General features: G+C 42.1%; 2 protein-coding genes and 1 non-coding gene across 24 annotated transcripts; 1 reads left to right on the top strand and 2 right to left on the bottom strand.

Moving 5' to 3' along the window:
- The first annotated feature begins 1,452 nt into the window (after window positions 1–1,452).
- On the top strand, window positions 1,453–114,128 carry ptprk (protein tyrosine phosphatase receptor type K). 20 transcript variants are annotated; one of them, XM_047574461.1, is made up of 42 exons: window positions 1,453–1,767; window positions 7,133–7,156; window positions 46,607–46,729; window positions 52,754–52,914; window positions 53,555–53,606; window positions 53,706–53,764; window positions 59,519–59,600; window positions 61,056–61,168; window positions 61,888–62,062; window positions 69,716–69,828; window positions 71,510–71,690; window positions 81,388–81,570; window positions 81,691–81,810; window positions 82,407–82,516; window positions 82,602–82,803; window positions 82,896–83,001; window positions 83,184–83,256; window positions 83,850–83,972; window positions 84,210–84,284; window positions 84,438–84,474; window positions 90,934–91,069; window positions 93,275–93,304; window positions 95,896–96,056; window positions 96,580–96,615; window positions 98,493–98,504; window positions 99,119–99,306; window positions 99,668–99,767; window positions 101,005–101,150; window positions 102,038–102,055; window positions 102,645–102,681; window positions 102,773–102,870; window positions 103,920–104,036; window positions 104,109–104,263; window positions 104,355–104,490; window positions 105,585–105,734; window positions 105,829–106,002; window positions 107,430–107,447; window positions 108,044–108,175; window positions 110,139–110,264; window positions 110,362–110,525; window positions 110,752–110,887; window positions 111,415–114,128. In XM_047574461.1, exons 1-42 carry the CDS (start codon window positions 1,686–1,688, stop codon window positions 111,466–111,468), a joined length of 4,518 nt encoding a protein of 1,505 aa, XP_047430417.1. In that variant the 5' UTR covers window positions 1,453–1,685; the 3' UTR covers window positions 111,469–114,128. The 20 variants fall into 20 exon arrangements, with proteins under 20 accessions (XP_047430417.1, XP_047430421.1, XP_047430428.1 ...); XM_047574465.1 differs by having other exon boundaries at window positions 104,355–104,478; XM_047574472.1 differs by having other exon boundaries at window positions 101,005–101,081.
- On the bottom strand, window positions 73,261–73,333 carry trnaa-agc. The gene has a single exon. It is a non-coding gene; the product is annotated as a tRNA-Ala (tRNA).
- A 596-nt stretch (window positions 114,129–114,724) lies between the features above and the next one.
- Window positions 114,725–218,317, bottom strand: LOC124999006 (disks large-associated protein 2-like). Of its 3 annotated transcripts, XM_047573737.1 has the most exons (13): window positions 217,998–218,317; window positions 217,405–217,459; window positions 162,773–163,926; window positions 154,214–154,431; window positions 152,122–152,278; window positions 150,386–150,605; window positions 137,884–137,940; window positions 130,258–130,616; window positions 127,986–128,071; window positions 127,495–127,901; window positions 127,181–127,272; window positions 125,416–125,568; window positions 114,725–123,326 (listed from the first exon to the last, which is right to left on the bottom strand). In XM_047573737.1, exons 1-13 carry the CDS (start codon window positions 218,013–218,015, stop codon window positions 123,111–123,113), a joined length of 3,192 nt encoding a protein of 1,063 aa, XP_047429693.1. In that variant the 5' UTR covers window positions 218,016–218,317; the 3' UTR covers window positions 114,725–123,110. The 3 variants fall into 3 exon arrangements, with proteins under 3 accessions (XP_047429693.1, XP_047429694.1, XP_047429695.1); XM_047573738.1 differs by lacking the exons at window positions 217,405–217,459; window positions 217,998–218,317 and adding an exon at window positions 211,900–212,970; XM_047573739.1 differs by lacking the exons at window positions 114,725–123,326; window positions 125,416–125,568; window positions 127,181–127,272; ... (2 more) ...; window positions 130,258–130,616; window positions 137,884–137,940 and adding an exon at window positions 142,628–147,256.
- Window positions 218,318–222,603: the final 4,286 nt, after the last annotated feature.

The raw sequence follows: 222,603 nt of genomic DNA on the forward strand, positions 1-222,603 counted from the left end.
TAAGTTTATGTTTTTGCATTGGTTCTATGCCTTAGGTACAACATAGGCTTATATCTTACGCTGTGCCTGCACCTGACACGCAACCCCAGCAATGTGACCAGAGCGACAATGACAGCGAATGTTTACATGGTATGAAATGCGTTTCTTCTTCCATGTCTCAGTGACCATACAAGCACGGAAAGTTCACCCTCTTTCTCAATCATAGCTGAAAATTCTGACAAACTTAACAAATCTAGAGCAACGGGTTTGGCTAACCAGGCTTTTGGCCACTAGTGTAGACACAGGCAGATCCACTGGATCTGATGCAGAAGTGTAAATCAACTCTCCAGGAAATTAAAGTAAATCTATAAAATGTGACATGTGCAACAGGTGAGTATATGTGCAACAAAAAAAATAATCAAGCAGTGTATTCAGATTTGAGATTTAATCTAGAATTTTACTGTAGCTAAAAAAAAATGACGGGTAATAAAATTATTACCAAATCAACAACAATAGCTTTGGCTAACCAAGTTGTTTGGCCACTCGAGTAGACAGTAAAGCGGACCAAAGCGTAAGTTACGATGTAGACAACGTACATGACCCTAGCGCCCTGGCGGTGACCTGCAACTCCCCAGAAATGTAACTACGCACTGCGGTGATGCACAGTGTGACAGCTGTGATTGGTCCGCTTGGTAGTAGCATGTTTCCCCTTTCGGCGAGTGAAGCGGGTCATACAGAAATTACATAAAGTTGAATAATATATGTGGTATAAAATAAAATGCCCTCTTAACATTCAGTCATCTTTGTAGTCTGATGACCTACCATTAACATTATTATCCTAATTATAGCATTTCAGTGACCATTTGTTTACAGTCAAATCTTTTTGTCATAACTCATACACATCTTACCTCACCAGAACATTAGTCATTACACTGGAGTTTGCAGCCGTTTTGTTAGCAGGCTTTAAGCTTTGTTGAGTTCCTGTTTTGACGGCTAACGGTAGCTAACTATAGCACCGTTTCAGACGTTTAGCTTCAACATTATTATTACTATTTGCCTTTTGACTTATCTCATATATAGAATATGCTCTGTCTATGCCAGAGAGGTGGTGACAGCGGTAATCAAGGAAGCTCAGGTCGACAATTCATTTTATTCCAACCAAGTAAAATTTTTGGTCAGACTTTTATCAGAAGTATGTGAGAATTGCATATTCATAACTTTCAACACCTGGTGGATTTATTTTACATTTTAGTGTGCCATACGCGCGTTAGTTTATTTAATAGAAAACACTACGGGAAAATATACGTGTTGTTAAATAGTTTCTCTTAATTTGTATTTTTTTCCTCAATCAAATCCTACCTTGTGACGTCACTCATTTTCTCTCTCTCTCTCTCTCTCTCCCTCTCGCTCGCTCGCTCTCGCTCGCCCTCCCTCTCCGCCTCGCGCTCCCTCCCTCCCTCACTCACTCCGCGTGAAACAAAGTGTAGTGTCCGCGAGCCCGTTGGAAGCGAAAAGAGAGAAACCGGGGGAAGGAGAGAATGGGGCGACTGAATCCGCAACAACACCAGGAGGAATAATAAAAATATTAATAACCGAACCGCGCCACAGACAGAGACAGAAGAAGGCAGAAGACGGAGGAAGAAAACTTTTCGTTGAGAGGGGGAAACTGTTACAGACTCTCGCCACGGCCGCTGCGGTTTTAAAACATGGATACACTTTCCCCTGTCTTCACGGGACTCCTGTTTCTCTTTTCGACACTTGGTAACGTGTCCGGCCAAATACCGACAGGTAAGAACGCGCACGCCTAGGATAAACAGTTTGCTTGTTTATTTATTTATTAATTTATTGAATGCGTAATGAGAGAAAAGTTCACATTTTACCTCGCGCATTCCTGACAGGTGTGTTTCGGTGCCGGGGAGGAAAACTTCGCCTCCGTGTTGAAATTTGTGCCGTCGCTTCGGTTCCGCTGTGGGGGTTGAAGATGCTTTCGGTGGTCAAAGTTGTCGTTTTGATGTTTCAAACGTTAGCGTTGGTGGCACGGGAAGCGTTAAACGAAGCCCGTGCGAGATAGTTTGAATTCTGTCAGTTTGCCAAGTAAAGCTGGGCTTACAGGAATAAACGAGCAGCTCTTGAGTCAGCCGCCGGATCGCGAACTCTTAAAAGATCAGAAACTAAAGTTGCACGATTCAGTGTTTGTATCTTCTTTTGCGGGACCCGAGAATTCCTTTGCAAACGTAGTCTAATTTGAGGACACTTGCCATTGCTTGCAGGTGGACAAATACTGGCCACACGTCCAGCTTCTGCACGCTGTTGCCGGTTATTAACGTGTTATCTTATGCGTGGTCGTGCGGGACGATCGTCGCCGTGCAGCCTCGCGAGCGGCGCACGATGGGAGAAAAAAGTTGGTGTGTGCACGGAGATCGCTGCGTGTTAACTCATCGCATCCACGCAGAGTGGCACCGGCGACTCGTATGATTTTAATCGCAGTGATCTTGAACTTTATGTTTGAGTTCTGCGACGCATTTAATTAATGCCATTTACCGCATTTGCGAGCCTCTATTCTGTCCTCGGTTTTACTTATTGCAGGGCTGTTTAGTGCAACGATCACAGCGCAGTGCATCGTGTGATTTAAGTATTTTATAGCGCATTGTTGGCTCTTCTTCTGCTGTAACTTTGTTCGCGCTGCATGCAACAAAACGCAACGGTTGGGAGTCCTCCTTGTAACCCGATCGCCTCTCACTGTTTGCAATGCGTGGTTTGACTCGAGGAGAAAAAGGAGGAAGGGGATGAGTTACTTTTTTTTTTTTTCCTGCAGAGGCATTGGGTTCACTGTGGAAAAAAAACTGCGTGGAATATTTAGAGATCTGTGATGTTGCGTGTGATTTTGCGCGCTGTTTGAACCAGACGCAGTTTAAGTATCAAACGTGCAGCGGTGGAGGGTGCTTGCTCGTTGTTGAGAGGGAGCAGTGGCCGTGGCATTAAACTTATTTTGCGAGGGGGATGCGTGGATTGCAGTGTCTCCTGCGCCCCTTTTTTTTTTTTTTTTGCACCGGCTCGTCTGCAGGAGCACGCCGAGTGTAAAAGCTGCAGCAGCGCTGCTCGGTCCTCTCCGGGCTGCTGCTCCTGCACGAGTCCCCTTCACGAACTTAAGAGTCCTGCAGCCGCGCTGTTGGAGAAGAAGTGATCGGACCCCGAGAAAAAAAACTCTTTATGTTGTGTTTGGCTCTAAAAGCGCCCTGTACCTGCCTGCGTGGCTTCTTTTTTTTTTTTTTTTTTTTTTTTGGTTTAATTTCCGCATTCACCAGTTGTTCTCTTCCTAACTCCGATGCGGAGAGATGGGGGAAAGAAAAGAAAACCCCTCCACAGATGTTTGAGAGCTGACCTCCAAAATCGCACTAAAACACAAGGTTGTGTAGATGTTAAACGACACATGAACCTAATAAACGCTGGAAATGACCGGGCTTCATTTTCTGCTCCAGTTTCCTCGCAGACCTGTTAATGTTTTGCAATGAAATTACACATCAATCCCAACTTCATCTCTGTACGTTTTATTGCCCCCCCCCCCCACTCCCACCCATCAGCCCCTTCCCCCCGCCCCCCTCCCTCCTCTCTCTCCCACCCTCCCATTGAGGCCATTTGGTCCTCTGGGTAACAAATGTGCGGAATTTCTTTGAGGCCTCTTTGGGAATTTGAGCGCTGTTAATTTGCAAGTAAATACTAGTGACTGGACGCTGCTCGCAGAGCTCAGGTCGTGGACTATCATCAGCGTGGAAAGAGGGGACCCGCAGTTGGTCATGTTGCAGGATGACAAGTGCACCGTGAGAAAAAAAAAAAGGTTTAAAGCACTGTTTTATTTCAGTGAGCATGCACAGTTTTTAGGCATGCATTTAAATATTTCTGCATTTTTCTTTAAATGCTTGAAACATCACTTGCAGCACCTTTATCTGATAAAGCAGAGAGGCTGGTGGGGTTAACAGGCAGATAATTAATGCAACCAGTACGAGCTGCTGCAGAGACCAAAAGTGCTAATAATCAGATCAACAGCCAATAATGAGGCAAATGCATGTTTGCATAAGCATTTAGTTCACTGAATTATCAGCGTTTTAAACCATTAAAGTCATTTTGAGTCCGTCCTCTAAATTAATTTCAAATGTTATCCGCTCTGAATTAGTCAAACTAAAATTTAAAGCGTTCATATCAGTTTTGTCTCCACTAATCGCTGACAAAGTCGTTGCAATAAACGTGAATGAGCGTGAACCTCGCTGCCTTTGCAAAGCCAGCAACCGGGTTCACGTGTTAATTCGACGACTTTCTAAATCTGTCCCCTCTGTGATCGAGTTGTGACACAGATTCCGGGCGCCTTTAATCTGAATGAAGTGAAATAATTGTTTTCCGTCTGCCTCTCCAGATGAATTGGGATCCCGCCGCCTGCCGCTGAACGCGGCATCTGAGCCGGGTTTAATTAGAAATGTAAATTATTTCAATATTTTGAACATTAGGCCCAAGTTGGTTTAATTATAATTACTTTTCCGCTCCGTTTAGAAGATGAAATAAAATTGCGTGTTTTAATGGATAAAGGCGTGAGAGTGATAGTGAGAAAGAAGAGAGAGAGGAGGAGGAGGAGGAGGAGGAGGAGGAGGAGGAGGAGGAGCGGGGTGGTGGAGGGGACAAGAAACCATTGGTTTCTGGCCGTGGGCATCTCCTCCACTCAAGAGACTGTGAAAACGGCAGGAGGGGAGAGTGTGTGTGTGAATCACAGTGTGTGTCTGTCATGTCCTGTGTGTGTGTGTGTGTGTGTGTTGTAAATGTGTGTGTCAGCTCATGTGTTTTGCTGTCACTTAAAGAGAAAGAGGGAGGCCGATGCTTTAAAGCCCTCCGGAGTACAGTGGCACAAAGGCGAGCATCTGAAATGTTTGCCTCTAATTCAGATTCGTGTGAGAATGGCTTCTCATTCTACCGGTGCCGTGTAAAACGGCGCAAAAATCAAAGGCTGTTTTTATTTATTTTCTCGTTTTAAAAGTGACGCCTCGATCCGCAGTCCTTCACATCCGTCCTAACGTCTTCTCCTCGAATCAAACGTCCCTTCGCTCCGAGCCAATCTGTTTCCACGAATTTCAATTTAGTGATAGATTTTTTTATTTTCTTTAAAAAAAAATCCATCTCTTTGAAAAGTACTGGCTCATTTCTTCAGCTGTTTGGGGATGAAGTCTGTAAAATGTAATTAATCTGTTGAGAGAATTCATTAGCTAATCCCTCATTAGACTGCCTGCCTGCCTCTGTGTGTGTGTGTGTGTGTGTGTGTTTGACTGAATGAATTTGAGGGGTCTGCGTTGTGGAAACGGATTAGCGACACACAGCGGCGGCGCGGCCTCGCCTCCCGTCACAGACTTGAAGAAGAAGCGTGGAAGCCTGCGCACGTGACGCGATTGACGGGTTGTGATTCAAGTATGCAGCGTCGCAGGTTCACGCGCTAGGCCCTGATGTACGAGCACATCCTTGTTGTGATTTTCGTAAATGAAAAGTAGAGATAAGAGCCCGTTTTACATCAACTTTATACAGACACGTAGCAAAGGAATGTGTCAAATCACAGAACCTGACTGGTGAATGTCAACTTCTCCCTTTTTTACTTTAGCGTTCAGCATCTTAGCCAAGTACAAATCCGTCTTCCTAATGCGTAGGTCTTCAACAGGGGGTTCGCGACCCCTAGGGGGTCTGGTGACCACACAGTTTTCTGGTACAGCAACCCTACTGTTGCACCTGTATATAGAACACATATAGCAGGTAGAGGGTCCCTAGTTAATCTCTCTTGGACTGAAAAACGTTGAAGACCTCTGTCCCAATCCAACGAAACATGTCCATTTACTTGTGTCGTGAGACTAAGGGAAACAGAAATCTCAAAGTTTTTGGGGTTCAGCTTCTGGCGAATTGTGGCTTCCACCGAAAACACAGCGTTTTATATTTTAAAACGGATAAAAACCCTCCTGATCTGAAGCCACATTGAGACGAAACCAGAGTGCCTGCCTGGACTTGAACCAGGGACACTGCATTCACATCCACCCCTGCTCTTTCTATTCTCCGTGATCTTCCCATCATTCATCCCGCCTGAGATTAGCGGCAGAGCAGGAGCCCGCCGCAGCGAGCGGACGCGTTACACGGACGCTTAGGCGCCTGTGGAAGAAGGCAAACGCATCAAGGTGCGTATCGTTGCGCCTACGTAGCCTTTTCACTTCAGGCCAGCTGATGCGCACCGTAGCAGTTTTTACTTCATGATTTCCAAAAGCAGAATACCGCACCCGATGAGGTGGGCAGGATTAAACTTTGGATAACCGCCGCGCCCGTGGGCGTAAATCATCAATCAGGCAAACGGGAAGTGATCCGAGAAAGTTCGTCGGGAAGCGGAGAGAGGCAGCGCACATCCAAAACAAATCCCAAATCACCGAAACACGTCACCTCCCGGATGAATGATGATGCTCGTCCCGCTATCATCAATCTCTGCTCTGCCCTGTTTGGCTCCGGTCACAAGCTGTTGGTGCGAGGGGGCCTTGAAAAATGCTGCCGCCGCCGCCGCCTCACGCGCGTAGACGCTCGCGCACGCGAACGAATACACACGGCTGCCTAATGACAGATTAAGTAATCAACACTCACAGCTGATTAATTACATTACAGTGCAGGCACACACAGCTTTTGCCTCACAGTCAGACAGATGCAAGCGGGCCTCAGTACCAGTTGTGTAGTTTAGTCTGTGGTGATAATCATATATACAGTGAAGCTGTGGCCTCTCTCTGTGTGTGTGTGTGTGTGTGAATTGGGAGAAGTTGTGGCAGGTGACGACAGCCCTGGGAAAAAGATTATTTTTAGGGTTGCGGAGCGTAAAAGGCTGAGGTCGCACAAGTGCTTCACAAAGGTTAAAAGTTTGAAGTGCTTTCCGAGACCGCGCGGTTTGCGCGACTGTATTTGTGCCATTGTGTGTTGTCCTTTATGTGATTCCGAATAGATGTGTCCAATGAAGGGGGGTTAATGGAAGTTCAGCCGGAGATAAAATGCTGAATCTTTCTTTCAATATGCAAATTCTCTATTGTGTTTCTGAACCTGCGCATGCCTTTCCAATCTAATTCTGTCTTATTATTCTCTGCTCTGCTTCTGCCGGACCCAGCTCACATGGGGCGCGCTGAGAAGGGTGAGTTACGACCGGCTCCATCTTCCATTCACCGTAGCGTTTTAGTGTCGAGACGCCCGTCGTCTTTTAGTTTCCTCGTCCGCCATCGTCATCCTGTCGTCGTTGTTGTTGTTTTTTTTAAATGTCATTACTAACCATCCTGTTTGCAACACTGACTTGTTTAGCCAGATTTTAAAAGTGCACAATGTGGCGACTCGTAGAAGTAAATGTTTGCACAGTCGAGCTGTAAACTATTTGCTTCGGTGTCCAAATAGTTTCTGTGCCTCACGCTCCTCAAAGGTCACGTCTGAAGTTTTTTTTTTAAATTTCCTTAGAAATAATTTCTGCAATGACAGACACAAACTATTTGACACACTGGTTTGCTGCTGCTGCTGCTGCTGCCGCTGCTTGTCTCTACGACTCTGCCAACCTGGCTGTCAGTTAATCTATTTGCCATTTGTCTGTATGTCGCGTTCCCCTGTCTTTGTGTGTCTGTGCAGCCAGACAGCTGTCGGGAGGTTTGAAGTTTCCAGGTGCTGTTTGTTTAGTTGAGCCCGGTCTCTAATAAAGGAGCTCCGGCTGACTTTGTTCCTTAAGAAGCCGAACACACCTTTTCTTTCTTTCTTTCTTTCTTTCTTCCTCTTCTTATTCCTTCTTCAGATACCCTCCATCTTTTCTCCCCCATCTGTCGGCTGCGCACAAACATTCAGAGCGGATGCTGGTTAACGAGGGAGTTGTTTTTTTTTTGTTGTTGTGTAAGTGACAAGTGAGTAAAATACACCACAGACTCTTCAGAGACAGACAGAAAGATCGCAGTGTAACTGTTGAGTCTGGTTATCCCGCCAGGAGTATCTTTATAATATCGTTTATTTAAAAAAAAAAAAAAAAAATCACAAATCCTTCCACTTAGTTGTACACAAGAAGAAGGTCACGTTCTGGCTAATCCTCAAAAAAAAGTAATGAGTGGAGTGGATTTGAGAGTGCCATGTTCCAAAAACACTAATTAGTAAAGAATTAATAGAGACTCAATGAAACCCGGCGGAGCAGAAATACTGTCGGTTCGTATTAAGAAGAACAGGTTCTTGAGAAAAGCTCTGGCAGGTTCTACGTGCTCTCAGTGTCACTCATGTCCGTCCCTACGAGAGGACTTTCTGTTATCATTCTGAATGCTCTGTCGCTTGATTCCTTCTAGATGAGATACAGAATAATAAGCGTAGTGTTTATATTTCAACCAAAACCCCTTTTAGAAAGCAACTTCTTCTGCGAGTTTCTCGCTTTACCGTGAACGAAGAAATGCAAGAATCGCTCATTCGCTACAAATGTAACATACCCGCGACCCTAAAATGACATATTTCGGTCACGTTCTCACTCATCGAGAGTCCTCGCAGGCTAAACTTTGCCAATGAAACACTGTTACTGCTGACTAACTACAGCAGATTCTCAATAAAGCTGCTGGCAAGCGTTACGCAGCAAACAGCTGGCGATGCAACACTTGGATCCAGCTCCATTCCAGACATGGATTTCAGAAAACTACTGTCTTATGTTTGTGCTAACGTTGCAAAACGGCGGTAATCATTCTAATTCGACGTCCAATTAAATGACACCAACAACACCAGAATCTGTTATGACTCGTCCGTTCTGGCTCCTGGTGGAGGGTGAACCGGCACTCGTTTGAAGTCGTACCTCTCACCTCTTTTCCTGGAATGTTAAAGGACGAGCACGAATCTGCGTTTTCTCATAATGAGCCGTTGTTTCTGTAAACTGCGAACTGACCGCAGACGTCCAGCTGCAGCCGGGACGCCGGCTACCAGAGGTCATTTCACACTACCCACAGATTTTTCTTTTTTTTTTTTTTTTCTTTGATCCCCATCAATCATTAACACTCAAACATATGTTGCATCTGACTCGGGCGAAGAACTGATCCCGGCGCCCTTTGGGACGGAAACCTTGTTCCCGTTGTCACTGGGACCGTTCCCCGCCTTAGGCCTGCGTGTTTAGCAAATGTTTGATGATGCTGGGGTCCGGCCAAACCACCAAAGACTAAACTACAAGGGGGAATTGGGGTGACTCGTAGCTAAAAATGTAACCTGGTGCCCATTTCTTTTCAACCTTTCTCGCGTTTTTATAGTTTGCATTTTTAATTCGGTTAAAAAAATGATCTGAAACAGAAAAAAAGAGAAAATGAAGTGAAGAAATGGTCTTTAAAGTGACTCCTGCCCAGCTCTGCCTGCCTTCAGGTGGATCTGATAGCCAAAGGGCCCTTGTGTGCGTTCCTTTGTGTGGACCTATAGGCGGTGGCTGAAGTGGTTTCCATTAGTCCAGTTAAGAAGACATCTGTCATGCAGCTACGCACAGACGTAGCCATGGGCCGTCCATGCGCAGCAAACCACGGACAGGGTCACTGCTGATCTCCTCTGTGCGAGTTTGTCTAACGATAAATTCCCACCGGACATTTCAGCTGAAGTCACTTTCATCCATATGGCTCTTGTGCACGTGTGTGTATTAAAGGGGACACTGTTTATACCGCCCTTACATTCATTTCCAATAATTCTCCCCTCTTTAAGCTGATTTCAGGTCAGAAGTGGTAGAAAGCTTTCGAGATATATAAACCCTCCCGCTCATCTGTGTGTGTGTGTGTGTGTGAATCAGGAGCTTACCGATAGATGGCCAGTCCATTAAGATTATCATCTCCATCCCTGAGCATGTATCTTCTATCACATCACCACTCTGCCTCCGCCCCGCTCCGATTTAAATCTTCTCGCAGATATTCCCGAGCTATCTCGTTCCTCCAAAATCACGTTACGCAGTGTTTCCTTTTTATTTGTCTCAAATCTGTGTGCCTGCCACTAATCTGTTGTTTAGTTTGCCCGTCTGTCTGTCTGTCTGTCTGTCTGTCTGTCTGTCTGTCTGTCTGTCTGTCTGTCTGTCTGCCTGTCTGTCTGCCTGTCTGTCTGTCTGTCTGTCTGTCTGTCTGCCTGTCTGTCTGTCCGTCTGTCTGTCTGTCTGTCTGGCAGCTCGCGTGTGTCCCTCCTCACCGCAGACGACTGCAGACACGCGGTCGGCCTGACAGCGATCGCGTACGCGCACCTACAGTCAATCACTCCGGCGGACAGACTGCGTGTGGGAGTCTGGAGACAGACATTAAAATGTTGAAGCATCTGTCCGTCTCTCGGCCGTCTGGCCGGCGCGTCTCAGCCCCGGTTTGCCGAAAAAAAACCCGCCACGCCTGTGATAAAGTTCCACGTTTAACATCCACACGTTTAAAGGAATGCGAATGTGAATAAACATAAAGTTTGCTCAACTTAACTACATCAGAAACAACCTCGATTTGCATAAAAGATTAGAATTTCTGCCGCTAAGTGGATGATAAATGCGGATCCCAGAGCTTTGATGTCTCTAATCATAATGCGTTATCTTTCCCCCGATCTTGTTTGACTTGCCAATTTACTGGTGGAGATAGTCCACGGAAAGCCGAGCCCAAGGACACACAAATTAAATTAAACAAAAATGATGAAACATTTAATGAACTAATGAATCAATATCAAATGAAATTACAGCAAATGTAATTACTGAGAAGTCCTTTAAGCCATTTAACGGGATAAAATTACTAACTTTGACTGCGGGAAGTTTGTAGATTATTTTTGACGTTGTGTAGTTTGATTATCTTTGGATTTTCCCAATAGAAAATGTATGAAAGTGTGTAAATGCTCAACGGTCACGTTTTCAAGTCCCATTTTAAAGCGAGAAACGTACAATTTACTGAGAGTGTCAGATGTTGGCTGTAATTGTTCCTCCTGACCTCACCAGGAGGAGTGATGGATTTGGTCCAATACCTGCTTTAGAAAATGTGCTTTAGAGTCACAAAAGCCTTGAGAGGAGATTTGAGTTGAGTCTCTTTAGCGCATAATTCTCCTTTGTGTGTCAGTCCACTAGAAACTGACATGGATGAAGCTCTGTATTATCTTCTACTAAACTGTCGCTCAAGTTTGGTTTTACACACACACAAAAAAAAAAAGCACTCTTCCGCCGCATAATTACACCAACTAAAAACCAATGTTTCGTCGGCACGTGAGCACGAAACGAACGGCAGATTTGAAAAACACGAGACGTCGCAACCGAAATGCATACTTTACGGGGATTAAGAAGAGGTCGCAAATGATGTGTAAACATCAGTGTCGGTGGCTTACATCAAAGTCAAGCTACGCAGCGTCACCAACGGCCACAGCCGAGAGGGAACCGAACAGGGCTGCCTGTTGATTTTCAACCTCTTACCTCCGACCAAACAGCCGACCTTTGAGATTTATATCTCTGCATTCACGAAGCTAAACAAAGCCTTTTTTTCCGCGCTTTCCATAGATTGTGGAGTCAGAACACCCACTGAGGCCGCAAACTCCCACAGGCCCTCGTGTTTTTGAGCTTAAATCCGTAGCTCCTTAGAGCTTGTGGGAAACCCTGGTTGTGAGTTGCCCTCCTCCAGCTGAGTTTTTTTTTCTCCGAGCCGACTGGAAGCGATAAGAAGAGAGAGCGGCTGCAGCGCGCACAGCTGTAGAGCGACATGCGAGCGGAGAAAAGTTGCCAAATTAGGACATGCGAGGTTTTCATTGGACGGAGGCCCCGAGATTCTTATTATCGCAGAGATTTTTTTTTTTTTTTTTAATCTGACAGTCACTATGCACACACACGCACAAACTCCCCTGCGATGTTGAGACTGTGCAGACTCCACCGCGTCTGGTGGAGGCGAAGACAATCACTCAGTTCAGTCAAACAAACTCCTCCTCTCAACTCAGTTCGAATCAAATCAAGGCAAAAAAAACAACACAAAGTGCTTTACATTAAAAACATACACCCCTATAACCCCAGACCCTCTTTCAACCCAAGGTAAAATATAAAGTATGGTTGAGCACTGAGGGACCAAGTGAGGAAACAACAGAGTAACATCTTAAATAAATAATAAAATAGATAAACAATAAAATCACAAATAAGTAGGAATAAAAAGAGTAAAAGGTGACTCAGTTGAAAGCTAACTTTAAAAGGTGAACCTCTCCTCTCCTCAACCTCGTTCCCCCTTTTTTTCCAGTCCTCCTCCCTCTGTCCCTCCCTTGGAATTTATGGCCCACTAACCTAAACAGAGCAACACAACGTTTATCAAACTCCCCCCTCCCTTCTCATGTACTCCTCCACCCCCCCCTCCCTCCCTCCCTCCCTCCCTCCCTCCTCCCACTCCCCCTCGTTTCTCCAGTTTCCATGTTTCCCCCACAACAAAGCGAGGGTGGGATTTCCAAATCCAGACCGATCGGTGTTGCGTTACAGGGATAAATAACGTGCGTGTGGATTCCACTTAAGGTGGAAATCGCAGTTTTTCACTCGAGGCGATGTAGGAAAAACGCTTGAGGGACGGGGATATTAAAGATTAAAAGTGAGCGTGGACAATTCATCTCGTTTAATTATAAGTTGTTGACAGCGCTTCAACAAACGCTGGCGAGCGTCCATCAGAAGTTACAGACAAAGCGAAGATGCTGGAAGGGAAGAAGTTTCGTATCAAACCCTGGTAGCTGAACACTGAAAACAACGCCGAACAAACACTGAAATTAAACTCAAAACCTGCTCAGTGACGGTGACAAGAGAAACTGGAAATATGCTACAGTTCATGCAAAGACGTATCTTTATATTCTATCTGATAGCTCCAAAACTAAAGCACAAATTCTTCTCTTCCCGGGTGTCACACTGTCACTGAACACCGTCACCCCTTTGTCTCTATCTCACCCAATCCCATCTAACTTCAAGGTCTGCTCCTCTTTTCTTTTTTTTTTTTATCCGTCTCACTATATCTCCCTCTCACCCGCTTTCTGGAATGCTTTTGTTAGTGTTTTTTTTTTTTTTTTTTTGTGCCTGCTCTGTTTTCAGTTCAGCCAGATTTCCTCTGACTCACACACACACACACACAGACACACACACAGACCTCTCTAAATATAAGTCTTTGTAGAAGAAAACTGTCTCTTTGTATTAAGTGGCAAGGTTAACCGTCACTACGTCTGTGTTGGGCCGAAGGTAAATAAAGTGGCTGTGTGTGAAGCTCCTGTGTGTGTGCGTGTGTGTGTGTTTGTGTGTCCGTTGTTTGTGCGAGCCGAGCTGAGCTGTCTTGTCGGAGTAACGGTTAGCAGATACAGCGCTGCCTCCCCATGACACAAACTGTCTCTTGCGCTCAGTCTCAGGGGCGGCAGGACGCACGCACACATGCACACGATGCTACCTTAACGCGCGGCGTCACTCTGTCTCGTGGGGTTAGCCTCCCGCTACAGAGTGAGCTACATTAAGTTAGTGTAAGTACAGGTTTGGAGCGGAACTACAGCTGTTGGTGCGCGTTGAGCTCCCAACGGGGGTAAAATGAGACGACGTTTTCAGAAAACAAATCGTTTTTGAACATTGTGTTAAGGTTAAACCCCGATTCGCTCGTTCTCCAATCACTCTGTTGGTCGGGTGCCCGGACGTTGAAGTGCTCCGGTTGCCCGCGGTAACGCTCTTGTTTTATTTCCCATCCCAAATGTTTCTGCGTGAAAAATGTTTCTGCGTGAAACTTTAAACTTAAAAATTTGAGAACAGAGGGCGTGCACGTGACGTCACAGCAAGCGGGCGTCTCCATGGTCACGGTCACCGAGGTTAGCAGCGTTAGCTTGAATCATGGGCTTTAATAGTGTCTAAATTGTGAAATTAATTAAAAGAAAAGGTGAAGAGCTGTTGTGCAATTGACTGAACCAACAGATACGAAAAGCAAACATAGTTTTACAGACATCTCCCAAAGAAAAGAGATGTAAATGGATCGTTGCTTTACTAAGAAACAACTTTGTGGATGTTGTTGTTTTGGCGTAGTTTTGTCCGACAGTAACTATTTCAGTCCTAACAATAAATAACAATAAAACAATAAATTGAATATTTGTGATCACTTCTCGTCATCCTTTTAACGTCCGGTCGGACGTTACATCTCAGTAAAGCTCTTAGCGTTATTTAGCTACATTCATCATAACTGAAATATCTAAAACTAACTTAAACTAACTGAAACTGAGGCTAATTCACTTTTCCAAATTCATACTAGTTCCTCTGGATCATCGTCGAGTTCAATTGTCCTTAATTTGATCTGATAATCCACATTCTTCCCTGGTCTCACTGTATTTACTGCTACATTTCACTATATCTTTGCCACTCGGTGGCAATGGCCTTGAGCGGCAGGTTCCCTGCAGTAAATGTTTGTATCAGTCGTTCCCATTGGTCATCACTTAAGACTCATTACATACTACATTGTTCTCGCTCCTAGGGCTGCGAGAACACACGCTAAGCATTTCTCTCGCTTTGTGTTTTCGGATGTCGAGCAGTCGCTTTGACGGCCGCCGTTCATTCAGCGCGCACCCACTCACGAGATTAGCAGTCACACAACGGATATCAGCATTTCCGCTTCTCTACATTAGCCAAACATACCACACCCACTCCAACTTCTAACCACAGAATAGTTGGTGGATGAGAGCGAGTGTTGAATGTTTCTTTTATTTGCCTACGATTGCTACAACTTGCTGACTCATATACATGACGTGGTCTCTTGGCTTCAAGTTACTTTCTGTGTGTGCGCCCGTATCAAGGCGCAGCGATGCCACCAAGTAAAGGCACTAGACGCAGTGTCAAGGTGTTTACGGTCCGATAATTCTGGCCTGATACAGTATTTCCAGGAGTCACATGTCCTAGATCTCAATAATGGTGGCTTGTGCACAGTCAGAATGGCCACAATTGTGAGACCCAGATAGAAAAATAAGATAAGATACTCATTTATTTATCCCACTTTTCCTTCTTAAGATGTATAGTAGAGTAGCTCATCATAAGATATTGTGCTTTACGGTGGTTTTATGTTAATGGTTAGTTCCATAATGAAAGAGACGTTCGTTATATTGTGCGACAAAACAGAAACAAACTGTAGAAAGGGAGACAGAGAGATTTTGAAAAACTACACAACTACTACCTTAAACTTGTTGTGACTTGTTGCACTGCTGCACTGGTCACCAGTGTACACACACATATATATATATTTAACATAGCTGCAACATGGCAGCTCCTGGGTGTGTAGCCATGTGAAAGCACAGCAGCGTCTCTGCAAAACTGCGTGTCCGCTCAACGCAACTATTCCCCGGACAAATAAAGGTTGAAGCCGAGCCACGAGCTCACTCTGCCCCTCTCGTCTCGAAGGTTTGCTCTTTATCACCCCCCCCCCCTTTCGCAAACACACTCCAGAAGCTCACATACCTCCGGACGCGGCCAAGTCTTGCCACATGTGGTTTCGGTTAGCCGCACTTTTTCCCCCCGCGCCGGCCCCCCCCAAAACTCACCACTTCTACCTCGCCACGGTCAAGTACGTGTGTGTATACCTCCCGTGCGGCGCGTACGCGGCGGTGGCGCTGGCTTGTAAATCTGCCCGTCTGTGCGTGTGTCTGCGCAGGAGGTCGCGCGCCCCGAAGGCAGAGTCGAGCGGAACAGTGAATCAAGGTTAGTGGTCCGGAGAGAGACGGAAAGAGAGGGGACTTTAATCGAGGCAGCAGAAGAAGAAGAAGAAGAAGAAGAAGATGAAGAAGTAGGGGCTGATGATGGAGAGCGAAGAGAGATGCCGCTGGTTTCCTGCGACTTCACCTCTTCCCCGCGTGTTTGAACTAAACGCAATTACTGCGCCATAAACAGTTATCACGCTGAGCTGTTGATGTCGAAGATTATCAATGCGTGGACTTAATAAAAACGGGGCATGGCGGGGATTGCGCTTCGTGTAGGCTTACGGCAAAATAATCTGCTATTAGAGGATCCGTCCTCCGTTGCTAATAATAGGCCATAGTCTGCTCCTGCTGGGCGTGGTCCTCTCCTCGTGCGGCGGATCTAAGCGAACTCTCGTACGCATCAAAGCCATGTCAAGTTTGTTTTCCTAGATTATCACATAGAGACGTAACGCCGCAGATGGATGCACCACTTTGTCATTCCGCTCTTGTTTATGCCCGCAACTTAGCTTGAGGATATGGATTGATTGCGTATTTAGGGAGTTGGGTTCTGAATTTTAAATAATAATAAAAAATTGAAAAAAAAAGAAAAGAAAAGAAAAACGCCTCTTTGTTCTTGTGTAATCGTACTCTTCAGAGATGCCAGATTCCAGTTCAAATAGACTAAGCAGGTCATTGATGTTGTGTGTGTTTTTTTTTTTTTTTCCGGAGGCTTCCTGCTCTTTCAACACATTCTCATACATAAATGACAGGTTAAGATGAAACCTGTGTATGATTGTTTCCAGAAACTCTACTATAAGGCATGATCTAGTTAGAAAAGCATCCACTAGTTGATGAGTGTTGATCAAACGCCAAACTTCCAGCCAGAACAGACCAGGGCTATTACACGTATCGATTATTATTCCCTTTTTTGGTTCAGTATAGCAAATTGAACTACTTGGCCGGGGTTTACAAAAAAAAAGGTCATGGTCTGGTTTTAGAGAAACTATTTCACAATGCCTAAAACCAAGCTCACACAAAGTTTCAACACTCATCCAAGCAGCTTATTCAAGTCCAAACAAGTCCAGGTGCCTTTGTCTCAGCTCTGCTTCAGACGTGATGTGGACGACTGACGACCTTCACAGCTTCTCTGCCTTCTCCTCGGCTGCGATGTTAATCAGTAAAGCCTCATCCCCACATTTAAATTACGTCACTTTTGAGTATATCATGGTATTTTTTTTCAAAATTTCTGACAATATCACGGTATTTTCATTTATTTATTTTTTTCATTCAAAATCATGTGTTCACAACATTTTCTTCCGGTTGAGAGAAGAATTGATGCAGACGATGAATAATCTCACACCAGTAGTAAAACAGGTAAAACATGCCCCGTGTTATCACTGGCTGATGATGTGGAGGGCTCTGACCTTAACTTCACACACTCTTGATATTCCAAGACATGCTTGCGACAACACTTGCAAAAAAAATAAAAAAAATAGTTTTTTTTTTGTCTGTTTGACGTTGGATATTTTAAAACCAAAAAAAACAAAGAAACAACTGACACAGTACAAGTTCTTCCGTGTCTTCACGGTCTTCTCATTCAGACATTCACCACGCCTGGCGGTGACACACCGTGCATGCAGTGCTACACTGAAAATGGTCCGGTCTGAAACAGCGCAGCATTCTGAACACTGTGTAATCAAAAAATTAAAAATTCATATCATAACTGAAAAAATACCGGTATTCGGTATGAGCCACCCAGTCCTATTGTGGGTCATAAACTTCTGTATGTTCGCTATTACACATTCTTGTTTGGCTGTTAAACTCAAACTTTACTTGCACGTCTAGCGGAAACAAAGATTTTAGAGCATGTGATACAGCGTCAAAAGGAAGCTCCGCTGTATATGTGAAGGGGTTAACTGGCACCTCATCGTACTTTGCTCTATATTTAATACTTGTGGGATGATTGCACGCCGACACGTACCACACAGTGCTCACGTTCTCCCGGGATTCCCGAAAAACACGAGTCACATTAATCACGTTGCCTGTTTTCTCAGAGAAAAAAAAAACAACAAAAAAAAAAAAAAAACAACAAAAATCAACAGTCTAATGTTGCTCGCAACCAACGCGTCGCAGAACAGTGCAGAACCTCCACCTACACGTGAGAACTAATTAGAAAGCCAAACTCTTTTCTAAACGACACTGTGAACAAAGAGTGGGCTTAGCAGCAGGCTCACATTCGAGTTTTGTTAACTCCGGCTGTTATGACAAGTGCACTCTGTTTTTCATCTTAAGTGAATTGTAAATGATTTTTTCTTGGCTGAGGTGATATCAGTTGGGTGTATTATTACAATTTAATGAAGCAGCTCAGCGCGCTTAATGTACCATGGGACCAAAATACCACTTTCCTTAACCGAATTTGGAAAGCGTCTCTGTTGTCACAAATATCCTTTCTTTTTTTTTTTCTTAATATCTACCATCGATTTGTATTTGTAGACCTGGAGGAAAAAAAAAATGAGTGTAAATTAATTTATTTCAAGATCTAACCGTGGTATGTGGTCGTCCGTGAGCGGCTAAATCGGATCATGTTAAAATCATGAGACTTGTAAATGGAAATGGAATCTCGCGATGAGGCCTCTGTGGAATACCACCGGTATCGGTGGCGTTGATATTGCTTTGTTTGCATGGTTGTTACCTTTGCAAAGGTTCAGTTTCTTCCTATTGTACAGCTGTTTTTTTTAGTAACCGGTTGAAAGAGGACATATACTTTTGGATTTGATGCATAAATAAGAAAGAAAGCTGCATAAACTTGGTCAGTTTCCTTCCAGTGCGCCATAGAAACTGATAAGATCTAATATCACTGCCGAATGCGGCGAATCAGAATTGAAGAAGAGAAAAGAGCAGGTTGGCGCGATAAGAAGCTGTTTGGACGCACGTTGCGGACCCCGACTCGAGTGACACGAGCTGGGACTGTAATCCTGCACAAAATGGAGGAAAAATGAAACGGGAGTAAACGGCGGAGAATAGAAGTGGGCAGGGAGGAGGCGTGTGGGAGAGGGAGCGAGAGCTGTTTGAAGTACGATAAGGAACTACGCAAGAACAGAGCAGGACCAGAGCGGACTGACACAACAAACACTTGCAGCTGCGCTCTTTCATTCCTTACCTCCTCTACATCAGCTGATAAGGAGGCGAGGAGGGAGGGAGGGAGGGAGTGAAAGTTATGCTGGTTTGATAGGATGCAGGTTTTTGGGAATTTCATTTCGTCTGTTTTTTGTTTTTTTTGTTTTTTGTTCTCGTCGTCTTGTGACTGTGACCTTTTTTTTGTTGGGGTTAAGCAAATTAAGGTTATACGCTGCTTTAGATCAGCACTGAGTGGACAAAGACAACTTATATTCCTATACAGACGCAAGGCAGAGGCTGGAGAAGTGGACTTTGTTCCTCTCTCTCATGTGTGAATGTGTCTGTTTGCATTGCTACTTGGCAGGAATCCGCCGCAGAGATCGGTAGGTTTCTGCTTTGAAATCTGCCTGTTTGTCTTTCGGGGGCCTGTTTCTGTTTCGCTTCAACCGTGGGAGATGTGGCGGAGGGTAAAAAATGACCCTGTAACTGGTTCAGATCCCGGTTTAAGAAGTTAAAAGAGTCTAAAATCCCACATACTGTAGAATCAGACAGGGTTGCACCGTGCGTACTGCGCTACATCTTCACAGGTTACAAAGTTAAGCAGCTTTTTGATCATGCACCTGGTGAAACAGCCCTAAATTAGTCATATTTTAGTAAACTGACTTCATGTATCACTTGTTTGAATCTGTTTTAATTTAATGCATGCATTAATGCATATATTTCCACATCAGTCGGACTATGTATTAACTGATATAGTCCTAGTTATGAAGTCAGATAAACATTAATCTGTCACACCATTAATGTCAGAAAATAAGTGAAATATGTAAAGTTAGAGCTTAACTTCAGTCAGATTTCACTGATACCATTTTCTGAAGTCACAGAAACGACTTCCTTTTAAGTATTTTCGCTCCGTCCTGTCGCGTCTCCGGCGCTATCAAAGTCGACTCGCACAGGCGCGGGCTGCCTTCAGATGTGCAATCAGTCATTATAAAATAGAAATTAATACATCCTCCACTTCGTTCTCTGTACGTCTCCCGCTTTCTTCTCCCCGCGTCTGCCCGTGTCTTCTCCCCTCTTGTGTTCTGTTGCTCATTACGCTGATCACTCAAATTTCACTGACGTGAACGAGTCACACCTCATTACTGACTGTGCAAACACGCGCTCGCAGCTTTCAGCCAGTGAACCTGCATCGATGCTTAATGTGGTGAGGACGGATGTGGACTCTCACTAGTTTAAGTGTTAAGTGAGGGACAGAACTACTGAGCAAAGTGTGGCTTTCATCCTATTTAGCGACAGAGTTGTGTTTGTTAGTTCCTTTTCAAAGAGCAGACGGTGACGGTCGTACCTGTGAAATGAGTGTTGCTTGCTTTCTATTATGTAGACGGTCCAAACGAATCCGGCTTATTTTATTTTGGTTGAGCAATTCATCATTTAGATGAAAGTTAATTACTGGTCGGCCACAACATTCGTGTGGATGTAGCACCCACTGAGACCAGACAAAAACGCTTTAGGAGACCTACACAATATTAGGAAGATGGTTTTAACCTCCTGAGACCCTGCGTCCTCATATGGGGACGTCAAGTTTTATTATGGCAGCTTATTCTGCTTCATTTAAACTGTTATCGTCATAACTAGATGCTAGTTGGTGTAAAAACATGACAGCATTCATTTCAGTGGATTCATTCTGCAGCCGATCACGTGACGAAAGTGAACAAGGTTCAAAAATTCATCAGATTTTACAACTGAAACTTCACTAATTAGCAAATACTCGTTTGAGGACGTTGAGAATTCATTGTTTGCAATTCTGTCTTTGCACCAGCCGTGTTCACTTTTATATTTTCATACGTATGGGTGACTTTATTATAATATACAGTGACATAATAATCCCTGTGTCCACATGTGAGGACATAATTTTTTTTCCAAAAACTACTTCCTGTTCAAAGATGATGCTTAGTTTTTAGAGTTCTTAGGTCCTACTCATTGAAAATACATGTAAAAATAAAATGTATTTCTCAAAGAAGGGGAGGGATTCCCCTTGTTTTTCCTCAAAGATACTCAGTTTAAGATGGTGTGTTGCGAGAGGTAACTCTTTTTCTGCATGCATTCATCATCATCATGCTGAAATTGTCGAGATTATTTTTATTCCAGTCAACTAAATCATTCGGCCCTGCTTTATCCCGCCCCACAGCTTTGAGGCGCCCAATTCTTCACTCGACGCTCAGCTCTTAACTTTGCCGTAACGTTCGCATTTTTCCCGCTCTGAGCTCCTTCGCTTCACATTCTTTGCTGATGATACATGTTCACTCGCACTCGTGTTAGCAACAGGGCCGACCGTCGCCAGCTTTTATCAAGCAAGAAAGAATGTGAATTGCTCCGAGCGCTGCTCCGTTGCTCAGTTGTCGTGCGTGCGTGACCTCTGACTTTCAGGATGTCGTTGGGAAAATATGTGAGCGCAGTTAAAAATAAAAAAAATGAAAAAATCACGCAGGAGTAAGTCTAAATGGACTGAAGTTTGTGTATGTGACTAATGACTAGTGAGTCACTCTATGTATGTTGATGCCTACTGGCAGATACAGTGACTCTGCCTAGTGTGTGTGTGTGTGTGTGTGTGTGTGTTTGTGACAGGTAGTTAATTACGTGAGTGTGTTTGTCCGTTCTTATGCTTTTCCACACACACTGACCACAGGCCTGACAGGCAGGTCTTAATTAGTCGCCACGGCCACCGGTGATGCGTCCTGACAGTAACCGTGGCGATGACAGAATCTCCTGCCTCGGAGCAGAGAGGCATGCTGGGATTGACACGGGGTTCGCTCAGTCATCAGCGCGGCGTGTTTGTGTATTACGTCTGTGTGCGCGTAAAAGTTCAGACTGAAGGAAATGAGACAGTTTGTCAGTTAGTTCCTTGTTAGTCTGCGAAATTCGTCAGCGCGGAAAGGATTAACGGAGACGCAAACACAAACACACACGCACACACAGGCACGCGGTCTTTTTTTTTTTTTGTGCGGTAAACATAGTGAAAGTAGGAAATTGCCTGGTGATTTCCAATCTTGAGGTGTGAAGACGGAATGACTTCAATCAGCGCTTTATTCATCCCCCTCTTTGTCTCCTCCGCCTGTAACCTTCCCCACCTCGTCCTCCCTTTTTCCTTTACTCATCCCCGGGAGGCAGCGGGAGGGCAAACACAGTGGATATTGTGAAATTTGCCGACAGCGTGTCACAACAGATCCGCAGAGGAACGGTCAGCTGTGCAAAAAAAGAAAAAAAAAGAAAGAAAAAGAAAAGGAAAAAGTGAAATATGCTGATTTACGCGCACATAAAAAAAAAAATCACAAAGCAGGAAGAAGCAACAAAGAGACGGAAACGTTAGCGCGGCCTTAGCGCTACAATTACTGCGTTCATTATGCATTCGGTGATTTCTGTCGGCCTAAATGACAGGCGCGAGACAAACAGAGGAGGAGAGGCAATCGCTGCACTCTGACAGGAGACCACCCTCATCTAATTGTGTGTGTGCGCGCGCGTCAGTGTGTGTTTGTTAGCTGCAAGTGAATTCAAAGATGAATCTTAATGGCCATCGTTTAACCTTTCACCTCGGCACTCAGAGACAGAGAGAGGCAAACGCACACACACACACACACACACACACACACAAAGAGCCGGTTTAGTGGATGAGGAACGTCGCCGTGAGTGGAGCGCTGAGGATATTAAGTGGAGTGTGTTTGCGTGAGTGAAAGTGCCTGTGTCTGCATGTGTGTGTGTGTGTGTGTTGGCGGGTTGATCGGGGTCAATAGACACAATTTGTCTCTAAGAGCCGTCCGCTCTTAACGAAAACGCTCGCTTCCACCCGATAGGTAGCAGAAATCACGATTCTCCGAAGCCCAATAAGTTTTAATGAGTTTATTTATATTAACTAGTAAGAGATTGATGGCGGCGAGTGTGATAATTGAACCGTTCATTCAAAGAAAAGCCACTTTCTAAGCAAAAACATCACCAGATTTACTCGCATCACCTTCTCCGTTCGTCTCCTATGACGGCGAATTCAATATATGTTGACAAACCCTCCCCCCCTTGGGCTCCTGGATACTGCAAACGAGAACGGTTGCTAGTTGAAGCCCACGGAAGCTTTTCATTCCCTCCGACGTTAATTAAACTTACAGCAAAGCAGATTACAATAAATCACAGCTGCGCCCCCGTGTAGGTTGAAACTCACACGGCTCCTGGCGCCGTCTCAATCAGCAGGTGTTTCCTCAGCTGCAATCGGAGGCGGAGCAGCTGCTTTGATGCGCGGGTCGCCATCGAAGCCGCGAAAAAAAGAAACGGTTTCAGAGACGGCGAGGAGCGAATCGTACTTGTGTGGCGCAGAATCGTAACGTGACGCCCTCAGTTTCCCGTGCCAAAGCCAAACCCTCGTTCGTACGTCGCAACTTTAAAAAAAGTGACGAGTCCGTCTCCGCGCGTGCAAAGCAAAGGGGAGCGCCGCACTGTTACACGATGCTAGTGGGTGGAATCTGTCATTTCTGTGTGTGTCCATCTGGCGTGACCCCCTGTTCAACTCCTCCAGCACTAATGCACATATGGGCCGCACGCACACACACACACACACACACACACACGCACACACACCCATACGAAGGAACAGCTGAAGGAAACTGCCCACCCTCCTGCCCGTCCTCCCTCCTCCTTCATTCCTCCCCTCCTCCCCTGCAGAGCCTCAGGACTCATCCAGGTGTCCACTCTCCTCCTCTGGCTCCTTTGCTCTCTTTCTTCTCTTTCCCTGTTTTTTTTCCTCCTCCTCCTCCTCGCGCCGTCTGTCGCGTCTGCGTTCGAGAACCACCGGACCGCCGGCGGATTCCTCGCGCTCGCCCGCGAGGACGGAGCGGAGCGTTAACGCAAACCGCGCGGCTTTAATGAAACTATAAAAATGTCCTTGTGTCACGGGGGCAGCGGATAATGATGGTTTTCATTAGTTAATTGTATTGGTTAATCATTAAAGGTCGGTGGTGGTGGAAGGGACGTCTGGAAGTGACTTATCTTTGTGCAGAAGTTTAAAAGCCAAATAAATTGATTTTACTCTCGTGCTGCTGGACTTTAAGCTGCACTCCAGGAATATGATGCAAGTTTTCTCTCATTCAACCAAGCATTTAAATAACAAACTGTTTCATTTGAGTTTACGTTCAAATATATTTGAATTCTTTACATGTACGAGAAGGAAATAACTGATTCTGACAGCACTTGTAGATAATAAGTAGGGACCCCCTACCCACTATATGAGTTCTATATTAAACTTGGCCTAGTTCTATTTATAAATATACATTATTATTATCATTTTGCATTCTATATTAAGCTATTTAAATAATACACAGGTTCAGTTATTAATTTTTGTTATTTCAAACGTGCGGCCATGCAAACTCCATTTATCCCTTTTGTCAAGTGGAGGGTTGAGGTTGTAGGTGAGGATCCAGATTCAGGACTATTGATGAGGCAGGATCTCAAACAAAAATGCGCTGCACACGGCAGGAGAACAAAAATACATAAATCTAAAGAAATCTTCAACATGCCGTGGAAACATTGACACGTGAAAACATGGAACATGACATGAAGGTAACATTAACGACGCAACAAGGAACAAAGCGAAAGGCAGAGCTATATATACACACATGAGGACTGAGGGAGGACAAGGCACAGGTGAGACACATGAGGACAATCAACGCAGGTGAGACCAATAACCAATCAAGAGACAAGCAAGGAACACAGACAGGAACAACCAGAACTTAACAAAATAAAACAGGAAACACAACATGACACCTTTACTAACCTGTGTATTTAAGAAATTTAAAACTGTGGGGGAAAATTTTAAATATATATATATATAAAAAATGTCTAATCAACCAAAGGTTTTGCGGCGCCCCTGCAGTACCTCTGTGGACCTCCTGTTGAAGACTTATGTCCCAAAGAGTTTAGTAAAAGCAACTGGACTTGTCGCCTTAGTTTAAAGATGGACATTTAGTTTCATATTTAGCTCATTTACTTAGATAATAATAATTATGAGAAATAAACCAAGACAATAAATAAAGAACAGAACTCCTCCCCCGTACAGAAGAAGCAGGAGGTGAGGGGAGAGGAAGTTACTTGAACCAAGAAGCGAAAGAAATATAAATGGATGTAAGAAATGCAAACAAAGGGAAGAATAAAGAAAGGTGGAGCGAAGGGAATAAAGCAAGAAATGAAGAAGGACCGAAAGGAAGGTCGGAAAGGCTCCGGCTTTGTGCAGGAGTGCACTTTCAGCTTCTATAAAACCCAGGAGCTCTGAATACCGCTTATTAAGCAGGGACCGCGTGTGTGTGTCTGTGTGTCCGTGTGTGTGTGTTTTTGTGTGTGTGTGTGTGTGTGTGTGACAGGGTGATATATTGAAACACACCTCTGTGGAACAGCTGCAATGATGAGACAGAGAGGAGGGAGTAAGAGGTGTCGTCTACCGTGCACACACACACGCACACACACACACACACGCATCCATGCATGCAGACGCACAAAGCTGAGCCAAGTTTTTTATTGTATTACCGAGGCCAGCTTGTATCGGAGAGCAAGGGAAAGAAAGAAAGAAAGGACGGGAGATAGAAGAAAGGGAGGGAGATGAATTTGTTGTGACTGCTCTGGTGGACTCAGCTTTTTAACAGAGCACTTCTTCTTCTTCTTCTTCTTCTTTTCTATTCCCCTCGTTTCCCCAAAGGCTTCTCTTCTCTTCTCTTCTCTTCTCTTCTCTTCTCTTCTCTTCTCTTCTCTTCTCTTCTCTTCTCTTCTCTTCTCTTCTCTTCTCTTCTCTTCGCATTTATTGCATTACACAGATAACCAGACTGATACGGCGAATGACAGAAATTGAGACGGACAGACAGAGTTAAAAGTAATGGGAAGGCTCTAAAAAAGAAAGAGCGCGAGCTAAAATTGGGAAAAGAAACACATAGAGGGAAAGAAATGGGGGGGGGGGAATGGAAAGGGGACCAACAGATAGAAAGAAAGAGAGATTGAATAGATGAATGTGATTTATCTATAATGAAATCAGGCCCGGTCTGTATAGTGGAATGAGCTGGATTCAGCCTTTCTGCTGTTACAGACGGATTTGCCCGTTTAATATTCTAAAGGACCGTGCCAGGAGATACACGTCGAGGTGCAGCTAACTGGCTAGTCTCACTTAAAATGCAAAGTTAACACTTCTTATGATTTGCTGACAGAGGGGGGAAGAGTATCATGGCAGAGATACACAAATATATTTTTTATTTTTTATATTTTTTTTTACTTTAACATCATGTTCAACTTGGTCCAGTGAAACACATTTTTTATTTTGTTATAAGTTTCCAGGGACAATAATCAAACTGGCCAGTAATAACTTTATCATCATCACGTTTCGAGGCTCTGGTAGACCTCGTGAATGTTTGGTAAGGCTTTAAGTAACACCCTCATGAATGGCAGTAGACCATGATAAGATAATAACCAAGACCTGTCAGTGGTCGTAATGTTGTGGCTGACGGGTGTAGACATCACGTTACTATTCTAATTGTATCGTCTAAGAAATAATAACCATATTTAACTCGCACATCAAGCAAAAACGCCCCCAGACACTCGCACGTGTTCTTTTGTTGTCGGGCATGAATTTAAACAAATCTTGACTCTGAGGGGTTGTGTGGTTCATCTTTTTTTTTTGCCATTATTTTTTTTTCATCAAACCTGCGTCAAGCTGCACAACAAAGTGTTGAGATCATAAATTAAACCTAAAAGGAGTACTCCTTCTTTAGCCCTAAAAATAGCTTCTAATGAATTCATGATGAAGATAGTAAAAATGTTGTTGTTATCCACGATGCAACCGTCTTAAACCCAAAGGGATGAAATATAAATATCTTCTCCTCTCACCGCCCCCCAGAAGATGCCCAAAGACTCGCTGCTTAGAACCGTCGTCTGCTCTGAAAGGGAGACGGGTGCACGCGGTCGTCCGTTTGTTTCGTGCGTCCATACATGCTACAGCAAATGCTTTCCCTGTTCATAATGTGTGTGTCCGTGTGTGTGTGTGTCTGTGTGGGCATGTCCTCGCTGCCTTTCTACCTTTCATGTCCGTCCAGGCATGAAGCAATCCACTCCTCACACTCTCACACTGACACACACAAACACAAACACACTCCCGCCTCAGGCCAACACGCACACACACAAACACGCAAACTCACCCACTAACACACACTCTGCCACATCGCCCGTGGCTACATATCCAGTCCAAGGAAACGTTTTTTTTTTTTTTTTTTGCTCTTCAAGTTGTTTGTTTGAGTGGATTTTACACAACCCCCTTGGCGTAACATCACACACACACGCACGCATTCGCAGAGACATGCGGAAGCGCACATGCACATTTTCAGGCCCGATTGTTCGTCTGTCTGCAACAACACAACACGCTCATATACATTTTCTATTAGCTTTGCTTCTCATTGTGTCGAGCAGCCAGATCAGTGTAGCTCACCTGCCAGATACGCCGCGCCGTCCAATTGTTCTGTCAATGTGTGCGTGTGTGTTTGTATTTTTTATTTATTTGTCTATTTTTTTTCCCCCCAAAATTGCATCTGCTGTTTATGGCAAGAAAACTTTTTAAAGCAGATCCTCTGTGGCCGCGCATCCGTTGCAAATCAAAGGACGGAGCCGCGACTCGATGCTTTTTGTGGTAATATCGGACTGTGATTTGGGGGAAATTACGGCCCATCTCGCGGATTTTATGCTGTAAATGTTTCGGAGAATGGTCCTCGTCGTGCACCTCCGCGGGGGATTTGTTTGTTCTGGGAGGAAGAAGAAGAAGAAAAAAAAGAACAAAATCCCAGTTTGAGGACATTAATGCGGGAAAAGTAGGGGAAGAGTTTGATCCTCCCTTTCATCACGTCTGCGTTTCGCCTCTTTGCTCCGTCTGTGTCACTATCAGTTTCCCCCCCATCTCCTCTTCCCTTGTCTCCCGCCGCCTCGCCCGCAGGACGGGAGGCAGAGAGGAGTGGACAGTTAAAGGAGGTGACCCCTCGTTCTCTCAGCATTACAAAGCCCCTTGTCCACTTTGATTACTTACATTAACATGAGCAAGAAAAAGACTGCGCTCCGGATTCGCCTGCGTGCTTCGCTCCAGAGGAAAAGAGAGAGTGGCCGGGTTTGTTTGTGTGAATGCGTGTGTGTGTGTGTGTGTGTGTGTGTGTGTGTGTGTGTGTGTGCGTAAACTCAGACACAAGTCAACCACCAAACAGAGCGGTGATTGTTGGGTCGTTGTATAACAACCAATGGTTTCCTTGTGCGACAAACCAGAAAGGAACCCAGCGTCTTCTGCCTGCCTGCCACAAATGATAGCGCTGGCTTGGAGGGAGGAGGAGAAGCAAAGTGATAGTGTGTTTAGTGGTCACGGTGGGAGGGATCGGGGGCCCGAGAGGAGCGGGAGAAGGGAAGAAGGCGAGACGCGGATGGACGGACGGATGGACGTGCGAGCGAGCGAGCGAAAGTGCGGCCGGTCTGCACTCGTTTCCCATTATCAAGGTTCCAGACCGTTCACAGGACAAACACAAACAGCGTTAATTACTTGGCACACATCGTGGCGTACGTGCCACGATGGAAGTGGAAGCCTGTGAATGTGTGTGTGTGTGTGTGTCAGTGTTTTAAACAAGGAAGAAACAGAGGATGAAAGACTGTATGTGTGAGGAGGGTAAAAAGGAAACTTTAAAAGATGCGGGGGGTGAATGATGGTGAGCAACTCCAGAACCATGTTCCAAGTTGAGTCCATCCTCCACTACAGTCAGACATGAGCGGAAACACAGACCACGATGTGATACGGACACTCACTTGCCACTTTATTAGGTACACCCGTTCAATTGCTTGTTAACGCAAACAGCCAATCACATGGCTGCAATTCAGCGCATTTAGGCATGTAGAGGTGATCAAGACAACTTGCTGAAGCTCAAACCGAGCATCAGAATGAGGACTAACTATCCCTAGGGTTTACAGAGAAAATATCCAGTTGTGTGGACGAAAACGTCTTGTTGATGTGAGAGGTCAGAGGAGAATGGTCAGACTGGTTGGAGATGATAGAAAGGCAACAATAACTCAAATAACCACTGGTTACAACCAAGGAATGTAGAACACCATCTCAAATCTGCAGCAACTGTGTGATGCCATCATGTCAATATGGAGATAAAGCCTGGTATGGGAACCTCTCAGTTAGATAGGTAGTAAACCAGGCCGGTAGGATACGCTATCATTTGTGCCGTCTGCAGTGGACATTCTGAACCAGAGCATCTTTAAGTGAACTCTGTTGCTGCTGTATGAAACCGTATCTGTTCTTTGTATTGTGCTTATTTATTGACTGTGTTTATTGCCTCTTTTATTTGCTGGCCGACTGTCACGATGCCAAAGGCAAATTTCCATTGTGTTTTTAAACCACTGGACAATAAAGTCTTCTTATCTTATCTTCTCTTATCCTAATCGCAACACCTTGTTGAAAGTATGCCACAAAGAATTAAGGGAAAAAAGGGGTCCAACCTTTTACTAGCAGGGTGTATCTAATAAAGTGGCAGGTGAGTCTATATCGATGATAAACTAAAAAAAAAAAAGGGGACACACGAGGAGGAGGAGGAGTGGTCACCGGGTTCCTGAAATGAGCCACAGTTGTTTGCCACACTGTGCAACACGTTGCTGCAATTAAAATAAATTGAACTGCATTAATTTGCACTAATTGGTGGTCTGTTTATAAATTCACTTGTTAATTTAACGATTCAGACGGAGAGAGAGGCGCATTTTTAAATAATCACTCTAATGAATGACACCGCGACGCGCCAATTTCATATCAGTTTTTTTTTTAGAAGTGAAGTGGGAACATCTAATTGTGAAATATGTGGACACATTCAGGGATTGATGTTTTTTTTTTATGTTATACGCATGATGCTTCGCTGTAGGTTCTTAGCGTCGCTGAACCATCTTTTAAGTAAAACGCTAATTCGTTATCAGCTTCGGGCGTCGTCTTCTGCTCTTCGGTTTGACCTCTGATCTTCAGAGAGGCGTAAAAATAAATATACCCGCGAGGGTCAACGAAGTGTTGCGCCACATGTTGCTACGCTGGCAAAATTTTTGCAGTTAAGGAAAATCGGCTACGAGAGCAAGACGGGAATGCAGGGAACTCGCATCTAGTAACAGTCGTCTTTGTTGGGATACCGTAGGCTTCCTGTGCTGCACAAATGAAATGTTACGGACGCAATCAGTGGCATTATGAGGCGTGCATTGTGCATTGACTTGTATTACTATGTGTCTAGGTCTTAGGTCACGGGATGGCTGTGTATATGCTTCACTGATGCACATCTCCCCCCGTGACACTGACATTGCAGGGTCCATCTTAGGATGAGTCCATGCATGATAAAACAGGGTATGACGCCCCGGAGCAATAGGCCACGTCCCCTCAAAACGGACACAAACACCCCGCGAAGGGGACGTTTTGGGGTCAGCGTCACAGCCGACGTTCTTGAGGCGGCGCTCCTCCTATCTCTGCGCATTAACCCTGCAAAGGCTCTGCGGTTTGTGCGGTGTGTTAAAATGTCTCCGAGATCTGCAGCTCCACGTTCGCCAACTCTCTTGAAACGGCGATGTGAAATGCCGGAGATTGCTCCGCGCGACGCCGTCCCCGAATCAATGGTCAGGCTTCTCCGTCAAGGTCGGCGAAACGTTTTCCGCTTACAAGAGACGGCGTTCGCTGTCAGCCGGAGTGAAAGTGACGATGATATCTGCGCAGCGCTGGCAGGATACGAGTGTATGTACTAGCTGTGCGGGGCTGTGCTTTTTTTTTTTTCAAGTCTAATAAAGTCACTTTCATTCAGATTTACCAGCAGCACACATTACACGTTTGCCTCAAGGGGCTCGGCGGTCTGCACGGCACGCAATGCCGTCTCCTTAAACCCTTAAATCAGAGGAGGGGACCTGTTAGTGGCAGTGGATTCGCTGCGTTGCAATTTAGGCATATTACCGCATAAGTCTTGTCATGTTTAGGCCGAACGACATGATGGATCCGGATCTTTCGGTGACTGGAACCACACATTTTTGAATCTGGGTCCCAGTGTGAAAAAGACAATTTTAGCTTCAAGCTTCCCTTTCTTTCCAAGATCTTGGAGAAGGTAGTATTTGAGCATCTACAGTCTCATATTGATCAAAACCACATCTGACAAACTTTTACTTGACATATATTTGTACCTTGATAGTTCTGGTGAAGTGCATTAAAGTAAAGTCTCTGTTCTGAAATGTAAGGCCCTCAAGGTTTTTTTTTCTAAATACAGGTTTTGATGACCTGAAAGTTCCCAGAGTTCATGCAAGAATTCAAACCAGCAACCCTCCAGTCGCGTCTTTGACCACTGAGACCAACCCATATATGTGTCTGTTGACCCCAATAAAAGCGGAGTTAAAGGAGCAAGAGAAAGGACACGTTTAACAATGGTGTCTGGTGTCTGATAGTGTGTCTCACATTAGTTGTAGTGCTTCTCTATGTGTGTCTATGTGTGTGTGTGTGTGTGTGTGTCACAGCCTGAATAACCCAGAGGCAGTGTAACCTGAATGTGAGTCAGAAACCGGTTGGACTCATTTCCTGCTCAGAGCTTTGTCATTTGACTATGTACACACACACACACACACACACACACACACACACATTCAAACACACACACACTCACACATATCTATTAAAAGACCACTCCCATGTAGGTAAGTGGCCTGTCCCTCCCATCAGCTACATCCTTAGCTCGGAGACACACATAATCACACATGCACACAGAGCTACAGAGCCATGAGGCTTTGCGGAACGACTCCTGGGTGAATTAACTGAATGTACATCTTTTACCAAAGCGGCTTCCAGATTTCGCTCTCGTCTTTAATTTTCATCATCATTACGCTCGCGCAAGGACACAAGGACGTGACCGCGATGTTTCTCAGCGTCTGAAAACTGCTCTCTCCTCTCTCCGCCTCTCACACGCACGCTCACATATAGTATTTCCCTGTTGTGAAGTGTAATAACAGCTGTCCTCGGGCCAGTTACAGCTATCGTAAAGAGACGACAACTCCCAAAACTCATTTACCACACACACACACACGCGCACACACATGCTGCGAACTAGGAGGTGGAGGTCCCTGAAGCACATATTTTGCCCTTTTTGTTCTCTCTCTCTCTCTTTCTGTCTCTGGTTTCTCCTCTTTTTCCTCTAGTCCAGAGCCTGTAAGTGATGTTTGACCACATTTTACCGCTGAAGGTGACAACGTACACACTCGTATCCACACGCACTCTGCATGCGCTTCCCTCCGCACTCCGGGCTAATGCGTCCGATTGTGTGTTCGCGACAGAGGGAGGGAAAAAAAAGAGGTGAAATTAGTAGCGTGTTAACATTCTTGGCGTTTCGCTTTTTTTAAGGGGTGGTGTCTATAATTAAAATGCAGGATGGACTGCATTCTAATAAGCTGTGATTGGAGAAATGTTCAGGTCTAATACAGCTTCAGTTTGTAGTTTTTTATAATCGTTGAGTGTTCATACAATGTTTTTACAGGAGAAAACCCCAAAACAAAACTGATCTGAGTGCACAAATGAATGAATTGAAAGCAAATACCCTTTGTGGGCTCATATAAGGGATACAATTGGTTTATAATTCATTAAAAACAATTGCTGACATTTGAGAACTGAGAGGAAATGGTTAATCAGCAGGAATAAGCTTTGGATTTGTACTTGTTCCAAAATTTTGTATTTGTTTGTTCTAAGGAAAGTATATTAAACAAAACAGCAATGCTACTCTGCTAACACGTCCTCACTAGTTTCCAGTGAATTCACCAGTTCTAAACAGGTTGTTTCTGCAGCTGTATCCCTCTAAAACTAAACGACACGTACTTTTCCATGAACGTCCCGCTCTGGGTGCTTGAATGCAACCTTCAGCTGAGGCTGTCGTCGCACCACAAGCGATTTTATATGTGGCGTTTCTGTGTTCAAGTGGTTGCTAAGGATAGTTTTGTAAATGGTTGTAAATAGTTGCACCAAAGTGTGTATTTTAATGTAAATGATTAGGAATAAATTTGTTGTTTGCTAAATTTAAACATAATCTTTTGAAATTTACACATTAAAACTTTTTCCTATGGTTTTAGTGTGAGTTTAAGTCCAGTGTGTCAATACAGTTCATCAAAATTAAAAAAAATAATTGTAAAATAACACAGACAAGGTTTTGCTAAAAAGAATGATACCAGACAAGGCAATGTAAACCATTTTTAAGATGAAATATAAAGGTAAAACCAAACGTAGTCAAAAGATATCATGCTCAAATATATCACCAGTGTATTTGAATAATCAGGAAAAACGTTTGGTTATATTTATCACCACTTTCAAATACTCAGAAAATAGTCGATGCATTAATCTCAAAAATAATCGATAGATTAATCGATTAATCGAAAAAATTATCTACAGATTCATCGTCTGCTGCAGCCCTAAAGACCACAAACAGGATGAAAGCCTTTCATTTCCAAGTAAATGTTAAAGTGAGCGCAGGCAAAATATCAGTAATGATCCTCCCGTTACGCAGAACAACAGACAGCAGCAGCGAGTTCATTTGTTCAAATGCGAAGCCTGACACAAGGCCAGGCTTTGTTCGGGCCAGACGACTGTTTGGGAGTCAGGGAGGCAGCATGCGGGCGTAGTTATCCCTTCAAAACATGAGCCATCGGTTGATCTGAAAGATTGCGAGCGAGCCAACATCTGAGCTCAGTCGTCTTTATGTGGGGGTAAAACCGAAACTGAGCCTACCTGGCCTTTCCAGAAACCAGGCGGGTCAAGTTTAAAGCGGGCAATTTGACTTTTAGCTCGCGGGTTGGCAGCGTTTAAAACTTTGCTCATCATGAGCCTTGTTGTCGTCTTCCCAGATGTTGACAATAAACCTGAAGTGTTATCATTACTGATGGTGACGGTTGCGAGAACGACAGAAATAACACCGCTTCAAACAGAACTCCCCTTTAATATACACCTGCCTTTGGAAGTAAACACTGACCACAGCACTAACATCGCTGTAAACACTGGGTTTATGTTGTTGTACATGTATACACACGATTCTGGCAGTTGTCACACGCAGCTGTACTCTCAGTTTGGGTTCTGTTATTGATGTGCACATACCAGTTTTTAGCCCCAGCGCAGCCGTCCTGACACACTAACAGAAATGTGTAATACATGTTTATCTCTCCAGACGGTCTCGGTTGTCTGGCCTGCTAGCATGTTATTCCCACTCGCGTGTTATTCCCTTTGTTTGGGTCTCTATGGTTTCCAGCGCTGCGCAATGTGCTCTTTTTCGGTGCCGGCAGTGAAAAAGTAAATTTCCTCCAGGACAGTAAATGCTATCATTAGGAATCTTTTGTTGTTCGACAGAACTGTGTCACAACTGCAGATAAAAGAGTTTCTTTTTTTTTTTTTTTTTCATATTTGATTTTTATTGGTTTCACACGTCCCAGAAACATTTTCCAATTGTTATTTTAGGCGTTTTTTTTTCTTCTTTGAAGTTCCGTGTTCGGGAGTTCTTCTTCTTCTTCTTTTTTTTCTAACGTGTGTTTATTTATTTGTTTGTCTTTTTTCCCCCCCTCCCTCCCCGCCTCTGTCGGCCTCTCCGGCATTAGTGCTGTTTCAGGTTGTTCTTTGTGTGTCAGTGGGGAAAACTGCTTTTTGTCCGACAGGCTGAACAACAGAAGTGCTTCTGCTGCACAAACACGGGATGGAGTAAATCCGAGCCGCCAGTCAGTCAGTAAATCAGCCCGCCAGCCTTTGAACCAGCCGGACAATCGCAGAAGTCAGCCAGGCAGTTCAGTGTGTCACCAGCCCGTGTGCTGACTTGCTAAGCTAGTGGCTTCAGATTTAACCTGCTTATAGCTCTTGGGTGGGATTTTCTTTTTCTCAACTCACAGTTTAGTTCCCTCCTCTTCTTACTTTTCCACTTTTTTTCTTTTCTCATGTCCTTCCCCTCGTCAGTCTTTCTTCACTGTCCTTCGCCTTTTTGTTTAATTTCCCTCTTTCTCCATCTGGCCTTACTTTCCTAGTGTGTGTGCATGTCTGTGGGGGTTGGTGTTTAATGTGTGTTTGTTCTGCCCTTATCTCGTCCACACCAGACCTGCTTTCCAGTCCAAAAAAACCTCAGCTGCGCCCTGATTGGCCCAGAAACAAACTGCCTCCCGTCCTCCCCGTGATTGGCCCGTTCGAATTTCCTGCAGTGGATGAAGCGTTATTATTCGACTGTATTCTCCTGGTAATTCATCAGTTAGCTACCGGGGAAGGTGATGAATGGGTTAGCGTCGCGGTGTGAAGGAGCTCCTCTGGCTCTGGTGGCATGTGCGTTACATACAGGTGCGGAGAAACTTAGCAGCGATCACTCTGACCTCATTCTGTCCGGTATTGATCTGTTTTGAGTCCGGGCCCCTTTTGTAAGACTCAATGGGAAACGTCCGTCTAGCCTCAGTGAGAAGCCTCACTGAGCTACGGAGTAAGTCTTATTTCTTATGACTTACAGATTGAGGAGGAGGAGGAGGAGGGGAGCTGTAATAAAATATTAATCGCTTCCTGGATTTTTTCCTCCTCTTTGAGAAGACATAATACGGTTAATGTTTGCGCACGCTGAGCGTCGGTGGTGAATCAGCCGTTCGGCGCGTTTGAGGTCAAGCGTGCGGCGGAGGGTGGGGAGAAGCAGCCTGTTGAGACTTGTTGTTTGGGGGATTTTTGGCAAAAAAAAGAAGAAAAAAAATAGATAACAGCTGCACTTTCAGGTCTAAACTGAGCTCAATCCTGACTAAACTGCTCAATGATTACCATCCCTGCACTGACTCACGCACAGAGAGTGACACACACCGACATGCGATCTGTTCCTGGAGATGGTTTACGGGTCGGCCTTTTTTCGGTGACGTTATCGCCTTCCAATGTCCACAGTCATCTCAGCGTTTGATTGCCAGCGGCCGTAAAACTTCTCCGTGGGTTTCGGGCGTGCGCAGAAAAAGCAGGGAAAAGTTGACCTGCCATGTCTTGACAAAGAGCTGAAGTGTGTCAGCGTTCCCCAAAGCGCTGTATTTTATAGTGAATTGTTAAATGGGACGCCCCGTACCAAAATCTATTGTATCCCACACTGACGGGAAGAAAAAAAAATGAAAGGAGGAAAGAAAGAAAGAAAGGGGGTGGACAGGGAGACGGCGAACAGAGTAGTGGGTGTGGGGAGAGGTAAATGCCTGAACAAACACACAAAAAGCAGGGGGACGGTTCAGCTTTCATGAGAACGGGTGAAATCCGACTCCCTCCTGGGCTTATGGGTGAACTCGTTCGCAGACAGGGGAGGTGTGAAGGGGAGACGGGAGGCGAGGGGGGAGGAGGAGGATTTCCTAATTTTCTCGGTGAGCGACAAACTCTCCATCTCCGTCGCTCCATCATCCCCCCCCCCCTCTCCTCTCGCCCGCCTTATCTGCCAGCCAGTCAGACAGTCAGTCAGCATGGGAAGTTGCTTTAAATGTCAGCATTTGAATAGAAATAGAGATTAACGATGGAGAGATGGACCCGGAGCGTGAGAGGGGGAGAGAGGCGAATATCACAGCGTCTGTGGAAGTCTTCGACCCCCCGCGGCGCCACCTCCCGACGCACAAACAAACACAGGCAAACAGGCGGAGTAGAGAAAGAAGAGGGACATATTCCACGAAGAGGTGTGATGCATTTAGGCTAAAGGTGCCGTGTTGACTGTCAACAATTCATTACGGCAGTTTAAATATATTGCCAACGTGAGGAATTTAAACCCGGGTTTTAGAAATGTCGTCAGACCAAATGATCTCAGACTTAACGACAAACTGCTTAATTGAAAAATAATCATCCTACTAATCTGCGATGAAGTTCTACCAGTGCTGGAAGGATAATGCAATTAATCTGCTGTCGAGGAGAAGCTCTTTTGTTCAAGCTGCTCGGATGTGGGTGTGCTGCTCGGCCGCAAATAAGTTCCTGGATGAACCAGTCAAGTCAGAAAAATGTCCACCGAGTAGTCAAAACACATTTTTCTTTAATCACAGGAGAACATAAGCAAATATTACTTATATATAATATTGTATAAAAACTACTTTATAGTTTTATAAAACTGTGTCAGGACCAAAGATTTGCATTTGAAAACCACAGACTCGAGCACCTGCATGAAAAGAGATATCAGCCGTACCAGGGAAGTGGGTTCCTCATTCAAAAGGGGAAAAAACAGAGGAGCTGGGGTGAAATAGGAAGCTAGGTAACTAAGAAGAGCTGCACACCATTGTACACATCTGGCCTCTGCTGATTCATGATAGTCAGTTTCCTCTTTCCAGACGACTATAATGTTGTCAACGCTTGACTTCAGATGACATCACATGCTCAAGGAAAGCGAGAAATTTGTTCCTGTTGCTAGGGCTGCATGAACGAGAACAAATTTGTTCTGCCCAGACAATTTATACTTAACGAGAAACATAAGTACGTAACATCCTGGGAAGTCCTCATACGGTCAAGCCACAGCTGTGAACGTCACACGCACCACGCATTGTGGGAGATGCGGGAGATAGACCACGATTAAGACGCCCAGATAATGTGTTTGGAAGTCAATTTTGTCCGCCATGTATACACCTTAATTGGACTTTAACAAGACAACGCATGTGCGCATGCTCCACAACTGCTGCACTAGGCGTATGACCCCAAACAAAAACATCCAAGAAAGACGCAGAAGAAGAAGAAGAAGGTAAACACAGCTGGTAGAAGAACCACCTGAGAGATAGCGCCATCTTATCTGCGCTAAAAGTAGCGTTGTTTATTGTATGACGTAATAGGTCAACCAGAAGGGCGGCCGTTTTAACCTGCTAAAAAGACACATATCGCCACCTAGTGTAGAGGAGGAGGACATGTTCCAGTCACTTATTAGATCTTCTCCATTGCATGTAAGGTGAGACAAGGACTGCATTTGGAAAGTCGAATTTCGAGTGTAGCTCCATTAAGCTCCATTAGGAAAATGTAAACAAGTGTGTCGAGAACAAGCTGCGAGAACTTCCAAACAAGGGCTGCAAGAATAAACTGTGTAACAGCCTTTATTGGGCACTGGTGTGCTGTGCTCTCTCACTACCCATTTCAATGCCTCCAGCGAAACTTCAGTGGTCAGGAACCATTTTTGGTTTAGATATTGGTTGAAAAAGACAAATAAATGAGCTCACAGCGAACACAGCCGTTAAGGTGCAGCTCAAGCACACATTCGTGTTGACACAGCAGATTACAGTCAGTGTGTTTTAATTCAAATTAAACATGCGGCCCTTCTAAACCCCTTTTCCAGACAGCCACGCAACATCCCTGGAAAGATTGAGCCAGACGGTTCTTTCCATTTTCTAACTGAAGCCCTTTAATGATAAGGTTGCCATGTGGAACCACATAGTTTCCTTGTATCAAATAAGAGTTGCTCTCCGCTTTGTTCCTATTGTACGTGTGACAGTAGTACCTTGATGGCGGGTCATTAGTAAGTCATTCACGCCTCATTGAGGCTTTTTTTTTTGTTTGCAGCCGTCCGAGCAGAGACGTGTTTTCAGGTACGTGCGTCGGACTTCCTTTGTCCGGGCGACGTAACAACGAGAGCCTCATTCAGCAGCAAACGTCTGCGTAATCACAGTTTTACAAAGAAAACACTCAAAGCACACTGCGCATTAGGCCGGACTACAGAATAACAATTAAAAAAAACTTTTAGTTTTATCACCAAAAACATTCCAGACCAGGAATGTCCCTCCGTCAAACGCCAGCACGCTGCGGCGGCGGCGGCGGCGGTGGTGGTGGAGGCCACGGCTGCCTTTCCTTTTTAACCAAGAACCCACTGCGACCAAATCATCGTCGGTTTTTGTGGGAAATAATGCGACTGTTGAAAAACTGCTTGGGTTTTGGATTTGAATTGAAAAGCTGCATTAACCCCGAGAGAGGAGAGCGGGGTGAGCGGAGAGAAGATAGTCAAGGATGGAAGGACAGAAAGGCTCCTCACAGACGGAGGGGGGGGGAGAAAACACACATTTCTGTTTTACCGTTACTGTCAATGGAAACCCCTGAATCAGCTGAACACACACACACACACACACTCACACACACACACACGTCTCAGATTCAATTACAGCATTGTGAGATGAAGGAGAAATTCTTCAGCCTTCAGCACTTCCAATTAAACTACTAGTCTGAGTGTGTGCATGCATGAGTGTCGGTCTGCGCGGGACCCACGTATATGCGCCGTGTGCGTTTGGGTGTGCGGTTGCGCGTGCCATAACTGTGTATGTTTTAACAGGCGAGGTGTGTGTGTGTGTGTGTGTGTGTGTGTCTGGGCTTTGATGGCGTCGCGCTGCGCTGCGAGGGCTGCTGGAGCGTGACGAGAGGGAGAGTTTGAAAGTGTGTGTGTGTGTGTGTGTCTCTCTGATGTCACCTTGTATCATTTCAGGCTAATTTCACCTATTCTCAGAGAGGGAAAAAGAACAAGAGGCACAGAGAGAAGGGGCAGGGGGGGGCGCACAAATGTAGGGATGACACAGAAAGTAAATGATAAGGTGCAACTTTATTAGTGTCCTTGTGGCGGTCGGTGTCGGGGGCCGCTCAGCGATGCGGACGCGCACTTTTAAAAACAACAAACCCAACGCCGGGAGTAAATGATATGATGTACCACAGGGCAAAGACATCAAGAGGTCACAGTATAGAGAACGTGTGTAACACTGCTATAAGGACGCTGTTAATTATGTTTTTTTTTTTTTTTTCTTGTACATTTGAGCCAAAAACTCTCTAGTGATTCGCAGAAATGAAATGTCCCATAAAAACCATACATGATTATGAATCCGGGTCAGCTAACGCAATTAATAACTGGCCAAAATTGCAATGATTTGGAAGGAAACAAGATTACTGGTGGTTGGAATTGGATTTTAATGATGTAAATGTAATTAGTGTCCTTGGAAATGATTTCCATTTACAAAACGGACATTTTCTCTTCTCTCCTCTTTTTGTAATAAAACATTCATATATATATATATATATATATATATAAAGCAAAAGGACACTGAAACAAAAGAAAACTATCGTAAAGCCAATCAACAGGCTTAACTCGTTAAGAACAGAATTCTCCTGCTTCTTCTTACTCCCGTCTCCCTCCCTTCCTCTCCCCCTTTCCTCGTGCTTTCCCACTCTTTCACTCATGTTGTCTTATCTGCTCTCTGGTGATCATATCTCAGCCTACAGACTGAAACAGAGCTCCGCTGATAAATCCTAGACAGACACGGGGGTGAGGGTAAAAAAAGAGACAGAGCCGAGGAGTGTGTACTGTACGTGCTTAACTGTACTTTGGAGAAAAAGAAAAAGTGTTTTGGTTTGTTTTGGAGGTTGAGGTAGTGTCCACGCTCCTGAATCCCTTTGATTTATGTTCCATTATCTCAGGCCGCCATCGGGGCAAAAATGTGACGATGCTTCCAACTAAGGTGCAGCAGCGGTTATGGTCCTCTGATCAGCTCAGATGTAGATGGAAGATGGAAGGCGGAAAGAAAAACAAATGCTTGGATATGATGATAAACGGCCACAACATTACGACCACTGACAGGAAGTAGTAAATAACATGTTTCTTAGACATGTAGCACCCACCCTACACCAGACCGGGCGCCACCTCCCCCGTAGCAGTGACGCTACTTTTAGATCGGATTACATTTATTGTTGTTGTACACCAATCAGCCACAACATTATGACCACTGGCAGCAGCCGTCCCCATCAGGATGCAGCCACACACGCAAAACAAACTCAAAAAAACAAAAGAACAGCACAAATCCACAAGATACGAAACTGATTAAGTATCTGTGGGATGATCCCCTCAGCCCCCACCTCACCACTTAATTAATTAGCATGTATTTTGTATTTTTAAAGGAAGTGGCATGCATTCTTTCATTCATTCAGAAGAAGAAACTATAAGCGATGGGACTAGCTAGAGCTACAAAGCTTGTGCTTTCGTTTGCATTTCCGTGCATTGGTTAGCTTCGCAGAACAGCCAGTGACAGTGATTTCTTATCCTCAGTTGGCCAAAAAGTCAAACTCGACCTTTCCTCGAGCTGCCTCACAGTAAATATATTAGCATTTTCACGCTCGCTTAAACCGGTGTATGTATTTATATCGTACGGCTGATGGAGACGTTTACACGAATAAATAGTCGTCGTGAGTCAAACAACATTTCCAGTGGCATTGAACTTTTACCTAGAGACAATAAAAAGCTTGTTTGTTTTTTTGTTTTATTATAGAGCCATTTGTAACAGCTGACGCGATTTCTAAAACCAAGTCCCTGCTATACGTCGTGTAATATTCTGGAGAGATTTACTCACTTGGAGGCGGCGATGGATAAATGTTTGCACACATGTTGACTCAGATGATCAGCCCTCTTTCCGCTGCCTTCGGTAGCAGATATTTCTATAAAAAATTATCTGGAGGAGAAGAATAAACTAAACTAAAAGACCTTAATTTGATTTAAAAGTGTCCCTGGGACTTGTATCTGAGCACCCTTTAGCTGATTGATCTGATTTGCCTGGTCTGCGGGCCGGTTAGATCACATCGGAGGGAGCGAAAGCTAATCAAACCGGCCATTGTTATACATCCTTGTCACTGCCAGCTAATCACCCTGATATGAGCTAATAATCGAGGAAGCCGGGGACCCTCTGGGGGCCGTCTGCGCACCACGGTTTTAAACACTTTCGGTCGAAGCACTTTTGTTCGAGTCACCTCGTGCAGGTGGAGGTCAACGCAAATCACTGCCAAATGATTCTGAGCGGCGGCGGCAGATGTTGCGTCTGATGCCATTCGACAATCTTATAGAGAAGACTGCAGCTCTCCCGTGTCACCGTGAGTGTGTATGTGTGTGTGCGGTTTCCTCTCTCTGCCCTTGAGCCTTTATCAAGTCCTTCTAATTATTTTATTATGCAAATGAGTCGCCATTATTTCATTAGCGAGGCAGCCAATCACAGAAGCTGATTAGAAAGTGATTAGCATGCAGCCGCTTTCTCTGTTTCCCTCTGTGTCCTTGTGAATGGAGGAGAGGGTGGCAATAATGACCCATCTGGACACACACTCATGCATATACATGTGCGTCGAAAATTGTTGTAGAGATTAGTTATGCCATAATACGCAGTTAACACGGGCGGAATATTGTAGCGGCATAAAAATACACCGTTTCCCCTCCTTTCTGCTCGTTTGGTTTCTCTGGCCCGCAGCTTGATTGCTTTGGTTCGCTCTCAGCGCCTTCATAGCTTTGATTTTGGCAAGAGGACGCAGCTGTTTTCAGCAAAATAAGCTCTAAAATATCCACTGTACGCTACCTGCTCAGCACCAAGTGGCAGAGCTGCAAAGTTAGCCGCAAGCTAGTGAACACAATGGCGCGTATAGCAGACAGATGTTTCCCGAAAGGGGCTCGGAGGAACCAAAATAAGAGCAAAAAACAAAAAGAGAGTGGATATCACATACACAGATATGAATGTATGGTAAAGTTTGTAACTATACACCAATCAGGCATAAGATTATGACCACTGTAGTGAAGTGGACCTCGTTACAAAAGTTACAATAGAGTTCTTTGTGCAACCGTGCTCATCATCTTCTTCTGTTTGTTTGTAACCTGAACATGCAAGTTAATGAGCTTCTCACAACACCTTCCTGCAGATGTTTCACAATAAGAGCATTATTAAGAAATGAATGGTAGGTCCCTCATAATTTGAATTTTAGTTTGTATTAACAGCGTCGTGCAGCCAACGTTGAACTTTGAACAATGCAACTGAATAAAATACAGTAAATTACTCTTGAAGGAGATGTTATTTGAGAAAAAAGGTCCTGTTACCCTCTGTAGTTCAGGTAGATAAAGGTCTCAGTCACATTTGAGTGAAATAATCCTGTTTCTACCAGACCAGACAACCCCACCCCACAGTAATGACATAGACCTGACACAGACACAGACACAAAAACTGTTTATGTACAACTAAAAAAAACATGAAGAAACACTGCAAGGTGTTGACCTGGCCTCCAAATTCACTAGATCCCAAACTGATCAAGGCCCCTCCCCTCAACCCATATGCTCCAAACCCCCTCACTAACAACTTCCTGTTGGTAGCTCTCTGATGAGTCCCAACTGCTTCCAAAACTGTAGTTTTTTGTTGTTGATTGTTGACCTTTGACATTTGATTTAATATCTGAGTTAATACCAAATTTGGGCAAATCGAGGCTTGTCACTGGGTGTTTTTTTTTTTTAAGTAGAGGGAAAAAAAAGAATAGTTCAAGGTCTGCTCATTTCATTACTGGCAACAAGGATTTGCTGTCAGATGCATGTGTCTGTCAATGTGTGTGTGTGTGTGTGTGTGTTGGTTTTACTTGGCAGGACATTCGGGAAAAGGGAGAAGAAGTGTTAACCGAGGACGTGGGCGTGATAGAGCGAGGCTTTGCATGTGCAGACATTCTTCACGCACATTTAGTTTCTGAAGACCCCCCCCTCCCCTCCCCTCCCCCATCGCTTCTTTTTTAACACACACACACACACACACACACACAGATACTTTGTTTACTACGTTAGCGGTTGAAAGTGAACGTCTATCAGAAGTGTGCTAACAGGAAGAGAGGAATGCTCCGCGATTGAAATGTTTTCTTTTAAACCAGCCAGTAAAGTGGAATTTAAAACAAGGACATGTTTTCTTAGTGCTAAGCCAAGGCAAAAAAAAAATGCCTCTTGTACCGAAGCACTACATCAAAGCTGAGTGGAGCCCGGTGTGAGGATGTGTAAACAGTTAAAAGCCCACATTTTAGACTGTGTGTGTGTTTGAATTCAGTTCTGCAGTGCTTTCAATTGTGCCTCTAGAAACAGAATTTGCTTGAAAAGGCTTCGGTGCCAAATAGAACTGCTGTGTTTTCCGCACCGAGGGCGAAGAAGGCCGAACAAATGTTGTGGCAGGTAAACCGAGGCTAAGTGTGTGTGTGCTGTCAGGACAGTGGAACACGCAAAACAGGGGACTGTATGGATTTCATGTGAAAATGAAGTGAAACATCCGGTTTTCATTCAGTTAAGTTAGATTACATCTAGAAGGGGCAGCACTGTTGTCACAAGCCAAATAAAAGTAATACATTTTTTTAAAAGTTGCACTTTGTGCTTGTTTCCATTGAAAGATATTTTGCAAATGAGCTGTGACTCCCACAATTAAATGGCGTCATCGTCCCGCTGCGTCATCTCCAGTGGCGCTGGTGATGGGAAAATGCATAAAAAGTGTTTCCATTGCACTTTTGTGATAAACTTTTACATGTGTACTTTGTAAAAAGTTTTTTTTTAAAGTTTTTTTATTACGATATTTGGGTTTTTGCGCATTTCTAGGGGTAAGGGAAATGCAACAATTTGTAATTTTTGAAGTTAGTTTTAAAGGTTGATGGTTTGGGTTAGCAAACGTTTAACTCATGGGACTGTTTCCAGAGAAGAAGACGCTGTGTCTTCTGTGCATATGGCGGACATAGTTGTCCATCTTGGATGCATTAGACCCACACATCACTGCCAACACTAGCTGACATGGAAAAATCATTACAACTTGTCTAATTCAAACAAAATCCTGAAGCCTCTTGTCTATTTTTGACCAAGTCAATGGGTTTTTTGGTTAACGACTTACTTCTTCTACTCTATTACAGTCATGCATAACGTAGCCTATGCTGTCACCTTCTGAGGAACCATTTTTTGGAGATGTAAACATGGTGACATCTCTTGAGAATCACTGTGAGGTTACATAAGATTGGGCTCAGAATGTCACAGTGAAGTCACAGACACATGTCCGTTCAAATAAAAAGAGAATTTCACTGTGTCTACGAAACCGAATGCACGCAGACCATACTTTCAACACCGCAAATTATTTCCACTTGTTTGCAGATGCGCCCTCGTGCACATGCGAGCGCAGTTTGCTCTTTTAACCCATGCGGCGAGAGCTACCTGGCTTCAAGATGTAAACTGACACGCAAACAGTGGGAGACGGGGAGCCGTGGAGTTTTACACAAACACACACTCGGAGACATAAATCAGAATGAGTTTAGATTAGCGCGCGACCGCTTTCAGGTTCGGTTCACGAGACGGAGCGCCGCGCTCGTTGTCCTCCACGTGTCCCCAACAGCGGAGGTGACCCGCTGTGACGAAGAGTTAATCGAACCGAATGGGAGCGAACGGGGCCGCACAAAGACGAGCCGGTTTTGAAGAAGGATGCCGAGAGGAATGTGATTCCGGTGCCTCTCTGAGGCTGTGAGTCACAGGCAGCCGTTCAGCCCGGCAGCCGAAGACAGTCGCTTAGTTTGATGTTAACTTGTTTCTCCTCCGGCGGCGGCTGTCACCTCTTGGTATGCCTGTGTAGCGGGAGCTCAGATCAGTGGGGTATCTGAGGGCCTGTCGTTCTGCTCTCCATCACAGCCGCCGCAGCTTTGCTCCAGGACACAGGTAGCAAAGCTGTGGCGCTAACTGAATGCTAGGAGATTTATGTAGCTGGCAGCGCCGGTTGCTGATACGGCTTGGCGGCAGGCTCGCTCCCTTATACCTTCTTTGTCAGTTTTTTTTTTGTCAAATATAAACATGCGGATAGCTTAGCACTGAGGTCGGTTGCTCTTTCTCGTCTTTCGGCCTCCGGACAGCGAGAGGCGCTGCAGGAAATGTCCGTCACACGTGAAAATACGCAAGAAAAGCAAATAAAAAGTGCAATGTGTTGTCGGAAATTTGCAGTTTTTCTGTCGCTCTAAGCAAACGGCAGCAGTTCCAGCATTAAATTAACCCATGACTTTAAGGTGTTTGTGTTTCACAATCTTAACCAACTAACCAACCTTTTCCACTTCATTTCGCGTTATATCACGTATCATCTGTCCTCACTTATTAGCCCCCACACTGTGAAGGCTTTTCTTTCTTTCTGGGGTCCAAGTACTCAAGCATTATGTTTCTTTTAAACGTAATATAATACAGTCATCACAATTAAAACTTAACCAAATAAAAGAAAAAAACGCCTGAGATAAAACGGGAAATCATCCCTGAAATTGTTGAAACAAAACAGAAACAACAAAAAATAGTCCATTCTGCACACTCAGAATTTCAGAATAGACCGACTTCCTTACTAACCACTGCTTCTCTTAATTTCTTTTTGTCGCTCATCATATTTGCCTATCATAGTTAAATGTTGCCTCTATAAACTGTATTTCTCTTGAGTGCATATCTGGTGAAATGTCCGTCCCAGCCACGTCTGCTTCGTTTGAAGTAGGGCACAGAGGACACATTTGACCACTAACCACCCGAGACTTGAATCAGATGGTATTGTGGCTTTTCTTAGCCGCGTCTCTCCTAGCCATTTTACCGGCGCAAGCTGTGCATCACTGCTAGGCCGGTGAATCAGATAGCTGGTAGTCGCCGGGACGCCGTTCCTGGCGGCCACATTGCCAGGGCGAGCCGCGTATCATGGCCAGTTGATCGGCCGAGCTGGCTGTCGGGGACAAGCGGCGTCTCTCTGCATTAGCGCCGCTTCCCGTCCGGGCGGAGCCGACGGCGGCCGGCTCACACATGGCCGACCCGGGGCCGGTGGTGATGGGCTCAGATGATCAGCTGAGGGCTCTGCCGGTTGAGTCAGAGGTGATTGCGACTGGCCTTGAGTGATGACTGTCGGAGCCGGGGCGTCTGGTGGCTCGCTAATGAGCTGAGACAAACACACTCACTGAGGAAGAACTCGAAAGTATCTCAATATGACTTTAAGAAAGTCAACGTTTTGGCCTTTGTTTGCTTTCAAATCGACTGAACGCTGTTGTGTTTCTTTGCTGCAGGAAGCTGCACGTTCGATGACGGCTTCTCTCAGTGCGACTACCAACAAGACCCTTACGATGACTTCGACTGGACGCACATCAACACCCAGGAAGTGCCGTACGTCTCACCGGACCTGCCGCAAGGTGAGCTCCATGTCCACCCATCCTTCAATCCTCCTCCAACACATCACACTGAGGAAGACTGTCCCGATGGGTCGGCAGCAGATTCAGCAAAGAGACATTTCTTCTCTTCCGACTGGCTCAGCAGATTTCATTTAAACGACTTTTCAAGACTCTAATAACCACAATTTATGTAACAGGTCAACAGATTTTTAGGGGAACTTTTTTTTTTCTTTAATTATTTCTTCTCCCATTATTCCATTACTCACTTCTCTGCAGATGTGCTGTATCTGTGGCCCTTTGGAAGGCCCCTAGGTTTGGATTTATTGGGCTAAAACCTCCTAAGAGTGTGCAGTAAAACGGTGCCTACATGTTGATGCGTGGGTGCTCTGCAGATTATATACTTTTATTTGGAAAGTTTAAGGACTTCGTAAATACAGGGCTTTTAATTTGAAGGAGTATTTACAGAGATATGTTGCTGTAGTTCTCCATCGACAATCCTACTCCTCTCCTCTCCTCTCCTCTCCTCTCCTCTCCTCTCCTCTCCTCTCCTCTCCTCTCCTCTCCTCTCCTCTCCTCTCCTCTCCTCTCCTCCTTTAATCAGTTGTGTTTTTTTCTACATGATGATGATGAAGGGGAAATTAAATCTTTCTGCCTCAGGGCTGAGGGTCTAATTAACAGAATATGAGGTCATTAATCAACGACAGGGAACAGGGAAGGTTGCCTACTTTACAATGTTAAGAGCAAAAATGTTATAACGGTAACCAGCTACGCTGAAGTAGTTACTTGCTTCACGAGAATTAAAAACCACAGCGTGAGAATGTTGACTGGTTTGCTTGTCTCCACTTCTTTCCTTTCCTTTCCTTTCCTTTCCTTTCCTTTCCTTTCCTTTCCTTTCCTTTCCGCCCCCTCCCCTCCTCGGCCTCCCCCCTCTCTCTTCTTCCTTGTGGTAACAAAGATTATGACTTTGTTACCATGACAATGTAATGCAGTTATTTATCTCTCATGCTTATCATCATGACAACCCAGGCTCGCTGACATTTAGAGAAAGGTTCATTTGAACACCATCTCTTTGCAGATTTCACACACACACACACACACACACACACACACACACACACACACACACACACACACAGCTTTCCTTAACAGCGTGCGTTGCTGTCTTGCCGTACATGCGGTCTCGCATATATTTAAGCGGTGACACAAGACCGATGGTACCCAGCCAAAGTCTAAACATTTAGCGTTATTAATACCAAGTGGTGTCACTAAGCAGAGGGGGCAGAGTTGGCAGTTTGAAGGAGGTTAAATACCTCGCCCAAGAGTGCAGAGGTAGTAATGCCCGGAATTAGCATAGCATTAACGCCCCTAGAAGTGAGTGGAATGAGGAAACGGGGTGGGGGGGGGGCATGAGGACGGCGGGGCAGGTTAATGGTTTGGAGATGCTGGTTACTGCAGGGGAGGTTCACAGCCTCGCCTAAAGGTACGGGGAGCGTGAACTGACATTTGATGTGTTAATAATGCCAGCAGGGTGTGGAACAGTGGGGCAGGGGGATGGAGGAAAAGCAAAAAAAAAAAAAAAAAAAAAAGAGGTTGCTGGAGGGGATTACAGATAAACCACTTGGCTAGCTTTTCTGTTTGGAGGGAGTCGTAGGAAATGGCTGAGGGCTCGAGTTTGTAGCTTAAATGCCTTTCCTGGGGAAACTTTGTTATCAGTATTGTTTTCTCCCAACAATCGTAGCCACTAGAATTTTTGTAGTCTGGTCTCGCAGGCTTCAATCTCCCCGAGGCTGTGACGTGATTTAAAGGTTTTTCAGCTTTTGACCCCCAAAAACAAAAGGCTGGTTAGCGCCATTGTTTTAGGGAAGTTGTTAAGTGTATTTAGCGGCTAAAAGGCCCCTGGGACTGACTTTATTTTGTTGATTAGTAGCTCGGGGGGTTTATTTTGTCAGAGGTAGTGGCAGAAGAAAATTGAGTCATTTAGCAGCGGCTTAATGCAGAATCACTTTAGAGTCATTTCATAGCCAACAATTATACTTTTGTCCCTTATAGCCCGTATTGATTCGTCCCAGTTGCTAATCGCCATTTGTGCTTAAGGCAACATTGAGGGATGGTTTGGCAGTTATTGTAATGGAGATAAAAAACTCTTCTGTGTAATCTCTCCGGGGGTTGGTGCTGGCACCAGTGACCATGGCAGGGTCTGGATGCTATGCTGGCAATGTGCATTGTGCCAGTTGAACATTCATGGGCTGGGGCTCTGTGGCTCAGCGGACTAAAGCAGATACTCTTGACTCATAATGTTGTCAGCCAGTAGCACTCTAAGCCTATTTGGCATGCCATTCTCTCCATGTTTCTCCCTTTCCTCTCGTTGTCTGCTGCGCTCTAATAAGGGAGGAGAAAAAAGAAAAAGAAAGAAAAAAAAAAGCTATTAAAAACTGCAACAGAGCCGACCTCTTGTCCACCGCTGGGTGTTTTAATAAAGACAGAATAATGATGAATACGGCAGCTACGCTTTAACAGCCTTATAATATCGATTTAATTAATCATCCTCTTCAAGTTAACCTCTAAGCTTCACAAAACAAGTTTGTTGAATTGTGTTTTGAAACATGGGTCTTCAACAGAGCGACCCCTATGGGTTGCGCGGAGGTACTGCAGGCGAGGTTGGTCGCAAAATCTTTGGTTGATTAGACATTTTTATATATTTTTTTAAATTTCTTTAAATGCACATTAACATGAATCCACTATATTTCAGTAAAAGGGATAAACGGAGGCAGAAGACGTTATCTTTCAGTCAGCAGTACACGTTAGGCCACGCCCTTGCCGCTGCTGAGCCAATCACGAGGCTGCATATTACACGCTGAAAAATATATTTTTTTAAAAATTATATTTGAAACTGTGTGTTATTTGAATAGCTTAACATTGAACACAGAATAATAATAATAATGTATATTTATAATTAGCACTAGGCTGAGTTTAATATAATAAGTAGGGGGTCCCTACTTAATCTATCCATCTGTTTTAAAATATTCTCTCAGAAGAAAAGTTTAAATTTTAGATCGATCCGTGAATCATTCAGATTCAGAAGGTTGTTTATTTGTTTTAAAGATGACAGTATGATTGCTTGATTTGTATGAAAAAATTCACAGTACTTGGTGGTCGATTACATTTTCATTGTCTGATATAATGGTAAATTGAAACCTGCTTCACAAAATCTGCTGTTTTCTTAAATTAATAAATAACGCAGAGGCAACAAAGGAATCAAAGGGCTTTTATAGAGAAATCCGAAATTAAATTTAACAATTAGAACAAATATTAAGCAAAGAAATTCAATAATAATGGCAATGTAAAATATTTAATGTAAATGTAAACATGGGATGAAGAGAAATGATTGGCCAGTAGCTTTGAAATCCTTGAATGTGCCCTCATCCAGTGCAAGTTTATTTAAAGAAAAATACTCTGGTCCCGTAAGTTACGCGGTCTCCCTTCTTGCCAGCGTCCCACGGTGGAATATTAACTCCGCGCAGTTGCCCGTCGTTCTGCATCCCACGCAGTTTGACCGTCACTTTAAAACGCTAAAAATGAATCTGCCCCCGTCGGCTGCTACTCCACCAGCGAGCTGGCATTGTTTCGCCGAAAGAACACCGTCCCTCCGTCTGCCACGCTGCTGTCGTCGTGACATATCTGGGTCTTAAGGCTGTCACGGCGGTGTATTTTTAGCCTCACGGTTACATTGTGTAATCATTCTATTAGCGGCCATTTTGGACGTTTGGCAGTTGAGGGACGACGTCAGCCATTTTGGAAGTGGGCAGACTTTAGGTGTCAGATGTTCTTGGCATCACAGGGTCTGCTCCCTTTCAGTATCAGCTTCTAGTCCTCTCAGGATTTTATTACTCTAATTACGCTATTTCTGTTCCAGATCGGGTGTTATTATTATGTTGTTATTTTGTCACGGACTATTATTGCCAATTATGTCAGAAACAAATTAATAATTGGTACCTGCGTTAAACCCTTGCTGGATTTTGCAGCCTGCAGCGTTATACTGTATTTTTCACTGTTGTGTGTGTGTGTTTTTGACATATCTGGGTCTCTGACTGATAGGAGTATTTTTAGCCGGGCACATCATCTTGGCAGCCATCTTTTTTCTCATGTCACCATCTTAGCACCGGAGCCAGAAATGAAGGAGCAGGAGTGGCGTCCATCATGTGTTTCGTTTTAGATTACGGCGTTGGGAGGCAGAGGGAGTGTGTTGGCCTTGTTTCGCTTCCTGTCCGTCTGGCTCCAGTCCAGTTTGGATATAGTCGTTTTGTGTCTTGTTGGTGACATTCAGAAAGATTACACAGTCCTACCTCTTTTTTTTTTTTTTTTTTTTTGTGTCTGGCATTGGGTAGTAATGATGGAGAAAGAGAGGAAATGAAGAGAAAAGAAGATGGGAACAATAACTAGCGTGGTGAAAGGCCGATGTGTGTGTGTGTGTGTTTGTTTTTGTGTGTGTGCATCAGTTTAAAGCCTCTATTCTGCAGAGAAATGAGTTTTCCCACGGTAGATTAGCTAAACAATAACAGATAATCACCATTGTCCCTCGGCCCGTTCTGCAGTATATAACGTCTATGGTGTAATGTGCAAATAGAATTAACCAGTTTCTGTTTAGGCACTTTATATAGGATATTATTGTTTTGCATTTTATTCAATCGAGCAGCTCTATTGTATTCCATGTTTGAGAATTAAAAAAAAAAATCGTGTTATTTTCATTGTTATTTTTAATCCTTCTTAAACCAGTGGTGCTTAGAAATATCAGGAGGCATTAAAACAATACCGAGCACAATATCCCGCAGGCCATAGTGTCATCGTATGCATTTCATATTTCACCTTTTGTCCAACAAAACAACACAAAACTCACATCTGAGAGGCTGAAACTAGTATTTATTCATCTTTTTTTACTTAATAACTGACTAATCACTAACAAAAACTGATTGATAGTTTAATCAATGGCGCCATGAGCTAGTTTCTCTCAGTTTGTGATGAGCTAATGTGAGATTAAATGTCAAGCAGGGAAGGATCGCAATTTATCATAGCGTATCACTTCAGTCCGGCAACATCTGCTTGAGGTCTGAGTTGATTACCAGAACATCTGGATGGGCAGAATGGCCGTCCTGCCGCTACGTTATTCCCCGCTACAGAAGAAGTAAAAGCAAGTGAGTGTACAACACGACTGGCTAGGTGCAGGTAGTGATATATTGCAATGGGTTGGATGTTCCCTCCCTTGAGAAGAATCTTCACTTCTGTATATTCACCAATCAGGCATAACATTATGACCACCGACCGGAGAAGTGAATAACATTCAAACCATCTTTGTGACAATTTAGTGTTGTGCTAGGAAACTTTTTGTACTAGAATTCATTCATGTGGATGTTACTTCGACATGTAGCACCCACCTAGACCAGACCAGACACCCCCACCCCATAAAACAAAAAAAAAAGCATGAAAAACAGCACAAGGTGTTGACCCGGCCTTCAAATTCACTAGATCCCAAACTGATCATAGTATGTGTGAGATGATCCACTTAGTCCCTGCAGCTCAACCCATAGGACCTAAAGAGTTTTCTGATGACTCACAACTGTTTTGGCACAACAGAGACCTACACAACATTAGGAAGGTGGTCATATTATTATAGATGTCATAAATCAGAAAAACAACTGAGAAAAGACTCTCTCGTAGGTTTAATAGTCGTTCCAAAGCTGTAATTTACTTTAGGCCTTTACTGGCTCTTCTAAGCTACACAGATCAATCCCTTTGTTCACGTAGGTGCATGTAACACGCCATGGGCACACAGCCCACTCTCTGGTAAGCGTAGTCATAACGCTCACTCTGTCTACACACACTAACTACCTCCACAGAGGCCACCGTTGCATGTGGTGCACAAGCACAAACACGGAAATAAATGAGCTGATTCATGGGTCTTTTTTAATGTAATTTAATTTAATTTAATCTGCGGTCAGATTCACAAAAAGCTCAGTCAAGTCAAGCCACCTCTCCTTCCTCCGCCTTCAGGTTCCTACATGTACGTGGACGTCTCTCAGTACGACATCGGCGAGAAGGCCAGGTTTCAGCTGCCCGTCATGAAGGAGAACGACACCCACTGCATCGACTTCAACTATCTCCTCAGCAGTCCTGACGGCTCCAGCCCCGGCACCCTCAACGTCCTGGTGAAGGTACTGAGCACACGCTCAGCGAGAGAGACGTTAGAAATAACGTAGTTTATTTGTCTTCGTGACAGTCCCCCAAACAAAATGATTCGAGGCCAAATATATTTCGTTTAGCCCGTCCGCACTTTACATCCTCTTAGCCTTGGTTTAATATTACACAGCTCAAGCTGCATTGCTTTATTTAAAATTTAAGCGCTTTGTTTGTCACGGTGGCAGATGGTGACCAGAGCCTCTTCGGTTAAAACAAAACAGGATTTATGGGAAAATGTGCTTTTGATTTTCTGAAATATTACCACCGCAGAAATTCAATGCAGGGGCTCCTAATTGAGTTCATTTTGCAATATAACACAGACTCTCGAGAAAACAAACATTCGCCTCAACTGGAAGGAACTTTAATGTTGATATTATGTTGTTTTGTCGAACATGTATCTTCAAGTCATCATTTTTCTTGCACTTTTGTTCTGGTTTTCAGTGTCGTCAAACAAAAAAAACAGAATTTCTAGACATATAATAAGATAAAATATCTTGATGTGATGTGATGATGTGTCTTGCAATTATCGCCATCTTTCTTTGATTTGGTCTTTAATGAGTGAACCAGGAAAGGCTTTTAAAGCTGAACTTACACTGTCTCCTGTGTTATTTCTAGGTAAACAAGGGTCCTCTGGCCAACCCCATATGGAACGTGACATCCTACACCGGTAAAGACTTCCTTCACCTCGCGGTCTCATTTAATTCACTTCTTCTGACTGTGTTTGGATTTCATTTGCGTATGTTGACTCTGATGCTGTCGTTATCAGGTAAAGACTGGCTCAGGGCCGAGCTCGCCGTCTCCACCTTTTGGCCTAACGAATATCAGGTAAACGTCTAAATAACAACCGACGGCTCCGTACATTTTTTTTTTTTTTTTTTAACCAGTGCTGATGTGAATCTAGGCACACGTGCACAAACAAAGGCGACCACATGTGCATGCTGTGAGGCAGGCGACTGATTTATTAGTGTTGACTGAGGCTCAGGAGGTGACGATTAGGCTAGAAAGACACTTAGAGAGCGTGTTTGCGCGCACATGTGTTCGCATGCATGTGCGTGCGTCACCGCGCCGGACGACGACGACGACGACTTCGCTGTCACCGCTTGTGTTTTTTAACGAGTTCCCGTTTGACCCGACCTGAACGTTAGTAGTCGGTTTAAGCTCCGAACTTATCTTTTTCTCCTTTCTTAATTTATATTCGTCAACATAGTCTGCGTTTGTGCGCTGGCTGGTGTTGACAGATGCGTGCGTGTCCCCGGATAGCCTGTCTGTGACTGTTCTCGCGGCCTCGGATCATATAAACACACACTGCTTGGGGAATACATAATATTACTATAAGGCAAAGTGTGAAAGCATCATCCAAATGGCCCATCTGGAGCCCAGTCCCCCTCGGTGACGATGGGGGGGGAGATCACCGGCATGAAACTCGTGTGTCAACATGTTTTAATTGAACATAATCATCCTGGTTTGCCGAAGCTTATGTACTGTAGTTTTTTTTTTTTTTTTTTTCAGGCTGTGAAGCAGGTTATTGGATTTGAGGTTATGAAGCAATTTCTTTTCATGTTCCAACATGCTTCTGTGTTAGCACTTTAGCTTGAGTTGTAATGAGAACGCTTTCATCGGGGGGAAAGACTTGACACATGGAGACATAACACACTGACACAGGAACAGGATGCAGACACAAAATGCACACATGCCCGAACAGCTACGTTTAAGAAAAGCTTTTAATGACTGTTTTCGACTTTTGAGTTAAAACCTCAGCTTTGTTTTCGTGACTCCAGACTTCAATGCAGTTTGATTTGTTTGTAGCTGCAGCGCAGATGGTATAAAGACGGGAAAGAGGGAAACAGCTTCTCAAAAGTCCCCCAAGGTGACTGTACATAAATATGGACTAGGCCATAGGTCTTAAACAGCCTGTTTTTGAGGTCCAGAGGGGTCGCAAAATATTTGGTTGATTAGACATTTTTCTGCATATTTTTTTTAATTTTGCCCCACAGATTTAAATTTCTTTAAATACACATTAACATGACGCCGACATACTTTAGTGAAGGGATAAATGGAGGCAGAAGACGATGTCTTCCAGTAAACACTTCACTCATTCAGCGATACAGGAGCTGTCTCAACACCGCACAGTTTGACGCAGAGCGCCACACTAGCCGAGACCTGTCAATCTAAGCCTCCTGTACATATTAGGCCCCGCCCCTTACACACAAGGCTGAATATTACACACTGACTCTGTCAGGTGCCCCCCACAATTGGCCGAGAGCCTATTCAGTCCCCAGGTGAAATCACGCTGCAATATTAGCAGGAGAGAAGGTAACAGTGTAGCTCACTTCCATCAGCCAACTACTGAATAACAAAAATATTAATATTTTGAATGCAAAATGATAATAATAATGTACATTTATAAATAGCACTAGGCCCAATTTGATATAGAACACATATAGTAGGTAGGGGGGCCCCTACTTAATCTCTCCATCAAAACATTGAAGACCAATGGAATAGGCAATTAAATATTAATTGAAATAAAATGCACCAAAATTTGCTGGTCCAAACATTTCAAAGAAGAATAAATATTTAAAGTTTTAGATTGTTGATCCAGCAAAACAATAAATTTCCCGCTGGCATTGATTTTTTCATACTTTCTACTTTTTTAATATTTCATAGGCTAAACAATTGATTAAGAAAGTAAATAGCAGGTAAATGAATTATTAGTGGCCTGTCTGGATATGAGACACTCGTGAAGTTTTCTGCTGTTTCTCACCACTCTAACATACATCACCTGAAGTCTTGGTTCTTATAAGTATGTGTGCAGAGAGCCTAAAACCAATTTACATTTAACAGGATTCAAAAAAAAAAAAAAAAAAATCCCCTCCCTGCAGCTTTAAGCATATTTGGTTTGGTGCCCTCACATCAATACATCAGAGTGATATATATGCAGTGGGATGATAAGAGGATGTATGCTATCGCCCCGACTCCTCTCTGGAGTGATGATATGTCAGTCCTTAGCCTTCAGCGTTTCACAGTCGCTTTGGCTGTGTGAGAACTTGTAAACACAACCTATAAATAATCCTGCTTCATAATTCCCAGATCAGTCAGTCGGTGAGTGTTTGACACCTGTACGATCACATCGGACCAGAATCACATGCACAGATTTACACAACTGATAATGACATTCTACGAGGAGGTAAAATGTGCACAGACCTTAGACATTGGGGAAATAATGCAAGATCATTTCCTGAGCGGTCGATTCGAGAACAATTTAAAAAAAAAAAAAAAAACACCTTTGCTTTGACTTCTGGGAAACGTGACTAAGCTGTGACTGCACTGCCAGAAGACTTGGCTTCTGATTTGAAAATGACAAACCACAGATTCAGATCTAAAGTTTTAATCTATTACAGACCCCAAATGATAGAAATTAATTAGAAAGAACCATTCCATCTTGTGTAATCACAGTACAGCTGATGTTTTCTGTCAAATTCTGTCAACAAATTCAAACCAAAACACTCATTTGACCAAAAGCAACATGTGGAGCCAAACCCTAAGCCACGGTGTACAATGTATTCCACTCATTCACTGTGAATTCAAAAAGGACTAAAAGAAAAGCCCCGACTGCAAAAACTTTATTTAATTACGAGGGTTTATATATTTACTCTGTTTAACAAGAAACTCAACTGCACGACCCAAGGCACAGATGGTTGGTTAGAAAGTCTTAACTTGTTGAGTCAGGAGAAAAGCAAAATCCAAAAATCACAAGGAGCAGAGCAAAATAACTAAGCACACATGAAAACTGGCAAAGCAGCTTCAATGCCCGTTATACAACGAACTGAGGACGTCCTTGTTCGAAAAGGTTCAGGGGAAGAATCACCATTTGTTTTGGATGTCTGAGTACGATATTTTAAGTTGGTCCTTCAAGGAGGAGACTTATGTTTGAGACAGATTTATTGAAGAAACATTAAGGCAGAAAACGCTGTATCCCACATAAGTGTACAATTTTCCATTATGGTTTTTCTGGAAGAGTTGTCTGTTTACCTTTTTGTTGTTGTATGAGTTGATGGATGCATAAGATTTGTTCTTTTTCCTGCCATCTTTGAATTGTTTAAACGTTTACTGTATGGCATCTTGAACAAAAATGTGCATGACAATTAAATAAACCAACCAACCAGCCAACCTGTCAATCAATCTGATTGGTTGACAGCTACGTAACCTACGTAGTCTGGCTCGCTCTGTAAAACACCACCCAAACACTAGTCGGCGCTGCGTCTTTTTTCCCAGAAAGGGTTCATTTTTGTTTCTACTTCCTGCTTCACTTTCAATAATGATGAGTTGTACAAATTACAAAATGAATGAATGCTGAAGCAGGCAAAAATACTCCTCTACCAAATGGACAAACCACAGCTCTTGGTGGAGCGTAATCAGTTCCCAACGGAGCGATTCCAGACCCAAAAATGTTGCGGTTTTAGTGGGAAGCTTCCAAATTAGTAACTCGGACACACGCTTAAGGACTTGACGTGGGCATTTCTCACATTTAAACCTTTTGTACACATGTGCACGGAGAGGAAAAGAAAAAGTCGGCGGGTCCAATTATCTAAAAGAAACTCGATTATAAGAGTCGCCGGAGCGAGGTGGCTGTCAGACAGTCAGACAGACAGAGATGAAGGTATTAAAAGTCAGCTGATGTCTTTCTGCTGTGCTCTGCAGTGAGCTATGAGTGAAAGATGATAGGAGGGAGAGACAAGATAGATTGGTAGGGGAGGGAGGCCGAGAGGGGGGGGGAGCGTGTGACAAGCAGGAGATGATAAGCTATGGGTAAACAGTTCACGGCAGATTTCCTATTACAGGTGATGAATGACAACAACGGCTCACCCCCTTGCTCCTTCTCCCTCTGCCTCTCGTTTTGATGGCTACCTCATCCTCATCCTCCTCCTCCCTCTTCCTCCCCCCCTGTTCATACAGTGCTCCTTTCTGAGCAAACACTGTTAGAAAACAGAGAGACGGGGGAAAGAGAAATTAGAGCGGGGGGGGCGGGGGGACGGTTAGAAAGGTGTGACGATGGAACAAATAGAGTGAAGGGGCGAGGAGGCGGGGAAGAAGGGGTCTTTATTCACATCCGCGGTTAATGAAGTGGAGGGAGAGTGGAGCACCTGTTGACTGAAACGTTACGATTCCACTCAAAATATACGACCAGCGCGCGGTCTCACGGACTTCGCTCGTCTCACCGCTCGCCTAGAAGCTTCCAGACGTTTAATCTGCTTGAGATTTGAATGACGGCGAGCCCAAACCTTGACCTGTCGGTGGCACCGGAGGAAATTAGGAGTCGTCCTCTGGGGAATGTGGCATGCTATAAATTTTCATACAGATATCTGTAGAATTTATAGCATGCCACCACGGCTAAAATAACCCATTTCCACGTGTAACATTTGTAATTTTCACAATTTAAAAAGACATAAGTGTTGCACTTATATATATATTTATATATATATTATATTCCCCCACAAATTTAAGTTTCTTTAAATAGACTTTAACATGAATCCAACATATTTTAGTAAAGGGATAAATGGAGGCAGAAGACGCCATTCAGAGCCCCACCCTAGACCTGTCAATCTAAGCTTCCTGCACACAGTAGGCCCCGCCCCTATTGCTACTGAGCCAATCACGAGGCTGCATATTGCACACTTCATATATACAGTTATATATATGCTTATGTCAGGTATGTTTATGTTTAGAGCAGTTGCACAGTCATCCTACTGTTGCATGTTTGAAATAAAACAAAAATAATAATATATGAACCTGTGCACTATTTGAATAAGTTGATATTGGATGCAAAATGATAATAATAATGTATATGTATATATAGCACTAGGCTGAATAGTTTTCTATAGAACACATGTAGTAGGTATTGGGCCTGAAAAAGGTTGAAGACCCCTGTTTTGCAGCATAAAGAAACGAGTTGGACGAGATGAGTCGAGAGAGGAGGAAAGTAAGGAAAGTAAAATAAAGGGAAAGAAGTCGGAAACCCTCGGGAATGAAAAACAAACAGATAGGATCCCACCCCTTCACTCCCTGCCTCACCAGCCCCAGCTTTCATTACTTATTATCGTTTCTGCGGAAGCCATTTTATGTGTACCGAAGGAGATTACTATGATCCAACGGGAAGTATTTCATTTATCCTTCCCCGCCGCGTCGGCCAGAATGTATAAATCCAGCAGCAGTTGAGATGGCTGCGATGTATTTGTCCAGATTTATGCACACCGCCAGCAGCTGTCAACCCTCTCAGTGGATCCTCCACCAATTTAAACCACGGCCGTCTCACTCTGCATCTAAACTTGGAGTGCATCTAAACACTTTTGTGATCTGGTAATGGGGCCTAAAAGTGTTTATTTAACCGTTGCGCGTCGTTGTTGTTTTTGCAGTTGTTGGTATTTAATATGCATCATCCATTAAACACACTTTACACACTCAGCAGATTTGAACAAATTCAACTTCTAACGAAAAACAAAGATAGTTTTAAAGATAGATGTTGGGTTTTGCGTCTGTTAGTGTCTCTAATGTCAGTAATTGGTAAATTCTTCTTTTCCTCAGGTCATATTTGAAGCAGAGGTTTCGGACAGCAAAGCCGGCTTCATCGCCATCGACGACATTCAGGTGCTCAGCTACCCATGCGGTGAGTCATTAGCATGCCAGCAATTAGTCCTAGTTCGCTGAGTAGACGCTGATAGCTTTGGCCACTAATTAGACTGTACCTGGGATGGTTTCTGTTGCAGTCGAACGGGTAGATAAGTGGGAAGGTGACACGGGGAGAGACGGGGAGAGGAGGCGAGGGGATGGGATGCGGCGGGAGGAAAGAAAGACGAGCCGTAGAGGAAGATGAGAGAACTTTAAAAAAAAAAAAAAAAAAAGGGGGGGGGAGAGATTGCGAGGAGAAAGAAGAGAGAGTAGGAGAGAGTGAAGCGGGAAATGAGACAGTATTAGGGCAATCATGGAGAGAGAAGATTCTGACCACTCAGCATTTTCTCTCTTTAACCCGCACACACACACACACACACACACAGAGAGAGTGAACAGTAGCTGTCTTGTCTCTGTACTGACAGGAAAGAGATGAGGGCTGCGATCCATTTTAAAATTCTCACTACGTCTCAAGTCTTCTTCTTCTTCTTCTTCTCTCCTTCGCTTGAGTGTTTCCTCACCGCTGGAGGCAAAAAAAAAAAAAAGAGAGAAAGAAGGAGTTGTGACGACAAAACTGTTACCGTTAACGGAAAGGTCTGTTAATCTAAAGCCATAGGCATGTTCCAGGAGGGTCCTCGCGTTGGAAAAAGAAAGCTATTACAACTCCTTTTAGTCATCCGTCTAGCAGCAGCAGCAGCAGCACTGTGAAATCCTCCAGGTCTGTTCTGTTTCCTAATGGATTCTATTGATTAGAAGTCATAAAAATAAACTGTCTTCTGCCAGCCAGTGCGCAGCGTGTGAGGTCCCGGCATCCCAGCGGCCCCCGTCTTTGTCGGAAGTTGTCAATATGACATTTCTAGACCTCGACCAGAAATCTTGGAAAACATAAAAAGAGGAACCCCAAGTCTTTTAAAGGCAGAGCAGCGGGACTCTTAATAGGAAGGAGCAAGTATTTGAAAAGGAATTAGTACTTAGTCTCCACAGTGGAAGCATTCATTCTCACAGCTGCATTTCTGGACACACAGGTTTGTGTGTGTGCGTGTGTGCGTTTGCATGAATGCATGTGTGCGTGTGTGTGTGTGTGTCTGCTTTTTCCCTCACCACAGGAGTCGCTATCTATGATTGCAATCGCATCCCCAGAATGAAAATGTCACAACAGAACTGCATCTTCAGGCTCCACGAGGCTTATTTCATATCTTTGCATGGTAGTTAAGAGGCTGTGTGAATCACATTACACTATATGTGCTGGCAATTCACCACTGTTCTCTGTTTTTTTCTGTGAGCCGAGCGAAAGAAAAGTAAAATCTAATTGCGGTGATAATGAACGTGGGATAACGCCGCGTCCTGACATGTGATAACCTGACTTGTTTGTCACCCGGTTCCCAAGTGGGAAACGTTTAACGGCGCGAGCGGTTTCTATGAATTAAATCTGATTGTTTTTGTTTTTGTGTAGATAAGTCCCCTCATTTCCTGCGCCTCGGGGACGTGGAGGTGAACGCCGGACAGAACGCCACGTTTCAGTGCATCGCCACAGGACGCGACACCAACAATAAGCTCTGGCTGCAGGTACAGTCGCACACGCAAAAATTCACATTCACGTGTTAGTTTTATGTTATGTGACGAACTTGCCTTCTATAGGAGGGGTGGATTAAACCATCTGCATCCAAACACAACAGACATCAAATGTATAAGATGTTTCTTTTTCTCATTCTATTACAGAAATGACTGAAATCCCAAACATTTAAACCACTGACTGACAAATTAAGTTCATTCTGCTCGACTATCTTTAATGAGTTTGTTTACGCAAATTTAAAACATATTTCTGAATAAGAAAATGTGTTATTTGGGTGAGGCAGCCCTTTAATACGATACTGTCTGATTTGATCACTTTTAAATCTGGTGTTGATTAACGTCCAAGTGTAGACACACAGATAACACAAAGAGAGGAAACAGAACTCAACATGCCTCCGTAAAGACACTGGTGGTATGTCCAGTGTCATCCATGCACACACACACACACACACACGCACACAGAGTGTGACTCCAGGCCATACATCCAGCAGCTAACATGATTAAGAGTTTAATAGCTGCTGATTTCATTACAGCTCTATTGTAGTCATGACCTCCAAACCTGCTGTCAGTGAGGCAGAGGTTTGTGTGTGTGTGTCTGTGTGTGTGTCTGTGCACATGTGTGGTCCACTACTGACCTTGAGCAAGGCATTCAACTGTCCACAGCCTCTGCAGCACCTGATCTCTGTCTGTCTCTGTTTTTTTCTGTGACTCAGAGGAGAAACGGGGAAGACATTCCCGTGGCCCTGACCAAAAACATCAACCACAGACGCTTCGCCGCCTCCTTCCACCTCAAAGAAGTCACTAATCAGGATCAAGATCTGTATCGCTGCGTCACCCAATCAGAGCGCGGCTCCGGGGTGTCTAACTTTGCGGGTCTTATCGTCAGAGGTGAGGATTATAAATATATATATATATTTATTTATATATATTCTCAAGGTTGTTTGATTGATTTCCTGTCAGCTCTGTGGTTCTTTGTGTTGTTCCCTGTTTGCAGCTCTGATTTTTTTTATTTTTTTTATTTTCTATCAGATGGTTTGAAGATTATTTTTTACAGATTTAGCAGGAAGCTATTAGAGCAAAGATGGCTCAGTGTTTTTGGAGGTCATCTCAGTTACCTTCTGTGCCGTCTGAGCATTCTGCCGTCACACAGCACATACGTACATCTCATTTTTAAAACAAAGAGGGTCACCAGAGTCAAAGACCGAGATGGGCAGCAGGCTTCAGCCAATCATCAGATTTCACCAGCCAATTGTTCGTAGCTGATTTTATTAGCTGGCGCTGGCTTGCTAAGCGACTTTTGCTTCGTGATTTCGTGAAAAAAAAATTGCGTCTCCTCATTGGACGCACAGAAATGTCGTGCACCGTCTGGTAAATACAGAGTGAGTTAAGGACACAGCCTGAAGCTGCAACAGTCCAGCTGATGATCCATGTACAGTCTCATTATTTGTGTCTCCCAGCGTAGATAGGATAGTAAGTAGTGTTTCCACTGTTAAAGGAGAAAAAAGATTTAACGCTATCTGCAAGAAACATGGCCGTAAACTTAGCCAATATTTTATTTAGTTACTTAGAAAGGACACTAATCAACTTAATAGTGAATGTGCCAGTGTTAGCCAGCTGGCTAATTTTCAGCTGTGGTCCTTTTAGCATGTCATGCTATCTTTATCAGGATTTGACTAATTTGTGTTGATGTTTTTATTTATTCAAAAAGGACGTTGCACATTAATCAGCTTCATAGTGAATGTGACAGTGTTAGCCAGCTGGCTAAGTTTCAGCTGTAGTCCTTTTGGTAAGATGTTTTAAGAACCATTATCATATCAAAGTTGTTAAAATTGCTTAGCCAAAGGAGTCATTCATCACTAAAAACCAGGCATTAGCCACTAGGCTAGCTCAAAGGCTAGCTCAAACCTAAAACAAACACAACAGCAGTAAAGTACTGTTTGTGTTAACTCTTTGGTTCATAGAGAAACACTAGGTTAGTTACTACTATGTCACAAGGCAGTAAGACATGCTAACATTAGCACAACAAACACACAATTCAATTAATTTAATTAGTTTTTCTCAGTTTTTCTGGTTCTAGAGGCGCTAATATGAGACGCAACCCTCCAAAGTCTTATTTATTTATTTATTTATTAGTACTTAAATGAAAGAGAATGCTGAACAGATCAATATAATAACAAAGCGTACATTAAGATTTAACAGTACATTAAGAGAAAAATCTGAAGTTTGAGAAAGGAATGTGCAGGAGGAACCAAAAAACCCACAGAGGCTTGTGAGGTGGCTCTCAACGACAATTCAGCATAATTAATTATGAATATAATGGAAGAGGATGGATTTTGCAATACACATTTATTAACACTGGTACCGTTTCTAATGTAAGGAGCTGCAGTAATGAGGAACCCTGTATCTAACAGGAAATTATGACGAAGTGAAATCAGGATGGAGATTATTTGCTGACCGTGTATTGGGACGATGTATGTGGGAATTGAACTGAAATGTAGAGTGAAAACAAAAATATACAAATCCAGTATCAGCACTGCTGCATCCTAACGCACAACACACACACACTCCCCGCTCTGCATCTTCTCATCTGCATCTGGACGATCGCTGCTCGTCTTCGTGTGTCTTATTGGCTCTTCCATTATTCCCTTGACCCAGTTACACACGTGCGGCGTCACGACGAACTTTGTGTAACTTTTGGAAAGTCAAACCTGATGCACATCCGCGTGTCTGACTTATAAAACTCAATATATATATATACTAATGAGGAGAGTTCATGTTGAGTGTATGTAGATATGAGTTTGCCAGGCTTGTGTTTGAATGTGTGCGTGCACATGCTCTCTCTGAGTGTGTGTGTGTGTGTGTGTGTGTGTGTGTGTGGGTGGGTGCTTGAATGAACTAGCTCCATTGTCGTCTGTGTGCACACGCGGGTGTGGACCCTGTGTGTGTGTGTGTGTGTGTGTGTGTGCTCCAGCTGTCATGTGCATCTGACATGTGGTTAATAAGGTGTCACCAATGTGTGTTTGAGATGGGATTCTTTATTCATTCACATCCAATAGCTTACATATTCAATTCATCTCCCAGAGTGAGAGGGAGGAGGAGGGCAGAGAGGGGAGGAGGGGTGGGGGGGGAGAGAAGGCGGAAAAGATTCAGAAAGACTGATACGGGAGTGACAGAAAGGAGAGGAGGAGGAGGAGGGGGAGGAGGGAGGGGGTGAGCAAAGAGGGGAGTGGGAGACGGTGGAGAAAAGTTAAATGTAAATAGTCAGCTCATTATCCGCAGAATATCCATATCAGAATCAGGAATATGTCTGAATATGTAAACAGCAGAGCCGGAGTCGTGTTTATTATTCTGCATAAGGGATGGCTGAGGAGAAAGAAGTGGAAAAATCAAAGCCGAGGCGAGCAACGTGAATATGAATATTTGATGGGCGATCTCGGTTAATGGAGCTCTTACACTGTCAACTGTCTGCGTCGCTGGACACGAACCCGCGCCAGGAACACATAGACGTGTTTCTCCTCCGGTCAAGAAAATTTGCCAGTTTGAGAGACGTATTTTTTTCTTTTTCCTGTTTCCCCTCTCTAGGACCTTGCTGATTTAGTAAGAATGCATAAGTAGGTAATGTTTATTTATTAAGAACACATTTTCTGAATATAAGGCGGCTGAGAAGATGGAGATGAGGAATCCTCGCAGCAGGAGACATGTGTCTAAACATGAATAGGACCAATCTACATATATGAAAATAGATTCCGGTTCAATAAGACGGGACGGACGGACGGAGGGAGGGAGGGATGGAGGGAGGGAGCCACATGTTTCATCGCCCGGCGTCAGTTTTGAAAAAGCAGATGCTTTCACAATCTGCGAAAGGGTGGAAGCTTTTTGGAGCTTTGAGGGATATTGGCGATTATGAATATTGATCTGGAGACTGGTTGTTAGAAAGAGATCACAATAAAAGAGGGAGCGCGTTTGAGTGTGTGGAACGAGAGGAGCCTCATGTTTATTTATAAGAAATATCAGATGGGAGATGAGAGCCAGAGAGAAATCAAAGAAACAGGGAATATGTTTATTTCTGCGAAAAAATAAAAAAAAAAGTGCGCTTGTTGGAGATTTGAAGCTCCTGCAGGACACTGACGGCCATGAATATGGACGGAGTTGCTAATGTTTTTACTTTTTTTTATATATATATATATATATTTATTTATGATCAGATTGAAGCTGGAGGCAGAGCAGAAGCAGGAGCGGGGTGGAGGAATATATGACGAACGGGGAAAAGGGGGAGAGGAAATCGTAACCGAAATATGAACCGTATACATTCAAATTGTTTGGCGGTGGGACACTAACCCAGGTTTCATCTTCAAAGCCCTGAAAAGTGGTCCGCTGGGGGATGTGAGATTGCCTCGGCGCAGGTACTCACAGGAAATGGTCTATTGATATTTATGACATGTAGATGACAAAGATGAGCCGTTATTGTGCGCCGGAGCTGTCGAGATCAGAGAAAAGGAGCACGTTTTCAAGACGGAGGCGTGTCACGAGAGCTGTGACATGGGATTCCCAGATGATTCTCACACTTTTTCCCTGTTACTTCAGCAGAACACGTGTGAATATCTTTCATTTTGGATATAAATGGCGGCATCTTGCACCTACGAAACATTTGACTCATAGTGGTTTAGACCTTTTCTTTTTACGTAACTACGCTCCGCGGCTACGCAGACTGTAAGAGCTTTGTGTAGATGGAGCGAAGGTTAACTGAGGAGGTTCAGAGATACAAACATTTATATGACTCATCTTTGGGGAAATATTAAGCAGGAAGTGTACTCTGAAGTCAGAATTTGTGAGTTCTGAGTTGCAATTTTCATCTGAGACGCCCCCCAAAGTCGGATTTTCTCTTCATAAAGTCGTAGAGGCCTCACTGTCCGCGACTTGAGTTACCAAGATGGCCGCCCCATGTGTAAACAGCAGTTAGAAGCTCCTGTAATACTCTGTTTATTAGCAGTTCTGATTAGTTTTTGTTGATGTTGAAATTAAATAGTTTGAGTAAAACAATGTGATGCCTGCAGCTTTTCTCAAGACTAATTTTTAGGTTTTCGTCTTTCTTCACTGGAACTCAACTGAATATCTATGATATCATGAAAATTTAAAAGTAAACCAGATTAATCACATCAGATATAACAAGGCTGGTATTCATAACACAACACTACAGACACCAAAAACAGTACTGAGCATCAACATCCATGGATGGATGGATTCAGTAGGTGGATGATGGCAAACAGCAGCTTTTATAGGTTTTACTGTAGATCATAGGTCTTCACCTGGGCATCCGTGACCCCCTAGAGGGTCCGCGGTGACACTGCAGGGGGGTCGCAAAATCTTTGGTTGATTAGATATTTCTATTTATTTATTTTATTTTCCGTCCACAAATTTAAATTTCTTTAAATACACATTAACGTGAATCCAGTATATTTTAGTAAAGGGATAAGGGAACACATACAGCAGGTAGAGGGGTCCCTACTTAATCTCTCCATCACTTTCTGGTCCTTGGCCTGAAAAACGTTGAAGACCCCTGTTGTAGAAAAACAACACGAGGAGTATAAATCTAAGTGTAAGTAGCTGACTGTATGTATATGTGTGTGTGTGTCACTTAAGGTTTGGTCAGAGGCCTCTAATCAGGCCTTGCCCTCCGGTTCCTACGGCAACAGAGGGCATCATCATGCCAGTTCGCATCATGCACACAAACATGCACACACACACACACATGTATATACTCACATCCTCACGCCAGCTTTTATTATAGACATGTGGCCTAGAAATCTCTAAACAATCACAAAGATTTTAATTCACGCAGCTTCATCCAATCTGTAATTATCTAAAATATCTTATTTGTTAAGGTAGCACACACACACGCACAGACTCGCACACACAAGCACGGCCTCTTAAGTAATAGTGACAGGTGGAGCTTCAGGCGTTAAGAAACTATAGACAACCTACTACCACTGTTGGATGTTGATGCAACTGAAGCGCACAGACACGCTTCTGCAGCTCTGGAGGTCGGATGTCCTCCAGTAAGTTTCCTAGTGATGTCAGCAGCGCTCTGTAAAAGCTAAACTTTATTGACAAGGTTGCTGACGACGGTCAACAAAGAAGAACATGCCTGGTGGGCGCCGGGTCACCAACCGAATGTGTGCATCGTTCTTCTCGTCTTTTCTTTACTCTCTCAGCTTCTGTCTCGAGGCGTATTCACCAGCCTAGAAAACTTAAATCAGAAGAATCTTGACACTAAAAACAAATGAAGCAACACAGGCAGGTTTTCGGGCCGGAATCGACACGATGCATTTGAAGTGGTTCCCCGGTGTTGATTTGTTTTGTTATTTTCATTTACGTCTGACCCAAAAAAAAGAAAAAAAAAAAAATGATGCGAGGGTTCACACATGTGATTAATAATAAAAAACATGCTGACAACAAACCCGCCGCAAAATATTGCAACAACTCCACTGATGGTTTCTTAGTTCTTTTTTTTTTTTTTTTTAGGTCAGCCGTACAGATGACGAGTGGCAGAACAAATAAAGAAGGGAATCTAAAATGTGAACCCGTTCCAGCTCTTGTTTTTTCTCTGGAGTCACATAACGACCCAGTTACATTTCCTTTATCATTATTTATGTTTCCAATAGATTTTTTTAAGCCACAGACGCGTGCTCGAGTTAACACAAGCTGAAAACAGACAGAGGCTCTAATATTCGATGCTTTTCCTTATTTCTCTATCTGTTTAATAATCACGTTGTTGTTTACTTTGTTTATTTGACGGCGTCGCGAGCTGACATGTTGTTGACGTCGTTGGTTTTCTGAAGTCGCTTCAACATTCATTATCTGGATTCAACTCCATCGGCCCGTTCATGTATGTGTGTGTGTGTGTGTGTGTGTGTGTGTGTGTGTGTGTGTGTGTATTTGTGTTTGTGTGTCTGTGGTTGTGCATGTGCTGTCAAACTTCAGTGTTTCATCTGTTGCTAAAAAGACACTTCCCAGCGTGCACCTCTCTGACAGCCACACTCAGCGCACAAACACACACACACAAAGGAAACCAGAGGTGACACTAATGCAAAATATAGCTATTATTGGAGCAGTAACACACACGGGCGCATGTTTAATTTAGATTAAACAGGATTTACTTTGATGTGATGTGATTGAAGCTAGAATGCTAAAAAAAAAAAAAAAATTAAAAATGAAGACGGAATATTTTCCCGTCTGAATACTGATCGGCTGATAGTGGGTTTTGAGAATGTGTCCGATAAAATCTGAATGATTTACTGTATGAAAGACGGATCACGCTGCACGTGTGTGGAGAGTGATGGATTCATGTGTGTGTGTGGGTGTTTGTGCGTGTGTGTGTGTGTGTCAATCAGATGAATATTTGATGCATTTTTGTGTGTTTTCAAACTGCCAATCACCCTGAACCATCACACATCCGTCACATTTCTACGTTCATATAGACCCCCTACCTTCTATATGTGTTCTATATTAAACTTGGCCCAGCGCTGTTTATAAATATACTTTGTTATTATCATTTTGCCTTCAATATTAAGCTATTCAAATAATACAGAGGTTTAACTGCGGGACATAGTAAAAAAATGTAAAAACACCACCCAGACACTAGTTGGCGCTGTCTATTTTTTGCCACTTTGAACAATGGTGACTGAAACTTTAGATGAGTCATATAAATGTTTGTATATTTGAACCTCTTCACTTAATCTTTCCATCGATCTTTATTGATCCAAAACAATCAAGTCCCTACTTAATCTCTCCATCAGTTTGCATCAGTTTGCTGGTGGAAACACGCTACTTCCAAGTGGACCAATCACAGCTCTCGCCTAAAAGCATCAACTCAGGGAAAGATGGGAAATTTTGCAAAATATAAAGTGACTGCCACACACACACACACGTCCTCTTCCACTTGCACACCAGATGCAAAATGGTGCAGTAGCATTAATCTCTTTCCACAAACATTTGTGTAAAAGACACTTTGGTGTGAACAGTTAAGACGAGCAAATTTCCACCTTTCTTTGTCTGAAACCTACTCAAAGCACCGGCCACTGTGTTTGACATTTCCTGAAGCCGCTGCCCAGTAAAAGCCCTCCAGTTTCTTTCTTTGAAGGTGGGAAGCTTTTGATGTATAGTGTATAAATGTGTGAAACAACACAGCTACCACGGTTGCTGTTGGATGAAAGTGACCGAATCCAGAGCTTGTTACGTGAAGTGTATCTACAAAATAGTCCTAGAAGTAAAACATATTTCGGTAAGATTCTTGGTTGGTTGTAAAGAATGAGAATGAAGATGCACAAATTAGTTCTGTGCATGTTAAACCAAACAGTCGACCGTACCTCAGAATATATATGTGAGTCTCATGACTCCTACGATGCCCGTGGTAATTTATACCAGTAGGAACTTGGTGGCTCCTTTGAGTCCACAGACCGTGTCTTGGTGGGTTTCACTCATCCAGTAAAGCACTTTAAAAACCATCTTTTATGACCGTGTTCATTTGTTTTGTCTCCTCAGAGCCTCCCCACCCCATCGCCCCACCCCAGCTGCTCGGAGTCGGCCCCACATACCTGCTGATTCAGCTCAACGCCAACTCCATATTTGGAGATGGACCTATAATACTGAAAGAGGTAAGTCCTTCTTACCACGCAGGATGTTTTTAAGCTATAAAATCTACGTAATGACACTGTAAAGTGAGACATCAAAGCGGTGATGTTCAATCAAAGTTTGCCGCTCGGTCACTGGCAATAAAATACCAAGATAATTACCATTTATTCTTTTACAAGAAAGCAGGGGAAGACACAGACACAGATGAATAATTCAGCGTCTTGTATAGACATGTGTTTACTTGCCAATTACTGTTAACCATTTATAGGGCACTCATTGAAATACTGATTTTAACCCCAGAGTGTTATTACACGGCATAAAACAGACTTATTTTTTCTTTTTTGAAATTTAAAATATATATTTATGTATATTAATTTTCATGGGCGAAACATGAAACATTAGAACATAAGGAACCGATTCAGACACTTGTGAACATTATCACAACATTAGGCCACTTCTTCATGTTACCTAATAAATCAGTGGTCATGCAGAAGTTAAACTTGAAGACTTGATCTTCTCTGATGGGCTCAATGAAAACCACATGTTTGTAAACCTCACTGAGAGGCGCAGGGACGCAACTTAAAATGTGTGTGCTGAAGTTAACCCTAACCCCCTTAGCCCCAGATAGGGTTAACTCACATTAAGTTATGGTTCAGACACGGTTAAGTTAAGCTAGACTCATGCTTTTGTGCAGGTAACGGCAAAGCTCTGTGCCCCATGTTGTAACGTGCCGCACAAGTCAGATGTTGCGGTGACACAGATTGCAACACGTCTGTGAATGATCCATGAATGAATTTCCTCTCATCCACATCTGTCTATTTTCTTATGCACCATCTGCTCGAATGTCTTTCCAGTGTCTCAGGGATTCCTTAAAAAGTAACTTCCGTTCAACATTTATTACTCGAGGCTGCGATGTAGGCTCTGAGTAGATGTGTATTGTCACGGGATGATTGGACCCAAGTGCAGGACACAGAGAGGTGATGAGGCCGGGCTTAACAAAAAAAAAGGTCTTTATTAAACAGAACAAAAGGCGCTGGGGAAGTCAAAGAAAAAACACAAGAACGTAGGAAACCTGGCATGGCACAAAAAAAAAAAAAAAAAAAACAGAACACTGGAGACAGAAAACACAGAGATGGGATGATGTGGACAACAAAAAAAAATGACATGACAGGGAACAAAGGGAAAGGCAGGGCTATATATACACCAGAGGGCCGACGGGTGACGAGACACAGGTGAAACGAATGAGGGCAATCACACAGGGAGGAACCAATAAGCAATCAAGGGAAAACACAAAGAGGCACAACAGACAGGAAACCAAGAAACTTAACAAAATAAAACAGGAAACTCAAAACACATTCACAAATAAAAGACAAGGACACATGTAAAATCTAGCTTTTCCTACTTGGATTTTATTCTGGTTTTAGGTCCAATATGTTAAATCACACAGGTGAGGATGTGCTGAAAAGAAGGATACCAAACAAGCCAATGTTTAAGATTGAAATATAAAGATAAAACCAAAAGCAGTCAAAACCTGCCAAATCTACTGCAGACTCCAGAGGGTTAACAATGAATTCATTCCCGACAAAAAACACTGACCTTGAGTAAATGCGTACACGGACACTGCCAGTTAACACGGAGCACGATTACTGTTTCTAATACCAAACACTTGTACAGCGCTAACGCTAACACGTTTGATTCCTGTAGGTTGAGTACCGCATGACATCAGGCAGCTGGACCGAGACTCACGCCGTGAACTCTCCCAACTACAAGTTGTGGCACCTCGACCCAGACACAGAGTATGAGATCAGAGTGCTGCTAACCAGACCAGGAGAAGGAGGGACAGGCAAAGCTGGACCGCCGCTCATCACTAGGACCAAATGTGCAGGTACACTACAACCCTTACTTCATATTAAGTTATTTCCTCATCATACTTTAATAAATTCTGCAAAGATGGATAAATAAAAGGCTTGTTTTCTAACCTTAAACCGTGCTAAACTAGATCTAGCAGCAAGTTTTCTCTTATTATTTATCGATCTGTCCGTCTATTGTTTTGGCATCTACTTTTTTGTCCGATGACGAGGCAAGAAGAAGAAGAGCGGAGGTGCGGAATTGGAGGAGAAAGGAGGCGAAAAGCCTGAGTCAGTCCGCGGTTGCTCAGTGATCTGAGAGAAAGAGTGATTAAAATACTGGAGGCTCCCTCCACCTTCTATCACTCCTCATCCTGCTTTTTTCTTCACTCCTCTCACCTCATTCCTCCATCCTCCCTTCTCTCATCTCTCCCGTTCCTCCTCCAATGTATCATTCTTTCTGCTTCGTTCCTCGTCGCTGGCTCCCCCCCCCATCCCCTTTCGCTCTCTGTGGATCAATAGACGGGGGGCAGAAACACTGTCTGACATTTGTAGAAATAAACGACTGAAATATAAACACAGTCAGCCTGGGGGAGAGAGACGGAGCAAGCGAGGGAGGTTTGATATGAGAGAGAAAGAGACAGAAATAAAAGCAATGAGCTTGAATGAGAAACAGAACGGGGAGCGATGGAGAGATGATGAAAAACAATAAGGCTGGAAAAGAGAGGAGAGGGTGCAAGAGGCGAGAGAATGATGAAACTGGAGAGCGAAAATGAAAGAGAGATGAAAACTCATAACCACAGGGTCTGACTGATGTCTGCCAACCTGTGTGTGTGTGTGAGGGAAGGATGTGAATGAATGTGTTTGTGTGTGTGTCTCTGTGTGTTTATTGACGGAGAGGAAGTCATAGACTTGTTCAGGCGACGCGCGTATTGAACAGTTTCCTGTTTGACAGGAAGAGGAAATTAATCTTCTCCCACTCATTCAAGCTGCGTTCATCACAAAGACGTTAGCTCATTGTTGTAATTCCACATAATGCCCTGATAACACGGCGAAGCAGCAAAATATGTTTATGAATTTAGAAAATTGAATCAACTCACGTTGTATTTGTGAACACTTTTTGTCTACTGACAAGAAAATAATCGTAATGATAAGTTCAAGAGTGGGAAAATTATTAATCTTTAATGTCGAGAGCAGTTTTTAAGGCAGCAACACTGCAACAAATCATTAACAATGTCTATATTTTTAGTTTTGAGAAAGTTTCCAACATGTGAGACTTATTTTGAAACATGCTCAATAGGGATGAGAAAAAATATCGATATGGATAAGAGAAAAAGTCATGTTTTGGGCCGTGAACGTCTGGATTAATGTTTTTTGTCTTGAATTTGTCCAATGAATTATCATCTGTCGCTACAACATGCAACAAAAGTGTGAAACTCTCACAACGAAATCCTCATATCTAGCCAAAATGCTAGCTTTCACAGTGTCAAAGGATTATTTGAACTCCCCACGTCTACCGGCTAATGTTAGCTGAGTATTAATGGAATAAAATAGAACAGAAAACCTTTATCTGTCCCACAATGGGGAATTTGCAGAAAAATGTTCAGCTGGAGAATGCGGGCATCGATCCCGCTACCTCTCGCATGCTAAGCGAGCGCTCTACCATTTGAGCTAATTCCCCTTTGTTAGTACAACCCAACTAAGGAAATTGCAAAAATAAAATTGAACAGTTACCTGTATTCCACTATATCGCAAGTTGCATACTGTGAAAATACTTTAGCTTAGTTTACAGCAATATAACAGCCGAAAACTTCTCTTTGCTAACAAGTGCTAAGTTGTCGGTTTGTTGCTCTGTTTTTTTTATCAATACTGTAAAGACATGAATATTGCATTCAGCGACAAATAGCTGCAGTATGTACTAAACCTGTATTAAACCTGTAAAAGTCTGTTGAGACGTGCCGTTCTCTGGACAAATGTATGTGAGATTAAATAAAGAGTCGGCAAATAAAATGCACTCGATGTAAACAGCTGACAGCTTTCAGTCTAACTTTGCTGAAAGATGACCTAGTTCACGTTGCTTCTAGAGTCGTTTCTGGAGGGTTTTGACCCACTCCCTTAAAACCATTTTAAATCTCCATTGTCTAAAAAAAATCAAGAGCACAAACACTAGTGAACAACCAAATAGCTTAAAGTGTTACGTTAGTTCCGTACGTTGTGTTCTCTCCGTTAGTGTTAGGGTTTCGGAGGAGGCAGCTTTGGAGAGGAGAGAGTAATAGGAAAAACATAACGCATGCACAATGTTATTTGAGACCTGTAAAAATAATTCCAATCCATTATGAGACCATGGCGAAGGGGGAAAAAAACATAGTAGAGTTCTTAACAGAACACTTTTAACTCAAATGTTAAACACAACAGTGCACATATTAGGCACAGTTCCTCATAAATAATGAAACTTATTAAGCAGCTATTAGCTGTGTATTCTACGGACTTTATTTTTATTTTAGTGATAGTTTCCTATCTGTTAATGTCTTTCTGCTTCCAGTCAAACTCACACACACACACACACACAGCACTGGAGATGGATTGGGGCGTGTTTGTATTTGTTGTGAGAGCGAGGCACACGCACACACCAGGTGGAAATGTTATTTAAATGGTAATGATTCCTGTACTTTTTTTTCTGTTTGGTTAGGTTTGTCTGATCCCACCACCTGTAGTTTACTGAATATTCAGTTTAATACAATGTAATGAAGACACGCACACACACACACACACACACACACACACACGCTGGAAATCGTGTGAACGAACAGATGAGGCGAAAGCCCGAGCATGCCGTCACACAAATCACAGTTTAATTAAAAACCAATAAAGTTAATAAAATATTGAGGAGACATCACACGCACTGCTGAGCAATTGATATGATAACAGGAAGGATCTCATTTCTCCCTCTCCTCTCTTATTTAGTCTCTTTTCATGTCTTCCTTTGCATTTTTTCCTTTGCTGCCTCTGTTTCTTTTTCATGCTCCCTCTGTCTCCGCTCTCCAACTCGTCTAGATTTTTCTCCTGTGATGATGTATTGCTCTTGTCTGAAGGGTGAAAAATAATCAACTTGGAAGTGAAGAGTGTTTTTGTGATGTGTGTGTGTGTGTGCGTGCAGGAGAATGTGATGAAGTAGCTTTTAATCCGAAACCCTGAATTTTCTGCTGAAAACCTCTCGGTCATGGCAGGTTACACACAACACACGGACAGAGAGACACACATGCAGTTCAAGAGAGTCACAGCGTTTGTCGTATGTTGCACAAACTCAGCATCGCTTGGATTTGCGGAAGAATGCAATCACAAAACACACACTTCCAGACACGCAAGCTGTGGCGTCTCAGGAATCGCACACAATGCATCATGTGTACTTCTTTCTTATGTGAAAATAAACACACATGCACGCACACGGAGATGCACACGCGGTCAGTCAGCAGTACAACACTTTAAGGGTCAGGCCCTTGAAATAGCAGACACGGGGTGATTATTTCCTGTGTGTGTTCTAGTCAGTTATAATCTGTGTGACCTTCAGATAGAAGAATCTATGACACATCGCCATGTGTTTTGAAGAAAACATCTTAAATTATGACAGAAAATGAAATATATGAATAAGTAAAATAAAAAAAAAAGCATGGAGAGTTGTAGTTATTTTAGAATATGGGTGTACTATCATCAATATGTTGATGATGTTCTATTTTCTCTTGTTAACCAATCCCATGAAAATATTAAAACCAGCAAACAATTTGAATTTGCATTGAAATTTAGATGAAATGTAGAACCTTCATTTCCATTTTCACAGGCTCCCACACCAAACAAACGACTTTATATTCAGCACACAACACAGTCGAAAACTAATGCACGATTTTTACTCCTGTATGAGAAAGGTCGGTTAAAAAAATGACACTAGTTTTAAGAAATAAGATTTTTTGGTACAAGTAACAGTTGTTCCAACTCCAACATCTACTGCGTTGCAGTCTCCATCTTTTTAGGCGACTCTCGTTTGCCATGACCAAGGTTCTGCATAGACCCGATGTCTTTATTTCCTCTATGCATCGTCTCATCATTAAACCCTCTGACATTGGTTCAGCGATTTATTCAAGTTCATTTGAAGGTGTTTTAAGGCGGTAGATGTTCTGATCTTGCTGCTTCTTTCATAATCAGACTCCGCATAGGAAACTTGCGAAGCATTAAAATCACACGTAGCTTGCAAGTGCAAATTGAAAAACAGGGGCGCCATGCAAATCTTCACCTTTTATGTACTTAAATTTGGCCCAGAAAGAGACGGACGCATGCTGAGAGAAATTAGAGACAGAATGAATGGATGGAGTTTCATTTGTCTTTCTCATGACAGTAGAAGGATTACCAGGAACTAATTGGACAGATTAACTTGGATTTAGCTGCATCTCCTGTCAACCTTTTCTCTTCCCTCCTCCTCCTCCTATCCTCTCCCCTTTCCTCTCCTCCTTTCTTCTCTTTGCCTTTTTTTTTTTTCTTTTTCTCTTAAGCCCCCTTCCGGTTTTAAAGCTGCATATTTCTTGGCTCTTCCCAGCGCTTCATGTTGAGGGACATGCGCTTTGTTGCTTTCAGCGTAGTCCTGTTTCATTTAGTTTCCGTTCCTTTTGTTCTTACGTTGTTTAAATCCAACCTCTGGATTCTGCTGATATGGAGCTTTCCATCATTGGTGTTATTGTTGGTGTTTATTGTATTGTTGCCGTTTTCAAAGCTCCATCTGAGGAGAACAAAGCCTTTTAGTTCCAATATGAATCCAGCCGTTTGTCTGCCTACCGGAGGAGGGGAAAGGGACAAGGAGGCCTCTGTGGTTCTCTATTGGACCGGGTCCCGCTCGACTCTGGCCACATTCCAAACTAGTTATCGCTCTTACCCGCTCCACCTCTCTGTCCCTTTCTTTCCCTCTCTCATCTTTTTCCCTGCTCCCTTTATCTGTCCCTCGCTCCCTCCAGACCCAGTTTCATTTTTCCACACATGGTTTTGTCTTTACGCTGTTCCTCATCTTCCTCGCTGTTCTTTCTTTCTTTCTTTCTTTCTTTCTCTCTTTCTTTCTCTCTTTCTTTCATCAGCGTCTATCCTTATAATTTCCTCTCTACCTCCTTTCAGGACTGACAGTAAATAGAAAGAGATAAGCAGCAATGCATTATGGTTCACGAGGGGAATGGGGTTTTGGAAATGCTGATTGAGTGTGTTTGTTTGTGTGTTTTGTGGAGACATTTTTATACACAGTCACATTGCGGTGATCCGTCTGGGGACTCGAAAGGCCCCAGTAACACAAATCCTTGAGGTGTCAGGGTTTATGATTTAAGGTTAGTGTACGTCTTCGGGAAATTAATGTAATGCCCCCTGAAGTGATGGAAACACAGTGTGTGTGTGTGTGTGTGTGTGTGTGTGTGTGTGTGTGTGTGTGTGTGTGTGTGTTCCTTTACAGCTATCTTTCTGAGGACCAGGGTTTAGTTTTACACCTTCGGAATCGGGACATTTGTGCTTGTCGCTTCTTTACAAAAGGTTACTTTTCTAGAAAGTGCTAACTTCAAACTACATACCGTAAATTGTGTTGATAGGCCGAGTAAAACTAGACTTATTATAAATGATTTGCGCCACACTTTTTCCTGAAAATCGCCGTCATGTTGGTGCAAACTGTGAAAAGCAAAATGCTTAGCAAGTGGAGATTGGTAGCCAGCTCCAATCAGGAAATGATGTGTTAATGGTTGCTAAGGAAGAGGGAAAAGTAGTTACTCTATGGAGTGACTGCAGCCAAAGATGTAAGATAGATATTATTACTTATTGTAAGACATGATAGTTTTGTAAATGGTCGTAAATAGTTGTACAAAAAACAAATAAATAAATAACTTTGTTGTTTACAAAATTTGTCCATAGGCTTTTGAAATTTACACTTTAAAATTTACATTCTAAGTCATGAAAATGGTTCATAAACATATTTGTAGTTTTCACGGTGAAAAAACTTTTTCCTACTTGGATTTTATGGTTTTAATGTGGTTTTAGGTCCAATGTGTTAATACAATTTGTCAAAATGGAAAAAAAATAATAGTAAAATGACACAGCAGTGTCTGAAAAGAATAACCAACAGCATGTAAACACTTAGAGAAATATAAGGTAAAATCAAAAAAATCGTCCGCCAATCGGGTTAATTTTTGTTTCTACTTCCTGCTTCAGGAATGGCGACTGAAGCTTTTGTGAGAATCTTCAGTTAACGTTACCTCGATGTCTTCCATCTTTAATGCCGAAGTATAAATTGGTTGGGCACTTAATTGTTGACAAGTTAGTGTAAGGGGCTAGGGGATGCATTATGTCAATGAATGTTCGCACACAGAAAGCCGTACAAACGTATGTGTGTGTGCGCGGTAGTAATATATTTTACTTTAATTCCATGTTGAAGACCATCTCACTGTTAGCATCTAGAGACCTTGAAATCAATACGATTTATTACATTGCCCTAGCTGCGTTCGTGTGTGTGTGTGTTTGTGTGAATCCTAATAGCCGGGTTTATGGTGAAGTTCACAAGTATTGATTTGAACGGGGCAGAGGGACGGAGAGGAAGAGACGACTACAGGGCGAGACAGACGAGTGGAAAGCAGCCGGTCTCCCTCTTGCTCTATTTAAATGTCAACCATCCAATAACAGGTTGAAGCTAAAATGAATTGCTCTGACCCCCCTCAGCACACACACATACACACATATACACACACACAGTTCAGCGGTAATATTTGCTTAGGAGACAATTACCCGCACAGCCTCCTCCTCTCTTCTCTCATGTCTATATGTCACTTTATTATTAGAGAGATATTTACATCGGAGCGATTTAGCAAACCCGACGTTTTTGTGTTTTGCTCACCCCTCAGTGTGTGCGTGTTTGTGAGCGTACGCCTGTGTTTGCCCTTGACGATGAATTCTTATGAGAAGTTTTATTGAGGCGAACGCACACGTAAACACACACCTAGGCGCGCTCGGCCCAGATTTAATCTCGATTCTGTCACAACCTAAAGCCCATGTGTGTCTTTGGGTAATAACCCGGTGTGAGAGCGCGGTGTCTCGCGCATGTGTGTGTGAGTGACAGGCAGATAATGGGTTGTCAGAGGGAGCGACAAGTTTGTGTCCTTGTGTTGTCTCCTCTGAGAGAGGAAGACCCAGGGAAAAAACACAACAGCAAGACAAGGAGGAGTTTTGGGGGGGAAGAGTCTTGTGTCTCTATTTGAGGTGAGCTGTTTTTATTAAAAACAGGTGGATTACAGCAAGGCAGACATTACAAAAAAAAAAAAAAGATGAAAATGGAACATTCATTCTTTATTCATGACTTCAATGTGTGATTTCAAGAGCCAATGAGAACAATCGATATAGTTTGGTGCTGGATTGGTGATAGTGATTTATAATCCAGTGTTTTGGGGAGAAACTTCAAAACTCAGCTTATAGATTGTTGTCTTCCAATACTTTAGTGAAGTCTAGTGGAAAGTAAGTGCTTGTACTTGACTAGTCTGGTGTAGCCAGACGCATATTCTGATAAAACATTGAGTCTGGTTACAACAAGAACAGCATAATTTCGTGTTGTGTTTCAAATAACACTGGGAAATACTCTTAAAACCAAGTGGAGCCATTTTATTGTACGCGCTAAGAAAAACTACTTGTGGCTGTGTGTTTAAAGACTCATTGTTGTGGTAACTTTTGATTGGTATTTTGAAACTACTTTTTATGTAGCGCTTTTTTAAAGTAATGTAATTATAATGTGGATACTGTAATCATGCAGCTTCTCAATTAATTCTTAATTACCCAACATGGATATTGTATCAATTATGTTAATTTGCACCTTGAATGTACACAGACACAAATACTATTGACACCAAATTGACTCCAAAGTTTTGTAAAAATCACAGTTTTCACCAAATGATAGATGGACTAAAACCCCCCTATCTTATGGCATCAATGCCAATTTGAACCTTTGTTTTTTAAGGGTGTAAACAAATTCAACTCACTGGTGACAACAAAGCCACTCCTCACCCAACAGACGCCCACAACAGTTTGTGGGCAGGAGAAGTTTGGGCTGCTCGAAATACTTGACTGAAGCATTTCAGTTTCATTTATTTAATTTATACGTCTTCTCTACCAGATAAGCTGTGTTTTTACGTCTCGTATCCCGCAGCTGTAGTCAGTGGTACCGGTTATTATGTAATTCAGCTTTGCAGAGAAACACTGCGGCGTAGCGGAATATACTGAGCTAAATAAAATGTTTGCTGCACATTGTTCAAACCCACAGAAATGTTATTTAAACTGTCAAGATTTCAGACTTCAGACTTTTAGACTTCGCAAAACAAGCAGACACTTCAACTCAATTTCAGTGGGTTAATGTTGCTCTGGACACTGGATATCATATAAAGCGTCTGTTATGTAGTCAAAGCGTTGATAAATAAACTTATAATCTAATAATGTAAAGAAATTTGAGTGTTCTTCACTCAAAAGTATGAGTAGAATAGAACAGAAAACCATTATTTGTCCTATAATGGGGAAATTGCAGTTTGCAACAGTGTACATAGTGCAGACAACAAGAATAAAGAGTGGACTGTGTAAAAGGTAAATAATAAGATCTTTTTTTAAAAAAAAGTAGAATAGCATAAACAATATACAAGTATTGTCATATATACAAGAGGTAATGAATTGCAACTAAACGTATTGAATTGCAAACGGACAAGATTGTACACAGCACAGGGTAAGTAGTGCAGTGATGAGAGTATTTAAACCTGGAGGGGTAATAATTTTGCACATATCATGAGTGTTCATTGTGGAGGAGATCCCTGCTTCTAAAAAATACACCTATTTGGTACCTATATTACCGCAGCCTTCAAACACACCCTGATGCTGCAGTATTTGCTCTGCTTTACCCCAGAGGGTGAAGTGAAGTGGTCACTGCTGTGTGAGTGATAGAGGCTTTTTCAATGGACAGTTACAACCTCTGGAGTAATAACATCCTTCCTGATTGAGTGATCTCTTCTCTAGTTAGAGAAGTGGTTCCCGTACCTCGAGAAATAACTCAACGATTGACAGGTCCTAAAGATAATAGCTTCCTTGTAAGAATACAACAAATCCTCCACTTCGATGGGTTTGCTACAACGGCTTCAAGTGTGTTTTCTTCTCGAGAGGTGGCCCTTAATGTTGAGTGAGTGAAGAAGCACAAGTAGGTCCATGTAAATGTGCTGCCTGGGACTCATATGAGCAGCCTGGAAGCTGAAGGGTTCTGGCTTAGTTTGGTGTTTGTAGTCTTTTCTTGTAAATGTGTGTGTGTGCGCAGGGACTCGCGGGTTATTGATCCAGTTAAATGAGCCAGTTAAGGTAATTAAAGCCCTGGACGGGGAGGAGGCGAAAGCAGATTATATTGACAATAACAGTCTGAATGCACATAAAAGATGGAAACCTAAGATGCGCCTCGTATAAGAGAAACGCTTGAACGGCAGCGTCGAGCAGAAATAGGTGTTCGTTAAACCCTTTTTTGTTTTATCCTACTCAACACTCGGGTCCATTTGTTTCATACTCACGGCATAAAGAATTTCTAAACCGTGGAATGTTATTACCTTGCATATTATTATCTCTGCATATATAGAGCATAATTAGAAGATTACCCCTACGACACATCATTAAACCTGTCTCCCTGCCATATTAACGTGATGTTCTCTTTCTCCGTAGAACCCATGCGGACCCCTAAGAGGCTGAAGATCGCAGAGACCAGGTCCCGTTTGATAGCGGTGGACTGGGAATCGCTGGGTTACAACATCACTCGCTGTCACACCTTTAATGTCACCATCTGCTACCACTACATGACTGCCAACAACCGCAGCAAAGCCGACTGCTTGGACATGGATCCGAAAGGTATCCTAGCAGTTTGACTGAAACCTGACTCAGAGCTCGATGAGTCGACGCCTCACACAGTGCACGTCGGTAATAAATAGTGATTCACTGTTCCATTTTTGTCGTCGCCTTTCCCCTCAGCGCCGCGCCATGTGGTGGGAAACCTGCCGCCCTACACCAACGTCAGCCTGAAGATGATTCTGACCAACCCGGAGGGGCGGAAGGAGAGTGACGAGACCATCATACAGACCGACGAAGATGGTGCGATGCAGTGCATTTAATTATCTGCGTCAGGGTTTCCCAGACTACGGCCCCCGGGCCTGACCTCCAAACCAGTTAGAGCGGTCCACTTAACGATCCCAGACAATCCCTCTAAGCTTTTTAAAATTACGTTTTCCTGAAAGGTTGCCATTCTAATGACATTTCAATATATACAATAATATAATATTATTAGATATATTATTATAAATAGAATATTTTCACCCCTGACATGTCTTTGCTCGGGACTGAGCCAATTTAGCGAGCGACAAATCTAGTGACTTTTTCTGTCGCGGAAGTGCAAAAAGCTGCAGTTCATTGAGTGGCCACTAGAGGCTTGAGTGTGTCTAATCTGCAAAAACACAGTGTTCAAAGAATTTAACGTTCGTCAACACTATGAGACCCTCCACGGAGGGCAGTATGCTAGCCTGGCCAATGCAATTTTCTCGTATAGACTGACCCCCCTCCCCCCATCACAGAAAGATTAGGCGAAAAAACGCCTAATCTACATACTTGCTTCCTGTTTAAATTTTTTTCTGTTGTTGTTGTGGTTTTTTTGCATAAATTGAATGTTTTCTTCTACCTGCGTGTTTGAACAGTTCCGGGCGCAGTTCCCAGTCAGTCGCTTAAGGCCACACCCTCTGAAGATACAATAAATCTTTTATGGAAGGAACCAACTGAACCCAATGGAGTCATCATACAGTACGAGGTACTATCAGCGGCAGAAACCAAACTAGCAACGGAGCAAAAAAATAAAAAAAAGGTTTAAAACTTCTGTCTTTGTTCGACTTCAGATCAGCTACAGCGGCGTGCGTTCATTCGACCCTTCGGTTCCCCTGCAACGACCCGGACTCACGGTGTCTTTGCCCTCCAACGCCACCCAATACACGTTTGCCCAGCTCCACCCAGGCGTCACGTACCAGCTCACCATACGAGCATCTACCTCCAAAGGGTTCGGTCCCGCCACCACTATGAACGTGACCACTAACATTTCAGGTAGAAAACTAATTTGAAACAAAGTGCGCCGGAGGTTTTCTTTAATAACACATTGTATTTCTGCGCTATACTAACGTAAACTCTCTCTTCAGCCCCGACTATAGATGAGTATGACGGGTCTGAGGCCTTTCTGAACGAGACTGCAACCACCATCACTGTCCTGCTCAAACCTGCCCAGGCAAAGGGAGCACCTATAAGGTACTTCTACCATTACACATGAAATATCAAAGGTGTATTTCACAGCAATACAACAGTTAAGCTAACATTAAAAAAATATATATATGTAATTAAACCTTTAAAAAAAACACCCTGAGTGCATTAGAGAAAATAACAAAAATATAAATTCTGCCTGTGCTTGCTTTTCCTCTCCTTGACTACAGTGCGTACCAGATCGTGGTGGAGGAAGTGAATCCTCAGCGGACGCGTCGCCAGGCTTCCTCCGACTGTTACGAGGTGATTATTGATCCGCTCGTGCGTTGCAAAACCCATCCACAATACCTGCATTTATGTGCAAGCGTGCGTTATATTTAATTCCGAAGAAGATTAATTTTACAGTAGGTTGCCACATCTGGGCTCTACAGACCTGTAGATCCTTGTTCTTATGAATTGATTTTTATTGTATTTGTCACCCAGGACTTAAAGGCATATTTTTACATTTAAATGTACAGTATAGTATTTGAAGTGAGCCTGTAAGATGCAGGAAAGATCTTAAGTTTAACACATAGGTCTTTAACAGGGGTCGTAAAGTCTTTGATTGATTCAAATTTCCCCCGAAAATTAAAATTTCTTAAAATAGACATTAATCCAACATATTTCAGCATTACCTGTATATTCTTTGACGAAGTTAATGTTGAATGCAAATTGATAATAATGTATATTTATACATAACACAGGGCTGATTATAATATAGAACACATATAGTAGGCAGGGGGTCCTTACTGAATCAGCTTGGGGGCCTTTGGCCTGAAAAACGTTGAAGACCCCTGGTTTAATGGAATATACATATTGTTTTATCTTTAACGCAAACAACTCCCCAACTTCCCCAGGTCCCGGTCTCCTACCACAGCGCGTCCAGCGGTGGATCCCCGTATTATTACGCCGCCCAGCTGTCCCCCAGCAACCTGCCTGAGCCACTCCCGTTCACTGTAGGAGACAACAAGACATATCAGGCAAGTCTTTTAATCTGCAGTGAGATAAGCTTATCAAATAGAAACAATATATATATATTTGCATAGGGCTGTGCAGAACCACAGAGCAACCTGGGTAACAGGAAATGAAGTCAGTTTGTTTTAATGTATAATAGTGTAATACAAGTGATTTATTTTTAATCAACAAAGCTACGGAGCTGACGATCTGCATATTTCACCTCATATAAAGCTAAACCGACCCCTCCTTCTGCTCCCCAGGGTTTCTGGAATCCGCCGCTTGCTCCAAGGAAGAACTACAACATCTATCTTCAAGCTGTTAGCAGCACGGAGAGGGTAAATACACTTTTTTTTTTTTCTTCTTTCCACATGCAGGCCCGCTGAACACACAGTGAACTCTCATACCTCTCACCCGGAAGCTGCTATCAGCAAACATACTCGGTGTACACATTCAAAAAATAAGCAAACTCATATTTGTTTTTCTTACAGGAAACTAAGACGCAGTGTCTGAGGCTGGCAGCTAAACGTAAGCTCACACTCTCTACTATAAATACTGTACATTAGTGTTAACTTTGATAATTAGATACAGATGTTTTCCAGATTTGGCTGCAGAGAAAATTTTTTTTTTTATTTATTTAGTCGGGTCAAACATCTTTTGCTCCCGTTAATCTGTTTATTTCTGTGTTTTTCCTGCTCATTAATGTTGTTTTTATACCGTATATATTACAATCTGACCCTTTTGAGGGCTGTGTTCAACTGGTAGCGTCATGCATTAAGAGCATTAGAGATGACAATATAATATTTGTGCACTTTGGGGGCAGAAAACTGTTTATTACGTGAGTCTAAAGGTCGACTCTTCACCAGTAGCCATATGCTGATAGATTATCAGGCGGGTTTTAAACGGCGCGGAGTTAATCCCTGGGGGAAAAAACGCACACGAGCGCATAAAAATACATGAAAGCGCGCACACGCTGTTTGAGGAAAGACATTTAGAAATGCGGCCGACGGATCAGAGTCGGAGCAGCGTGGCGTAAGAACGGGGATAAACAGAAAAAAAAACACACGATGTTTTTTTCAATGAAATTGACAATCCCACGCTGCTGTGCTGTCGGCGGAGTTGAGCTTCAGAGCAGAGTGAAGGCATTTTAGAGTTTGTTCGGCGAGGAAGTTTGGAGAAGTGCAAAAAAAAAAAAAAAAAGAAAAAAAATAGAAAACAGAGGTGAAAAGTTGAATGGAAACAGGCTTCACTAAAACTGAGACTGCGTCGTGAATGTTTTCAGGCCTATTTGTCTTTAGCAAGGGTCTTTCTTTGGACACACAACGCAGTTTGATGTAGTTGCTCGAAACACGACGAGAAATGAGCCGACAGCAGACAATCCGAGCTGTTTGAAAACATTATTTGATTTTCATTTTAAAATGCAAAAATTAAAGTTGAACTTTAAACTCGGTCTGTTTTCATTTTCAGTTTTTTCAGGATAAAAAATAAAATCGTTAGAAGACAGAAACAGAAAAACACCCTTTTTTTTCGTATTTTTGCAACCGGGAGTTGCTGTTTTCAAAGTAAAAGCACGTATGAGGACGGCGCTGCGGCACATGGCAAAAGCGCCAAAATATCCAAAATATATGACTTCTATCCATGGTTTCCCTAGCCAGCCCAGGCTAAAATGTCTTTGTAACCTTACTCTGACATGACTTTTGACATAAGACAACACTTGTCGTCTGCGGAAATGTCTGCACGCATGTGTTAGCTAGTAGCTAACTATTCGCTAATTATACGTAGTTATTTTTGGTTTTTACCTGAAATATGCTGCTTAGTTTCTCTAGTCATGTTGTCTGAGACTCTTATCGTTTCGAACAACTGATCCATGTCCATCAACTTCTGTCGCACAGCGCCATCCTCCTGCTTTTACTTTGAAAACAGCAACTTCCGGGCGCACAATATGAAAAAAATGGGCACTTTTTTGTTTCCGTCTCCTCACAATTTTATTTTTTGCTTTTATAAACTTAGAAAATTAAAAGGGAGGTTTTAAAGTTTTGTTTATCCATTCAGGATCACGAGAAAAAAAAATGCCTCGAATTTAAATTAGAATTTTGGAATTTTAAAATGAAAATCAAATAACCACTCATTTTTTGTTTTTTAACATCCTTTTCTGAACGGAAAATCCAATTACCGACATATTTGCGGACCCCCCTCCTCTCAGATGTTCCTGAGGTAGAAAAGTAAAGTCAGGGTACGATGCCGCTCTGCACCCAATCGCTTTGACCTTCTGCAGGAGCCTCGTAAAAACCACACGATAAAAGCGACGCCGCTTTGAGGACAATCAGCCGTGATGATTGTTCAGTGAATCATTGTGGCCGTATAAGTTAAGTTGATTAAGCATTTGTATAAAGACCCATCAAGGGACGGGCGGCGCAAACTAGACCAGGCTGTAAATTCTCTGCTGTGCCGCGTCGTGCCGAGAGCCGTGTTTGAAAGGAGTCGGGGTATAAATTGAGATATTTACTAATACATAACACGCTATCCAGAAAGTTCAACATGTGAGCATGCGGTCTCCTGGTTATTATGTCTTATAAGATAGATCAAAGCTGTGGTTCTAGTGGCCAGTCGAGTGCTGTGAGGTGTTTCCACGCTAAATAAGTCAAAATGTGAGAAGCTGCTCAGTTTCCAGGCTCATCATATTTCTGCTGGAGCAGGTGGTCACTTCACCTACGGGCGGCTAAAACAAGACGACGCTCACAATTTTTTACAAATTTCTATCCCTGGGAGGAAGCTGAAAGACTTTAGGAGGATTTTAGGTTTTTATTTTTTTAATAAGGTAGACGGACACACTAATGGACAGAGAGGTCAGACGACTGTCCCTTATTTTTCCCTTCCCATCCCACCACATGTGTGTGTGTGTGTGCGCTGTCAACCGTGGGTCCGGGAGGGAGGATTAAGTGATGGTGGTCCTATTAGGTCATCTGATGCATTGTGTATTGTCGCTGCTGCCCCAGGGTGGGGGTTGTGTGTGTGTGTGGGTGGGTGGGTGGGTGGGTGTTTGTGGCTGCGTGGGTTAGTGTACTGACCTGGATCCTTTTTACAGACATTAAGAGCTACAGCCGACATTATGAGGTCAGGCTGAGAACACTTTGAAGATTGTTGTTGTTTTATGTGTACTTGGGTTTTTTTTTTTTTTTTTTTTTCCTTGCATGATCTTCAAATGGCTGCTAACCTCACAGCGGATGGAAAGAAACAAGGGCTTCGCAATTAATCGCTAATTTAAAATAAAATAATCGACTGAAATGTTGGTTCAAAAAATGGTTTAGTGTTTTTATAGTTCAAAATTTGTTCTTCCTTCTAGTATTTATTTGTTTGAAAGGGTTCTTGTTTGAAAATATAATGTGGCTTATTACATGCTTATTTTAAAGGACACTCTGTATAATAGCAAACCAATGTACACCAATCAGCCACAACATTATGACCACTGAGAGGAAAAGCAAATAACATTTAAACCATCTTGTGACAAAACAATGTTTTGCTGGGAAACGTTTGGACCTGGCATTCATTCATGTGGAACCCCCACCCCATAGCAATGACACTCCTCGATCCCCATCAGGATGCAGCCTAACACAGACACACACACATAAAAACACTTTAGGAACAACTGAAAACATGAAGAACTGCACAAGGTGTTGACCTGGCCTCCAAATTCACTAGATCCCAAACTAGTCAGGTATCAGTGGGATGATCCACAGAGGCCCCTCCCCTCAACCCTTAACACCCAAAGGCTATGGACAAGACGCCCTCAGAAGGTCCATGTCCATTCTCTATTTTGGAGGCACAAGGGAGACCTATGCAATATTAGGAAGGTGGTCATAATGTTTCGCCTGATCGGTGAATTTAGGTTCTTCTTACTCATTGACCCAAATGCAATAAGCTAATATCAGATCTCTCTAATTCTATTTTAGGACACATGTACTAGACTCTTGTGTAGTTTTGCTGATAATATTTTCTATCTTCATAAAGCTTAAAAATTCCCCTTTGCATTAGAGTTCAGAAACTATTCAAAACAAAGGAATGGCTCCTCTTGTCATTACTCAGACGTGTATTTCTTCACGACTGAAGACAGACCTAAAAACGGTTTGAATTAATCACCAAATCAACAGATTGGACGCTAAGAATCATGGGAGCTCCCTCAAGCTGTGGCACTGTCGGATTTGGTCTTCACGTGGAAAACTCGAGGGAGAAAGAATAATGCCTAGCTCATCCTTTAAAGGCAACATTTATCACTGACACTGAGTCACTGTGTTCCTGTCAAATGTTGTTGCATAAGGCTGGATGGAGGCATTTAAATTTTTTTATTTATTTTTTTTTTTATTGGCAAAGACATGTATAACAAAATACTGAAGCAGATGAAGAGAGGGAGGAGGAGATTATGTTGATCTTGTTGATATTTAGCATTAGAAGTGGATTATTGTTTGATAGATGTGTTGCATTATGTTGAGTTCTGCGCATATGTTTTTGAGTTGGATTATTTGGATTATCATAATACATAATAATGTTCTCACGGCGTCGTATGAAGCAGAGGCTTTAGGAGGCTGAGAGCAGATGCTCTCTGTCTTTTCTGTTGACTTTCCGTGAACGACGGGCTCTAAACTGCACCCTGCCTGGAACATCGCTGGTGAATTATATCAGAAACAGACGAAATCAGGGAGTTCGGTCAATTCTCCGAAGTCATCAGGAGCAGAAATGAGTCTGACTACACATAATATGCGGTGACATTGGCGCTGAAGCATTGGATGGCAACGGTCAAATTGCATTTCTAAAAAACATTTCCCAATGAGAGCGTGACGCCAAGGATAACCAGAAATAGACAGAAAAGAAGGCGCAAGTCCCACAGACAATTGATTATTGCTCTGTATATTTATACAATTTTTTTTTCTCTGGTGTGAATGTAGCCTGGAGTAGGAGTTGTGAGTGTGCAGAGAGTTCACTGGTTCAGGTGATGACAATAGAATAACATAAATGAGAAGCTGAAAAATAGTTTCTGCTCAGCTGGCCCCGCTCTAGACGAAGGTTCAGGCCAGGGATAAATGCTGTCAACTTCCACTTGATGCTCAGCCACAGCCTTTTTACCCACGGTTATATCTGCACACTCATTAATTTGTCTTCAATTCATTTCTTCTGACTTCAAGTCTGGAGTCAGCTACAGAAACATCTGCTCTCAAATGTTCAGATAATACATACTGTAAGCTGTAGAGGCAGATTCATTACAACCACATTAATAAAGAATTTACCTCAGTAATCCAGCCCCTAAGCCAAATAATCTTGTTAAACAAAACGTTTGGCTATATTTGCCTGTAATTGACAGTTACCATGACATTTTGTGCCTTTTTTCTTCTTTACAAAGAATATTTAGAGGCTTGATATTTACCTGATCTTTAGCGCAGGGATGATTAAACCCTCCCGCTTGAACCTGGATTCTTTTGTCAAGCTCACTGCTTCCCTCTGATGTGAGGGCGACGTTGTAAAGGCTTCTTCGGAGAAAACAAACATTTCCTCCGGCTGTCAGATGGCACACTTTCCTACATCATTGGTTTGGCTGGCTAATAGTCAGCGCAACAGAGCTGCATTCAGTTGGTATGCACAAACGTTGGATATTTACAGGTTCTTGGAAATTGTCTGGTGTTGTTTTGCTCTTGTTTAAACAGAAGGTTTGAGTGGTTTAGTATTGTCACTTTATCTTAGCTCTGATTAATATTATTATTAAACACAATAAGATGTTACAATCCCTTGAGCCAAGATCCAAGGCAAAACACATTAAGAAGCCCAGTCCAACTGAAAAACTGACCAGCAGGCTAGCAGTCAGCTACCAGCTAGCAACCAACAAGGAGACACCAGCTAACTAGCCTAGCCAACAGCAGTAAGGCATTATCTTAGCCCTACTACTAAAACAACTCAGCTAGCCTTGCCTTTAGCATGCTCCCCAGCTAGCGTGTTTCCTCCCTAGCCACAGCCACTCACTTGTCTGCTCTGCTGCTAGGACATGTTGTTTGCTGCCGCCCTCTGATCTCTCCCAAGAAACTCAGTCAGAAGCTCAGGTACAGATGTTTTTCAGTCATTCAGTTCCTTAAGCTACCCTGTCTGACTTCTCTAAATCAAAGTTTTTTTTTTCCAAAGGACAATGTGAATGATCTATTCACAGAAATGGAATATAGTATTCAAGATTATGTTTTCATTGGTGTATGAATATTAATTATAGTTTTGTCATTGACCGACTTTCTGACTTTCTCCCTTGTGCTTCCAAATCAGTTGTGAATTATCAGAGAATGGATGTAGGCCTTCTGAAGATGTCCTGTAGTTGCTGCTTTGCATGACTGCTGCCATCAATGAGTGTCATTGCTGTGGGGTGGGGGTTTCTGGTCTGGTAAAGGTGGATGGTACATGTCTAAGTAACGTCCACACTAATGCCAGGTCCATAAGTTTCCCAGCAGGATATTGCATCATGACGTGATGATCAATGTTATTTACTTCTCCTGTCAGTGGTCATAATGTTGTGGCTAAAACACTGCCTCTAGAGGAGACCTTTTGTTTTACATAGAAGCAGCAGCTGGAATTTATTAGCAGGTTTTTAAAGTAGCCGCAGTGAAAGCTAGAAACTCTTTGTTTGTGCACAGAAAGGAAATTAAATGATATTGGCAGGTACCTTGGCAGAATTGGTCAGGGTCTATCCAGTCGCACAAAAGCAACCAGGAGCTCACAGAGCTTTTTGTAGTTTAGTGAGGGATGTTTCAGAGGTTACACTGCGAGAGACATTGTTTGCTCATCCTTGCTGTCCATCAAACATGAACTCTGCAAGACCACCGTAAAAAAACAAACAAACAAAAAAAAAAAATAGAAAATTGTAAAACAATGACAAAAATACTGTGGTGATCTTCTACATCAGATCTGTATGTGTGTTTGAATCGTGTCACTCATATTGTTTTCTTGTCATTTACTCCTCAGGCGCTACAGAGGAGCCAGAAGTCATCCCTGACCCCGCTAAGCAGACGGACCGGGTGGTGAAAATCGCCGGGATCAGCGCCGGCGTCCTGGTTTTCATCCTCCTGGTGCTGGTGGCCATCTTATTGGTGAAGAAGAGGTGAGTGGCACCCAGCAACCCGACCACACGCCCTAAATCAATCAGCTCCGATGACGAGTTTAACGAAGAGGGCAAACATTAACACGACTGACACTGAGCGCACACGCCGACTCGCATGCAGACGCAGGAACACACAGACGCATACGCGCTCCGTTGTTTGTTGGTCCAGTACTTGCTGTAGTATAACACCATCTTCCATCCATCCACCATAAACGTTGATCTCCCTTCAGAACCAGCCTGATCGCTCCCTGACGTGTGAGAATAAGACGCTTCCAAAATTAGAAAGTCCTTCCTCACTTGGAACAAAATGCTCACGGGGGACGCTATTATTCATTTATTTTTCTTGTACATCACAGCTGTTGAATCACACCACACACTGTAACCGTTGAGTCAAGTGAGAACAAGAGGGAGACAGGGAGAACAGGGAAACAAACTTAACTAACAAGTGAAATGAGAAAATGCCACTGTGTGTGAGTCAGAAAATGACATTTTTTTTCGAAACATGAAAGGAGTTAACTAGCATTTCTGCACTGAACTGTCAAAGGAAGAGAATGAATAACTCAGAGACAGATTTAAACTCTTACTTCTACTACAGAATAGCACTGAGAGGGATCTAAGACGACGCTGGTGTCCCTGAAACCTTTTAGCTCGTGTTGTGTTATTTTGGTGCAGAGCTCCACCATGTGGCAGTTAAACACAACTACAACACAACACTTCTCAGTGTTTTGCAACATATCAAGGCAGAAATGAGCATTGAATATAGTAGTTTAAGACTAGTGTTGACCTGGCCTCCAAATTCACTAGATCCCAAACCGATCAAGTATCCGATCAAGTACCCTCAACCCCACAGGACTCCCACAGAAAGTTCATGTCCACTCATCTGATGAGCTGTTTTGAAGGCACAAGGAAGACCTACACAATATTAGGAAGGTGGTCATAATGTTACGCCTGACCAGTCAACAGTCACCACTTTAGCTCGTGGTTTCATCAAAAACTGCATCTTCCCAGAGGCTCCAGAGGATCTCAGTTACCAACTAATCATGATCTCACTCTGCAAATCAAAAACAATTACAGACATTAAATTAAAGCAGTAATGAACTCTCGTCACCGGAGAACTTTGCTCCGGCAGTCTCTGACCCCCGTGCGCTTCTGCTCATTTGCGTAATTAATTTGTGTGGGCCTGCATTCATGCTGCAGCTTTAGTGTGAAAGCGTAATTGTAAATGATAACCTGGGATTATGGCGAACGGTAGATGTTCTGTATTTAAAACCAGCGTGAGCTCAGTGGCCTGGTTTCTATAACAAGCTGAGCATTATCTGTCCCTTGAACGTCGTTTTGGATTTAATGTGTTTTATTGTCGCTGGAGCCTGCATTTGAACCACAAGTTTTACAAATAAATGTAAATTGCACACTTTGGTCGTGACCAGGTCAAGATTTTTGACTTATGACAACAAATGTTCACATCGTGGTTAGAAATACAGACGTTGACCATGAAAACAGACGTTAATCTGGCTATTTTTTTATTTATTTTTTTGACAGATTTGTGATATAACTTTGTGATTTATGTGGGGGGGGTTGCTTTTTAGATTTTTCTCTTCCATAAAGGTTTCTGGGGAGATCAATCTTCATTGTCATTAAACCACTCTGAACAATACTGCATCTTTAAAATGGTGGGACATGATGACATTGCAATGACATCATGCTTGCTTTACAGGAAGCGAGCGGCCTGGTGTTACAAATGGGATAGCTTTAACGTATTCATAGTGGAGTGGAGAGAAGGTCACTGGCCGATTGGAGCTAACTCTCTAATCACGGGCTGTCACGGTCACAGTTAAAAAGCAACGTAGCTTTAAAGTTAGTGCATGAATATTTATAAAATCCAGGAGTAAAGAAGAGAAACTCTGCATGTTGATAGGTTCATACTGATAGTTCCTTGTTGTTATTTGACAGCTTGTTTCGTAGCATTTACTTAGCATTAAACGTGGGTTTTTAATTTAACTTTTTATTTTTATTTTTAAAACAATTAGGGCCCATAGGCGTTAAGGGAACCCCCTCCCTCTCCTTGCATGACCCTCAAGTTTTAGCGATCGAAAGGGTGTTTTCTTCTGTTTCTGTTGTTACTGGTTGAGACAGGACAGTATTGTCCTAATTTGCATTATTCCCTTGTGTCTCATTCTTTGCTTTCTGATTGGCTCACAACCCCAGGAGGACCTACTATTCATACTCTTATTACCTGTAAGTAAACAACCAATCAACAATCAGCTCACCCAGCTGCTGTTACCTTATTGGGCGAATTATTATTATTATTCTTACTATTCTTAGTGGATAGTTGTTGTTATTTTTAAAGATGCAGTATACTTTTTTCAAGACGAAACACATTCTCAGCTCTGACCAACCAGCCAAAGCCATCCTCATTGACGCCTTTCCAGGGTGGGGGTCAGTTCACTCTCATGTCAGCCAGTTCAGGCTTTTTAATCAAATCCATGTTTTTTTTTTCTTCCCCAATCATTTGTACCTTCTGAAAACAGAGAATCGTGACGGTTTCTGATCTAAAAAAAATCATAAGAAACAAACGAAATAACATAACGTTGGCATTCATTCAATTTCAAGGACTGAACTGATAGTGAATTGACCTCAGCCCCGGTGTCCTCCACATGCTCCAAAGATGCTCTGAAGCTTCCTTACGAAAGGGCCAAAAAGCTCGACCAGATCAAAGCAGGCCAAAGTGGGACGACATGGGCCCCCAAGCGTGTTATTTGAAAAAAGAATGCTGCACTTGTGACTTGTAGCTCTTTGTGTGCATGTAGTCATGTTATCATCCATCCGCCCATCAAGTCACAGGTACCATGGTAAAAGCTCTCGCTGCTCGTCCCTCTCCTGTCCTGTCAGTGGACCTAAACCGGCTCCTCTTTTGGGACGCGTGGCCTCTTGAGTGCATCTAGTTTTCGTGATGGTTTTTCTCTTCTGGTGTGGGTGCTTCCTTCTCTACTGAAACCAAAAATGGATCCTGAACCAGTCATTTGCACCAACTTTAGAAAGACACTCAAACTTTTCAGTGAAATATTGACGCATTTGTTTTTTTTTTTTGGTTGATTAGATATTTTTTATATATATTTTTTTCTTTTTCCTGCAAATTTAAATTTCTTTAAATCCACATTAACATGAATCCGACTCATTTTAGTAAAGGGGATAAGGGATAGCTTAATATTAAATGCAAAATGATATATTTATAAATAGCACTAGGCCGAGTTTAATGCAGAACACATATAGTAGGTAGGGGGTCCATCAGTTTGGGGATCCTTGGTCTGAAAAACGTTGAATACCCCTGAACTACATGTAATTAAGATACTAATTAACATTAAGGAAGGACAGATACAGCTACTCATGTAGCTTAAAGGCTCCATAAAACAGAATCGGGACATGGGATTGGTTTAATAATGACATGAACACATTAAAAATGAGATCGATCGATAGATTTGTTGTTATATAATCGTAACTTACTTAAAATAAGATCCATTCTAGGTCCGGTTTGAGCTTCACTTCTCTTTTTCGCATCCTCCTCCTCTTCCTCCTCCTCTCCTCCCTCACATACAACATAACCAGTCCAAACAGCATATGGCGGCTTATATAATATATGTGTATATACGTATCTCTGTCCTGGTTTTCTGTTTCCTGTCGGATAGCCAGTAACTCAACACACAAACAGCTACGCCTGGTCAACAGTTAAATCTATGTGTCTGCTGAGTGTGAGTGTGGTCGTAGGGGGTGGAGTTGGTGTGTTTTTGGGGGTCCGGAGGTAAAAGAAACAACAAACGGCATGCTTTCTGTCTGTTTACTGGGAAGAAGTCAGAGCTGTACAGTACATCAGTTTGGCAACGGGCACAAATTCCCCTGTGTATGAATTCCTCAGTATAAAAGGAGCAGTGGTCATCGCTCATATCATTTTTTTAACTTCATGTCGGAGCTCAAATTACACCGAAGGTGGGTAATTAATCTCTCTGTTGCCCTAACTAATGTACATATATGGCTCTGGGTACATAATGTTCCTGCATGCTCTGTCATGCTCGACATTTTAAGTCCTCTGAAGAGATTTTCCCTGCAGTTTAACGGACCAAGAGAGAGATTGTTAACTCCTGAAAACCAGGCACCAGTCTCATGACGGAGAGGGTTTTCTTCTCTGAGCCGGTGCTTGCTCTTAAAAAGCAACGACGCTTCAGTTCGTCTTTAACTCGGGGCTGAGATTAACAATCAGGTGTCTCTCAACGTGGGTCTGTCCCTCAAAAGTTGTGTCCTGCTTTCCCGCATCACTGAACTATGAATGACCTCAAGTCCTGCTACTCGTATGATGATAACTGTGGGTAAATAGTTTCTGCCTGCGCTTCTGTAGACGATAAGTCGTTCTCCTACTATGATGGGATCTCTGCTGTCGGATGAAAACCAAATATTCTGAATTCGTTCTTTTTTTGGTTTGTCTTTTTAATTTTATCTAGAAAAATTATCTAAAAAATGAAGTTTAGAGTCTTTCATCTGACAGCTCTTCTACTCTCCCTTTGCCCCTATAGCTGGACCTGTTAAATATTGCAAAATACAAACAGCCTCTCCTCTAAAGTCCTGGCTTGTTTCTTTCCTCCTCTTCTCCCTACCTCTATTCTCTTCTCCTCCTCTCTCTTCCTTGTCAGCTGTAAACCTCTGCATCTTGAGTCAGCAGCCAGCAGCTCCAGCCAAAGCTAAACCAAACTACACATTTGAGACGGCTGAGGTCTGCAGGCTGGCTGAGAGTCGACGTGTTCGTCTGCACTGACCGTGTCTCTCTCTGCTTCCGACAGGAAACTGGCTAAAAAGCGCAAAGACGCCATCGGGACGACGCGGCAGGAAATGACGCACATGGTGAACGCGATGGACCGCAGCTACGCCGACCAGAGCACCCTGCACGGAGAGGATCCCATGGCCGTGACATTCATGGACTCGCACAACTACAACAACAGATGTAAGTTCGTAACCTCAGTTGTCACCGTAGGGAAGAGAGAACTTGGCGTCTTTTATATTCTGTGTCTCTCTGTTGCAACTTAACTTCTGTCTACTTGATTAAGACTTCTGTAATTGCAAGCCTGCATGGTTATTTGTACTAACATCTCGGCTACAAATCACTAGCTGCAACCTATTATGGCTATAAATGAATCTTATAGTGAATGAAAAGGGTGAAAATTTTTTTAATCTTATTTATTTACTTAATATATATTAATTTAATGAAGCGTGCTGTCATTGCCAGGAAAATGACCCGAATAATGGATCCAAATCATTTGCTGATTAACGTCCTCTCGATCGCGTCTTAAATCAGTTTGAATATTTGAACCCAGTGACATACGAGAGAGAGAAGAAGAAGAAGAAGCTGCTGATTCAGAAAACTTTTTTTTTAAACGAAACTTTCGAACGTTTAAATAATTGTCCTCATCTGTCTCTGAGTAAATCTGACATGTGGAGAACGTTCCTCACCCTGTTTCCTCCTGCAGTGCCCAACGACCCTCTGGTTCCTACCGCTGTGTTAGGTGAGACACATTTATCATCATAAACACCCTGTAGTGGTCACCCACCACCACCACCTCCACCACCATCATCATCATCATGGCGTAGCCCACCGCGCTCGTAGCCCCGGCCTGCACGTCCCCGCGCGTCAATATTTTTGTCCCCAGTTTTGTGTAAAAATGTCCTTAACTGTTGGTCAAAGGCTCCATTACCGACCGTAATGTCCTGCGCTTTGACTGCTGACATTTATTTTTGGGAGGATGGATGGTTTTGGCTCGTTTGAAGTTTCCGTCCCGCCGCACCAGTAGCCTCAATTAGAATTCCCGCGAGAAAAAAAAAATAATAATAAATATGAAAGTCAATTTGTAGAAGTGTAATGAATTTTCCAAAACCGTGAGTTGATCTTTCACATATTCATGTCTGGTTCCGAAAAACTCCAGCAGCCAAACACTTCATCTGTCACCCTGTGTTTTCCCGAGCTTCAGTCACTCCCGAATTCCAGCGTCTCCTACTGAGAGTTATTGATATTCACAGTAATTACCATCATTCCGCCTCGGACGGCTCATTATTTCCACGGTTTTGCCTTGTTTTAAGGCATGCCACTTTGTGTCCCCATAAATGACATGACGGAAAGGAAAGCTTTAGGAGGAGGAAGACAGTTTGTCACATTGCCCTTGCAAAACGACTGCAGATTAAATCTCTTACAACGCCGGGGCCATTTACTACCTACACCCCCCTGTCTTTTGCACAAGTTTTCCTCCGCGGTGGGAAAATGACTACCGTGTCATTACCTACTCCAGACTTGTGTTGTTGCCGACGCTCTCAAAGTTGCACCCTTTGCCAAGCTGGATGCTTCTCCGGCTCCACTGCCGTGCGTTTATCTTTAGTCGTGAGAGTGCAGCACGACGTGGAGCTCTAACACGCCCTGAAGGCCTCCGCAAACCACAGCACCACCAAACTGTGCTAATTAACTGTTCCACAGTCTCTAATTTGGAGTGAAGGCTGCAGTTACAACCTGTCTTTGACAATCACTTCACAGAGGAGGAAGAAGTAGCAAATTAAGAGCCGCGTCGGGTCAGGTTTGTTGTTAATTGGCTTGACGAGGGACTTTAACAATCAGTTATGAGCTAACATGTCCTCAGAGCTGAGGGAAGCATCAGTCGGATGAAATAAACAGTGTCAGTTAATAAACAGCGCTGAAGATGAAATCAGTCGGTTGTGCTGCGGCCCTCCGGCTGCTCCATTATACGACCTGTCATTCTGTACGTTATTACTGTCAGCTCGTATTTATCCTACAAGACAGAAATGTTCACCTTGAAGTTCCGCAGCAGTTTGACCTGGTTACCTTCCAACAAGATTATTTCAAAGACGCCATAATCACAACAGCGGACTGTTACGACTGAGTCATTGTTTTGTGATCCTCTACCATTTATCATCTCTCTCAACCATCCCACATAAAAACCTGTTATGCAAATCGTTAGTTTGTGTTTAGATCGTAGACTGTATAAATATGGACGGCGGAACAGCTCCTCCGGTGACTGGCTGCAGTACAGGTCGTAAACTCCACCTTCTCCATGTTAGTGGATGGGACTTGGGTGGAAATAAAAACTAAAATACTCATTAAATATTTTTAAAGGTTGGTTTCTGTCATTTTGGGTAGTTAAGTTCAAGTGTCATTTGTTTTGCACAAGTTTCGTTTTAGTTAGTTATTTGAGGATGTGACATATAAAGGCGACTACCAGTTGCCATGCCAACCCTAAAGTGGAGGTTTCTACAAGTTGTCCATATTTATATACAGTCTATGGTTTAGAGTCTAGCTAACTAATTAACTAACAAATACACTTATGCAGTCTGACTAAACCACTTTGCTCTTTTCTTCTTCTGCTGCTTTAACCAATAGTTCCAATCACAGGTGAGTATTTACTCAGCAAACAAACTGACAAGGGTTTGATTTGGTGAAAATTAGTTTCCATCTTATAGTAACAACAGACCGTAAGAAGCACACATTACAAGAATGTTTAGGGTTCACACATTACGTTAATAATCCTACCTTAGACTCAACTCTCAGTTTATCCTTTATTATCCAGAGCTGATTAGAATAAAATGGGACTAATATCTTCTATTTTAGACACTTTTAAGGGGGTGAAACAAAAAAAATTAATATAATTTGTACATTTTTAGATTCAGAAACACCTGCAATTTTTAATATTTTGCTATATAGTGTTTTTTTTTCTTCCCTTTTTTCATCTACAAATCCCAATGTGATTTTTATTGCTGCCACATGCAGAGTGACATAAAAAGCTGTTGTAAACATTGCACATACCCGACAAACTGTTTAGTCCCAACTAAAGTAAATAAAAATCAATCAACAGCACCATCTAGTGGACTGAAAAGGCAATTCATCCACTTATTAAAAGACACTTGATCTCGATATTGTCTCACCAGACATTGCAATAGAATTCATTTTACCGACCCACTCCTAGTAAACAATTAATTAACCTCACCTTATGTTCTTTCCTCCTACAGATGAGAACCACAGTGGCTCTGCAGCAGAGAACAGCAGGCTTCTGGACGTTCCTCGGTACCACTGCGAGGGAACCGAGTCTCCTTATCAGACGGGGCAGCTCCACCCGGCCATCAGAGTGGCCGATCTCCTGCAGCACATCAACCTGATGAAAACGTCTGACAGCTACGGCTTCAAGGAGGAATATGAAGTAAGATTGTTAAAATCAGTGCTTTAGTCCCTGAGACTGGTCGTATTATAGTAAGAGTGGTGGTGACACAGTCTGTGTCTGGGATACATTTGCACATGAATGTATTATAATAAAAATCAATGTCTATTTGAAGTTTTGGCTTTACATTAAAATGAAGTAAAAGCCACAAACCTTTTTCATGGTCCTCTTGTTCCGCTGTCCAATAAGAGTCTAAATGCTCATATACCAGTAGAATAAAACTAATCTAACTGCAAAACAAAAATTCAAGTAGTTCCCATCTGCCCAGGGGATGTTGTAAAGTAATGTTTGTTTTTGAGAATCCATGACGTGTAATTTTCTTTCCTCCTTTTTTTCTCTGCTGTTGGTGATACAGAGCTTCTTCGAGGGCCAGTCGGCCTCCTGGGACGTGGCCAAGAAAGAGCAGAACCGCACCAAGAACCGCTACGGGAACATCATAGCATGTAAGCAGGAAGTAAAAAAAAACTAACCGCTTCACAGGAGGAAGAAAAAACTGAAACAAGGAAGTAAACTGGGAGAGAAATATGTGCAATCGACGGAATTAAAACCAAGGCAGAACCAAAGGAAACTGGAGGATTGTATTTTTGGGAGACTCTACTAGAGGATGCTTCACAGTCCTTTAGCAAAAAAAGTGAAAAATACAGTCAACTTCCACAGGATAAGATGTTACAATCCCTTGTGCCAAAACCCCAGACAAAACACATCACATCAGAAGTCCAGTCCAACTGAAAACCGACCAGCAGGCTAACAGTCAGCTGCCAGCTAGCAACAAACAAGAAGACACCAGCTAACTAGCCTAGCCAATCGTTGGGGTTTCCAAGTGGGCACCTCCCTTCACCGATGTTTCCTTAAGTAGCGATACCACCAATTACCTTTCGGATCCGATACCGAGTAAAATTCAGGCTGATATCGGCGATACTGATCCGACACAGATGTAAATACACCCTGATGTGTCTGATAAACCTAAAGAAAAAGTATTTCAGATCATAGCTTCATAAAGAACACAAGACATCAGAGTCATTTATTAATTTATTTTAAACACACATTAAGTATACTGGGGTAGCAGCCTCATGTTGGAGCTAATACAGCGAAAAACAAACAAACATAGGTTTCAAAACCTCACAATCATGCAAAATATGTGACAATACTGTGTAAAAGACACACAAAGAAATAAGTAAGATATGATTGTTCAACTATTAAGAGCTACTATAAAATGAAAACTTGCATCTCGTCTTCTGTCCTCATCATAAATGCCTCATGTTCTGTGTTGTGGTTTAACCTGAGGTGTTTCACAAGGTTTGTTGCGTTGCCACAACTCAATAGTTTAGTTACTTTCCATCGTGTTCCTACATTACCTCAAATGACGGAAGTATCAAAAGTATCGACATTTTGATTTGAGAATCGGTTTTAGAGCATAAAGACCTGGTATCAGAAGTATCGATATTTCAGTAAGTTAGTCCCACTACATCTCAAGAAGGTTTAACAGTGAGTTAAGTCACTTTTTCTTTTTTTTTTACTATGTGAGTGTTATTTGATCAAATAATTCATTTTACAAGAAAATACTGGTGTCATGTCATATCTCACATCACATCACTGAGTAAGCCGGTCTTCCTTCGGCCGGTGTGTGTCTGTTCCTGTCGCTCTCTCCCACACCCTTCTCCACTGTGTCTGTCTCTTCAGACGACCATTCAAGGGTTATTCTCCAGCCCATCGAAGACGACCCCTCCTCCGACTACATCAACGCCAACTACATCGATGTAAGTGGAAACGCATCGAATGCTACTATTGGCTCCCAACGAAACCAACGAAACCACACTCCCTCGCTCGTATGTCAGGCCTCTATACCTTTATTGCGTCTACCAGTCATCCATCGTGTGCCATCGTGTGCGTCCAGCCACCCCCCAAAAAACGCATCACACATCCATCCATGCATACATGAATACAGCACATGTGTGTTTTTCTCCAGTGTCAGTCCACCAGAAAGAAATCCATATAATAAAATGTGACTTTGGCAAAAAAACTCACCATAAAACCACAATTTAAGCCTTTTTTATTTCTTTTTAATGACGTAAAAAGAGCCAAGTGCTAGTATCAGACTTGACAGACAGAGATAAATGTTTCACAAAACTGCTCCTGGAAGCCACTGAGAAGAACCTTGCACCTATCCATCTTCCATCTGCTCCACCCATTTATTGAGCTGTTTACATGAGATTTATTTTCTGTCTTTTATCTATCGTTTGTCCGTTCACCTGTTACTCCATAACACCATCCGTCTCCACCTTTGTGCATGTCAATCACTGCTTTTTTTTTAATGCTAATAATCTTATAGCATGCTCTGGTGCTATCATTGTAGTTTTCTCTCACTAAATCTATTACGTTGCACGCTGTCACTCACGTTAAGCCGAGATTAGAGTGAATAGAGCGGACACTCCTTAATTGGCTCGTACGGTTCGGACTCAGACGACGGTGACGGCTCTAAGACAACAACACAACTTTGTTTTATGAGGAAGTGTCTTTTCTATTCAGCCTAATTTTCCGTTTCAGATCATGTTTTTTTTTTGTTTTTTTTTTCCTGCATGTCCTGTTCAAACACTCATTGTGTCAATGCAACTTTTTCTTTTCCCTGATTGACACTCACTGACATTGTTGTGCTTTCTTTCTTTCTTTCTTTCTTTCTTCCACTCGTTCTTTCTGCCTGTGGCTTGGGCTGTAGATTTGGCTGTACAGGGATGTAAGTATCACTGTGGATTCTTCCATTCACGCCCCCCCACCACCACCACCACCACCACCCCCCAAGCACTTTTTCCACCTGTGCATTCGTTCATTACTCCCATTAAACCGCGATCCACTTTTTAGTTGCTGGGGGGCTCAGCTGCATGAAAGATTTTGCCCTCCTGCCCCCACTCCTCCTCGCATCTCACCGCGTGCTGTACTCTTGTTTACACATAGTCCCTGTTTTTATGTCAAGAAGCCGTAATCAGCGGTTGTCATCGCACGAGATACGAACAGCGACGGTTGTGACCACAATTAAAGTCACACACCAGTGCTAAGAGTAAAGTTTTCTTAAATTGTGCGATGAGATGGCCGGCCATCCAAACTTTAGGGTGTAGGATGTGCAGCGCGACTCGATGTGTCACCTAAAAATGACTTTCATTATATTGTCAAAATAAAGCAGTAGTAGCAGTTTAGACGGTTATAATTTTCCTCTGTGGATGTCTTCCAACCGTGATAAGAGGTTTTTAGCGCTCTGCAAAAAAAATAAAAATAAATATGCACATATTTTTAAGTCATACTGAGTGAGTCTGTTGTTGTGTTTTCAGGGATACCAGAGGCCAAGTCACTACATTGCTACTCAGGGTAAGATATCACAACACAAGTAAATGCATTCTGCACAAGAGACTGATTAATACTTTGTGTAATGTCAATTAAATGCTGTCTGTGTGTTTAGGTCCCGTGCACGAGACTGTGTATGACTTCTGGAGGATGGTGTGGCAGGAACAGTCGGCCTGCATTGTCATGGTAACCAATCTGGTGGAGGTCGGAAGGGTAGGTTGCTCTTTTTGTCTCGCTCTGTTGTGTTTTCTTTTAATCCAAACCTTGAAATTAAATTTCTAGAATTCAGCATGTGACCATATATTTACAAGTGATCTGAAGATGGAAAGCTGTGAAGCTAGGAAACAGGTTTTGTTTGATAGGCCTGACGATAGACAGTATAAATACGGACGGCAGAACAGCTCCTCTAAAGTGAAGCTAAAGCAAGTAGAGCTCCCCCTGGTGTCTGGCTGCAGTATAGGTCATAAGTCCCACCTCCTCCACATTAGAGTAATGGTGAACGTTAAATTTGTTTTAAAATCTTGGATGAATAATATTTTATGATCTGGACTTTATAAGAATTTTCACAGAAAAAAAAACAACAAAAAACATTTTCTTTCTTTCTTTTTTTTTTTAACTGAAATACAGAAAAAAAACTACATCCAAAATGGGTTAACAGCATCTGACATTGCCAAATTAAGTAAATTAAATAATATGAAGAGAAAGAGGCTATATGAGGATATACACAAAAAACAGTAGTCAAGTGCTTCTAACTCATGATACTGACAAGGATATGGTAAAAAAAAAAAAAAAAACAAGACAAGCATTTTCATTCCTTCTTTCCTTTTTACAGTGCATTTTACTTCATGCTCTTTTTCTATTTTTTCTTCTTTTAGACAACTGAAATTACTTGGTCACAGTAGCTTAGCACATAAAAGAAACATTCTTAAAAACACAAGTAAAAATAAAATACAATTTGATTAAACTAAAATAAAAAGTACAATAACAAAAAGCTTTATGAACTAATGTACAAAAGTAGTACATATTACTACATACCAAATTTTTAAACTATTTATTGAATTCAGCATTCGATAATATATTTGTAAGTGGCTTTACCGCTGTCTGTAGGTGGAAATATTATATTAGAATGTTATAATATATATTATTATATTATTTTTTACTGGCCAGTATATTTAATCACTAGTATCTATTCTACTGAGAATCTAAAATCTTGTTTTAATGTAAGATCTTCTTCATAAACATTTCTGTTCCCTATTTACCAGGTTAAGTGCTACAAGTATTGGCCAGACGATGCTGAGGTGTACGGAGACTTCAAGGTGACGTTTGTGGAGGTGGAACCTCTCGCTGAGTACGTGGTTCGCACGTTCACGCTGGAGAGGGTGAGTAGTTTTATTTCATCTAGCTTTAATTTAAAGAGCTGTGTCTAAAGAACGTTGTTGATCTTTACCCAGCGTGGTTTCAACGAGGTGCGGGAAGTCAAGCAGTTCCACTTCACAGGCTGGCCTGACCACGGTGTTCCGTATCACGCCACGGGACTACTTTCCTTCATCCGCAGAGTTAAAATCTCCAACCCACCCTCTGCTGGGCCGATTGTGGTCCACTGCAGGTACATGAACCTTCATATGGTCTGCCACAGATTTTGAAATGAGCATAGATAAACATAGATACATTTAAATCACGTCTCTCTGTCTCTGCAGCGCCGGAGCAGGACGCACAGGCTGTTTCATCGTCATCGACATCATGCTGGACATGGCGGAGAGAGAAGGCGTGGTGGACATCTACAACTGCGTGAAAGCTCTTCGCTCCAGGAGGATCAACATGGTACAGACTGAGGTGACTGCATTACCCATCCTCCATCTGCATCCTCATCTTAGAGCAGACATAGCAAACACTCACCCTCAGACTCAGCCATCGGCATGGTACGTACAGGCTGGGGTGACCTAATGTATCTGTCATCTATCTATCGATCATCCATGACACGAGAGTCACCGCACCGCTGTCAAAGCGTAAGACGCTAAATGTAAAAAATAAATCAACTGAGGCTTAGTCCATGGAGATATTAATAGTGTGGTTTAGGATTTAAAATGAGTTTAAATTTACAGCTTTCATACTTAAAATACGTCACAAAGATTCAGCGGGAAAATAGAACGGACCTTCAGCTCTAACCAAGTGGAGTTTATCTGACCGGTTAAACATCTGTTTGATAAGGAAAGACTGAAGCAAGTTTAGCACCGACACACGTACATATACAACAGTTAGAGAAGTGGTTTCATAGCTTCCATTAAATACCTGGGAGAATGTGAATTTTATGAAGAATCTAGCTTTAATGTACAAATAGAAGTCTTTATTTTTATCCTGAAAATAGCCACAAAAGTTTTACCTCTTCGTACAAATAAGCCCCATAACCATCATATGTAAAACTACGACATGAACATAACACAATGAAGAGGAGAATTTTAAGATTCAAAACTAAAACTAACAAAGAGCACGAAGACCCAGAGGAATTTAATGGAGAGATGAGAGTCTTCAGATGCCGAGGATCGAGACCCAGGAGGTGTAAGTGAACTTCCAAGTCATAATATGATAGAATCAAATTAGCCCACATGCTAGTGACTCAGACTTTAGCTCCATCCATTCAACTTCGCGCTCTAGTTTCCTGTAACAGCTTACGTCCTTCATCCTGTAACAAACTCACCGTCTTCACCGAACTGAAGCTGCCACAGAGTTTCAGGATCAGACGTGAAGACTCACCTCATCTCATCCATGCCTTCGCCTCCTTCACTCACGCTGTCTGTGCTCACCTTCACGTGGAATCGCTTCGTCTCTGACACCTTGTTTTATTTTTGGGCCAAGATCTATAACCGAGATTGATGCGTGTGTCTGAAAATATATGACAACCGCGTGTGTCTTGAATGATATCCCTCCAGGAGCAGTACATATTCATCCACGACGCCATCCTGGAGGCTTGTCTATGTGGAGAAACAGCCATACCGGTCTGCGAGTTCAAAGCGGCTTTTTACGAGCTGATCCGCATCGACTCCCAGACCAACTCGTCCCACCTGAAGGATGAGTTCCAGGTGAGGACGGATCACATCCCACTTCTGTCTTCTAACTTTTCTTACTACTCTTACTGTTAAGATTTAACTGTCAACTCTCTTCCTCCGTGTCCAGACGTTAAACTCAGTGACCCCCCAGCCTCAGCCGGAAGACTGCAGCATCGCGCTGTTGCCTAGAAACCAAGACAAGAACCGCTTCATGGACGGCCTTCCCCCCGACAGATGCCTACCGTTCCTCATCACGATAGACGGAGAGAGCAGCAACTACATCAACGCCGCTCTGATGGATGTAAGTCCACGACGCGTCGTGTCACATCCACACGCAGTGAGGTTGTGTTATTTTCAACACGTCGAGCGAGAGTAGTTTGGGACATTTGACACGGTATATGTGCTCTTTTTGGTGTAAGTTAATGAAAAATACAAAAAATATATATAGAGAGAGAGAGGGTAGGCACGTGACGTCACAGCCAGAGAAGTCTCCATGGTTACGGCCACTGAGTGGCAAAAAGTGACAGTTGTACATGGAGATTAGCAGCATTAGTTTGAATCATAGGCTTTAATAGTGTCTAAATTGTAAAATTTCTTTTTAAAAAAAAGGTGAAGAGCTGTTTTGCGATTGACTGAACCAACAGATTTGAAAAGCAGATATTTTTACAGATATCTGCCAAAGAAAAGAAGAGTAAATGGATCTCTGCAATACAAAGAAACAACTGGAATCTTAAGTTACGTTCTGGAGGGCTGTCAGATAAGTTTGTAGATGATGTTTTAGTGTACTTACAGCTGACAGAAACTTCAACAGTTCCCACAATAAATAACAATAAAATAATAAACGGAATATTTGTGATCACTCCTCGTCATCCTTTTAACGCTACAGTATCGTATGGCTAACGTTACTTCTCAGTAAAGCTCTTAGCACTAGCATCGTTTATTTAGCTACATTTATCATAACTGAAATGAACTAAAACTAACTCAAACTAACTGAAACTCAGGCTAATTTGCTTTTATAAGTCCACACTACTTCGAATGGATCATTGTCGAGTCCAGTTGTCCTTAATTTGATCTGATAATCAACATTATTCCCGGTCGAGTTGTATTTACCGCTACATTTCACCCTGTTTTTGCCACTCAGTGGGCGTGGCCTCAGGCGGCAGTGACATCAGTGCAAACCCTCTCTACTCTTGTCCCAAACTGCAGTCAGATATTTGTTGAAAATGATACAGACTTTTAAGAGGAAACTCAGAAGTGATGATCAAGAGAAACATATGCACATATTTTCTTTTGTACAGACAACACACACACACGCACACGCACACAGACTCCCCTCCCTGTTTGTGTGATGCTGTGTTTGTGGTTTTAGCAGCAGAAGGCTAGAGACAAATCCAGGTTCTGAAAAGACCGCTAGCTTCTCTGGCCACCACCCAAACATTGCTTTCATTGGCGACACACACTTGTTGTTGCCTCAACGTGTTGCCCCACGAGTCATGACTGGAAAAAACAAACAAACAAACAAAAAAAAAAACTGAGTACGATAGACATTTAAAGGTAAGACAGAGACACCTAGGAGGTGGTAAGGGGGGTGGGCTGTAGGTATGTATGTATAATATATGCATGGCTTTTCTCCAAAGCTGTTGGAGCAGGAAATACTGTAAAATTGATGGCATTCATTGGAGTTTTCCAGTTTAGTTACTTACCTTTGGCCTCTCTCTAACCTGTCAGCTGTCAGAAGAGTTCCAGGTAATGGGATTTTCACTTCAAATCTCCAATACTGGATTTGTTTCATGGCTTCAGTGTTGTTCTGCCACCAGGTTCATGTTTACCTAAAAGCCATTTTACACCCCGACACCCCCTTCCCAACTTTAGACCCCCACCCACCTCCTAACCCACCACCACCACCACCCCATGATTAGTGCCTCGGGCCTCCAAAGTCATTGTGTGTCGCTTATTTGGCTGCGCATTTCCATTCAGGGCGGCTCAGTTCCCGTTCAGTTCAGTCGGTTCTAGCGGGAACGTGAGCTGTGAACTAACTGAAGTGAACTGAGCTTGTGAAATGTCCCATGTTCTTGTGTGTATATTTGTACATGCATGCTCCAGAACCCTCAGAGTCAACAGGCCCTCTGCATGACCACCCCGACCCGACATCACCTCTTAAGTGTGCTTGCTCTGTCGTGTCCCACGAACCGTGCCTCTCTCTGCTCTCTGCTGTGTGTGCGTCTTAATGTTCTCCTTCGTACCGCGGACGTCTAATCAAAGCTGGATGTTTGCTTTGTGAGCGAGGTGGCTCCTCTGTGCAGCCCGATGATCATTTTTTTTGTTGTTTTTCTGTCGATCAGAGCTACAGACAGCCCGCCGCCTTCATCGTTACCCAGCATCCTCTGCCCAACACCGTCAAAGACTTCTGGCGTCTGGTTTACGACTACGGATGCACCAGTCTGGTGATGCTGAATGAGATCGACCTGGCTCAGGTACTTCACCTCTACCACACGACATTCAGCAAAAAAAAAAAAAAAAACATAGCACTGTAACTTCTAATGATTGTATTGTTTTAATCTTTGTGCACAGATTGATACGCACAATTTTCCCCAGTTTACCTTTAGGTGCACATTAATATTACCAGATCATTCCTGAATAAATGTCAGCAAAAAGAAAAGATCAGTTTTAGGGTTGTGAAGATTTATAAGGGTCACAACTTGAGTGCAGAAGTACAAAAAAAAAAAAAAAAAAAGTTTGCATTATTCATTTTAACTCTTTGACTTTTCAGAGTCGGCAAACAAATATTCCTTGTGGAACGAATGCCTCGTATGTGCCAAGCTGGTGTTAAAGCAAAGAAAAACACAAATATCTTTATGTATAAATTTACTCGTGTGTGAAGGAAACTAAACCTACACATCTATCAGAGGAAACTATTAGCATAATGCTAATTAGTATAAATGAAGACATAATGATTTATATGGAAAAATTATTTGATTTATTGAATTTACTGTCACATGCAGCTCTGCAGTAACTAGTCTCCATATCTCTGGCTTGGGCATTGCCTGTCTTCCATCTTTCTTCAGATGTCTTCCCTCCCCCCACCTTGTGAATATTACTCCTGATGTAGCTCATCTGTGCCTCGTTGTTCCCTTTGTATTTAGCCTCAGTGATTCCTGTCGCAGCCTGGCTCTTTACTGTGGCAAAGATGGGAGACCAGACTGTAGAGTGAGGTTATCTCAAGCATTCATTCACAACTCAGAAGTATTAACAGAAGAAAATATATATATAAACGTCAGTGATCAGTAGTGTAAACGTGTGTGAGTGTATGTCAAGCAAACAGAACAGAAGCAGTGGCTGTATCAGCAAAGGCAAAAGAGCGACCTGTGGTACGGATGTCTTATATAGGCCCCACACCAGCCCAGGTGTCTCATCAAGAGTGTGACCCGCCCACGACCTGGAACCTGCAAAGAGCAAAGCAGCAGAGGACACAGAGGCCCCTAGTGGAGCGGTGGGGTCGTCACAGTCCTCATGAGAGCAGAAAGATGTTTCAGTGATATTTACGAGGTTTTTCAAAATGTAGGTGTTTCCATTACCAGTTTTTAGTGTGATATTTAGGGTTTGCGCATTTCTAGGGGGAATGGAAACACGGAGGCATGAGTGAGATACATCAGGGCCGCTAACAATCAGAGCCCAAAACAGAGTTAATCATGACCAGGGGCTGAATGTGACTCACAGCGAACACAAAAATATCCTCTATAATTCTAAAGAGGAACCACATAAAATGGAATAAAATGCTGCTATTCAGTTAAAATGAAACAGCATCATCGTCATCATCACATCCATTTAACAGTGAACTAAATAAACAAACGTGTACGGTTGGTTGGTTGTTTGGTGCAGAGTCACGCTTCCGTTTTTATCTTCACATCTCTGTCTTCCATTGAAACAGACCTGTTGTCTGTTGCTTGTGAACCCACTCACTGTAAAACCTCTCAGGGCCAAGGTTTCCTGATAACATATAAAAGACTGAAGGTCAAACCAGCAAGATGAGACGTGAGATCTTTCAGAAAACTTTATTTGTAACACAAATGTGAGCTGCATGACGTGCAAAAACACTTTTAAAGAAACAAAAAATAGAACAATATGTAACACACACTGTACCATAAATGTAAATAAACTTTCCAAACCATCTATGGAGGATGCAAACGTGAAAGTGCAGAGACACATCCTTGATCCTGGACATTCATTCATTAACAGTTTAAAGCTGCTACTAAAGACACATGACGTGTGTCCCATTTGATTGATTTTACCCACATGTAATGATGTTTACCTGCAAATGCTGCTAATACATGACTACAAACAGAAACCAGAAATCTTCCACTACCAGGATCTCGACTCAACTCGAGTTTTGATTTTTTTATTTTTTTTTTTCTAAACACTGTCCCTGCTTCCTCTCAGGGTTGTCCTCAGTACTGGCCGGAGGAGGGCATGCTGCGTTACGGTCCCGTCCAGGTGGAGTGTATGTCCTGCTCCATGGACTGTGACGTCATCAGCAGACTCTTCAGAGTGTGCAACCTCACCAGGGTCAGTCCACAGCCTCACTACTACCTTACTATGACTATATCTTTTGGCCTGAAGTCAAGACTGAAGTGCTGCTCTTTTGTCGTCTGATATCTTTCAGCCTCAGGAAGGTTACTTGATGGTTCGTCAGTTCCAGTACCTGGGGTGGGCGGGACACAGAGAAGTCCCCGCCTCCAAACGCTCCTTCCTCAAACTGATCCTCCAGGTGGACCAGTGGCAGCGTGAGGGAGAGGAGGGGGAGGGAAGAACCATCGTTCACTGCCTGTGAGTGTTTGTAGAAGTGGAAAACTCGCCACGCTCTTCAAGAACTTTGATCCACTGGAGAAATAGTAAAATCAGTTATTCTAGCACAATCTGGGGATAATCACAAGTGAATCTACTGATGAAGTGATGTTTTTGTTTTTGTGGCAGAATGAGTTTCATCAACGCCGCCTGAGAGGAGGCGTAATATTAAACAGTGCTGTTTTTGTTGTTCTGTGTTTGCTCGCAGAAACGGAGGTGGGCGTAGTGGAGTGTTCTGTGCCAGCAGCATCGTGTGTGAAATGGCCAAGAGACAGAGTGTGGTGGACGTCTTCCACGCCGTGAAGACCTTGAGGAACAGCAAACCTAACATGGTGGATACTCCGGTGAGCTCACGTCAGATTACACATTTAGGCTGTGTCTGAAATCGCCCCCTACATAGGGGTCACGCCATTTTGTAGTGATCAAATTCTGTGACCTACATAGGGCACTCAAAATTTCCCATAAAGCACTGCACAAAATAGAGACTGTCTGATGGTCACTCAACAGGTGGTGGGTATCCCATCATGCATTGCGTCCCTAGCGGCACTGCTGTTAACGGCCGTTTGTGGCTGTTGGTGAAACTAGTTTTGAAGTTTATTTTAACTTTAACTTCATATTTATAAAAATATGTTATCATAACTTTGCATTCAATATTAAGCTATACAAATAATACACAGGTTCAAATATATATAATTATATATTATAATATACAAAAAAAATGTCTTATCAACCAAAGATTCCTCCTGCAGTACCTCCGCTAACCCCTAGGGGTTGTGGATCCCCTGTTGAAGACATATGATTTAAGACATAGAATTAGATGTTTTGTCCTGTGAGCATGCAGATACTGAGCCTAGCATCTCTTTGTCTACAGGAACAGTATCGGTTCTGCTACGACCTGGCGCTGGAGTTCATCGAATCCTCTTAAGCAAAGGAAAGAAGTAGAAGAAGAAGAAGAAGAAGAAGAAGAAGAGAATGAGGAGGAAGAGGAGGAAGAAGAGCCGGAGAACATCTGTTCACTTCACACGTGTTTGATCCTTTGCTTTCGCTTGGTCCCGACTCCCCTCTGTGGTGGCCGTTCTGTAGCATCCACCCTGCGTCCCGACGAAAACGGCGCTAGCTAAATCGGCCTCTTGTACAGTGTCGTTAAACAAAGGGAAACTTTAAACAGGAAGTGCAGTGGAGGAGAAGGAGGAGGAGTTACTCCTTTTACTCCCTTATGCTTATTGTACAGCTTTTTGAGTGCCAGCGGGCCCCTGTATGTTTTGGGCCCCATTTAAACCTTTTAGCCTCTCACCCTCCATGGACTCGATGCTTCGTGCCGTTCCAGCTGCAGTACTCGGTGTGGCCTGTAGATGTCTCCCTTTCCCCCTTCGTAAGCTGCAACCACAGCTTTCTGTAAAACCGCAGGTTTTTCAGTGGCCCCACGTTCCCGCTTTCATACCACAGTAAATCTAACAGTGTTGGGCATCTCATCATGGTGATGTTTGAATATTTGCAAGCAAGTACTTTTGTACAAGAAACTTACAGCCCGGCCAATCTCTGTGAACGCTTCTGTTTCTGCTCCACGCATCCTCACATTATTCTTCATTTCTTTATTATGTGTTTGAGAACTAAACTGCCATTTGAACCCAGTTGATTGTCAGGCAACAGAACAGAGACAATATGTCAAAGAAAGAAGGTTGGCGATGGAACAAAACAAAACGGGAAGTTTACATCACGAGTATTAGGCTTTTTTTTTTTATCATGAAGTGGCAACTTGAAAAAATGTTATGTAGGACTTTTACTAAAATGTTTTCAAAAAAAAGTGTATAATCATTGTTTTTATTTTCTTGTTTGCTTTTTTGTAGTATCACGTATCAATCTACTGGGTAGACTTTTTCTTTGTGCCCCACATTCATTTGGCCCCATTCACCTAATCATGTGTGTGTCAGGGCTGGGCCCAATGCACTTTCAATTCAGCCAATTCACAAATGGAATAGTTTTTCAGGCAGATTTGGAATAAGAGTGAAAAAAAAAAATGTTTCATCTAAAAATAAATAAATGAATAAATAAATTTCCATTCACGGCTTGAGCGGACTTGGAAGTGAACTGACCCCAGGCGTCATTCGTATCCGTGCACTGGTGGCCGACACTTTTCTCTTTGTTTTTGATATTACTATTATTTTGTAGCCGACGTTTCTTCATAAGCCAAAGACTTTGTGTAAATATGTCTATATGGATAAAGCACATTGTTTGTATTTATTGTTTGTTTACTTGCATTGCTTGTAAGAACAATCATTCTTCATTCCATGTTTACTCTACCACCAGCGTTTCTTAAACTTTGAGGGCGTTAGCATGATTCACTGAGCCCCCCCCGATTAGTAAGAGACGACATCTGCTCAGTCTGGGTCCATGAAGAAGAGTTTAAGAACCCCTGATTGAAGCTGTATATTAAAGCTTTAGAAGTAGTTTTTCAGTATTTAGGTGGAACTCAGTAGTCTTTGTTTTCACTTCCTGTGATGTTACTGTGGTTTATTTGTGTAAAAGCCCATCGCTCTGTTTGTGGTCAGTAGAGCATTTTGAGTATTTTGGATAATGGCTCCTATCCCTCTTGACGTCTTATCCGGGATAAGCTGTTTATCTCCACTTCCTGCTTACCAGCATCCTCGAAAACACACAGGCGTGGGTGCTGCACAGGACGGTGATACAAAAACATTTATCGTGCCTAATCATTTTAAATTTCCTCGTCGCTAACGAGCATTCGAAGCAGAATCTTCGATCTGAGCCGGGGGCTCTTTGTTGAACGCTCCCAAACGGACGATCAATATTCTGAACACCTTTTTTGGATCTGCTGTGTTTTATTCATCACGAATGCTTCGCTGTGAGGCTTTTACGTACGAGCTTTCCAGACGTGTTTCTGTTTGTGCAAAAACGGATTTAAGAAAAAAAAAAGAAGAAGAAGAAACTTTATTGTAAATAAAACGCTTCACTTTGTTGGAGCGAGAGCAGCCCTACTCTTACTGATGTTAATGTAAATAGACTATCATGAGTACTATAAAAAAAAAAAGGCTCTACTGTTGGATGAACAGTGGAGATGTAGAAGATGGATGCAATGTCAGAACATTAGTTCTGTTGTAGATAAGAAAAGAATAAAATAAAGTCACAGATTGTAGTCCTGCAGGATTCAACTTCAAATACGGACAGATGGCGTTTAAAGTTTTCACTGATTGCAGAGCTTCTTTCTGTTTGTGGAAACTTTTAGTTTTTATTTCTCCAGATTTCTGATCTGGCTCAAAGAAGGGAGAGAGAAAAAGAGGCCTATATTAATCCAGTCCTACGCTAGATTTCTGCCAGTCGGACAAAACAGATGGCCGTCTCGCATGAGAGGGAAGGTGGCGTTAACGGATAGTGAATACAGTATGTAAACCCTCTAAACTAAACACACTTTAAGGGAAGATGCTCGCATTCCCTCTCATAAACCTGAAGTCATTGACCTGAAGAGTAGTGAGTGAAGGGAGAGGCCAGTCTGAGCTGATATTCATGGTTCATAATTATTCTTGTCTGTAATGTTTGGCTTCTTTGCTGTAATAAAAACCACTTCTTTAATTAATGCTGTCGAGAGTGTTCTGTGAGTGTTCTCAAATCATCTCAGCTATCTGTGGGACCATGCCCTCAACCCATAGAACACAATGACCCACACTAACATGAATCACAAATGCTTTGGAGGCACAAGGGAGACCTACACAGTATTAGATAGTGAGATAGTATTAGGTCATAATGTTATGGCGGATTGGTGTATATTCCCAAAAGATTGGAGGCAGGGATGGGGGAGTAATAATTCTGTCATTGGTTGCTTTTATCTATCTACATTTAATTTATTCATTTTATTGATTGAGCATGTGCAGAAAAAGTTGCACAAACATTTTTCAATGTTCTGTGCAGGTGTGTGTAGCAGCTAATTCCCACCAGTAGTCCCTTGATGGGCATCAGTAAGTCATCATATGAATAAATATTACTCCTTATAATCAATGTTGGATGTGTACAATATAAGACCACACAAAGCTCGGATTTATTCTATAATTATATCGGCTAATATTTCAGGTTTCCCCATAAGAAATCCTACTCTGGGTTTATGGTGCAGCTGCATCCGGTACTTACGTAACAGTGTGGACATATATGAAATCACTCCCCTGCAACAGTGCTCTTTTCTTCAAAAAGTTTAATTTGCATAATTATTTACAACATATGGTTGGTACCGGAAGAGGCAAAATATACTGAAACCACATTGATAAAGCAGGGGAAAATAATAAAATGATATAAACTGTTGAAACTATTTCAGGAAAAAAAAACAAAAAAAAACTTGCATTTAGAAAAAGAAAGTTTTACAGTTCATTTATAGATAAACAAATCTAGAAATGAAATATTCAGCCCAAATTAATCTTACAAACACAAACTGATCCGTAGAATGCCGTAATACTGACCAGCAATGAAACACTAAATAATACATTCATTTTTCACTATCCCGCATGCTATCTGAAGATCTTATAAAATAATGTCGACAAAGGAAACAACGGAAACGTGGTCAAGAGCGGAAAATAGTTCCATTTAAATTAGGCATATATTATATATTTATATATGTATATTTCTGTACAAATACTGAATATTTGGCATTATATTTATCCTCATTATTGATATATCTTAACAATTTCAAAATAGTTTTAAGCTAACCACAAACCTTTATATGCTATCAAATTTTTCTCGTCTCACCTTCCAAAACCCAAAAGAGGCCTTTAGTGATTTCTACCCACAGCCACAACACAAGACGTTTCTCCACCAAAGGCAAACAAATCTGTGACTGCTCTCTCCCCTCATAAAACACTGGAAACGCTAAGAAATATTTCCCAGTTACACAGTAGCACACGATATAAAAAATATGCACATGTGGATAACAGAGGATTCTGGTTGAATTATAATATGTTCAGTAGTAGTGGAGACAAGCAGCGGTTACACAAATTTTCCTTTGAGGCTACGATGTCGAGTGATTCACGAAAAAATACAAAAAGACAATATTGACTCATAAGGACGTAAGAGGAAAATGTTAAAATGTTGTTAGCTTCTTTAAAATAATAGTTTGAATCTCTCGAGTCAGATAAAAAGACTGATACAACTGCCATGTCCATAAGTATGAAGTTAGCACTTAGCTTAGCATTAAAAAAAAAAGCAAACAAGTGTAAACAGTTTTCTCTGTGTACCTTCAAAGGTCACAAATGTTCATGCCTGCATTTTCTATAGCCCATTTTATTGTTTAAGGTTAGCTAAAATTTATGGTTTAATATTTATATTGTTTTGTGGCGGACTAGCTGATTCCACTGATTTAAGTCTACACAGCTAAGCTAAGCTAACCCTCTCCCGAACAGGTGTAAAAAAATAAATAAATAAATGAACCAAGTTTACTGTATAGCATCACGTTTCCCAGGCTACCAGATCCCATTCTTTCCAAGATACATGCTAAGCTAACATATCTGGTTCTTGGGCCATACTTAACCAAAAAGCTAGCTAGTCATTTTGGCATCACAAAAACCAGCCCATTAAACCAATCTTTACAAAATAAGCAATATAACTAGTCAATCAGCCAAACCCCTCTTGTATTCAAGATTCGTGCTAAGCTACGCTAACCATCACACCATTCCCAGTCTTAATAAAAGCTACAGAAACCATCACCTTGTTTCCAACAGTTATTCTAAGCTGAGCTAATCGTCTCCCGGTTGTAGCATCATACTTAACATAAAAGTGAAACTAGCTAGTGACGCTGCCATCACCAGAAGTTTTTGAGGCAGACTGGCTGCTTTCACTGTTCTAAGTGTATGCAGCTATGCTAAGCTAATCCTCTCCTGAACAGGTGTAAAAAAAAAAAAAAAAACCTGTGTCCCATTCTTAACAACATAACCGAACCATTATCTGGATCTTGAACCATAACTAGCTAGTAATTCTGGCCTCACAAAAACTAGCCCATGAAACCACAAGTTTCTTTACAAAATAAACAATATAACTAGTCAATAAGCCAAACCCCTCTTGTATTCAAGATTCGTGCTAAGCTACGCTAACTATCACCCTATTCCAGTCTTTATATGACCTATGGAAATCATCAAATTGTTTTGAACAGTTATTCTAAACTAAGCTAATTGTCTCCTGGTTGTAGCATCAAACTTAACATAAAGGTGAAACTAGCTAGTTTTTGTTTTTGCACAAATTAAACAATATAACATGTTATTTAGTCAGATTTCTACGTAAATCAGCAACCTATTTCCAGATTTTAAACAAGCTATGCTAACCAGCATATTGTTTCCGAGATTAATGCTAAGCTAAGATAACCAGCTGCGGGTTGTAGCTTCATACTTATGGACAGCTAACTCTCAGCAATAGAGAGACAATGTGTATTTCGTCCAGATGTCAAACTATTTCAGCTGAACAGCCAACTTAACGTCCCGCAGATGTGAGCATGTCAGAAACCTGAACAGCAAAATGAAACGTCCTTAATACTAAAATTAGGCTTATTGCTTGAAGAGCAGATCAACTCCCACACAACCCAGAGTTTACGTAATCACGACATCGAACGTGTTCCATATTTACCGACCCTTGACGCCAAAAGCGACGTGATTTATGAGAAGAGAGAGCAAGCGATAGAAAGACATCTTTGCAGTGCAACTGTATCGGAAACAAGGAGGAAAAACCTTCACCCCAACAGAGTCGAAACGCCTTCAAGGATCCTCAAGGCGCGTAGAAAGGGAAACTCAGGGAGCGCTGTTTTGAGTAGTGTTATGTGTACATTTGAAGCTTTTGGTGTGTGCTGATTGTCAGAATGAACGAGGAAAAAAATAAAGTTTTGGAGAGAAGTTGGTTGATTCAGCACCTATGCAGACTTCTCTCGGGCTTAAACGTGGTGCTGCGAACTGCTTCAAACTAAACAGGGAAAACTCACCCTGGCAAAGAAACTAATCCATGTGAATATATATATATATATATTTTTTTTGTAGAGCATGTAGAGCTGACTTTCTCTTATTTAATTCTAAAACAGCACAAAGTAAATCCGACCTATGGATGAGCTGTGTCAGATTTGGACTGTGACGACGAAGTTTTTGCTCGTGTGGCGTGTTATAGCTCGATGAACGCGGCGCTTTCAGTGCTCTGCGAATGAATGCCGATCTGCACCGGAGGCCTGCAAGCTCTGCCGCCCTGCAGACGTACTGCTGCATAGTACACAGGCATGACAAAAGTGTTCCTGTGGAGATCGCAACCGCTCCTACGTTAGACCATGTCCGCTAAAACACTTAAACCGTGAGGTAAATAGCTGTAGGTGCCTGTCATTGTATGAAAACACTATTGCACTTTTTGGCTGGTCAAGTTTTGTCAGTCTCCAGATTCTGCAGAAAACATCATAAGATTACAATATCACAGCTAGGAGGGGAGGTGGGAGTGGGGGTGGGGGAGGAAATAAATGAAGAGCTTTTCAAATTGGCTGACGTGGATGTGCATCCACATTTTCAAATGAAGCTTCTTCGCCGGCTCACTTTAACCGCATCCTGCGTCGTGGTGGTGGTGGAATCGTAGCAGAAATACTAAAACAAAAAAGAGGAAACCAAATGTTCGCAAATCCTCCTCTGGTATCCTTTTAGACTGTATTGTGCTGACGTTTATTACAGTAGGACGCGAGTCATAAATATAAATTCTTCTTAAGCTCTGCAGCCTGACCCAGCCCAGTTCCAGCCCTTTGTAAAGGTAATCACGGTCAAACGTGCACTCTGAGAGGTGTTGTAATCCTTTCGCGTAGCTCAGCCCCAAACATTCACTCAGTCCTATGAGAATCAAACTGTAAGGCACCTGAGGATTTGTCATGTACATAGTTGCCAAACGCCTTAGCCCCTCGTAGCATGGTGGGGAGGAGGATATGGGAGACAACAACATCAACAACAACAAAAAAAAAACATTGTACCATGAATATAGAATAGCCCCGCATGATACTACAAAAACACATCGCGTCAGATCAATAACACTCACCCTGTGCGTGTAATGTCATCACATAGTAGCGTTACCACTGTTTTTTTTTTAGTTTTTACTCTTCCTAATCCCTAAGCAACAGAGAACACAAAAAGCTGTTTTTTTTTTTTTTAAATAGGTAGTATTTATTTTTTTTTTTTTTTTAAATAAAAATCTGAACTACCAGACCATCAAGTACTACACATGATGGAGTCACAGTATGCAGTCTGTGGGAAGTAGACTTGATTTGCATGACTTTGAGTCAGGTGGAAGAGCAGCTGGATTGTTTAAAGTAGCCCATTGGATGTTGTTAAGAATTCAGAGAAGCCGTTTCTCTGAGGGCAAAACTTAAAGAGGACGAACCACTGAAATAAACAAAGCTGTCACAAGGAGAGCATGAAGATGGACCGACGGAGGAAACTATCTGCAACGACACTGAAGAGGAATGATCAAAATCTGGAAAACGTCCGATCAGAGTTCTTAGATTTTGGGACTGTGTAGCTGTTCAAGGTCCAGTCTTGAGTGAGACTTAGAGTGAGCCCTTCAAACACATGAAGTGGATCTCCTTCTAGAGTCCACCATGTAGCTCTGCCATGTTTATACGGCAGCCCATCACTGACAGAACATACAGACAGTGGAGAGGGCCATGGTAGATTTCCTTTTACGTGCTTGTTGGTTGCATTCTGCAACCCTACCACTAGGTGTCACTAGATCCCACACCAAAAAAAAAAAAAAATACAATATTTTGAAAGAAAATATAAATTAGTTTTTGAGGAACAACAACAATACGTCACATTTTACAGCCCTACCCACCTATTACTCGAGAAATTAAATTAACCGGAGAAGTGGGCCTGATTTCTCTGTGTGCTCCTCTCTACAAAAATTTAAAATACAGATATGTTGAAAGACAACATATTCGGCCAGAGAAACTGCTGCAAAATAAGATGAACTCGACTTGAAAAAGCTTTTCCTGTTTTAAAGACGATTATTAAATCAATGATTAAAATCAAAAGAAGAACTTTTTCTGTATTTGTAGCCTATGTTGCACTACAGTGGGACACGTTGGCGCGTGCGTTTGTGTTATGTAGTGGGCATATAGTGTAAAGTCTAAACTCCACAGGAGGTGCATGTATGTATAGGTAAATATGTTTCACTGTTTATTTACGACATGAGGACCTTCCATAGCCCATATTTATATGTTATATATTTATTTATATATATTTATCTATATAGGCCATATTGGCTTTTTTCGTAGTTCACCTTTAATTCTTCATTGCATTATAATATGCAAATCATACCCTATTAGGAGTTTAGTTTTTACATATTGATAGTAGTTTTTCTTTTGTGATTGTAGTCTACATCCTGTGCAAATTGGATATCACTTTTAAGTTATAGCAACCCTGATATAAGTGTAAATAAGATCTCTCTTAAAAATAAATGGTAAACTGTATAGGTTTAAGAAAAAAAAGTATTAAATAATAAATAAAAAAAAAAGTGTGGTCATTTTCAGGAACTGCTCTTCTCCTGGGTATATTCTGTTTTACTTTATTTTTTGCATCGAAGGGGGCTCTACATTCATGAGTGTTTTGGTTTAAGGCCATCTGGTAAGGTAAGAGTCTCAGATTCAGCACTGACGCGCACCCCCGTCAAAAAGAAACAAGCGCTCTTCTACGAGCCTCGACGCGAGCGAAACAAATCCCAATCGAAACCCCTCACGAGGACACAGGCTGCTCTCCCCCCACTGAGTGCCGTTCTCATTACAGGAAATTGGGAAAACACTAAACGCTGCGACGTAAATTCCTAGCGGCCTCATCGGCATTTGTATTAATTAGCCTGGGTTATATGAATGAGGATGAATGGGAATGCATTGCGGGTGTCAGGGCATATAAAATATGGATAAGTACTGTGGTATATTCTCAGCCAGCTGTAGCCGTATGCCCTTGGCTCAACGTGTACATATTGGATTTTTACTTTTAAGGTGGAATGTCAAAGCCTCTTAAACTCTCCCGTCGGATTAACAAACATCCCCCGACCTCTTTGCGTTTTCGAAAGGAAAGTCAAACCGTAAAACCGTCTCCTCATTTACATCACTGAGGGCATTGCAAAGATGATCGCTTCTAGAGTCACAACCGACCACGAGTCATCGGAGAGACGGTGGGCACCATGTTAATAAATCTCTGTTTAAAAAGTCCTTGAGTGTGTGTGTGTGCGTGCACAAAGGACTGGGTAAAGGACAACAGTTTTAGAGTAAAAAGCAGCACCATTTACTATAGTAACTGAATATTGTTAAAGTGTCATTTGCACCTGTCTTTCCTAGACTACGTGAGCAGATCGAAACGAGAACAGAAGTGTTTTTCATTATGCGCCACCTGGTAAAAAGGTCACATGTATGAGAAATGGTTCGTTAGCTAAGGAACACCCCCTTGCACCGTCAACTCGTCAAACCGACAACTGTTTTCACTATAAATACTAAATGTACACTGTAGATTGTGATGTTGGTCATATGATAAGATACTGTAAGAAGAATTAAAAGTGTTAGAATAACAATATCTTTTACTTACGAGAGGCGTGAGCGCCTTCAGAAGGAAATGAAAAAAATAAATAAATAAAGACGACACAAGGTGCAATTTCTATGACCTATAGCGTAATATGAAATTCTGTAGTAAATTTCCCATTTCTGTCCTTGCAATTCAACTGCAACAATATCACATGAGCTTCATAAACTACATTTCCCTTGGAAATACAAACATGAATATTATAAGGTGCAAAATGCATTGTTCGATACGGCCACCTCTTCCAAGCTGCGCAAAACTGTCTCTTTTGTTGTTGTTGTTAATAATTCATATTTGTCCTGCAATGGAAATGCATCCAGCAGCAAAATACATATCTTTAAAAAAATGTCTAGTAGTACGACAGGAATAGATGAGGGAATGTTGGAAATGAGTGTTTTATTTTCAAATCTCATTCAGCAACACTGGTCGACAGCTGCAGCACGCCTGGTAAAGATGGAGGGATGATGCGGAGCTGTAGATGTGGACAAACTTTTTTATTTTTTTCAGGTTAAATGTAAATTTAATGCATTGTTTTCAGTTGTTAAACAATAATTTATGGATTTTACTTTAGAAGCCCGTCCATCCTGCTAAAATCCACACAGTGCTTTAGCCCAAGACCATTGTTGCTGGTGAGAGAAAAGTTGCACTGTGTGTTTCCCTTTGAATGTGAAAGTACGTGGTTATCCTCATACACACTGGGGCACGGGCAACAACAGAGAAGACTAAGAGAAGTCGAAGTAATGGTGATGAAAAGAAATGAATCAGATGTAGTTACAATTAAGGGAAGAATGGCTCATTCTCATGGTGCAGAACCAGGTGTTGAAGCTGGTGCTGAAGCTACACCAGGCAAAGTCGAACCTAAGTAGCTCGGAGTGGTACAGACGTGTAGCTAATTTGTTTTCTAAAACCCTTTAAAACAAAACGGACCGCCGGCGACACGTCACAGCCGCACGCGGTATTTGAATTACCGTAACTAACAACTGTTTGCGCTATTGACAAAATTCAAAGTGTGGCTGAACACTGGGAAGTTGAGTTTTTCTCTGAAAGACCTTCGTGAAATCTTAACGGTACAACTAACTTCGCTTCTTACCAACAAATTCCTCCAAACAGCTCTTGCTGCCTTGCGTCGCTCCCAAATCTGAAGCCTACAGCACTGGTGCGTCACCATTACCGTAATGGCAGCTTTTTTTCAACTCCCAGAAAGCGCAACTTCTCAGTGTTCAACCACACTTTGAATTTTGTCCATCGATTCAAATATCGCGAGCTTTTTTGATGTGCGGACGGATGTTTAGGTTTTAATGGTTTTTAAATATATATATATTCATCCTATACTGTATGAAAGAAAGACAAACAATGATCTACCGGTTTGTGGACCACCAATTGGAAGCCTTGAGTTTAGCGTCTGTCTGCCGCCATCTTGGATTTTTTGAAGCGGTAAGTCACCATATTTGCCGAACAAGGAGGAGATGGGGGAGGAGCGAGGGGACAACTAAATGACACATCAATCAAGTCAATCAAGCCTGTCTTTAAGGCCAAAACAAAACAAAATTTAGAGCCATTACTTATATTGCATTTTAAGATACTTTTTTTTTTTTCAGACCCATGGGCTAAATCCTTCTTTTATATAGAGGCTATGTTTTGCCATATAAAAATAACGTGGGAACTCTTCTAGTCAAACTAAACCAGAGGAACAAGGGGGAAATTATCAGATTATATTCAGATTATTTTGGAGAAAATTTAATCCGGATTAGGTAACACTAAGGGAACATTGTAGCATTCTTCACTATTCCCATGCTACCTGGTAAAAGGATACATCTTCCACTTAAATCTTTGCATGGTGTAGCTTCACTCGGGACAACCCGGAGAATGGCAACAGGTAAAAATGTAAAAAAAAAAAAAAAGAAGACAAGCAGTGACAGCACAAGGAGGCCGGATGTGGCGCCATGAGCTGGTGTTGGGTGGAGGCGGTGGACATGAGGAGCTTAGGGTGAATCCGTGGACCTCAAAGCCGTGTCTGGGCTTCGGGGATGTATATCTCGATGCTGTCTGCCCTCTCTGTGGCTGAGTTCTGTCTGAAAGAAGCTGCTCGCTTGGCAGCCATGAGGCGTCTGCGGGCTTCCTGCCGCTGGCGGTCCTGAAGGTCCAGAGAGCGCTCCCGCGTCACACCGCCACGTCCCCTGGCTGGCCTCTTTGGCAGAGGTGGTGGCCACTTCCTCTCCTGATGGACGCAGAATAAGATTATTAAACAATTTACGACATAAATCGTATTGATAAAGTAAAACTCACAGGAAAAATGTCTTAAACATTGGTCCTGTGGTGCCGTGAATATGTCCTGAAATTAGGTATAAGAAGAGTTTTTGAAAAGTTTTTGAAAATCTGGCACTACAAAAATAAAAAAAATAAAAATAGTGATGCTACTAACCACTGACATCCTCTTGAGAAAAATCCACTTTGCATTTAGACTACAACATTTCACAAAACATTTTCTGACAGGCCATATATCAGAATAAGTAGCAATAAAAAAATAAAATAAATACCCAATACTCAAATAAATAAATAAAATAAAAATAATGAGAAATAAATAAATACATAAAAAATGAAATATAAATAAATAAAATAAAAAGGGAGAAAAAGAGGGAGGAATTAAAATAGGAATTAAATATGAGTAAAAATAAACAAGTTTAAAAAAGTAAAAACATAAATAAAAATAAAAATAGGTATAAATAATTAAATTTTTGTGTGATTTATTTATTTATTTTTTTAAAATGTTTTTGATGCCCCCACAAACACCGGCATACAAAGGGTTAAAAGTCAGAAATTAATTGTATTCATGATTAGGACTGAAGTGTATTAAAAGATTTATGTAAAAAAAAAAAAAAAAAAACATACGATTTTTAGGGCATTTGGGATTTGAGTTTGAAACAACAAAATCTGCTTAAATAAAAATAAAAAAATATGCCAAATACAATAGCAAAAACCATACTGCTAAGTTATCAAAAAATAAATGAACTGGAAAAAGACACTTTTGAGCATTAATAAAAGGACTCTTGGTGTGTTGTGTATATGTCAGCATCATGGACAGATCATTGACCATAGACTGTATAAAACTGGACACCGTGTCCAGTGTGTTTTAGTTTGGTCCATCTACTAACATGGAGTAGGTGGAGCTTATGACCTACGCTGCAGCTTCCAGTCACCAGGGGGAGCCAAATTTAAGAAATGATAACAGAAAATGACTGATTACATGGCCAAACCTCAACGTGAGAATTTGCCAGTAAGGAAACTAGTAAAACATATTTCGTGTGATAACTTCTATGTGCAAAGTAAGTGTTTCTGCATTTAAGGGCAGAAGCACTATGGAGCATCTGTGTCCCAGCAGCTTCATGGAGATTGTGTCTATTAACTGCTGGAGGTAAATAACTCCCTTCAACTTTAACTGTGGCATCAAGATAATTATCCAAGTGCCCTGAAGGTTCTTGTCTATTTCTAAAAAGTGCATTACCATATAAAGGTTCTAAAACGCAGCTCCCTCAGCTACAATCACCAGTCTTATGAACGTGCTCTTATTTAAGCCAGAGTTAAAGTGCTGTTTCAGGGATGTTTAAGGGCATTAATGTTTTATATCTTTTTTGATAATTAACAATTGTCCTGCAGGGTGCAATCGGACATACTTTGAAATCAAATTTTAAAAATTCTGCTGAGATAAGGAGCGTCAAGCACTACCACTGCATATCCTTATCTAAAATGACCTGTTTTTTTGTTTCATTTGTGGTTTTTCACTGCAGATCAGTTTTAAATATTGAGTAATGGGAAATGTGGAACAAGGAGCAGCCACAGTGAGCTGCTGGATGAAGAGCTGCAGGCTGCACCTTCACTTTGTTCAGCATCAAATGATTGCTCACATTATGATGGAAAACAGGCAATTAGTATCTTCACCTGAACAGTCATTATAGCTTATTGGCTTCTTTATTTAAATTACAGTAGTCTTCTGTGGTAGTATGCGTTATACCGGTTATACTTCTACCACCTGCTTTACCAACCACAACCACCTAAATAAATGGAATATGATGATAAGTGATTCTATTGATGGAAAATTAAGCTTCTGAGATGAAGCCGCTAGTTTTCTAAATCAAACTGGTGTTACTGCCTCGTTCATACTCTGTAAACTCCTGCTGGTCCCAAGCCTAAAAATGAGAGCTGTTAGTGTGTAATTCCTCCATCGCTCAGCAAGCTCATCTGGCGCCCATTAAGGCTAATTATTAAAAGTGTGTGTGTGTGTGTGTGAAACCCAACACTAACAGCTTTACCTTCTTCTCTGGGCTCTCCACCAGCTGCCACTGGTTGCTCTTGATCTGCTGCAGCTCATCAAACTTGGCAGTGACGTCATCGATGGAAAGCTGCAAAAGGTCCCAGAATCCAGCCAAGTCCTGAGATGTGGGTCTGGGCATGGCACTGGGGTCCTAAAGAGACAATAGGGTGGACAACTCTTCGTGTTTGTTTGTTTTGTTGTTGTTGTTTTGTGTCCCCCAATTACTTTTCAGTCTTGCTAGGATTCAGAGGCACCATTTGAACCCCACTGAACTGACCACTGGGTGGCAGCAGACCACCAATGTTGTCTCCCAACCTCTAATGACAGATTCTAGGGGCATCCTTTAACTGCCTTCCCTTGCTTTTTACAGCCGTGTTGGTCCATTGTGTGCTGAAGGTTCATTTAATGGTCACACACAAAAGGAATTCATAAAACATGGCAGAATGAAAGAGACATTGCAGTCACCTATGGTGATTACCTTGAGATAACCATCACCCATTACACTGACCTCAAAACAAAATAAGACTACAAGCATAACATTATGACCACCTTTGGGTCCTATAGGTTGAGGGGAGGGGCCTCTGTGGATCTGCCCGCAGATCAGTTTGGGATCTAGTAAATTTGGAGACCTTGTGCTGTTCTTCATATCTTTTTGAGTTGACATTGCTACGGGGTGGAGGTGCCAGTCTGGTCTAGGTGGGTGGTACATAACATCCACATGAATGACAGGTCCAAAGGTGTCCCAGCAATGACAGTTGTATTGACTTCCCCTGTCAGTGGTCATAATGTTATGGATGATTGGTGTAGAATACGACTGTGCGTGGAGAAGTAGGTCTAGCTTCCAGGCTATCTACCCAGTTGGATGATCTTGTTTAAATTGCAAATCGCAACGCATACAATCAGTGAGCCACACAGAGCCGCGTGCTCATCGTCGTCTCCGGCAGCAGAATGAGTGACACCCAGTCCAAGAAACGGACTGCGAAGCCAAACTTCAACAGCACGTCCAGAGCTTTTTATAGACACAAGCCGCAGTTCTTCCTCCGTCCAGCAGGGAAACAGAGTTGTTCTCTCATTCAGACACGTCTGAAGGCTCAGGGCAATCTAAGGCTTGTCACTACCAATGTTAGACTTAATTCATCATCCTATTATCTGTAAGGAGAGAGGGGGAGAGAGAGCGGTCCAGAAGAGAGCAGCACGCTGAGTCAAAGCGCACCAACATATTAAAAAAAAACCCAAAAAAAACACAAGGCAGCGAGAGAGCAGCCACCTCCGCAAGCTTATGCATTTCATTTCATTTTTTTTTGTTTTAATTAGAAATGTGTGATTAAGTTTCTGCCTGTCTCTTTCTTTCTGTCGTATCTGCAGAAGCATCCCTTCACCCATCTTCTGATATATGCTGAGTCTGTGGATGGTTAGCATGAGAATGCGTATGAGATTCCAGTAGACGTGACATGATGGCTAAACAGAGAGACGGCGTGGCAGTCCATTATTCAAAGTCTGACTTCCCATTCAGACTGCTGCCACTGTGCATTAATGGATAGGCTCAACACAGGTGCTGCTTCCTATTGGAATTCCCCTTCCGTTTACTGTGGGGTCAATAGCAGCAGAGCGACTGCTCCTCCATCGATCGATCGCTGTGGTCTATTTCTGGAAGTGCAGCGTCAGGACGAGGCACCTTCTCAAACTCCAAAACGAGCAAGTTCACCCCTAATCTTTTGTTATTATTTTAAATGTTGCATATTCAAAACACGAGCATTACTCACCAGATTCTGCTGGCATAGCCAATAAAACTGCTGAAACTTTTGAGACATTAGCAGCTGAGCACTTCCAACAGCACTCCGGATTTTTCCTAGGACTGGAGGACACACACACAAACAAAGAGAGACAAGGCGAGGACCGGTTTGATCACGACAGCTTGGGCAAAAGTCAACATGTTGAGCAATTCATTCACAAGAATCCAGTCTGCTCACAACAACACAATTTTGTAATTTCCCTTCTCAGCGTGACAGCTACCAGTGACAGTGTTCACTTCTGGTGTGACGGCGTACCCCAGAAAGACACAATCAGGGACACTCACTCTCCTCTGACAAGTCGTGCTCCTCCGCCTCCCTCTCCATCTCTTTGCACCATCCCTCCAACCGCTTGGTTTCGTTGTGAAGGAGCTGCATGAACCAGCTGCCGTCCCTGCGGAGGGGGGACACTCGGCCCGTGTCGGTGCTCTCCAGGCTGGGTTCGACCAGCCAGGATTCGGGCTGCGGGCTGGAGGGCCCGCTGGAAGGCCGGTAGTCCTCCCTGTAGCTAAACAGACCCTGTGTTCGCACCGTGCGGATGGCGCCGTACTGCGTCGGCGTGCTGGGCTCGGAGTGGCGGCCGAAGGCACCTCCGAACTGGAGACCTTTGTCCTCCATGGAGGGAAAGCCCTCCAGCTCCATGTCCGCCTGCACTGCAGTCGTCACGCTGTTGGAGCGTTTGAACCTCCCGTGCCTGGCGAGGACGACAATGAGAGGAGAACGCACAAAGAAAAATAACACATGCACCAAGGCGCTTTGCGCTGTCCGATCCACGTACCGTTTGTGATCCTCCACCTGGATTCCTATAGAATGGAACTGAGGAAGGCCTTTAGTGTCAGTCTCAGAGTCTGTCACAGTTTCCACCTAAATAAATACAGACCACAGGCCAATCACAGTCAGTTCAGTTCAATTCAATTTAATTTGCTTTATTTGTCCACTTGAAAAAGGGCATAAGTAGCTGAAATTAAACACAATCAAGAGACACACAAAAAATACAATACAAACAACAATCCCACATGAATTATAAAGTACTTCATGTACCATGTGTTTGTGCATTTAAAAATACATGAATAAAAACATTTGATGAATGTCATTTCATTTAGAAATGATTTACTTCATCAGTCAGTGCATTTTGTCCATAACTATTCAAAAAGTCGTCCTTTACTGAACAATAAAACTACCTATTTTAAGATTATAATGATTTAAAATACCAGCAGACACCAGGACCGATCTAATATGCAAGTATGGAAAGTATAGTCTTAACTTGTATGAGCTACATTACCTAGCTTTAATCTTCTGTGACATGATAATATATATATATATTCAGATTAATCAAAACAGATGATTAATTCCATAATTTATTTACATGATACACAACTATTTACTTAAATGCCCGGAAATTAGGGTCTGGACAATGTATGGAATTTGGAAATTTAAAATGTGTAGCCATCCTGAATATAACGATACTTATATTGTGGTTTCTAGTTCCAGAAACTCTCTTTATAGAGACTCTGGGAGTTTGGCACTACTGAGGCTGCAGTTAAATATTTAAAACAAAGATAAAACAAAGGCAGCTAGCCTAGTCTTCCGCACCGCCCAACCTACATAGATGATGAGATGAGTGGTGAAACATCTTCACAGAACCTCTAACAAGTTCAGCTGTTTTATTCTGTCTTTGTTTCAGATGCAGATCCCATGACCTGGAAGGCCGAGACTCTTCAAAGACACATAGCAACAACAAACCTTACAATAGCAATATCAATTAATTGGATTTCTCGTTCAGGGCCTGGCGCACTGTCAACAGCTGGAGAGATTTCCACGGACAAATGTGCAGAATGGCCCACAGCAGAGAACGAAGTGGTCCACATGGGCAAACTCCAAACACAGAGTTAACAACAGTGGACACTTGCCTTCAGCACATGCAGGGCTGCCGATGTTAGTCAGACACTAAGAACACAAGTTCTTCTTTAGTTGTTTCTTTTTTTGCGGTGAAACTCCTTGGAAAGTAAATGTGTTCAAGAGGTAAAAGACGCAGTTGGATAGGGAGCGATATTAATTCATAGAAAGACATTTTCACGACAGACTTTTGAAGCTGGATATTGTGATGAAAAGCCGCCTAATACTGAGCTAACTAGCTAGCTAGCCTGACCCAGTTGAGGAAAGGGTGTGTTTGCCACTTTCAGGTCAGCAACAATAACAATAAGCCCTAGCCTTGGCTATCAGGGTCAGAGGAGAACTCTTTCTTAAGTTCTAGTCAGTACAATGGATTATATTTACATCTTTTGTGTATATATTTTGCCATTTTACTGAATCGACATCGAACTGTAGGCGGCTGAAGCTTGAAACACATAGTAATAACGCTGTTCCTTTAATTAATCACCTTTCAAGTTGGTATTTTTAAGCCTTTTCTATGGCTTATGGCAGTGTTAGTGTTTTCACGTCCTCTGATTAGAGAGTCAGAGAATTGCTACATTAACGCCAGGCTAGCAGTTCATGTTCATCTGTTGCGAACTGCACAAGCAAATGGTCTCTGTTAACGTTTTGGTTGCTATTTGTCGAACCCACGATGGCGGTAGAAGAAGGAGAGGCTACTAGAATCTTCCTAGGAAGACATTTTCACGACAAACTTTGGAGGAAAAGCTGGATATTAGATATTGTGATGAAGGGCCGTCTAATCCTGGAGCTAGCTAGGACTAGCTAGCACATTTCAAGTTAAGAGGTGTTTTGAATAAGGTAGGAGGTCATTGAAGGCCTATGTGGAAAATGCATGGCCCACCACTGGCAATATGTAACATCACTTACTTGTACTAAGCTTGAGGGCAGGAGCTGTTTTTCCATTCTCTTGTTATTTGTTTATTTATTTACTGCAAGAAATGTCAAAGTGACAAATCGCTTAATGAAACTTTTATGTCGTTGTTGGGAAAAAGTGACTTTCTTGTATTAAAATTTAGAGCCAACGTATGGTTTTAATTCATTTTGGACACCCTTCATATTAAAACTCTGTATATCAAAGTTAGAACAAGACAAAAGGAGTAGACTGGTTTTGTTACCTGTATCCCGATAGAGGAGCGTGGGGTTTTGAGGTACTCCTCGGCCTTGGACACCAGCACCGCTTTGTCGCACGTCTGGACGGAGGTGTGGCTGCCTAAAGACGTGTGCCTCTTTCCTGCCGCCGACTCCATGGCCATGGTGACCGCCTTGGTGCTGTCCAGGCTGTCCGTGGAGCTGTAGATGGGACGGCCGAGGCTATCCGTGGTCCACAGGCCCCCACGCGGATGCCTGCCCTCCTGGTAGGCATCTTGGGTGGACTCTGTACTGCTCTGGGCTGTCACAGAGATAAGAGGCTTGGTGGTGGTGCGCGGGGGCACAGGAGGTGGAGTCTTCTTGTAACTGGGAGGATATGATACCACTGGATAGCACAAGCAGGATGAGAGGACGAGGACAAGGCAAGACAAAGGTAGAGGATAAAAAATAAATAATAAAAAAAAAAATCATAAGAGTGACAAATGTGGCCGAAGCTGAAAAGGGCCAGTACTGCAGTGTGTGACAGAAGTGGCTCATAGTGTAATGGGAGACGTGGCATCAGGGCCCTTTCACATGTCAGTAAGTGGAAAGCGGCAGTGGCTTTTGTAACGCGACCATGTGTGTTGGGTAAGTGCAATGAAGAATTATGGGAAAGAATTGCTCTTTCAAGTGCAAATGAGAACTTGATGGTAATCCATCCAGATGGACCTCACAGCGGCAGAGTTGGAAGGCCACCAACTCCACTTGCTGTGCAAAGGAATAATAAAACACTGACGTACAATAGTTATTGAGCGTATGCAGAAATTATTAGTTTTATTACATAATGGAAACTTTAACGGTGATTCATGGGTAAATATTGCATTTAAAAACATATTTTACTTGTTTTACTTGGGGTAGGGCGTGTGTGTTATTGGGTGCACAAATCAAGATGGATCTGAAGTGTATGTGTAATATGTACAGTACGTCTTCTTCCTAAATGATTCCACTGTGCCAATGCCAAGATGCAGATGCTATGGATCTGTTTAAAAACATTATTTTGAGTAGTAGCCTGAGTAGTCTAAATTGAGGGTCTTCAATGTTTTTCAGGCCAAGGACCCCCGAACTGACTGAGAGTTTAAGTAGATTAATAGTAGTTTAAATTTTAAATTGTGGGGGAAAATTAAATATATATATATATATATACACACATATAAAAAATATCTAATCAACCAAACATTTTGCATCCTATGGTTTAACTTTCTCAGGAGAATCCTGATTTACTATAAAATAGACATATTTCTGTTTCATGACATTACCATACAGAAATGAACTTACGCCATTAATTTAACCACACTATCATTTATCTGCTAAGCCTAGCTATGGAGCTTACATCCAGAGGAAAATGTCCCTATGTGGTTTGAACACAATGGCTAATCACATAAAGGTGAATATCTATTATCTTGATTCGTGACTTTATCGTCTCATTCTCACCTCAGAAACCATTTCAAACGAGCTTCACACTTAAGAAAAGATGGGAACTTTAAATGAATCACAAAGAACAATGAGACTGTGAGTTACAGCTCAGTTTTTTTTTTTTTCCTGTGAGCTGCCTAAAGACCGATCCACAGTGTGCCTTTTGAAAAATCAGTCATTCGCCCCTGCAGCGCTTTGATCAATCTACTTGTGAAGTCTCCCATTCATTCACACATCCATTCATTTTTACAAACCTATGTTATAAAATATTCAGCATGCTGAATACATTACCTACAGCGAGCTTGGTGTGCATTGCCTACTCAAACACCCACTGTTTACAAGTGTTAACAAGTGCAGACGCAGCTCCAAACACATCACGCACACAAACACACACACACACACACACGCAGACCACTTTCACTCACAGGTAATTATGAGCAGTAAGAAATGACAGAACCACGGGTCTGTCTCCATGAAACTAAATCCAGTCACAGACTTGACTTCCCTCCAACTTTAAGAGGCTGGAAGCGAGGAGCAGCAGGTGGCTACCAAAATATCAGTGACTCAGGCAGTATGCAACTCCACAACTTCTATTTTTACACAGTGGCATGTTTCACCGATTCTGTGAACTGAAAATGTTGAAGACTGCTTGGTACCCGCAACAGAAATAACAAAAAAGCAAACAGAATGACAAAAATATTTGTATTTCTACATGTATTTTTACAATTACAATTACATACATACATATATTATTATAAAGAAAATGTACAGATATAATTCTTTTCCAAAATGGATATTTTTTTATAACCTTTTTAATGAGAAAAGCCTGATGACAGTGCTGTTTTTGTAGCGCTATATTAGTGAAAAATATAGTGGAGCTAGAAAAAATTGTGAAATAAAATTTAATTTAAAGGGAGTGGAAATTAAAAAGAAACCCTGATGGCGTTAAACGTTTTTTCAAATTAAGAGAGGGAACATAATTTAGGATGGCTCTATATTTCTGAAATATGAAAAGCAAGAACAAATGTAAAATAGAGATGTGTTTCAGTTCTTGGTGTGAAATTAATGAATGGACTATGTGATAAACTGAAGTTATGTTGATCTATACAAATCTTTTAAAAAAAACGTCCTGAAATGTAAGATGATAGAAGATTATAAGGAAAGGAAACAGAGTTTGAAGTGACTTAACTTGGATGTTGTAGCAATTGATTTTGTTTGTTTTTATTTGAATAGTTTAACTTTTATCTTTTTCTGTAGATATTCAGTTTGATTATATAGGATAGGCATATTGTTTAAGACTCGGGCTTCTGCCTAAATCCTTTTTTTTGGTCAATGATTGAGATGTTAGACTGTTCATTTAATCATGGGGGGAAAACTCAGTGGTAGTCCTACAGCAGGGCACTAATTAAAGACATGTTTTTTTGTGCGGTTCATTCATGCACTTGATGCTTGTCTAAATGGGCTGACATTTGGAAGTACATTTGTCGCCTACATTTATGCACTGGACGCAATTATGCAGCCATTTGCTCAGGTTAGTGTTTGATGAAGAATTAATTTAATTACTTGACCGTACCTGGACTTGTTGCGTCTCCATATAATGTGAGGACTGTCCCTACACCAAATAAAAGCAGCATTGCAGTAACACTGACTGGACACCAGATGTCCTCCTGTAAACTCCTCATCTTTATCAGTTGAAACTGTTCTCTACGTTTTTAAAAATGTACAGGCAACACCTTTGCAGACGACTTACACTGACATTCAATGATATTTGTTTGAATTGAGTGACGCGTGAGTGTAGTTTTATGCACAGTTCAAGTTCCTGCTTCTTTGTATTTCCATTTAACAATGGTATTTAAAAGTAAGTTTGCAGACAAACTCAAAAAGGGAAAAAAACATAATTCCTTAATTAGTTAAATTAGCTCCACCTGCTGCAACAAAAAAACGTTGATACTCTACTTTTCTGCATGTTCACTGTTTTTGAAAACAGGACTTGAAGTTAGATGAGCGCCCGGATTAGTTCAGGATCTAAATGCTTCTTGTGTCGTGCCCTACTGTGCTGGAGTGCCCCACTCCTTTCCCTTTCTGGCGGCGCGATCTGTGATGCGGTGAAGTTAGTGATCTGCAGTAGATGTGCTGGAACTAATCTCGAACAAAAGTGGCGAGTCATTGTGCGCTGTGTGACAAAGACGGAACCGTGCTGAATGTAAAACACCTCTGCAGATGTCTCATCGTCTCTTGCGCTGGCATTCGACACGGCGCGAGGAGGAGTGGGGAGCACCTGGAGCCTCAGTCGCAGCATTTGTTTGAGAAATAACAAGCACTGTGGGGTTTTTACTCATCACACCTCACTTTGCCGTACGTATAAGTAGAACAGTGACTGATAATAGTGGGGCTCATTAACAGCCAGGAAGAAAGAGAAGCCTCAAGATCATCACTTCTGCAATGCAGTCGCACGTCCCGTCACATTTTGTGTAGGGAGCCTGGGTTCCTGGTACTTTTTGCTCAGCTCGTGCAGCACCTGTTCTCTCCATCATAGTACTCGTCAGCATACGGACGGATCCCTTGATGCTTCTGAATCAATCACTGAGAAGAAGCATGAGAGGCAGCTACAGAGCCCCCCTCCACCCCCCGGTCTCTCTCTCTCTGCTAAATACTGCAGCTGAAATCTTTTGCTAATACAGTCCAGGAATGATTCCCACCCTTTGTTTAGTCAGTTATGTGTGGCTGTGTTTGAACTGGATTGTTTGGCTAAGCACTGCATCACTGGCCAGTTCAGTAAACAGACCCACGCAAGGGAGATGCAGCCAAGACTAAATGGACCCGGGTTTCATGCGGTGAGCGTGTGCTGCAGTTCAGTTTAAATGTACAAAATTTTTATCACACATAAACAGTGGTAGTTTATACCTTTTAGAACAGACGATGCGATATGTTTAGATAAGTACTGATATATTCATAAAAAACACAAATAAAACGTATGTAATCTCCTCACCTCCAGCTACTTTTCCATAACAATTATTTAAAACTTCATGCGACTCAACACTGAGCAGGATATTTTTTAGATAATTTATCCCATTTGTTTTTCTTTTTATTCAACGTCATAAGAATTCATATAAGTTACTTTTAGTCTCGTACTATTATATTTAGTAGCAGTATTTTATTTTGAAAGTGCCTCATTAACACCCTAGATGCATAGATGGGGTCAAAAACGAGCTGAGTTTTTTTCCCCAATATCTTGGTAATGTTAAAAATTGATCATTTAGTCTTCCATGTATTCCTTAAATAAATTGTCTTTGATATGAGGCCATTTGGCTTTGTATGTAATTCTATTCTATTTTTTGTAAGTAACTACCCCACACTTGTACCACATATCCAAATGACCCCAAGCATTTTTTATACCATATCAACCTAATATCTTTATCAACTGAGGTAGTTTACCACGACCACCACCACTGAGATATGAAATAATTCTTTTGTTGACCAAAATATAATATAAAAAAAAAACATCATCTTTAAACAAAAATTCTTAAATTTACAGCATAAAATGCATTGATTCTAATTGAGGTTATGTTTGACTGCACTCATGGAAAAGTGTAGGTATTGGTAGGTCATGCATCTAAGGGTTAAGTGATAGGAAATAAACAAGAAGGACACGGAGATATGGTGATATTTCTGATGCTGGTCACATGAGAGTGCTGAAGAATATTCCCTTAGCTGCATGCAGCCCTAAGGAGTATTTGTTTTGTTTGTCTGTATTTTCCTTTGTTAAAATGATTTTTATTGCTACGTTAACCTCCTGTTTTGTCACTGACGCTGTGTGTTTAGTTTTCATGGTGGATCGAGGACAAGCATCAATGAACCCGTTTCAAGAAAGCCACTCGTGTCTGGCTGTGCTTCGAGGGAGTTACAAGGACGCCTCATCACGGTGACGGGGGACGAGCAGTGAGACATGTTGCCTAATTAGCTGATTGGTCAGTTGTCAGGAAATACATTTACTATTAATTATTTAAGTTGCAAATCAGGCGCCACGGACTCACAAGTACTTTGGAGCTCTCACTCTCTCTGTCTTATAGGGCCACTTTTTATCCATTTTCTGACACTTTGCCAATATAAGAAGACACAGCTGAATAATTGCAGACTGATTGATCAGCCCTGCAGCAGAACACATTGAGGCCAACATGTATTTTAGACATCTGTAAGTTGCTCTTTCTTTGAAAATATAAATAATTTAATACAAATATCAAATATATTTGTATTAAATTATCACTATCATAAAGAAAAACATAAACGCTGAAAATGTAAATGTAAATGTTGTAAATCCAGACGACAGATTAACTAAGCAAACAGGTCCAAGCCTCCTATTGGATAATGAGTGCATGGGTGATTATCTTTCAGCAAGTTATTTAACCCCAACTGATGTAATGAGTAACTTCTCATTTCTTAAACAACCATGTGGGAAAACACGTCCCGTGGTCGTGGGAAAGATGTTTGTCTGTTTGAGAAGGGTCATGCATTAAGCAGAGAAAACATCTAAGGAGATTGAAGCAGAAACTACTAAAACTGGCTTAAGAACTGTCCAACGCATTATTAAAAAACTGGTAGGATAGTGGGGAACCATCGTCTTGGAGGAAGAAATGTGTTCAGAAACAAATCATGATTCAAATCAAAGAAAAATAACAGTAAAATACCACTAATCAGTGAGGCTAACTAGGAAAAAAGGGTCTTCAGTTTACTAGGGAGCAGAAAGATTGGACTCTGGAGCAATGAAAGGAGGTCATGTGATCTGATGAGTCCAGATTTATTCTGTTCTACAGTGATGGGGCATCAGGGTAAGAAGAGAGGCAGATGAGGAGATGCACTCATCATGCCTAGTGGCTACTGTACAAGTCTGTGGGAGCAGTGCTGTGATGTGAGGTTGCTATAGCTGGAATCCCAATGAGGTCAGCTGACTGCCTGAACATACTGGACGACCAGGTTATTCCATCAATGGATTTTTTTACTCCCCTGATGACACAGGGATATTCTAAGATGACGATGCCAGGATTCATTAAAATAGTCAGAGAGTGGTTCAGGGAGCATGAGACGTCACTATCATACATGGACTGGTCGCCACAGAGTCCAGACTCTGCTGGAGGAGGCTTTACGCAGTGGTCAGACTCTCACGTCATCAATACAAGATCTTGGTGAAAAATTAATGCAACACTGGATGAAAATAAACCTGGTAACATTGCAGCTTCTTAGTGAAACAGTGCCACAGAGAATGCTGCTGTAATCGAAGCTAAAGACGATCCAATGAATTAGTAGAGTGTGTGACATGTTTTTTGGCCAGGCAATGCATTATTCTTCTTTAAATTGGACAAAAACATGTGTTTGGACAATTTTATTGATCCAATTTTACTGACTCAAATACCATGCCCTTCAGGAAGGTCTGGTCTAGGCGGGCGGTACGTGCAACATCCACATGAATGTCAGGTCCAAAGGTTTCCCAGCAGAACGCTGACTTGTCACAAGACGGTTTAAATGTTATTTACTCCTCCTGTCTGTGGTCATAATGTTATGCCTGATCGGCGTATACTGAACACGAGGACAGTTGTGAAGGGGGATTTAGTTTACATTATCGTACCTAATAAAATTAGTGGGTATTTAAAAAAAAGTTGCACTGATTTTCAGCATAAGACTCGGCTACATGTGTATTAAGAAACTGAAAACTGAAACTGAAACGCTAAACAACCGTTAGCCCAGTGATTCCCAACCTGTGGGACACAAAAACATTAAATCTGATATCTGGGTTGTGTTCCTGACATTGTACGTCAAACACCAACACCGTGACTCTTAATATGATCCACTGCAGTTTTTATTTTGAAAGGACAAAGTCATAAGTAAGAGTGCAATGTTTTAATTTTTATTTCTTTTGTGTTATTGCTTAAATTGAAGTTTCATCATTAACATCATCTTTCCATCAGGTTTGTGTTTATTGGTGAAGGATACTGTTATTTATGAATCTGAGAACGCGTTATATGGCCTCCATATTTATGGGGTTGGTTGAGACTTAAAAGCAAAAATTTTTTGTCTTTTCTTCAGCTAGCAATAAGAACAGGACCCCTTTGCTATGTCCATGGATTTATGGCTGCAACTGAAAAGTGTGCCTGCGAGGACAAGTGCTAGCATGGAGCAAAGGAGAAGGGATGGAGGCGGACGGGTACCTGGAGGCGGCTGAGCGCGGTCCACGCTGCAGGAAGTAGGGAGACGAAACTGAATCCCTGCAAGGAGCAAGCAGCGGCCGTTAGAAAGGACAGACGCAGGCACTGAACACAGTGATGCACATCAGAAAACTGTCTCGCATATGCACACCAACCGCAAGAGGCCTAAAGCTCACCACAAGTATTTACAGGACGATCTCTCTCTCTCTCTCTTTGCGTTTGTAACGTCGGTCATTACCAGGTGAGGAGAGAGAAACACAGATATGCTCAGCACGCACGCGGCCTCGCGTTACTTTCTCGAATCTTGATGCAGAGTGTAAAGTGCATTTGACCCATTGTGATTTCATGTGCATTGAGATGCTGTGAGACAATCAAACACAGAAAAAATCCTGGGACACGGAGGCAAATTGCTGAACATATGCTGTGTTTCTGTCTCAAAATGCAGACATTCTCTATGGGTAACCACACAACTTGCAACTTAACAGGCAATGCTTATAGGCAACATTCTCCATGAAAGGCCTCAACCTCTTTAATGCGCCTGATAAGAAAATACACGTAGTAAGAGACAATGATCCAAAGAGTTTAAACTTTGAATAATCAGTGTTTATCAAAGGAATGTTGCCCATCTGCATTGCCCTTAAACGTTTACCATGTGTCATAACCTAAAGATCAGTCCATACTAATCAGGCTTGGGTCAGCTGTTCACTCAGTAATGCACTAAAACATACAAGACAAGATAACATGCGTCATCTGAATCTAAAAAAACAACAAAAAAAAACAGACAGGTCTACCTTTTCATATTAAACATAATTATAAGACACAGGGCACAACTCATTGACATAAATATGAAAATCAAGTTTTCACTTAATGGAATAAATTGAACTAAAATAATGATATTATTAAAGCGCTGATGTATTTATTTGTTCTGTGGCTTTTATATAAAGAGACATTCAGTATTCAAATATTCAAGTTGATTTCTAACAGTACAGCGCGTCTCCTGACAGAGGCACATTTCAAGTTTTGGATTGTAAGGCCAACAAAACTTGTCACGCACAGACAAAGACTTAGAAGAATAAACAAGGACAGTTATTATAGTCAGCTACTGAATTAGCCACTCCACAGCTGGAGGTACGCGCCACTAACTCGAGCTTGAAGAGGAAAAATTTAAGTCTCTGTCAAGTGGCTTTTTTTTTTTTTTTTTTTTTTTGTAATTCTTTTTTTGTGGCGGTAACAAAAATGAGGTTCAGACAGTAAGGAAACAAAGAAAAATCAGACATGATGTGCCGAGAGACCCAGACAAAGAACATGTTTTTAAACTGAAAAGAGGACGACCTGCATTTTAGTTGAAAATCTCCGTTCTCCGAATCGTATTATCTATTGACCCCACTTACTTCTACAACCAATTTACTGCCTTCATATTTCTCTTTGTATTAGATTACACGAGCTTGAGCCATACTTTACATGAAGTGTAAGTACACGGCTGCAGTTAAAATGCAATTATTCTCATTTTTGGAAAATGTAATTACTTGTTTTTTTTTTTTTATGTTTTGGTGCCGAATTGATTTTACAGGTACGACAAAAAAAAAAAAAAAAAAGCTACGGTGCTTACATGGACTTTATGTAAAGTTTAACCCAACGCCATTTCATAGTAGTTCAGGGGTAGAAAAATGAGTAACAGACCTTCACTCTCGTGCTTTTTCAGCAAGACCTCTCAAACCTTTTTCCTCCTTTGTGTTCATGACATAAATTTCAGAAAAGATTCGCAGAAAAAGTTCTGACAGTGTCTCCTCTCCGTCCGACTCCCTCCATTTGTGCCAGAGGCTGTTGTTACCATAGTTGTGGACTGGTAAAGAGGCTGGTAAGATGCTGCTCTTACTCAGGGCAGGGTGAACTGTGGGGTAAATGGCGTGCGGGTGACTGACGGGCTGCGTACATGAGCATGGGGGCTGACGATGTGACAGGGCGGATGTGAGGTCTGTCACTAACGTTCAGACTCCTTTCTGTTATGACTTCGTTTTTTGCCTAGCATAAAAATCGCTGTATCCTTTATCTAGAAATTACAAAACAATAATCGTCTAAGCTGTGAGAGCAGACTAAATGAGTTATTTGTTTTATATAGTGTGTATATACTGTGTGCAAAATGTAAAAAACAAAAAAATGACTGTAGTTTAATTCATTGCATAAAGTAAAACATGTTTGTAATTTACATGCTAATACTTTAGATTTGTTTCTATCCCTAATCTGACCATTGTAGAGATATTTCCTTAAGTCCTGAGCTTGATGGATGCAAAGATGGAGTGGATGGATTGATAAATGGATGAATGGATGAATGGATGAATGAATGGATAAATGGATGACTTGACGTAGGACAGCTAGCAGGACTTTTGCGTGTGTATAGGTGAACGCTTTCCGCTGGAGTTACAAAAGTAGTAGATTCGTGTCGCCGTTTTTTTTTTTTTTTTTTTTTCTCTCTCTGCCGTAAAACATGTTGCTCATAGCCACATACATATATACATACAGTGGTGATGCCCCCATGGATGCAAGGTGGATTAACCTTTTATGTATGATTATACCACAACAAACCAATACAAATCAATGGCCCGAAACTAGCATTTTGAAACAAGCTCTCTTTTCATTGACCCCTGATGAAGTATTGGTTAATGTTCAAAACAAATTCACAAAAAAAAAATACTTTCTCTGAACTTTAAGAAGCTTAAAAAAGTGTCTCCTCACTATCAGTTGCAAAAAGCAAAGATAATTGACCAATTTGTTCTATGCAATGCCTTCCCACTAGCTTGGTTAATAAACAAAAAACAAAACTAATAAGAAAAAAAGGCTTGCTGATGGTTAGGTTTAATATTTTGTCTATGTGACGACATTTCTTACTGACAGTGGAACAAGAATAACTAAAAACCTGTGCTCTGATGATTTGGCTACGGACCTAATGAGGCATTTTATAATTCCATAATCTTACAGCAGCATTGATTTGTGGTGGTTTGTAGAACGTAGAACAAAAGCTGTTATGTTGGGCATAACCTGCCTTAGAGAATGCCACAATATTTACAGTAATAACACACCACTGTGTGCTGATTTTACTCCCCTGTGTTTGCTTAAAGAAAATGTACAAAATGGTTAAAGCAAGAGAGTGAATCGCTACTAACGGAGGGTATGCACGCGACGTCACCGCCAGCCAAGTCTCCATGGTTACGGCCGCTGAGTGGCAAAAAGTGACATGGAGGTTAGCAGCATTAGTTTGAGCCATGGGCTTTAATAGCGTCTAAATTGTGAAATTAATTAAAAAAAAAAAAAAGGTGAAGAGCTGCTGTGTGACTGACTGAACCAAGAGATTTGAAAAGCAGTCAGAGATATGTTTTTACAGATACCTGCGACTCCCAAAGAAGTAAATGTGTTGCTGCTTTATGACGAAACTACTGGAATCCAGGCACAGAAACCTGGTGTTGTGGTTCTCATTTAGTGTCAGCTAATATTAATTTATGTTATTTTTTGTTTTGATGAAGTCAAACCTTAGAGGGCTGTGAATAACAATAAAATAATAAAAGGAATATTACGATTACTCCTCGTCATCCTTTTAACCTCTACAGTATTGTATGGCTAACGTTACTTCTCAGTAAAGCTCTTAGTGTTAGCATCTTATATTTAGCCACATTTATCGTAACTGAAATGACCTAAAACTAACTTAAACTAACTGAAACTGAGGCTAATCCACTTTTCCAAACCCATACTAGTTTGTATGGATCAGTGTCGGGTCCAATTGTCCTTAATTTGATCTGATAATCCACATTATTCCAGGTCTCGCTGCATTCACTGCTACATTTCACTGTGTTTTTTGACACTCAGGGGGCGTGGCCCAAGACGGCAGTGACATCAATGCATACCCTCTATATACCAATGAATTGGAACAGAACTGTAATTTCAAAACATAACAAATAATAATAAAAACAAATAATAATAATAATAATTAATAAAAAATCTGAACACAAACAATAGGGTTCCAACCACTTTCAGTGCTTGCACCCCTAATGAATCCCTTTACGAGCTTTGGAAAAGGCTTCATGCACGTCACATTTAAGGTATGTTCCAGTTGTGCATGACACATTTAAAATGGAACAGTTATGCAGAAGATACTGTACAGAAATTTGCCAGTGTGTTAACACAAGGCCAAGATATAGACATGTTTTGTTCTCTTGATTTGTTGAATTCGTTATCCGGGACTACGGCATAGTCTTGACAATTCCACCGGGTTCAGTGTGGAAACAGATGAAAACATTTACATGTATTATACACGACGGCATCTTTAACTTATGGTTATCTTATTGTCTAAGTGAAACATGTCAATGAGTCAGACAAAATGTACGAAAAAAACTTGTATTAACAACATACAAAATAAGACGTAATAAAGCGGTTCCCTACCAGACCTACCGTACTCTCTACGCCCCCCAGCTAAGCTACGGACGCCTAAAATGGGGGGGGAAACAGAAAAAAAAGGAAAACGAACAAACAAACAAGAACAAAAAGGTGATAGCTTAGTAGAAAAGCAAAGCATATTTACAGGGTCAAAGGAAAAGACACTGCTCTAGGCCCATGTTGTGTTTTTGCAGCGTGTTAATGTGTGTAGACTAAGTTTGTAGCCAGAGACGCTATTTAGGCTGTGAGTCGGTTTCGAATGCCGTTGTAAAGCTATGATCCCCATTTTGACATTTAAATTGCCATAAACATAAACATCATAAACATTTTAATCCATTGTTTTATATCAATTTATGAAAAATACATAAGGCCAATAAAAGTTTCAAATGAAAATTCACAAGAAACACCACAATAAGCAAAAAAAAAAAAAAAGGAAAGAAAGAAAGAAAAAGTAAAACACTGTTTTCATTTAACAAAATCATCATAAGCTAACAAATGCAAGCTAAACTATGGGCTTCAAAAGGATGCTTCATAACTTTTGACAAAATCTGATTCACTTGACAAATGCAGTCTGAGATCCCTGAAAATTGCAACATGAACATAGTAGCATGTTTTCTCCAAGACACCTCGAATAAATGCAGAAAGAGAACACGAGGGTAGAAAAAGATTTATATTCAAGCAGTATTACAGGTTCAGGTGAGATCAGATTCCATCCGAAAACCTTTTTGTCCTAATAACTGGACTTCACAGAGTTGGCACAGTTGTTGCATCAGATCTCTGGATGACAACAAAATGTAAACGAAAACAAATGGGATAATCCACTACATACTTTTAACATGTTAGATACCGTAGACAATTAAGAGCGTACAAATAATCGTATATTTCATTACACAAAATATGGTTGCATGGTTAAAAATAACTGTAAATACCCTTTTGTTTCTTCTTTGTTAAATGTTTATCTTTCACATATATCATTTCAAAATAACATTTGGATCTTTACAGATCCATATTTTGCTACATTTCAACTTGCTTTAATAGAAGGGTAATTTCTTTGGGCAAAATAATGAAATGATAATGAAACACTGGATTAAATCTATTTATAGCATGGGTGAGTTTCCTGGTGTCAATCGCTAACCGGTGTGCACTTCAATTGTATATAACTTTAGAAGAATGTTAAGCCTTTGTACAGCATTTCCAATTATATTTTCCCGGGTGATTTTTCGTTTTCCTCCAATTTTTCCGCGATCAGTAAATAATATTAATACACACATGTTGATTTATTTTGTGTATGACGTCACAATGCACGTGGATGCTACTACTTGCAGGAATCTCACCGACGACTCTCTTGCAGAAATGTGAACCGAGCGGTTTTTCGCTGGAAAAGCAAAACTTCAGCGTCGCACGTGGCTCATGCAAAAAAATAACCAAACGACTTTCCTTTTTTTCCAAGGAGCCACCGCTAAATTTCAGAAAAACCCATTTCCATTTTTAGACACCGATGACTTTTGCATGAAGGTTTAACATAAAAAACCTAATCTTACTCAAGGCCAAAGAATTTAAATGACGTACAACAAGGAACACAGGACTTGCATAGAATGAATGAATGTAAATTGGAGACATCATGACTGGCCAGTCTTCAGCACCTTTAGTAAATTAGTTTGCATTCCCCAAACAATGGGAAACGATGTAAGTTAGGAATGCCACTGCAATCCCCTCTTAACCATTCATAAAGAAACAAAAATATGAATACAAGTCTTTTCTCATATATATATATATATGTATATATTTATATATTAAAATGATTATAGGCTAAATGTTGTCACAGTCATATGCCTTTCACTGAAATCTTTTATGATTGGTTTATGCTAGTCTGTAATGAAATAACTCCTTTTGTTTGGGTTCGCGATATAATAAATAGCTTAGAATCTTTTAAAAATCCTTATTCTGTATTGCAAATAGTAGAGAATGACAACAACAGACTCGAGCATATCCCGTCCCTATTATTATTCTTTTGTACCAAAATCTCGTCACTTAGTTTAAGTAGGCATTTAAGTTCAGGTGTAATGTGTCACCTGAACGCATGTGCGGAATGGAGTCCTGCGAGAACTCAAAAAAGGAAATGTTCAGCTTTAACTCTGACCTACTACAACCACGTAGATATCTTTTCAAACTGACACTTTTTCCGGTAGTATTGTCTTTTGGTCGTGCAAAGGGGGGGATGGGGTGGGGTTGGGTTGGGGGAAGAAGATCCACTCTCTTTATAAAGTAAGAGATAGTTCCTCTCCTTTATTAAAAGTCTTTTTGAAAGGTTCACATTTCAGTCAGGGGTCTGATACGTCACAGGCTTCCTCACGGTCCTGTGCTGCAGTGATCGTCCAAAGATAAGTGCTGTCAAGCTCGGGATGTTTGTCGCTGGCCTCGGCTCCTTCGTGACCCGGTATTAACTTTGGTACGCCGTGTTGGTGCGACGGGACGGATGGGAGCGGATGAGCATTTGAAGGGGGAATGTCAGCGGCTAATGAACAAACTTTATTAGTGACAGACGAAATGAACGGTTGGCCAAATGTAGCAGTCGATTGGAGGCTCCCCACCCTTTAAGGTCTGACAGGAGCCCAGCTAAGCCATCACTAGTGAGGCGGTGTTAGTACATTCAGCGGTACTATACTGCAACCTCTGGGGACATGTGGGAGAGGTAGAGGCCCTCAGCGGCTCTGATTGTCTACTTAACGTCCTTCAGAGGCGACGAACTGCTCTCGTCACCACCCTCCATTCGCAATAGAAATGCAATTTTTTAAATTTGTTAATATGGTGAAATTTAGCTCAAATTTGTGGTTTGTGTTAGACAATTTCCCCCAAAATTAGAAAAAAATAAATAAATGTAGTGGGAATATTTGAAGTCGCTACCGTAGAAATAAACGGTCAGACGTCAACACTGGTATGAACTACCAACAAACGTGATGGACATGATGAAATAAATGGAGGCAGAAGTTGACGACTGAAAAAAAAAAAGGTTTGGTTTAGGATCACAATTACTATAACCCCTCTGAGCCTATCAGAACACAGTATGTTTGTAACCGCAAACAGTATTGAATATAAGTTCTCTATATACAAAATGGTACATTTATATACATGTAGAGTTTGAACATGGATGCAGTTTGTGCGAGAATGAACCGAAGCCAATACATTCAAACTTTTGTGATCGCTGTGAACGCCTCTCACTGTTTTACTCTCCACATGTTGTTAAGACTGTGGTTCGTCAAAATGGTTCATAGTAAACAATTTTGGGTCAGGGACAAAGTCCTCAGAGCCTCGAGACAGCGCAATCCATACAGTGTTCCAGGTTAATAGAGTTTTCTTTAGGGGTTATAATAACTTGTTGTCAGCGCTATTAAATTTTAAATTCAGCATAAAGTCTTTATGCCGCGTGGTTCATCGTGTCACCACTATTTCTGTAAGATGGAAATTTTTCCAAAAGGCCCCTTTCCACCTGGAACTGGCTACAAAATGGATGAAGGCCATGGCAAAGGAATGCTTTGATTAGGATAGCTAGAAAGTAAATGATATATCAATATATTCTTAAATAATGTATTCCTCTTTGATGCATTCATTAAAAAACTAGGGTTTATAAAGTTTTTCACAGTATTTTTTCAGTATATTTAGGTGCTTAAGATGTTTCTACATGAAGAGAAACTGGAATGAACTGGAAAACAGACCAACATATGCCTCACCACGCAATGGCTGATTATTGACTTTTTTTATCGTTAAGTATCCCTCAGATTTCCAATCTTTCCCACTCGAATTGATTTTGTCTGTGACGGTTGGGTGTTTAAGACAGTGGGAGGGAGGATGATCGTTGCACTTGTTGGCACTTGAGGATCTGAACATCAGCCACATTCTTAGGTCATCTCATTTTCTGGTGTCAAACGAAGTCGTTCTCTTATTTTCCATGGCTAAGCAAGACACTTGTTAAAAGATTGCTTGAACAATACTGTAACCTGTTCAAGAGATGACAGACTCTGTGTCTGCATAGAGTAAAGGGACATCTAACAACAGCGTCGCCCTGCTTTCTTGATAGATATCAGGAGCTTACCCTGGCTTTCTCATCTCATTTTACAGTATGCGTTGGATGTGAATGATTAGAATGACATAGACAGGTATGACATGGGCCCACTGGTGTACTTCCTGCTCCACAGTTCCAGACTGGCGCTTCTGTGGCCGCCTGTGTGGCCACTTGTTTCCGGTTGCTTGCTTTTCGCTTGCTTTTTGCTGATCTCCCACGGAAAGTCCTCTATTGGAAGAGGGCTGGCAGGGCTGCCGGACCCCTCGGGAGTGCTCTCCGGAGTTCCCTCTATAATCTCAATTCGAGGTGGGTCCATAAAATCCATGATGCTGAAAGGTACCGGCTCCGGTTGGCACATCACCGACTTGTCCTCCGTGTTCTGTCGAACGGACCAGCTCGAGCCCGCCTGAATCCCCACGGACACCCTGTCGTCCGTTTGCGTGGTGCTGTCGCTGCAGGGCTCCCGGCACAAAGTCCACATGTTGTAGCACTGAGTAAAGTTGAAGAAGTTGCTGTTGAACGTTTTCAGTTCCCCGCAGACGTCCCTGCGCAGCTCCGCTAGCTCGTAGCGCATCGCTGAGATTTCATCCTTCCACTGCATGTTGAACGCAGCGACCATGTTGGCGGACTCCTTGAAGGCCTGAATGGCCTGGGGGACGGGCGCCTCAGAGGTGGCTATGGGTGAGGCGGCCGGGACCCTGTATGAAGGGGGGGATGCTGGCGGGACAGAGATGGCTGTTACGGTGGAGCTAGTACTGTGCTGGCTGCGAGCAGCAGCCGTCTCTCTCTCAAGCCTCTCGAGCTCCGCATAGGCAGAGGAGCTAGCACCATCATCATCCTCTATCATGTCGTCATTTAGTAAAGACGTGCCATCCACAACATCATATCCCTCTGGAAGAAAGACGTGAATATGCAAACAGAAGGACATTCAAGGTGAAAGGAACAGCTGGAGCGTGATTTGATCCGGACATATATCTATGGAAAGCATACAGTATGTGAGAGGGGCTCGATAAGGGGTGAGTACCCATGTATCTGGTGGAGCAGTGGAGGGTGATGTTCAATTACTAACATGTTTTAGACATTACTTATGAACAGGAATTCTGACATAATTTTATTTATTTAAACTCTGGAAACAGGTTTTTGTCATATTTTGGATTATCTCCCCTTTGCGTTGCCCGGTCAAATAACGTATCGCGAATAAACTCACATACTGTAGGCTTTTCAACAATGTTTTTTACACTGCCTTCTCAGTCATCTCAAGGCTTCTTTCCATCTTTCCACTGCACAGCACAACAAAGAGCGGAATTAAACATTAACACATAGATCATTATCAAATCATGACTTCATTTTTTCCGAGAACCCTTTTCTTCAAAAAAAAAAACAAAAAAACCCAATCAAACGACTTCTCGGCGACTTGAAATATGTGCCATTTTGTGCAAAAAGAAAAGATGTAAAGGGAGCAAAGGAATCACAACCGGCTGGGCCAAGAAGCAGATATGAACCCTATTGAACATATCAGGTCCAAGGTGGCTGATTAGACCGTGTGGAGCATTAAATAACCCATGGAGGGGAGAGGGCTCACCCTTCCCCCCCCTCTGGAGCTGCACCAGGGAGAGGCTGCAATCCCACAGTCGAAGACAGCTGACAAACTCAATGCCAAGGGTCAGAATTTGCCACATGTGGCCTTTGAAAGAATTTTCATGGAAAGAAAGAAACGAAATAAAATAAAAGTTCACACATGTACAGCAGGCAGATGCTGCTCTCACAATGCCATGACACTTAGCGCTACTTTATGGTTGTGCGACATGAAAACATTCTGAAAAGTTCACTTTACACTTACAATGTGGTCTAAGGACACTTAATAATAGAGACACGGCAAACAACTCACAAAAGCCAGCGTCACATCCATCAGTGTAAATCAGTGGTACAGATCAGCGTTTTTGGAGAAAACTGAATTTGAATGTCTGAGGTTTTATGAGTTGTTTGGAGCCGTGTTTGTTACTTAAGATAACTTAATTCTACCGACTACATATAAACTCTACGTGTCTATTATTATTATATATATTTCTTTTTTTTTTTTACTGAGAAGGCAGTGCAAAAACACACATATACATAGATATATGTATGCGTGTCAACATTAAAATACCTGCGACAATCATCACTGATGCCTCCAGTTGTTCTTTCCCCCTGGTTATCCTTCAAGAGGCGGGTGGTCAAATGGAGAGGGGTTTGCTGCTCGTCTGCCCTATGGAGCATCATGGGATCCCTTCCCCACTCAAGGGCCTACTAGCCTCAGGGTTTGGTTCATTAGCTGCTTACAGTTTAATTAGAATCTAGTGGACTAACATAAAAAAAAAAAGCGATTTCAGGAATGTAAGTCTGGCTGAGGTATTTTTATCTAATTTTAAGGGGAACTACTCCCTCAGAACAGTGCAAAAGTAAAACAAAGGACAGATTTCATTTACAGTATGTAAGGTTGATCGCACTCTATACAACTAATCACCATTTAGGGAGCTTTTTTGTCCTTATCCTTATCTGACATTTTCTTCTAACTTATGCACCATGCTATTCTTCAAAAATACAACTTCACAACATACTGTACAGTCAACTGCTTAATTTAGCCCATGTTAGAGCAGACAGATTTGGAGCAGAGTTCAGCAAATAAGACGGTGGGATTGGAGAACACTCCTTTATCCTCAGTACTTCTGTCACATCGAAGAAATTGTAGACGGAAACCCAATTGAAGATGAAAGGATTCCAAAAACAAACGTAAAAAAAAAAAAAAAATCCAGATTGAACAAGAAAACAAAGCCAACAAAATGAGCAAAAGTGCAAACGTCTCCAATGTTAAATTGACAGAAAAGTGTACAAAAAACAATGAGAGCCAAGTCAGAATATTTTAAAATGCAACGTCATTAGAGAAAAAATGTTTCAATAGGGTTCATAGCTTTACTCTTGCAGGCAAACACCAAATACACTTAGTGGGGGGACTTACTGCGAAGGCTGCTTGCACAAAGGGCCTGAAATGCTACGTCGATGGATGTATTGCTCGCACTGTGTCGCACAAACACTCGGAATACTGTGCATATTGTATTAAAAAGCGGCAAAAACACATACGGTAATCGGAGCTAGCAATGGAGTAGACCAGTACGCCACTGGAAACTTGTTGAAACCAACACTGAAAGTCATTTATTACTTATTTTGGCTCGGAAACTTGAGTTTCATGCAACACAGTACGACAATACTCTTTAAAACAGAAGCTTCTCAAACCGTAGTGTCTACGCCATCAGCAGACAGTTCCTTTGTGCAACCAGCGTGTGTGTGTGTGTACTAGCCTCTAGACCTTTTTTGACTTACCTTAAATCGGTAACTAGATTTGGTAACTAGGTCGAATATCTGCAAAGTGTGTGCTCGCGTGTTGGTACAACAGAGCAGGGGAAGGACAGGTAGAAGGTTTGACCTCAACACAGATATGTCAACATCCGACCACTCCCCTACCCCTGGCCCGTTCCGGACACCACCCCCTCCCTAAAGTAATTCACTTTGCACAACACATATATAACACCACAGTTTAACATGCTTAGGGTAAGGCCTGTTCCTCTTGGGGCATGCCATGTAATGTAGCTGTGCTGTGTTATGATATCGTGTACTGTGGTCACGTGTTGCCATCTGAAAGGTAGCCCGCCATCCCGCCCGTATCCTTAAACCTATAGCTCAGCAACACCACAAGTGACCAACCAGAAGCTCGGCTAACGATGCATGGGGTCGTGCAAATTAACACACAAACAAATCCATCTTAACAGTTGGGCATATGCAGTGGCAAAAAAACAAACAAAACAAACACACGCACACTGTAGCTTCCAAAGAAAAGAACTAGGAATCACTCAGCCCGGCATCTCTGAAGCTCAAGGGTTCCCCACTGTACATATGTAGGTATGTCAAGTTTGTGCGCATGTATAGGATGTATGAGGATATGTGGTCTAAAGCCCTCTCTCTCGTTTAGGGGGGGAATTGTTTTACCTGTTGTGGATCTGAGAGTTGATGTGACAGTGGAGGATGTCATTGAAGGCAAGCAGTCGTCATCTTGGGAATAACCAGCCTGAATTGCACGGAGGTAACTGTGGCTTCGAGTGCGGAACGAACCAGGCAGGTCCAAGGCCTCCATGGCCTGGGATTCTACTTCACTAAAAACGGACTCGCAAACTGACTCAAACTGGCCATTGATCTCAGTCTCACTCACCTGAGAGACAAAAACAGGAATAGCAGTCCTTAATTTTTCCTCTTCCTTTCTCTTTCTCACTCTGATTCTTCCCCTTTGCACAGCAAATATGAAGGAGTGTTAGCATAAGGAAACGCCACTGTCAGATTCGACCTTAAACTGAATAAATGTCAGATCAAATGAAAAAAATAAAAAAATAAAAAAATGCAGATGACAGCAAAAACAGCAGAGAAAGTATCCATTTTGAGTTATAAAGCATTCAATTGACCACAAACCCCAAGGCAAGGATATACTATACTGTATATTAAATGCTACCAAAGCAGAAAAACACACTGTTGCCTAAATTCTTTGACTTGTAACTCTAGCAGGTGCCTTAGGAATGTCAAGATCATGCAACAACATCATGTCAATATGAAAAGGATCTGCCCTTTTTTCATTCTGCTCTGTGTAGTCCTAGTCTCTGTATAAGTTTCGGATAATGTTTGGATCATATACACTCACATATTTAACTAAATCATTCTTAAATCAACGGCCTGTGTTGCAGGTTAATACGCCCTGTTGCCTTATCACTTTAGAATTTCCCAGACAAATTTATATTTCATACAAAAATGAGTCGGGATTCAACGTTATTGTTAAACTGGGTGTTAGCGCCCCCGGCGGTTAGCTGACTGTACAACCCTTCTTTTCTTTTTGGCCAAAATCTCTCCTCCTGTTACTTCTCGTCCGTACAGAGGATTTTGCTGCTGGCTGTGTTGCTCACAGATCTTCACACTGTAGCAACCACGTCTTTCTCGTGCCACCGCGGAGGTCCAGAAAACAGACTCGCACAACTGTATAGATTCATAGCAGGGTATTAAAGAAGCGGGTACCTGAAAAGGTCGGTGTGTATTGTGAGGTTAAGACAGTAAACTGTTTCCTAGCATCTAACTGAGCGCCTTACTTGGCAAAAAGAATGAGCTCGGTTAACTAAAACAGACCACTCCTTTTGGTATTCTTAATACATGAGATAATTACCCTGCATGCCATGACAACAACAGCTTGGAAAAATCATTTATCAGTGACCTATTCCAAATATCTGATGCAAACTCCTCCTTTCTCTGATCTGATAATGTAAAGCTTCACCTTTCTCTACGGGACTGATTCAGAGGTAAACTATCAGTTGATCTATTCCTAGTCCAGAGCTGCACTTAGCTTGAGTTGAGATGGCGTGGCTACATGCTAACAGTCACCTGTGGACCTCCAATAAGGACACACCTGTGGATCTTCATTAGTGGATATCTCTGCTGTCCTTTACACAAAGTTACTAGTTAGAATACAACAAAACACAAGCTCTAATTCTTGTCTTGTCGAGCCTTGCTGCAACCCAGGCTCTGGATTAAGCTCCTATTTATTTAGATTGGCTTTTAATACCCAGTAGTGTCGTGATACTTATTCTCTTATGTGTTTTTTTTTTGTGCTCTATGAATGAAGTACTTTTACATTTTACATTTAGCCTGCAGACGTTGCCTCCGTGCGGTGCGTGGTGCTCCAGACTCACCTGGCTGACGCAGCTAGCCTGACTGAGGGTGCTGACGGCGCGCATGTAGCTCTGGTTGCGAGAACGGAAGGGCGGGGGATGAAAGGTGGTGGCAGGGTCCAGCGTTACGCTAGGGTGGGGCCGCATGTCTCTTGTGGTTTGCAAGTGGTAGCCTTGGCTGAACAAGGACAGAGACAGTTCAAATGTGGTTTGCATTTACGTGCGTGGCATTTCCTCATTCATGGCTGAATATTCATAACTGATAAATGATAAAAAAAAAAATCAAGCCGTGCATTATTTTTAACAACTTGAGTCACTTAGCTTCTAGTCTAGCTCCAAGTGTCTCAGGAGAAAACTGTGACTCTTCCGTTCTATTGCAAACATGTATAGCTTGACTCTACTTCTTATTAGTGAAACAATGAGAGCCACAATAATAAGAGATTAATACATTCTCCACCAGAGGATAAAAAAAACAAAAAAACAAGAGGGCTGTTTTGTTTGTTGACTAAAGCAGAAGCGATCAGGACCCCGCTGAGATGATGGTAACAGAAATAGCACTGAGTGGCGGCAGGGATGACGGATGCATGACGCCTCCCCAGGTTCACAGAATTTGGCTGTAACCGAGAGCCACGCTGCATGAAAACAAACAGTCACAGAGAACAATAATAGTGACTGGAAAAAAAAAAAAAAAAAAAAAAAAGCTGAGCAACCGTAGGAACTAGTTCCAGTGTGAAGGTGAGGCAGCACCCCCCGATTTACAGTACAGACATGTCAGTACAGGTTAATGGACAGACTGCAGCCTCCTAAACAACCGTGAAGTTGTATTAAAACTGAACTCTGAAAGCTTTTGTCAACCGCATGATTATTCCTTTTAACGTAAAACAACAAAAAACATGTTTTTAAGAAGCAAAGTGCATAAATGTCTACATCTTAAAAAAACATCAGCTTTATCGGTTCAGCCTGCTGCCCTGAGTCTGACACTGTGTCAATGTGACGGTTTTCATACAGACTCGTGGATGAGCCACAGAGCCTGTGTTCAGTACTGGGAAAACACTCAAAAAGGTCACAAATGCAAACCCATCTGTTACTACGCTACTCACTGGAGCTCTACTACTACTACAACCAACCTCATTACGCAGTTGCGGGTCAAACACTTAGCGAACAATGAAGAGCAAGTTAATAGTGTTATTGTAAATAATAAGCAGAGAACTAAGCACAAAACAGCGAACAGATACAGTTGTCCCGGCAACCGTAAAATTATAGCGCGGACCATCACAATAGCCGGCCCCTTTTATTTTGTAAAGCAGCCTCATATAATGTCACACGTATGAAAATATCTCGGGAACTAGTTGTAGCATCAGCAAACAAACGGTTTTACATGGATGGAATCCAGACAGAGCTTCAAATCTTATTAAGAAAGTTTATCAAACTACTGACTGCAAGGTTCAGTCCTTAGGGTTTTTGTCTTCAAAACTGCATCAAACAATAAAATTTAAGCCAGTAATGATTAATAGTTTGAGATGCACGCAATACTTTAAGGTGGAACCTAGAGAAAACCCGAGACAGTGAGTGGTAATATATATATTTTAACCTTTTAATTTTCCTCTGGGTCGTATATGAGTAAAAGCTGCATGTAATCTGTAATTTTCCTCTGATTTCATTGATTAAAGCCATTATAGGATTCAACCAACACATTTTTTCATAACAAAAAAAAAAAAATCAGGCAAAACCCAACAACGTCCTATTTTTTAACTGTGTGCCAACTTTCATTACTCAAGAACAACACCACTTAGAGTGATTCTGACTTTTTTTTACTCTTGGCTTTCAAAAGAGACTAAGACCATGCATAAGCTCCAATATATGTTCATGAAAAGCATTCAATTTATGTTGAAAAATAGTTGTTATTTTTTGCAAGGCTGGAATGACAAGAGGTTAAAGAACGTTAAATTTCTAAAAACGTGTGAAATGCACTGCAGGCTTTTTCATGATTTTATCTTACTTTGCCCCCTGAGCATCCATAAATCCATTAGCAGTGTCATGAAAAAAGCTGAAAAATATTTAAATCAACACTCAGCTGTGGCACAGACATAATGAGCTGGACAGGGAGGCCTACCTTTGGGAGTCTAGATGGTGTCTCTGCATGGCTGATTTGAGGACAAGAGCGTCGGGCCGAATGGCCTTCTGTGGAGAGGTCTTTGGGCTGGTGTCAGAGTCCCCACTTTCATCATCCACCTCTCCCATAGCTTTGACGTAGCTGCTGCTCCGCATCCGCCGACAAGGAATCTCCTCATCTTTATCACCCGGGTATCCACTCCACTCATCCTGGGGCACCTGTGGGAGATGACATCGCTGCGTTTTAATACTACAGTCATAACCGGTGTGTGTTATCGTTTTATAAGATGTTTCTGGAGCGAGAATCAATGCAGCTCGAGCGCAGACGTAACAGTGGGCTGTTGTGCTCAGAGACAAAATATCAGGCTCGCACAGGCTTGTGTAAGCGAGATATCATTTGCAAGTACAACGGGGCCCAATTAGCCAAACGAGTGCGAGAAGTGTAGCGGGCAAGAAGTTGGATAAGCTGATTCACGTCCCTGGTCTCGGTTTCTCATTCACCTCTCAGCTCAGGCTCTCAAATTAAACAAGCTCAATGCGTAGCCCAACCGCACACGGGAGAATCAGACCCAGTGGGTTCCTCTAAGTTCCCATCTGCCACCATGAACAGGCACTTTGTGTCGTGCTTCAGATGGAAAAGCCTTTACGTGGCTTTGAAAATTAACAAGATCCTTAACTTGAGTAGATCTCAAGCGTAAAGCTCTGCAAGTTTAGTCTATTCACATAATTTTCTCCAGTAATGATTCGCTGAAGTACATTGCAGTCGGCTTATATGAACTGGACTGTTGTTAACTTTAAAGGAGCTTATGCCGGACACTTGTGTCACATTTAATGATTAGTTTCACATTCACGTTTGCTGGTGACTTGGCTTGAGTGACGCTCTGGAACAATCTAATCAACTGTGACACAGCCCTGCAGAGATCACACCTCTCCAGAGATTCACATTCACATCTGAATGAAATTACCACGGATCAGAATCAGATCTTATTTTAATTCTTCTTTCTGTAATAAAGCTCATGCAGGAGGCAGCTGGAGACATTTAGGCAGATGAGTTTCAGATCATATTAGGTAGGCGTGGGCAGGAGCAAGTAGAACTAAAAGCATTAGAGCAGACGTCTTCAATGTTTTTTAGACTAAGGACCCCCAAACTGATGATGTAGAGCTTAAGTAGGGACCCCCTACCTACTATAAGTGTGCTATATTAAACTCGGCCTAGTGCTATTTATAAATATACATTTCATTTTGCATTCATCATTAAGCTTTCCCTTATCCCTTTACTAAAATATGTTGCATTCATGTTAATGTGGATTTAAAGAAGTTTAAATTTGTATAGGGAAATGTAAAATAAAAAAGTCTAATCAATCAAAGATTTTGCGAACCCCCCTGCAGTACCTCCGCGGACCCTCTAGGGGTCACAAAACCCCCTGTTGAAGACCTATGCATTAGAACAAACACAACAGATGAACACTGTCTTGGTTATGGAGTCCATTCATTGGATGGGATGGACTGTGAAAATGAATGCTTGGACATTTCTTAGTTTAAAAAATAAAAATGAAGAAATGTATATATTTTAATACATAACAACAATAATTCTCTTTCAAAAAAAACATACAGTAATAAGCAGTTTTATTCCCGAGTGTCTCTTAAGAGACAGCTGTGTTGAGGTTTTATTCATTATTTCCACATCACCAGTATGTGTTAATGCAAATTAACCATGCAGTACATTTTACACTTACCTAATTTAATCAGCTAATTAATGACAGTGTTCCAATACCGTGTTGAACTCTTAACACCTATACGTCTGAAGGGAAAAAGGTGTCTCCAAAGTCAGATATTTTTTTTTTTACAGAGCAGGAATCTTCTGCTGTGTTACTAATTCTTATGTAGTGTCAGACACAACGTTCTCACCTGCTGAAATGTGCAAAGTAAGTCACAGATGAAGTGCAATGAGCATGCTTCCTGACTTAAATCGTAAGATGATAGTAACAGACAGAGGCTGTACTGTGAGAGTACACCTTTGTGAAGCAGATACAATACAGAAGAAACAGAAACCACTGCAAACATGTTTGAAATTAAAACTCTTGCCTTATAGTTAAGATATGAATAATGATCTGACTTCACATTTTGATCGTAAGGTTTTCTATAATGACGGCTAAATGCATTCGTATATACGACTCCCAGAGTAGGAACAAAAAAAACAACCTGAGATGGAGCTTTCTATTTTATGTATCTTAAAAGGTGTGATCTCTTAGAAGGCTAAATGTTGTGTTTATTGCGCCTGAAGCACAGGAAATGAATTCAAAGCCTCTTAGGGAGGAAGTAGATTAGGAAGCAGATTTAAATTACAGTGTGAATAATTTTGCTGTGACAATGATTCAAGCTAGCTAGCCGTGGTTCATTAACGCTCTTCCGTTTTCTCTCCTAAAAAACCTTTTACCTGCTTGATCTTTCATGTAACAAATTTTGCTACTCTAAGTGCAGGGCTTTAGCTTCAGCAGCATCAGCACTTTGCCTAGAATAAACACAAGGACTGGGTAACCACTGTTTATTAGCCTGACACTGGCTGGAAGTATGTGGGAGAGTGTAAAGCGAAGGCCTTGTCCCATCTGTATTTTTTCCACTAGTGGGGGTGGTAATAACCAGAAGAATTGATTCCGGTGAGGGAATTCGTCATGCACTGTGTGTTTAACGTACACACAGAGATAAATTGATAGTTCTGACGCCAACATCAGACAGAAGCAACACAAAAAGACTGAAAAGTACCAAGGGCTGAAAGCATTGACTGTTTATACTTTGGATAAACCCATCGTGACGTCACCCGTTGGATTCTGAACCTTGAAAATGAAGCCAGACGTGGGCGAAGCCTGCGGTCGCCATGTTGGATGAGCTTTACTCCGCCCACACTCGGATACTCCAAATATGGACATGGGTAGGGGTTCGGTGTTGGATGTCGGATGTTGAGACCAGCTGCCACCTGCTGCACGCTACCACCTTTTACTCAAAGCAGGAACACCCTTAATTATGCACAATATTAACCCCTAATAGCATGGGGGTCTAAGGGGATTTACTCTCTTTTTGGAGCCTCAAGTGGCCACTCGATGAACTGCAATTTTTTTGCACTTTGCGTGGGCTTCACACCCGGAAGGGTGGCCGCTTGGCTGAAAGAGCAGCTGGAACACATGTGGAAGGAGAAATTACGTTCCTGCTGTTTGACCCATCCATTCGTTCACACGGTAGCGTGTACAGCTGGAGCAGTGGGAACTCAGGTAGGTCGCACCCGGGGAGCAAATTGGGGGTTAGGTGCTTGCTCAGAGCACCAAAGTCACCACCAGGGACCCTTCAACCCCCAAGCTGCACCTGTAACCACAAAACATCCGCTTCTATGTGATGAAGCTACTGCACAGATCTACCTTCCTGACATGTTTTGATGTGGAAAAACATGAACACAACAGATTTCTCACACACCAAACCATTACATCAATCTCACAGTGGTACTGCTCATCTGTTCTAAATAGAATGTAATTAAACAAAATAGTCAACATTAAAATACATATTAAAAAAAAAAGGTTTCTAATAACCCTTCTAATAACAGGAGGTCTCATCAGCATCAGAATAACTGATTCATTCATTAATTGATTGTTTGTTAATTACTTTACACTGCGTTATTATTGCTGCGAATGCCTACATATAACCAGGGTTCTCATGTGTTTTAATTAGATTGTAATGCAGCAGGAATCAACCTAATGTCTATCCACTTCAGCTCTTAAAAGCAATTACCCTCTGTTTCTGATTATTATAAGGATTACACTGTTTACATTTGCGCTTCTCAGATCTTACTCAGATTGAATGATTAATGTGGACAAAGTCGGGCTGATACTGAGGGATCTAAATCAGTTTTCCTCACAGATATGCTGCGGGTTCCTCCTACCGAAGATGGAGATTTAAGATGGCACTGTGTCACTCGCTAAATGATCTGGCAGCGTATTGATTAGGCATGTAGCAAGTACAACACTGTGTCAGTGCCGCGGTGCGGCTGTAACATTCATCCCAGTGGGCTAAGGCAGCCTTAGCTCTTGAAACAACAGCCTCAGGCACAGGACTGTCCTTAATGCTCTGCCACTTACTCACTTTACCCAATCATACGGCCTGGCTGTTTTTCTGCCACACTTGCTGAACGATTCTCACAGAAAGCAGAGTGGCAGATACTCCTGTTTTTCGCCTGCAGGTAGAGTAATCATTTCACCATCACTTCCATCCACCTCTCCCTTCCTCAGTCTTTTCCTTAACACCCAATATACTCCCTGACTTGACAGCCCTCTTTGGCCGGGTAGGCAGGTGAAAGAGTAGAAACCGTGAGACACTTAGATGAACACTTTTCTCCTCAGTGGGAGGTGGCAAATGGTGGGGAAAAGTAGAAGGCATTAGGGATGCTAATAATAGCACCCTATTGGTGCACCTTCGTCTGTTAAGGCTATTCTCCCCGACTGTTTTTGCAGTCAAGATAAAACAGGCTCTGAATCAATTGCTCAGCCCTGGACACCAATTTTGCAAAAAGGAAAATGAATGATGATTCCTCAGTGTTACGAATATTAGACATAAGGGACTACCCTTCATCCTTGCCTAACTTGGCAAAGTAACAAAAAGACACCCGTGAAAACTATCGCGCACACACTAATCTGCTTTACGTGCATTTACCCTGGCCCACTTGAGTAGAATAAAATGCAACTTTAGTCAGGAAACTGAATTAATTACTCTTTAAGACAGCAATAAAGTGGGGAAAAAAAATAAAAATCTTTCCCTACTAATGCGCAACCATCGATTGCGTGAGGCTGTGGTTAACAAGGCAGTCATCACTCATGGACGCTCTGCGCCAGCTCATTAGCATTAGCTTATTTCTGTGCTCATTTCACCTGAAATAACCTGTTTGGCTGAGCCTCTGAGGCACCTAGACAGACAAGCTGCTTCACACCATCATTAGTTACTATCACACTGAGGCTACTTTGTAGAAAAACATCCTTGGGATACGTCTTCTCAATGCAGAAAGGCATTCCATAGCGCCATGCAGCAGATGTGAAACTATTGCATCCAGTAAAAAGAAAAAAAAAAAAGATCACGGTGGCCTTTTTAGACATGGCTGAACAATTACTATTAAATGTTTGGCTCCTATAATTTCCTCTCAGTTTGCCGGTTAGTTGTTGGCTTTTGAATGCAGTTTACTCAGTTCAGAGGTAATGTTTTTACAGCTTATTTAGTGCTGGCAGGTGCATGAGAATCAGCTGGATATTAAACACCCACTGACAGAAGTGCAGTCTATTATCCAGTTGCCTCCATAATTTTACCTGCAGCATTAACTCACAGATAAAGTCTCGTTGGGTAATTTTAGCATACAGTACCAAACTCTCCGAGTGCAGGTGCCCCAAGAGACGTCATAGGCTATGTTGAAATGTGCACATCCTTCAGAAGCAGGACACCTGCTCAAACGTTAGGCTTGTTACAGTAGAAACTCTAATGGAGACATCGGGATGAAGTTTCATTCAAAATTGCCTAGCATCTTCAAGAAGATTTTATTTCTGTATGAAAACCAAGGATGAGTTAATGTATGTAATTCATTTAAACTGTATTATTAACTGGAATTCACACACAGTTTCTCACCTTCAAAATATGCTTTAGGGTGTTAGGGTCTCAATTCTTGTATTTATGGCTACATAAAAAGTAAATTATTAGTTTGTTTGAAAAATAGCCCTTTCATGGTCTACGTCACTGTGACGTCACAATGTTAGCTGGAGGCAAAACAGAGGGAAGCTTGAAGCCAACACTGTCACTTGCAACCATGAAAATGGCATCTTCTTGCATTTTTAGGGACCAAAATCGAAAAAGCAAAAACACTAACTTGAAGTTTCATCACATATCAGTCACTACCAGTCGTAGACAACTTTGGTTTGGCTTTGGTGATTAAAATAAAGGACTGGAGTGAGACAATCAAGAAGGCACACACTTCATATCAGACAAGATTAATATGTAATGCAGCATCAGTTTCAGACTGGAAAACATTATGGGTCAGACTAAATCGAAATTACGTTAAGTTAATGCTTATTCAGGGGATTCTTGTTACTTGTTAATGCTAATGCTAACTGCGACCTAACGCAAGCTAACGTGTTTCAACGGTGTTCAAGCAGAAGTTGCATTTGCTACGTTACCCTCCACAGTGGTTCCACTTACTTCTTGTAATATCTTTGTTGGAGAGGCTTCACTTGATAAAGACAGAACAAACTTCATCCCCTCTGTGTCCTCCTATGGCCAAGTGGTTCATCCGGTGAGTGAGAGTGAAAGGGTCGCTGAATTTAGTCCCATTAGTCGGAGTCAACTTTTTAAAATAACACTCACTGACTCTCTAAAATATTTCCTCGTCCATTTGTGCAAAAACAGTCCATTGAAATGTGCTCACAGCCGTTTACAAGCTATAGTGTTTGAGATGTTTGGCATCCGGCTAAGCCCCGCCCCTCAAAAATAACATTGTTTACAAACCGTGAAGGGGTCTGTAGCTTAGAAATTAATTTGTAAAATTGTGCACTGCATGAGATTGTAGTTTCTAGAGCTTGCATGTTATTACGGGGAGGCTTTCTTCTCCATGTCTGTCTCTTTAAGACGACTTTTAAGTGTCATTTATGATTTTTTCCCCCCCATATCCAGCAGTCCAGGGTGCTTTTTATTGTTGTTCTCTTGCTTCACTCTAACCTTTCTGCCTTGGCTAGCCCAAAGGCTTCACACTCGCACACTCACAAGATCATGTCAGCAGCTTTCACCACACAAGCTGTCGTCCTTATCACCAGCGGACACAGACCTAAAAGATCCAGACATCAAATAGACAAAATCTGATGAGCAAACAGAGTGCTGACCAACGACATCTGTACAGATCTCCCCTCACTTACTCCACTGAACGAGGCCCTCACTGTGGACACGCTCAGTGCACAATGTGCCCGTGTGGCAGCTGTAGGATCCCGGCCTGCTGACACATACGGTTGTCAGATGCCAGTGAGAGAGCCTCTCTATTGACAGAGGCTTCCTGTTGCACACATACAACTGCACTTTGTACCACATAGCATCAAAATCCATGTACTGAAGATCATCTTCTCCCTCTACGAGCAAAGAAAGAACCGTTTATAGGTTTATACGAATGCAGGACTATTCAAAATCATCATCACTCGTAAAAGCAGAGATTGTAATGCTGATTCCTGTGCATGCACACACCGATCAACCACAACATTATGACCACTGACAGAAAAAGTTAATAACATCGACCATCTTGTCACAATACAATGTTCTGCTTGGAAACTTATGGAGCTGGTGTTGGTGTGGATGTTACTTAGACATGTACCACACACCGAGACTAAGCTCCCACCCCAATGAAGATTAGGTTGCAACCTAACAAAGGCCCACACATAAAACGGTTTTAAGAACAATTAAAAAAAAATGTTTTGACCTGGCATCCAAATTCACTAGATCCACTCAACCAATAGGTCCCCACTAACAACATTCTGTTGCCAGCCACCACAGGACACCTTCAGAAGGTCCATGTCCATTCTCTAATAAGACACAACTGTTTTGGAGACCTACACAATATCAGGTAGGTGGTCATAATATTATGTCTGATCGGTGTATATGTTTTTTTTTCTTTTTTCTTCGATCATAATAAACCGAGGTAAATTCAGGACAACTTTTCCTAAGAGAAGTGTTCTCCGGAGGTGCACACAGCCAGTGCACCATTTCTTCAAGTCACATTTCAATAGGCTCTGAAATCCATGTCAGCATGTTGCATTATTTGTAGACCATAAGTTACCTCCATGTCAAGCCATTTGAATCAGGACTGTAGGCTTAATATTTTCATACTGCGCCCACTGTGAGTCACCACGGATAAAAGCTCAGTGCTGAATATTGAAAGTAAAAAGAATCAAAGATGGCTGAAAGCTCAGACTCTTGGCTTCTGACTGTGTTTTAGAACCCAGTGCCGGTGGCTCAACAACTACAGCAACAGTACGTCAGTGGAAGAAAAGACAGGGGCCTAAAGAGTAATGTCTATATGTGGGTGTTGTGAACAACCTCCAGCTGAACAGCATGTGTTTTTCGTTAAGAAACCAAACCTGCGGGTCTTTAAATTGCAGTTTAGCTTAGTGCTTTCCCCTACGACATTGATTCAGCCAATTGAACTCCATACGTCTTAATAGACAATAGCTCCCTGGGGTGACCACACAAAAGGGAATCCCAGTCAAAGATATTGAATTCTCACACTTGCGGACGCTGTAATTGCCCTCAGGAGGGAAACGGAAAGAAAGGTAGAATCCAGATGCCTCCCTGGCAGGATTTCTAATCAATACATCAATCACTGCATTTTACTCACAAGGGTCTCACGGAGATGAGTGGACATTGATCTCAATTATTGTTTGTTATATTTTCAGATATGTCAGGCATACATATGCATTTACTGCCCTTTCAATCTACCGCTGAAATCCAGCCTTAAGCACTTTGTCCATTTAGGACACGTATAAAGAAATGCACCACTTACCTGCAGGTAGTGACATGTCCGCGATGAAGGCTTGAGGTCCGTGTGCATCATGGGTTTCTCTAAATTAAGCGATGACTTCCGATAGGCCTCTTTGGCCTGGCTGACCGTTAGCGTCGACCAGGAGCTCCTCTTCATGAACTTTCCCTCAGGTGCCATGGCCATGCTCTCACAGGCCGAGCACTTGACATCGTTGTTACTCCTAGAAGTCTTGAGCGACAGGTCTCCAAAGTGGTGGCTGTGCATGGAATCTGGGTAGCAGTGGCTGACATGTTCCCCGTGGTGCCGCGACATGACACTGGGTGTGCGGTAGGTGCTGTCACTGTCCAGGTTGTCGTCTGAGCTCCACCAACCTCCAGAGCGGTGCTTTCGTTCTTTGCTCTTGCTCCTCTTGCTACCATGTTTGGTGGAGTGGTGACCGTGATGGTGATAGCCCCCCGCTCCCCCTCCTATCATATCACCCTTTGTGCCGTTCATCTTGGACGACCCCTCCAGGGAGTGGGACTTGGTGAAGAGCTTCTGGACGGAATGAACAAGGTGTCTGATGCGGCCAGGACTCTCGCTGCGTTGCTCAGTGGTGGTGGAGGTGCGCTGGTACTGTAGCGTGTGGAAGCCGTCGCGGTGTAATGGCAGTTGTTTCTCAAACTGGTCCAGTAGGTTAGCGGGAAGGCGGTTGCTCTTGGTGCCAGCGTGGTGGGCAGAGGCAGCCGCCGCAGCTGCAGCAGCGGCGACAGCCGGGGAGGTGGCGGAGGCTGTGATGGCAGCGCAGTCGTCCCGCGTGGCTGAGTCATAATACTGAGAGCTGTAGTGCATTCTGGGGAAGGTGCTGCTGGAGATGTGGTCAGACGCAGCGGGTGGAGGCATCATGACGGGGGACATCATCATGCAGTCAGAGTGGATAGAGCTGCGCGGTGAGTAGCGGTGGTGGAAGTCCATGGGGCAGCTCTCTGTGGGGCTGAGCAGGTAGGACGAGTGGCGGGAGTCGGAGCCATGGTGCGCGTGGACGTCATGGACGTAGGGATCGTAGTCCAAGCCGTGGGGTAAAGGAATCTGGTGCTGGGAACGGCTGCCCGATAAGCCCTTCATGTTCCTGGCTGGAGGGAGGCGTCTGCCTTCATTGACCTTTCGAGACGGGGACCAAGATGGAAACTTCTGGTCTGTTTCAGAGAAAGGGGGAAAAAAACAAAAAAAACAAGATAAACAAGAGATGCATCAAGCTGAAGAAAGAATTGTTGGCAACCACAAAGAGTCTTTCCAGTACAAATCCCCATAAATTCAATTGTTATTGTCTGCATTCTCTAAGATGATGGATTAATACTCCCATGGGGTACTCTCTGCATCTACCCCGCTACCCTAATGACAACAAATCTCTTTTTCTCAGAGGCACACTTTTTATATGCATGTACATAAATGTAAATAGAGTTTCTTATTATTCTAATGTTATCCTAATTAATCCCGTCTCCAGCGCAGTATGTGCTGAGAGGCCAGTAACATGAGCACTGTGTGCAAAGGACAAACCATGTTAAAGGAGAAGTTATAATTTGGAAAGGTCGACATCCTTAATGATGTCTGACATGTGGGTTAATCTGCAGTATTAAAAAAGATAAACACAACACCTGTCTTTAAACTGCTTTTAATATGATATGACAAGACCAATTTCCCTTTTTAATCAAGCATATTTTTAGTTTTCTGCTGGCAGTAAAAGGCCAATATACTGTATATACACTACAGGTCAAAGGTTTTAGAAGAGCATGAAGTATCCACTGCTATAGCGGGTCAGGGCTTCATCCTACACAAGATAATGACCCCCAACTTTAGTCCAAGCTATACTAGAACTACCTCAGGATAAAAACAAGATGGAAAGCTTGAAAACATGGAGTGGATGGCCCAGTCTCTAGACTTTAACCCCACAGAGCTGGTTTGTGATGAACTTCAGTTCTTTATTTAGTCTATGCCTTAATTTCAGAACATTACACACATTTCATTAAAAAAAAAAAAGAGAAAGAAATATTGTTGTAAAACTTTTGACCGGTAGTGTATAGTTCAGAAGTTTATTATTAGTTAGAATTTAATGATAGATTACCAGAGTAGACACACTGTTGACAATAAAAAGGCAGAGGACGAGCTAACACAAATGATCAAAGATTATTTAAATTGGTGAGGATGGACAACCAGCTGCCACATCTAAAGACAGCGTGAAGGCTCTAAGATCAGCCACCATTACTAGCTTCAGTTTTTAAAAACAATAGCCCAGTTTGCTCCATGTCCTCTGATGTAGCACTTGATTGGAAAAGAAGATCAGGTTCATAAACCAATCCCATAGCGATATCAAAAGTAGCAGAGCTGATTTAGTAAAAAAAGAAGAAAAAGAAGAAGAACTGACTCCTCTGGAATCTAAAGTAGACATTTGCTGGAGAATTGGTAGCTGTACACCTAATTATCTTGTGCACTTACCAACACATTCTTCTTGACTTCAAAGCGACTTTTGGATGGGAAGCTTTGGTAGCTTCTGCATGTGGGGTTAAACAGTTCAGCCTACCATCCTAAAATCTTTTGTTCTGCTTGTCTTTGGAAAATAAGCCTCCCACGAGTATTTCTTTATTATGTTCGCACTGTACAATAAGAATAATAAGCTCTTAGTTCCCCCAAAACTTTGTATATTCAGCACATGAAAATCTGAACAGAAAATCCATATTTTCATCACACATCATGATATTATGATATGCGAACACCATATAGGTCCATAGAATGAGAGTACACATCTCCACCTGCAATCCTGTGGTCATCTGTGGTGAAAGAAAAGCAGACGCGCTCCTGGAGTTTGATATTTAGCTCTGAGAGCTGTACTTGAACTCTGAAACTGATCATTAATACGTTCCTGCTGAATATCCAGTACCTGTCTCCATTTTTAATTTCCAAATTTTTATTAACGCCACAGATATTTGTTTTTCAACAGGAGCCAACTGCCACCTTGACTTTGTTAATAAAGGGAGCTGAGAGAAATAAAAATCCTTCCACTTTACCAGGAGGTGCTATTTCAAAGACAGAACGAATTAGAGGATACTGAAATGTGATTATTATTTAATCAATGTGAATTATCACATGCTCTAACAAGTAATCATTTAAATCGTGACATGTTGCCACTTGATCCTGTAATCCCACTAAAAATAATCAATTATTTCCCCGCTGTTCATTAGATTTTTACTGTTTTTTTGTCAAAGCTACACATACTCATTTTCTTTGTCACGCATTCCCCGCACGAATCCGGTCCTAATTCTGTTTTTACGTAGCCTATCACGACACCAAGAGACCTTTTCAACAGAAACCCGTGAAAATGAGCAGCATCATTAATAGCACCTGTCCCAGTATGTGGTAAAAAACGCTGTAAGACAGACAGGGAGAGTGTGTTGAATGCCAGTCCCCTGTAATTAATTCCTTTAGGTTCTCTGCAGCAGGAAACCCCAGTCTGGAACAGTGCACAACGTCTTACATAACGCTTGGGATCTCTGATCTCACACACACCATTTTCAAAGGAGCCAGAAATAAAAATGCACCATTGTCATGGCAACCGCAGCTAGGAGAGGGAGGGGGGGTATGGGAGGGGGGGGGTTCTGAAACCCTGAAACTGTAATGGGAATTTCAAGGTTGTTTGGGGTGGATCCCCGTTTTTGGAAAAATGTGCTGCAATTTGTAAAAGTACGATTTTAAACAGTAAAAAAGAAAAAAAAAAACATCTTAAATTAGATTCTCAATCCACGCTGCATCCGTGTCCCAAAAACCTTAAACACTGCTGAGCTTTATATGATTTAAAGATCGCTTTGACTGCGTTATCACTATTAAACACATTCATGAAAAGGTCAGACATGCTAAAACATTTCCTTTTCTATTTTTAGCAGAGGTTGCCCAGTCATGGTTAACACTGAAACTCTGAGCAGGAGGTTGGTAGATGTAGTGCTATGCCAGTGTAACTTCATTGTAATAATCACTCTGCAGAGAAACTAGTGCTATCCCCCCCTGCATCACCCCCATCCCCACCCCCCTCCCTCTTTATCTCGTTTCCACCATCATAGCTCTCTGTTGTCTCACTAAGTCGCCTCTCACTATCTCACAAATCCATCGCGGTGAAGTAGATGACATCAACTGGTTGCTGAGGCAACAAAATGTGTCAAATTAAAGCTAACAATAGTAATGAATGCAGAGAGACAGTCCGTGTGTGTGTGTGTCTGTGTGTGTGTGTGTGTGTGTGTGTGTCTGTGTGTGTGTAATGTAGTCTACTTCCAAACACAGTGATTAAGTCATCAGACGCAGAGCAGCTGAGCATCGATCAGTTTACAGTTTAAATGTAGTTTTACTTAAACACTGAAGCCTTCGCCAACTAGACACGAGAGCAAAAATGATGAGTTAAGCTTTTACATTGAGTTTGTGTTTACAATTTTGTAATTTCTGCTCAGATCGATTTCTGTAATATTTACAACAGAGGTAAACTGTTGTGTTAATAATTCAGTCGTGGTTCTGTGTTCCTAAGGTTTTTGCTTCCTAAAAAAAAATGCCATGTAGCACCACGTGGCTTGGGCAACATGTAGCTGGAAATTGGTTCTTGTTGCAGTTTTCATCTAAAACACATGAGTTGCTCGGTAGTTTGCTCATGCTTATCTTTCTGCACTATTCTGACTGTAATTATTAGACCGTCCAAATGGTCCCCGCTTACAACATGTTTGCAGGGGAAAGTCAGTGTGGAAGTTGACCTGCTGCACCAGTCAAATAGTTCAGGTGGGCCTTACGGCTACATAGTCATGCAGGTCATCCAAGCATCATGTAGATGAATTTGTTTTCTGCAAAATGGCTTCTATTGGCGATACTTTGTGTGCAGATTTATTTATTTATTTTTTCTGTATTTGGTTGAAACACGTCCTATAATAATATGGGAATTTAGACGCAATTAAAGCCTGTGATTCAAGCTAATGCGGCTAATCTCCATGCTAATTTTGCATTCAATATTAAACTATCAATTTATCCCCTTACTAAAATATGTTGGATTCATGTTAATATGTATTTAAAGTAATTTGGGGAAATTAAAAAAATAAAAAAAAATATAGCACCTCCGTGGACCTTCTAGGGGCCACGGACCCCCTGTTGAAGGCCTGTATACTGTACAGCAGAAGGTGTCCAACCAGCATTATAAAACTGCTCCATGCACAAATCACGCCATACAAAAAATAAGACCCGATGAAAGAAATTAAAATTCCATGTAACCTTCTGTAATAAATACAGAATGACTCTATTGTGAGGAATGAATCATTCGGGGTGATGGTGTAACAGGGTGTAAGTTTTGAGGCCGCACTTTCCACGGATTGGGTCTCGGCGCGTCGTGCACATGCTGCTTGTTATCTGGTCCCGATCTCCTGTTTACAGCAGCCACAATCAGACAAATTCAGCAGCGCAGCATCACTGCATGGCAACATGAATATTATCAAAGAACCGAGTGCACATTGAGAAGACACAAAACATCTGTGTGCTCCCGTGGAGGAAAACACGGTGAGCCTCATCTGCATTTTCTCTCGACAATCACCCCAGGAAGTTGATTACATAAACTCCCTTGAGGTGGTTTGATTACCCCATAATCAGCTGTTTAGAGACTAATCTTTCAACCCGGATTAGTCTCTGCAACTATCAACTAATTCAAGTGGAGTCAATTTGACATAAATCATTTCGCTGAGAAGGAAGAGGAAGGAAAATGAACTATCAAGAAGGTGCTAACATGTTTTTATTTCGTCATTTAATCATTAGGTAGTGGTAGATTATGACTTTAGTGTATTCATCTACAATTATGTTACCGCATTGGTTAGTGTTGCTAAAATCATCAGTACTCCGTGTATTTGGAACTATCGGAATTAAAGCAATGACTCTTGAACATTTCATAAGATCATCAGAGCAATTAACCTCGAGGCACAGAGCAGACGCTGAGCACATCCCGAGTGTTTTAAAGGTAGACAGAGGATCCATCCCAATAAATTTAGAGCAATCTTTCAAGACATTATGAGTTTTTTGTCAAAACGGGACAAATAGATGGAAGCTCTTCACCTGGCACTAACAATGACAACTCCCTCACTGTGCACACACACACATACAGAAACTGCATTCTAGCACTAGTTTTAGAAATCAAATTTCATGCAACTCGTTACATCTGATGAACAATTTTATGTAAAGTTGCCACTTAACCTCCCGAGACCTCCATTTTTAATTTCGCCAAGATATTTAGGATTAGTAGAACTTAAGATGTATAACATTTTTAAACAGGAAGTAGTTTTTGGGTAAAAAACAAAACAAAAAAAAAGTGCTAACGTGCAGACACAGGGATTATTTCATTGTGTCAACACTGCTGTGCAAAAACAGGATCACAAACAATGAAGTTCCAATGTCATCAAACAAGTACTTGCTAATTAGCCAAGGTCGTTATTAAACTGAATTTGTTAAATTTGCGCATCATATCAAACTAGAAGAGTTAAAGAGAATAATCAAACAAGTTTAAACTGTGAAACATGTTGAGGGTTTGTACCTTGTCCACTTTTGTCCCTTTGCTACCACTATGCTCTAGACAAACGCGTCCCCATATGAGGACGCTGGGTCTCAGGAGGTTAACAGTAACGACATGTTTTAATCAACGTTTTGCCTAAAAAAAAAATGCAGCCGCTAACTTGTAGTTTTAAATCTCTGCGCTGTGCACTGCAGAATAAAAAGGTGCACCTTTAAATCTCGTGTTTTTAACTGAACATCCAAGACAGAGCCACTGTGACTGAGTGATGCTGAGCTGAAGTAGCCCCGTAGGAGATTTCCCAGCAGAGCAGGAGGCCGCTGACACCTGCCACCGATCCATAGTGAGGTGGCACAGTCAAGTAATGGGACTTCATATCACGTAACAACTTGGTCTAATGTGACAACTCAAATACGCATTGACTAACAGCCCGAGGAGGCTTCTGTCCTCCAATGTTTGCATCAAACCACTCTGCAACTTATTCTTATACATACTGGCCAGTGCGCTGCTTGTGTGCGTGCGGGGGTGGTGACATCAAAACGGGGGGGGGGGGATACCGGCAGGCTCAACAAACTGGTAAAAAAAAGGAAAAAAAAAGAAAAGCAGTGTCATAGGGCTGAGTCTGGATAGCCTACAGGCAGTAGCAGGGAGGAGGATGAGTTCCTCAGCTCTAACTTGGACGGTACCGCCCACTCCGTACGATGAGCTGATGCAGCTTCGTTGCACCTTTAGCCTTCAGCTCGTCCGCCTCGGGTGAACCACGGAGCCTTTCAAGTGCTTATCTGAACAGATGTCATGTGAAATCATACGACTCTTATTCTACTGTAGCACCAGTTTGACCCAAGGAGCTCCTCTGCGTCAACTCACCGGTTTTGAGCACGGATTTTACTGGTGAATATGCAGAAAAAGATGAAGATGAAAGAGTAGCGCTTGCCCTAGGAAGCTTTAAAGAAAAGATAATTACGTCTATTTATGTGAAGCTTACGTGCATTCATGGAACAGTTTTAGCTGATTGGATATTAGGTCTGTGTATGTTCTGGATTGTTCAGAAAAAGGATATTAAAAAACAAAAAATGAGCGCTTATTTGATTTTAAAATTCAAAAATTAAAGCTGAAATTCAAGGCATTTTTCTCTTGTCAGGGTCGAGAATAAATAATAAACAAAACTTTAATTGCAGTCTATTTTCATTTTCATTTTCTGTTTTTAACAATAAAAATGAAATTGTTAGAAGACAGAAACAGAAAAAAGTGGCTTTTTTTCCACATTTTGAAACCGGAAGTTGCTGTTTTCAAAGTAAGAGCACGTATGAAACTGTATTTCTGCCCAAATACATGACTTCTATCGATGGCTTTGCCTAGCTGGCCTGGGTGAAAATGTCTTACTTCAGCTTACTCTGACGTGATTTTTGACATGGTAAAACAAGACTTGTCATCTGCAGAAACCTCTGATATTACAGTAATGTTAGCTAACGTTAGCAGCTAACTATTCCCAGATTATATGTAGTTATTTTTACTTGAAATATGCAGCTTAGTTTTTCTGCAGCCACGTCATCTTCCCTGAGACAAACTGTTTCTATAAACAACGTACTGTACGTACGTACGTACGTACGTACGTACAACGTCCATGTCCATCAACTTTGGTTACAGAGTACCGTCCTCATACGTGCTTTTACTTTGAAAACTTCTGGTCGTTTTTTTCTGTCCTCTAACGCTTTTATTTTTTGTTTTTAGAGACAGAAAATTAAAAGCGAGCAGGTTTTAAAGTTTTGTTTATCCCTTATCGACCCCGGTAAAGAAAAATACATTTCCATTTCAATTATAATAATCTTAAAATGAAAATCAAATAAATACTCATTTTTTGTTTTTTAATATCCTATTCTGAAAGGAAAATCCAATGACCAAAACACACACGGATCATATTACAGAACATCTTAAGGTGACAATCAATTCTGCATAGCTGAGTTGCCATAATGGATTCTTCTTCAATAGAACAATAGGACTGAACTGTTGTTTAAGAGCTTTCATCGCAAGTCCATGAAACATTGATGAGCGCTTGCTTCCTTATGCAACAGCTATTGTTCTGCATGATCAACAAGCTATTTTCTCAATGTGCTCCCGTCAGCACCTGATGGAGCCTGTAATATGTTTCTTTTATTATTATTGTTCTTATTATTTTCCATGACAAAGATGCCACACACCGAGGAGGGGAGAGATTAGGGCCTGCGTGAAAAGAGACAAGAGGGGAAGCCTGCTCTCTGGGAAGGCGCTGAGAAGCTGGCTGCTAAGTTAGAGCTCCGCCGCTTTGCTGCAGTCAGTGCCCGACCAGCATTTTTCCCAAGATGGTTGCATAACTTGGAATAAATGAGGCTTTCCTCCTCCACACGAATGCTAGCTAATGCCACAGGGAAGAGCTGAGCAACAGGCAGCCAAAACCAAAAAGTATGATTAACACTGTTGCAAAAGAACACTTTTGTTAATTTAGTGATGTCTCGGCGTTGGCTTTCAAACTATTTTCTTTGCATTTCTTGATTCTGTTTTGAAAGTTTCTTCCTTGGTGTTTCCCTTCTTGCTTTCCGTCCTGTGTTTTCTACCTTTGACTGATTGGTTTCTGTTTGCGTGCTCCGCCCTCATCAGTTTGTTAGTTTCTCGCTTGAATTGTTCATTCAACTGTCCTTGTATCCTGAATTGACCTGTTTATGTAGTCTCAATATTTTTTCCCACCCCTAAAAATGGTAATAATAATACATATTTATAAAGAGGCCAAGTTTAATATAGAATATAATCATTGGCCTGAAAAAAAAGGCTGAAGACCCCTGTTTTAGTGCAAAGAAAATAAGTAAATCAGGAGAATAGTTACATTTAATAAACTGTAAGTAATTTAATAAACCTTCGAGAAAAAAAAATGAAATTTCTTAAGAAAAATAGATGCAATTTGAGCACATTGCTGCCTGCTTTTTAGTCCTGGGTCTCAGTGGACAAATTAGGAACAGCAGTTATTTGTATTTAAAAATTGCAGTCTATGTAATTCTCACGCTGCGGGCCGGATTAGACCCTCTGGTGGGCCGCTTTCGGCCCGCAGGCCGCATGTTTGACCCCTGTGATTTTCGATTATCAAATGTAAAAGCTGGCCCGAAGTAACCAAGCCATCTTAAAGCTAAACGAGCCATTATAACTGTAGCAGTACTTTGGGGATCAACAACAAGGGGGTGTTTGTTTTAATGATATTTTGTTTGTGTGCATGCAAATCGGGACAGCGGGGAACATTATGTAAAGAGTGTTAGACCCTGCAACTGAGATAAAATCCTATTCATTTGGACGTAGCTTTGCAGCAGATTCTGCATTTCACCTTTTGATATCCGCCCACTCCCTCCCACTGGCGCTGCGCTCTCTCGTCGGCAGGCAGACACATACTGGCTGATGTTGTAGCGATGCCACACACCCTGGACAAGACTCAGTCTCTTCCCTGCAACCCTCCGATGGAGGAAAACGCCAAATAGGGAGCTTATAGTCCATCGCTTTTCACTGCGCCGCAGCCTGTGAAGCCTCCTACACCGCTTTGATTTAACTCCAAAGATAAGGTCCTGTATGGAACTGAAACATGCCTCTCCTTCAGGGTTTATCCGTGTTTCCACATCGATCCACATGCACAGTATAACAGACACGTAGCAGGCTACACGCACACATTTAATCATTCCAGGCAGTTACTAAAATACATCACTGCCGATGATACAATATGGAAAAACACAAGTGTAGGAGGCTTAGGGTTGGCACCATGCCTCTCCTCATTGAGATCCTGCAGCAAATGTTGACACATCTCCATGGAAACTACTCCTACAGTATGTAAGCGTTGCAGAATTTTCACTTTGCATCGCCTGTGAGACTTTAAATGCTGAAGACATCTGGAACATTTTAGACAAGATACTATAAATTCTGACTGCACACGACAAACCCCCCTTACACTAGACTGTTGGTTTGTCAGTCCTGTATTAAAAGAAAAGCATCATCTGAGATTGTGTTGTCCATATTTGGTTTGTGTGTTCAAAAATGTATCGTCTAATAGAGAAGTTGGTGACCAAAAATAATATTAAAAAAACAAAAAACAAAAAAACAACAAGCTGGGTGATGTCATGTGATGATGATGATGAACACAACTGCCATTGAAGTATTCATGTGTGGGTGGCTGAGTGTAAAACAATAAAGGTAATTCTAATTCTTTTCAATACCTATCACTAGTGTTATCGATATTATTCCTTAATTTAAGGGAATTTAAATGTTGCACTGAACCTTCATCCATTACGTCACAAAATTATCTAGTCACTCAAAACAACGTCAACGCCAATGAATGAAAGAGCTGAAACCAGAGACTGTATCAACATGGATGGCGGAAGAGCTCCTCAAAAGTGAAGCCAAAGCAGGCAGAGCTCCCCCTGGTGGCTGGAGGCTGCATTATGACTCACAAGCTCCACCTACTCCATGTTAGTGAATAGAATAGGTCCTCATATGAGGACGTTAAGATTTTTTAATTTATTTTTTCAAATTCATTTTGATAATATAATACATATTAGATTGAAGCATATTTATTATTTTACCCAACTACTTCTCGAACACTCTCTGATTCTCAAAGAAGAATCACCAGCAGTAAGAGTTTAAATGGTAGTAGTTGTAGATTTACATATAGTTAAGCTATTACACATATATACAAGCTATTCTGATTAAAATACTGCATTAGATTGCCTTGCATGAAGCTGCTGTAGCTTCCAGGATAATTTAGATAATCCACCATCTGTTGTGGCTGGAAACACTGAACAGCTGAGATGTGGACATCAAGTACAGGGAAGTCACGCTGTGGCACCAGTGACACTGAACCAACAGCAGCAATAAAGAACAAACAGTCAAAAGCCAAAACTGGAGTAGGGCAGCGGTGTTGCTTCTTTCATTACAGGACAAATGTGCCAACATAACTGATGTAACCTTACAAATTAATTAATGTTGCTAAATCAGAACAGTAACGACGGTACAATTAAATATTTGCAGCCTAGTCAATGGATTAAACCTTTAATCCTTTATTTAATGCACTGTACAAAAAAACAACAATGTACTGATCATTAAACACAGAAGTGTTGTTAATAACGTAAGCTAATTAATACCGCTGGCTGACAGTAATGAACTTTTTCCTGATAAGAGAATACATTATGCTTTTTAATCAGCAGGTCCTACATTAAAGGTGCAACATTCTTGCACAGCCACAGATAAAGGTGCTAAAAGAAATAAGTAAATAACATTCAGTGCTATCGGACTTTTTTAAAATTTATGTCAGTAGGAATGAAAAAACTCATCTCATGCACAGGCCATGGGTAGAAAACATCTGTGGTACAGTATAGGGAAATACATTACACACACTATTCCATGTGTCACTTGTTAGACTTTATAGAACAAACTTGAAGCAATCCCCATAACAAAGTCTGTAACTCTTCTGCTGCAGCAGCGGCAGCAGCAATATCTCAGTGTTTGACATCTCTCCGGATGCTTATGCAAAGTCTTTTCCGTCTGCTCAAACATACGGCAAAGAGCCACAAAGTGACACTGGGAATATTCTTATTATGACTCTGTCTGACTATATAATAATGAGCGCAGCGTAGTTGGAAATACTGTGAATTATTCTTAACTGTAGATGTTATTACAGTTCCTAACAGCCCCTCGTGTTATTAGATCTTTTCAGCTGTATTTTATTACGTGTAAGAGATTTCGTAATTGACCATAAAAATGCATTTTATACGCTATATGAAAGAGCTTCCGTAAAACTGCTCCACTGCAATTGAATCACTCTCGTTTGTGTGCACTATAGCGCGCTATGTACAGAATATAATAATAAGACGCCTCCTTAGAACAGTCTCTCAGATATTCGTGGTCTATGTGAACTATCTGCAACACTTTAAATACAGTAGAAACACTGAAGGTACTATTTAATTGTTACGATACCCTGGAAAGGACAACAAAGACTTAATTAAAGCCCTTTTATGGATGAGTTTTAAGGTTGGATTTAAAATTAAAAATCGAATCCAAAGTCACAAAACTCACAGCTGAATGTTTCACAATGATGTGAATTTTCAATTTGCTTCATGTCCAAACAATGGACAATATCCTGCGAACTGGACAAGTCAGATATCACATTTCATTTGTTCTGGCAGATTACGTCTAACCTAAAAACTAAGCATTGTCTCTGAACAGGAAGTAGTTTTTGGAAAAAAAAATTATGTCCTCATGCGTGGACACAGGGATTATTTCACTCAATATTATAATTAAGTTACCAATATGTAACAAATCATGTTAATTTTCACGTCTGAGCATGACTGTACAAAAACAGAATTGCAAATAATGAATGTCATATTAAACTAGAAAAGTTAATAAATCTGATGAGGTTTTGCACATTTTTGCACTTTTGTTACGTGATCGTCTGCAGAATGAATCCGTTGAAACGCTCCCTATCGTGATTTTACACCAACTAGTGTCTAGGTCCTAGTTTAGGGTAAAAGTTTAAATGAAGCAGAATAAGACGCTGCCACAAACCTAAAGCTTAATGTCCGATACCAACTTTCTTTTTTTACTTAAAATGTCATGATCATTATAATAATAATAACAATAACAATTTTGTAATTTTGCCTTTAGTTAGTTGATTGTGGCTATGATAAAAAACATGGAAAATATTTTAGGTAAATAACCCTGTTTTTTTTATTAACTAATTACAAAATTAAACAAGTATTAAAAATCATCATTCATTTCCCACCAAAGAAGTGGGTCTGCATCCCATGGAATCATCTTCTCTTCCAAGTACCGACACATTTCAGTAACAGCACCAGTGCCAGCTGTGCGATGCTGTTGTGATACCAGGAGTTATCAAACACTGTCCTTATTCCACCTTTTGCAACAGGTGGGGATGGAGAAGCTCCTGACGTGCGCAGACAGTAATGAAAGTATGGACCTCACCACACCAAGTATCGACCCGATACCGATTGTAGCCTTGGTATCGATGCTATAGATATTTAGATCGATACGCCCTGTTGAAAACTAAGAAGCATGTAGGTCGGTGTCTGTTGATAATGCCTCTGGTCCTGAAAGTAATTCACCTTCACACGTTTGTCAACAACTGAGTAGAACAAAATGTGCATATTTGAAGATTAACAAACAAATATTTGACATAAATGAAAAAGCTGCTAATATTTTTTCTGCTGCCTCCATAGTTAATTAATTGAAGCTTAGATGTGTATATATAAAGTACGGATGCAACAAACTGTCTATTTTGAACTATTGGCAATGAAGGTTGTCCATAACGTTGCCTCATGTTGCCTGAGTTTGTCTTGGTGGATCGTAGCACCTTAGTTTATTGGCAGACGTGAAATTACCTCTAATGTAATGATGCACTTTTTATACACAAAGTGAGCCTCCTGCAGCTAAACCAGGGAGATGATCTTGTTTCTTTACCCCCTGGCAGGATGTTCATGTCAAAGACCCGTGAGCATTTGCCAACCAATCTATTTGTTCAGGCATGTAAACTCATTTAGATTTCCGTGCTAGTTCATTGGATGCAGGTGGTGCGCCTATATAGAAAGCACACATACATATATGCATACATAATGGCCTAGTTGTAACAAGCTCTTTTTCGCGAGGCTTCCAGGTAGCGCACAAGCACGTTGAGGACAAAGATGGATGATGCAAATTGAAAAATGTTTTCCTTTCTTTGCTCTCTGCCAACATGTTCTGTCACGGTTCCGGGGAGGGTTTCCACGAATGGGAATTCAGAGGTGCGCCGCTCTCTTAATTAGGCTGTTTTGTCATGTACCGCTCCATCTGTCTCGACTTGAGCCTACTGCAGCAAAGAGAGAGAAAGGTAGAGAGAAAGACGGGGAAGGGATGAGGGGAAGGGATGAAGGGGAGGGGAGGGGAGGGGAGGGGGGGGGGCGTTTCCTCCCTGGTACCTGTACAGCCTGCACCAGATTGTCAAGCAGCCAGTGTGAAAAGTTGAGCTTTAAATGATAGCTCGCCAAATTCAAAGCACATGAAATACGGAGGACAGGCCCTCCTCCTGATGGCTGTGCAGAAGACAGATTAAAAAATCCAGACGCAGAAGGAAACTGCCACGAGTGGAGGCTTACAATAAGCTATATAAAGGGGGGAATGCAATGCGTGTAAAAGCAGACATTAGTAAAGGAGCTTATTAAAATCCATTTCCTCCAAAAAAAAGAGGAAATCAAAGGATATCATTTACCATTAGTATCAGCTTGTGGCTCCAAGTAAAAATAAACCTGAGTTAGTTTATTTAAGATACTTTGTTCTTATCAGTGTAAATCATAGGTCTTCAACAGGGGGTCTGTGACCACTAGGGGTCCGCGGACGTCCTGCAGGGGGGTTGCAAAATCTAGTGCTATTTATAAATGTACATGATTATCATCATTATGCATTCAATATTAAGCTTTTCAAATAATGCACAGGTTCAAATATTCAAGATTTTTACTCTCTCTATATATAACTGACATATAAAGAAATGAAACAAAGCGATTCATTTTGGCCTCATGGTTAGCGAGATGCACTGTTAGCTTCTCTTCTGCTAACATTGCAGCGTGTCTGGGATTTCACCTGGGGACTGAATAGGCTCTCGGCCAATTGCGGGGAACCTGACAGAGTCATAATATGCTACGTAATATGCTGCCTTGTGATTGGCTCAGCAGTGATAGGGGCGGAGCCTAATGGGTACAGGAAGCTTAGATTGACAGGTCTAGTGTGGCGCTGAATGACTGAAGTGTTGATAGAAAGATAATGTCTTCTTCCTCCATTTATCCCTTAACTAAAATATGTTGGATTAATGTTAACGCATATTTAAAGAAATTTAAAGAAAGAAATTTGTGGGGGAAAACTGTGTGACAAAATAACAAAAAAAATATACATAAAAATGTCTAATCAACCAAAGATTTTGCGACCCCCCTAAGGGGTCGCTGACCCCGTGTTGAGGACCTATGGCGTAAATGATTCAGACTAAAGATTCACTGTCAGGTTATGGAGGTCGCAGCGGGGAGTCGACAAGTCAGGTCGCACCGTTTGTCTGTTATAGGCTGAGTAAAAGCTGCTGCCGTGGCAACCACCTGTCTCTTGACGCGGGGATGAAAGCCTTCTTTGTGTAGCTGAGCAGAACAACAAATTTCAGAATTCTGATTTACCTTAAAAGCACCGAAGGGTTAACATGTTAATATGACACATTAAGTTTAAAGGGATGCTGGACAAGTAGCCTCAAGAGTGTTTGGTTCATTTAATTATTGTCACCAATTAAGAGAAAGAGAAAAAAAGAATTATAAGTGCCAAAAAGCCAGCCTAATTAAGGCTAAATAAATTGGTAAGTAGTTTTATGGAAAAAGAAGACATGTTGTTTGTTTTATTTAGATGTTGCTTATGTAATGACGCTCGTCAGAAGTTTTTCTTAACTCTTCTCAGCTGTATTGGAAAAGTTGCCGATTTATTTTTAAATCCTTAATTGCATTGCAGGGTTTTTAATATTTCCATCGCCCGTTTAAACATTTAAAAAGAGAAGAGAAAATTTCATTAACTTGCTTTGTTAATCTAATAATTAATCACACAGGCTCCTGTGAGTGTAAATATAAACTGACACATTTGTTGACACATCGGAAGACGGATCTGCGATTATCATAAACCTGTGCGTTGCGTTCACAATGTGCGTCCAGCTCTCGAGCGTGTGACTAACCTCAGAAACAGGACAAAACAAACCAACCCGCATCGCTTTTAGCCGAACAATTTTCATTTCTCCACTAAAATATTATATCACAGCGAGAAGGACGGATCTAATTATCAGTCACGACCGAAAATAAAAATAAAAAAAATAAATATTCAGTTCCAACAACGTGATGTCTGCTTGTTTTATGTTATCTCAGTGCTGGTGCGTTAGCCCGAGCGCTGCTATGCTGGTCTGCCACGTTGCTCCATCTGTCACTCAGACTGTCAAAGAGCTCGATGATGGGAAACTGCAACAACTCCCAGGTCCCAGGATTCATTACAGACGCTGTGCTGTGACCTTCAAGCTGGACGCACTTAAACGTGGATGAAGACTGTAGCCGCGCGCAATAAAAACACAAACATCTGTTTTGTTGGTGCCCCGATGGAAGAGGTTAGAAAGTCAAGTGCTGCACAGGCGTACAGAGTAAAGCCTGTATGGATTTTTTTTATTTATCCTCCAAAAACAAATATTAAACTGCGGTTAGGTTTACTTAAATGCATATTATTTAGGCGTAACTGCAGTTATGTTTTGGGATATGAGAGGAAAAAAAAAAAAAAAACGCCCATAACCACATTTTTGTTCCGTCAAGGTTCATCTCAGCCAGTTAAATAACTACCAGGACCACAGATGCTTGATTTCAGTCCCTCTGCATCCAGTAAACAATAACAGCCCCGGGGTTCCTGATGAAAACTGTGCCAAGCAGCCAGAGAATGCACTGTCTGTTAATTCATTTAGCCTCTTAAATTATTCACATATCCATCAATTAAACTGTTCAGTCAACGCTCAGTCAAATAGCCAACAGCTTTTCTTTTCTTTTCCTTTTTTAGGGAATTTATGAATTAACCCAGATTTTTACAGTTCTTCACACCTCATGCCTACAGCGAGCCAAGTACATCTGGCTGCTGTCACTTTCTGCACTCTTTAGCATGACTGTGCGCAGCCTGCCAGCAGAGAATCTAACTTATCGATTAGCAGCGTCAACTCTGGGGAGGCTGGTGGGGGATAAATATGCATTTTCCATATGAGGCAGAGCTCCTGCACCGAGTGGACGCACCTCGGTTGTTAATGTCCACCGATGAAGCTCAATGTTTTTTCTTTCAAATCAAAGGGTATTCAGACATACTCAAGTGCGTCTTGATGTCGAAGTCTATTACTTCTTTGTCAGTTCAGATGATTTGTCGTTCACAACTGATCCTCGGGTCACGATTAAATAGTAATTAACAGTCGTGTGTCATAAACCAAACTCTCGTAAAACAATCACTATGCCTGTGTGAGACAAAACTGGAAAAGAGAGCGAAGTGAATCCTCATTCAGATGTTACACGGATGTAAACCAGGCGTCTTCAGTGTTTTTCAGACCCCCAAACAGATGGCAAGTAGGGACCCCCTACCTTCCCTATTAAATGTACATGATTATCATCATTTTGCATTCAATATTAAGCTATTCAAATGATACACAGGTTTAAATATTCATGAGTTTTACTCCTAACATGTGCTATAGTAGAGTGGCCTTGCAACTGCTGTAAACATACCTGACATAAACATACTTAACTGATGTATGTATGTGTGTGTGTGTATATATATATATATATATATGTAGTGATCTATATATTTTATTTCTATTCTTTTATGCTATATTTGTGTCATTTTTCCATTTTTTTTGTTGTCGGATTTTACCTAGGGCCTGAATATGCTCATGGCCAATTTGTGGGGAAGCTGACAGTCAGCGTGTAACATGCAGCCTCGTGATTGGCTCAGCAGCGACAGGGGGCGGGGCCTACTGTGTACAGGAGGCTTTGATTGACAGGTCTCGGCTAGTGTGGCATGCTGCTGCCTCCATTTATCCCTTTACTAAAATATGTTGGATTCGTGTTAATGTGTATTTAAAGACATTTAAAATTGTGGGGCAAAATTAAAAAAAAAATGTATAAAACATTTGTAATCAACCAAAAATTTTGCAACCCCCATGCAGAACCTCCACGAACTCCCTGTTGAAGACCTATGCAGTAAACCATCAAGTTAAACGTCTTGTTGCGCTGCAGATTAGTTATATTGTGTTTAGTGATTAATGAGCTTTAATAAGAGTGTAGAGGGCTTCAGTTATGACAGCAAGCTGAACACATATATATAACCACACACACACGCACATATGTAGCTGAAAGCTTGAACTGCCACTGTCAGACACAAGTACTAAAGTACTGGTTATCCCCTCTGGACTGCCTTCCTTTGACTACAGTAACACCTGCCTGACTGTCAGTGTTTGCTTGTAAATCTTCTGCAGTGTTCATCCACTTCAAGGAGCAGACAGCTGTTAACAACTCTGAGCGGAGTCTTTTGAGGCTTACTGCATTAAAGAATTATGCAGCGCATGCTAAGAGCTACTGTATCAACCAGACATACTGTAACTACTGATTCTTTTTTTTTCTAAAATAACCATTCAATTCTGTGTTCAAAGACACTAGATATTATTAATAATAGTATTAATAGAGAAGCGTATTAATGGAATAATTAATGCTGTACAGCTATTTTGAGAATGAAGTCATTCTTCGAACGGTTCGTTGGAATTAATGCTGCAATTTGGTCACCTTTTCCTAAGGGAAGTTATGATCATTAAAGAAAACCATCTAGTGGTGAATCATGACAATAATTACCAGAATAACTGACAATGAGGAGAAGTGTTACTCTAGTTGCAGCTCTAAGAGGCATTTGCATTGGATAAAATGAAATTGTAGATCACAAGGCAAGACTCTCTCTCTCTCTTTCTCTCTCTCTCTTTTTAAACCAAAAATCAAAGTGAAACTTAAAAGGGAACTCAAACACAGAATCCACTAAAGCCTCCATTTTCCGTGACATACATACATGAATATTAAGAGGGATGAATAAAGAGAAACGGCACGGATTTTCCAAACAGATTTAAAGCACTAATAACGTGCGTCGCGTAGGGTCACAGATTGCCCACATTTGCTCCAGTTTCAAAAAGTAAAAAATGTACAAATCTGCATGAAATAAAAAAAATAGAAAAAAAAAAGTGACATGCACAAAGTTGCTGCGGCTGCTGCAGGAGTGCTCACAGCTGCCAAGCTGCAAAGGTTCTGGCTCGCTCTGTTTGCGTCGTGCAAGTTTTTACTCAATTTTCCGGGGGACCTCACAACCAGGAAGGAAGGCTCAAGCTCCTCTGCTGATTAGGTTCAGTTACCTCTAATTAATCAAAAGGGAATGCAGTCTTTCCGCTCGGGTGAGTCACGTAGCCTTAAGAACTCCTTAGAGCAGGCAAAATGTAAAGATAAGTATCGTATGGATGGACATGCGATGACGCCATGGATGGAACAAAAAGGAGCACAGCATCCATTATTGAGCTTTCATTATTACTGTAAATCCTTTCTAGTAAGCTTTCAAACGCATTGTGACAAATATCTCAGATGTGAGAGACTCAAAGAAAAGCTCTTGTGAGAGGGTTTGAACACAGGTTTCCTTTCTCTCTCTCTCTTTGCTGACTTCTCAAGGCCGTGACGCAAGAGGCTTTTTGTTAATGAGTGGGAGGGGGTGTGGAGGGGTCGAAGCGGGCCTCCTCACGTGGCGTTTTTACGAGATGACAACGCGATGCCGCGGATAAAACTCCCACAGCGTGATGCTGCGATGCTGGGGGGAATCCCTCGGTTAACGGTTTCGCCGCAGCGGTGCAGTCGAGTCAACAAGAGCACATCCTTGAGGAGAGGACCGCTGCAGGTGTTAACAGACTAGACTCTTCCTTCTCATTCATGTTACATCCAACAACTGGAATCTCTTGATCACAGGGACGCGTCTAATTAAAAGCGTTTATCCAAATATGGTTGTTAATGTATGCATAAGTGATCATTTATGTATTTGTGGTTACTCACGAGCAGTAACAATATGAACCGCTATCCTACGTGATGAAAAAGTTACAGTAGCACGGTTTCCTTTAATATAATAAAATGTAAATATATGCTAAAATGTGCACGGCTGTCGTTAATCAAGGCGCGTGGAGCAAAGCACACAAATCTCTAGACGAACAGGGCGTGGCGGCAGACGTTTTGCATTTCAAATGAGCACCGTGAATGCAAATCTGTCGACTCTGATTCAGGCTCTCATCATCCTTTCGCAAGCACAAGCTCTCTTTTGTAATGCAGAGAAGAGGATACATGCATACCTTCTACACTATGGGGTTTGGGCCAAAAAAAAAACATGGTGAAGACAAGTTCACTGCTGTAAAACTATGTTAGCAATCGAGGACCAAACTCTCACAATTTGTTTTTCAAATCCACCAATTACAATGTGAGGAGTGGGAGGAATGACACCCTGGGGTGCTAGTGTAAAGCTAAGCAGATCAATAGGGTTCAGCCACGCATATGATAATACTGTGTACATCCTGGCCCCGCAACCAAGTATATTTGACCTGCGCCTTCACCACTGTATATAAATATTTTTTTCCCCCACCGTGAGCACTTGGAATCTGCCCTGCTCTTATTTATTGGTGCACTTCCACTGCTGACCACAGAATACCATTGTAATGCATTGATGTTAGGGTGGCGCTGTTGAGCTCCTACCAGATCAAATCCTGTGAGGCGAAGAAGACCAGCAGCGGTAGACAGGATGCAGATGGAGCGTGTCAGTCAAGTCAGTGGCACAAAGACAAACGAAAATTGAACAAAAACAAAAGGCTGGGAAAATGATTATCTTTTTACCAGGGTCCATACACAACAATGTATGATTTTAGTCTGTATGATTACTGGGGGTTTGTTTTGCACTAATAAGTACAGTGCTGGTTTAATTTCAGGCACGCTTTTTCCAAGTTACTTTAGTCATTGCACTAAATATCTTTATATTTGAAGATACAAGACCTAATAATGATACATGTCTCTCTTCAAATATTTCAGAGTGCTTCAATTATTTTTCTTATCTAAAGATAGATGTTCAATAATCTATTATTCAAACTCATTTTGTGATAAGTGTTTATTTTACACGACCATCCCCTCAGATTCAATTTCGTCCCTCCACTGGGAAGAACTTGGGCACCCTTGGTGTAAATGATTTAGTGCCGCTTAAACACATTGTGTGTTTTTACATCTGTCCCTGTTTTCTTCCGTTCTACTGTTGTTTTGAGTAACTCATCTCCCAAAAGAGAGAAAATTACATAAACAAAGTTAAAGATGCATTTTGTGGATTTTGCCAAACTACAGTTTTGTTGATATTGTGACAATTATCGTGAGGAAAACGCTGTCAACAATGCTGACTCCTAACGTCTTCTTGTGTGTACACTTGCTTGTTTGCTGACGTGCTAACTACACTAGCTCTCTAAGCTCCTCACACTGTGGCGTTCAACACTACGTTTTTTTTGTCGATCTGATTGTTTAAATACAGCCTGCGATAGATGGTAATAGACTGTTGGCTCGTCCAATCACCTACCAGAGTTTCTCTGTTGTGTATTTTTTTTTAAGAGCCCGCCTCCTCCGAACCATCTTCTTCCCAGCAGATGGTTGGACGTCACAAACCATCTGGTGCGTCAAGGTGTAGTGTAATGGCTCTGCTAAACAACATTGTGACCTCTAACCCTCAACTGGTTTTCCATGTTGGCCTTTTCAAAGAGACTGATGATGTCTCCAAATCTTTTTTTTTTTTTTAACCGAATCTCTTTTAATATTGTTGCATTGTAATTTATCAGTTTACATATCTCTATGTATCTCTCTATGTTTCTCAAGCTTAAGCAGCATCTCGCTTTTTAGAACTTTATGGAAAGGATCAGTAAAGCCACAACCTCAACTGAGATGATCTGAAAAATTCCTACTGAAACCCATTACTCATAAACAACACTGTGGTTCCTGAGGAAAAACCCAGGCTCCCTAACATATGGTTCATATTCTGATAGCAATTGTGTCAACTGTAACTGTAATTCATTGAAATCCCATGATACTGAAGTCGTCCCTCGCGTTTCACATCCTGACCTAAGCCGGCTAAAATGTAACGTTCTGTTCAGTGATTAATCGACGCCATGGTGTGAGGTTAAAACTAACTCAATTAGTGAAATAAACAACCTGCAGCCTTATGCATTATTGATACCATGCGTATGAGACTCCGATGAGAGGGAAAACACAGCTTCCATATCTGGGGCGTTTATCTGGGTTTGTTTTGGGCTGAAGGGTTGCGAGTGTGTGTGTGTTTGTGTGTGTGTGTGTGTGTGTGTGTGTGTGTCACGCATCGATTTTCCTGCCGGGAAAGTGATTTATCAGGATTAATCAAGGATGCTGGACACCATGTGCATAAATATTGAGGCAGTGCAGCCCTCATTTAATTGGGTAATTCTCCTCTCTCTGTCTTTGGCTTAAGACTACACTGACAGTCCTCCACACTTCTTCCTTTACTCTTTCACAGGCGCATCTACTGTAGCCATGATTGGATTTACTGCGACCGATTAGGGACAAAGAACTCTATACGTGAAGGAAGATGGCAAATAATCCTGTCAGGAAACTAAATGTAGAAAGATACAGAAGCAGAAGTTCAAAACGAATACAGCTTCTGTAATTACATTAAATTAATTAAGTTACAATAGATAACTAACCGTTTTATTTCAAATTATGAGTATGACAGCTCACAACATGTAACCAGCTGCTGGATCAATTAAAAATGCGCTAGTGTTACTCATGCCCTTTTAATAAATGTGACGTGACACGCGTGTTCCAGTGGTATTTCCGCTTGTGTCAAGACTCAGTGACTCACTACAATGTCTCTGTAAAATTTAATTAAACACACTCGTATTCTCATATTTTATCATAAGAGCCCCCCCTCCCTCTATTTCACTTCCTCTTTTCCTCAATGAGCGGGGCCTCTTCTCCAAAAAGAGTTGGGACACTTCCAGAGTCTTATTAATTTGTTCTCATTTGGCCGTCTCGCGGTTAGCATAGAGCCATGGAGGCAAACTCCTAGTGAAAGTAAAGACAGGATGTGGAGATAATTACAGTTACAGGCAGATCAGCTGCTGTTCTGAATCCATTACCATATCATTTGGCCGTGATGGTGACTCCTTGCAAATTCTCCCCAGGACAAATAATGAAGTTATCAACGTTGCAGCCATATGTTGAGCGAGGGAGAGAAGAAGCGCTCTGATTACTTCGAATCATATTTAGCGATAACCGAGTCAGTGAACCTCCGGTAATGACCCAGCATAAACAAGCTGGCAGTGTATTTTACTACTACCTATTAATCAGTTTTCGCAAGTTACTTTTATAAAATTAAAGAGCAGGGTACATAATATTAGGGAGTAAAAATATTAATATCAACCTTTCAGAGTCATTTTAGGGTGTGACGAGAGCAAACTCTTATTCCCAGGACATCAAATACTTGTGAAAGCAACTGCTGCTGTTGGCAGAGATACTCAAAAGGCGCCTTTTGGTTTCATTTGACTCTGATGTTAATGCATCTGCAGCAACATTGCAATTTTACACACCATGAGATGGATCTGTGCTGCTCTCACCACGTTCTTTTTCTCATTTCTTTAATTTGTCATTTTTGCGCAGTACATACGAAGGAAATACTGTTTATTAAAAGAGAACAGTGCAATAATCAAGATTCAAATTTGACGCTTTAAATTAAGACACTATACAAAAAACTCATTAAAATGATCATAAATACCAGAACTAAGAGTAAATCTAAAAATATAAATCTAAAATAGGGCTGGGTATTATGACCAAATATGTATATCACGGTATTTTTCAAAATTCTGACATTATTACAGTATTTTTATTTCACGCATAATAACAAGAGAAGAATTAATGCAGTAGATTGACTAAGGACGGACTATTTTACTGTGATGGCGAGTAAATATTGGACAATAATCCCACACTAGGTAGTAAAACAGGAATTAAGATGAAATGAAGAAACAGGGACAATTACAGTTTCATTTCAGTTGTCATTTAACTTGTGATAAATTTGAACCTAATCAAGTTGTTGTTGTGTCTAAAAGTTACCTAACAGCGCGAGAGCGAGACATAAGACCCGGACGTCCCAAACCAACATCCAAAAACCAGTGCCGACGAACTGTGTTAGTCTATGCCAAAAAGTTGCGCCTGAACACACCACAAAGACCTCAGCCAATGGTCAACTGGCAAGTATGTTCTGCACGAGAGGAAACAACTCCCTAACCACACCAGGTGGTGGCAGTAGACTCAACTCGTGATTCAGAAAGGGGAAAACGGAAAAGCTTGGGCAAACACATAAACTGGCGTAGGGTTTCTCCTGAATCACGCTGATCAGCTTGTTTTTTGTTTTTTTATTCCAGATGGTCGTGTAGTTTGCACGACCATCTGGAATAAAAAAGCGGCTTTAACAACTGAATGACAGTGGAGGGAGTGGGCCACGACCCTGTGACGTAAAAAAAACATAAAAAAAAAATTAAAAAAAGAGAAAACTACCTTGTGCTTTCATGCCAACGCAGCAAAAGTCATTGGATCCATTCAATTCCGTTCAACCACACACTCCATTCTCACTCGCCCCTGAAGTCATTATGGACTATTGATCTCTAAGAGAAAGTATCTGTAACTGCGTGTGAACTCTTTGTGTGCTTCTTCTGCTCGTCTCGCAAGTTCATCCTGGAATAGCTGCTGGCTCAAGAATAGGACTGTGAACCTGTGTGTGGTACAAGAAAAATAATCATAAGCATTCAGCATTCAAACACCCACACCAGGAGTTCAAGGAACTTAGCCTTCGCCGTGTCTTTTTTTGATACCAGTATAAGTGTATCCTTCACAAAAATGCTAACTGGTTGCCTGGCAACAGCAGATAACTCGATGGGAGACGGTTTGCGATGTGAGACGCACTTAAAACTTCGTCCTAAGAGGGAAACAAAGCGCACGTGAATAATAAATAAGAGCACACTGATAGAGATAATGAGACATGAGTACAACATAAATCCCTATAGCTTGCGATACATGAACTGTAAATTTCACAGCTCGCGTGGACCGAACACATCCGGCGAGAAGAGCACATGTCCAAATCAGTCATCTTGACAGATTATCCTGGTCGTCCTGATAATTAAACCACATGCTGCAGCGGCGCTCACTGAGCCGTCTGGCACATTAATGAGCCAGAAGAACATGCTAAATGTGCCATGGGTGGCACAGACATTTACGATCACACACACACACACACACACCTCGCTGTACATCACACTCTCATTTATTCCTACAACTGTCTTAAACTTTGGACATCCTCATTTCACGCGTGCTCTTAATCCAGGCATTAAGATTTGTCAGGGAGGGGGGAAAAAATAAAACATTTCATCCTTTTCTTTAACATCCAACTGCATCTTCTTTGGATTAACGTTTGGGATTTAATCATCTGTGTCTCAAAAAGGCCAAAGCAGTTACTTTCAGGCCTCATCTTCAGGGTTTTTTAAAAAAAAAAAGCGCGAGCCCGTCACAGGACCAGCCAGATAAAAAGAAGTGCAGTGACCTCGGCTGTCAGCTGAGAAGCCCTCCTCCCTCCACCCCCCTGACGAGGGAAAAATAAACACAGTGGAAGCTTGGAGACAGTAAAAATAGACACAGGGCCACACACTGAACCATCACAACACCACAGATTTGATGCAGCTGTTTTATGAGGTGACGCCTATTGTTTTTTAAGTTGTTTGTGCTTTATTGGACAGGAAAAACAAGTGGGGGGGAGACGGAAAGGACTAAAGCCGCCTGCGTGGGGCCTGTAGTACTAAAACAAATGTTTAACTGCTTAAAAAAAAAAAAACCTGCATGTCCACCTCTTCAGCAAAAAAAGATGGGCCTCCATTCACAAAAAGCAGGCGTGCACGACCAGTTGCATGCAACAGTTTGCTCATTAAACAAATCTCATCTTGGTCAGTGGGAAAACATCATCCTCTGTGCTGACTTCAGTCAGGATTATCAAAATAAACTTTATTAATAATTTGCACAAGTTACACACTTCAAGGCGTCAGCAGGGGGCGCAGCAGCAAAGGACAAACCCCAACAGAGCCGTAGCAACACAGAGTAGCATCAGGAGCTAGCAGATGTGCAGATCGATGCCGAAATATCGACACTTACGATACCAGGTCTTTAAGCTCAATTATCGATCTCCGGATCAAAAGCGATACTTTCGATACTTCAGACACTATCATGAGCTGCGGCGGAGGATTTAAGTTGAGAAGCCTTTGCAGAAGCAAGTGATGCTCCATCACTGCTGCTGCAATTCCCACCGGTCTAGCGGAGGTTTGCTAGATTAGTCGGCGTCGCTCTAAAGCGAGCGTCTCTGAATAACAATCCAGACTTAACCGCAGTGAGTCCGACTGATGGGCTAAACCTCTGTAAACATGATGTGATGTGAATCAGTCGCTCGGCGCGTTTGTTACGTGGCATTTTAAGAGCCATACTGGAAGTAGGAGGGTGGCTTCATGATTCAAAAAACGCAGCCATGAGGCATGGAGCCCCTCACACCACCCATCTGCTGTGTTCAACTAGGTTTGTGGTGCAAGTCTTTCCCGCTCTCACGTCTGAGGTAAATCAGTAATGGAATCGGGACAGGCTCCGCTTTGAGTTTTAAAATCCAGCACAGCTCTTCCTCACACGACGGCGTCAGAAGATTTTTTTTTTTTTTTTTTTCTGAGGCTTTCAAATTCTACCGGAAACTCGGAGGGCCTCAGCCATCATCTACGCCTTTTCAACATCACGGCTAATCGTCTCCATCTCCCCGTCCCTGCGCTGCGCGCTGCCTAATGAGACGGAAACCTCTTGAAATGCCTTTTTTTTTTTTTTTTTTTAGCAGCGAAACTGCATGATGATAGCCAATCTCGCTGCCAGATAGACAATAGGTGCAGCATAGGCGAGGCGTCACTGACTCATCACGGAGTCAGTGTTTCTACGGCGCTAATGGACAGCTGACAGCGACGGTGCGTGTGTCATGCAGACAGGCCCACATAGACCAGCCCCACTCAAGGTCACAGGCAGCAGATGGTGGCAAAATGATGGCCTATCATTACTCATCCAGCAGAGAAGATGGTCGTCCTTTGTCGAATAAGGATTGTGGGGAATCTGCAATTTGCTAGTACATGTATTATATATTTTTTTTTTTTTTTAAGGAATGTTTCTGTGGCCAAACACTGTTTGTGTTGTAGCGGTGTTTCCCGCTTTTCACAGAGCAGGGTATGCCACGTTCAAGATAGATAATAATAATAATAATAATGATAATAATAATGGTGCTTCAGAGGAGTTTCCTAAAATCCAAAGTGTTCAAATATTTTATTCTGTTAACAGCTTAATTCCAAAACCATGAGATATTCAACTGACAACAATCGATAGATGGATTGGCCTGAAAAACGTTGAAGACCCCTGGTTTAAGGGACACATAGGTTCATCTTTGTACGATTCTTGATGCATGCTGGGATACGTGTCTCCCCCCACACATACGCCAGCGCCCACGGCATCTTTGTTTAATGAATTCTTCCAACTACAGCAACGAGTGCGAAAGTAGAACGCGGCTGGAGAAAAGCCCCGAGAACACCTTTTTTTTTTTCCTCTTTCTGCTGTCATCCATCTCAAAAACTCAAGACTCCATTTTCCTGCTAAGTAAACAGCTTCCACGAGATCTTCTTAATGCGGCTCGGAGGCACAAAAAGTTGCGGCGTTGAAAGTCTTCATCGCTATAGCAACCGGCCGATTGAATTAGACTCTCCTGAGCTAAAAACAGAATGAAGATGCACTTAATTCAACGCTGTATTACAGAAGCAGAGGCTTAGTCACCACCGCCGCCGCTGCCGCCGCACACACACAATCACAGACACCGAGACAAACATACTGACCTGCATCACAGCAGGCTACTGGAGTTCCCTCTCTAGCAGCGGGACGTCTGTGTGAGTGAAGGGCCAAAGTAGAATGAGAGGAGTACAGAGGAGGAGGTTATCTGAAGGGCTGCTAGTGGAGATTTTGCATCCTCAAAGCATTAATGCACAGATGTCGCAACAAGTTTAGCCAACAACACTTTGGAGCGAGTTTAAGCACCTTGAATTAGTAAGGTGCCTATTTGCCTATTTGCACGACGCAAACGGTCTTCAGGGTCTCGGTGACAGAGACAGCGAGACCCGGCTGAGTGTTTTCTCGACGGTCTCCGTGTATCCAGGCAACAGCAAGCCACCTTATTACATCATCTGGCAAAGAGGCCTCCTATGTATTAATCTCAAAGCAACACTTAGCCGAGCTCAGTAAGCAGCGAGCGCGGAGCAGAGGGTGCAGCGCACGCAGAGAACGGGGCAGAGTGGAGCGTCACGAAGCTGGGTTTGAGAGCGCGCTGGCGGCATTTCCGCATCTTCATCCGAGGCATTTCACACAGCTGCACAAGAGCCTCTGATAACCACTTGGCATCTCGTGCTGCGGAGACGTGACGGACGCAGCGTGGCTTAAATGGTTTGTGACCTCTAACGGAGACGTGCGGGAACTGCAGCAGCACCGGTCAAAGAGAGGAGAGTGGGTCAATGTTACAAAATCCAAACTTGATTTGCATCAAAACTGTTTTTCTACATATGGAAGATGAAATATGGTTTATGAGACAGGAGGCACACTTGGAGTTATCACCTGCTGCTTGTGTTTTGTCTTTCCTATTTGCACAGATAATGTGATGCGCCACGTAAAACGGTAAAAAGGGCACACGACTAGCACAGTGGTGTGGTGATGTCCTCCCACATGAAAACTGTTGGACATTCGCGCACAACTTGCAGGGCTGAAAAAATGAAGCACATATGTGCAGGCGGAGCCAGGATTCAAACAGAGGGTATGCGTGTGACGTCACAGCCAGAGAAGTCTCCATGGTTACGGCCACCGAGTGGCAAAAAGTGACAGTTGGACATGGAGATTAGCAGCATTAGTCTGAATCAATGGTTTTAATTCCGTCTAAATTATAAAAGTGAATTTAAAAAAAATTGGGAAGAGCTGTCGGAGACATCTTTATAAATATCTTTTCACAGGTATCTGCGACTGCCAAAGAAAAGTAAATGGATCGCCGCATTACGGAGAAACAACAGGAATCCAGGCACAGAAACCTGATGTCATGGTTCATGTTTTGTGTTCATTTACGTGTTAACTTACATTCTGGAGGGATGTCAGATAAGTTTGTCGATGGAATATTTGTGATCAGTCCTCGTCGTCCTTTTAACGTCTGGTCGGACGCTATAGCAGCATATGGCTAACGTTACTTCTACAGTAAAGCCCCTAGCATTAGCATCTTTTATTCAGCTGCATTTATCATAACTGAAATGAACCAAAACCAACTTAAACTAACTTTAACTGAGGCTAATTAACTTTTACAAATCCATACTAGCTCGTATGGATGATTGTCGAGACCAATTGTCCTTAATTTGATCTGATAATCCAAATTTTTTACCAGTTTCGCTGTATTTACTGCTACATTTCACCATGTGGGGGGCGTGGCCTCGGGCGACAGTGACGTCAATGCATATCCTCTTTTGGCCTTAGCCAGCCATCACGCTAAGTTTCAAGTGCGCTATGCAGACAATACAGACTGAATTGGACAAATGATCAACACCAAAAAATTTATGAAATCATTAATGTTTAAAGTCATTCTAAATTTTATATGCGCCCCTTTGTCTGCAGCAGCTGTTTTGGGGCCGTCTTCTCTCTTGATATTACATCCCTCTGTTTAATGATTAACAACTTGTCCTCTGTGCAACACAAAAGCACAGTTGGAAGCTAACATTGAAGAAGACACTTGTACCGTTAAATCCAAATGCATAAATTACTGCTTTATTTGTCTCAGTGACACCGGATACGCTTGGTGCTCCGTCATGCATCCAAACCAACTCACTCTAAATTTACACTAGTTAATTATCTTGTATGATATAAACCGTAATTTTTCTTTGCATCTAAACCAATAGTAGTTCATTAGCTGCATTAGGGGGTTAATCTGGTTTATTAGATTGCAATAGTGAGACAGAGCAGAAAGCGTGGTAATGATTTTACACCTGATTTTCCTGCGCAGCGATGTATCAGATCAACCCAATCAGCTGCAGCATCCATTCGTCATCGAAGAACGATCTGAGGCAGCTCTGCGACAACCTCCCAGATGAAGCACTAGAGCAATTTCCAGGTCAACGGGTCAGGCACAGTATGAGGAAGACAGTGAGTTTGAAAGGCCACGGATCTCGATGCATTATTATTGAGTGGTCGATCAGCTGCCTGCACCGTTGTTTATGTGCTACAGTATGTGGCAGTAAAACTAAGATTTACATTAGTAGTGTGAGCCTCTGGGTCCTGTGCGTTGAGGTTTAGGGGTTCGGGATTGTTTCAGTTCATCCCTCAGATTCTTGATTAGTTTGGAATATGGGGATTTTGGAACCATTTTTCTTTTTGTTGTTTTTAAACAACAACTTTTAGTCATGTGCCTAAATACTATCCGCTTGAATACCAGGACCAGAGGTTTCCCAGCAGAAGACTGCACTGTAACAAGGTGATCAACATTATTCACTTCACCAGTGGTTTTAATGATTCTGCTGTTCGGTTTATATTTTCTTTATTCAACAGACCTTTTATTGTTTTCTATTAAATGGACGCTATATTTGTAGCAACCATTAAAGTCGAGTTTATTTTGTCCCACAGACCTCCTCTCCTCTAATTCTGCAGCTGTAAATATTCACTACAAGACCAAATGTGTATTAATCCACAGCTTAAAATAGCGCCCCAACATAGACATCAATTACTCCTGCTCGATTAACAGTCATTAAAACTAAAAAAAAAAACAACAACTTAGATTTATTTAATTAAATTATATATTTATGACTCTGTTTTTTCCAGTAGGCGTTAAGTGGCTTTGAGCTGATGAAGACAAGCTGAGTGATGGGCTACGGCATTATGAGTTTTTGTGTTTTGACTGGTTGTGTTCACAATTATGTCACATTGGGTCTACATTGTCAAATCACCTTGTTGGGGGGAAAAAAAAAGGTCAGTTTTAAATTGTTTTGACTGCAGTGTTTGTTCGACTGCCTCTGTGGAAAACTCGTCTGAACAAAACAGGATGCCATTCTCCATCCTCCTACTTGCTCACACCTGCCAAGCGCATTGAATGAATAATAAATTTAATGCATCAAACCAGCTGATAACTAATGCTGTTAGTCATGCCGCTAAATGACTATTACGTGCACTTACTCACTACTTAATCAGTATCCAGAAACAAGTGTCTGATCGCTAGATGTCTTCTTTAACCACCTTCGTCCTTTTTGTGTTCAGACCAGACGTCTGAGGTCCGTCTGCATTCAGGTTTAGGACGCCTACATGTGTCTGCCTGTATACAGCTGTTGTTTAGACTCACGTTGACGCCTGGTTGTGTGTTACTTGTGCTGAATTATTAGGAATAATAACACACTTCTGAGCTGCTATGAGTCACATGTGCAGCTTAGTTATTGATACGTGTGTTTTGACTCATTTCCTGTCTTTTTTCCTAATTTAGAAAATTTCTACTGGGGCGTATTACACAAATACGTTTATATACAGTGGGGGAAAAAAGTATTTGATCCCCTGCTGAATTTGTAAGTTTGCCCACTTCCATAGAAATGATCAGACTCTGGTTTTTATGGTTGTTTACTGGTTATGGGTATAGACAGAATATCAATCGAAAATGCATAAAAAACACACAATCTAAAAGTTATAAATTGTTATGTATTTTATTAAGGGAAATAAGTATTTGATCCCCAACAATTCACTTAGAATTCAGGCTCCTACAGATTGGCTGGTGCGCATGTGGCACACAGCTATGCTCAGTCAACTAATTACCAATACTCCTGATCTTAACTCGTCATGTATATAAAGCACACCTGCTCTAAGAATCAGTTTCTTACATTCCAACTTCTACAGCACCATGGGCAAGACCAAAGAGCTGTCAAAAGATGTCAGGGACAAGATTGTAGACCTGCACAAGGCTGGTATAGGTTACAAAACCATCAGCAAAAGGCTTGGTGAGAAGGTGACAACTATTGGTGCCATTATTCGCAAGTGGAAGACCCATAAAAGGACCATCAACTGTCCTCGGTCTGGAGCTCCCCGCAAAATCTCGCCTCATGGAGTGAGGATGATGATGAGAAAGGTGAGGGAGCAGCCTAAAACAACACGGCAGGAGCTTGTTAATGATCTGGAAGCAGTTGGGACCTCCGTCACCAAGAAAACAGTTGGCAACACACTGCGCCGTTATGGATTGAACTCTTGCAGTGCCCGCAAGGTCCCCCTGCTCAAGAAGGCACATGTACAGGCCCGCCTTAAGTTTGCCAGTGAACATCTAAATGACTCAGAGAAGGCTTGGGGGAAAGTGCTGTGGTCTGACGAAACCAAAGTTGAGCTATTTGGCATTAACTCGACCCGCCGTGTTTGGAGGATGAAAAAACGTGAGTATGACCCAAAGAACACCATACCCACGGTTAAGCATGGAGGTGGAAACATCATGTTTTGGGGCTGTTTTTCAGCAAAGGGTACAGGGCAACTTCACCGCATTATGGGGCCAATGAATGCAGCCATGTACTGTAACATCTTGGACAAAAACCTTCTTTCCTCAGCAAGAACACTGAAGATGCCTCGTGGGTGGGTTTTCCAACATGACAATGACCCAAAACATACTGCCAGGACAACAAAGGAGTGGCTCAAGAAGAAGCATATTAAGGTCATGGAGTGGCCTAGTCAGTCTCCAGACCTTAACCCGATCGAAAACCTGTGGAGGGAGCTGAAGCTCCGAGTTTCCAAGAGGCAGCCAAGAAACTTGAAGGATTTAGAGACTGTCTGTAAAGATGAATGGGCCAAAATCCCTCCTGCGCTGTGTGCAAACCTGGTGACCAACTACAAGAAACGTCTCATCGCTGTGCTTGCCAACAAAGGTTTCTCTACAAAGTACTGACTTGTGTTGTGCTTGGGGATCAAATACTTATTTCCCTTAATAAAATACATAACAATTTATAACTTTTAGATTGTGTGTTTTTTATGCATTTTCGACTGATATTCTGTCTATACCCATAACCAGTAAACAACCATAAAAACCAGAGTCTGATCATTTCTATGGAAGTGGGCAAACTTACAAATTCAGCAGGGGATCAAATACTTATTTCCCCCACTGTACATGCATGGCTGTGATTGGATTATTGCTAAATATCAGTGACTGCTTGATTTTGAATGAGATGAGATCATAAGATCACAAACTAGCCCATCTTAACAGGATTAAAACTATACGTTTGTGGCTCCTGTAGAGAACTACTGGCAATTAAAGTCCTATTCGCACAGGATTAGTTTTACCCGGGGACCTCCGGTAATTTCTAATACTCACAGAGGTTGTCTGTGATCTTAATCCTGTGCGAATCGTCCATGTCCGTGATTTGTAAAGTAAAAATTACACCGCAAATTACCTACCATAATTCTCCTAACACAGAGGTCCTCTGATAATACTAATCCAGTGTGAATCTGTGAAATCTGTGATTTAGGAGTGAGTTATTACTTTTTTGCAACTTTTGTTTGATTTGGGACTTTTTTCTGCCTCTTGTCATTTAAGAACTATGAAGGATGTGCTATAATTCAAAGTTTGGACAGATGTTAGAGCTCAAATTGAGATGCCGCTGAACTATTCACCTGTTTAGATGAATGAAATAATTAAAACAGTCATTAATGTGTTCATCTAAAAAGGTGGGTCTGATTTAAATACCGCCAGGTCGTTTATAATTTCTTCCCCTAGAGATAAATAGTATCAAAAATATATTTTTATCATCCAGTATAATTTCCAAGTAATTAAAAACGTCTCTGACACGCAGTGGAGCGAGACGGAAAGTAGCAGAGCCACAACGACCTGAACCTGAATTTGAGTAAAACACAGTTTGCTTAACCTGTGTCAATGAACCACATGAAATACAGACATAGGGGGTAATACTTGAATCACAGGACGTCCTCAGGTAAAACTAATCCCGTGAGAATAGGGTTTATGGCTGTGTTTTAAGTGTGTTGGTGGTCAGTGCCTTCTATATGCAAATTTTACTTACAGAGAATCATCTAGTAACTTTCTAGCTTTCAAAGTTCTTCAGGCCCCGTTCAGAGCGGCAGAGTGAAATACAGGTGTGAACACTCCAACGACGTATCTGAAATATCCGATATCCGACTACATTCGGAAGTGGTGTGTGAACATAGTGTGTCCTGAGTCATATTAAAAACAAACAAAACTAAATAATAAAAACAGCCAGTATTATAAATGATTGCCAGAAAAGTTGAGAGCACCGTAAAAGATCTCTGTATTATCGATGTGATCTTGTTGATCGAATTAAGAGTATATCCTCAATTTTATTTGCTTACATAATAACAAATAAATAAATAAATAACTTATTCTAATAGTCTCCTGAGTCCCAAATCATGTTGGTGTGATCAGATTGCCCATGTTGGATGTTAATGGAAGGTCTGAACAGGGCCATAGACGATGAATTGTTGTACTTCACTACATAAATAAGACCTGATTGGTTGAAATTAGCCCGTAATAAACGGATGATTCAATCCATTACCTCAAATTATTTCACATTTGTAACTTTAAAATCTCCATCTCTACTCTGTGTTGGACAAACATCTTTGCTGCAACTGTAGTTTTGGTCTTACTATGAAAAAAAAATAGATTTTACTGTCAAAATAAAATGTTTCTCTGTATTTCTAGACTGAACTCTGCAGCGACACGCGATTACCTGGTTCATCTCATTTCATTTCATACACCGTGTGAGTAAATCTACCTACAGACTTCCATGTAGGAACCTGTAGCTGGATGAGAAAGTGCTTTATCATTCAGGGAATTTTGGAAGAAAGCCAAAGGATCCTACACGTCGTCCATCACTTCAATAACTCCAACGTTTTTTTTGTTCTCAGATGTTTGACAGGCAAATCCATTTTAACTCCTGTCGTTTTTCATTTGTTATAGTATCGATCTGCAAAATCAAGTCATTGTAGCCTTAATCTAAGCCACAGCTGTTCCAGCAATAAACGCTGAGATTTCAGACATAATTTTTCGGGCCCATGTTCACATTTAGCCGAAGTCTCAGGGTGCTCTTCTTTCAGTTTCTGTCCGTTTGTTTTGCGACAACATTGATTTTGACGTCCTGCTGAGGTGTTTCCATCAGCTGCATTTTAGCTGCACGCGAGTAGCGGTGCAGCTCTCGCACTCCGGCGTGATTTGTCAAAGCAGTCTGACATTCAGCAGAAGTCGTCTCTTCTAAAGACAGCGAGCACACGCTGCAGTGACAGAATATTTTAATAAAGATGCTGCTATGGGAGATTACACAAGCACAAACTGGGTATTTCACACAGCAATATTTCTTATTATGCCCATCTGCAGACACAATGGAGGGCTTTTGTCCTGGTTTCAGAGCGCCTGGGGTGGTAGCGCTGCTGTTGTGAGGAGTTTAGAGCAGTTATAATGGGTTTAATGGATAACGGTTCTGGAGGCAAATATGATAAAAGTACAACCAAATCAGAAGCCTTCCGGCAAATCAAAACATCTCTCCAAATGAAGAGGCACACACTTATTGGCGATTCGCAGTAAAAGCTCGCAGTGTAATTCCATGGGGCTGGTGTCTTTGATTTCATCAGGAGCTCATATGACAGATCCAGATTTTTATTACAATCACCTGCTCGTGCATTTTCATTTCTCCTTCTCCAAAATCAATACCACCGGAGAAATTGAGCTGGGAATGAAGACCACAAAAAAAACAAAAAAAACAAAACAATGGATGCTAACATCATCAGACTCAGAGTGCGTACACAGCCGACAAAGCTGGACATAATTTGCGGTTCGAGGAGAGAAGTTCATTACTAGAAAGCTCTTGGAGAGCATCAACCTCCACCATGGCTGAATAAACTCCAAATGTCACGAGTATCTTGCAGTAATATCTAAACCCCGGCTCACTTTCAACAGAATTTTACCTCATAATCACATAATTATGTTCTTTTAAATTTACTGTTGCACCACCGTGATGTTAAAGTCACCCACTTGTTGGAAACCAATGTTTTATTTCATGTTAAACTCAAATTGTTATTGTGCTAAATTATTTGAAATTGCAATGAAGAATTTTTACAGGAGAAAATGTGAATGTTTTTAACAATCACAACCACATATCAAAAAGGAGGACCAATCCAATAACTGGAAACTCTCCATAGCTCATTTGTGAAACGTATTTAAATATATTCATCTAATGCATTTTGGATAAGTCCTTTTATTGCCAATACCTGCTTCATCTGTAACAACCTGGCCCGTTATATTGTAGGTGTATAGTCGCAGTCTAATTTCTCAATGGCTGAACTTTCTAATTTTGTACTTTTAGGGACGTCTTTCTATCTTTCTATCTATCTGTCCACACAGCAGACTGAAAGCATCAGATACCTGGCAGGTAATGTATTTAACTGTCTGTCAGGCTGTGATAAACTGGAGGCTTTCGTACTGCCTGACTGAGTGCGACACTACCTGACTTGTTACACTTGAGAATCCAGGAATAGGATTTCGGGCTATTGGTATTCTGCACCAAAACACCTAAAGCATGTTGTTTCAGGAAACCAGGGAGCTTTGATTTTTTGGGGTTTTGATGGGCTGACAGAATAATGGCGTGGAGAGGTTGTGCATGATTTTACTTTTCTCAGCACACACAAATCTACACAGACACATGCTCTCTAAATCCATACTTCTTCAGGATTATGTTAGAATTTTTGGAAAGATTTCCAGAGTAAAGTGGAGTTCACTAACACAAATTTACGCCACTTTCTAAAACCTAGTGTTTGTCCTCTTGACTTTTAGACCATGGAGGGTCTCATGTACTGTAATTCTATTGTTAACACTGAGATTTTTTCGAGATAAAGTTAGAGAGGCCAGGTTGAGATGGTTCAGAGGAGGCATAGTGAATATACTGGTCGAAGGATGCTGAGGTTAGAGCTGCCAGGCAGGAGGTCTGGAGGAAGACCAAAGAGGAGGTTTAAGGATGAAGTAAAGGATGACATGAAGGCAGTTGGCGGGAGAGAAGAGGATACAGAGGATAGGGCGAGATGGAGACGGCAATGACCCCTGAAGGGAACCACCGAAAGAAAAAGATTTGCAGCGTTATGGGACTCAAATATACTGCAGCAGCATGTCTTTATCTCCATTAGAGCACATATGGCTTTAGGGTGTTAGGAGGGTAATCCGTGGCAAGAGGAGGAAAGACAACGCTACTGGCCAGCAACCGGAAACCTAAAACCAGGTCTTTCTCTATTGGAATGAATAAGTATGTATGTGTGATGTTTCAGAATGAAACTTGAAAGACACACTTCTGGAGATACATGAGACTTAACCTTAACTTAATAATATTGGTCCTTTTAACCACAGCTTGCTTCTTGCCAATCCTTCTGACAATCTCTGGTGGGTAGTCATGATTTTTTTTCTTCTCACGGTTTAATCCAAACCCTTGAAAAGTGTTTGTCAGCACTTTTGCCCCCCGTGCGGCCCGATGTGAGGAGACGAAGACAAGCTCCAGAATTTTCCATAATTAGTTTTGAATTAAACTGTCAGCACCAGCGGGGAGCCAGACTTTGTTGTCAGTGCCATGACACATCAGAGCGCGGGCCACGATCTTTAAGCCTCTTGTGTTTCTGTGGTGGTGAACAGATCTATCTAATCCCACGCAATTAAAATGATTGGCAAATGCTGGGGTGGGTAAAAGGCCTCATACTAAATGGCTGGATTTCATTTGTGTACATAAATGGTAAATTTCTGCTCTTTAATGAAGAATTTTATTTGTCAATTCACCAAAGTCAAACTCAGCCCTGAATTGTTTTCTTTGGAAAGGATTTGAAAATGATAAAATCCATCATTATTAATAGACCCCTTCACAGTTTGTAAACAGTGTGATGTTTTTTTGAGGGGCGGGGCTTAACTAGATGCAACACATCTCAAACACTGTATCCTGTAAATGGCGGTTAGCATACTTCAATGGACTGTTTTGGCAAGAATGGACGAGGAAAATGTATATTTTAGAGAATATACTAAAACACTCACTACCCGAGACCCTGGAGTGTTATTTTAAAAAGTTGAGTCTGACTGATGGGACCATATTCACTGACCCCTACACTCTCACTCACTGGATGGACGATTTGACCAAAGGAGGACGCAGAGGAGACGAAGTCTGGTCTGTCTCTATCAAGTGAAGCCTCTCCAACAAAGATATTACAAGAAGTAGAAACACTGTGGAGGGTAAAGCAGTAAATGCAGCTTCTACTTGGACACCACTGAAACATAAGGCTAAAGTTGCGTTAGGTCGCAATTAGCATTAGGTCGCGATTAGCATTAGCATTGATATGTAACAAGAATCGGCCAAATAACGATTAATTTGACGTAATTTCAGTCACGATTTAGCCTAACCCATAATGTTTTCCAGACGGAAACTGATGATGCATTACATAATCACATTAATCTGACCTGATATGAAGTGTGCCCATTGGTGATTGTCTCCAATCCTTTCTTTTTATCGCCAAAGCTAAACCAAAGTCAGTGTTTTTGATTTTTCAGTTTTAGCAGCCAAAAATACAGCAAGACAAAATTTTCACGGTTAAAAGTGACAGTGTTCGCCTCAAGCTTCCCTCTGTTTTGCCTCCATCTAACTTTGTAGGCGTAGACCATGAAGGAGTCTATAATCCATTTTCATACTGAAATTGCACTGATGAGCCAAGGGTTTGCTGTTCAGGCCAGGTTGATGGTGTCATGTGCCAGCAGCCCAGCGAGAGTCGAGCAAAAAAAAAAAAAAAAAAACTCTTACAAAGGTTGTTTCCAAATGGGCAGTGGCTTCTGATTAGAAGTTAGAAGTTAGGGACTTGCCAAAGTGATTTCCGGCGCACTCACACTGGGCAACACTGTGACGTGCTTTTTGCCTGAAGTCCAGATTATATAGCTTGTGTGAGTGCAAGCGTATCGTGCCTGGGTACGGCACACTTCAGACATGGTATGGTATGGAGGTCGACTTCGGCATGGAACGATTGGTCACGCGTGTGCACAAGCACTGTTACATACGTCATCACAACAACAATGGCAGCGGCAAAGAGTTCACGTTGGTCAGAGGAAGAGGGGCTGACTATTTAGAAGATGGTTTACAATGAACAAGAAAGTCCCTGCTGCTTTAACCACGTATAAAGAACAGTCATGTTTGGATGACATTTGGGAGGGGAGGGTCATTCTTGCCACAGAACAAATGGCCCTAGTTAAAATAGTGTGAATATGAAAGACAAAGACAAAAAAAGGAACTGTGAATGGAGGACAGCAAGTTTTCCAAAATAAATCAGTGAAGATGAAAGATTTGAACGACAGCTGAATACGAGGAATAAAAGGCGACTGTCAGCTCTATATAAACACTTTTATTTTACAGGTGTTTTTCACCGAACACCTGCTTCTCCCAACACGTCTCTCACATGTTGACATAACAGGAAGCACGTGAGCTTCCAGGCGGGTGAACCGGCTAAGCGATGCACCCTGCCACGCCGCGCCACGCCGCCGTTTGATCCTGTCCGTGCCACTCAGGCTTCCCCCCCTCCCTCCCTCCCTCCCTCCACTCTGGCCTGACTGGACGGCAGTTCAGCACATTAGCATTAGCACTCTGAATTCCCCGTGTGGACAAGTACCACCTGGCAGGCCCCGCTGCCCCGCGTGAGTCACAACACTCTGGCGATTCATGCACGGCAGGTACCGCGGCACAGCTGAAGGGTCAGGCCCATGTGGTTGTGTCAACTTCAGTGTCCACACACACACACACACAGCAGCCTCTCGCATGCCGTGACTCGTAGCGACCCTGTAAGAGTTTCCCGGAGTGTGAGATGGGACCAGCTACCGCCAAGCTTCTCCACAGGCTAACCGTGCACACAGTATATCCTCTATATCAGCTACGCATGGAGATGTTTCGCCGGAGAGAGGCAAGGGAGAACACAAACACACTCGAATCAATTTCACGCATCACGGAGCAACAATTAAAACTACACAGCAGATTCAGATTCTTCTTTTTTTTGTGCAAATGTACGGTGGGGGAAAAAAGTAATTGAGGACATATTTGCTTCATGTATCCATTATCCTGTTTTTATCTAGTAGTGTGTGCAATTCGTATGTCTCATTTTGTGTCATCTCGCAGATAACCTACCTATCCAATAATTATGTCATTTTAGGGTATTTATTTACATAATAATATGTACATGTATGTTATAATGCAGCCTCAGTAAAAAGGGTTATTATTAGGGATGCTGCAATTGCGGTTTTACCCTAAATTTCCTAACATGAAGCTTATGTCACTTGTATTCTCTCTTACATGCACATGGTGCAGGTGTATTAATTGCAATAGATAGCGTTGTCAAAGCTAATATATATATAGTATTGAGAGGGATAGCTCGTCCCACGGGTCCAACACATGGTAAAAACATGTGTTACAAGGATATGGTGGTTTGGTTTATGGCAGCCCTAAAACTAATAACTACAAAAGATCTGGCTCAGCTGTATCTGAGTCACGTGCAGTTCCTATTGACAAAGAATCTCCATTTCTATACAACTTTATAAATTTCTGCTTGTTGATTAGATGGGTCAATATACATTTGTGTGACTTTTTGAGTTTATCGTAGTTGTTCACGTTTTGGCCTAAAATCAACATGGCCGCCTATAACCAATCACCCCGTGGCATTTTTACGTAAAGATTCTTCTCAGCATTATATAAAGAAGTGAGTAAATTGAAACTGAAGGTTATTTACAAATATATTGTAGCAACACTGTTGATATGCGATAAATCCACACTAAATCACACACTACTTTATATTAAATAACTACAAAAGAGGAGAAAGAACCAATCTTGGAGCAGGTCATGTGATTTGGATTTAACACACTTCCTTGGGAAGTGTGATGTCATGTGTTTGTAATTGGTAACTTAGCTTAAAGTGGTTTCTTGGACGTAAATACAATTTGTTATTTTCCATATAAAATATATCTTGCCAAAAAACAAAACAAATGTTGAATAAGCTCATTTCATTATTGTTTAGCTACAATAACTAGAAGGTGGTTGTTTTAAATTTGCACGGTTATTTAGTTACATTTTAGAGATATCAAGTCATTTTTTTTAATAAGTGACTGATTCTACAATAAATTATTATGGATTTTTTGAAGACATGATCATAACGAAGATAAAAACATTTGCTTTTTTTTTTTACTTTTAATAAAAATGTTTACGAGATATATCTCGTGGACTTGAAAAGTTGTCCTGTTACTTTCACGGATGGCAGACAAAGTTAGCGACTGTCTATGACATAGCAAAAATGAATTCATACTGATTTTTTTTTTGTGGTCCAAAAGTTGGTTTAACTGATCTTCAAAGTAGTTACCAAAAGAAAAAAACTGTTTCACACACAGCCTGGATTCAAACAAAACCAGGCAGTGACCAGATACGGTCGATGAATCAAAGAGCGGATGTGCCTTTTCAAAGACACCCAGGCTGCTTCAGGATTAGAAACGGTGTTGCTACAGGGACTGCCCTGGCCTCGGTCCACTCTGCTCAGGTCTGCACTGCATCACTCTGCCAAGACTGAAAGATCCTTTTCACGGCTATTTCGGACACGCTCCGTCCCAGCGGTGGCTTCTTTGTCTGGTCAAGGATCTCTTGTCACCTCGGTCACCTTGTGAGCAACAACCACTTTCTTGGTTTTTTCAGGGCCTAAGAGGAAACATATAAAACAACCGTACACACGCCAGGTCAACACCTTGTGCTGTTCCTCATGTTTTTTTTTTGAGTTTGTTCCTAAAGCGTTTTGTATGTGCGTCTGTGTCATTGCTATGGCAACGTCCACACACAAACTCCAAAAGTTTCCCACCAGAACATAGACGAATATTTTTAATTTGTTTTTGTCAATGGGATCACACTGTTCACTGTTTACCATTATTTTCGGCGTTCATTCGATCCTCATGTCTCTTCACCTTCTGCTTCTCCATCCCTTTCTCAGTCATGATCTCTTTCTGTCGCTCTGACTCACTACAGCATCTCATGCGCGCGCACGCACACACACACACACACGCACACACACACACTACAGTAGCTTTCGCGCACTCTGATAATTCACCCTCTTTAACTCGCTGCACACACGCATTAGCTCCTTCGGCGGGGCTCCGAGATTTGCAGCTACTACTAGCATGACACACGAGGAGCGACGCACTGCACAATCACACCGCTCGAGGTACCGACACACGCACACACACACACACACTTAATACTACCACAATAGCATAAGCACATCCGTCAATGGCACCATACGTGTCTATGTGCCTGTTAACACACTGTTAAATCCCACCGCATGCGCGCACGAACGCACAAACGCACGCACACGCTGGCCCAGATCCCTCTTATGAAGCAGCACTGTTTGGAGGAATGTACAGCAGAAGGGAGGGAGACAAAAAAAAAAAAAAAAACGCTACAGCTCTTCAGTATCTCCATGGAAACAGGCTGGAGAGCAGCATATCCCGCTCGGCGTACTGTTAGAGAACCGAGGATGAATCCAGTCCTCATTAGGGAAGCAGAACCACGCCGCATACCAGGCGGTTGATTTCATTATTAATTGCAACAGCTTTTTAACCCTTCTGAAAAAAAAAAAAGAATTTAAATATCACACCTGGATGAGGGGTTTCCTCATTCCTCAAGTGTAACGCACTCCAGCGAGCTCACTGGACTAGAACAAGAGATTCTCTCCTTATTCTGATCAATGCATACACTAATGTCGCCGCCGTCCGTCATCGCTTCTTCTTCTTCTTTTTTTCATTTTTTTTTTTTTACATTTTAGCGTTTTATTCGCAGGCACTTCCAACAGGCGCCCGAGACAGCTGACACGGACGATTTTCACATCAAATTCCAAAAAGGGTCGATGACGCGCAAATATAAATAGAGGAAAAGCAGGGGGTTCAGTTCAAATAATCACAATGGATTTGGAAGGAGCTGCTGTCAAAAATCCACAGAACTAAAAGCCTGAGAGAGGCTCAAAGTGACTGTCACTCGAGGTTATGTGCTGTAAGACGCGGTGTAGTGCTGAGGAGGCCTTCGCTGAGGCGCCGTGACAATGAGGTGGCTCGTCTTTGAATTAAAGCCACACAGAGAAATTCAAGGTTTAGCCACGGAGCTGCTGACATAACTACAGAAATCCTCTTTTTTTTTTTTTTTACGTACATACGTAACTGTGCTAAGCGTTTCCCCCTGTATTCCCAGTTATCTGCACAAAGTAGAGTAGGTTCTCAGCACAAAACACTAAATTCTAATCAATCTGTCTTCCCCGCTGCCAATATCCCAGCTCACTCCTCTGAATGCTCTCTATATTCACTCTTCCACTCACTCATACACCCACACAGCTTTCGCTCGCTACCTAACATGGTATTGTACCAAGCACCACTCGGAGGGATTAAAAACAGAGAACCAGGATTCTGGTTATTTCCATCCGGCTTCTCTTGGTTTAGCCACAGGACTGCACATCAGGTGTCCAGGAGCCATTAAGATAAAAGAGCTGTGATTAAACTTTAATGATCTCCGTGGAGGCCCCTGGGTCAGAGCAGCGGCGAAGGAATAAAGAAATTGCACAGATAGCAAAAAAAAAAAAGAGAGGGACAAAAACAAAAAAAAAACACACACACACACACACACGTAGATGGTTTTGAAGCAGAAGCTGCTTAAAATGACACAGATCAGGCAACAAATGTCAGGATTTGCTGTTTTTTGTCAACGTTTTTTAGGCCAAGGACCCCAAAATTAAGTAGGGACCCCCCACTATATGTGTTTTACATTAAACTAGGCCTAGTGCTATTTATAACTATACATTATTATTATCATTTTGCACTAAATATTAAGCAGTTCAAATATTATTTTTTGCTTGCTGTACCGTGCAACAGTAGGGTCGCCATACCATACATATATATATATATATAGTTATGAAATTAAAAGATAAAGACAATGAAACAGAGCGATCCATTTTGGCCTCAGTAGTTTATTGGCTAAAATATGTTGGATTCATGTTAATGTGCATTAAAAGAAATTTAAATTTGTGGGGGAAAATGTGAAAAATGTATAAAAAATGTCCTATCAACCAAATATGTTGGGTATCAGTTAGTTAAGTGAATATAAATTAAAATAATAATAATTAGTTGCTGCGTATATCGAATATTGTAGACTATACAAATACTGTAGTGAGGATTCCCCAAGTGACACTCAAATAATGAGATTCTGAAATTTGTTTGATTTGTTTTGTTTGAAGTTAACTGCAAAGTCCGTAAATAAGAATGAACCATATTTAGGCCTCTACACTGAATCTAACCCACGGCCCGAAGAGGAAAACCTCCCCAGGAATGCAACTATGCGTCGCAGCCGATGCAGCAGCCGATGTTTCCTCACTGAATTATCACAGCGGGCCGATAAGCACAAAAGCTTCTCCGTCCTTCTGCCTCCTACACCCCATCTCCTCAGACGTCTTCTCTCCTTTCTGTGTTGCAGCGATTTGAGTTTTAGCAAGTCCTGAAATGCTTTCAAAAGGGTGCGCCTACTTAGATTCATCCCTGAAGCTTGAGTGTATTACAATTACCCGCCATTTGTCAGGTTTAAATGGAAAAACGAAACAAACTTTAAAAGAGCTCATTTTAAATAGTCAAATTCTGAATTTCATTGATTTTGACAACATCCTATTGTTGTCAAAATCATTGCTATTATTCCTCATCACCATAGACAGACATTTGTCACAAAAATTAGCCAACTTCCTACTAGTCCGTAGGCAACACATAAGCTGCTTTTAAACAGTGGAACATATTTTAAGTATATGAGCTGCTGAGGCAGTTAAAAAGATACTTATTGGCTCCAATCCGATTACAACGGACTACAGCGTTTGCTTTCAATGCGACCCTCGACTCTGTGAATTGACTGCTCTCATCAGCTTTGCCTTTCGCGTCGCAGACGTTAAGTGGGAGAAAATAACAAAGTGCAGCTAGCACGACGCCGGGCGGCGACGAGATGAGACGATCTGAAGCTGCAACCGTCTGAGCTGCTGAATGAAAAGCCAGTCCAGAGGTAAGTTAATTGCGGGATCACAGGTAAGTGTCGCATCTCGCTGCTGCGGAAGTTTGACAAAAGTGATTTAGCTCCATTGTTAAAGTAAAATAAGAGGAAAGTGCAGCTGTGCGCACCTCGTGTTCAGTCTGAAACGGTAGCTTCTGGGACTACTGTGAATGAAGAGACTAAGAAAAATATGCCACTAACAGAGCGCCAAGTCTCCTCAGAAGAAAATACAACCGTCCCACTTTGACTTTCAAGTCCCGATCGTGCAGCAGTATCGTGCAGATGCACCGTAGCAGCAACTCTTCATCCCCCACAGGTAAGACGCCACAAAAGCTCAATTAAAAAACGACTGCGCGACTTGTCACTTTAAACTTTTAAACGGAATTTGCTGGTGTTTTAGCTGCGGTCCTGCCCCAGCGGCTCGTCAGTTCACGGCTGGTTAATCTTTCCCTGCCGGCTGCCAAACCTCTGCAGAAAATGAACGGAGGCAGAAGATGCCATCAGCCGACAGATGTACTACAGCTAAATCCCGAAGCGAAACAAACACTGTAAGAGCGAGAGGCAGATAAACAAATGAGGTGTTTTATAAGCCACCAGATGTAAGCGGTATTTGTTGATTTTGAAGTACGAACTCAGCACAAATACGGAGGCGTTATTTACTAAAAGGTGTTACGCGTGACCTGATCAGGAAAATTAATACCTGGACGAGCTACAGCCATTTTGGAAACAACTGGTAGGATGACGCCAAGTGTTTAGCATGGAGCCAGGAAATCTGAGGAAAGAAGCGAAATATCTAAATATCAGCAGATTCTGGATACAGATTTCACGCGTTCGGTCAGAAGCTGTAAAATCGAATAGCTTCCATCCGCAGCGCCGCAAAATCCACCGTGAACCGAGTCTTTTGGAACGGCCGCTTACACCCCCCCTCCGACCTGAACATCACTGATAACGTGTGGGTAAATATGAGCCTGCAAGTCATCCTAAAATATCAGAGAACTGAAAGTGATCTGCAATAAGGAGTGGGTGAAAAATCCTAAAAAAAAAAAAAAGAAAAAAGAGAAAAAACTCAATTGGCTACAGGGAGCCTTTGCTAAAAATAATATACTGCATGCCGAGGATGTTTCACCGCTCTGAATATAAACCACCGTCATGGGTCAGGAATCCAAGACTCTGCTCAACCATTGACATGATGAGGTTACACGTTGGTTTAAGCTGCTCTTTTAAGAGCTCAACAACCACTGTATTCAAATTTGACATGAAGGTTCACACCAGATTATTATGTTTCCCCGGTTTAGGAGCTGAGAAGAATAAAAACTGAGCGTCATCTTTGAACAGGAAGTAGTAGAAATGTCCTCATATATGGACATGGGGATTATTCACTATATATTATAAGAAAGTCACCAATGTGTAAGAACATACAACACGTGGCTGATTTTAAATGAGTACTTGACATTGTAGCTCGTTACTTTTGATACTATTGAGAAAAGTAAATAAGCGTAAATAAACAAATTACAAGCATGAAATTTGGTCCATTTTTGTCCCTGCAGAATGAATTTGCTGAAATTAACACTTTCATGTTTTTACATCCACTAGTGAGTTGACCTTTTGCTACCACTAGATAGCACACCGGAGCGTCCACTTTTTAATTTTTAATTTAAATGAAGCAGAATAAGCTAACACAAACCTAAAACTTAACGTCCCCATATGAGGACGTTGGTTCTCAGGAGGTTAAAAACAGCGCAGAGAATGAAACCTGCAAGAAACCTGTTTAAATGGTTTAAAACATTTAATTTTTTGCAGTTTCGTGGTGCTACGATAAAAAAGAAGCTACGGCCAGAAGTTAGCTAGCATGTATTAGCTTAGCTTCACTTAGCTTAGCGTAAAGAACAGAAATGAGGAAACAGCAGCTCTATCCAAAGGTAGCAATATCTGCATACCATCCCCTCTAAAGCTCTCTGAAGTGTTAACTTTACAATTGGCTGCTTTCTATTTCTTGGCCGGAAGCAGTTGCCAAGCAACCAACAGAGAAGTTACTGGTCCGGGAATATAGTCCAAGAAATAGACCAGCACACTGCGCCCTTTTAAAATGGACATTTTACACTTACAGTTCCAGTTTTTATTTATTTTATAGGGAGCTAAGCTAACCGGCTAGTGGCTCCACCTGCACGTTTACTCTGGGGACACGCCAGCGGTCCATCTTCAACTGTCAAACTATTTCTTTACCCATCACAGCAGAAATCAGTCAGTCGGTACATTCTGTCCAACACTTTTGAAAAAATAAATAAATAAATAAATCCTCATGTGTAGTACAGGCTGTGGCCTCTGGGGGTTTTGCCGGTGGAGTTTTCCGCTCTTACTCCGGCTAAATGGAGCGTTTCAGGATGCTGGTGTCTCAGTTGGAGAATGAAAGGATTACAAAAAAAAAAAAAATAAATAAATAAATAAAAAATGCTGCGAAAGAGCTGCCCCTCCGAGAGCCTCCTCTGCATCTCAATGCCACGCATGACAAACGACCACGTCAGCCCGACACCTTGCTACACGGGGGGAAAGCAGCCTGATTCGGCCCGTATGTACGTACATGCCGGGTGAGAAACGGGGGAGCTGGTTGCAAGGGCAAATGTAATGTGTTTAATTTGTGTGTGTGTGTGTGTGTGACTGCATATGTCAACACACACGGATTAATGCTGCCTCTGGTGAAGAGTGTGCACGGCACAGTTAGAAGCTGCATGCATCCACCTGTATGGACACATGAATTCAGTGTGAACACACACACATTTTCTAATTTTTTTTCACACACACGCAACAGCAGAATGCAGGAGTCGGACATCGCCGCCGCACCAGCCAGCCTCCATCTCTTTTCATGACGTTACAAAGTGTGAGTGAGATGAACCCTCATTAGGTCACTTAGCAGCTTCACACTCTGCGGCGGCGAACTACGCGTGCGATGCGAGAGGATTGAAGGATTGCACCGTTCAGCCGTCGGCCGGCAGGTTTCCCAAACCCAACAGAGTGATGGAGTAAGTTCTCCTTGCACCTCCCCTCCTTCCTTCCTACCCCCCCTCCTCCCCCCTGTCCTCATTCACCCCCAGCCAGCCTCATCCTAATTCCCTTTCTATTTCCTTCTCGTCATCTCAAATTCTCTCGGTCTGCAACAAGCGAGGCTAAAAGACGGAGCAGGAAAAAAAAAAAAATCACTTCTCTCTCTGTGGACGTTACTGAATCGGTGAAAACGATTACATAACAATCTACCGGTGGCATTAAAGAAGATCTCTCAGGTCTTTTTTTTTTTTTTTTTTCCTTTTTTTGTCGACGTTTTGAGAGAAACGGACGGAAAGACGTTTGGCCACCCTGTCAGGATGAAAATCCCCTGGTTGCCCGTGAAGAAGCCCGGTTGAGGAGCAATCCCTCCCACCCTGTTGGATCCTGTTACACACATGCATATCAGCACACACACACACACACACACACACACTTGCATGGATCGCTGCGATTGTTGAGGACAAGCGGTTGTTTCTTTTCTCATTTTTTTTTTGTCACCTCCAAAACTGAAGGCAAACGCATCAGTCTGCAAGAGCTTGCCTTGATTCTACTGTAAGCGAAGAAAACAAAAAATTACCCAATCTCATGTAGCAACTTCTCATCTACCTGTTAAATTCACACACAGACATACACACACACGCAAGGCTGTGACTGTAACGTCCAGAGAAAAGCAGAAAAAGCATAAATTTTCTGAATGGGTCTTCCTACCTTGTAGCGAGTCTATGTTGCGGAGACATTGGAGCACATATGCAGAGCGTCTTCACACGATGACAGGGAAGCGGCGGACAGTCATGCAGAGGTGTGTCACATCTGAGAACGGGGAAAGGGGGGGGAAGCGGGATTTCTCCTCTGTTTTTCTGTTCCTTTCTTGTTATTTTTTTTTTTTTTCCCCCAAAGCCCTCAGAGGAATGGAGCACTGACACAGGAGGAGGAGGAGGAGGAGGAGGAAGAGGAGGTGGAGGAGGTGGAGGAGGAGGAGGAGGAGGAGGAGGAGGAGAGGGAAGGCTGAGGAGGGAGCAGTCTGCCGGGCTGGGCTGCTGTGGATCACCTGGAGCAGTGGCGGGCTCCGCATTTACTCCTCCACTGCAGCAGTGCGAGGCAGCGGCGCGAGCTGCATGTTGCTCCCACAGATCACCACAAAACAAGGACACGGAGTCTCCATCTGCTGGATTCAGGATTCTGCAGCTCTGTGGCTCCTCGCGCTCCTATCCCCCATCAGCATGCGCACTCATGCTGTCCCTCTTCCCCTCTCCGGGTTTCCATCTGCATTTCTGCTGCTTCCTACGCCTCTGCCTCACACTCCTTTCCCCAGGCGCGCTGCCATATTTTGATACTCAGCACCTCACTTTGCCTGATCTGTGTCCTCGTGTTGACTGGTGCATGTGGCCACACGTCTGGTGGCGCCCTTGGTAATAAAACCTCAATCAAGCCCCCAGCCAACCCTCACACTCTCCCTGGGATGACATCACTTCTCCGACCAAAAAAGGACGCCGTCGTTTCCTGGTCTTGCTGGGACCCTGCCTACGTCACGGAGGTTCGGACACGCTGCTCACGCCGCACGCAGGCGGTTTCAGTGGCGCAGACAGAGTTAAACGGGGAAGGGAAACATCCCGAAACGGACAGTTCCACCTCAGGTCAGGTCGGCGACAAGGGCTTGCACATTTCCTGTCTTCTCAAGTCCTCGGGTTAGCTCTCATTCAAAGCAGAACCACACGCAGTCCGAGAACCGGCAGAGCACTTGATCTCCAAGTTCAACCACCCTCTCATTCCTCTCACGTCCTCCCTCCATCACCAGCCTCTCCGCTGTCCTACAGCAGAACAGCAGAGCCTCAAAGGTTGAGAGACAATCTCAGGGAGGAATAAATACAGATTGGGACCAGATCCTATTGATTTAAGTCCTAACATAAGGCTTATTGGTATTCCGAGGAGAGGCTCAAGAGAAATATGATTGCTCTTTCTGTGGATGCAGATAGAAGAGAAGGGCGCGGAAGGTGAACGCACAAAGACGCGAAAGCCTCGAAACCAAACCATCGTCGTGGTTTCCCTGCATTCCACTTTTGTATTATTTTGTGCAGCCTGCAAGACCTCTGCTGCCCCTGATAAAATCTAAATGAATTACTGGACTGGAGAAGTGAATAACACTGATCATCCTGTGAGAATTCAGTGTTCTGCACCCCATAGCAATGACGCTCCACACACAAAAACGGTTTAAGAACAACGCAAGGCCCAAATTCACTAGATTCCAAACTGATCAAAATCCTCTTTCCATTAGAAGACCATTCTCTGATGAGTCAAAACCGTTTCCCCTTAGGGGAGAAAAACCACAAAAGACACCTGTGGTTCTTGCTCACAAGGTGACTGAGGTGACGAGAGGTTCTCGACCAGACGAAGACGTCGCCCTGGTGGACGGAGCGTGTCCAAAACAGCCGCGAAAAGGACCTTTCAGCAGAGTGATGCAGTGCAGACCTGAGCAGCAGAAGAGTCCCTGCTGTACGGGTGCCAGGCCAGTCCCTGTACACAACATTAGGAAGGTGGTCATAATGTTACGCATGATCGGTGTTCATATATCAATGTTCTGCGAAGCGCTGTCGACACAAAAGAGCTAAATTACATTCTATTACAGGGAAGGTGCCGAGAGATAAATACAGTGATAAATCTAAAGAGGAAAGCTCTCCCACGCGCTTTTAAGATTATACCCTCAGGGAGAAGCCACAGACGGGCAAAAGCCATCAAAAAAATGTACGGCAAGTTGGTGCTGCCAAGTGGAGTTCAGATTCTGAATGCAGCATTCACACGCTTCAACAAACACTTTGAGAGCACAATCCAGAAAAAAATAATAAATTTGATTTAACTGAGGGCATTTCCAACCACATTTACTTCTAACAAATTCACTCTTGTGCCGCGGCTTGCACAAACACACAAAGCTGCCCAGCTAAGTAAATACACTGTCTGTACTGGATTGTGAAAATGGCCTTTCTTTTTTTTTTTCTTTTGGAAAATACACCAGCAGGCATGTCAAAGCAGCAGTTGGCTGGATAACTTTGTCAAAGCAAACAGTCCCACCTAGTGGTGTAAAGGTAGTTAAAAACACACACAGACACACAACTGAAAGAGACAAACGCTCAACATGGTCATTTCAAAAGCTTCATCTCTTTCTCTGATAAAAAGAGAAGAAGAAGAAGTCATAAACAGCATCAGCACTCTTGTCTTGCGTGCTTTATATTCCTTAAAACGATCGGGTCCATTAACATTTCTGCCTCAACCTTGAGGAAGTGATGACTAAGGTGCGATCAAGAGCAAATTCTGCGGGTGGCTGATAAAGGAGAGAAAAAAAAAAACCTCTAACAATTCTTTACGTTACGCACATCAAACAGGCAGAGATGTTCCCGTACCTACGCTCTCTTCATCACCGGCCTTTGTGCTGACAAAGCCTGTAAAATCACAGTAGGACACGACACGTGATTAACTCGCTGATAATCTCTTGATGTGAGGCCGCGCTGAAACTCCACCGTCAGCTCCTCTGCGATGTAAAGCAAACCCTCTCAGAATACGAGCAGCACGTACGTGATAGTTTTTCAAGACGCGCGCCAACAAAACCGCGTCGGTTTCGCGCCAACGAAACCTGCTCCTCGCAACAGTAATGTTTCATACGCGACAACACTTTTATGAATTAAAATTCACAAAATGTATCGTTACTCGCACCATATATGTGTGTATCAAAGCTGCTGGGTTAGTTTATAATAATATGCGAACATTCGTTTGGATACTTTAAGAGAAAACTGAGTAATATCTGAAAAGGCCTCAAAAATACTTAATAAGACTTCAAACTGGTCCAGACCACGGAGATGCATGAATATTTTCAACTTATTTCTCTAAGTGTAATTCATTTTGTGCTGAAATTGGACCAAACACATCGAGTGTAATGATCCTGTCCAATGCTGGGTCACTTTAAGGCAAAGGTCTTCAACAGGGGCAGAGGGACTACAGGGAGGGGTCGCAAAATCTTTGGTTGATTAGACATTTTTTATACATTTTTTTTGTTTTAATTTTCCCGCACAAGTTTAAATTTTTTTAAATACACATTATCATGAATCCAACACATTTTAGTAAAGGGATAAGGGATATTTTAATATTGGTTACAAAATGTAACCAATAATAATGTATATTTATAAATAGCACTACTTTAAAGTACTTTAACATAGAACACATATAATAGGCTAAAGCTCTCCATCAGTTTGGGGGTTCTTGGCCTGAAAAACGTTGAAGACCCCGGCTCTAAGGACAAGAGGCATTAATGAAGCAAACCTTTGTGAATTTCCTTTGTGTTCTGGTCCAGGAGCTCGAAGCAGTAAACGAATAAACCACCGTAACACACCTCGTCCTCACGGTGTTACCCCGCGAAAGGAGCCTCAGCCCTTTTCCTTGTTTCTCCTCCTCGCCTGTCATGTCAACTACTAATATTTTAATTGCAAAAGTAAAAATGTAAGATCACCCTTTAATGATTCTACCTCGGCCTTTGGCTTCAAAAGCATCACAGTGGTGGTAGTGATGGTATTTGATGTTTGTGTTGATGTGAGCCGGCGTTTGATCCTCCGCAGTGCCAAAAAAAAAAAAAATATTGCCAAGATAAAGACAGCTGACCCCTGCGGAGCTCTTTCCTTGGATGCTTCTCGGTGCTCTGACCTCTGCTGCAGAGAGAAGGAGTCGTGCAGAGTTTAACTAATTAGCGACTTTCTCCTTTTTTTTTCTTTTTTTTTGCATCGCACTCAAATCCATTAGAGGTTTGCTAAGGTTCTTGATGCACAAGCACATGCAACATAGTCATGCTCGCAGGCAGGAGAGCAGCATTTACTCAAAATCATATAAAGATTGGACTGAGAAAGAAAGGAATTACTACACGTATTGTGATGCAGTGGAGAAAAATTCAAATAACTGACAGGAACATGTCCTCCTCCTCCACACTAGGTGGTGATATGTGTCTTTTTAGCAGGTTAATACGGCCCCCTTTTCAGCTGACCTATTTCAACATATAATATACAACTAGAGTCGTTCATTAGGCAGATCGGCATTTCAAAACACAACCAGATGGATAATAGTTCAGCTTTTTTAATCTTGTACGTAATGTGCGTGCTACTTCTGGTGCAGATAAGATGGCGCTATCTCTCAGGTGCTTCTTCTACAAGCTCTGTTTACCTTCTTCTTCTGCGGTCGGCTTTCTTGGACATTTTTGTTTCGGGATCATACGCCGGCGCATCTGCACACGCGTTATCCGTTTAAAAGTCAGATTGATCTTATCGGAGTAATGTGTTTACACGCACTTAAATTGTCCAGTTAAAGTCAGATTAAGGCATTAATTCGTTTTTTCCACATGCAAGTAAATGTACTGAATGTTGCCACTACTTTGACAGATTTTCAGCCAGAGAGAGGACAATCTGCATTGCATTACAGAGAGACGCAACGTAAATTCGATGTTAGCACGTATGAGGCTCTAGTAGTAGAACAAAATCCCAGACAAGTGTGAAATCGTTTCATGGTTTGAGTTTGACACATTTTTACGTCCCAAAAAGTGGACATGTCCTGGTCAACGGTATGATCGTACTGAATAAATAAATTGTATTACAACCTCCCAGCTAATAGCAGGTCTTTCAGTTTCCCCTTGTGATTGACGAATTCTGACTACTGCCACCTGCTGGTATGGAGAGTTATTTCTTTCTTTGTGTTTTGTCCAGATGCAACTTTTTACTCCAGACACAAGTGGCATTGAGGTGAGGTTACAGTCGACATTCATTGTTTTTAATTGTTAGATGTCGGATCGCTGTTAGATTAGTTCCCATGAGCACTAAAGTACAAACTAAAGTACAAATCTTGGTAATAGTTAAGGTTCATTATCATAAAAAATCTTCAAATTTCTCCACCGATGGCATTTATTTTACTCATAAACTAGATTTAAGTAAGAGCTATTCAATTCTGATGTGGGCAAATAAAAAAAAAGAGAGAGAGAAATACGCAATAGATACGAGTTTTTCTTTGGCAGTGACGACTAATAACCACTTACATGGTGACTAGGAGGCGAAGCCTCCACCTCCACCTGTACACTGTCATTCCCCTCTGACAGCCCTCATTCCCCAGGTAATTAAAAAACAAAAAAAAAGAGCTGCCTGTTACCGCGACTGACACCTCTCCATGACTCGATCACCCCCTCCCACCGCTTACCTGAGTCCTTCTCAAAGAAAAGACAGCAGTGAGTCTGTAGTAGCCATGGCAACACCTGTGACAGATGAAAAGATGGATGACAGATAAAGTACAATACAGCTGAGTCACTCCGCACAAACACAAACACTGTAGACTGAATGGAGGAGGACATGTGGGCTTTCATTGACAAGAGGGAACTCGAGAGGGGGGTGGGAAGCTGTGGGTCCCCTCCATTCACAGTGGGAGGAACATCATCCGAAACACATGCACACTAATTCTCACAACTCCCACACACCATGCATCATTCACTGCCACCAACTGATCAGGAAAAACAGGAACACTCTGAAAGGAGGGGGGGGGGGAGAAGAAAATTATTCAGCCTGTGACTCATTTTCACTCTTTAGAACTTCTGTCAGTTTTTGAAGACGTGCACTTTCACGGTCTGCGTGGCCAGGTGTGACACTCTGGATCAGAAACCTTTTAAGAGGACGCACCTGAGATCAACAACAACAACAAGAAAAAAAAAATGACAGGCTGCGTCGCATGCACAAAGAGCACAAACACGACACCGTGCGCCTTCCTTCCTTTCTTCATCTTTCCTTCATCCTTCCTACCTTTTTCAGAGCTGACATCTTCCGCCTCACAGAAGGTCACTTCTTCTTCGATAGTAAACGGGAGATAAATGAGTGGATGGCGATCGCGTCCCCTGGCATCCGTGAAAATGTCCATGGCGTTGCTCGTTAGAAACATCTGCAGCAGAGCGGCCGTAGTTTCCCATGATGAAGGCGGATTGTTTGTGTCTTCTCGTCCGACGCAAGTCCTCCTCCTCCTCCTCTTCCCTCCGCTGCTGCTGCTGCCGCCGCCGCACACTTCATGGTTTGGAGAAGACTTACAACGCGCCGATGTTGTGGTCACTGGGAGCGCCGCTGCTCTTCTGAAGGCAGCCCATACCAGACGCCATTTTTACAAAGTCTGCACCTACAGCTGCCTGTTTGGACTGACCCAATATCACACGCAACTTCTACACGCGAGCAGGGAAGAGTTAAAAAGTGGAAGCACTCCTCCAATGCACTCGTCTCCTCCAACAGAATCGATATATTGTAAAGTGAATTTACCCATAAAGCACATTTATGCATTTCAGTTACTGGAGAGTTTTACAGTGAAAAATATTGATATAATATTAGACTAATTCAGATATGCACAGTGTTTTTATCAGTGTTTTTTATTTTCTTCATTGGTGAATAGCAAAGTGTTGGAAATATCGTTTTCACGTTTCAGCAACAACTAAATTTTCTACATTTCTATCAACACACGGCTCAAAACATCACCTGAAGTCATGAAGATTCAAAAAGAGAACCCAATCCAACAAGTGAAACTAAAATATTATACTCTTACAAACGTTTATTCGAGAAAATGATTGCGCTGAGAACAAATGGAGGAGATGTGGAGATGACCTTTACCCTCCACAGGAGTGATCGACCAGCAGAACATTCCTGCAGTTTGCTAAACATCACACGAATGAGACCAAACTACAATTATTTAGTTTGGAGTCGTTATTATTCAAAAAAAGTAACATTTGTTGGGCCCCAACAAACTTTTGCTTCAAACTCTTCAAAATTATTATAAAAAGAACGATGGTAGGGCCTATTTTTTACCAACAAACTTTCAACTACAACAGTGGCGACGTGCCTCATGTCACGTCTGGCTTAAAGTTGTGAAGTGTGATAACTGGGCGGCAGTAGCTCAGGAGGTAGAGTGGTCCTCCAACAAGTGCAAGACACTTATCGTGCTCCACTGGTGTGTGATTGCGAATGAGTGATGTTTGGTGGAGGTCAAGTGTGACTGTGCCAGCGAATGAGTATTGCATTCAATTGTAAAGCCCTTTTAGTGTCTATGATAAGGCGCTATATCAGAATCAGAATCAGCTTTACTGGCCAAGTGAGTGTGCACATGCAAGGACTTTGACTCGGGTCACTCAGAGCACTTAAATTAGCATAAAAAAATAGAAAAACTTTCAGAATAAAATAATAAAAGAAGCAGGGATGAACATGAACATGAACTTGAACAGTAGTATGAACAGAGTGTGAACAGATCAGGGGAGATTTTATCGGCCCGCTTCCTGAACCTGGTCTGGTACAGGTCCTGGATGGAGGAAATAATCTTCTTTATATAAAACCAAGGAATTATTATTATTATTGTTATTATTGTTGTTGTTGTTGTTGTTGTTAGAACACCGTTCAAAATTAATAGAAGTTATACCTCAGAGAGAGAAAGAAAGTTGATTGATGAAAATACTAGACATCTAACTGGATGCTGCTAGTCTAGCATTAACTGTGGGATGTGGTTTCCTTAAAATAAACTCCACTGGCATCACATTATTTATTTCTTTTCAGAGTAATGTCTCCAGCTCTGTTGCTGTGACCAAGTCTAGTGTAGTTTGTTTTACCAGGAGCCCCAAGAGACTGTAGACTCACCTCTGGTTAGAGTAACATCAAAACAGATTTGGCCAGTTATATGTGAGTATAGCTTTATTTATTTATTTTTTTGATAAACAGTAACCTTAATGACTGAGGACCTTCACCAACGAGATATTTAAGGAATCACCATCTGGGGGCAGCGACAAACTTCAACTTCAAATCTTAAATTCAGTCATTATAACTTGACCTTATATTTCACCCCTTCATCCCTCCCCCTCAGGTCCTGCCAACCAATAGTCATGCATCCTTGCGTCCGTGGACCCTGATTTATTTTGAAGGATTTACTGTAATAATTCTATGTTATGAGGATGTGAATGAAGACCAGTGTCCCATCCTTCAACAACTGTGGGTCATGACATCCCAGTGGTACGTAGGCCAGGGCAGTTCCTTGTCGTCAGAGCACATATTCAGCTCATACAGCCTTAGATTCAATAAGTTCTGCTTCCCCTGCTCCTTAAGGTAACATTAGCAGAAGAATAATTTATTTATTTATGTGTTGTTTTTTTTTAAATAAGCCTTTAAGACAGTGTTTATGGTAATACCATTGTGTGGGAGGGATGAGAACAAACATGGAGGGAGAACAAGAAACTTGTTTCGCGGTGAGGTGCAGAAGTCACAGAGGAACCGTGTGGAGGCAGACGCTGAGCACAGCCCGCGTCTCTTAACCTCTGTCCACACCGCAGAGACTTTATTCTGGGTTTGAACATTTTGAGTCATAAATAAACTTCGACTGATTTAAATACCCTGCGAGCAGAATTTAATTAAATGGAAGAATTGGATTTCTGAGGTCAAAACTCTGCAGCACTGTTTCCTGTACAAGTTTTCAAAAATGTTATAGACTCAGACTTAAACTTAGACAGACTTTATTAATCCACAAGGGAAAATAATTGGTCATAGTAGCTTAAATGTTACAAAAAGGTGAGAATAACTGCTGCTAACAGTGAGTACTAACAGTTTTCAATTAAGGGATAATAATGATAAACAAATAAAGAAGAAAGCTACATTTTAGAAGATAAAAACATAAAATGCAGAGTTTAGCTTTAGAAAGTTCCTTTCACTGCTAAACGCGGCCACTAGATGGAGACAATAGTGTCTTCAGTGTGTTCTGTCCATGGTGCTGAAACATTTATATTCTAATGAAACATTACTTGATACTTGATGATCATCATAATAGTAATAATTAAACACTAGAATATGAAATGTGGCTGATATTTAATCACACACTTTCTCTCTGTGTGGTGCCAAAAAAAAAGTTAAAGCCTAATCATCACAACCGGTCCGTCTTGTTTCTTCCTGTCCTTCTGAATTACATCTGTAATCGTCATCCTCTGTGTTTTCTTTGCTAGAGTACACTTTGTGTGTGTTACAGTCCCCATGCTTCCACGATGATTATCGCTCTACTATTAGACATTGTGTCTCCTCCCCCAGTGTTATGAATTCACAGGCCAGTAACTTTTTCACACTTTGCACTTTGTAGAGGTTCAACCAAACCACACATAACTTTCACGGAAGAGGCTGCTCTGTAGCACAAGACGATCTAAAATGTTGCAGCAGGTGTCGTGCTTCCTTTACAGTATGTTGCATCAAACAGATTCAGCGTTTTTACTAAAGCTTTTTCTTGGAGCTGTGAATAAGGCTGTGATAAAATTCACCCAAAATGTATCCATTCAGCCTAATGTCGTTCACTTTGGCCTCGCATGGGGATGTTTTTATTTATCTAAGCTTAGGGCTTAACGTACAACTCATATAATACATTAACATCTGCACTGATCAGGCGTAACATTATGACCACTGACAGGAGAGGTGATTAGCGTTGACCTTCTTGAGATAATTTAACGTTCTGCTGGGAAACTTTTGGACCTGCCCACCCACCTAAACCAGTCCAGGCACCCCACCCCATAGAAATGACACTCCTTGATTCCTTGATGACAGCAGCCATCCCCAGCAAGATGGAATCTGACACAAACACACAGAAAATGCTTTAGGAACAACTAACTAACTAAATAAATAAAGAACAGCACAAGGTGTTGACCTGGTCTCCAAGTATCTGTGGGATGATCCACAGAGGCTCCATAGAAGGTCCATGTCCATCCTCTGATGAGTCACAGCTGTTTTGGAGACACAAGGGAGACCTACACAATATTATATTAGGCACGTGGTAGTAGTGTGTGTAGTTTATTTCTCTTATCTGGATGAATTCCTCTAAATTGTCATTAAAATGTTGCAACTTCTTATACATTGCAGGACACAAATGGACTTGTGGTATTTATACAGGTTTGAAAACCCCTTTTTCTCATTAAATGTGGATTGCAATCGGTTTATTCTGACAGGTCCTTCAGTAGCTCTTTACCCTTCACCATCTGAAACCTGTGAAGACACACAATTAAACCCAGTGACCTGAATATCGGCTCTGTCGGTGGCAGGTACTCTGGGTGACCTGACTTCTGGGGATGTTTCTTGCCTGACTGAGCAAACTTACGTCAGATCACCAGGAGTTGCTCGACTGCTTTGGATCCACACTGACAGACGCTGCGTGACACGGTCCACCTGCAGACCGTGTGAAAGTGGAACCTGTCACCTGCGTGCGACCACACCTGCATTTAACAGCGCATAATTGGGCTCCAGCCGGTGTGACTGCTTCGTCACCGCCCCGGGTTTTGTCTGCAGCCCTTCACCGCTGCAGACAAAACACGTCCGCTTAGCGTCCCTTCAGTCGTCATCTGGTGTGATTTATTTTAGCCCT

This window comes from Mugil cephalus, chromosome 21, assembly GCF_022458985.1.
Source record: "Mugil cephalus isolate CIBA_MC_2020 chromosome 21, CIBA_Mcephalus_1.1, whole genome shotgun sequence".
NCBI lineage: Eukaryota > Metazoa > Chordata > Actinopteri > Mugiliformes > Mugilidae > Mugil > Mugil cephalus.

Bases quoted from the DNA above. Each gene is read 5' to 3' on its own strand.
- ptprk (XM_047574461.1), top strand. From the start codon at position 1,686: ATGGATACACTTTCCCCTGTCTTCACGGGACTCCTGTTTCTCTTTTCG. The intron at 61,169-61,887 runs GTACAGTCGCAC...TCTGTGACTCAG, and splicing joins ACAATAAGCTCTGGCTGCAG to AGGAGAAACGGGGAAGACAT. The intron at 82,517-82,601 runs GTACTATCAGCG...GTTCGACTTCAG, and splicing joins GAGTCATCATACAGTACGAG to ATCAGCTACAGCGGCGTGCG.
- LOC124999006 (XM_047573737.1), bottom strand. The intron at 154,432-162,772 runs GTAAGTGGTGCA...CATCTCCCACAG, and splicing joins GGACATGTCACTACCTGCAG to GTGCCCCAGGATGAGTGGAG. The intron at 128,072-130,257 runs GTAACAAAACCA...GTATTTATTTAG, and splicing joins GCTCCTCTATCGGGATACAG to GTGGAAACTGTGACAGACTC.